The sequence below is a fragment of the Narcine bancroftii genome, chromosome 6, assembly GCF_036971445.1.
Source record: "Narcine bancroftii isolate sNarBan1 chromosome 6, sNarBan1.hap1, whole genome shotgun sequence".
NCBI lineage: Eukaryota > Metazoa > Chordata > Chondrichthyes > Torpediniformes > Narcinidae > Narcine > Narcine bancroftii.
Genome location: NC_091474.1, coordinates 240122630 through 240410987, shown reverse-complemented (window position 1 = coordinate 240410987; position 288358 = coordinate 240122630). Strand labels below are relative to the sequence as shown.

At 43.0% G+C, this 288358-nt stretch overlaps 2 protein-coding genes and 1 long non-coding RNA gene across 11 annotated transcripts; 2 read left to right on the top strand and 1 right to left on the bottom strand.

Moving 5' to 3' along the window:
- The first annotated feature begins 76267 nt into the window (after positions 1-76267).
- Positions 76268-255453, top strand: xdh (xanthine dehydrogenase). Of its 9 annotated transcripts, none has more exons than XM_069887774.1 (39): positions 76270-76373; positions 84351-84433; positions 114276-114379; positions 114921-115000; positions 123616-123673; positions 125917-126013; positions 130205-130313; positions 136015-136141; positions 136500-136561; positions 147124-147189; positions 148770-148847; positions 154330-154471; positions 158022-158114; positions 160808-160959; positions 162254-162347; positions 162439-162548; positions 165567-165751; positions 168352-168523; positions 170576-170665; positions 171345-171514; positions 175355-175469; positions 180052-180171; positions 188654-188750; positions 196310-196434; positions 198618-198751; positions 199295-199382; positions 199478-199564; positions 203643-203834; positions 207661-207806; positions 209945-210026; positions 220143-220238; positions 223699-223827; positions 223925-223999; positions 231546-231598; positions 238846-238960; positions 243139-243204; positions 249137-249325; positions 249859-250026; positions 250890-255453. In XM_069887774.1, the coding sequence occupies exons 3-39, from the start codon at positions 114334-114336 to the stop codon at positions 250938-250940; spliced, it is 4059 nt and encodes a 1352-aa protein (XP_069743875.1). In that variant the 5' UTR covers positions 76270-76373; positions 84351-84433; positions 114276-114333; the 3' UTR covers positions 250941-255453. The 9 variants fall into 9 exon arrangements, with proteins under 9 accessions (XP_069743879.1, XP_069743875.1, XP_069743877.1 ...); XM_069887776.1 differs by lacking the exon at positions 114276-114379 and adding an exon at positions 97846-99981; XM_069887775.1 differs by having other exon boundaries at positions 76276-76373; positions 84329-84433.
- On the top strand, positions 93044-94811 carry LOC138735564 (deformed epidermal autoregulatory factor 1 homolog). Its single transcript, XM_069883581.1, has one exon. It carries the CDS (start codon positions 94160-94162, stop codon positions 94691-94693), a length of 534 nt encoding a protein of 177 aa, XP_069739682.1. The 5' UTR covers positions 93044-94159; the 3' UTR covers positions 94694-94811.
- On the bottom strand, positions 170010-175681 carry LOC138737174 (uncharacterized). Its single transcript, XR_011340817.1, has 2 exons — positions 175594-175681; positions 170010-170164 (listed from the first exon to the last, which is right to left on the bottom strand). It is a non-coding gene; the product is annotated as an uncharacterized lncRNA (long non-coding RNA).
- Positions 255454-288358: the final 32905 nt, after the last annotated feature.

Below are 288358 nucleotides of genomic sequence, written 5' to 3'. Positions count from 1 at the left end.
TTCAGTCCTTCTCGTCTGTGCAGAACCATTCCTTTTTGCCTAGTCCATAGCCCTCCATACCTGCCCAAATTCTTCTAAAATGTTAAAATTGAGCCTGCATTTACCACCTCAGCTGGCAGCTCATTCCACACTCCTACCGTCTCTGCGTGAAGAAGTTCCCCCTCATGATCCCCCCCAAATTTTTCCCCTTTCACTCGTAACCCATGTCATCTAGTTTGTATCTCACTTACCCTCAGTGGAAAAAGCCTATCTACAATTATTATGTCTAACCCTCTCATAAATTTAAATACCTCTGCCAAATCTCCCCTCATTCTTCCATGTTCCAGGGAACAAAGTCCTAACCTGTTTAACCTTTCCCTGAAACTCAGTTCCTGAAGTCCGGGCAACATCCTAGTAAACCTTCCCTGCACTCTTTCTACATTATTGACATGCTTCCTGGAGTTACGCGACCAGAACTTCACACAATACTCCAAAGTTGGCTTCACCAATGTCTTATACAACTTTACCATAACATCCCAACTCCAGTACTCAATATTTTGATTTTTGAAGGACAATATGCCAAAAGCTCTCATTTATAACCCTATCCACCTGTGATGTCACTTTCATGGAATTATGTATCTTTATTTGTTGGTCCCTCTGTTCTACCGCACTACTCTTTGCCCGACCATTTACCATGTATGTCCTTTCTTGGTTTGTCCTTCAAAAATGCAACACCTCACACTTGTCTGCATTAAATTCCATCTGTCATTTTTCAGCCCATTTTCCCACCTTGTCCAGATCCCTCTGCAAGCTTTGAAAACCTTCTTCGTTGTCCACAATGTCTTCAAACTAGTGTTGTTTCATCTTGTATTTGTATTTGGGAGTTCTTAGACAACACATCGATGAAGGAAAAGGTTCTTTACTTTAAAGTTGTTGTCAACAGCCCATGAGGCCTGCAGACCTCCATTATAGATCTCTCATACAACAGTCGATTGCTCTGTGTCAGCCCCTGGTAGCAGCCAAGTCTAATCAAACGGGAGCTATAATCTTTAAAGGCATTACTAGTTGCATTGCAACCACGATCAGTATCATTACATCTCCCTTTCTTAAAACAAAAGTAGCTTACTTTTAACTAACATGTTTTCTTCGTATAACTCTGCAATTTTAACTTTAACACCAACAGCTTACATTTTCATTATTATCAACATTGTTAACATTTTTTAAACTTGTTTTGTGTGTTCTAATTTACATACACTAAAACCTGAAGAGAGAATAAGATAGCACAACTTCATTCTCTAACAGGGGTCTTTAAATGTGCTCATTGAGTCTCTTAGGAGGATTCATGTGTCTTGACGATCTCCTGATGGATTATCCTTGAATCTGAGTTGTTGCCGCAGACGATGTCTCTTCAGATGTGCATTCAGGTTGTTTAACAGTATCGGTCTTTCCATCTACTGTGGCTGATCCCATTTGAAGATCTCGATGATTTCTTCACAAAACAGCACCTTCATCTCTCTGAATGGTGTATGATCTTGGCTGGACTTCATTAAGGACAGATCCCTTCTGAGTCCATAAGTTTGTTTTGCCTTTTAGCCTTACTTGGTCACCAGTGTGGAGTTCCGGTAGGTTTTTTTTAATTCCTCTGCCAAAGTAATACTTTTGCTTTTCTTTCTGTTGTTCTTTGAACTTTCTCACTTTTTCCCCCTCTTTTGTTTTTATGAGGTTCTCCTGAATGGGTAGGTTTGATCTTAGCCTACGCCCCATAAGGAGTTGTGCTGGTGACAGACCACACTCAAGCGGCGTTGTGTGGTATACTAGCATGCTCTGGTAGAAGTCTGTTCCACTGTCTTTTGCCTTGTTCATCAGTCTTTTCACTGTCTGTACTGATTTTTCAACTAGAGCATTGGAGTCTGGAAAGTGAGGACTTGACGAGGTGTGTACAAAGTCCCACTCTTTGGCAAACTGTTGGAACCTTAAATTGAAAAAATTGGGGTCCATAGTCTGTGAAGACCTCACTTGCCACATCATATCTGGAGAATATGGCTTTCATACCTGTTATTACAGCATCTGCAGTGGTGGTGTTCAGTTTACACACCTCTGGATACAGGGAATAATAATCTATGACTACAAGATAGTCCTTCCCTTGACATTCGAATAGGTCAGTGTCTACATTCTGGTGAGGTCTGCGTGGTGCTGGTTGTGACCTTAATGGTTCTGCAGGATTGCTTGCTTGATATTTCAAGTATATTGTACAGTTGACACCATTTGTTATTTCATTGTCGATTCTTGGCCAGTACATCACCTCTCGTGCTCTTTATTTACTCTTTTGGATTCCGAGATGTCCTCCATGGATCCTTTTTAGCATCTCTTTTCTCAGACTCTTTGAGATAAGGATTTTACTTCCTTTTTAGATGACGTCTTCAACTACTGATAGTTCCGCCCTGCAGTTCCAGTACTCTGCAAATTCAGGTGAGCAGGTCTGTTTCATGTTGGGCCATCCATCCAAGATGTTTTTTTTCTCAGTTGTCTCAGTGTTTCATCTTTGTTTGTCTCTGACTTTATGAGCTCCATTTTTGCAACTGAAATATCTCCTACAAATGTTAGTTCTGCCACCCTGAGCTGGCATTTATCTCTATTCAGCTTCAGGTTTGCTTTCCTTGTGGCTTCCAGCACTTTCCTTAGCCTCTCATCTTGCTCCATTCTCGTGGTTCCCCAAACTATGATGTCATCCATTGAGGTATCAACTCCGTCTGGGTGCTCATAGACCATATGGATAGTTTTGTGATACACTTCAGGACCTGAGGCAATTCCTAATGGTCACCTTAGGAATCTGTCTCTGCCAAACGGAGTATTGAACATGCACAGTTGCATGTTGGATGAACTTGCTTCATCCAATTTCAACTCCCAAAATCCTAATGATGTATGGAAATGCAGTTTTTCAGCAAGTTGGATTTCTTCATGTGTCGGAAGCTCAAAGTGTTCTCTCTTTATTGCTCTGTTTAGATCTTTTGGATCCAGGCAAAATCTAAGCCTTCCATTCTTTTTGTCCACAACGACGAGTGAACTCACGCACTTCGTTAGCCCATCTATCTTCTGAATCACATTCAGGTTTTCCATCCTGTCCAACTCTGCTTTTAATTGGTTTTGAAGCATAAATGGAACCTTTCTGCATGGATGTATTATCAATGGCACACATTTATCCACTCTGATTGTGTGTTCTCCTGGAAGGCAGCCTCGACCCAGAAATAGGTCATTGTTCTCTTTCATGAGTTCATCATAGACCGTCTCTCCTTCACTTTCCACAAGGTCTTTTTTTTAACCAGGTTTAGTTTCTCACAGGCTGTTAAACGAAGTATAGCTTGTACATTCTTTGGTACCACGATGAATGCCAGCATGTGCTCTTGGTCCTTGTGTTTCACTTTGACCATGCATTCTCCTGGCACTGGTATATATCAGTACCTGAATGACCTGTCACCTTCACTTTTGTTCCATACATCTTTAATCTTAAAATCAGTCTCTGATATTACATTAATTTGTGCTCCAGTATCCAATTTAACTGAAATGTATATGTCATTCACTTTTAATCTCAACATCCAGTCTCGGTTTTCTTTCTTGTTTTCAGTCACAACATCTACATAGAATTCCTCTATCTCCCCTTCATCTACTGCATGAACGCTGCACTGTTGCACTTAGTTCCTACAGCAATGGGCATAATGGTTGCTTTGTTGCACATATAGCATGTTTTACCATATGTTAGCCATTTTTTAATTAGGTATTGTGTACCGCATCGACGACTTTGCTTTAGATTTCGTTTGCCGGCCACACCTCTCTTTCCACTTTGGTGTGCTTTTTGTTAAATGGTTTATGTCTGTTCTTGCTTACTGCATCCATGTTGCTGCTACTTTCACTGAACAGCTCTTTTGCCTGCGTTTTTACAGTTTCTGTAGCCCTACAGAGTGTATGGCTTTTCCAGCTCTAGTTTTTGCTCTCTTAGTAGTCTTTACCTCAGACTATTATCTGGAATACCACACACAAGTCTGCTTTTATCAGTGAGTTGGTCTGCCAACCAAATTCACACGTTTTGCTTATGTTTCTCAATTCAGTCACATATTGGTCAATACTTTCTTCCACTTACTGTACATGTGAAAAATTTGTGCCTCTCAAACATCGTGTTACATTTAGGTATGTTGTATGCCTCAAACTGTTCCATTATTTTTTTACAGTTTCCTTTTATCTCCTTCAGCAACAAATGTGAAGTTATTATACACCTCCAGGGCTTCATCACCCACGACATGTAAGAAAACTGACACTTGCACTTTATCACTTTTCTCATCAGCTCCGACTGCCACTAAATACAATCCAAAATGCTGTTTAAATCTGTTCCAATTTTCAATCACATTACTTGTCAACTGAAATATCGCTGGTGGATGTAATCCTTCCATTTTTCACTGTGTAAGTCTTTCTTCATTGATCAGTTGCTGACTTTAGATTTTCCTTTTAAAGTATTTCCTTTTAATTTCCTTCATCCCACTTCTGACACCATGTTTCATTTTGTATTCGTATGTTTGAGATCTTAGACAACACATGGACGAAGGAAAAAGTTTTGTATGTCATGAGGCTGCAAATCTCCATTACAGATCTCTCATACTCAGTCTCCTGCTCTGTGTCGGCCCCTGCTGGCAGCCAAATATAATCAAGCAGGAAATATAATACTGAAGATCTTGCTAGTAGCAAATGCAACCAAGATCACTATCATTACAGAATCGAGGTTACATATTTGGTATAGAGCGACAAACTTTCAGGCAATTATAATTCAATGGACCTGTTGACCATTTTTGACCCCTCCAATCTTCTCAACTGGGAGGTTGCGTTAGCCATTCCTGAGTGCTCTGCCCCAGATGCTCTCAGTTCTGATAGATCATCTTCTGTGGATTTTGGATCTATGACTGGATACCCTTCCCCACTATGCCTCCACACAGTCTGCAACCAGCTTTAGAGCTTCCCTCAGCTCATGCTCCTGTGGCCTGGATTGTGCCAGGCAGCACCACTTGCTCATGCACATTTGCCGAAGACCAAAAAGTTTCCGGCTGGGCTGAAGTCCCTCTTCCTTGCCAATGGTCTACTGCAGTAACAGGGAGCTCCCAGTGGCCAACTATTTAAATTCCACACTGTGTGGAACAGTGCATTTCCTTCATTGTACTGTTGACCTGCTCCTGATACTGTAACTCCTCCCCCTCCAGGATTCCTAATAAAAGCGTTATCACCCAATCCTCTACCTCAGAACTGCCTTGGAATCGGACCAACAGCATATAAGATGTGCCTGTAAGTTTATAGCCATCAAAGCCTATTGATCTTGACTTCTGGTCTGTCAGGTCTAATTGATAGTGCCACACACACCACATTCCCACACCGATATTTTTGTCCACAGCCTCAGCCGAGTCCACCTGCAAATTAGAGGAACAACACCTAATATCCCATCTGGACACTCTCCAGCCAGAGGGCATTAACATAGACCCCCATTTTTTCTGTTGGGCTCATTTCTTGCCTCTCTCTTTCCCTCACCCTCTGTCAACTTTTCTCCAGCTCCCCACGCCCTTCCCTCTCCATTCAGGGAACAATACCCCCCACCCCCCCCATCACATCAGCATTTTACTCTTCAGGCCACCCACATGATCTTTTGACTGTCAGATTGTTCTCCTCTTTCAGCCCCTTCCTTCCTGTTCTCCTCTTTCCCCCCATCCCCTTCCCCGCCTTTTTATTCAGGCATCTCACGCCTTAACAAATGCCCGAAACATTGGGCGCCCTTTCCTCCTTGTATATCTTGAGTGACCTGCTCTTGTGGAAATAAGAGACTTCCATCCCACCTCCCTCCGCTCTCCCCACCTGATCCCATCTGTCTGTCAGCCTTCACCATGCCTTGATACCCCCATCACCCACTGACCTCTCCCCCTCTTTTCTGTGATCTTCTTTCTCAGTCCTGAAATGGGGGTTTGAGCTGAAACAGGCCATTTCCCTCCATGAGTGCTCTTTGACCAATAGACTATCTCCAACAGTTGTGGCTTTGCTGTGTTATGAGCCCAGAGGACCCCAAAACCCAGTAGCAATAGATATTCACCAAGACAAATAGTTACTTAAACAAAAGTTACTTTTAATTATTTTTAAACGTGCAAACAGTATCACACTTTAACTTATCACTATTGACTTAACTAACCTAACTTAACCCCCTTCTAATTCTAAGTGCATGTGTGTGTAATATGTGTGAAAGTTCAGAAAAGTTATTTGATTCACAGTCTAATCTCACTTCTTATTCCTCCAAGTTTACTGGTTGCAGATAATTCTTATACTGTGCATAGAATTTAACATTTATGAAGTTCACCAGGCTTTGGTGCTTGAAAGGTAAATGGTTACCACTCAGGAAGGTTCTTGTAGGTTTTCTGAGAGAAAATCGTTCTACGATGACACCCACAACTGATTCCTTTATATCACTCCAGACCATTCCTATCATTTCAACAGTACATTTTCCCCCATTTTTCTGTCTGTTCTTTTACCTCACTTCTCACACTTGGACTCCGTCCATTTACCCATGGGCCTGAAAACCCTATTTACATCCAATCAGTGTAATTTTTCTCGCCCCTACCTCCACCGTCACTGTAGAATTACAACCATCTTTGGTCTCTTTTCCAGGTCTTTTACAGACTCCTCAACCTGAAGCTTTGACCCTGTTTCGCTTTCCACAGATGTTGCCTGACCTGATGGGTATTTCCAGGATGTTGTTGTTGGTTTTTAGATTTCTAGCTCCGTCCAGTGACCTCTTAGCCCCTCCCTGACATTTCTCCCTCCCTGCTTTTGTCTGGAGAAAGGCCCAGGTTGAAACGTTGAGCGTCCATTTGTCTCCGCAGATGCTACCCGACCCGCTGGGCCCTTCCACCTTCTCACTTTGCTCCACGTCATGCACCTTCCCCGCTGGCTGCTGAGCCAGTGGGTTATTTAACTGAGAGTCTGAGTAAGAATTGTGTAGCACCACCTTCTTTATTTACAGTGAGAATACCCTCCTGGCACTTGGCAAAGCAAATGATAAAAATTAGCAAAGGAGGACAGCTGTGAACAGGAGCCATGTTCCATGAGCAAGATTCCAGTCAATGAGTTGGGGCTTCCAACAGCACCCAGTGTATCTCACATTCTGTGTTCCCAAGGACGTTGCAAACCAGGAACACATCATCTCTTTAAAGTTTGACCATTCCCTTGTTTTGTGTTTCATTTGGAATCAGTTCAGACTGAGGCCGACAGCCCCTCCATGATTTCACCCACCACAACCTCAGTGCTCTGAGCTCCCAACACTTCGCATTTCCAATCAGCCTTTTTCACATTGTCTGTTCCTGTTCTGCTCAATGTGACCGGGATAAACATACGCACAATCCATCCCAGTGTGACGATAGAATGGTCTGTGACTGTATCTGTCCTCAGGACCATCACATTCTCAGTCTGTGCAAATTGTTTGAAGCAAGATTAGAGGAAAGTGTGAGAGATGGGAAAATTGATCTAAAATTATGAACATGGAAGAAACTAAAGTTCATCAGTAAATGGCTGTAACCAGTACAAACAGGATAAGCTTGGGGGTTAGGATGCAGGAAAGCAGAGTCAGCACGATTAACATAAGAATCTTCTAGTCTTTGTGACAAGACCATAAGACTAAGATAAGGAATGGTAAGGTACAATAGAATGTAGGAAGTTGAGGTAGTCTGGATCAGATAAGGGTCTCCTAGCCCTGGACAGAAGTACCAAGTCATACATTTCTAATTAGCTAACCATACACAGATTTATACATATGAAATTAGCCAACCCTAGATAGAATGAGTCAACTCTGCATATCAAGAGACTGTAGCCCCGAGAATCAGGAAGGTGTGAATAAGGACAATGACATGAAGGGACACCGACAGGATACCCCCCCTGGTTCTCCAAGTATACTGAAATTGCACGTAGGCAGGCAGGATTGCCTAATGCCAAACCTCTCCAGCAGGAGGCAGAAGAATGTAAGGGGGAGGGTATTCCTACACTGAAATCAACTGTATAAAAGTTGGGTGAGCCCCAGTGTCTGTGTGTATTCCCAGGGTAAGGGGAAGCACCCAACTTTGCATTGTTGTAGTAATAAATGTTCTTTGTTCTCAATTTTTGTCTCGAGCAATTTCTTTAAAGGTACTTTAATTTCTAACAAATGGGGGCTCGTCCGGGATCACACTCCCTCCACTGACAGAGTACCCCGACGACGAGAGTAGGTGCACCCCGGCTGATTCAGCTGGACTCACGGGCGACGGGTGGCTGGTCAGTGGAAGAAGCGAGTGATATCCGAGAAGAGGCATTGAGAACAAACGGCGGAAGGAAGCGCGCTAGAGCAGTACTACTAGAACTCGGTAAGAGTATTTTACTTGTTTCTAAGCATGGGAATAACGGGCAGTAAAGAGGAGAGTCCTGACACAGGACGTGACCACCAGATAGCTACGTACAGCCCGCTTGGGTTGATGTTATCTGAGTGGGGCACAGGAAAGACCCGTGGTAAAGAGAAACTGACGATGGTCAGGTATTTTACTTGTTTCTAAGCATGGGAATAACGGGCAGTAAAGAGGAGAGTCCTGACACAGGACGTGACCACCAGATAGCTACGTACAGCCCGCTTGGGTTGATGTTATCTGAGTGGGGCACAGGAAAGACCCGTGGTAAAGACAAACTGACGATGGTCAGGTATTGTTGTATTGAATGGGTTAAATACCCGGTTAAAGGGAGCTCCGTGTACTGGCCAAAATTCGGATCCGAGGATGAATGGATGTGTAAAGCTTTGAACCTATGGCTCTATCAAAACCAGAAAGACAATGTTGAGAGCAGGGAATATGCAGCCTGCTGGCTCAAGGGATCCATTGAACAGCTGGTTTTGAATGAGAAAGAATTCAGGCATAAGAGAGAGGAGGAACCTCTTGTCCCTGAACCACAGGGTTGGGATGTGTTACATTCCCTCCCTCCACCTTATGTTCCTCCTATGCCGGCTCCTATCTTTCCTTCCCCTCCTATGACCTACCCTTCTGCACCTTCCCCACCTCCCCCACCACTAGAGAAGAGAGAAGAGAGCAGGAGTGGTATGATAACTTGCTCACAAAGCACTCGATTACCACCTCTGTTGGCAGGAGAGAGAGGTAACTTTAATTCAGAACAGCGTTAGACTCTTCAGGAAGAAAGGGCAGAACCCTTTGATTTATTTCCCAGGGAGCAGGAACCCAGACCTAATAAGCCAGAAACCAATTGGATGAGACCACTGCGGGAAGTTCCCATGGGAGAGGGTCTCGGTTTCGTAAATGTGCCCCTGACCAGTACTGAAGTGCGTAACTTTAAGAAAGAACTGACCTCCCTGATAGAAGATCCCCAGGGATGTGCCGAACAGTTAGACCAATTTTTGGGACCAAATATACAATATGGGGGTCTCGACATAGAATCCCCAGCAGGGGAACAATTGGTACTAACAGGTTTTGTTACCAACTCAGCCCCAGACATTAGGAGAAAATTACAAAAGACAGAAAATTGGCATGAGCAGGGAATAACCCAGCTTCTACAGATCACACAAAGAGCATTTGTCCAGACATCTGAGGATAAGCAGAAAGCAAAGGCTAACATTTTGATGCAAGCAGTTAAAGTAATAGTAGATGAGTAACATGAAAAAGGCAGGGACTGTGTGCCAGCTCCTGAATGTTGGGAGAAGCGTCGGGAGTGGGAGAGTAGAGACCAGAGATAATTTCATAAATCACGACTTCCCACTTCAGTCACTGACCAATATTGATTAAAATTCATGCTAAAATTTAAATGTCATAAAGGATCGTTTATCAATACTGTAGAATGAGCGAATTTAACTACCAGTTAATTCCAATTTATGAAATAAATTGTATTCAAATGTGATTTTGCACAGGGAGTACCTGAGAGTTGAGTGATGTTATAACATTTGCAGGGAGAAATGTTTGCGCAAATAGGGTGAGTTCTACATCTTATTTTAAGTGTATGTGAGATAAAGAAAGGATCTGATGTGTAAAGTGGCTGGATCAGCCAGTTGAAGGGGGAGTGTGCATGTCCCTTTAAGTGCACTGTGGCACTTGAAATTGAGGCTTCAGGCTCTTGTCTTGCAGTTAGAGGTATGGAGCCCTATCAACACATTTAATACATTTCTTCTACACATTCAGCAGTCAAGGTCCGTGAGTTTAAAGATCACCCACCTCTGGAGAATAAAGATACCTCTGGGGATTCCTATGGGGATTCCTATAAGTTTAATCATTCATTTCTCTGGTGCATTTTCCTCCGGAGTGAAATTAATGCCTCAGCACAATTTCTCTGTATTGCCGCTGTTATTTAATTCATGATAACTTTCCCCCATTCATCAGGTTTATATTTAAATCCGGTAGTGCAGAAGTTACATTGTAAATAATCACGGAGGTAAACCCTGCGCGACTGGATTCAGCTTAATGGAGAAATAAACCTGCGAACTGGTCTATGGTGGTGTGTGAGTACTGCAATAGGTGGAATATGATTTAAATTGGTGGCATCGTTCAGAACAATTGGGTGCATAAGAATAATAATATCATTAAGAACTCACAGATCTTGTACCAGATGCTATTCAGTACATCTTGACTTAAGGACTGGAGAAATTGGCATGTTAGAATGAGATTGGCATGGCACCAATATTTCTTGATTCAATGACTCCACAAGCTCCAGGATTCATGCAGCAGAACTTTTAAGTGGAATATAATAGAAACTAGCCTGTACTTAAATTATTGTGTGTGCAATCTTCATAAGAACATCTTTTAACTTTTTTTGGTGCCTGTTTTACAGACTGTTTTAAATAAGGCCAGCTCCTGTGAGCTGTGGCACAAGGCATTTTACTTAAGGCAGAACTAAAGGTTGAATATGTTTCAAGTTCTCTTGCAGGGGCTCTTGTGCTGCAATGTCTGTTATGTACTCACTCTAACAAATTGGAGGGTTGTGCCCCATACAGACAAGCAGCTCCAACTGCATTTTAATAAGGTCTAACATATTCAAAACCCATGCAAATATGGTTTGTGTTTCATTTTACAATTTTTACACTAACACAAAGGAAAGTCAGATTGTTATTCATTTTATTAAAATCTAGTGATTGGTTATATGTAAAAGCATGGCAAGAGGATCAACTAAAACCTGCCTGGGATGGTCCCTTCTGTGTACTTTTAATTACAGACACCGCAGTAAGAACAAGAGAGAAAGGCTGAACCCACATTCAAAGAATTAAACCAGCTTCTGAACCACAACATCACGACACACAGATTCAACCCTCAACCTGGCGTGCAGTTCCTCATCCTTCAGACCTGAAACTTACACTGCGCCGTGACAAAGTGCCGTAATGTTACATTTATTGTGGTATTTTTTTAACTGTTTATACATTTATTGTTGTATTTTTAACTGTTTATTTTTTTAACTGTTTATTAATTTATTGGGGTATTGTTTGTTAACTGTTTATGTCACTTCATTACTCGCTATGTTTTAAGTCCTCCTGGGATAGGGGCAGCAGAGGTCACAATTATTTTCCTTTAGAATGTAGATAGGGCATAGATTTAATGTATAGTCATAGTGGGATATGGGTTAACAAGGGATTCCAATACGGACCAGGGGAACTGAACAGCTTTAGTGGAGTACATCTAATTTGTATCTTAGCCTACACAGGTATTAAAGACAGGAGTTTTGAAGCGATAGCACAAAGGACATGGTGGGACAAAGACAGACAGAATGGTAATCAGGATTGTACATGTAACAGAGAGAGAGAGAGTTAATACATATGCTAATGTACACAGACAAGCTGCAACACACAGTTAAATCACAAGAAACAATCCCCCCCCCCAGCTTGGTCACTTTTCATCACCCCGTGAAGGGGAGCACCAGTTTCCAACAACATGAGCTGCTTGACACTTTAATATCAGGCTCCAAACAGCCGTCGGAGATCGGTGGCCCTAGGGTTCGGGGCTGAAGAGGACATCAGATACTAGCCACAATTCAACGGAACCGCCTGACTACTGCTACTCGTTCGCTGCTGAAGGCAGCGTCTCTCACAGACTTCGTCAGGACAATGCTTACAAAAGTCGGGTGACACTGCTTCAATGTTTCAACGTGAATCTGCCCATGCCCATGTTCAGACGTGGCAACTTCGGACTGATGTGGGATGGACTAGACTCTTTACTGAGAACTGGAGCCTGATACTCGCAACCCTAATAAGCAGCTGGACTCGCTACTCTGACCTTCATGGTGCTCCCCTACCTAAAGACTTTACACAGAGATTACAATTCGGTTATTGACCAGCTGGGTAAAACTACACCTTACACTTGAAAGATCGGTATTACTGATCTAAAAGAAAAGTGAGGAAGGTGGGGGGGGGGGGATCAGTCACACTGACACTAGTAACCAAAGATCAGTAACACTGATCATGGTGAAAGATCGGTATTACTGATCTAAAAGAAAAGTGAGGATTGTGAGAGATGGGAAAATTGATCTAAAATTATGAACATGGAAGAAACTAAAGTTCATCAGTAAATGGCTGTAACCAGTACAAACAGGATAAGCTTGGGGGTTAGGATGCAGGAAAGCAGAGTCAGCACGATTAACATAAGAATCTTCTAGTCTTTGTGACAAGACCATAAGACTAAGATAAGGAATGGTAAGGTACAATAGAATGTAGGAAGTTGAGGTAGTCTGGATCAGATAAGGGTCTCCTAGCCCTGGACAGAAGTACCAAGTCATACATTTCTAATTAGCTAACCATACACAGATTTATACATATGAAATTAGCCAACCCTAGATAGAATGAGTCAACTCCGCATACCAAGAGACTGTAGCCCCGAGAATCAGGAAGGTGTGAATAAGGACAATGACATGAAGGGACACCGACAGGATACCCCCCCTGGTTCTCCAAGTATACTGAAATTGCACGTAGGCAGGCAGGATTGCCTAATGCCAAACCTCTCCAGCAGGAGGCAGAAGAATGTAAGGGGGAGGGTATTCCTACACTGAAATCAACTGTATAAAAGTTGGGTGAGCCCCAGTGTCTGTGTGTATTCCCAGGGTAAGGGGAAGCACCCAACTTTGCATTGTTGTAGTAATAAATGTTCTTTGTTCTCAATTTTTGTCTCGAGCAATTTCTTTAAAGGTACTTTAATTTCTAACAAAGGGAAATTCCCACAAGGATTGATCCCTGTTTCCCAGAGCAGGTCCCACCCATGTAAAACCGTGCTGTGTGGAGACTGAGCAAATATCCCTGCCTTTCCCCAAACTCCCTGATTTCTCACGCTCACTAGAAGAGTTTAAATATGGAGCTTTCTATTACTGGCTGAGCAATTCCCTCTCGCCCTTCTCAGCACCAATAGAGCTGTGAGGTCAGTGGACACTGGGAAATAACCTGGGGTTCAGGGGTGTGTTAATTTTGAATATTAAACAGAAGAGCAGGACCAGGACTCCTTTTTCTGGGGCAGTCGGATCTGTCAGCCCAAGCTGAGAGAGGAAAACCTTGTGACTCCCCTGTACTGACAATACCACACCAGCAGTGTGAGTATAAGACACCTTTAATAAACTAATATATACACTAAGAGGTCTTGCCTCTCCGCAAGATGAACCTGGAAGGCTAGAGTGTAGCTCTGGATTGCTTTATATACAAGGCCCCCTGGTGACCTAGAGGTGTAATTACATATCACCACATCCCCAACCTATTTCACTCTGGGGAGTGACAGGGAGAACCAGATCCAGAACTGGGGACCGATAGGCAATAGATGATCAATCGGGATTCTGGGTGGGAATCATTGCTTGGGGACCCAGGACTGGACCGAATCTGTAAACAGTGAAGGTTAAATACAAACTAATGAATGGGAAGGGGGTCCTAATGTTGGAGTTAATGTGGTTGGTTCACTGTGAATGAAGTGTGAGCTCCCAGCACGGCAGCCGTGTGGGTGGGCGGCAGGAACTGGCAACGGCCAGCAGAGGGCAGTGTTCATACACGGGGCACAAGGGATGGTTCCAATCCCCAACAGGACAGGGTTAAATCTGGACTGACAATAACCATACCAGCAGTGCGAGTATAAGACAACCTTAATAGACTAATATGTACACTAAGAGATCTTGTCTCTCTGCAAGATGAAGCTGGAAAGCTAGACTGTAGCTCTGGACTGTTTTATATAGAAGGTCACCAGGATGTCCTCTAGTGACCTAGTGGTGTGAAGTGCCAGTTGATGAAATAGACAAAGACGATGTGGTCCAACAATAATCATGGCTTTTATTACCAGAAACCCATGGTACAATAATGAAAGACAATAGGTGCATATACAGTTATATCCAAGGGGAGTGTCCTTAACAGTACAGATAATGCATAGCCAATGTTAGTACAGCAAGGCTCACCAGAGGGCGGGGGGGGGGGACAGGCAGCTTGGCAGACATTCACCACAGTCTCCCCCTAATATGACAATACAAGCAATTGAAATATAATTAGATATTTTATGAATGTGTCGGCCTATCAGGTTGTTTACGAATTCTGGTGCTTTGTCTGAAAATAGGTGGCTCCTTTGCAACCTTGGGAACTGGTACAGGTCCTAGGTCTGTAGTGTGGGAAGGAATGACTTCTGGACCCGCTCCAGAATCGCCAGCGTGAGGCAGTGGAGCCTCAGCATGGCCATCTGAAAGCTGACTAGGGGTCACAGGCTGGGGTGGGGGGGGGGGGGTGGGGTGTGAGTCCAACCTCTCAGGCTCACTCTGAGTAGTTGTGTGAGGAAGGGGCGAACCAGGCAAGGCCAGATCTCTTAGGGGTACAATGTCAGTACACTTGTCTGGGAATCTAACATGAGCGTAGTTGGGGTCAGTATGCAGTAGCTGAACTGGTTGGAGTAGGGGGTCTGTTTTACGCGCCCGAGCGTGGATCTTCAGCAACACGGTTCCAGGCTCAGATAAACAGGCTGGCCAGTCCTTCACAGTTCCTGATTTCCTAGGAAAGGCAAACATACATTCATGAGGTGTTTGATTTGTTGCAGAACACAATAAAGACTGAATAGAATGTAGTGCCTCAGGCAACGCCTCCTGCCACCGGGTACCAGGGTAACCATCCATGTGTTTTTAAAGCAAGATTAACAGTCTTCCAGACTGTAGCATTAGCCCTTTCAACCTGCCCATTGCCCTGTGGGTTGTAGCTCGTGGTAGGGCTGGTGGCAATCCCCTTCCGTAGCAGGGCTCGCCGCAGTTCAGCGCTCATGAATGCTGAGCCTCTATCGGTGTGAATGTAATTGGGAAAACCAAAAATGATGAAAATTCTGTCAATTGACTTAATGACAGACGCTGATGAGACGTCAGGGCAGGGTATCGCAAAGGGAAACCTAGAATATTCTTCAATTACAGTAAGGAAATGTACATTTTTGTTGTTGGATGGTAATGGCCCTTTAAAAACTAAGCTAATCCTCTCAAAAGTTCGGGTTGCCTTGATGAGAGTGGCCTCCGGAGATTTGAATGCGGTTTGCATTCTGCGCAAACAGGACAGCTTTTGGTCAGTTTCCTACTTCTTCCAGAGAGTAAGGAAGGTTGTTAGCCCTTATGTAGTGGAAGAACCTCGTGACTCCTGGGTGGCACAGTCTGCTATGGATCTCTTTTAGCCCCTCCAGCTGAGCACCAACAGCAGATCGTGACAATGTGAGAGAGGGATCATTTAACCTGCCCGGTCTGTACTGGATCTCATAATTATAAGTTGAGAGTTCTATTCGCCAGCGTGCCATCTTATCATTCTTGATTGGACTTTTGTCACCATATCACCACTATGTAATTACAAAATCCAACGTGTGTAAATCACATAAACTGCTGGAGGGACACAGTGGGTCAAGCGGCATCTGTGGAGGCAAAGGGATGGTCGAGGTATCAGGTCAAGACCCTGCATCAGGACTGAGAGTGGAGAGGGGAGATGGGCAGTATAAAGAGCTGAGAGGGAGGGATGAGGGATCCTGATGCAGGATCTCGACACAAAACTTGTCCCCACAGTTGCTGCTCGACCTGCTGAGTTCATCCAGTTTGTTTTTGCTCCGGATTCCAACATCTGTAGCTCTTAAATGTCGTTTTCAACTTGAGATTATTCTGTTCCACTAAGGTTCCACAGAAATGCATGAATACATTAATGGGTGTGTATTATAGATCACCAATTGGCCTGAGGGAATTAGAGGAGCACATTTGTAAGCGTATATGTGTAATAAATACAAGGCGGTAGTTGTGGGAGACTTCAACTTTCTGAACATTAACTGGGACACCCATACAGTAAGAGGGCTGGATGGGCTAGAGTTTGTTCAGGAAAGTTTTCTGAATCAATACGTAGAAGAACTGACTCGAAAGGGGACAGTATTGGATCTCCTATTAGGGAACGATGTAGATCAGGTGACAGAGGTTTGTGTTGGGGAACACTTTGGGTCCAGCGAACACAATACTATTAGTTTTAGGCTAGTGATGGAAAAGAATGGAGATGGGACAAAGGTTGAGATTCTTGATTGGAAGAAAGCAAATTTCGAGGGGATTTGGAGGGTGTGGATTAGGATAAGATATTTTCAGGGAAGAATGTAGCTGATAAATGGTGGATATTCAAAGGAGAAGTTCTGAGAGGGCAGAGTCGGTACGCCCCCGTGAGGATTAAAAGAAAGGTTAGAAATTGTTGGGAGCCTGGTTTTCAAAAGATATTGGGAACCTGGTTTGGAGGAAGAGGGATGTGTACAACAGCAGGGAAGGGATGAACTGCTTGAGGAATATAAGGAAAATTAAAAAAAAATCTTAAAAAGGAAATTAGACCGGCTAAAAGGAGATAAGAAGCTGCTTTGGCAGGAAAAGTAAAAATAAATCCAAAGGGTTTCTATGGGTACATTAAAGGCAAAAGAATAGTGAGGGATAAAATTGGACCCCTTGGAGATGAGTGGGGTGACTCTGTGAGGTAGTGTTGGCTATATCGAAAAAAGATCAAGGTGGATAAATCTCCAGGTCCTGACAAAATATTTTCTAGGACCCTCAGGGAAGTTAATGAACCAATAGTGGGGACGTTGACAGAAATATCTAAAATGGGGGATATGCCAAAGGACTGGAGGGTGGCTCAGGTTGTTCCACTGTTCAAAAAAGGATCCAAAAGTAGACCTGGTAATTATAGGCCTGTGAGTCTGATGTCGGTGGTGAGTAAATTAATGGAAAGTGTTCTTAGAGATGGTGTATACAACTAATGGGAAAGACAGGGATAGATTCGGAGTAGTTAGCTTGGTTTTGTACGTGGTACATCATGTCTAACAAATCTTGTAGAGATTTTCAAGGAGGTTACTAAAAACGTTGATGAGGGGAAGGTGGTAGACTTTAGTAAAGGCTTTTGACAAGGTTCCCTTTAAAAGGTTAGTAAGGAAGGTGGAAGCATTAGTTAATAATGATGAAGTAGTGAGATGGATTCAGCAATGGTTGGATGGGAGATGCCAGAGAGTAGTGGTGGAAAATTGTTTGTCGAATTGGCGGCTGATGCCAAGTGGAGTGCCTCATGGAACGGTACTGGGTCCACTGCTGTTTGTCATTTATATTAACGATCTTGCTGACAGGGTGGTAAATTGGATTAGTAAATTTTCAGATGATACAAAGGTTGGTGGTGTAGTGGACAATGAGAAAGATTATCGAAGCTTAAAGGGTGATATAGGATAGTTAGAAGAGTGGGCTAAAAGATGGCAGATGGAGTTTAATACTGGTAAATGTGAGGTGCTAAATTTTGGTAGAACTAATCAAAATAGGGCATACGTGTTAAATGGTAGACAATTGAGGAGTCCAGTGGAACAAAGGGATTTAGGAGTCATGGTACATAATTCCCTGAAAGTTTTTGTTTTTTTTTAAATTAATTTTTTTATTTTTCACACCATAAATCACAATAGCCATGATATACACTTTTTCTTTTCCACACATTTACAGTGACTTTTTCTCCCTCCCCCCTCCCTCCTCCCAAGCCACCCCCCCACCCCCCCCCCCTCTCATCCATTTTAGGTATACAATCTAGGTTGCATTAATTCAGTTAGACAATGTTGTCATTCAACAAAAATACACCAGAAATTCTACTGAGTCCATTCTTTTCTTTTCTTCTCCTTCCATCAACTTAGGTAATGTTTGTTCCCGGTAGGTTTTCGCTATTGTATTTAATGTAAGGCTCCCATACTTGTTCGAATATTTCAATATTATTTCTTAAACTATATGTTATTTTTTCTAATGGAATACATTTATTCATTTCTATATACCATTGTTGTATTTTCAAATTATCTTCCATTTTCCAGGTTGACATAATACATTTTTTTGCTACGGCTAGGGCTATCTTGACAAATCTTTTTTGTGCATCTTCCAAGTCAATTCCAAATTCTTTATTTTTTATGTTACTTAGGAGAAAGATCTCTGGATTCTTTGGTATATTGTTTTCTGTTATTTTATTTAATATCTGATTGAGATCATCCCAAAATTTTTCTACTCTCTCACATGTCCAGATTGCATGAATTGTTGTTCCCCTTTCTTTTTTACATCGAAAACATCTATCAGATACTGTTGGGTCCCATTTATTTAACTTTTGCGGTGTAATGTATAGTCTGTGTAACCAATTATATTGTATCATACGCAGCCTCGTATTTATTGTATTTCTCATCGTTCCAGAGCATAACTTCTCCCATGTTTCCTTTTTTATCTTTATATTTAAATCTTGTTCCCATTTTTGTTTAGTTTTACCATTTGTTTCCTCATTCTCCTTTTCTTGCAGTTTAATATACATATTTTTTATAAATCTTTTGATTAACATTGTATCTGTAATCACATATTCAAGGTTACTTCCCTCTGGTAAACTCAAGTTGCTTCCTAATTTATCTTTCAAGTAGGATCTCAGTTGGTAATATGCCAGCGCTGTATCTCCAGTTATATTGTACTTATCTCTCATTTGTTCAAAGGATAAGAATCTACTTCCTGAAAAACAATTTTCTATTCTTTTAATCCCTTTTTTTTCCCATTTTCTAAAGGCAAGGTTGTCTATTGTAAAAGGGAGTAGCTTATTTTGCGTCAATATTAGTTTTGGTATTTGGTAATTTATTTTATTTCTTTCTACATGAATCTTCTTCCATATATTGAGGAGATGGTGTAATACTGGAGAAGTTCTATGTTGTACCAATTTTTCGTCCCATTTATATAATATGTGTTCCGGTATCTTTTCCCCTATTTTATCTAATTCTAGTCTCGTCCAGTCTGGTTTTTCCCTTGTTTGATAAAAATCTGATAGGTACCTTAATTGTGCGGCTCTATAATAATTTTTGAAGTTTGGCAATTGTAAGCCTCCTTGTTTATACCATTCTGTTAATTTATCTAGTGCTATCCTCGGTTTCCCCCCTCTCCATAAAAATCTCCTTATTATTTTCTTTAACTCTTTGAAGAATTTTTCTGTCAGTTGTATTGGCAATGCCTGAAATAAGTATAGTATCCTTGGAAAAATGTTCATTTTAATACAGTTTATCCTTCCTATCAGTGTTAGTGGTAGCTCTTTCCAATGCTCTAAATCGTCCTGTAATTTTTTCATTAGTGGATTGTAATTGAGTTTATATAATTGGCCTAGATTTTTGTTTATTTGCACACCTAGGTATCTTATTGCCTGCGTTTGCCATCTGAATGGGGATACCTCCTTAAATTTTGAGAAATCCGCGTTATTCATAGGCATTGCTTCACTTTTATTTACGTTTATCTTGTATCCCGACACTTCTCCATATTCCTTCAATTTCTTATATAGTTCTTTTATTGATAGTTCTGGTTCTGTTAAGTACACTATCACATCATCCGCAAACAGACTGATTTTATATTCCCTGTCTTTTATTTTTATTCCTTTTATATTATTATCTCTTCTTATCGATTCTGCTAGTGGTTCTATAGCTAGCGCAAACAATAATGGTGATAGTGGGCATCCCTGCCGCGTTGACCTGCTTAAGTTAAATTGCTTTGATACATGTCCATTTACTGTCACTTTCGCTAACGGTCCCTTATATAATGCTTTAATCCAATTAATATACTTCTCCGGTAAACTGAATTTTTGCAATACTTTGAACAAGTAATTCCATTCTACTCTGTCGAAGGCCTTCTCTGCGTCTAAAGAAACTGCTACTGCCGGTGCTTTATTTCCTTCTACTGCATGAATTAAGTTAATAAATTTACAAATATTGTCTGTTGTGCGTCTTTTTTTGATAAATCCAGTTTGGTCTAAATTTACCATTTTCGGTACCTGTTCTGCTAATCTGTTCGCTACTAGTTTAGTTATTATCTTATAATCTGTGTTTAGCAGAGATATTGGTCTATGTGACGCTGGTGAGAGTGGATCTTTCCCTTGTTTTAGTATCACTGTAATTATTGCTGTTTTACATGAATCTGGTAAGTTTTGTGTCTCATCAATCTGGTTGATTACATCCAGGAGGGGCGGTATTATTAGGTCTTTAAATGTTTTGTAGAATTCTATTGGGAGTCCATCCTCTCCTGGTGTCTTATTATTTGGTAAATTTTTTATTATCTCTTGTATTTCTACTGTTCCAAATGGTTCTGTTAATTTATTTTGTTCCTCTATTTGTAGTTTTGGTAGTTCAATTTTAGTCAAAAATTCATCTATTTTCCCTTCTTTCCCTTCGTTTTCGGTTCGGTATAATTGTTCATAGAATTCTCTGAAGTTTTCCTTAATTTCTTTTGGATTATATGTAATTTGTTTGTCTTTTTTCCTTGTTGCCAATACCATTTTCTTAGTTTGCTCTGTCTTAAGCTGCCATGCTAAGATTTTGTGTGTTTTTTCACCTAGTTCATAATATTTCTGTTTTGTCTTCATTATATTCTTCTCCACCTTATATGTTTGTAATGTTTCATATTTTATTTTTTTATCCGCCAATTCTCTTCTTTTGGTTGTATCTTCCTTTATTGCTAATTTTTTTTCTATGTTTATTATTTCCCTTTCCAACTGCTCTGTTTCCTGGTTATAGTCCTTCTTCATCTTGGTTGCATAACTTATTATTTGCCCTCTAATGAATGCTTTCATTGCGTCCCATAGTATAAACTTATCTTCCACTGATTCCGTATTTACTTCAAAGTACATTTTTAATTGTTTTTCAATAAATTCTCTAAAATCCTGTCTTTTAAGTAGCATGGGGTTTAATCTCCATCTATACATTCTTGGAGGGATGTCCTCTAGCTCTATTGCCAATAACAGGGGTGAGTGGTCCGATAATAGTCTAGCTTTATATTCCGTTTTCCTAACTCTCCCTTGAATGTGGGCTGATAACAGGAATAGGTCTATCCTTGAGTATGTTTTATGTCTAGTCGAGTAGTATGAGTATTCCTTTTCTTTTGGGTTTTGTTTCCTCCATATGTCCACAAGTTTCATTTCTTGCATTGATTTAATTATAAATTTGGTTACTTTGTTCTTCCTGTTAATTTTTTTCCCCGTTTTATCCATATTTGGATCCAAATTCAGATTGAAATCCCCTCCTATTAGTATGTTCCCTTGCGTATTAGCTACCTTCAAAAAGATATCTTGCATAAACTTTTGATCTTCTTCGTTAGGTGAATATACATTAAGTAGATTCCAAAACTCCGAATATATCTGACATTTTATCATAACATATCTCCCTGCTGAATCTATTATTTCCTCTTCTATTTTAAATGGCACATTTTTGCTAATTAATATAGCCACTCCTCTTGCTTTTGAATTATACGATGCTGCTGTTACATGTCCTACCCAATCTCTCTTTAATTTCTTGTGCTCCAATTCAGTTAAGTGTGTTTCTTGGACAAATGCTATATCTATTTTTTCCTTTTTCAGTAAATTTAGTAGTTTCTTCCTTTTAATTTGGTTATGTATTCCATTAATATTTAGAGTCATATAGTTCAGCGTAGCCATTTTATATTTTGTTTATCTTCTCTTTCCGTTTTTCCATCATTACCTTTCCTCCTTTTCCATTTCTGTTTTCTTATTTTCAACTCTTTACCAGACAACATTCCTACAACATCCAACATTTTCCTTATTCTCCTATTTCTATCTTCTTTATCCCCAGTCTCCCCTTCCCCTCCTGAGTTGCCCTTTATCCCTTGTCGGACAACCACATCTCCCCTCTCCATTTGGATTTGCGAATCCACTCGCAAGCGTCAACTGATTTTGCAGTGACCGCTCTTTTCCCCCACCCAGCCCCCCCCAGAAAAGATTTCGCTTTTTATATGTCACAAAGGTCACTCTTTTAATTCCCTCCTTATTCTCTCTATTCCATTACCTTCTCTTATTAATTCTTGTCTATACTCTCTATGTTTTCCTCTAATTACAGATACTTTCACATATGCCCATTGTCTCTATTCACTCTTATACCTCTTTACCCGCATACATATCAATCGTGGTCATTTTTACCCTCCTTACCCTTCTTCATCCCTCAGTCTTTTTTTGTCTTTACCCACATACATATCAATCGTGATAATTTTTGCTCTCATTACCCGTCTTCATCCCTCAGTCTATTTTTGTAATTGTTCTGCAAATTTTCGTGCTTCTTCTGGATCCGAGAATAGTCTGTTTTGTTGTCCTGGAATAAATATTTTCAATACCGCAGGATGCTTCAGTGTAAATTTATATCCTTTCTTCCATAAAATCGCTTTTGCTGTATTGAACTCTTTTCTCTTCTTTAGGAGTTCAAAGCTTATATCTGGATAAATGAAGATTTTTTGCCCTTTATACTCCAGTGGTTTGTTGCCCTCTCTTACTTTTTCCATTGTCTTCTCCAGTACCTTTTCTCTTGTAGTATATCTTAGGAATTTTACTACAATAGATCTTGGTTTTTGTTGTGGTTGTGGTTTAGGGGCCAATGCTCTATGTGCCCTTTCTATTTCCATTTCTTGCTGTAGTTCTGGACATCCTAGGGCCTTAGGGATCCATTCTTTTATAAACTCCCTCATATTCTTGCCTTCTTCATCTTCCTTAAGGCCCACTATCTTTATGTTATTTCTTCTGTTATAATTTTCCATTATATCTATTTTTTGGGCTAGTAATTCTTGTGTCTCTTTAGTTTTTTTATTAGATTCCTCCAATTTCTTTTTTAAGTCTTCTACCTCCATTTCTGCTGCTATTGCCCGTTCTTCCATCTTGTCCATTTTTTTCCCCATTTCTGTTAAGGTCATATCCATTTTATTTATTTTCTTTTCTGTGTTGTTTATTCTTCTTCTTAAATCATTGAATTCCTGTGTTTGCCATTCTTTAAATGACTCCATGTATCCTCTAACAAGAGCAAGTACCTCCTTTACCTTGCCTATCTTTTCTTCTTCTATTTCCCTGTACTCTTCCTCTTCCTCTTCTTCTTCCTCTAGGTTGACCATCTGTTGTTTCTTTGCTGCCCTTTCCTCCTCTTCTTTCTTGTTTCCATTGTCTTCTGTGGTCTCTTCTTGCTGCAGGTGTTCTGCAGCTGTCGTTGCCGGCTGTGGAGATCGACTCCCCAGCTGGTCCCCCCTCCCGTCGGTGTGTTTTTTTGCATGCGCATCGCGCATGCGCGACTCCTCGCGCATGCGCGGTTGCGCACTTTTACTCGGCTCTGTGAGCCATTGTTGTAGTTCTTTTTCGACCGACCTGAGGTAGTGGGGCCCTCTCTCCACAGCGGGCCTCTTCGGACAGGTAAGGCCTTCACCTTTTTCCTCCGTTGTCTTCTCTTCCTCTCTTCTTTCCGTTGATTTTGATTTTTCTCCTTTTGTCTCCATCTTCTTTCCACCTTTATGCTCACTTTTCTTTAACTTGTATTTCTGTGCCTTTGTATTTTCTCTTGTTTTTCCCGACTTTTCTGGAGAGGGCTGGAGTTCACCGTCCGGCCACTACTCCATCACGTGACTCCTCTCTAATTCCCTGAAAGTTGAATCACATGTGGATAAGGTGGTGAAGAAGGCCTTTAGTATGCGGCTTTCATAAATCAGAGTATAGAATACGGGAGTTGGGATGTTATGTTGAAATTGTATAAAGCAAATTTAGAATATTGTGTGCAGTTTTGGTCGCCAAATTACAGTATAGAGAGAGGGCAGAGGAGGTTTACGAGAATGTTGCTGGGGTTTCAGGGTTTGAGTTACAGGGAAAGGTTGAGCAGGCTGGGACTTTATTCCCTGGAGTGTAGAAGATTGAGGGGTGACTTGATAGAGGTATTCAAAATTATAAGGGGGATGGTTAGAGTCAAATGTGGACAGGCTTTTTCCACTAAGAGTGGGGGAGATTTAAACAAGAGGGCATGGATTGAGAGTAAAAGGGGAGAAGTTTAAGGGAAACACGAGGGGGAATTTCTTCACGCAGAAGGTGAGGGGGGGTATGGAATGAACTTCCGCCAGTGGTAGTAGAAGCGAGATTGATGTTAATATTCAAGGGAAGGTTGGATGGGTATGTGGTCGGGAGAGGTGTGGAGGGTTATGGGCTGAATGCAGGTCAGTGGGTCTAGGTGGGAGATAATGTTCGGCATGGACGAGTAGGGCCAAACTGGCCTGTTTCTGTGCTGTAAATGGTTATAGGGTTAAATGCATGTTGTTGTAGGTGGGTTAACGTTAAGGATAAATTTCGGCACATCTCACAGTTTCAAATCTTAAAATTTCACAGAACTTCTGAGAGGGCAGTTCATCTTGATTTTATGAATCCAATTTTTAACAGACCACGTGTGTTGTTCCAAGCAAAGAAATAATTGGGTTCAAAAGAACATTGGTCACTTTCCAAATCTTTCATAAACTCATTAACCGGTTTCTCGTAGTCATTGGTTTTCCACTTAAGTATCCTATGAGAAATTGAAATAAATATCAAACTAATTTATTGGTGAATTAGCGAAAGAACATTACAATTGTTCCCACCTATGACTATGCCATCTATTTTCCGATTCAGGAATAAAATGGGTGGTGTTGCCATAGTTGCAGTAACAGACCCGCACGGAGCCACATTACAATGCTCCCTGGCATAGGACCAGCCACCCAGAAAGAAGCTGACAGTAGGTCATCTTAAAATCCTGTGACTGTCGAAGCCTGGACCCAAGATGGTGGTGCGTTCGCTCGGCAGAGGCCCAAGGGTTTGCAAACTCCGGAGAAGCAGATCTCCTGAAATTTAAACAAGAGGACATGGATTAAGGTCTCTTGAAAATGGGGAGACCGCTCTCCCTTTTGAGAAGGATAAGCCGAGGGGATGACCCACAGCGGGATGGTGACCACAGCCGCCGGGGGCTGCATGGGCAACTGAGTTGTGGATTGGCTGGAGAATGGCTGAGGTGGGGGGGGGGGGCGGGGGCACTGCGTATAGGAACAAAGATCTAAGAGGGAGCCAAAGGTGCTGGCGGCTTCCTGATTGTGTCAGAGATGTGCGTGTGGAGCTCTGAGTCATGTCTCAGTCTGAAGACCATGTGGCTGCGGGAGCCCTGGGGGTGAATCCAATGGCATTTAGTGTCTCTTTGGAGAATCCCCTTTGGCTTTTCTTTCTTTGGCTGTAAGGGGCGCTGGGCAATTTCTGCTGATAGCAAATCTTTTTCTGCTTTAGAATAGATTTTATGTAATATCACGTTTACTGTTTTATCACTTGACAATAAAATAATCTTGAAATAAAATCTTGAATTCGCCTGCCCTCGGACAAAGACTGGAACTGTTCTCTATATCTATGATGCTCTTTATTTTATAAAACTCTATAAAGTCCAGCATTCCAGTAGATGCCCAGCCTGTACAACGTCTCCATATGGCAGTCTTGGTAACAGTCTCCTGAATCTTTCCAAGGTGAATAAGACTGGAGCACAGATGGTTAGAGAAAGATGTAGCAGATTCGGAGGGGATCTGAGAGGGACCTTTCTCACTCGGTAACTGGGGACTACTGTTACGAGCCCAGAGGACCCCAAAACCCAGCAGCAATAGATATTCACCAAAACAAATGGTTACTTAAACAAAAGTTGCTTTTAATTATCTTTAAACATGAAAACAGAATCAAACTTTAACTTAACTAACCTAACTTGGGACAATTTGTTTTCTGGGAAGGATGTAATAGAGAAATGGAGGTATTTTAAAGGAGAGATTTTAAGAGTACAAAATATTTATAAACCTGTTAGGTTGAAAGGTAAGGTCAAAAGTTTGAGAGAGCCATGGTTCTCAAGGGATATTGGAAACTTGGTTCGAAAAAAGAGGGAGTACTACAATAAATATAAGAAATAGGGAAAAGAGGAGATGTTTGGGTACTATATTGAAGGTAAAAAGAATCTTAAGAAAGAAATTAGAAAAGCTAAAAGAAGGTATGAGGTGGCTATAGCAAGCAGGGTGAAAATAAATCCAAAGGGTTTCTACAAATATGTAAATAGCAAAAGGAAAGTGAGGGATAAAATTGGTCCAATAGAGAATCAGAAAGAACAAATGTGTGTGGAGCCAAAAGAGATGGGGGAAGATCTTGAACAATTTATTTTCCTCAGTATTCACTGAGGAGAAGGATATTTAACTGTGCAGGGTAAAGGAAGCAAAGGGGGTATATATGGAGACTATAGTGTTTAAGAAAGAGGTAGTACTGGAGCTTTTGAAACATATAAAGGTGGATAAGCCTCCAGGTCCTGACAGGATTTTCCCCAGGACCTTGAGAGAAGTTAGTGAGAAAATAGCGGAGGCTCTGGCAGTGATTTTTCAAATGTCATTAGAAATGGGGATAGTGCAGGAGGATTGGCGTGTTGTGCATGTGGTTCCTTTGTTTAAAAAGGGTTCGAGGAGCAAGCCAAGCTTGTAAGTTTGATGTCTGTGGTAGGTAAATTGATGGAAAGCGTTATTAGAGAATATATATATATAAGTATATGGAGGGACAGGCCAAGGATCTGACCAAATTTGTTGAATTTTGGGAATATTGATGAGGGTAGAGGAGTGGATGTTGTCTATATGGACTTCAGTAAGGCCTTCGATAAGGTTCCGCATGGGAGGTTAGTTAGGAAGGCTAAGTCCTTGGGTATTAATTTGGAGATAGTCAAATGGATTCAACACTGGCTGGGAGGAAGATGTCAGAGAGTAGTAGTAGATAATTGTTTGTCAGGATGGAGACCGGAGACAAAGCAGTGTACCTCAGGGTTCGGTATTGGGACCGTTGCTGTTGGTCATATATATTAATGATCTGGAGGATGGGGTGGTAAATTGGATTAGTAAATATGCAGATGACACTAAAATAGGGGGAAATTGTGGATGATGAAGAGGGTTTTCAAAGATTTCAGAGGGATTTAAACTGCTTAGAGGAGTGGGCAGAAAGATGGCAGATGAAGTTTAATGATGATAAGTGTGAGGTGCTTCATTTTGGAAAGAATAATCAAAGCGAGACCTATGTGGTAAATGCGAGGATATTGAAGAATGAAGTGGAGCAGAAAAATCTAGGAATTACGGTGCATTGATCCCTGAAGGTAGGAGCGCATGTGGATAGGATGGTGAAGAAGGCCTTTAGTATGCTTGCCTATATAAATCAGTGCATAGAAGATAGGAGTTGGGAAGTAATGATGAAACTGTACAAGGCATTGGTGAGGCCAAATTTAGAGTACTGTGTGCAGTTCTGGTCACCGATTTATAGGAAGGATATTAACAAGATGGAGAGAGTGCAGAGATTTACAAAAATATTGTCTGGGTTTCAGCATGTGGAATACAAGGAAAGATTGAGCAAATTAGGCCTTTATTCCTTGGAACGTAGAAGGCTGAGAGGAGATTTGATAGAGGTGTTTAAGATAATGAGAGGGATAGATAGAATTGATGTGGAAAGGCTTTTCCCATTGAGAGTAGGAGAGATGGATCCAAGAGGTCATGGGTTGAGAGTTGATGGGCAAAGGTTTAGGAGTAACATGAGGGGGAACTTTACTCAGAGAGTGGTTACTGTGTGGAATTTTGTCATTTAAGAAACAGTTGGATAAGTATATGGATGTTCCGCGGAGTGACAGCCCTCGAGTGCGTGTCACCCAATTAACCCTGATCATTTTGCAGAGTGGGAGGAAACCAGAGCACCTGAAGGAAGCGCACACTAGTCATGGGGAGAACCAAGAAACTCCTGACAGACTGTGCTGGATTTCAATCCAGATTCCTGGCGTTATAATAGCAGTGCGCAAACAGTAATGCTATCCGTCCCGCCCAATGTCCACCCCAGATTCCTCCCAAGGTTCTGAAATATTTTATCTTTCAACCTTAATCCTTGTCACCTAGTTTTTGCCTCATCTAAACCTCTGTGGAAAAAAAAAACTTGCTTGCGTTTACTCTATCTATTTTGTATAGTTTGCTTTGGAACTCTTTGTCTTCAATACAGTCAATGAGGCGGTCTCACTGCCTCATTGGGCAGAGAATGCCATGGATTCACTGCTCACTGTGAGAAGGAGTTCATCATCATCTGTCTTAAATCTGCCCCCCGACTCACGAGCTTCTCTCGCCGAGTTCAAGTCCGGCTAGTTTTAATTTCCTTATTCCTTCCTGTATCCTGCTGTCTCCATGCCCCTCTCAAAGGGACTCCTCCGGCAAGGATATGCTAGGTCAGTGGACAAAGGTGAAATTTGGAGAGCACAGAGTTTGTGTGTTCCTGTCAGGATTAAAAGAAAAGTTAACCTTGGTTTTTGAGGGAGAGTGAGGATCTGGCTTGGAAGAAGAGAGAGTGTATAGCAGGTATAGGCAACACGGAGCAAATGAGGTACTTAAAGTGTCTAAAAAAATGCAAGAGATAACTCAGGAGCGAAATCTGCACGGCTAAAAGAAGATATGAGATTGCTTTGGCAAACAATGTGAAGGAAAATCCTATGGGTTTTACAGGTAGTTTGGAGCAAAAGAATTGTAAGGGACAAAACTAATCTCCTTGAAGATCAGAGTGGTCAACTATGCATGGAGCCAGAAGAGATGGGGGAGATATTAGATGGGTTTTTGCTTCAGTATTGACTCAGGAGACTGGGACAGAGTCTAAGGAAGTAAGGAAAACTGGCAGTGAGATCATGAACCTTGTGCAGATTAAAGAGGAGAACATGCCTTCCGTCTTAAAGCAAATAAAGGTGGATGCGACTCCAGGGCCTGACAAGATATTCCCTCAGTCCTCAGGACATTTAAAACATTTCTGCCAGAGTCACGGAGTGTCTGAGAATGAGGGAAGATTTGATTGAGTCACACAAAATTCTGAGGGCTATGGATGGGGTAGATGCACACACTTTATCTTTCCACTGAGTTTGGGTGAGACAATCACGGAAGGTCATGGGTTAAGGGTGGAAGGTGAAATGTTTCAGGGGAACATTTGGTGAAACGTCTTCATTCAGAGGGGGTGGGAATGTGGAACGAGCAGAAGTAGAGCATGCGGGTTTGATTTGCAACGTTTAAGGGAAATTTGAACAGGTGCATGGGCAGGATGAATATGGAGGGCTATGGTCCGGGAGCAGGTCGATGGTCCTTGGCGACGGGGAAATATTTTGGTCAGGGCAAGATTGGCCAAAGATCCTGTTTCTGTAATGTTCTTTGGTTCCATGTTCCTAATGGGCTTCTCCCTGCATAAGTACTTGAGCAAGGCTCAGCACACAGAGAGTAAATTGCAACGTCACTCAGGGGCTAAAGCAACAATATTTCCATCATATATCAGCTGCCTGTCTCGTGTGGAATGTTCTTTCCTGAAGTCACTGGATTGAAAAAAAACATCTTCAAGATGAGGTAACCTGAAATAGAGTGACATTAGTGGAAACTGACCTGAACATATTAGCAAGTATTATTCTGCCGTACACCTTATTATTTAACCTTGAAAACCTCCAAAAACAGAATATGTGCTAAATATGTCTCCTGTCTGAATTTCAACCTGCACTATCTGCGCAGGGAGGCAGAGAGCAGCCAGGCTCTACAAACCCATGTCCCATGAAACCATGTGAATTAAAGACCAGCCCAGCAGCTGCCTTCTTTCTCTGCACTCTGACGTGTCTTTTTCTGGAGTGTTTGGTCCAAGGAAATTTTTTAGTGAGTCTAGCTCTTGATTTCCTTGTTCCTGCAACCTCTCGCACTTTATCCCTCCCTCCTGCATCAGAGAACTCGCAGAAACCGCAGATTCAAGTTCACAAGAACCTCTCCATCACCCTCTGGGGGAAAGACAGAATGTGGTCTACGGGTGTTGACATTCATTTGCAAGCTATGCAGGAATGGCTAAGGGCATATGGGCTGCTGAGCTCACTGGAACATTTCAGATTGTCCTCATCTTCTATTATAACAGCTGTTATGAGCCCAGAGAACCCCAAAACCCAGCAGCAATAGATATTCACCAAGACAAATGGTTACTTAAACAAAAGTTGCTTTTAATTTTCTTTAAACATGAAAACAGAATCACACATTAACTTATCACTATTGACTTAACTAACCTAACTTAACCCCCTTCTAATTCTAAGCGCACGTGTATGTAATGTGTGTGTAAGTTCAGAAAAGTTCTTTGATTCACAGTCCAATCTCATTTCTCATTCCTCCTAGTTCACTGGTTGCAGGCAATTCTTTATACTGTGCACAGAATTGAACATTTATAAAGTTCGCCAGGATTTGGTGCTTGAAAGGTAAATGGTTACCGCTCAGGAAGGTTCTTGTCAGTTTTCAGAGAGAGATTTGTTGTTCATGGAACACCCACAACTGATTCCTTTTTAATCTGCCACTTCAGTGTCTTGCCGAAGAAACTTGCCCCCTCAGGGTTCTCCAGATGATAACCTCTTTCTTTCAGGTCACCACAGAGTGCCTTTTTGTTTCTCCTATTTCAAGTGAAACATTAGACAACCAGAACCACAAGGGCTGAACTGAGCACTCACAACCCATCTTCCAAATGGGGTTTTCCACAAGCTTGTCAGCTTGTCCTGTTCCAGTCTCAACTTCTGTTGCTGAATGTAAAACTGTAGAACCGATTACACACACACACACACTCTCTCTCTCTCTCACTCTATTCTCTCTCTCTCTCACTCTATTCTCTCTCTCTCTCTCTCTCTCTGTGTGTGTGTGAGAGAAAAGCAGTTTTACTCTCTCTGCTTCCAAAACCACATGACCCTCCTAGAACAGCAAGTTCCACTCCAGACAGTCTGTGGGTCTGACAGGTTCTTTCAACTCTTGCCTTTTGTAAACAACAATCCATTTCTTAAATCTCTTGGGCACTCTCTCAAGGTTTAGCAAAGGCTCTGGGACTGACATGTCTTGCATGATCAGAGCTCCAATATTTTAAATAAAATCTGTTTTAAAGTGTTTTTATGTGACCTACACTAAAAAAAACCCACCCCAATCTATCTCCCAAAACATATCTATATACAATCCAAATATAACAAAATCTGTCACAGCACAGTGAATACTAAAATTACAGTTCCAAATAATGACCTCCCTGACCACTGCAAGCAAACAATGCTTGGGGGGGGGGTGGGGTAAGTGTGACCCCACCGCCCTCCCCCTTACACAATAAACATGTTTCCTGATGTCTCTTGGCATCACCAGTCTGCAGAAGTCCATCCTACCCCTGAGTGAGCAGTTTCTTCTCACTCAAGACCCATCACCGCACAACAAGAAAGGTTTCAGAGGGCTGGAGATGGAAGCAATGTGAAAAACTGTCCATCAATTTTTAATTAGCATTAACCAGACTCTAGATTAACAAGATACCAAGTAAAAACGGAAAATACTGTAAACTCAGAAGGTAGCAACAATGCAAAGAGATCTGGGCGTCCTTGTGCAGACTAATCTAAAAGTTAATGCCCAGGTGGGATTGGGAGTGAAAAAGATGAATGCTATGCTCACATGTATTTCATGATGAATAGTGTATAAGAGTAGAGAGGTGTTAATGAGACTCTATGGGGCACTGGTGAAACCCCATCTAGAGGACTGTGTACAGTTTTTGGCCCCCTATCTTAGAACGGATGTGATGTTGTTGGAAAGAGTGCAGAGGAGATTTACCAGGATGATTCCTGGAATGCAGGGGCTGGCATATGGGGAGCGTTTGACAGCTCTTGGGTTGTATTCGTTGGAGCATAGGAGAATGAGGGGGAGATTAGTTAGAAATGTTCAGATGCTGGGTATTCATGGGGAGGTAGTCAAACGGATTCAACGTTGGCTACACAAAAGGAGCCAGAGAGTAGTGGTAGATGGATGCTTCTCAGATTGGAGACCTGTGACTCGTGGTGTGCCTCAGGGATCGGTGCTGAGACCATTGTTGTTTGTCATCTATATCAATGATCTGGATGATAACGTGGAAAGACTGGAGGTGTGGTGGTTAGTGAGGAAGGCATTAAAAGATTGCAGAGGGATCTGGGGCAGCTGGAACAATGTGCTGAATAAATCAAACATGTGAGGTGTTGCATTTTGGAAGGGCAAACCAAGAAAAGACATACACAGTGAATGGTAGGACACTGAGGAGTGCAGTAGGACAGAGGGGTCTTGAAATACAGAATCGTAATTCCCTGAAACTTGTGTCACACAGGTAGGTAGGGTTGTAAAGAGGGATTTTGGCATATTGGCCTTCATATGTCAAACTACTGAGTATAGGAGTTGGGATTTTATAGTATAATTGTACAAGACATCAGTGAGACTGAATTTGGAGTATTGTGTGTAGTTTTGGTCACAAAACTACAGGAAAGTTATCAATAAGACAAAAATAGTTCAGAGAAGATTTTCTAGGATGTTGACCGGACTTCAGGAACTGAGTTTACAGAGAAAGGTTAATCAGGTTAGGACTTTATTCCATAGAGTGTAGAAGAATGAGGGGAGATTTGATAGAGGTATTTAAAATTATGAGAGGGATTGACAGAGTGAATGTAGATAGGCTTTTTCCAGTGAGGGTATGTGAGGTACAAACCAGAGGACGTGGGTTAAAGGTGAAAGGGTAAAAGTTTAAATAACCATATAACCACAGAAAAAGTCCAGTTCGGTCCTTCTAGTCCATGCCGAACACCTTCTCCCACTAGTCCCACTGACTCACACCCAGCCCATAACCTTCCATACATCTCTCATCCATATACTTATCCAACTTTTCCTTAAATATTAAAATCGAACCTGCATCTACCACTTTGGCTGGAAGTTCATTCCACACTCCCACCGCCCTCTGAGTGAAGAAATTCCCCCTCATATTTCCCCCAAATTTTCCCCCTTCAATCTCAATCCATGTCCTCGTGTTTGATTCTCCCCCACCCTCTCAATGGAAGAAAGCCTGTCCACATTTACTCTGTCTGTCCCCTTCATAATTTTGAATACCTCCAGCAAATCACCCCTCAATCTTCTGCACTCCAGGGAATAAAGCCCAGCCTATTTAACATTTCCTTGTAGCTCAAACCCTGAAATCCCTGCAACATTCTTGTAAATTTTCTCTGCACTCTCTCTATTTTGTTGATATCCTTCCTATAATTAATTGACCAAAACTGCACACAATATTCCAAATTTGGCCTCACCAATGCCTTATACAACTTCCCAATGCCTATGTTCAATACTCCGATTTATGAAGGCCAACATACCAAAAGTTTTCTTCACCACCCTATCTACTTGTGACTCCACTTTCAGGGAATTATGTACCAGAATTCCTAAATCCCTTTTGTTCCTCTGCACTCCTCAATTGTCTACCATTTAATGTGTATGCGCTATTTTGATTAGTCCGACCAAAATATAGCACCTCACACATATCAGTATTAAACTCCATCTGCCATCTTTCAGCCCTCTCTTCTAACTGGCCAATATCCCACTGCAAGCTTTGATAACCTTCTTCACTGTCCACAACACCACCAATCTTCGTATCATCTGCATTCTTACTAATTCAATTTACCACCCTATCATCCAGATCATTACCCTTGAATTCCGGTTTCTTAACCTTGTGGCCAAGTGTGCAGAGGATAGAGGGAGGAGCAGGTCATGTAACGAATGGGAGAGCCTGGGACAAGAGGGCATGATTTCAGGATTGAAGGGCTACCACTTGAAACAGAAATGTGTGGGAAATCCTTCAGCCAGAAGGTGGTGAATCTGTAGAAATTGCGGGCACAGGCGGTTGGGGAGGCCAAGTCATTGGGTGTATTAAGAACAGAGTAGTCAATGGTGCTAGAGAGAAGGCCGAACACTGGAGCTGAGTGTGAAAATGGATCAGCTCATGATTAAGTGGCAGGAAAGATTCTATGGGCTGAATCACCTATTATTGCTCCTTCGTTCTGGTCTTATGGAATTATTTCATCAATTACAAATCCAATACTTTCATGGCCTTGAATAAAGTGTCTCTGAACACACTCAAACTGCTCAGAAACCATTCACATGAGAGGATGGTTCAACTTGAAAATCTGGTCGCTCCTCAGTTATGATCCAACACTATTCCAAGGATTAGAGCTTTTTCCTGAAAATTCATCTTCTCTGTCATCATGCTCCCATCTCTCTCCCTCTCCCTCTCACCCTGTGTTGACCTTTCTATCAATTGATCACACACAAATTGCCTGCATCTCTCTACCTCTCAGTTTCTGTCTCTATTTCTTTCCCCACTTTAGGTGCCACGTAATCCCCAGCTCCTCTACATCACCAGACACAACACAAATGTCATTTGATTCCCTCAGTCTAATTGTGGATGTGGACGGTGAATATCTGGGCACAAGCAGTGATCCATGCAGAGTCTCACGGGTCACAGCTGACAACCTGAGAGGGATCGATTTATTCACACTCTGTACTTTCTGCCCGACGGACAATTCTCAATCCAGGTCAATGTGGTGCCTTCATGGGTACTAACATTAATGACCAAATTCTTCCCTGGGCCTCAATGAAAGGCCTATGGAAAATCCAAATGCACCACATCAACTGCCCCCACCCCCACCTTATCTATCCAGAGGGGAGAAGTGTCTTCATTCAGAGGGTGGTGAAGCTTTGGAATTCTCTGCACCTTTGGCTTGTGGAGAATCTGTAAAGGGGTGAGAGGGAGGGAGAGGAGTTGCACGGGGTGGAGTGGGTGATGAGAAGACCAAGTCTGCCAGTGCTGGAAGCTGGTGTGCGGAAGGTGACCATGATGATATAAAGAGAGTACAGATGGAACCGAGGGGGAGTGGAGAAGGAAGAGAGCAGAAGAATCCTGTGAGGAGATGGGGTTTGTGGGGGTGGAATCAGAGGGGAGGGATGAGAATGGATAGGGTGGGGCAATTTCTATTCTAACGATGGTCAGGGTGTATGAATAGGTAACTAACATGGCTAAATCCCCACCCTCACCCACCACTCCAACCTCTCTGTTGGTGCTTTATAATAATATCGTCACTAGGTCAATGCAAGCTGGAGAAACAGCAGCTCCCCTTTGCCTTGTCCATCCCTTCAACCAGCTTCTCTGCAACTAAACACAGACCCTTCTTCACTCCTGTAGAACTTCCAAATGAATGCCAGCACTTCCAGTGGAGACACAGCCCCCTCCCCACCCTGCGTCCCCCCAGGGGCTGAAGGAAAAGTTCACATAGTTTCTTGAAATTTAATTCTCTGGTTTCTGCGATGCAGGGGTGAAGGACAAAGTGTGAGAAGTGGCAGGAATAAGGAAACCAAGAGTTAATCTGACTCAAAACTCCTTGGTCAAAACACTCCAGGTAAACGTGCGGAGATAATGGAGATGTCACAGTGAAGAAGAAGAAGGCCGTTGCTGGGCTGGTCTTTAACTCACATGGTTTCATGGGACATGGGTTTGTAGTGTTATGGAGTCCAGAGGACCTCAAAACCCAGCAGCAATAGATATGGACCACAACACAGGGTTACTTAAAAGTAGTTTTCAGTAATAATTGAACAAGAAGACAGAATTAAACTTTAACTTATTACTTAACCTACTTATTCCCCCCTCTAATACTAAGCGCAGGTGTGAGTAATGTATATTTAAATTTGAAAAGTTCTTTAGATCACAGTCCAATCTCACTGGTTGCAGGCAATTCTTGTTCTGTTCCAGCACCTGATTCCCTTCCAATCAGTCTTGCTGATTAAACTTGCCCCCTTCAGGTTTCTCCAGATGATCCTCATTCTTTCAGGTCACCTTTCAGATCGTCAGTCTTCTCCTTTGACCAGGCAGCCTTTGCCAGCGGGTCCCTCTGGAACTGATTTCTGTGTCTCTCCTCTCTGTATCACTCCCTCCTTCTCTGAGAGCAAAACTGTTCTGGCCAGCCTGCAAAGATCACATGTTCTCCCAGGCAAAATTGCTGTCCATACTTTGTGGCTCCTCTGCAAGAAGCATTCTGCAAAAGTCCTGCAAAAAACTCTGTGTTTTGAAATGTGTGTGTGCAAGCTGCTCTAATGATTCCTCCCAAGCCACCTCTAAATTCCCTGTCACAACTTCCCCCTTTAAAGGGAATATTAACTCTTGAGTTAAAATTCAGTTATAACTAAACTGTCTTAAAAATCACTCAAGAGATAACATACACAATATATAATATGTTATAATAAGGTAATTCAATTTTGTAAGTATTTTATTACACGATCAATTTTAACATCTTGACAATCGGCAATAACATTATCTACACCTCTGATATGGTTAATTTGCAGAACATCTTCTTGTAATATTAAACTCCAGTTTAACAATCTTCTGTTTTTATTCTTCATTTTATTCACAAACACCAGAGCATTGTGGTCAGTAAATATAACAATTGGTTCATGAGAGGTACCAAGATAGACGTCAAAATTCTGCAGAGGAATTATGACATCTAACAGTTCTTTTTCAATAGTGGGATGGTTCTTTTGATGAACATTGAATTTTTTTGAAAAGTAGGCAACTGGATGGTCAATTTCATTATGTTTCTGTAATAAAACTGCACCTGCTGCTCCCTCACTGGCATCCACTGCTACAGAAAAGGGTCTGTCAAAATCAGGAGATTTTAACACAGGACAATGGCATAGCATCTCCTTTAAATTTTCTAACACTGCCGGACAATCTTTAGTCCACACAAATTTCTCCCCTTTCTTCAAAATATTGGTTAAAGGAAGAGCAACCTCAGCACAATTTCTGCAAAATTTCCTATAATATCCTGCCTATATCCTAAAATATCCTAAAATCCTTCTCACTGCTTTCTTGCCATTGGGAATAGAAAACTGCAAGTTTTCCAATTCGAATTGCAACTCACCAGATCTATCCTCTGGAAAATCTTCTTAGTCCTTCTGAACAAATTTACCCTCACCTATACAATATTTCTCTACAATCCTCTGAATTTCTACTTTCCTCATCCAATGTTTAACTTCAGTCAGTTTTAATGCCTTAGAAATAGCCATCAGTTCCTCTTTCCTCTTGCTCAAAATGCATCAACGTCCATTGCTGCATTTTCTTTTACAGGCACCGTGTTACAGAGCCCAGAGGGCCTCAAAAACCAGCATTGAGTTAGCTTGAAAAAATTCCAGACACAATAGCTTGCAGAAAAAAATCCAATTAATTAATATATCTACAAATTGCAGTGTTCAAATCCTAAAGGACGATGCTCCATAAAATGTTACTGAGTCCAGAGGACCCCAAAAACCTGCAGCAATAGACATGCACCTCAACACAGGGTTACTTAAACAAAAGTAGTTTTTACTTATAATTGAACAAGAAAACAGAATTAAACTTTAACTTATTACTTAACCTACTAACGTAATCTACCTAACCTACCCTCTAATACTAAGTGTGGGTGTGCGTAATGTATATTTAATATTAGAAAAGTTCTTTGGATCACAGTCCAATCTCACTGGTTGCACGCAATTCTTGTACTTTGCACAGAAGTTAGCATTAACAAAGTTCACCAGTCTTTGGCGCTTAACAGGAAAATGGTTACCACTCAGAAGGTTTCCTGCTGGTTTTCAGAGAGAGATTCCTTTTGTTCCAGGACATCCGCAAAGGATTCCCTTTCAATCAGTCTTGCTGATGAAACTTGCTCCCTTCAGGGTTCTCCAGATGATCCTCTTTCTTTCAGGTCGACTTTCAGACTGGAAGTCTTCTCCTTTGACCAAGCAGCCTTCCAAAAGTTTGCCTGCTTTGTCCTTCTGGATCTGATTTCTGTATCTCTCCTCTCTGTTTCACTTCCTCCCTCTTTAAAGCAAAACTGTTCTAAGCCTGCCTGCAAAGATCACATGGCTCTCCCAGGCGAGCAGCTGAATGTTGCTACTTTGTTGCCTCTTCTGCAAAAACCTCTCTGCAGAGGTCCTACAAAACCTCTGTGTTTTAAAATGTGTGTGTGCAAGATGCTCTAACAATTCCTCCCAAGCCATCTCTAAATACTCAGTCACGGTAGAGCCTGGCTGATCTCTGTCCCCCCTGCTCAGATATTGTGGTTGAAATTCAGATAGGAGACATAAGGCGCTATCAGGTGCACGGACGCAAGATCTTGCGCCGGGAGACACGGCTGGGCGAGTGAAGCTGGGACGTTCAGGCAGCCGCGGAGAGCACGCCTTACTGACACCTGAATGTGCCTGCTGATGAATAGCCGTGTCCGAGTGAACACCGGATCCTCGGGTCTCTGGTCTATTTCCGACCATGCTGCCTTGACGTCATTTGAAGAGCGTCAAGGCTGAGAAGCCTCCTGAAGCCATGTCCCAAACGGGATAATCGTAGCTGTTCTTAAGCCCACGAAAGAAAGCTGAGAACAATTAGATAGGAGGACAGGCGGGACAGATTTGGACGAGTTTGTTGAGAAATAAAAATATGAGCCCCACTCTGCGCCAACCCTTCACCGAGTGGAAATAAATCATGTTTTTTTTAACCCTTGAAAGGCTCAGCGTGGAGCTTGATCACCGAGGGCCAGCGCTCCCCTCAAAGCAAGAGGCCGATTGAACTGTGCATGTCCTACAAACCCTTTGTATTTCGGTGAACAAAATATCACCTTCGCGTTCAGGTGGTTTTTTTTGGTGGGGGGAGGGCGTGAAATACGCCTGCCTTGTCTCCACTAACCACGCAAATGGTTTTTATTTCACTATCACCAGTCACGTCTTGTCTAGTTTTTGTATCTTGAGTCATTTTAAGTCGCTGCACATTTTGCGTCTCCCTTTGAACTGCCTTTTATATTTATGTTCTCGCAGTCATTGCATTTCAAATGCTCACATCCGTTTATTGCAACGTGGCTGTTGACATTGCCTTCAACGGGGAGCCAGGCCCTCAGCTGTGAAACCTACCCGGGACGGCACGGAGGTCAGCTGCCCTGACCCACCGTGGCTCGCCGCGCGTGGCCGCCCTGACCCTCCGCAGCTGGCGGTGCGTCAGTGTGATCGATATCGCTAAGTGCCTGTCACTCATACATTTCCTTTCACAGTCACTAACACCCGGGACAGATGATAACTTTGTTGAAGGCATTTTGATTTCTTGTTGCATGTAACCAATCCAAAAGAACACACCAGAAGAAATGATAACCCTCAAGATGAACTACATAATAAAAGTTGAATATCCTCCAGCAACCAAGGTCTTGATGGGAAATGGAAATTGTCACATGTTCTCTCAGTTTACCCCAGCACGGACTTGGAGGCAGATTTCCCAGTCTAGTTGTTGGGAGCTCTCTACCCGGGTGGGAAGTTTGAGATGAACCATACTCGGTCAACGAAGAGTCCTTTCCTTTCGCCTCCAGTACATGCTGCTTACTTACCATATATCAGGGAAAGTGGGTGAAATTGAGTATTTCATATCAGGATCGTATTTCCCGGCCACATGTGTTTTAACCTCTGTGGGAAAGCTGTGGCTGTTCCAATCTTGTGTCCAGGTGTTCCGTGGGGAGCAGCGACCCACTTGTCCCTCCCCCGCATCCTCCCCCAAGATGTCAAACTTGCCTCCTAAAGGCAAGGAAAGCGGAAGGTCGAGTCTTGTTAAAAATTACAAATTTAATTCTGACAAGTGATCTGGATGGATCTGGCTCCCTTTGGATGCAGAATGCATTATTGTGGCCAGATTTTTTGTTTCAACTACACGTCCGCACTTCTATTAAGCACCTCCATTAAATACTAATGCGTTAACATTAAAGCTTTAAAGTAATATTGCGTCTGCAGACTTTCTTGTATAACTTACAAATATAGGTGTACCGTGCGTAAAAAAACCCCCCACGGAAAACTTGATTATCTTTGATCTTCTAACAATTCCACTGATATCGTTAACCTTCAGCATAATACAGGCCAGAGTCGATAGTTGATGACATCACCGTAACATTGTCAGCCCGTCCCTTGGCCGTCGATGCTGCTTTCAGCTGCTACGGGGAATACGTGGAGCAGACGATTATACCTCCAGGAGGAGGGTTAGGTAGGTGCTCCTCCTGGCCAGATTCTCCACTTTCAGGTGGCCACACGACAGCCACATTGGAGTACAATAAACGGCTTGAAAGTGGCTATATTTAGTACGTCATCTATTCCTGTTTTTCAATGTGGAAAGATGAGATGCAAAGCAAAACAAAACCTGCCAAAATATTCAGAACAATTTACAAACAGGAGATCTCACCCTATCTCAGGTTATGCAAATTTTAACCTAATTTTGAAGATGCTTTTCAATCCAGTGTCCTCAGGCGGGAACATTCAGAACCAAATCACCGGCTGCAGACAGATAATGGTAATGTTGTTGGTTCTGTCCCTGTGAGGCACTTGGTGTAATTAATTCGCTGTATGATGAGTCCAGTGAGGTCTCAACATCTGGGTCAGGGTCTTGAGCAGCAACAGGACCATTATATCCATAGAAGCGGAAAGCATTAGAGTGGAGAAGTGTGCCCTTTAGCCCACTCTCAGCTCCACCAAAAATTTCCCCTCCACAAGGATAGTCAATCTGCCCCCAGACAAAAGTCATCCATATCCTCCCATCTATGAGGCTGTCTAAACTTCTATTTAATATTGAAATTGAACTCACGCCCACCAGCTCGCAACTCATTCTATGCTCCCACCCCTGTCTGAGTGAAGATATTTCCCCGGATGTTTGCCAGAAATATCTTTCACCTCTTGTTCTTGTCTAACTTAACCAGTGGAAAGATCCTGCGTGCCATTTACTCTATCCATGACCTTCACAATTATTTCTACCTCAAGCTAATCTCCCCTCATTCTCTGTCACTGCAGGGAATAAAGTCCGAAACATAGCTATTCCATTGTCAACTCCTCTATATCGGGGAGATTGCGACCAGACGGGGAGATCGGTGTTGAGCATCTCGTTTCTGTCTGCCGCAATAGTGTGCATCTCCCAGTGACCCTTTATTTCAATCCCCATTCCCATTATCTTGCTGACATGTCTGCACATGGTTTCATGCACCTGTCAGCTGGAGACCACCCACAAATTGGGCCTTGACATAGACTTCTCTAGCATCCGAAAATGCCCAACCCCCCCCACCCCACTTCTTCTTTCCCTGTAGTCTTTCCACACCTCTGTCTCTCTCCCTTTTCCCTCTTTCCTTTCGCACAGATACAATCAATTCTCACCTCTCCCATTATAACTCTGTCCACATCAACAATTTGACTGGAGGGACCAAATGTCATTTGTGTGGCGTCTGTTGATGTGGAGGAGCTGGGGAATTGGTGACAGCACAAGAGAGAAAGAAGTAAAGAAGAATACAGATGGAGGTAGGAAATGTGTGTACGTGTGAGAGTATGTGAGTATGTATATGTAAATCTTCTTACAAATTTGATCCCCTAATTCCCTCTGTCTATAACACACTCCCATTAGTGTTTTCATGCCTTTCCCATTCCTCACTTCAACCCAAATAGCCTCGCTATACCAGCCCCTTAATCCATCATACCCTAGTATCACTGTAATGTTTCCTCTATCAAGCTTTTCAACGTGGAAAGATGAGATGCAAAGCAAAACAAAACCTGCCAAAGTGTTCAGAACAATTTCCAAACAGGAGATCTCACCCTATCTCAGGTTATGCAAATTTTAACCTCATTTTGAAGATGCTTTTCAATCCAGTGTCCTCAGGCGGGAACATTCAGAACCAAATCACCGGCTGCAGATAAATAATGGTAATGTTGTTGGCTCTGTCCCTGTGAGACTCCTCTACCTTTTATTCCCCTGTACTATCTCTGGAACATTTAGCTGCCAATCATCCCCCTCCTTCTACCAAGTTTCACTGATGGCTACCATATGATATTTCTATGTGTCAAACCCTACTCTAAGCTCATCCACCTGAATTACAATGTTCCTTGCATTGAAATGATTACGCTGGAGAGAATGTCCCCCACATTCACTCCTTTGATCACTATCTACGCAAGTTTGATGTCGTTACTCCATTCAACGAGCTGATCCATCTCCTTCCTGGACGCTTCCTCATTGCCGTTTGTGATTCTGCCGACAACTGTGGTGTCTTTGGCAAACCTGTAGATGGCGCTGGAATTGTGCCTGGCCGCACAGTCATGGGTGTAGAATGAGTAGAGCAGTGGGCTAAGAACCCACCCTTGGGATCCCAGCCCCAGTTTCCACAATGCCAACCTACTTTAAACCAAACTCATGTGGAAGCAGCAAACCTGCCTGCCAAGGTGTGGACGGTCTTTGGTTCAAGTATAAGCTGTCCGTCCTGTACACGTTACCACTGCCCCAGAAGTGATCTCAATGATCCAAACCTGTTGCTGCAGCTTCTCAGCCACAAATTCATTGGGCCCGTTGACCTATTTCTGATCTCTCCTGCGAGTGGCACTGGGACTAATCCAGAGATCATTACCCTTGAATTCCTGTTTCTTAATCTAGTGGCCAAGTGTGCAGAGGGTAGAGGGAGGAGCAGGTCGTGTAATAAATGGGAGAGCCTGGGACAAAACGGCATGATTTCAGGATTGAAGGGCTACCACTTGAAACAGAAATGTGTGGGAATTCCTTCAGCCAGAGGGCGGTGAATCCATGGAAGTTGCTGCCACAGGCAGTTGGGGAGGCCAGGTCATTGGGTGTATTAAGAACAGAGTTGTCAATGGTGCTGGAGAGAAGGATGAACAGTGGAGCTGAGTGTGAAAATGGATCAGCTCATGATTATGTGGCAGGAAAGATTCTATGGGCTGAATCACCTAGTATTGCTCCTTCGTTCTGGTCTTATGGAATTATTTCATCAATTACAAATCCAATACTTTCATGGCCTTGAATGAAGTGTCTCTGAACACACTCAAACTGCTCAGAAACCATTCACATGAGAGGATAGTTCAACTTGAAAATCCGGTTGCACCTCAGTGATGATCCAACACTATTCCAAGGATTAGAGCTTTTTCCTGAAAATTCATCTTCTCTGTCATCATGCTCCCATCTCTCTCCCTCTCCCTTTCACCCTGTGTTGACCTTTCTATCAATTGATTACACACAAATTGCCTGCCTCTCTCCACCTCTCAGTTTCTGTTTCTATTTCTTTCCCCACGTAGGTGCCACATCACCAGACACAACACAAATATCATTTGGTTCCCTCAGTCTAATTGTGGATATGGACGGTGAATATCTGGGCCAAAGCAGTGATCCCTGCAGAGCCCCTCGGGTCACAGCTGACAACCTGAGAGGGATCGATTTATTCCCACTTTGTGCTTTCTGTCTGATGGACAATTCTTAATCCAGGTCAATGTGGTGACTTCATGGGCACTAACATTAATGACCAAATGCCTCCCTGGGCCTTTATGGAAGGCCTTTGGAAAATCGAAATGCACCACGTCTACTGCCCCCCCCCTTATCTATTTAGAGGGGAGAATGTCTTCACCCAGATGGTGGTGAAGTTTTGGAATTCTCTGCACCTTTGGCCTGTGGCAAGCATGGCTCTTGTCAATCATTCACTGTTGATCCAGCTGGTAGCAATGCCTGGAGAATAGATTATGCCTTAATTCTACGCTGTTGAAAAACTCGTCTTCTGTAGCTTTATAAGGGAATTAATATATTTGTGTTGTGAAAGAATTTGCTCCTCAACTAAAGATAGTTTAAAAAAAATCTGTAATACACTAAAGGCCTATCTAAGGAGGCAAATAATTTTGTTTACCAAAAGTATATAAAAAAATCTGGCAGAGGTGGAGGCCCTGGAGCAGAAAATCACAAAATTGGGAACTAAAGAGAAATACCAAGAGTTGGAGAATAAAAACAAATGTTCAGAGTGGAAAAAGTGCTCTTGTGGTCCAAGCCAAAATACTACAAATTAGGTGAAAAATCACAACGTTTTCGCATTGTAATTGAAGTTGGAGGAAATCTCTTGGATGATCAACATGATTCAGTCAGGTCCAGATTTGATATCATATAACCCAAAAGAAATTAATGATACATGTATCATTAAACTTGTATAAAGCGGAGGCACCAAGGGACTCAGATAAAGTTGATGAGTTCCTGTCTGGCATTGATTTGCCGGAATAGGTCCAAGAGGACTGGATGGAATTATATTCCTCCCCACTTCTCCAGTGAGGAAATAAAATGGGCCTTGGGGTCATTACAAACAAATAAGTCTCTGGGAGAGGATAGCTTTCCCCCTGAATTCTATCAGGATTTAAAGTCTTATTAGTGCCCTTGATAGTGGATATAGTGAACCAGTTGCCTCTTCCAGAATCTTTTTCAACAGCTATTATTATGGTGATACCAAAGAAGAACTGCGACCCGTTGAAAAATCTTCATACAGACCCATCCCACTGCTAAATGCAGATGATAAATGATAGCCAAGGCACTGGCCAACAGGTCGGGTCAATACCTCCCCAAATTGATAAATCCAAATCAAAGGGGTTTCCTTAGGAAGAGGCACTCTGCTAACAACCTGAGTGGATGGTTTAATAGTCTACATTTGGCACTGTCAAAACAAGATCCAAGTATATAGTTTCGCTAGATGCAGAGAAGGCCTTTGATCGGCTAGAGTGGCCATTTCTGTTTAAAGTCTTGGAAAAATTCGGACTGGGACAAATAGTTATGAATTGGGTCAGAACACTTTATGACAAACCTTGGGCTAAAATTATTACAAATGGACAAATGTCATCCACATTTCCCTTTAGTAGGTCCTCCTCTCTCTCCAGGGTAGATAGCCCTGGAGAACCACTGGCAGAGGCCATTAGAAAAGACCCAGAGGTAAAGGGATTCTGAGTGGGCCAACTAGAGCATTAAATAAATCTAATGGAAGGTGACATGTTGCTGTATCTGACAGATCTGGCTCAGTCTCTGTCAAGACTATGGACCAGACTGGAGGATTATGGTATTATATCGAGCTACAAAGTCAATCTAGAAAAAAGTAAGATTATGATACTGAATAAGTTCGAGAGTAAAGAATTTTTACCAAAGAAATAGTAAATTCAGATGGCAGACAGAAGGTGTTAAATACCTAGGAATCAAGATTGACAGTAACCAAAAGAACTTATACAAACCTAATTACCTCCCTATGCTGGAGAAGAGTAATGATGACTTAATACAATGAAGGGACCTGGCCATCACATTAATGGGGAGGGTTAATTGTGTTAAAATGAAGGTGATGATCAATCACTACCCATTCCATTACCATGGTCTTTTTTTTAATAAAAAACTATAAACCAGTGGTTTTCAAATTCCTCCCCCCCTCCGAAACTCACAATCCACCTTAAGCAATCACTTTGCCATCGGTGTTCTGTGATGAGTTAGGAATTGCTGAAGGTGGGAAGTGAGTGGGAAGGGAAGGGTGAGAATCACTGCTCTAGACCCAATTGTTACTGAAATATTTTGCTTGAGAAAAATTGGCATTGGCCCATTTCCTTTGGGAGTTCTGAAACTGTGCACATAACGAGTCAATGGGGTATGATTAAAATAGTGGTTTTCAAACTTTTTCTTCCCACTCACATTCCACCTTAATCAATCCATCACTAATCACAGAGCACCGAGGGCACAGGGATTACTTAAAGTGGTATGCGAGAGGAAAGAAAAAGTTTGAGAACCACTGATCTCGCAACTCAGTCAAGATTCCTTTCATCCTTCTTCGAGGAGGGAGAGCCACCCTCTTGGGTGCAAATGGGAATGCATACAATGGGGGAGAGGACAGCGGAGGATTTTATATACAACTGGGACACCAAGTTAATAGCAAAAAATGTGGACAACCCCATTTTAAAGCATATGATTGAAATTTGGCATGAGATCAATGAGTGTGTTGGAGAGAAAGAGGGAATATCGCCAAAGGCACCATTGACCCATAATGAGATGATACCTGTGAATTTGGGCAACAAATCTTTGGAGATCTGGCATCAGCAGGGGATCCAATATACTGAGGAAAGCTACGAACACAGACAGCTTATGTCCTTTGAGCTGCTAAAAAGTAAATATGATTAGTCTTATGGGACCTTACACACTTTTCTCCAGTTAAGATCGCTCCTGAGGGATGGGTGGGGCCCAACATTGACCCCCATTTACACCTAGCGAGGCAGAGGGACACTGTGACTGGGAAATGCACCTACATATGTTTCAAGAATGTACTCTGTACTCCAAGGTGAGAGCCCCAAGCAGGGCCTACAAAGATCAAGGGACAGATGGAAGACAGACTTAGGCATCACAATTGATGAGCGATGCTGGTCGGACTGGTGTATAAACAGTGTGACGGCAGCGATTAATTCTAGATACAGACTGGGTCCCTACAACTTTTTACACCAGCTCTATCTCACACCACAAAAGATCCATAGGGCGAAAGCAAGGGTGTTGGAGAGATATGGGGTGGAGGTGGGAAGGTTTGTTCATGCAACCTGGTCCTGTGTAAAGGTGGGGCCATTTTAATTGATATACTAACCAGGATAATGGGAGTAGCCTTCCCACCAGACCCAACGTTTGGGGAACCTAATGGATATTATCTACAAACTATTTAAATTCCAAATTCAATTCCTATTAGTTGCTTTGCCCGTAGCAAAAAAAAAGTATAGCGATGACCTTAAAGTCTGACTCCCCTCTCCCTGTCAATCGATGGTGTACAGAGATGCATATCTGTATTCCCATGGGGAAAAAAAATCCCCAATGATCTTAGAAACTGACACAGCAACTTCGTCAAAATATGGCAGCCATACTTGACACACATAGCACCTCAATGGCAACCGCACCCCAACAGAAATGCCATTAGGGGGATTAATACAAGAAATCATACAAGAGGGTGGCTCCATTGCTTCTCTGGATGTCCACTGGGCTTTTTTTCTTTTCTCTTTATGGGGGGAGGGAGAGGGAAGGGTGGGGGAACATCACATATTTTTAATTAGTTTGTGGATATCTGTATGCCATATAACCATTTACAGCACAGAAACAGGCCAGTTTGACCATACTAATCCATACCGTACATCATCTCCCACCTAGTCCCACTGACCCGCATTTAGCCAATAACCCTCCACACCTCTCCCATCCACATACCTATCCTTGAATATTGTGACAGTATATATATATATATATATATATATGTTTTTGCGAGATAAATTGGGAAAGGTTTGTTAGAGTAAGTCACATACAAACATTTTAAAACAGATCTTATTTAAAATACTGGAGTTCTGCCCCATGCTACACATATTGGCTCCACAACTTTTGAAAGAGCGTTGAAGTGTGCTCAAGACTTCACTAATGGATTGTTATTCACAAAAGGCAACAGATAAAAGATCTTGTTGGAGCCACAGATTGTCTGGAAGTGAACTTGTTGTTCTAAGAGGGTCGCGTGGTTTTTCAAGCAGAGAGAGTCAAACAGGCTTTCTATCAGAGAGAGAGAGAGAGAGAGAGAGAGGGGGAGAGAGAGAGAGAGAGAGAGAGAGAGAGAGAGAGAGAGAGAGAGAGAGAGAGATCACTTGTACAGTGTTACAGCCAGCAGAAGCAGCTGGGACTAGAACAGGAAAAGCTGGCAAGCTTGTGGAAAGCCCTTTTGATCAAACCCCTTGTGGTTCATGCAAGAAGAGAGGACTGGCCGTCTAATGTTTCACTTCGAATAAGGGAAACAAAAAGGAACTCTGCAATGACCTGAAAGAAAGAGATTATCATCTGGAGAATCCTGAAGGGGCAAATTTCATCAGAAAGACACTGAAGTGGTTGATTAAAAATGAATCAGTTGTGGATGTCCTGGAATGGCAAATGTCCCTCTGAAAACCAATAAGAACCTTCCTGAGCAGTAAAAAATTATCTTTCAAGCACCAAAGCCTGGTGAACTTTATAAATGTTAAATTCTGTACACAGTATAAGAATTACCTGCAACCAGAGAACTTGGAGAAATGAGAAGTGAGATTGGACTGTGAACCAAAGAACTTTTCTGAACTTACATACACATGTGCTTAGAATTTGAATGGGTTAAGTTGTTAGTTAAATCAGTAGTGATAAGTTAAAGTGTGATTCTGTTTTCATGTTTAAAGATAATTAAAAACAACTTTTGTTTAAATAACCATTTGTCTTGGTGAATATCTATTGCTGCTGGGTTTTGGGGTCCTCTGGGCTCGTTATAATATTAACATTGATCTTGTTTCTACCACCACTGCCGGAAGATCATTCCATACCCACACCACCCTCTGCATGAAGAAATTCCCCCTTATGTTTCCCTTAAACTTTTCCCCTTTCACTCTCAATCATTGCCCTCTTGTTTGAATCTCCCCCAATCTCAATGGAAAAAGCCTGTCCACATTGACTCTATCTGACTCCTTATAATTTTGAATATCTCTATCAAATCACCCCTCAACATTCTATGGTCCAGGGAATAAAGTCCCAGCCTGCTCAACCTTTCCCTGTAACTCAAACCCAGAAACCCTAGCAACATTCTTGTAAACCTTATCTGCCCTCTCTCTATACTGTTTATATTCTTCCTGTATTTCGGCCACCAAAACTGCACACAATATTTCAAATTTGGCCTCACCAATGCATTATACAATTTCAACATAACATCCCAACTCCCGTATTCTATACTCTGATTTATGAAAGCCAACATACTAAATGCCTTCTTCACCACCTTATCCACATGTGATTCAACTTTCAGGGAATTATGTACTAGACTCTTAAATCCCTTTGTTCCCCTGCACTCCTCAATTGTCTACCATTTAATGTGTATGTCCTATTTTGATTAGACCTACCAAAATGTAGCACCTCACATTTATCAGTATTAAACTCCATCTGCCATCTTTCAGCCCACTTCTATCTATCCTATATCACCCTTTAAGCTTCGATAATTTTCCTCACTGCCCACAACACCACCAACCTTTGTATCATCTGCAAATTTACTAATCCAATTTGCCACCCTATCATCTAGATCGTTAATATATATATGACAAACAGCAGTGGACCCAGGACCGATCCCTGAGACACTCCACTTGTTACCGGCCTCCAATTCGACAAACAATTTTCCACCACTACTCTATGGCACCTCCCACCCAACCATTGTTGGATTCGTTTCACTATTTCATCATTATGAAAAATGAAAAATAAAATATTAAAAATAAAGGACACAAGCACATCTTTATTGTTCGGTTGTCCTTCACCTTTATGCAGGAGCCTGTGGGGATGGGCCACAGTTACAACTGGCCCATAGGTGTGCCTGACCAGACAATTATACGCAACAGTGGTTTACCACAATATCTGTGTCTCCTATGGATTCTGAAAACTTTGGCTAAGTTCCTCCAGCCTTTCGGACAGTGTTCTTGAAGCTGGAGGTATGTGTTTCAGGCACAGACATCTCCTGTGCGAGGTGAGTGGGGAGAAGTGAGCGTGATTCAGATTGGACGTCTCCTTGTTTTAGTCAGCCCACGCTGCAAGAAAACAGACAGCAGAAAACACAACAGAACCAAGTGAACATGCAACAGTTTCTTTATTAACCCTTTGTTGCAAAAACGGGATTCAAGCACCGAGTCCCACACACTCAAAAGTATTGGAGAGTTTGTCGTTCATTTATACACAGTTCAAGTAGGGGTCCGCCTGGGACCCTCATGAGTTGCACACAAGCCTCAAACACTTGCATTTTGTGTTTATCATCACGTTACCTTGTAATGACGACATTTTCTGGGAAAGTTAGAGTGACCCGAATTCAACATACTTGTGAACTTGGTTATCTTACAACCGACACAGGTGTTTGCTCCAGCAACAGTAACTGAAAGCCTTGATTAAGGATATTCTTAAAACTTATTTTTCCACGTCCTTTGTAGCTTGTGGAACAATGGTGTAGAATGGGCAGAGGAGCAGTGGATTTGCCTGCATTGTAGGCATGGATGCAATGGTGAAATGGAACAAGCTCACACAGCCTTGTCATCTTAACTTGCATGTCATGAGTTAACTAAACTGCGCTGGAACCTACCTTTTACAGGATGTACTGGAGAAAGCTTTGAAACATCTGAAGGGATTTTGCTTCCCACTGTGACTTGATGCAAGAATGAGAGGTTATGCTGAAAGGTGAGAGGTGAAATGACTGAGGGGAACATTGGGGGAAAAGCCTTCAGTCAGTGGGTGGTAAGATGCTGGAACGAGCTGTCGCGGAAGTGGTGAATGAGGGTTTGATTTTGACATTTAAGATAAATTATGATAGGTTTGTGGATGGGAGAGGTATGGAGAGATAGGTTCTCAGTGCAGATTGACGGGAGACAGTAGAAAATTAGTTCACCATTGATTTGATAGGCCAAAGGACCTACCTTTTTGCTTTGGTCTCTGGATCTATGGGTGTAATGGGCCTGTCTCCTCAAGTACCTGACACAGTTGTTCAGAGGCCATTGGAGTCAACAATGTTCCTGCCTGAGGACATGGATTGAAAAACATTTTCAAAGGGAGGTTAAAATTTGTGTAAGCTGGAATAGAGCAAGATCACCCATCTGGAAAATGGTCTGAACATTTTGGCAGGTAACTGTTCTGCTTTGCATCTCATCTTTCCTTGTGGAAAATACAACACTTCTGACCGGGATGGTGTGATGAGTGGTGTGGATGTACAAGACAAGGCTTTGAGGAGAGTAGCTGAATTGTACCACGTGGAACAATCCAGTTGTGACAACGCACCAGAGTTGTTACTGTCTCACTGGAGCTTGTTCGGCCTTGTAGTGAGAGTTGGAATCAGTTCCAAATGACCTGACCCAACGGTTCAGACCTCACTTGACTCAACACACAGAGAATGAATTTGCCCTTGGTATTTAAAGTCACAGCCACTCTGAGTCTTGTGGTCTCTGCCATGACTGGTAGTTTTTCTTTCACACTCTCTCCCCCTCTCTCTTTCTCTCTCTCTCTCTCTCTCTCTCTCTCTCTCTCTCTCTCTCTCTCTCTCCTGCATCAGAGAGTTTATGCGACCTTCATAGTGAAAGCCACAAAACTTTGTAAACATGTCCTTCATCAGCTAGGGGAATATAACGTGGGGAGGGGGGGATTTACCTGCAGTGGAAGTGAATTGTTACAATAATGAACAATGGTAAAATAATGAATAATGGGAAAATGGGCCGTGGGGTTGACTTGCACATGATGCATATTATAATATTCCAGCATAATACGAGAGGAAAACGTCAATCAGACTTGAACAGATACTTTTTTTCACTGTTCTTATTCGTTGAAGTGAAAATAAAAGTCAGATCTTTAGCTTGTAGAAGATGGGGTTGAATAATCGTAGTCTCCATCAAAGGGAGAAATCGATGTTCTGAATCTGAAGCTAAGTGATGGTAGGCAGTCTCAGACCAGGACAGGCTCCACCTGCATCCTGTGGGAAATCAGACACTGACAATGTCCCGGCCAGCCACATGAATAGGAAGTGCATGCTGCCGGGTAGAAGGCAGCGGGGGATCTCAGAGTAATTTATAAAATCATGAGGGCAGAGGTAAGATCAGTTGTTCCAGTTGTTTTCCCAGGGATGGCCAGATATAATAGGGCACCATCTGCTCACAGAGGGTGGTGGGTTTATGAAACGAGCTGGGCTTATGGAACGAGCTGCTAGAGGAAGTGGTGGAGGCTTGGACATGTGCAATAATTAGGGACATGGATTGGAAAAAAATTGAGGGGGATATGCACTGAATGTAGGCAAATGAGACTAGTTTGGCCAGCATGAACGTCAGGCTGTGCTGCCAAACTGTACTTTACAGGGCACAATATCCCAACCACACCAGTTCTACCTCCCTGCATTTGCCCCATATCTCTCTAATTTTTTTCTGAAGTGTTCTAATACTACCTGCGTTACCCACCTCCTCCAGCTGCCTGTTCCATACACCCACCATCCCCTTTGGAAAAGCAAGTGTTCAGGTTCCCATTCAATCTCTCCGCCCCACCCCTCATTGTAAACTTATGTCTACTGGTTACCGACTTCCCTGCTCTTGGCAAAAGATTCTTTGTGTTCACCTGATATATTCCTCTCAAAGGTTTGTACACCTCGATGAGATCACCTCTTATCATTCTGCACTTCAGGGATTAAAGCCCCATCTGTCTTAACATCTCCTTGTAGCTCAGGCACCTGAGTGCTGGAACTGCCCATGTAAGTCTTCTCTGTACCCCCTCCAGCTTGACAATATCTTCCCTGCAGCACAGTGGCCACACTTTACATAATACTCCAAATTGGGCCTCACCTATGTCTTATACAACTGCAATATGATCTCCCAGTTGAAAACTCAATACTATGACACATGAAGGCCAATACGCTGAGAGCCTTTCGGTCCATCAGGCCACCAAAGGAATCGTAACAAGTCTCGGTCTTCACACCTGATGGAACCCTGCTTCAATGCCTGCAGGGATGATGAGAGGTTCTTCACAGAATCTAGTTAAGACTCCTATCAACATACTGGTCAAATCAAGACCCCGTAGAAGTTAAGAATTTAGTGAATTTTTTTTGCTATCTCTACATTCCAAGTATTATCTGGTACTTTCTCTGCAAACACCCTTAAATATCAAATCAGATAGGCATTTGGCATAGTCTGAATGAAAGGGAAAATCTTTCTTGAATCTTCCCTTTAAATACAGTGTACTTTGCTCGATAACGCTTCTATTATCAGGCATGCCTATTTCCCAATTCTTTAAAATATTCCAAATGCAATTATGATCGTTAACCGGCTTGACAGATATTAACACCGATTTCAAAAACTGCTGGTCTTCCTTTAAAGGTTTTTGGTCGTCCCTCAATCTCTCAGGAAAATCATTCTTGAACTGTTGCTCTCACAGCCTATCAAGCTTAACAATCAATATCTTGTTAACACTTATATCTCCTTTCTTTCTCATCCAACAAGGCATAGTTTTCACCGTGCAAGGTCCACCTCCCCCACTCCTTATCAGATCCAGTGGTTCCTGAGCCAATCAGCAACTTCATCTCAGAATTGATTTCATGTATATAACCATATAACAATTACAGGACAGAAACAGGCCATCTTGGCCCCTCTAGTCCGCACTAATTTAAGTGAACTCCACTAGTCCCACCTCCCCGCTCTCTGTCCATAACCCTTCAATCCCCTCACATCCATGCACTCCTCCAATCTTCTCTTCAATGACAAAATTGACCCTGTTGCAACCACCTCTTCACGGTTCAATGTTGTTTTGATGTGGGCTGTTTCCTTTACGCACAGGCCTAGTCTTCTGAGTGTAGATGCGTGGGAGTCCACAAAAAGCATCACTATCCAATCCAGTGATCTCAAGGCCCGAAACAACATTGGTTTCGATGTCTTTAACTTGACCTACAGTTCTTAATAGGATTTTTGTCCTTGAAGATTAAGCTGATTCATCAGCCACATGGTGCAAAATGATGCAGTGCTTCCTGGGTGAAGAAATGCAGAGGAGCACACTATTGCAATTCCACTCTTGGCCTTGACCTTCACAGGTACTATTAAAAGTTTGCAGATACTTTCACCGGCCCCAGTTAGACCATTAGTCAATATTGAAGCTTCAGGCCTTGTTTTCAACTGCTTCCTTTCATGCTATTCTCTGTATCCGTCCCTCTCCTGGAGGATATTTAGTAGCTTAGGATGTATTTCATTGCATATATTGCAGCTGAATCACTTCTGCGCAGTGTTTGCTGATGTGTCAGACAGCCAAAACAGACTCCATTTTCCATCAAGAGAGCGATTTTCTCACTATGGGTCTTTTCCATCTGTGCACACTTTTCCAAATTGTGCTTATCATTACGGAACAAACATTTCTTCACAACAGGGCAAATTTTCTTAATTTCTTTGTCCTGCACTGCCAGTGAGGTGGTCAATGCACTTTATTAAAATTTTGGTTTGAGGATACGATTTGGACCTTTCAACATCTTTACATACTGTTTTTTTATCTTCTTTCTTTGGCTTGGCTTCGCAGACGAAGATTTATGGAGGGGTAAATGTCCACGTCAGCTGCAGGCTCGTTTGTGGCTGACAAGTCCGATGCGGGACAGGCAGACACGGTTGCAGCGGTTGCAGGGGAAAATTGGTGGGTTGGGGTTGGGTGTTGGGTTTTTCCTCCTTTGTCTTTTGTCAGTGAGGTGGGCTCTGCGGTCTTCTTCAAAGGAGGTTGCTGCCCGCCGAACTGTGAGGCGCCAAGATGCACGGTCGGAGGCGAGATGAGCCCACTGGCGGTGGTCAATGGGGCAGGCACCAAGAGATTTCTTTAGGCAGTCCTTGTACCTCTTCTTTAGTGCACCCCTGACATGATGGCCAGTGGAGAGCTTGCCATATCACACGATCTTGGGAAGGCGATGGTCCTCCATTCTGGAGACGTGACCTACCCAGCGCAGTTGGATCTTCAGCAGCGTGGATTCGATGCTGTCGGCCTCTGCCATCTCGAGTACTTCGATGTTAGGGATGAAGTCGCTCAAATGAATGTTGAGGATGTTTATTTTTCACACTGTGAACCATATCCACCAAAATACATACATACATTTCCCTCTTAAATATACACAGTGGCATTTTCTCCCCCTTTTTTCCCCCTACCATCCCTCCCCCCTCCAAAACCAATAAACATTCAACATATACCATATACCAATAAAACCATTAAACAATTTCATCACACAATGATCAAACAAGGATGATGTGTCATCTACTTTTACACACTGGATCAAGTCATTTTGTCTTCTTATCATTTTAGGGGGTGGAGGTATGAAGCAATCGCTCTCTGTTATGTTCCATGTACAATTGACCTGTGACAATGTCAACTTGGCCTTCAATGAACTGCACGAAATCCTCAAATATTATTCATCTTCTTGACTTCTTCGTAGTCCTTTCATCCGGTGGGGTGATTTATTTACAATGACTAGCATATTATCAAGCTCTCGAAGGTGGCCATTCTCCGTCATGATGTTGCAACCTCCTCTTGGAAAGAGGGCATAAGCTTGTAAACCATTTGCGTCATCCGGACTTGTTGATGACCATGAAAGAGACTTCTGTACATAAGCTGTATAAATGTTATACTTGTTGCCAAAATTCTACCTTAGTAATGACCTAGCCTGTTTGAATCCTTCAATTGGAGACATATGTTGGCAACTCTTTACAAGATCTCGTGATTGTCCACTTGTGAACCGCTGCAAGTCACATTAACAATCCTCTGATCTTTGACACTTAATTTCAATACTGCGTTCAAAGCTTTTCATAAACACTTTGAATTTGAGTGGGTCACCATCAAAACCTTGTATCTTTCTCTTGGACAGCGAAAAGGGAGTCTGTAACTGAATTAATGATGCAGCAAGTTCGTCTTGTCTTGTCGTACCTGGATGTATGTCACTTTGATGGCATTAGGCTCACATCTCCATCCCAATTAAGTTTGAGATCTGGCACCACCCTCTATTTCAGGACAACACACGTCTTGTGACTGTAGCACTGGCTCAGCCTTGGTATTAAACATTTTCTTTTTCTGTTGTCCTTCCTCAAAATATGACACTTTAGATAACTTACTTCGAGCACCAGATACCACTGAGCCTTCTGGTGCCTTGGTCCTGGCCTGATTAACAACAATTCTTCTGTCCAGAGTTACGAGCCCAGAGGACCCCAAAACCCAGCAGCAGTAGATATTCACCAAGCCAAATGGTTACTTAAACAAACGTTGCTTTTAATTATATTTAAACATGAAAACAGAATCACACTTTAACTTATAACTGTTGGCTTAACTTAACACCCTTCTAATTCTAAGCGCACGTGTATATAATGTGTGTGTAAGTTCAGAAAAGTTATTTGGTTCACTTCTCATTCCTCCAAGTTCACTGGATGCAGGCAATTCTTATACTGTGCACAGAATTTAACATTTATAAAGTTCACCAGACTTTGGTGCTTGAAAGGTAAATGGTTACCACTCAGGAAGGTTCTTGTCAGTTTTCAGAGAGATTTGTTGTTCTAGGACATCCACAACTGATGTACTTCCATCAGCCACTCCAGTGTCTTACTGATGAAAAACTTGCCCCTTCAGGGTTCTCCAGATGATAACCTCTTTCTTTCAGGTCACCACAAAGTTCCTTTTAGCTTCACTTATTCCAAGTGAAACATTAGACAACCAGTCCTCTCCTCTTGCATGAACCATAAGGGCTTTGACCAGGCCATCTTGCAAATGGGCTGTGGTGATATGACTGCCAGCCTACTGCAGGGGGTGATCTCTGTACCTGCAGGAAGACCACCTAAGGGGCTGACTCCACCTGGCTGGCTGTCAATCAGCTGACCTGAATAGACCACCTAGGGGACTGACTCCATCTGGCCGGTTGTCAATCAGCCGACCTGAATAGACCACCTAAGGGACTGACTGCACCTGGCCGGCTGTCAATCAGCCCACCTGAATATAGACCTGAGCCAGCCCGTCCTGAGCCAGTCACAAAGGAACCACAAAGGCATGAACTGGTGTTCAGACTTTTACCGAAATAAAACCTCTCGTAGTTTTCTGCATGCTTGCTGCTGCCTCGGTGCACCACAATAGCTCCCTCGGGGGAAGATTCTGCGGTGGCTGCCATCCTATCCATTCAGCTGACCGTCGCATTCAGACATCAAACATTAACTCCAAAACTTAAATGGCCCTCAAAGGGCAAGTGGCATTTTCTCCAGAACATGTTCTAACTTGCAATAAACACATGGAAGGAATCCACCAGTAAGGCTTTCCACTCCTTCAATGGCGATGCTGTGGATGTTCATGCCTTCTTGTTCGAAATGCTCCAAATAGAGCCCAGGGTCCGAATTCCAGCACGCTGTCAGCCCTGCCCCTCTGGCAACAATGTTTCACTAATAGTTGCAATGTCATAATTCCACATGCACTAAGCTCATCTGCCTTTCCTAGAATTCTTCTTGCATTGAAATAGATGCACACCTGGATGATTGCCTCTCAGACTGGAGGACTGTGCTGTGTGATGTGCCTCAGGGATCAGTGCTGGTTTGTCATCTAGATCAATGATCTAGATGAAAATGTGGTGAACAGGATCAGCAAGTGTGTGGATGACTCTAAGATGGTGGTCAGAGAGAAAGGCTATTGAAGGTTACCATGGGATCTGGATCAGTTGGAAAAATGGACTGATAAATGGTGGGGGTGTCACGTGAGGAGGTAGAGCCAGGAAGTGGGAATTTTTTAGTTTAAAAAAGTGTAGAATCGGCAAAGAGACAGAAAACCAGAGGGGGAGAAACTTTGCTGGCATGTCGGCAACGCACCAAGATAAAAACAAGGGGTAAGGCCTACCACACAGACGGATCTGGGTGCTGTAGCACGAGCTCCCAGCTGAATGACAAAGCTGCTACCAGGCGACCTGCAGCGCCATCCCAGCTGCAGTTACAGACGGATGCCGACAAGAATGAGGAGGTGGTACTGCGCTTGCAGAACTGATTTAATCTGATCCTAATATTAAAGGTTTTAAATGAACCAAGAGGAATATAGGATTAAATTATTTTCTGATGATGCATTAATTTACATGTCAGGAAGAGAAGGCTAACTACATAAATTATATTTAAGATTCAAAGAATATTGGATAAATATCCGGTTATAAAGTAAATTGGGATAAAAGTGAAATCATGCCTTGTATGAGATGTGATTATACTCAGTGTCAAAGAGATACCCTATTAAATTCAATTTATTTAAATTGAACTATTCACTTAACAATAAAATTGATGAAGACATGAAAAAATGGATGGAATTGCCAATATTATTACTGGGAATTGTATTAAAATGAAAATATTTCCGAAAGTACAATACCTTTTTCAAACATTGCCTACAACCTTGCCACAGAAATGTTTCAGGAATAAAATAAATATAGAAGAAAATTTCTTTTGTGCCTGTGAAACTGTTCCACCAACCCTTTGGCATGAGAGTGGCTATCTGGGAATGCTGCTTCCTGTTTTAAGAAGGTCCTGTGCCAGTTCCAGCAGCTGCTGAACTGTAGCACTGCAGAACTCAATCCTCTCTCTCACTCCCTCTCACTCAGAGAACAAGCCTGTTTGACTCTCTCTGCTTGCAAAACCACATGACCCTCTTGGAACTGATGAAATCTTTCACAGGCGTATGTGATGGTGAGCAGCTCCTTTTCAATTCGAGCGTGTTGCGTCTCCGCGTCTGTCATTGAGCGTGATGCATACTCAGTGATTTGTCAGTCATCATATTTTTGCAGAAGAACTGCACCGAGCCCACGATGTGATGCATCTGATGATACCTTGATGGGTCTCACTCGGTCGTAACTGGTTCCTCAGTGAGCAGTTTCTTTAGTTCGCTCCGTGACTTCATGCTCGTGATTCCACTCCCATTCAATGTTCTTTTCTGCTAGTCTCAATGGAGCCATCTTTTCTGAGAGGTTGAGTATAAATTTACCCATATAGTTGACCATTCCATTAAAACTCTGTACGTCCTTTTTGCATTGTGACTTTGGCATGTTCCCAATGGTGGACACCTTTCTGGGATCTGGTCTGATGTCCTCACTGTCAGTAATATCTCCTACAAAGGTAAAACACAGCATTCTGTTGACACCGTGATTAAGTGAAAAAACACACAAAAGCTGGAGAAACTCAGCAGGTCAAACAGTGACTTTATGTAGCAAAGGTGAAGATACATCACCAACATTTCGGGCTTGAGTCCTTCATTCAAGTGTGGGGGAACATGAGAGATATCTGAACAAAAGGGGGAAGGGGGGAGGGGGGTGGTGAAGATAGGAGATGATAGGTGGAGAGGGAGGAACACTGCAGGGGGGGGATGAGTCTAGGCTAGGTGGAGAGAGGAAAGAAGTAACTGGAATAACTAGTTAAAAGGGGGGAAGCCGGAAAAGCCAAGCTGATTAGTGGACTAATTAAAGTGAACTCAGTTCATGCCCTGGGGTTGGAGGGTGCCCAGACGAAAAATTAGGTGTTGTTCCTCCCATCTGTGGGTGATCAGGGTGGGGTCATGTGAAAGGCCATGGACAGACGTGACTCAGAATTTAAATGGTTGGCTACGGGAAGGTTGCTTTTGTTGCGGACAGAGAGGAGTGCTGGGCGAAGCGATCTCCTAATCTGCGACCAGTCTCTCTGATGTAGAGAAGGCCACAGCAGGTAGACCGGATGCAATAAATGAGTTCTTCTGAGATACAGGTGAAATGTTGCTTCACCTGAAGGTCTGTTTGTGACCTCGGACTGTGGTGAGGGAGGAGGTGTGAGTGCAGGTATTGCACCTCCTATGACTACAGTGGAACATGCCAGAGGGGGGAGGGGGTGATGTTTGGGAAGGGAAGAGTGTACAAGGGAGTCTCGGAGGGAACGGCCCCTATGGAAGGCTGAGAGGGGAGGAGGAGGAGGAAAAATGTTTCTGGTGGTGGGGTACCAGTACCGGTAATTACGGCGGATAATGTGTTGGATGCGGAGGCTGGTGGTAGGTGAGAAGGAGACAGGGAGATCCAGAAAAGGAGAGTGACATTGGAGATGGACCAGGTGAGTTTGAGGTCCAGGTGGAAGTTGGCCATGAAATTTATGAAATTGATGAGCTCAGCGCGGATGCATGAGGCTGCCCTGATGTAGTCGTCAATGTACAGGAGGAAGAGTTGGTGGGCGGGGGGGTGGGTTTGCCTGTGTAGGTTTGGAGCATGTTTTGCTCCACAAAACTCACAAAAAGGCAGGAATAGCTGGGACTCACATAGGTACACATGGCTACTCCTTTAATCTGGAGGTAGTGGGATAAGGGAAAGGAAAAATTGTTAAGGGTGAGGACAAGTTCTGCCAGGTGGAGGAGGCTGGTGGTGGAAGGTGAATGCTCTGGTCTGAGGTCCAGGGGAAAGAGAAGTGCTTTGAGACCTTCTGTGTGGGGAATGGAGGTGTAAAGTGATTGGACATCCATCGTGAAGATGAGTCGGTCCGGTTCGGGGAATCTGAAGTCTTTGATGAGGTTGAGGGTGTGTGAGGTGTTGTGGATGTAGGTGGGGAGAGATTGAACTAGGGGAGAAAAGATGGAGTTAAGGTCGGATAAAATTAGTTCCATGGGGCAAGAGCAAGCAGAGACGATGGGTCTGCCCAGATGGTTAGGTTTATGTATCTTGGGTAGAAGGTAGAAATGGGCAGTGCGAGGATGGGAGACAATGAGGTTGGTGGCCCTGGAGGGGAGGTGCCCAGAGTCATTGAGGTGAGAGATGGTGTTGGAGACTGTGGCTTGATGGGTGATGGTGTGGTCCTGTGCGAGTGGTTGATAGGAGGAGTTGTCTGAGAGCTGTCAACTGGCCTCAGCCAGGTAGAGGTCAGTGTGCTAGACCACAACAGCACCACCCTTGTCTACGGGTTTGATAGTGAGGTTAGGATTGTTGTGGAGAGAGTGGAGGGTGGAGCATTCTGAGGAGGTGAGGTTGGAGTAGGAGAGGGGGTTAGCGAATTTGAGATGGTTGATGTCCCAGTGGCAGTTGGAGATAAAAAAAAAGTCCAGAGTGGGCAAGACCCCCCCAACTCTTCCTCTGGTATATTGATGACTACATCGGGTGGCCTCATAAACCCATGATGATCTTGTCAATTTCCACCAGGACCTCAAACTCACCTGGTCTATCTCTGATGACACTCTCCCTTTTTTGGATCTCTCTGTCTCCATCTCAGGAGACAGACTCTCCACTGACATTTATTACAAACCCTCTAACTCCCACAACTACCTGGACTACTCGTCCTCACACCCTGTCCCCTGCAAGGACTCCATCCCCTTCTCTCAATTTCTCCGTCTCTGCCACTTCTGCTCCCAAGATGACGTCATCCAGTCCAGAGCCTCTGAAATGTCTGCTTCTTCCACAAGCACCTCCACCACTATTAACTCGGCCTTCACCTGCATCTCCTCCATTCCCTGCTCATCTGCCCTAGCCCCACCCACCCCCAGAAACAATAAACACAGAATTCCCCTTGTCCTCACCTACCACCACCCTCCGCATCTAACACATTATCTGCCAGAATTTCTGGCACTTACTACAGGACCCCACCCCCAGACACATTTTTCCTCCTCCTCTCCTCTCAGCCTTCCGTAGGGACCACTCCCTCCATGACTCCCTTGTGCCTCCCCAGCTCCTTCCACTGTGGTCGTTGGAGGTGTAATACCTGCACCCACACCTCCTCCCTTACCATAGTCCAACGTCCCAAATAAACCTTACAGGTGAAGCAACACTTCACCTGTACCTCAGAGTAACTCATTTTCTGCATCCGGTGCACCCTCTGTGACCTTTTCTACATCGGAGAGACCGGTCACGGATTAGGAGATCACTTCGACCAGCACTTCCTCTCCGTCCGCAATGAAAGCGACCTCCCCGTAACCAACCATTTCAATTCTGAGTCACATTCTCAAACTCACACGTCTGTCCATGGCCTTTCATATGAGCCCACACTGACTACCATTTTATGTCTGGGCTCCCTCCAATCCCAGGGCATGAATAATGAGTTCACTACATTCCAATAATCAGCTTGCCTTTCCCCCCTCCCCCACTTAACTAGTCATTCCAGTTCCTACTTCCTTCCTCCCCACCTCCTGCGGTGCAACCCCCCCTCCACCTATCATCTCCCACCTTTACCAGCCCCCCTCCCCCTTCCCCCTTTTATTTGGACATCTCTCATATTCCCTCAAACCTTTTTGAAGGGCTCAAGCCTGATACGTTGGTGATTTACCTTCAGTTTTGCTGCATAAAGGCACTGTTGACCTGCTGAGTTTCTCCAGCATTTGTGTGTTTTTTCATATCTCCTACAAATGTTAGTTCTGTCACCCTGAGCTGCCATTTCTCTCTATTCAGCTTCAGGTTTGCTTTCCTTGTTGCATCCAGCACTTTCCTTACTCTCTCATCATGCTCCATTCTCGTGGTTCCCCAAACTATGATGTCATCCATTGAGGTATCAACTCCGTCCGGGTGCTCGTAGACCATATGGATAGTTTTGTGATACACTTCAGGAATTGAGGCAATTCCGAATGGTCACCTTAGGAATCTGTCTCTGCCAAATGGACTATTGAACGTGCACAGTCTTGAACTTGCTTCATCCAATTTCAACTCCCAAAAATCCTGATGATGCGTCTAACTTGCAGAAAAACTTGGCATTTGCAAACTGTGACATGATTTCTTCATGCGTCAGAAGGTTAAAATGTTCTCTCTTTATTGCTCTGTTCAATTCTCTTGGATCCAAGAAAATTCTAAGCTTTCCATTCTTTCTGTCCACAGTGACGTTGGCTCATCTATCTTCTGAATCATGTTTGGCCTTTCCATCCTGTCCAACTCTGGTTTTAGTTGCTTTTTTTCTGGAAAACTTTATTTATAATCAATAATAAAAGATACATAGAAAATATAATGCAATACATATTTTATCCCATAAAGCCATCCACCCCCATCCTTTCTCTCCCACCCCACCCAACCCACCACTAAACTATTCCAAAAAAAGAAAGAAAAGGAAAATGGAGTAGAGCAATTAAAGCAATACAGTCAGGTATCTATTGCAGTTTGGGACCACACCATCCATGTATGGGAAAATCTTTTAATAATTAGAATGCATCCAATCCAAATACAGGCTCCAAACTTTAACCATAAAAGGATAATTATTTTGTAAATTACACACTTTTCTAAAGGAATGCATGATCTCATCTCTGCATGCAATAATTGAATATTCAATTTAATCTAATTTTTCCATTAAACTGTGAGACATTTCCGAGCTAGTGCTAAATCCAACCTCATAAAAGCAATTTGAAATTTGTCTAATTTTAACACTAAACATAATGATTTAACATTACCCAATAAAAATATCATAGGTGTTATGAGGCCCAGCAGCAATAGACATTCACCAAGGCAAGTAGTTACTTAAACAAAAATTTTTATTAAATTATCTTTAAACATGAAAACAGAATCAAACTTTAACTTTTCACTATTATCTTAAGTACCCAACTTAACCCCCATCTAATTCTAAGTCCACGTGAATGTAATGTGCGTGTAAATTTAAGAAAAGTTCTTTGGTTCACAGTCCAATCTCACTTCTCACTCTTCCAAGTCCTCTGGTTGCGGGCAATTCTTATACTGTGCACAGTATTTAACATGTATAAAGTTCATCAGGCTTTGGTGCTCGAACGGTAAATGGTTACCATTCAGGAAGGTTCTCCTAGGGTTTGGAGAGAGAGATTTGATGTTCCAGGATTTCCACAATCGAGGTACCACCATTAGTCACCTCAATGTCTCGCTGATGAAACTTGCCCCATCAGGGTTCTCCAGATGATCACCTCTTTCTTGCAGGCTACCACAGAGTTCCTTTTTGTTCCACTTTTTCCAAGAGAAACATCAGTCAGAGATCACTTCCAGCCATCTGCCACTTCTGATTCAGTAGTCTTCTGCTTTTTAGGTAAAAAAAAACCCAGGACTGACCTTTCTGTGCACTTTGTAAAAACCCTTGCAACGAGCTTTCAACAGACAGAGTGTCTCCAGTTCATTCATTTCATGGCATCATTTCAATTAGCTTTTGCAAGAGTGCTCAGTCTCATGATGGACTGTCATTTGAAAAAGGCAACAAATGTAACAACAGGCAGTAGCAGCTTTGTCTGGAAAAGAGCATTTACTACCTGGAAAGTCATGTGATCTTTGCAGGCAGAGAGCAGAAAAAAAGAGGCTTTGCTCTCAGAGTTGGAGAGAGAGAGAGAGAGAGAGAGAGACAGAGACAGAGAGAGAGAGACATCAGTTCCAGAGGGAGAAGCTGGCAAGCTTTGGAGGATGCCCTGATCAAGTTAGAACATGTTCTGGAGAAAATGCCACTTGCCCTTTGAGGGCCGTTTAAGTTTTGGAGTTACTGTGGTGAATGTTTGATGTCTGAATGCGACGGTCAGCTGAATGGATAGGATGGCAGCCACCGCAGAATCTTCCCCCTAGGGAGCTATTGTGGTGCACCGAAGCAGCAGCAAGCATGCAGAAAACTACGAGAGGTTTTATTTCGGTAAAAGTCTGAACACCAGTTCATGCCTTTGTGGTTCCTTTGTGACTGGCTCAGGACGGGATGGCTCAGGTCTATATTCAGGTGGGCTGATTGACAGCCGGCCAGGTGCAGTCAGCCCCTTAGGTGGTCTATTCAGGTCGGCTGATTGACAACCGGCCAGATGGAGTCAGCCCCTTAGGTGGTCTTCCTGCAGGTACAGAGATCACCCCCTGCAGTAGGCTGGCAGTCGTATCACCACAGCCCATTTGCAAGATGGCCTGGTCAAAGCCCTTATGGTTCATGCAAGAGGAGAGGACTGGTTGTCTAATGTTTCACTTGGAATAAGTGAAGCTAAAAGGAACTTTGTGGTGACCTGAAAGAAAGAGGTTATCATCTGGAGAACCCTGAAGGGGCAAGTTTTTCATCAGTAAGACACTGGAGTGGCTGATGGAAGTACATCAGTTGTGGATGTCCTAGAACAACAAATCTCTCTGAAAACTGACAAGAACCTTCCTGAGTGGTAACCATTTACCTTTCAAGCACCAAAGTCTGGTGAACTTTATAAATGTTAAATTCTGTGCACAGTACAAGAATTGTCTGCAACCAGTGAGATTGGACTGTGAACCAAAGAACTTTGCTGACCTTACAAACACATGTGCTTAGAATTAGAAGCAAGTTAAGTAGGTTAGGTGAGTCAATAGAGATAAATTAAAGTTTGATTCCATTTTCATGTTCAAAGATAATTAAAAGCAACTTTAATTTAAGTAACCCTTTGTCGTGTTGCATATCTTTTGCTGCTGGGTTTTGGGGTCCTCTGGACTCATTACTCTTCCAAAAATTCTTTAATTTTATTCCAAAAACTTTTAACCATCTCACATAACCAAACAAAATGTAAGAAGATTCCTACTTCCTTATGACATCTAAAGCATAAATCTGAAGTGACATATTTAAATTTCTTCAATTTCTCCGGAGTTAAGTATAATTGATTAATAAAATTATAATGAATCAATCTATACCTCACGTTCACAATCTTAGTCATACCATCTTCACATACTGACATCCACTCATCTGGGGAGATAGATATTCCAAAGCCTTTCTCCCATTTCTCTCTAGTTTTATCTACATCTGGCTTAGGCATTTTAACCTGCAATAAATTATACATGTTTGATATAAAACCTTTCCTACCACCATCAATAATTAAACTCTCAAATTTAGATCTTCTAGGAAGGCACAGGGTGTTCCTAAAATTATCTCGCAATGAAGCTTTAACCTGATAGTAAGTGAAGAGTACTCAAAGGTACATCATATTTCTCTCTCATTCTTTGGAAAGAAATAAAACATCTGCCTCATAACAATCTTCTACGAATTTCACTCCCATAACTGCAAAAGTTGATTATTGATTGTAAATGGTAAAGGCTTATTTTGAAACAAAAATGTCTTGGCCAAAATTTTACCCTCTATACCTAAAAATTCATTCTTATTTGTCCATAACTCAAGCATAGGTTTCAATACTGGTAAATTATAACGACGTAATAACTGAGAATTTCCTCAGTAAATAAATTGACCTATCCTCTTTTCTCCAATTGAGATAATTCAATATCAAGGGGCTATCCACTTGAAGCATCCTATTTATAAATTTTAACTGAGCTGATTTGTAATAATCACCTGCTCATCTGAAGATTTCCCCTTTTCACTGTTTTCTTCCATTCCTGCAGCTCAAGAAAACATTTTATTGGTGCTTCTCTTCTACTTCTTATCAGTGGGAGTACTTTTCGCCTTACACACTTTAGCGAAGTGGCCGAGTTTCCCACAATAGCTGCAGGTAGCAAATCAAGCCGGACACTTCTGTCTGGGGTGCCAGCTCTTATCACAGAAGTAGCATTTTTCAGGAGTTTGCCCTTTTCTTTCCTTCGGGGTTCCAGTATTCCTGGATATTTCCTTTTCGGTTTCTAGCATTTCACTGGACCACATGGCACTTTTCAGTGTTCTGGCTAGAGTGTCTGCCCGGTCGTAAGTTAAGGGCTCCGTCTCCAGCAGTCTTTGTCAGATGTAACTGGAGTCAATCCCGTTGACAAAAGCATCCAGCTTCAAGGCATTGTGGAGTTGTTGCACATTGACTGCCCTGACATCACAATGGTTTGCCAGCGAGTCGAGGGCCAGTGCATAGGCAGCATCACTTTCCCCGAGTTTCTGGCGTCTAGACGGCAACTGGTGTCGAGCAAGCACCACATTCCATGGCGCTGCATTGTAAGCAGTCAGACGTTCCCGGGCTATAGCCAGACTGGTAGCTCCTTGCATTACGGTGAAAGGGACCTCATCCAGCAGAGAGTTCAGGTGGCCCCACTGTATCGCCTCATCGATCACGTTGCTTCGCCTCATCGATCACGTTGCTTCCAGCCATGTAGTAATCGAAACAAGCAATCCAGTGGTTGAAAATTTCTCTGGCCCTCGGGGCCAACTGGTCGTTTATCAGCCGCTCTGGGTTGAGTGCTGCATCCATTTCTGCTAATAAAATTGAAGTGACGGTTGATGATGTAGACAAAGATGATGTGGTCCAACAATAATCATGGCATTTAGTAGCAGAAACTCATGGTACAATAATGAAAGACAATAGGTGCATATACAGTTATACCCAAGGGGAGTGTCCTTAACAGAAGAGATAATGCATAGCCAATGTTAGTACAGCAAGGCTCGCCAGAGGGGAGATGGGGGTCTTGGCAGACATTTACCACACCGCTACAACCCCATAGTTATTAGTAGTGGACTCCTCAACTTGGCCAGCAGCTCTTATAGGGTAGGGTTTGATTCTTGGTTGAGGAATATATGCTTTTTTTCCATTTAATAACACGGGTTCAGATGTACCTTGTTCATTGTTATTTGATACTTGAAATGATATTACCTTATTATTATTATTAATATATGTAGCAATGTATTTTGCATATGTTAAAACCAAGACAAGGGTTGAAAGAGAAGGAGATTAACAATCAGATCAGCCTCGATCTTACTAACTTGTAGTTCCGGATGGAGGAGCCAGGTGCTTGCCCTTAATTAATGCACATAAGGACATATGAAGTAGGAGCAGGTGTAGGCCATCCAAACTGTTGGACCTGCTCCATCATTCAATAAGATCACAGCTGATCTGGCCATGGGCTCAGTGCCACTTACCCACCTGTTCCCATAACTCTTCGTTCCTCTCATTGTTCAAAAGTCTAACTCTGTCCTAACTGCTTTGATCGAGCAAAGAATTCCTTACATTCACCACTCTTTAGGGGAAAAAAAGTATTTCCCAATTAATCTTGGTTTTAAATCTAGCCCAAATCTTGAAGCTATGTCTCCTAGTTCTAGACTCACCTGCCAGTGGAAACAAGATCCCTTCTACCTTATCTACTCCTTTTCATGATTTTATATTTTGCTACAAGATATCCCTCATCCTTCTAAACTCCAATGAATATGGTCCCAAGTTAATTAATCTCGCCTCATAATCTTACCCTCATATTTCCAAAATCAACTGGTTGAACCTCCTCTGCAACACCTCCAAAGTCAGTATAATACCCTCTCTAAAGTAAGCAGACCAGAATTCTCCAGGTATAGCCTCACCAATCGTATAGATTTTGTTCAAAATTTGAATCAGACCGTAGTACATTACAGCACAGAAAGAGATCACTTTGGCCCCTCTAGTCTGTGCCAAAACATTTTTTGATTGTCTAATCCCACTGACCTGCACCCATTCCATAGCCCTCCATACCTCACCCATCCATGCACCAAAGTTAAACCCCAGATGAAAAAAACCTTCAATAGCACCTTCATCTTCTTCCTCAAACGTGTACGACTTCTCATAAAACCAACAAAACTCATCATTTAGTTCTTGAGGTTTATAAGTAACTTTTGACTGATATCGAAAAGCATTTATTGTCCAAGATGCTTGTTCTGTGTTCAACTGCCATGCTAAGACCTTATGCGCTCTCTCCTTAGCTCATAATACCATTGCTTAGTCCTCTGTAATAGCCTTTCAAATTTGTGACAAATTATATTGTAATTTTAAATTAACATTGTTTTTTTTATCTTCCATTGAACCACATTGCAAATCTTTCTCCAGAATCTCTATCTCCTTCTCCAACTTGTCAGCTTCAGCCATTTGCAGTTTCTTAACTTTAACCGTTAAATGAATAATTTGTCCCCGAAAGTAAGCTTTCAAAGCATCTCACGACAAATTTAGAGTCAACTGAACCTACATTTATCTTCAAAAAATTTTGAATGTGATCTCATATAAATTTACAAAACTCCTGGCTCGAATAAATTTACAAAGCTCTGGATCTTTAAGTAAGAAGGAATTAAAACGCCACCGATACACATTCTCCATCCTGTCCGAAGCGCTACAAGTAATTAATAACAAAGAGTGATCAGACAGAATCCTCGGTTTATATACAGCTTCTGTAATTCAACCTTGCAATTGCGCCAACACTAAGAACAAATCTATTATTTAAAAAAAACTTAATTTATTTGAAAGATCATTAGTAATCATACAGCATACATTCGATAGAGACAATTTTATATATATATAAAAAATCAATAAAAAAACAGAAAAAAATAATAAAATATGAGTCCCCACCCACCCTCCCACCCCATCAGCCAGCTCTCTTAAGGAGAGCCAAAAATATATAAAGAGAAACTAAAAATATATAATAAATCAAAATACATCTAAATGCATATATTCCAAATACAGTAACCACTTATTGATGAAAAAAGAATAATTGTCATGCAGATTATATGTAATTTTTTCCCATAACAATACAAGCTTTCAATTCATTATGCCATCGCATTATATTAGTCACTATGTTATCTTTCCATGTACTTGGTACACATTTTCGAGCTACAGACAATGCTAAGCATATAAATGCAATTTGAAATTTATCCAACCCTAATCCCTTCAAAGGAATTATATAACCCTTTAAAAAAATAGATGGATCTTGTGGTAAGTTAATGTCATATAATTTCTTGCCAAAATAGTTGTACATGAACACAAGACCAAACAGCATGTAAAAAAGAACCAGTACATACACCACATCTAAAACAAGAATCCGAATTACTAAAACCATATTTTTTTCAATTTCTCTGGGGTTAAATACAACTGATGTAAAAAGTTATAATTAACCATTCCATACCGCACATTCGTCAATTTAGTTACACTGTCGTAACACATATCTGCCCAATAATCTTCAGGAAAAACAAAGGCTAAATCATTTTCCCATTTAATCTTAGACTTCTCCCATTCCGGTTTATCCATATTTTCTTGTAATATTTGGTACATAACTGAAATATAACCCTTTGTTGGTATAGAAGAAATCAAAGACTCGATTTCTGTCAATACAGGTAAAATCATCTCTCTAGCATACATATCTTTCACTAAAACCTTTTTGTTGATAATAAACAAACAAATAATTTTCAGCAATATCAAAATGCTCTTTCAATTGATTGAAAGAAAGAAACTGTCTTTCTACAAATCAATCCTGTAACATCTTTATACCCTTAGAATCTCAACTCTTTAAATGATTATTAAAAATTGAAAAAGGAATAAGCTGATTGTTATATAATGGGGTTAAAATTGACAATTTAACTTTTGATCCTAAAATCATTTGTTTTAGTCCATACCTTTAATAGATGTTTTAATATAGGTATATTATATTCCCGCAAGAAATTTACATTCCATCGAAATATACATTGATGCACCTCAACTTCAGAAATACAAGCCATCTCAACATTTGTCCATCTTGGGGATTGGTCCAAATCCATCAATCTACTAATAAATTTCAACTGGGCTGCTTCATAATAATTTTGAAAATGGGGTAATTGAAGCCCACCTAAAGCATGCTTCCAAGTAAGTTTATATAATGCTACCCACGGTAATTTACCTTTCCATAAAAATTCTCTCATATCTTTATTTAAATCCTAAAAAATCCCTTTGAAAGAGAACACAGTATTGATTTTTAAAAAACTTTATTTAAAGATTTTATCACATGAATAAAACAAAAACATTACATTTAAAGAAAAAAAAGTAATTATTACCACACAGCATTAATGACCTAACTTAAATCAGTTTACCCCACCCCCCCCATATATACGGCCACTAAGAAAAAAAAATCTACATATAAAAAAAAAGCCCCACCCTTCCCCCAAAATAAAGAGTGAAGAATTAATAAAGTTAATAATATTATATATAAAAAAACACTCACAAACAAAAAAAATAACAAGTAAAAATACTAATAAAAAAAGTTATTAAATCTAAAATATCGCACATAAAACATATTTAAGTCAAACTTAATTGCATGTACTTAACAAATGGAGTCCACTTCAGCTTATAAAAAGACATCTTATCTTGAATTGAAAAAGACATCTTTTCCATAATTAAACAAGACTTCATCTCTAAATACCACCTATCTAAAGTTAATATATTTCTGTCTTTCCAAGTAAGCGCTATACATTTCTTGGCCACCGCTAAGGCTAAATAGATAAAAGAAATCTGATAATCATTTAAGCCTAAGTCAATTAATGATTGCATATTCCCTAATAGAACACAGTATTGATTGAAATAAATATTGAATTCAAGGAAAGATATTCATCTTAATATAATTAACTCAGCCAATTAAAGTTAAAGGGAGATCTTTCCACTTAATTAAATCTGCTTTAATCTATTTTAATAAAGGAACATAATTTAACTTATATAAAGATTGATAATTAACATTGACAATTATTCCTAAATATTTAATTTTATCAGACCATTTCAATTTAATAATATTTTTATATTCTGAATAATCTCCTCCAACTGGCAAAATTTCACTCTTATCCCAATTAACCTTGTGTCCAGATAATGTTCCATATTGTAATAAACATTCCCCCAAATGCAGTAATGATTGTCCTGGACTTTTTTTTCACAACTTTATTTATTCGTTCAACATGGTTATTACATACAGTAAAAAAAAGTACATATTGTGAACAATAAAAAAAATATATGAAAAAACAAAAGAGAGAAAAAAAAGAACCTCCCTCCCCTCTCAGCCAGCTTTCTTTAGGAGAGCCAAAAAGAAAAAAAATGAAAATATAAACTAAAATATATTTACTAAAATCTAATCAAAGTAAATTTAAATGTAAATATTCTGAATATAAAGACCACTTTTTAAGAAAAAAAGAATAATGATCATGTAAAACATACATTATTTTTTCCATTTCCAAACAAGTTTTCATCTCATTATGCCATTCATTAATATCAATCACATTAGCATTTTTGCATGTACTTGCCATACATTTTTGTTGCTACAGATAAAGCTAATAAACAAAAGTAATCTGAAATTTATCTAATCCCAAATCTTTCAAAGGCTTCAACTCACCCAACAAAAATATTGCCGGTTCTAGAAGTATTTTAATTTTATACAAATGTTCCAAAAACAATTGAATTGCTTTCCCAAAAGATTGTATATGTACACATAACCAAACAGCATGAAAAAAAGTTCTAACCGAATTACCACATCTAAAACAGGAGTCTGATTCACTAAAACCATATTTTTAAAAACTTTTCAGGTGTTAAATACAATTAATGTAAAAAATTGTAATTAACCATTGCATAATGAACATTTATCAATCTAGTAACACTAACATGACAAACATCTAACCATTCATCCTGAGAAAAAATAAAATTAATATCCTTTTCCCATTTAATCTTAGATCTATCCTATCCCTTTTTTTCCATACTCTCCTGTGATATTTGGTACATCAATGAAATATATCCCTTCTTTGATACAATCACAAGAAAAGATTCAAATTAAGTCAATTTAGGTAAAATCATATCTCTACCAAATATTTGTTTTACTAGGGATCGAAGTTGATAATAAATGAATAAAGAATTCTCATTAATACCAAAATCTTCCCTCTTTTGATTAAAGGATAAAAATCGACCTTCTTTAAAACAATTCCCCAATTTTATTTATACCTTTAGATTTCCAATGTAATAAACATTGATTATGCATTGAAAAAGGAATAAGTTGGTTATTACAAAATGGTGTTAAAGTCAATAATTTACCCTTAGAACCTATCATTCTATTTTTTCTCATCCATAACTTCATTAAATAGTTTAGTATAGGCACATTATATTGTTGTAATAAATTTAAATTCCACCAAAACAAAAATTGATGTATTTCAAATTCAAAAATATTCACCATTTCAATTTTAGCCCAACTAGGGGGCCATTCCAAATCCATTAAAGAACTAATAAATTTAAATTGAGCTGCCTCATAATAATTTTGAAAATGAGGTAAACGTAATCCACCTAACGCATATTTCCAAGTTAATTTATTCAAAATTACTCTCGGAAATTTACCCTTCCATAAAAATTCCCTAACCATTTTATTTAAATCTCGGAAAAAATTCTTATTAAGTAAACACGGAATTGACTGAAACAAATATTGTATACGTGGAATGATATTCATTTTAATTGTATTTATTCTTCCAATTAAACTTTAGGAAGATCCTTTCACTTAATCAAATCAGATTTGATCTTTTTCATTAACGGTATATAATTTAATTTATATAAAGATTGATAATCAACATCCACATTTATACCCAAATATTTAATTTGATCAGTCCACTTCAAATTAATAATATTCTTATAAACTGAATAATCTCCTTCACCTATCAGTAAAATTTCACTTTTTTCCCAATTAACTTTATATCCAGATAAAGATCCATATTGTGTTAAACACTCCTTCTAGTGTAAAAGTGACTGAGCAATTGTTCTGGATATGTCAAATATATCAATACATCATCTGCAAATACATTAATCTTATACTCTTCATTCATAACTCTCATCCCTCTTATCTGTTCATTCTGTCTTATTGTTTGAGATAACGATTCAATACCCAATGCAAACAGGGCTGGTGACAATTGACACCCTTGTTGGGTCAAACGTGTCAATTTAAACAGTAATGAAAGCTTTAACCCAACCAATAAAAAAAGGCAAAATTTAAACTTTTCCAACACCTTAAATAAAAAATCCCATTCAACCCTGTCAAAAGCTTTTTCAGCATCAAGTGCAACCACCATTGGATGGTTGGGCTGCTGTCGATATGCATTGACCAAAGTAATTAATCAAAGAATATTATCTGAAGCATTTCTATTCTTAATAAAATGAACAAATCATCCCACTATAAATAGCGAAGTGCCTCCCCACAACATCAATACACACACACACACAAGAAATAAGGATCTCCTTCAAAAAGAATAGAAAGAAAAGAAAAACCCCATTTAAAAAAATACAAAAAAAGGAATACCCTACGGTATTACCTCCCTTAATTACACAGGAGTGACAGATGCCACAAAGTAGTCGACGACTTCGGAAGGATCTGCAGTTGGACTACCCCCCCACCCCCCCAACAGAACAATCAAAAATAATACAGAAATTCATTTCAAGTATGAAACTCTTCTTCCAGATCATGGTTCACTTGGATCATCATCAATCAACTGTAGAAATTCCATCTCTTGCTTACCATCCTTCCCCTTCGGTACAGCAACAAGCTGCTGAGAAAATTTATTTGAGCTTATTGTCAGGTAAAGAATTATCAAACTCCAAAGCTTCTGCATCATCTGAAAAAATTTGAAACTGATACTCCCCATAAAAGATTTTTTAGCATATCAAGGTAATGAAAACCAAATTCTTACCCTTTCCTCCAAAGGACAGCTTTAGCTTAATTAAATTATTTACGACGTTTAATCACCGCTTGACTAAGATCAACATAAAAAAGACCCTTTTATTTTTAACAAGCAAAGGCCCCTGATTATTTCTCACATTCTGCACCTCAAGTCTCGAAATCAGTTCTCTATCTTGATAATGCAAACAATGCATCAAAATAGTCTGTGGTGCTTGACCAGGAAATGGCTTCATTCATATCACTCAATGAACTCTGTCCAGCTCCAGTCCAGTTGGAAAATGTACTGGTTCCAAAACCTCCGGGATCCATTTTTGAAAAAACTGGACTGGATCTGGCCCTTTGAAATCCTCCAGAAGACCGACTATCTTAACATTGTTCCAAAGCATCTCTCTTATTTAACAAATCAGTCATTTTTATTTCCTTACATCATCTTTACAATTAATAAACTCTTCTTCATTATTTTTAAACTTGTCCTGGACTTTATCCACAGCTTTCAGACATTTGGCCATATCCATTTTAATTGTTGCTATTTCCCCTTTCATCTCTGCAAATTGATCCTTGACTTATTTGTAAACCAGGTCAGCATTAGAAGTTAATTCTAACTGGTGAGAGGCAGACTAAAACTTAAAAGCCTTTCTCACCATAGGCCTACCCTGAAATGTAGCAGTTACTTCTTCTGTTAGAAATTGATCCTCTCCTTCTTCCAGTTCGACAACGTCCTCCTCCACTTCCGACAGGGAATCAGCTGATTCAATGCAACTGCGGGTACGAATAAAAAAAGTCCACGACAATCATTGCTGCATTTGGGGGAATGTTTATTACAATATGGAACATTATCCACTGCACCCCCCCCCCCAGCCCAGGATTACTGGGCCTGTGAAGATCGGGTCTCCCTGCAGCCTGGGCCTTTTCGGACATTGTGTGCATGCACAAAAGTTCGGCGCCGGTTTGGAAAAGGCCTTACCAACGGACTGTCGCTGAGGTCGGGGCTGAGATGAAATCAAATCCCCAGGCTTTGCTTTTGAGGTAGGCTAAGTTTCTACAATATTATAGCCTATTTGGTAGCTGGTTTCTTCGCTGCTTGAACCTTAGTTTTTCTCATTTTTGATAGTTTGGTATTTCAACAATATAATCTGTAACTTTTAAAACAATTTAAACACTTTAATACGGGTTTTTAAAAGTTCTGTTAGGAGGGGGTGTTTTCCACGTCTTTTCCCTATACCATCACGCCACACTCCCCCCTTTAGTTGCTTTTGATGCATTATTGATTGCACACGTTAATTATCCACTCTGATCGAGTGTTCTCCTGGACTGTAGCCTGAAATAGGTCATTATACTCTTTCACAAGTTCATGACTATCTCTCCTTCGCTTTCCACAATGAGATCTCATTTTACTAGCTTTAGTCTCTCACAGGCTGTTAAACCTAGCTAACAAAGTGAAAAACGCAAGGATTTACATCCACCAGCAAAATCAAACAGGAACTATGATCCTTAAGACCTTGCTAGTGGTCGTGTAAACGAGATCACCATCCATTACGATTGCCCTTTATCTTTTGGTCTGTGCTCTTCCTCCTGCTCTTTTTTCCCCCTTCTCCTTAGCCTTTTAATTCAGGTGCTTGCCTTATTTTTACTCATTACCATTAAGACGGGGTCAGACCCGATAAGCCTGTTATATATCTTAAACCCCGTATGGATGTGGCAAGTCTTGCTGTGGTCCTCCAGCATCTTTACATCTTTGATTGTAGTGCCCACAGACTTTCATGTTTCACTTTGCACGAATAACATGTCAGGTCAGAATTGATCCAGCATCGTCCTTTTTTTAAGATGAGCGAGTGTTCCAAAATCTGAAATGATTCCAGAATTAAAGCAGTAGGTTTATTCTTAATAGGACAATAGCAAATCCTAGAAAGTCAGGGTGGAGGTAAACGGAGTTTAATGCTTCACATTCATGACGTTTCACTTGACCAAACTTTGACCACAGGTCATTGACTTGAAAGGTGAGTTGACTTGGATGTCGCCTGACCTGAGTATTTTCTATATTATCTGTTTTTACTTTCATATTTCTAAATATCCTTGGAAATGAATTCTTACATTAATATAGCTTTATAATATTTTATGCTGATATTATAATATATTATAATTCTTTATTAATGTAGGAATTAAGCTGTGATTTTATGCCTTAGTTTAATTTTTAACAGGGCAACAATTAAATTCCATGAAATTTCGCACACAATCGAATCGAACCTTTGAAAAAGTTATCCCTTAACCCCTGAGAAATGGTGCTGGTTCTCTCTGACGTGAAAAGAAACATTAAACTGTAATCAATGGAGAAATTACCCTTGGTTGTCACATGACAATAGTGAAAGTGATGAGTTGTACATTGCAATATCCTCGGTGATGATTGGTTCCATGACACTGCCCGATGAAACATAAACCTGTGGTGTTCCAATGTCTGGGTTGATGTTGAATCTCAGTGCAAAGCTTTATCAGTGACACACCTGTTAATGATTGAAAGTTAGAAACTCCAAAGGGCATTTTGGTCAAAATTATCAGTGCGTTCATTCTGAGGTTGTTTAACCGAGGAACAGGTCCTTATTGTATTGCCTCAGAGAATACAAGTAACAAAGGAGATTCTGGACCAAGCAGCAGGTGAGAATAAAGTTGATATGACAGGATACAGAGATAAATGGAAATTCACATGAGTGAAATCAAGAAATCATATATCTCTGTTTGGGTGTGACAAATTGGCTCACACTTCCAGCAGCCTGGGTTGGACTGGCAACTGTAAATTACTCCATGATGTTACTGGGGAGGGAAATGCTGTGGGATAGATTGAGTTACAGGAATGTAAAAGAGGAAATTGGATGGTTGTAGTTGCATGAACTAGATGGGCTGAATAGCCTCTATTTTGTGAGAAATGTGCAATCTGGGAAATCTTGCCCTCCATTCCTGGAAATTACATGGGCGGTGAGAGTGGTGGTTGAGGATGAAGGCAGCTGAAGGTTGTTGGCCATGAGACACTAAGCACAGACTGTCCTGCTGTTGTGTCTTGGGACTGTCCTACCACAGTCACAGTCACATTCACTTGTGTGAAGTATGACCCCATCATTGCAGTATATCGCTCGTGATGCCCATGGTCTTGTGTTTCTTGATGATACGCTGGGTCAAATCCACCTTGAAAAATATGAACCATAGAGAATAGAAGCCAGTAATTTGCTCACCAGTGAGAACATCCTAAATGCCTTTACTCAGTCCCATACTTCACACAAGTGAATGTGGCTGTGACTGTGGTAGGACAGTCCCAAGACACAACAGCAGGACAGTCTGTGCTTGGTGTCTCATGGCCAACAACCTTGCTACATTTCAGGGTAGGCCTATGGTGAGAAAGGCTTTTAAGTTTTAGTCTGCCTCTCACCAGTTAGAATTAACTTCTAATGCTGACCTGGTTTACGAATAAGTCAAGGATCAATTTGCAGAGATGAAAGGGGAAATAGCAACAATTAAAATGGATGTGGCCAAATGTCTGAAAGCTGTGGATAAAGTCCAGGACAAGTTTAAAAAGACTGAAGAAGAGTTTATTAATTGTAAAGATGATGTAAGGAAATAAAAATGACTGATTTGTTAAATAAGAGAGATGCTTTGGAACAATGTTAAGATAGTCGGTCTTCTGGAGGATTTCAAAGGGCCAGATCCAGTCCAGTTTTTTCAAAGTTATAATTTTTCTGAAGCTCAACGAATAAAACCACATTGATGCAAGTTTCTTCTCATCCATGAGTCCTGTTATCCCCAGAATCCGTTTGTTGAGTTTTCAATGAACTTCCTTCAAGGCACTGCGGTGTGGCAAGATGGCATAGAAGGAAGACATGTGTTCCACCTCTCCCCAGCTGGATCATTAAATACACGGTTTTTTAAGAGTCTAAAAGTGATTAAAAATAAGATTTACAGTTATTTAAATAACAGTGTTTATGATGGCATCTAATGTGAAAAAGCCTAAACCTCAGCTTCAGAGAAAACTACTATATAAAAGTGCAGAAGAATCGAGGCCTACCTGAATTGCTGAATCCATGGAGTCGTCGTTGGGAGTCTCCAAGCCTCAGAGGACTCCAGCCCATTCGACTCCGGTGCTGATCTTGGATCCACAAAATGGCGTCGGTACATCAGTGAGTTTGGCCGTGGCCGACCCGCATCCATGTGAAGTCATGCGTGCGGGCGGTACGGCCAATAAGGTGACCTGCGAGCTCGCAATCTTGCTGGGCGGCCCGGTGGCACGCAGGGTAGCGTCAGAAGATGCCTCTGCGTGTCCGACGGCTTCGCCTGGCCTGCGTGTGGCGTCGAGGGTCCGGGAGCTATTGGACAAAATTAGTACTGTGGGGGAGCCTAAGCACCGGCGTCCCGAAAAGGTCGGGGTGCCGGTGGCAGGTGTCCAGACCTGCAGCCATTCAGCTAAGGGAACTGCGCTGACTGAGGAAGAAGAGGAACTTACCTTATTGTAATACGCCCAGGAGGAGGAGCTTGCTCTTAAAGAGGGTGAATCTCAAAAAGTGGAACTTGAATCTGGTCTGGATTAAGTGTTTACTGTTTTTGAAGGGATTGCTGGTCAAATACAGCAAATGCATAACGTGTCAAAACAAATATCAACTCAAATGACTCAAGGATTTATGGAGTTGAAAATAAAAATGAATACGTTGTGTGATGAAATGTCAACTGTGAAACAGGAAATGACTGTAGTTAAAAGTCATATTAATAAATGTATACAATCAGTAGATTCTGTGCAAGATAATTTTAAGAAAATTGAAACAGCTTTCTCTGAGTGTCAAACTCAGGTGGAACGAAATAGAGAAAAAATGGAAAAAGTGGAAGGCTCTTTTGTAGATTGGGAGATTCAGAAAAGAGATTTAATGAAGAAGATTGATTTGTTGGAAAATCAAAGTCGGAGGAATAATGTGAAAATAGTTGGTCTTCCAGAGGAAGACCCTATAAATATTTTTAAGTACTGGATCCCAGAGGTACTGGGTAAACAGTCTTTCCCTGATGGTTTGGAATTGGATAGGGTTCATAGGACTTTGAGAAGAAGACTACAACCAGGACAAACACCGAGAGGAGTCTTAATTCATTGTTTAAAATATCAAGATCGTGAAATGATTTTACGTATGGCGGTGCAGAACGCAAGACAGAATCGATCTCCATTAATGATTCAACATAATAGGGTGTTCTTTTATGCTGATTTGAGTCAAGAAGTTATTAGAAGATGACGAGAATTTAATACGGCTAAAGATGTTTTGTGGCGAAAAGGCTACAAGTTTGCTTTTCGTTATCCTGCAAATTTGAAGGTTTTTTATGGAAATTTCCAATCTCAATTTTTTGAGAATGATCATGATGCTTTGGTTTTTGCTAATTCTTTCCCGGAATTGCAAAGAAATGGATCTCCTCCTCCATTATCTCCTAAGAGGAGAGTGATTAGAAATGGAAATGGACATGGGAATGGAAGGAATGAAAAATATGGAAAGTATGGAAAGAATGGAAGGAAAGAAGAGTTGACACAGAGTCTTCTTGATGTTGAAGATCCAGAGCAGTTGTTGGGCTTGGAATTATTGGGTTGAATATGTGGACTATATTTAATTGTGTTTGATTAAATTATCAATATGTATATGGGTGGGGGGGTGTGGATGACACTGAAAACTTTGATAGTTATTTACCACTAGTGGGTTAACCACAACCAGTTTTTTAGGGTATTACTACCTTGGGTTTTTTTTTAATTGTTTTGTTGTTGTTTTGTTATTTTTTACTTTATTTTAATTTTTTTGAGGGGGATTTTCTTTTTTTTCGCAAGCATTAAAGGGGGAGCATTATTTTATAGTGTATAATTACATGAGCAGTTGAAAAAATAACATAACATAACAATTTACAGCACGGAAACAGGCCATTAGGCCCTTCTAGTCCGCACTGAACCAAACACCCCTCTCTAGTCCCACCTCCCTGCACAATGCCCATAACCCTCCATCTTCTTCTCATCCATATACCTGTCCAACCTTTTCTTAAATAATACAATTGACTCCGCCGCCACTATTTCTCCCGGAAGCTCATTCCACACGGCTACCACTCTCTGAGTAAAGAAGTTCCCCCTCATGTTACCTTTAAACCTCTGCCCCTTAATTCTTAACTCATGTCCTCTTGTTTTAATCTTTCCTCCTCTTAACGGAAATAGTCTATCCACATCCACTCTGTCTATCCCTTTCATAATCTTAAATACTTCTATCAAATCCCCTCTCAACCTTCTACGCTCCAAAGAATAAAGACCTAATCTGTCCAATCTCTCCCTATACTCTAGATGCTTAAACCCAGGTAACATTCTGGTAAACCTTCTCTGCACTCTCTCCACTCTGTTTATATCATTCCTATAATTAGGCGACCAGAACTGCACACAGAACTCCAAATTAGGCTGCACCAACGTCTCAATATAACTTTGAAACTTTTAATGTGCAGGGGTTAAATAATCCAATCAAGAGAAAGAGAATATTGGCCTATATAAAAAAAATGAAAATTGATATTGCTTTTTTACAAAAAATGCATTTGACTGAGAAAGAACATTTGAAATTGAAAAGGGATTGGGTTGGTCATGTTTTCACTTCTTTTAATTCTAAGGCAAGGGAGTAGCAATTTTGATCCATAAAAAAATTACCTTTTGAATTGGAATCTTCAGGTTATCCTGCAATTTTGAAGGTTTTTTATGGAAATTTCCAATCTCAATTTTTTGAAAATGATCATGATGCTTTGGTTTTCACTAATTCTTTGCCGGAATTGCAAAGAAATGGATCTCCTCCTCCATTATCTCCTAAGAGGAGAGGTGTTAAGTGTGAATTGTAAAATTTTTGCTGAATCATGGACTTTGTTGAATCTTTATGCCCCTAATATAGATGATGAGTGGCTTATCTCAGAAGTTTTTTATAGTTAACTCAAGCTAATGAAAATGTTTTAGATGGTGGTGATTTTAATTGTGTTCTCGACCCTTTATTGGATAGAAACCCAAAGAGTATAAGGAAATCAAAGATGGCAACAAAATTAATGTGTTAATGAAGGATTTAAATTTGGCGTACATTTGGAGAAAAGTTAACCCTACAGAGAATGATTTTTCTTTTTATTCTTTGAGACATGATTCATTTTCTAGAATTGATTTATTTTTGGTATCAGCGCATTTACAAGGTAGAGTATTACGAGCTGAATACAAAAGTAGAGTTATATCAGATCATTCATTATTACTTTTTTCTTGTGAAAGTTCAGAGGTAATGCATCCATCATTTCGATGGTTTAATGCAATATTATTGAATAAACCAGAGTTTGTTACTCTTGTTAAAGAGCAGATTTCTCTATTTTTGTCTGGAAATGTTAATTCGGTGGATAGTAATTTTGTAACATGGGATGTTTTAAAAGCTTATTTGAGAGGGCAGATCATTAGTTATTCTACGAAAGTCTTCTTTTTTCTTTGGCTTGGCTTCGCGGACGAAGATTTATGGAGGGGGTAAAAAGTCCACGTCAGCTGCAGGCTCGTTTGTGGCTGACCAGTCCGATGCGGGACAGGCAGACACGATTGCAGCGGTTGCAAGGGAAAATTGGTTGGTTGGGGTTGGGTGTTGGGTTTTTCCTCCTTTGCCTTTTGTCAGTGAGGTGGGCTCTACGAAAGTAAAGAAACAATATATGGCAGAAAGTTTAGAGTTAGAAAATGAAGATTGCTGAGTTAGAGAAGGATTTTCAGGAAGGGGTAACAGATGATTAAAAAAATGCATTGGAGAGGTTGAAGTTGCATTATAATACTTTACAAACTTATCAGTTTGAGTGCTTATTTAATCGATCTAAACAATGTTATTATGAGTTGGTGAAAGACCTCATAAAGTACTTGCTTGGCAATTGAAAGCTGAACGGACATTTCAGACTATTAATGCTGTTAAGAAGAATTCAAAAGTTACTTATAAACCTCAGTAAATTAATGACCAGTTTTATTCATTTTATCTAAAATTATATACTTCTGAGGGGAAACAGGATAATGGTTCTATTGATTCCTACTTAACTAAATTAAAGTTACCGGTATTAGGCAGAATTGATGTTTAGTAATTGGAATCTCCTTTTACGTATTTTGAAATTAAAGAAGCTATTCAGGAAATGCTAAACGGAAAGTCCCCAGGGGACGATGGATTCCCTGTGGAATTTTATACATTTTTTATGATATTTATCTAATGAATTTGGAGAGGTGTTGAATCGAGTTACTGAAGATCAGAAGTTACCAGAATCATGTTCAAGTGCTTTAATAACCGTTATTCCAAAAAAAGATAGAGTTCCTTTGAAAGTGTCTTCGTATAAACCTATTTCTTTATTAAATGTGTATTATAAAATTATAGCGAAAGTATTAGCTAATAGATTCACTAAATATTTGCTTAAATTGGTACATATTAATCAAACAGATCTTATTAAAAATAGAAATGCATCAGACAATATACTTCAATTAATTACTTTAGTCAATGCATACTGAAAGCAACTTAACCATCCATGGTGGTTGCATTAGATGCAGAAAAAGCTTTTGATAGGGTTGAGTGGAATTTGTATTTAAGGTGTTAGAGAAATTTAAATTTGACACTTTTTTATTGGTTGAGTTAAGACTTTATCTACGAACCTGATGGCTAGGGTGGTGACGAATAGACAGATTTCTTTACCATATAAATTGACCCATTCAACTCAACAGGGCTGCCCATTGTCACCAGCCTTATTTGCATTGGTTATTGAACTGTTAGCTCAGGCTATTAGACAAAATGAAGAAATTAGAGGGATGTGGGTTAAGAATGAAGAATATAAAATTAATTTATTTGCGGATGACGCGTTGGTATATTTAACGGAACTGGTACATTCGTTGAAACAATTGCAAAAGTGCTTGTTGAAATTTGGAGAATTATCAGGATATAAAGTTAATTGGGACAAAAGTGAAAATTTACCTGTTGGAGTGGGAAATTATTCTGAATTTAAAACAATTAAAAAATTAAGGTGGACAAGTAAAATTAAATATTTAGGTGTGTTTATGGATACAAATTATCAATCATTATATCAATTAAATTATGTACCTATATTAAGATGGATTAAAGCAGATGTGATTAAGTGGAAAGATCTTCCATTAACTTTGATTGGTCGGGTTAATTGTATTAAAATGAATATTTTTCCATGAATTCAGTATTTTTTTTCAGTCACTACCTTTGTTTACTTGCTAAGGGTTTTTTTCAAGATCTGAATAAAGCAGTGAGAGAGTTTTTATGGAAAAGTAAATTAGCTTGAATGGCACTGCATAGACTTACATGGAATTATACACCGGGTGGATTACAATGACCACATTTTCAAATTATTATGAAGTGGCCCAGTTGAAGTTCATAAGTAGATTGATGGATTTAGATCAGCCTCCTAGCTGGGCTAAAGTGGAGATGGCATGTATTCCTAGGGTTGAAGTGCATGAATTTATATTTCGTTGGAACTTGAATTTGTTACAGCAATATGATATGCCGATATTGAAACATTTATTAAAGATTTAGCTAAAAAAACAGGGTGTTAGGGTTGAAAGATAAATTATCTATTTTAACTCCATGGTATAATAATCAGCTTATTCCTTTTTCAATGTTTAACAATCATTTAAAGACTTGGGATTCTAAAGGTATAAAGACAATACAAGATTGTGTTATAGAGGGGCAATTTCTTTCTTTTAATCAAATGAGAGAAAGATTTGATATATCTATTAATTCTTTGTTTGTGTATTATCTTAGATTTCCTCTATACTGAAAAAGGGTTATGTTTCAGTTATGTATAATTTGTTAGAAGATAGTATGGATAAACCAGATTGGGAGAAATCTAAACTTAAATGGGAGAGTGATTTAGTGTTTATTTTTTCTGAAGAAGATTTTTTGACTAATGTGCGCTATGGAATGGTTAATTATAATTTTTTACATCAATTGTATTTGATCCCAGAAAAGTTAAAAACATATGGATTTAGTAATTCAGATTCATGTTTTAGATGTGGTTCATGTATTGGAACTTTTTTACATGATGTATGGAAATGTGTTAAAGTTCAATCATTTTGGCAAGCTATTAAAGTACTTTTGGAGAAATTATATAATTTTATACTACCGTTAGATCCAACAATTTTCTTGTTGGGAAATTTATATTCATTAAGAGGAATGGGGTTGGATAGAATTCAAATTGCCTTTGTATGTATGGTGTTATCAGTAGCGCGTAAATGTGTTGCAAGTACTTGGAAAGATGATACTGAGATTAATATAGCTTGTTGGCATAATGAATTGAAAGTATGTGCTGTTATGGAAAAAATTATTTAAACTTTACATGATAATTCTTCTTTTGTTAGTAAGTGGTCACCGTATTTGAAATATATACATTTAAATATACTTTGAAATGTTGTTAACATTTAAAAAATATATATCTATATAATTAATATTTTCTTTCTTTTTTTGCTCCCCTTAAGGGAGCTGGCTGTAAGGGTGTGGGGAGGGGAGGGTATTAATGAAAAATGTTCTTTGACTATTTATACTGTATGTTATGTTTCTCTTTTCTTTTAAATAAAGTTTTTTTTTAAATTAAAAAAAGAACTTCCTTCAAGGCAAGACTCTCCTTCTTTGACGCCGATCGCTGTTGACAGGAGCAGAGACAGCAGAAGGTGACTCAATCAGGTGAAGCATCAATTAGACTCTCTGAAGAGAGAGGAGGCAGAGTCGCTGTTCCCTGTGACTCTCCCGCCCCCTCCACTGACCCTCCCAAACAAAGTACACTCTTTCAGCTACTGCTGTGTGAGGCAGGGGTTGGGGGAGGCGTGAGGGGGCCATTAGTCTCTCAGAGAAAAAGAAGGGATGGAAACAGCCAGATCAGTAGCTTCACAAATGGCAGCAGCAAGCTGAGCAACTGAGGAATCTGTGGCTGCCTGTGAGACTTGGAGACTTGTGAGGAGCACACACACGCTTTTAATGAACAGCCAATAGTCTTCAGGTAAATCGGAGTAAAGGCAGGTTTATATCGGGACTGACGGGGCAGAGCCAAGAGGAGGATGCAGACTATATGGATTTCAGAAAGGCCTTCGATAAGGTTCAACATGGTAAGTTGGTGAGGAAGGTTCAGGCCCTAGGTATTAATGTTGAGATAGTCAGATGGGTTCAACGATGGCTAGAAGATAGAGTCATGGTGGATAACTTTCTGTCAGGATGGAGGCCGATGATGAGCATTGTGCCTCAGGGATCGGTGTTGGGTCCTTTGCTGTTCATCCTTTACATTAATGATTTGGATGACGGGGTGGTAAATTTTTGTGAGTAAATATGCGGATAATACAAAAATAGGGGGAGTTGTGGATAGTGAAGATAGTTTTCGGGGACTGCAGAGGGATTTGGACTGCTTAGAAGAGTGGGCTGAAAGGTGGCAGATGGAGTTTAATGTAGATAAGTGTGAAGTTCTTTACTTTGGGAAGAATAATCAAAACAGGATGTAAACAGTCAAGGGGAGGGCATTGAGAAATGCAGAGGAACAGAGAGATCTTGGAATAATGGTTCATCATTCTTTGAAAGTGGAATCTCTTGTGGATAGGGTGGTAAAGAAGGCTTTTGGTATGTTGGCCTTTATAAATCAAAGCATAGAATATAGGAGCTGGGAGGTGATGTTGAGACTGTTCAAGGCATTGATGAGGCCAAGTTTGGAATATTGTGAGCAGTTCCGGCCCCGAAATTATAGGAAGGATATCAATAAGGTAGAGAGGGTGTAGAGAAGATTTACTAAAATGTTGCCTGGATTGCAGTATCTAGAATACAAAGAAAGATTGAGTAGACTGGGTCTTTATTCATTGGAGCGTAGAAGGTCGAGGGGGGTTTGATAGAGGTAATTAAAATTATGAGTAGATGGGGATAGTCAGAGTAGATGTGAATTTCCCCTTGAGGGGAGGTGAGATTGGAATGAGGGGGCATGTTAAGGGTTAGGGGGCAAAAGTTTAGAAGTAACATGAGAGAAAGCTTCTTGACTCAGAGAGTGGTGGCTGAGTGGAATGACCTTCCGGAAGAGGTGGTTGGAGCAGGGTCAATTTTATCATTTAAGAGAAGGTTGGATGAGTGCATGGATGTGAGGGGACTGGATAGGGAGCAGGTAGGTGGGACTAGTGGTGTTCACTTAAATCGGTGCGGATTAGAGGGGCTGAGATGGCTTGTCTCCGTACTGTGATGGTTATATGGTGATATGATGTCATAATTGAAGAAGATGCACCGACAAGAGAGGAGGGCAGCAGAGGAACGAAGAGGCATCAATATAAGAGTATTTACCAAGGGCATTTACCGGGGGCCTAGAGTAAAAGACAGGAGAGGATAAAAGAGGTGGGAAGGTGAGGAGTGTTTTTTAAGGCACTTACCTGGGGCCTGATGTGTGAATCGGGAGGAGAAAGGCTCGGGCAGTGATTGGATAGGGAGTGCAGGTGAGCGAAAATGAGTAAATTGCCTAGGGCTGCAGAGTATTTTTTTTTTGGTATATTTTATTTATTAAAGATATAGTATACAAACATGTAAAAAGATACAAATATACAAGTTTTTCTCCCTTTATTCCCCCTCCTCCCTTAATAACTACCCCAAAAAAGATATATCTATATATTAAAAATAGAAAAATTATAAAAAAGGAGTTAACATATACATATTACCATCTATTTATTGCCGTTTAGGATGCCATCTCCATCCAGGAAGAGAAATAAAAATGTTATTGCATTTCTAAACCCATATATTTCATATACGGACCCCACACCTTGATGAAAAAAGAATAATTATCACCTAAATTATAAGTTATCTTTTCCAGTGGAATACAAGATCACAACTCTGTGTGCCATCTTTGAATATACCACTCAATTTCATTTTTCCAAGTGATAGTTATACACTTTCTAGACACTTCTAGTGCCGATTGAATAAATGCAAGCTGAAACTTCTCTAATGTTTGCCCCAAAATCAGTGTTGTGCTGTATCCCCCCAAAAAAAAACACATTGGATCAAGTTCACATTCAAACTCAAACAAACCTTCCAAAAATTCCATAATCCTACACCAGAAAGGTTTCACTTTTTACAAAGCTATACTGAATGTTAAAAAGAACATTGAAAACACATATTCGAAGAACTAAATCCATATTTCTTTAACTTCTCAGGGGTGAGGTAAAGCTGGTGAAGAAAATTATAATGAACATCTCACATCTATTAATTTAGCCATACTGTCTTCACATTCATTCTTCCAGAGATATTGGAATACACATGTCTTCCTCCCATTTGATTCTCACTTTATACAAATCTGGTTTACTCATTTTATGTTTCAACAAGGCATAAATTTCTGAAATAAATCCTTTTTTACCCGCATCAGTAAGAATAATTTTAAATTTTGTTCGCCTAGGTTACCTTAACTCATGTCCAAAATTATCTAACAACAAAGCACAAACTTGGTAAAATGCAAACAATGTATTTGACATACTTCCAAATTTTTCTTTAAGTCTATTAAATGAAAGAAAAGAACCAGCTTTGTAACACTCTTGTACCAACTTAATACCTTTCTGTTCCCATGATTTCCAGTATTGATTATTCATTGAAAAAGGAAACAATTTATTCTGATATAATGGAGTCCTATCCGAAATTTTACCTTTAGTTCCAACAATCTGATTCCTATTATATCATATTGTGGCAGTGTGAGCAGTGGAAGAAACACAGCCACTACGTTAAGGGTCGTTAATGACTTTAAGGGCAGCATGAACTCTAACATCATAATCACTGCCCAGGGTGGGAGCTGGAGGGAATGCTGGAGTCAGAGAGAAACCTCTGATGACACCATTTCCCCATGGCTGCACTACCACGTGGCGATGCAAGTGAGGCCGGTTCACCATGAGGATGTGCGCCACCACACAACCCACCCCCCACAGAACTGGCTACGCATCCTGTCACTTTGGTGGCTGGCCCCAGAGCTTGGGCCCAGCCGTCTGCACTGGCTGTGATAAGTCCAGATGGGCCGCCTTCAGGAGGTCCACCGTAAAAAGTTCCTCTCTCCCCCCAACATCCAGGGTGAGGGTTCCGCTGGACTGGTGCAAGACATTGTATGGCCCCTCGTACGGTCACTATAGCGGTGCACTTTGTGGTCCCTTCCGCTCGAAAATGAGCTCTTTGGTGAGATGAAACAGCTGGGTGTCGTGGCATGCTGGGGGTGGGGGAGCTCGGGAGGCCTGTCACCTCCGTAGGTCTGCCAGTAGGTTTTTGTCGGTGGCTGTGGTATCAGGGTCTGTGCCGAAAAACTCACCCGACAGGGAAAGCGGTGTGTCATAGACCATCTTCGCTGCTGAAGCCTGCAGGTGCTGTCCTAATCCCGAGGAGGACCCAGGGTAGTTCGTCCGCCCAGTCTGGTCCAGAGAGCCTGGCCATAAACGATGCCTTCAGGTGCCTATGGAACCTCTCCACCAACCCGTTGGATGCGGGTGGTATGCTGTGGTGTGGTGGAGCTTGACCCACCAGGAGCTTCACCATCTGAGTCCACAGGGCAGACATAAACTGCGCCCCTCTGTCCTTAGTGATGTGTGCTGGGACTCTGAAACGGGCAATCTATTGGCTGACCAGAATCCTGGTGCACGTCTTTACGGAAGCCTCATTAATCGGGATGGCCTCCTTGTGGCCTGATCCACCACCGTGAGGAGGTAACGAGCCTCCTTGGACACCGGCACGGGCCTGACGACATCAATGTGGATGTGTTGGAATCTGCGAACTGCCAGGTTGAAGTTCTGGATGGGGGCTCACGTGTGTCACTGGACCTTGAAGGTCTGGCACCCGGTACAGTTCCTGGCCAGTTCCACCATCTCCTTCTTCGTCCCGTGCCACAGAAACTGCTCCGCAACTATCTGCACGATTGTCTTTACTGCTGGGTGAACGAGCTCGTGGATCAGACTGAAGATCTTCGCCCTCCAGTGTGGTAGGATCACCGGGCATGGCATGCCTGTTGAGAGATCGCAGAGCAATGTGTCCAGGCTTCTGGGGACCAAGACATCCTTGAGTTTGAGGCCCAAGATGGCGGTCCACAAGGCCTGCATCTCCGCATCGTTCCTCTGTGCCTGAGCCAGTTGTTCGTAATACAGGTCGGGTGTGAGAGTGTTGATGGCTGGACGGGAGAGTGCATCCGCCACTATGTTGTCCTTGCCGACCGTGTGTCAGATGTCAGTCATGAATTCAGACACGTACGAGAGGTGGCGCTGCTGTCTGCTGGACCACAGATCCTTGGTCATCGCCAGTGTTTGAGTGAGGGGCCTGTGATCCGTGAAGGCTGTGAACAGCCTGCCGTTGAGGAAGTAGCGGAAATGGCAGATGGCTAAATACAGCACGAGGAGCTCCCGGTTGAAGGTGTTACTTTTGAGTTCCGGTGGGTGCAGTTGCTTGCTGTAAAAGGCCAGCGGGCGCCATTGTCCATCAAGCCACTGTTCCAGAACTGCCCCCGCCCTACTGCCATAGCTGAGACATCCACGGAGAGCGCCATGAGCACCTCCGGCCGCAGCTGCACCAGCAGCGTAGCTCTGGCTAGAGCCTCCTTTGTTGCGATGAAAGCCCTGTCCTCCTCCTCTGACCACAATAAACTCTTTTCTTTGGTACCCATGAGCGCAAACAATGGGTGCATGGTGCGCGCAGCTCCAGGGATGAAACAATAGTAAAAGTTCACCATCCCCGCGAATTCTTGGAGGCTTTTCAGGGTAGAGGGTTTGGGGAATCGTTGAACAGCCACTACCTTCTCTGGTGCCTGTGCGGCCCTTGCCACCGAAATGGTGTGCCCCAGGAACTGGAGGGACTCCTTGCTGAACTGGCATTTGGCTGCGTTGACCATGAGGCTGAAGTCCACCAGCCAGACAAAGAGTGTGAGGAGATGGGCTTTGTGTTCGTCGTGGTTGCGACTGGCAATGAGAATATCATCCAGGTAAATGAACAAGTCTTTTCCAACCACGTCCATGAGACACTGGAACATTTGGGCCGTGTTCTTTAGAGCAAAGGGCATATGCAGGAACTCGAAGATGCCGAAAGGGGTAATAATTGCCATCTTACCATGTCGTCTGGATGCACTGGGATCTGATGGTATCCCCACGAGGTCCATTTTGGAGAAGACCCATGTGTCGTGGAGGTTGGCGGAGAAGGCCTGTATGTGGGGTACGGCTACCTGTTGGGGTTGGTTGTGTCATTCAACCGACGGTAGTCCCTGCACGGTCTCCAGCCCCCAGACGATTTTGGGTCCATAGGGAATGGCGATGCCGAGGCGCTGTCCGAATATCAGATGATTCCCAGATCCTGGAGCCTGGAGAACTCCTCCTTTGCCTGCTGGAGCTTCTTGGGGCAGCCGCCTGGGTCTAGCATGCAGTGGGGGCCCTGTGTGGTGATGTGGTGGAAGACCCCCATACTGGGGCAGGGCGGCATTGAACCGTGACTCTAAGATGGTGGGGAATTTGTGGAGAATCACGTCGAACTCGTCCCTGGCAGTGGCTACAGTGGCGATTTTGGGCCTGTGGACTTCGGCAGTGTCCAGTCAGGTGGACTGGAACGTTTGGGTGTTGACCAGCCTTTTGCCCTTCATGTCAAACAGTAGGCCGTGAACTCTGGGGAAGTCGGTGCCTAACAGCACGGTGCCCATGGAGGCTAGGACAAACCTCCAGTGGATCTTCTCCTTCCAGATCTGGATCTGAGCCTTGTGGGTGACATAGATCCTGAAGGTGGAGCTGTTGGCCGCCCGCAGGATTGGACCTCGAGATCAGGTGCGAGTATCTAATGCTGTGGGGGGGAGGATGCTGAGCTCAGCCCCTGTGTCCACCAGGATTCGGCCACCGATGGATCTGTCCATCACATGAAGGAGGCTGTTTGAGTGGCCAGCTGTCGCATCAATCAACAGTGGCTGGCCTGATCATTTCCCTGAAACCTGCAGGGCTGGTGGCACTTATGGGCTTGCATTCCCCAGCGCTGGTGGTAGAAACACCAGGTCGACTAGCCATCCTCTGGCTTGGTCTTGGGAGCGGCTTGCGGTCGGCTGGCTCCTGGTCATGCCACCTGGTTGAGGGCTGCCTCATTCTCCCTCTTCGTACTCCAGAGGGCATCCGTATGGGCTGCTGCTCTCCTCGGGTTCGAAAAGTCTTAATCTGTGAGGAGCAGCTGGATGTCCTCTGGCATCTATTCCAGGAATATCTGGTGGAAGAGAAAACAAGACTTGTGTTCTTCCGCCAGGGCCAGCATTTCGTCCATCAGTGTCGACAGACTATGGGCCCCAAGCCCATCTAGGGGAAGGAGCCTGGAAGCTCATTGCTGGGGAGTTAGCCCGAAAATTCCAAGCAGCAGGTCTTTGAGGATGTTGGGGGGTGGTGAATGATGTCATCCACCCTTGCTGCCGTATCTTGGTCCAGAGCATTCACGACATGATAGAACATCGTGGCGTCTGAGGAGATGTTGCGGAGTTGAAATTGTGCTTCCGCCTGCCAGAACCATGTTCTTGGTCAGTGGGTCCGAAAGGAGGGAAGCTTGATGGAGACAGCATTAACCTCTGCTGAATCCATGGTGCTTTGAGTCCAGAAAAACGTCTGGGCTTGTCGGGGTCACCACTGTGGCGGTGTGAGCCGTGGAAGAAACACAGCCACCATGTTGAGGGTTGTTAACGACTTTAAGGGCAGCAGGAGCTCAGTCACCTGGTGCATAGTGACATCATAATCTCTGCCCAGGGTGGGCGCTGGAAGGGATGCTGGAGTCAGAGAGAAACCTCTGACGACGCCATTTCCCCATGGCTGCCCTGCCATGTGGTGATACAAGCAGGGCCAGTTCGTCATGAGGATGTGCGCCGCCACAATATCTCCATTAAATGTTTTAACACAGGTAAATGACAATTTTGTAAAAGACGAGGAATCCATTTATAAATCAAACGATCTACATTTTGTTCAGAAATCTGAGCCATCTCAACTTCAGCCTATGTCGAAGGTTGATCAATATCAAACATCCTATTAATAAGTGTTAACTGAGCAGCTTCATAATAATTTTGAAAATGTGGTCAATGTAATCCTCTGAAAGCATATCTCCAAATCAGTTTTTGTAATGAGACCTTTCCACAAAAACAATCGTATTAAGGCATTTAAATCCTTGAAGAATGTTTTTCGGAAGCTTACAAGGAATGGATTGAAACAAATATTGTATACCCAGAAAGATATTTATTTTAATGCAATGTACACGTCCTATCACAGTCATTGGGGCAAATCTTTCCATCCATTTAAATCATATTTAATTTTACTCAATTAAGGCAAATCATTTAACCTATATAAGTGTTGATAATCAACATCTACAACTATTCCCAATTATTTAATCTTGTCAGACCACCGAAGTCAAGCTTTCTGTTTACAAGCTGAATAGTCTTCATTTACTTTCTCACTTTTCTCCCTATTAACTTTCTGACATTTTACCCAACTGCTCTAATCGCGTTTGGAGATGTCCCAAGGATTGCTCAGGGTGTGTTAAATATATTAAGATATCAGCTGCAAATAAATTGACTTTATATTCCTCTGAATTGATTTTAATACCCTTAATATTACCATCTTGTCTGATCATTTGAGCCAATGGTTCTATGACCAATAAGGCAGGTGACAAAGGACATCTTTGCCTGTTAGATCTAGTCAATGTAAATGAAGAGGATTATGGTGATAGGTTTCCTCCATTGTCTGTCGTTATGTTGGCTACTGTATATATGGAGCTGGCCCCGCCCACTGATTACTCATACCCTATGACTCCTCCCCCGTGGTCTTGGGCCATAAAGGTCGAGCCACCTCTCCCTTCCTATACCTGGATCCGGGCCAGTTCTGTCTATTAAAGCCTATCGTTCCTTTAGCCTAGTCTTGGTAGTTACTGTTAGTGCCCTACAGTTTAATATAGACAAGTTTATTCCTCCTGTCATGGAGAAACTGCTGTGCCCCAATCGGTTAGAAGTGGACCCCCAATCTCCAGGAGCGTCTGAACAGTACGAGCAGTGGATCAGCTGCTTCGGCATTTTGGTCGACTCTGATGAAAAAAAGCTCAAAGTTCTGCAAGCAAGAGTCGGCGAGAGGGCTTTCCAAGTCATCAGGAGCGGCGCTACTTACGCCGAGGCGATGGCTGAGCTTCGGGCCCTCTACAAACCAGGAGTCAACGGCATGTACTTGCGTTACCTCCTGGAGTCCAGAAAAAAGCAACCTTGGTGAATCGGCAGAAGAATTCATTCATGCCCTGCTTGTGCTGGGGAGAGACTGTAGGGGTAGTTCCACGGTTCCTGTACCGATGGCCCAGTGCATCGAAGACCTGGTCCAGGATGCCTGTGTGGTGGAATTGAGGTCCGTCTACATAAGGCAACACCTGCTCGAGGAAGACCAGTTACCAATGAAGCAGCCATACTGTTGGTAAGGACTCTAGACTCCGCCCAGCACCACGCAGAATCGGTTGCGAGCAAAAGTGGGCCCGTCACATGTGCGGCAAAAATGCCACCATCTTGGGAGATGACCTTTGGGATGGCCGACCCGACCACGGCAGCGCTGGCGATCGAACATCCAAAGTGATACTTTTGTGGGCAGACGAAACAACTGCCATGACTCTGCCCCATCGGGGGTGTTATCTGCTCTGGCTGTGGAAAGAGGGAACATTATCTGTGGGTATATAAGGCTAGAGCCTCCCCACGAAGCAGCGTGAGATGTACAACCAACAAGCGAACCCTGTCTACATTTCCGATGCTGACCGCCTGTGTGGTGAGAGGAGCGCTATCTTACCTGCTTTGCTGACATCACTTCCGCCTTCTTCCTCGACCTTAGCAGCCATGACCGCATGGTCAACATGGAGGCCGCCATCTTGTGCATCGGGCCACCCCGTCGATGATGAAGATGATGATCTGATCCTGGGATCAATTACATTGAACCAGGCCAGCCCTCATCCGATCGCCCACTCCATGATGCAGATCGAAGAGCGGCTCCATCTCGTTGGCAGCAAAAGACCATCAAACGGACATTAGTGAGTACAGTGTGGTGCTTTGATGGTGAGGGAGAAACGTTACGATAACCTTTCCTTACTGGTCATACCCCAGCTCTGAGCGCTGATCCTCCTGGGCTTCGACTTCCAGAGTCAGTTTAGGAGTATGAGAATGGCGTTTGAAGGTCTTCATTTGCCCCTCATGGTAAACAACCCACAACTCACACACCTCGGCCCCCCTGGTGGTGGTGATGGAAATAGATATTGGACCCCACGGCGGTGATAGCGTACCCCGACCTCCCCCCAGTGGTGGCAACAATGGACCTCTGAGGCAGCGGATCTCAGTCCCCCTGGTGGCGGCATCAATGGACGTCAGGCCTCCTGGCAGCAGCAGTGGACCTCGACCCCCCCCCACCGGTGGTAGCAGCAATGGTCATCAGGCCCCCTGGTGGCAGCAGCAGTGGATCTTGGCCCCCCCCCCCGGGCAGGATGAAGAGAGGCCATGGATGGCGGGGCGAGCAGATCGACATGGCCGAACAACTGTTGAGTGCAGATGAGAGCGGCTTCGCAGACGAGACAGCTGTAACTGAAAGAGGTATGACTGGAGTTACTGATAATGTTTGTGTGACATCTGTTGCAAATGCTCGCAAATCAGAGCAGGTACGGTCAGGAAAAACCACACTACGGAATGAAGGAGGTCTCCCCACAGACAAAGCCACACCGATTATGGTTCACACAGGTGACAGCATGTTGGGAACAAGAGGATTGATTATGCCCAGTGTACCTATATCTAAAGGCCCATGGGTACCAGCAACTCCTCCGACACCAGGCCCTGACATGGATGGAACCGAGTACAACTGGGATCCATTGTGTATGGGGATGAGCCTCCAGTCCTTTGCCAAAATGCAAGCGGGATTTTGTTCAAATACAAGTTGGGTTCCGGAATCAAAGGGCGTTGCATAAAACAGGGAGAGAGCTGGTACACTCCCACCGAGTTGAAGGAATGTCAGGTCAAGCAAGTATAAAAGGCTGGAAAAGAAGCATTCGCTAAGCCGGCCTCTCCTTGCAGGGTCTTATACAAGATGGCATTCTAGAATCCGCACGCAGTGTCCTGCACCTGTACGGCCGGCTAGAACCGGTCAGGCTCTTTGTTCCATACAAAAGACGCAATACAGACAATGAACCATGTACTGTTCCAGAGGATAAGGAATCTCTGTAGAATTTTACTCTACGACCTGCTGCAATGACTCCAGGCGGTAGATCACCCCTCTGGGACACTGGCCTTTGAGCGAACGCCAACACCAAATGCCGCAGTTATTGTTTCACTTCCAGGGGCCTTCACCATTACCATAGAGGATGGCACTCACCAGGCTCAGCCCGCCTGGGACTGGTGGCGGTTGAAGAGGTCTTCAAAGACTAAGGGGGGGGCGGGGTTCTGTTTTAAAAGGAGGGGTGAATGTGGTGATGTTTCCTCCATTGTATATAGTTAATGTTGGCTACTGTATATATGGAGCTGGCCCCGCCCACTGATGACTCATACCCTATGACTCCTCCCCCGAGGTCTTGGACCATAAAAGTCGAGCCACCTCTCCCTTCCCTCCATTCCTATACCTGGATCTGGGCCAGTTCTGTCTATTAAAGCCTATCGTTCCTTTAGCCTAGTCTTGGAGGTTAGGGTAGTGATGTTATGCATTATGCTGACTGCTTGCTATTGGTTATGACTGTAGGTTGGCTCCACCCTACTGGCATAACAGATGATGCAACTTATCCCACTGGTCAGTAGAGGTGGCTTCTTCTGTTAATAAGCCTATAGTATGATACAAGTCTGGACTTGCTTATAGCATTTCAGTTACTGATAGTGAACTACAAGGATATTTGTCCATTTGTCACCACCCTGGCTGATGGATTCTTATATAAAGCCTTCACCCAACCAGTAAAGAGTGGTCCCAATTTAAATTTCTCTAGTATTTTAAATAAAAAATCCCCAATCTACTCTGTCAAAGGCCTTTTCTGCGTCTAAAGCCACTAATTATAGGTCGGTCGGGTGGCACCCGAAAAACATTAATCAAAAAAATCAACTTAACAATATTATCCAATGAGTATCAATTCTTAATAAACCCAGCCTGTTCTACATGAATCAACTTTGGTAAAAACTTGGCTAGTCTATTAGCTAAAACCTCAGCTACTATTTAATAAACAAATTGGTCGATATGACCTAACTCTTAACGGATCTATGTCTTTTTTTGGAATGACTGTAATCAGTGCCTTAGAAAAAGTTTCCAGGAAAGAACCAGTTTCAGTAGCCTGTTTCAAACTTCCATTAGTACAGGGAACAATAAGTCATGAACTTCTTTATAGAATTCAGAAGTAAAACTGCCCTCACCTGGAGATTTCCCTCCGGGCATAGATTGCAATGCCTCTTTAATTTCCATCTCAGTAAAAAGAGTATCTAACTCTCTGGCTTCTTTGTCTTTTAACGACGGTAAATCCAAATCAGACAAAAATGCATCAATTCGATCATTATCTTGCATGACCTCAGAAGTGTAAAAATCTTCATAAAATAAACAGAATTCATCATTAATCTCCTGAGGTTTGTAAGTAACAGTCGAATCTCTTCTAACAGCATTAATAGCCTTCGAAACCTGTTCTGTCTTCAATTGCCATGAAAAAACCTTGTGGGCACATTCGCCCAACTCATTATAACGTTGTAACAGCTTCTCAAATTTGTATGTTTGTAAAGTATTATACCGTAACTTTAGCTTAGTTAATTGAGCTTTTTTTATTTTCTGTACTAACCGGTTATACTTCCTTTTACAATTTATCAATTTCCTTCTCCAAATCTTGACTCTCGACCAAATACTGTTTCTTAATTTTTGCCAAGTAACTGATAATTTGGCCCCTCAGATATGTTTTTAAAGCATCCCATAAAATAAATTTGCATTGCACTGACCCTTCAATTATTTGCAAAAAAGTTTGTATATATTCCTGCTTGTAGTCAATAAATTCACGTCGTTTCAACAATAATGTATTAAATCTCAAACGATATGCAGTTTCAGCTCTAACAGAACCAGTACAAGAAATTAATAACAAAGAATGATCAGGCAATATCCTATTTTTATATTCTGCTGGAATAAATCTACCTTGTAATTGTGCTGATACTAAAAGTAGATCAATTCTAGAATAAGATTCATGTCTAGCCGAATAAAAAGAAAAGACTTTCTCTGTCGGGTTTAACCTCCTCCAAATCTCTACCAAATTTAACTCTTACATTATCATTTACAACTGTTGAGCCATTTTAATTTTTCCCAAAGTTTTTGGAGATTTATCCAATAAAGGGTTCAAACAGCAGTTAAAATAACAGGCACCAAAACATTATACGCCTGATTTAAATCCAAGAAAGCTTTCGCCATAAATGTATCATCATCTATGTTAGGTGCATAAAGATTCATCAGTGTCCAGGTCTCTGAGAAAATCTTACAGTTTATTGCCAATACTCTACCCACCACTGCAAAAAACTGAGTCCAGTGTAAAAGATAACTCTTTGTGTATTAAAATAGCAAAACCTCTTGCTTTAGATGATGCTATAACATGCCCAACCCAATCTCTTTTCATCTTCTGATGCTCTTTTTCAGTCAGATGTGTTTCTTGCAAAAATACAATATCAATCTTCATCTTTTTGATATAGGCTAACACCCACTTTCTTTTAATAGGATTATTAAACACATTAACATTAAAAGTTACAAAAATCAAATTAGCCATAATCGCTTAGTTTCCCCCGGAGTGGCAACCCTCATGGCTGAAAATGAAAAAAAACCTCTTTAAAATAAAAAAAAATAAAACCCACACAAAAAAAACCCTCCCCCCAAAAAATAACTACAGCAATATAAGTGTAGTTCCCCCCCTTGATTACATGGGAGTGACCAATGCCACAAGTGGCTGAAGAGCCACAGAACAGTTCAGAAGAGTTGGCAGCTGAGCCATCGCCCCCCCCAAACAGAACAAACAGTAAAAGAAAAATAGAGTTACATCAAGTATGATAAGCTGTCTCCAATGCACAATTAACTTGCTCATCATTATCGATATCAGTTCCTGTGTCTCCATCTCTCTTTTCTCAGACCCTCCTCAAGGAATCACCACTTGTTGTTGAGTCCTCCCCACAGCCTGGGCCTGTTCACTCGATAAGTGCATGCATGAAGATCGGCGCATGCCCGAAGGGTCCACTTCATCAGGAGAAAGCCGCTGCTGGTCACCGGCGCCATCTTGCATCACTGAATGCGAGGTTGGCATCGGAGTCAAGTGCGCCTTACTTAGCGACATGCGCTGAGGCTGGGGAGGAGCTGCACTCGAGCCGGGAGGCTCAATCTGCAGAGTTGGCCGAGTTTCTTCAACATTTCCATTCTGGTTAACTGACAATTTCTTTTCCATCTGAGCTTTAATTTCCTCATAGCTGTAAGGCAGGGATGTTCATCAATACTTTAAGAATATTTAAAAAATGTTCAGTAAGTTGTAATTCGGGTTTTAATTAATTCTGCTGGGGAGGTGTTTTTTCACATCCTCTTCTTACACCATCACACCACACCCCCAGAGTAGTGTTTTTCAAAAACTAGCAGCACATAAAAGTAGAAACAGATGTGGAAACAGCCAGCGAGGAGCAGCCCAGTGAGTGAGTGAGTTTTTCCATTATTTTCATTTATTTTATTTGGACACAAGGGGTTTGATTCAGGCATGACCCTGGTAAAGAATTAGCAAAGACAAGAGCCACATAGTCTTTATCAAAAAATTGAGACTGAAAACTTCCATAAAAAACCTTCAACGCCGTAGAGTAACAGAACGCAAACTTATGCCCTTTCTGCCACAAAACATTTTTAGCTGAATTAAACTCCTTACAATGTTTAATAATATCTTGACTTAAAATCATCATTAAAAAAATATTCTGTTATTTTGAAAAATCAAAGGACTCAGGTTACGTCTAGAATTCTGAACCGCAAGTCTCAAAATTGTCTCTCGGTCTTGATAACGTAAGTACTGGATCAAAATAGACTGAGGAGCTTGATCGGGATATGGTTTTCGTCCAATTGCCCGGTGCACTCTATCTAATTCCAACTCATCCGGGAATTCCGTCGCTCCTAAGATCTTAGGAATCCATTTTCGGAAAAATTGAAGCGGATTCGGACCCTCAATATCTTCTGGTAATCCCACAATCTTAACATTATTCCTCCAGTTTTGATTTTCCACAGCATTAAACTTTTTCAACAAGTCTGTCTTCTGTATCTCCCAACCAGTGAACAAATCTTTTATCTGATTGACTCTTTCTTTACATTGGTCCATTTCATCATTACAGTCAAGAAAGGATTCTTCGAGTTTTTTTCAAATTATCTTGAACCTTATCAACAGCTCGAAGGCATTTATTCAAATCCATTTTAACAGTAGAAATTTCTCCTGTATCTCAGACGTCGCACCTCTCATTTAAGTAAATCCCTAATTAATTTGCATAGCCAAACTTCCAATCTGTTTAACGGTATCATTTAAATTGGGTTAAGTGATGCTGGATTTGATTTAGTCAGAGGCCTACCCTCTGTTAAAGTTGCAGCCTCCTCCAACAACCGTTCCTCTTCAGCCAGTTTAGTGACGTCTTCTTCTTCCTCCTCCATCAGCAAAATGGTTTGGGCCACCCCCATGCATGTACGGAACACCCCCCCAACTCAGCCCAGGATCACTAGGCTGGTGGAGGTTGAGTCCCCCCCACAGCTTGGGCCCGTTTACTCGATAAGTGCATGCATGAAGATACGCGCATGCCCGAAGGGTCCACTTCATCAGGAGAAAGCCGCTGCTGGTCACCGGCGCCATCTTGCATCACTGAATGCGAGGTTGGCATCGGAGTCAAGTGCGCCTTACTTAGCGACATGCGCTGAGGCTGGGGAGGAGCTGCACACGAGCCGGGAGGCTCAATCTGCAGAGTTGGCCGTGTTTCTTCAACATTTCCATTCTGTTTAACTGACAATTTCTTTTCCATCTGAGCTTTAATTTCCTCATAGCTGTAAGGCAGGGATGTTCATCAATACTTTAAGAATATTTAAAAAATGTTCAGTAAGTTGTAATTCGGGTTTTAATTAATTCTGCTGGGGAGGTGTTTTTTCACATCCTCTTCTTACACCATCACACCACACCCCCAGAGTAGTGTTTTTCAAAAACTAGCAGCACATAAAAGTAGAAACAGATGTGGAAACAGCCAGCGAGGAGCAGCCCAGTGAGTGAGTGAGTTTTTCCATTATTTTCATTTATTTTATTTAGACACAAAGGGTTTGATTCAGGTATGACAAGTCAGCTTAGACCTGTGTCATGCTCCTCCTGTGCTATGTGGGATCTCAGGGATACTGTCAATGTCCCTGAGGACTACATATGCACGAAGTGTGTCCAAAGCTGCAGCTCCTGATTGATCGTGTGTGTGCACTGGAGCCGTGTATCGACTCATTTTGGAACATCCAGGATGCTGAGACGCTGGTGGACAGTTCCTTTAGTGAATTGGTCACACTGCAGTTTCAGAGGGTAGAGAAGCTTAGGGACTGGGTGATCAACAGTAAGAGAAGTACCAGGAAGGTAGTGCAGGAGTCTCCTGGGGTTATCTCCCTCCAGAACAGATATGCTGCTTTGGATATTGTTGGGGGCGATGGGCCACCAGGAGAAGGCAGCAGTAGCAAGGATCATGGCACCGTGAGTGGCTCTGCTGTGAGAGAGGGCAGGAAAAAGAGTGGTAGGGCAATAGTCATAGGGAATTCAATTGTCAGGGGAGTAGACAGGAGTTTCTGTGGCCGCAAAAGAGACAGCTGGTTGGTACATTACCTCCCGGGAGTGCAAGGGTCAGGGATGTCTCGGAGTGGCTAAAGGACATTCTGGAAGGGAGGGTGAACAGCCAACTGTCGTGGTCCCTGACAGTACCAACGATATTGGAAAAAAAAGTGATGAGATCCTGCGAGATGTATTTAGGGAGTTAGGAAATAAATTAAGGAGTAGGACCTTAAAAGGTAATAATCTCTGGATTGGTGCCCACGAGCTGGTCAGAGTAGGAATAACAGTATAGTTAGAATGAATTTGTGGTTGGAACGGTGGTGTAGGAGGGAAGGTTTCAGATTCTTGGAACATTGGAACCGGTTCTGGGGCAGATGGGACTGGTACAACAGGATGGTCTACATCTGGGCAGGGCCGGGACCAATGTTCTTGGGGGTTTGTTTGCTAGCGCTGTTGGGGAAGGTTTAAACTAATGTGGTGCGGGTAGGGGGGGGGTGGGTACCAGTCGAGTGAGTCAGAGGGGTATAAAAAGAGGATAAAAGCAAAAGATAGCAAGATGAAAAGCAATAGTGACAGGCAGGTAAGACCGGGACGAAAATCAAAAAGAGATACTTATTTACATGATGGTAAAAGGATAAGAGTGGGGCTAAAGTAAGTCTGAAGACCTTGTGTCTCAATGCAAAGAGCATTTGTAATAAAGTGGATGAATTGAATGTGCAGTTAGCTATAGTTGGGATCAGAGAGATATGGCTTCAAGGGGACCGTGATTAGGAGTTCAACATTCAGGGTTACTCGACATTTCGGAGGGATAGATAGAATGGAAAAGGAGGTGGAGAAGTACTGTTGGTTAGGGAAGAGGTGAATGTGATGGAAAGGAAGGACATTAGCTTGGAGGATGTGGAATCAATGTGGGTAGAGCTGCGAAACACAAAGGGGCAGAAGACCCTAGTGGGTGTGGTTTCTTTCTTCTTTGGCTTGGCTTCGCGGACGAAAATTTATGGAGGGGTATGTCCACGTCTTCTGCAGGCTCGTTGGTGACTGACAAGTCTGATGCGGGACAGGCAGGCTCGGTTGCAGCGGTTGCAAGGGAAAATTGGTTGGGTGTTGGGTTTTTCCTCCTTTGTCTTTTGTCAGTGAGGTGGGCTCTGCGGACTTATTCAAAGGAGGTTGCAGCCCGCCAAACTGTGGTTTACAGGCCACCTAACAGTAGCAGTGAGGTTAGGGATGGCATTAGGAAGGAAATTGGTAGGCGTGCAACAAAGGGATAGCAGTTATAATAGGTGACTTTAATCTACATGTAGATTGGGTGAACCAAATTGGTAAGGAGGAAGAAGATTTCCTTGAATGTATGTGGGATTGTTTTCTAAATCAAAATGTTGACAAAATGACGAGGGAACAAGCCATTCTAGACTGGGTACTGAGTAATGGAGAAGGGTTCATTAACAATCTTGTTGTGAGGAACCCCTTGGGCAAGAGTGACCACAATAGGGTGGAATTCTTCATTAGAATGAAATGTGACAGAGTTGATTCAGATACAAAGGTTCTGAACTTGAAGAGGGGTAACTTTGATGGTATGAGATGTGAATTGGCTAAAATAGATTGGCAAATGGTACTTAAAGGAATAACGGTAGAGATGCAATGGCAATCGTTTAAGGATAACTTGGAGCAAGTACAACAGATCGACATCCCAGTCTGTAAAAAAAAATCAAGGAGGGTAGCGCATCCATGGCTAACAAGAAAAACCAGAGAGTGTCAAATGCAAATAAGTAGGACATAAATTAGCCAAAACAAAAAAATTCCTGATGATTGGGAGAAATTCAGAGATCTGCAGAAGAGGACAAAAGAATTAATTAGGAAAGGTAAAAGAGATTATGAGAGGAAGCTGGAAGGGAACATAAAAAATAACTAAAAGTTTTTATAGCTACGTTAAGAGAAAAAGGTTGGTTAAGACAAATGTGGGTCCGTTGCGGACAGAAACGGGTGAGTTAATCATGGGGAACAAAGGTATGGCAGACTGTCTGAATGATGACTTTAGTTCTGTCTTCACCAAGGAGGACATAACTAATCTTCAGGAAATTGCTGAGGATTGGGGACCTAATGTGAGGGAGGGTACGAAGAAAATAATTGCAAGTCGAGAGGTTGCATTTATTAAATTGCAGGGATTAAAGGCAGATAAATCCCTAGGGCTGGATGGTCTACATCTAAGAATGCTGAAGGAAGTAGCCCAGGAAATAATGGATGCATTTGTGATCATTTTCCAAACCTCCTTAGGTACTGGATTCGTTCCTGAGGGTTGGAGGGTGGCCAACGTAACCCCATTCTTTAAGAAGGGAGGGAGAGAGAAACTGGGAAACTACAGGCCAGACATCGGTTGTAGGGAAGATGTTAGAATCAGTTATGAAAGGTGCAATTGCATTTCATTTGGAGATTAGTAGTATCATCGGGTGGAGTCAGCATGGCTTCGTGAAGGGAAAATCTTATAGAGTTTTTTGAGGATGTAACCAGTAGAGTGGATAGGGGTGAACCAGTGGATGTGGTATATCTGGACTTTAGTAAGGCATTTGATAAAGTTCTGCACAGAAGACTAGCATACAAACTTAAAAAGCATGGTATAGGAGGAATGGTATTCAGGTGGGTAGAGAATTGGTTGATGGACAGGAAGCAAAGAGTAGGCATAAATGGGTTCTTTTCAGAATGGCAGCTAGTGACTAGTGGGGCACCCCAGGGCACCGTGCTGGGGCCACAGTTGTTTACAATATATATCAATGACTTAGATGTGGGAATAGATAGCAATATCTTAAAATTTGCAGTGTTGAGGATGTGAGGAGGGTGCAATGGTTTGGACAAGTGGGTCTGTGGAATTCTTTGCCACAGGAAGTAGTCGAGGCCGGTTCCTTGTTAATATTTAAGAGTAGGTTAGACTTGGCCCTTGCGGCTAAGGGGATCAGGGGGTATGGGGAGAAGGCAGGAAACGGGTACTGATCAGCCATGGTAACATTGAATGTAGGCTTGAAGGGCTAAATGGCCGACTCCTGCACCTATTTTCTATGCTTCGAAGTTTCTATGAAGGGACTGAGCGTCAGGAGGATTTGGTGGGAATTCTACGTGTCATTGAATATGGAACCATACAGCACAGCACAGGCCCTTTGGCCCTCAATGTAGTGCTGACCAATACATTCCATCTGAAAAAAAAGTTCTAAACCCTCCCTACCCCGTAACCCTCTATTTTTCTTTCATCCACGTGTCTGTCTAAGAGTCTCTTCAATGCCCCTAATGTTTCAGCCTCCACCACCATCCCTGACAAGGCATTCCAGGCACCCACATCCCTCCCTTCACTTTCTACCGATGTCCTCTGGTGTTTGCTGATCCAGCCCTGGGAAGCAGGAGCTGGCTGTCCACCTAACGATGCCTCTCATAATTTTGTAGACCCCCATGAAGTCTCCCCTCTTCTGTGGAGAGTGTGCTGACCGGCCGCATCATGTTCTGGTGTGGGGGTTACCAATACCTGTTAGTGGAAATCCCTGCAAAGGGTAGTGCACCCCAGCCCAGTACATTAGAGGAAAAACTCTCCCTGCCAGCAAGAAGATCTGCATGGGACGCTGCCGTCGGAGAGAATCCACCCATGTAGCTGCAATCAGGAAAGAGGCATAGGTCCCACAAAGCTTGGACGAGCAGGTTCAGAAACAGTTAAAACCCTTCCGCTATCAGACCTCTAAGCAACAAATTCAATCAGAGACTCATCCTAGGATGCTTACTTTCTCTAAATTTAAACATAGTATAGTTTGGGTAAACCATTGGAAAACAGTGGGAGGATTAACCTCTTTCCAATTCAATAGTATAGATCTTCTAGCCATTAGTGTAAGAAAAGCAATCATACAATCCGCAGGAAGAGATAAATAAGTCAAATCTATCATAGGTAATTCAAAAATTGCAGTAATGGGATGTGGTTGTAAATCAATATTCAAAACAGTAGATATAATGGAAAAAATTCCCTTCCAATAATTCTGTAAAGAGGGACAGGACCAAAACATTAGAAACTCTGTCTACGAATCCCCTTCTAAGTTTGAGTTAACCTGGCGACCATTTATTCAATATTTTCATTTGTGGTGAGTTGATCTGGCTCTGTTTTCTTTCTATGATTATGTATGATAATTGGGCTGTAAGATGAGATCGGAGTGATCGGCGTGGTTTAGCTATATCTGTAGGTTTTTTTTTAAATTTTTTTAATTCAGATTTGTTTTTTCTTCTTTTTTGGGGTTTTTTTTCACTTTTTTCATATATTGTTATTAATTATATCTTTTTTTTTAGAGATAGTTCACACCCTAAACTGATCTAAAATTTTTTTTATGATATATTTTTATTATGTAATATTATTGTTTAATATCTCTGTATTAATTCATTACTTACTATGTATTTTTTATATCTCTTTGAACTGTATGTGTTTATAAATTATAATAATAATAAAAAGATTGAAAAAGAAAAGAAAAGGATGCTTACTTTCCATGTTATTTATTATTGAATATTTTCCTGCATTGCTCACCAAGTTTGTTTACATTTTTTCTCCATCGCGTAAGTATCCTGCGGACCTCGTCCGTATATTCGCTCTCTTGTGCACGCCTTCTTGTCAGGAAGGCACAACAGCGACTGCACTTCTTAAAAAGACCGAGGTGGGCAAGGCCTGTCAGCTTTTTATAGGAGTTCTATCGCGTACTTCCTCCTGGTCGAATCACAGTGTGGTGCATTTGCAGTAGATCAGTGGTTCTCAACCGTTTTCTTTCCACCCACATACCAGCTGAAGTATTCCCTCTGCCATCGGTACTCTGTGATTAGTAAGGGATTGCTTAAGGTGGGATGTGGGTAGAAAGAAAGAAGTTTGAAAACCACTGTGTTAATCGTGCCTCATTGACTCGTCATGTGCATGGTTTCAGAACTCCCAAAGGAAATGGGCAAATGACAATTTCCCTCCATCAAAATAGTTCAGTAACAATTGGGTCTGGAGCAGTGAGTCTCCACCTTCCCTTCCCACTGACATCCCACCTTAAACAATCCCTTACTAATCACAGAGCACCTATGGCAGAGGGATTATTAAAGTGGGATGTGAGTGGAAAGAAAAAAGGTTGAAATCGCCTGCTGTAAGGCATTGGATTGTAGGTCAATCTGCAGGATTATAAGAGTGTCAGAGAGGATCACAAGAGTCTCCCCCCCCACCAACATTGACATGATCTACCGAGATCATTGTTCGAAGAGGGCTCATAAAATCGTTGAGGACCTCTACCGCCCATCACGCAGCATCTTTCAGGTGCTCCCATCGGGAAAGAGTTACAAGGGTATCAGAGCTAGCACCACCAGGCTGAGGAACAGCTTCTTCCCGCAGCAAGTGAAACTGCTGAACGACTGGGGGTAAAAAAATGGTGGCACTGCTGTAATGGCAAGGTTGTTGCTAGTGTGCACCTGCGGAGAGCGGGAGCGGAGCCACAGAGCTCTTCCACAGAGTTCCACTGCTCAAAACAATTACTGCCTGCTTTGTACTGGCTTTAAGCAGCCTGTTCAAGGAGGCGACAGTGAAACCCCTGCTATTGTGGGCATAAGATGATGTTCGGTAGCTGCCTCGAGGAGTTTCAGACTCTGGGGAAGCAAAGGACTGGCGCAGGGCACAAGGAAAATGGGAGACAACCACTACACTGGCCGCACTCCTATCAGCCTCCTGCATGGGGCAACTACTGTACCTGCAGGTAGGCAACCTGGGAGGCTGGCCCCACCTGGAGCCAGCAAAGATACTAAGGTGTACACGTTTAAGCTAATTAAAGCCTGTTGTACAGTCTGTGGACTTTGCGTCAGAATTATTTGCACAGCAGCGATCACACCACTCTCCCCCAAACCCCCCCCCCACCGTTTGAGAAGAGGCAGAGAAGACCCTACAGGACGGTCGCCAGGGTGGCAGACCAGTGAGGCTGAAGAACACACAGTCGACACGAGGCGAGGAACCCACGCAGGCTGCAGGAGGCTGGCTTAAGAGCGGCTGAAGGAATGCCAGGCATCAAAACGGCCATGCGAGAGGCTTCTTGAACGTATCGGAGGTTCGGATCTGGTGCTCGGGTCGCCAATGACTTGGACTGAAGTCTGCGCAGCTGCGGAGGCTGGGGGAGGGCTGGAGGCGAATCCACGGATACTCAGTAACTCTTGGAAGGGGAGGAGGCTTCCCTTCTCTGACTATAAGGGTGGCCGGGAAATTTCTGCTGATGGCAAATCTTTGCCTACAATAGGGTGAAGTAAATGTTCCTGTCAAATTGCTTTATCTGTTTTATTTCATCTCAATAAAAGAATCTTGAAGGTGTGCATTGTTTTATGGTCACTTTTACTCCAGCAGGCTTTTTTTAAACATGACCTCAAATTTTCATACTACCTTTGCCAAAGTGCCATCAAGGAGGTTATTAAATGACAGACTAAAGTTAATTTGTGTAATATTACACCTGTTTTATCACATTTCAATAAAGGGTTCTTGAACTCTTGATCTCAAACTGCTCATACAAACCTTCCGAGACATCATAATTCATGAAAAGGTATTTATTTATCTTTGTATACAGTACATATCTTCCTCTGGCCCTCCAACCTGTAGGTTCAGTCAGTTTGTGGGACTTGATATGAGGATAGCCCTGCTCCTCAGAAAGGAGCAGTATGTGCATGAATGGAGTTTAGGTGAGTCGGGGTTTTCATCCTCTCGACATCCCCTCCCAGATTCATCGGCATGGTGAGGTCCATGACGGCTGGGGGGGGCTGGGGGGAAGTTCTATCACAGTGAATGGCTGGACCGAGCTTCGAGGCCAGGGACGCCATTCACTGCACATGTTGGCTAGACGGCCACTGTAGGAGGGTCTAGCCACCCTCCGCACCAGGCAAGCCTGGTGGGGGCACCGGTTTAGCTGGTGACCTCCCGACCAATACCACAACAGTATGTAGTGAGTGCTACAGCTATGTCTGGTTGTGTGTTTTTGCATTGAGGACTGGAAAATGCAGTTTTGTCAGGCTGCACTTGTGCAATTGAATGACAATAAACTTGAACTTCAACTTGACCTTTTCTCGAGTATTTTTTTTACACACTACTGCTTGGCCCTGAAGAAAAGGAATCTCAAGTTTGTATGTATTGCCCTGTATGTACTCTGACAATAAACCTGGACCTGCACTTTGAATTTTGAGATTGTTATAAGTCACAAAATTTTTCCGCAATAAATTGATCGTATTCAAAGTTGCTAAATCCCCAGGGCTTGACTGCTTACTTAAGAAGATAGCCCCAGAGAAAATGAATGCATTGGTAATTATTTCCCTAATGTCTGCAGCATTTAGTTTGGATTGGAGGGCAGCTCTGTCACACCACATTTTCAGAGACGAGGCAGAGGATTTATAGACCGGTTCACCTGATTAAAGTAGAGGGGAAAATGCTGGAGTCAGTTATTAAAGAGGTGATTGGTGACCATTTGGAGGGTTAGTCCAAGTCAGCGTGGATTTATGAATGGAAAAGTATACTAACAGAGTTTTTTTGAGGATGTAACCGTCAAACAAATGGTGAACCAACTGATGTATATTTCGCCTTTCAAAAGGCTTACCATACATAAAGTCTTGCTCAAGATATTGTTGTGCAAAGTTAGAAACATGGTTGAGTAGGTGATATGTTGACATGGATAGAAAACTGCTTAAAATCATCGAATTCTGCAGTCCCATTGATCTATCCCCTCCCCCCCAGACCAGAGCCCTCATACCCTTTCCATCTATATACCCTTTCAATCTTAAATGTCAAGATTGAACCCACGTCCCCCACCACCCCATTCCACGGCTCTCTACGTCCTCTGAGTGAGGAAGCTCCCCCTGTTTCACCTTTCAACCTTAACCTATGCCCTCTCATTCTTGTCTCACCCAATCACAGGGGCAAAAACCTGTTTGTACCTCTATCCACCTTTTTTCCCTAGGGTGGGGGGCAACAAAGAGAAACACAATCGGCTGCAGATGCTGTGATTGTATTAAAAATACTGAAATACTGAACGAATTCAGCTGGTCTACTCAGCATCTATAGGAGACAGATATGGTTTTCACACAGCTGCTGTATTCCAGGAAATGATTCCCAGTTTCCTGCAATGCAGTCTGTGTAAAAAGATCGGAACGGCAATAAGTACTCACACCCATTCCGACACTTTACCTCCTCAACCTCTCGTTAATTTCACAGATCATCTGCAGTCTAAACTGAACTGCAGGCAATCCATGAACAGCAGGCTAAATGAATAGGATGTCCAGCCTCCTTAAATACCGTAGGTATCTTGTCTAAACTCACGGTGTGATACGAGCATTTGGTGTTTTGGTCACTCCTGTGTGACCAGCCACTCCTGGAAGATAGGGAGACACTTTGGAACGGAAAAATCACGCAAGTTCTATGCAAAAAAGATGTATTGCCGACATTTTGGGCCTGTGCCCTTCTTCAAGGAAAAATTAGAAAAGGCAGAAACAGGATGTATCAAAAAGTCTCAGAATTCAAACAATGGGGAAGGAATCCAGACCAACAAAAGATGTGATAAGGGACTAGGCCTTGAATGGCCGTCGAACGCGGGGACTGGCAAAGCATCGTGCCATTTCCATAGGCCGCTGGTAGAGGGGTGAAACTGGCCAATCATCAGCGGTAGATCACAGGGGGCCCAATCGAGGCATCTGAGGTAACCAATCGGCAGCCGACCTGCTCAAGCCGTATCCTGGTGGTGATGCGGCAGAGCTGACTATAAAAGGCAGAGCTGCCATTGAATAAACTCAGTTTTGAACACACTCTACTGGTGTGTATGTGTGTCTTTCTCCAGTTGATTCAAGCTAGAGTCTTAGGGCTATAACCTGGCAGTAGTCATAATGACCTCGCTACAAGGTATACATTTTTCATGTTTGTGCAAAAGGAGACAGGGAATGGAGAGATGACAGATGAAGAAGGCGGGAGTGGAGTGGGGAGGGGGAGGGGTTAATGAAAGCCAGAAAAGTCAAATATTGATGCCATTCACTTGGAGGGGGCCCAGTCGGAAGATGAGGTGATGTTCTTCCAATTTGCGGGTGGTCTCCATCTGGCAGTACAGGAGGAAGTGAAGGGAGGGGAGTTTAGAGGAGACATTAGGGTAAGGATTTTTTTTTAAACAGAGAGTTGTGGATACCTGGAATGCCTTGCCAAGGGAGGTGAAGGCTGAAATGCTAGGAGCATTTAAAAGATTATTATACAGGCACGTGGATTGAAGAAAGTGAGGGTTTACGACGTAGGGAGGGTTTATTTTTTTTATCGTGATGTAAATATATAGGTCAGCAAAACCTTGATGACTGTGCTGGTCTATGTTCTCTACCTCTCATAATCTATCAAAACTTCTCTTTCTCTGACAGCTCCAGGGAATAAAGTCCTAACCTATTCAACCTTCCCCTGGGTTGGGGAGGTCAGAGCAGAGATGGTGGGTTGGGAAGGTCAGAAGGGGGAGGTCAGAGAGGAGGAGGAGGGAAGAGAGAGAGACTCGGTGGGCTAGGAGAGTAGGAAAAAAAGCGGAGCTCAAAGGAGGAGATGGGGGATGAGTGAGGAGAGGTGATGGGGCAGGGAAGGGGAAAGAGTTGTTGACAGGGGGACAAGGGAGTGAGATTGAGCATTGGAGGCATAATCTCAGGTCACTACCTCGGCAGACGGGCATTTTCTACAAGCCCACCAACTCCCACAGTTACCTTGACTAGATCTTTTACACCTCTGCTTTCTTGCATTTCTTAAACTCCACAAGTATCTCGTTTGTTTCCTTCGGCCTATACAGTACCTGCCATGCACCTTCTTCTGAACCAGGATAAGAGGAGATGCAATGAGATCTAGGTGTCATGTTCATCAGATGTTGAAGATCGGAATGCAGTAAAGAATCCCTGCTGAACTTGTTGGCCTGTTTTAAATATATAAAAGCAAAGAGGTCTTACTTCATATACATTTTTGGTTTACTAATCTGAGGAAGAACTTCCTTGCTACTGCATGAGTGCAGTGAAGGTTCACTTGGCTGATTCCTGGGATGGCAGGACAGGCACATGAACAAAAGACTCAATATAGTAGGGTAATGCTCAGTGGAATTTAGTAGAATAGGATAGGATCTCATTGAGAAACACCGACTTCTGCCGGGACCAGGCAGGTTAGAAGAATTTTGCTGATGTTGAGGAACTCCAGAACAAGGAGTCACAGTCTGAGGATCAGGGTTGATCCATTAAGCATTGAGATGAGGTGAAGCTCCTTCATTCAGAGTTTGGTGGACTTGTGGAACTCATGATCACAGAGGCCAGTTCAGGAGATTTTCAGAGAAAAGACATTGGATGCGGTTCTTCTGATTAATCACATCAGCCCTGATCATATTGAATGGTGGTGCAAGCTCAAAAGGCTGAATGGTCCACATCTGAACTTATTTCAAGGAGTAGTACGGATAAGGCAGATGAATTTAGGGCTTGGAATTAGTACATGCAACAAGGACTTGGCAGTCATCACAGAATCATGGTTGCAGAAAGGGCAGGTCTGCCAGTTTCAGAATTCAGAAGGGTTTAAAGGAAGTTGCACGGCGGATCAGAGAAAATATCACAGCAGCGTTTAAAGAGGACATCTGGGTGGGCTCGACCATAGAAGCAAAATGCGCAGAGGTCAAGAATAAGAAAGGGGCAATCACCATGAGGGGATAAATTGTAAGCCCCCGTGAGCTACTGGGAGATGGAGGAACAGCCATGTCAGCAGATTCTGGAAAGATATAAATGCCACAGAGTGGTTGTAGTAAGCAACTTTAATCCTCCCATTTGTAACTAAGGCTTCATTCGTGCCAGAGGCTTAGAATTTTTCAGGTGTAAACAGAAGCATTTTTTTGCACAATATACAAATAGCCTGCACTCATCCCATATCTATTGATTTCCTGATATAGAAACATAGAAAATAGGTAGAGGAGTAGGCCATTTGGCCCTTCAAGCCTACACCACCATTCAGTATGATCATGGTTGATCAGTACTTGGTTCCTGCCTTCTCCCCATACCCCCTGATCCCCCTTAGCCACAGGGGCCAAATCTAACCTACTCTTAAATATTGACAAGGAACTGCCCTCAACTACTTCCTGTGGCAAAGAATTCCACAGATCCACCACCCTCTGAGAGAAGAAAATTTTCCTCATCTCTGTCCTAAAAAACTTGCTCCTTATCCTTAAACTGTGACCCCTGGTTCAGGGTTTTCCCAGCATTGGAACCAACCTACCTGCGACTAGTCTGTCCAAACCCTTAAGGATTTTATATGTTTCTATAAGATCCCCTCACAATCTTCTAAATTCTAGAGAATACAAGCCTAGTCTATCCAACCTTTCTTCATATGCAAGTCCTTCCATCCCTGGTATCAGTCTAGTGAATCTTCTCTGCATCCCCTCCATGGCGAGGATGTCCTTCCTCAGATAAGGAGACCAAAACAGCACGCAGTACTCCAGATGTGGTCTCATCAAGGCCCTGTCCAGCTGTAGCAGGATCTCTGCACTCCTGTACTCAAATCCTCTTGCTATGAATGCCAACATAGCATTCGCCTTCCTCATTGCCTGCTGAACCTGCACGCCCACTTTCAATGACTGATGCACAGTAACACCCAAGTCTCTCTGCATCTCTCCTTTTCATGTTGTGTCACGTTCGGTACACTGCAAATTCTCTGTGTTGTTGCCCTTCTTTATAGGATGTGAGGTGGGGTCTGTTCTTGTTATTTGTTCACTAAATGGCAGTCTGCAGAATAAGCCGCTGTGGCTACAACAGGGGAGTCAAGGTTTATGGGAGCAGGACAGGACGCAAAGTCGAGATAATGCAGTGGTTAGGTCAGCGATGAGTAATTAATGACATAGCAAGCTCATTGGCAGATCTGATCTACTCCTGCCCCATATGACATTCACAAGGCTTATTCTATTGAACCAAGCAGTAGCGGAGGGGTGCTGCTTTTCAGTCACAATGAGATGGGGTTAACCTCAGCCATTGTGTGTGCTTGCAGCACTTGGGTAAGAAAAGCCCAATTTTCCGACGTGAAATTTTATTGGGGCAGAGGCACAGAGAATGAGGTGAGCCTTGAGCCATCCATTGAAGCTAACCAGGGAAGTATAGTCTGTAGTTATGGAATAAGTTAATAAGATTTTTAGGTTTTGTTATCAGGTCAAATTTCACAAAGAAATATGCAAGGGTAGACTTTATGTCTACAGTTGGATTTGCAGAGACAATGGGAAATGTTTGAGAGAGTTTCACAAATAGGTGTTAATGGACCAGCATGTTTGAACAGTGCCGGAGTTTAAAATGTCTGGTTGAAGTTTGTTGCCATAAGAGGGGCCACATGGTTTTGCAAACAGAAAGAACACATCCATTGTTTGCCAGAGTATCCTGCAGAAGTTTGTGGTGAAGGTTGCAAGTTGGCAGACCTGCGGCAAGTCCCCATTTCAAGACAGGTTTTGAGTTCTGAGTTCAGTCTTTTCTAAATCTCTGTAGTCCATTGCAGATGATGTGGCCGGTTATTGTATTTCTCCTGGAAGAGGGGAAAAAGAGAAGAACTCCTTGTGGTAACCTGGAAGAGGTTATCTTTTGGGGGATAAAACCCAAGAGGGGCGAAGTTTCTTCAGCAAGACACTTCAATTGCTGATTGAAGGAGATCAGTAGGGTGTCCAACTAACAATGAATATCTCTCTGGAACCAACAAAGACTTTCCTGAATGGTAACAACTTAAGTTAAAGCACCAGAGCCTGGTGAATATAATAACTGTTCAGTCCAGAAATTGCCTGATACCAGTAAACTTGGAGAAATGTGAGGTGCTTCATTTTGGAAAGAATAACCAAAGCAAGACATATGTGGTAAATGGGAGGGCGTTGAAGAATACAGTGGAGGAGAAAGATCTAGGAATTACGGTGCATTGTTCCCTGAAGGTAGGAGCACATGTGGATAGGGTGGTGAAGAAGGCCTTTAGTATGCTTGCCTATATAAATCAGTGCATAGAATATAGGAGTTGGGAAGTAATGATGAAACTGTACAAGGCATTGGTGAGGCCAAATTTAGAGTACTGCGTGCAGCTCTGGTCACCGATTTATAGGAAGGATATTAACAAGATAGAGAGAGTGCAGAGAAGATTTATAAAAATGTTGCCTGGGTTTCAGCATCTGGAATACAAGGAGAGATTGAGCAAATTAGGTGTTTATTCCTTGGAACGTAAAAGGCAGAGAGGGGATTTGCTATAGGTGTTTAAGATAATGAGAGGGATAGAGTTGATGTGGAAAGGCTTTTCCCATTGAGAGTAGGAGAGATGGATCCAAGGGGTCATGGGTTGAGAGTTGACGGGCAAAGGTTTAGGAGTAACATGAGGGGGAACTTCTTTACTCAGAGAGGGGTTACTGTGTGGAATGGGCTTCTGGGAAAGGTGGTGGAGGCAGGGTCAATTTTGTCATTTAAGAAAGAGTTGGATAAATATATGGATGGGAGGGGGATGGAGGGATATGGGCAGAGGGCTGGTAAGTGGGATTAGAGGATCAGTGCAGACTAGAAGAACCAAATTGGCCTGTTTCCGTGCTGTAATTGTTATATGGTTATATAAGTGAAAAGTGAATGATTGGACAGCGATAAAGAACTTTCCTGAACTCAAATTACATAGATGTGAGCTTAGCATTAGAAGGGGGTTCAGTTAAGTTAATGGTAATTAGTTAAGTATTGACCTTAATGTTATGTTCTTTTCTTTGGCTTGGCTTTGCGGATGAAGATTTATGGAGGGGTAATGTCCACATCAGCTGCAGGCTCGTTTGTGGCTGACAGGTCCGATGCGGGACAGGCAGACACGGTTGCAGCGGTTGCAAGGGAAAATTGGTTGGTTGGGGTTGGGTGTTGGGTTTTTCCTCCTTTGTTATGTATTAAGAAAATAAAACCAGTTTTGTTTGAGTAGCCATTGTCTTGGTGAATTTCTGTGGTTGCTGGTTTTGAGAGTCCTCTGGGCTCATTACAGTAGAATTAGGAGGAGGTTCTTCAAGCTGATGCTCATTTGCGACCATTGATCAAGCTCTTCTCAACCCATCCTTCTTGCCATGCACTGTCCCAATGTTCTCACCCCACTTCCCTCTCCCTCTCGTCAGCTTATTCCTTCCTCCTCCACATCAGCCCTTTTGCCACCCAGCTCCACCCCAAGCACCAAAAGCTGAGAGATATCTGTCCATTTTTCTGGCCCTGAGGCAAGGTTTTATTTTGAATACCAGCTCTTCTTTTGCCCCAGAATATCACACGCAATTCCCAATTGGAAGTTAATTCCAGCTTCGCATCAGGTGTTGAGGGAACAAGAAGGAAATGGAAAAGATGCATGCTTTGTTCTTTTGTTTCTAAAGTATCTAATAGTCTGTTGTACACTGTTTAACAGCTCGGAGGATGAGCCATGGTATAGAGAACTCCATGATGTCGCAAAGCAATGAGTTGGTTTTCTTTGTCAATGGACACAAGGTAAGAAGGGGGTCACAGGCCTGTAACAGCAGCAGAGTGAATTAAATGTTCGCATTGGGTTCTGACCCAAAGTATGCCAAATTCAAAATACTTGTCATCGTTGACCAGTTCCCATCTCTGTGATCTCTTCCAGTGTTGTACTGCTCTGAGATTTAAGCTCGGACTTGATTGAAACCTATAAGGTCTTGCTGGCTATGACCAGCGACAAGAAAATACACATCTACACCTTTGCTTCTTCCCACAGGATTCTTCCATCGAAGAAAAGGAACTTGGTAACACATTTTCATGGGGTGTGTGGTGAGTCTCAGGGACTCATTTCCTCAAAGGGTGGTTGAAAAGAGACTACTTTTAGGAAGGGGGTGAACTGTGACTGTAGGCAGGCAAGAATGGAGATGAGACTACATGGAATTCTATTTTGAAATGTGTTCACTCATCTTCTCTTTGTGTTAGACATTCATTAATTTCATTTAAAGTCATCCATCAGGCCCATTTTCCAAGGTTCAGTTAGCTAAATTTTACCCTAATATTTCCTCTAAATGTGATAAATGCATAACGCGTTATAGCATATGTTTCGGCTTCTCAATTTAATTTTTAGCGAGAGGTATTTAGCGCCCTCTCATTAGTTCTTAATATTAATTTGACTCCAAGCCCTTTTGTGCCTATTTTTGGAGTAACTGGAGCCAATGGATTGAATACAGACTGTTTCAAAATCCCAAGTAGTGGTTTTTGCGTCCCGAGAAGGGTCATTTCGCTGAGATGCCGTCTCTCCCACTCATACTCAATAATTATCGGACACTATCACTAGAGAAAAAAAAAAATCAGGTGTTCTACTACTGCAAAGGATCTTAACTTTCTTCCTCTTTGGGGTCCTTTTCTCAATTACTTCCAAAATTTGTAGATTAATTACCTCTGCTTCTTTTTTTTAAATAACCCTGTAGCAATGGTCACTGCGGCTACAGCCCTCGGTTATAGCTCGAATCCGCAGGAGAAGAAAGACACACCAGTAGAGTGTGTAAGACACCAAGCTTATTCAGGGGCAGCTCTGCCTTGATACCCAGCTTGGCCACGTCACCCTCCCCCCACCCCCAACCAGAGTGTGGCTTGAGTGGGCCGGCCACTGATTGTTTGGTTCCAGCATCCGGGCCCCAATGGGGCCAGTTCCACCGGCAGCCTATGGAAATGGGCATCTCAGGTCTTGCCGGTCGCCGCGTTCAATTACCATTTCCGGAGTTGGCTTCTTGAAGTGCCAGTTGATGACGTAGACAAAGACGACGTGGTCAAACAAGAGTGCAGCTTTGGCAATATCAGCTTTAATTCTCTCGAAAGCCTTCAAGGCCATTGGAAAGAGAGGAAAAGATTTAGTGTCAAACAGAGGGCGTGCCTTCGTGGCGTAGTCCCGAAACCATTTGCAGTAGTAGGAAAAGAATCCCATACACCTTTTAAGGGCTTTTGCTGAGTCTGGGGGTGATAACTTCTTAAGGGGGGCCATTCTTTCCGGGTCTGGGCGGATTTCGCCCTTGTGGACAATGTAGCCCAGAATGGGTAGCTCTGTCGCGTTGAACAGACATTTGCCCTTGTTAAATGTAAGGTTGATCTGCTAAAAATTTCTTTTAAGTTGTTGTACTCAGCCTGTGTTTTCCCACAGGTAGTGACATTATCCAGATAGGGAAATGTACCCTGTAACTCATACGTCCTTACAATCTTATCCATTTCCCTCTGAAACACTGACACACCATTAGTGACTCCAAAAGGTACCCTTTTAAACTGGTATAACCCCCCCATCAGTCTCAAAAGCCGTATAGGGCCGTTCCCTTTTCTTAATGGGGATTTGGTGATAAGCTGTTTTGAGGTCGTTAGCGGAGTATAATCATTTCATTGATGCGTGGCAGGGGGTAGGCAACCAGGTTAGTGTAACGGTTGGTTGCTTGTCTGGCTGTAGTCAATAGCCAGTCGTCTCTTACTGTGATTTTTCACGACTACCACCTGGGCCCGCCACGGACTCTTACTAGGTTCAATTATTCCCTCTTTAAGCAGTATCTGGGTCTCCGCTTTGATAAACTCACGATCCTCTTTGCTGTAAGAATGACTCTTAGTGGCAATCGGCTGACACTCAGGATAAATCACTGAAAAGGGAAGGAGCATTGATCTTTAATGCGGACAGACCGCAGTAACTAGCGCAGGGGATGGAAAGTGTGGGTAGTGGCCCACTGAAATTTAAAATTACACTGTTCATCTGAGATTGAATATCTAACCCCAGTACCACAGGGGCGCAGAGCTCCGGCATAATAAAGAGCCACACATCAGCAAGGCAATGTCCCTGCAAATTTAAAGTAACTTTAAATTTGTACCGTACAGTTTTTGTAAGTTCACTACAATCCATCGATATCTTTCGGTTTGCTGGATATCTCCGCAAATTTAAGGCTCTGGCAACTTTCTCGTGGATGTAGTGGTCAGTATTCCCCGAGTCTATTAGACAGTCGAGAGTCTCACCATTCACCTCCCCCTTTATAGTCGACCGTTCCAGTCCGTAACATCCTCCAAGCTTTAGAGTCAATTGAGCTATCACAGTGGATCTCACCTCGCCATCACTTGAAGTCAATTTAGCCTGCTTGTCTGAAGATTCCCCCTTTTCACAGCTGTCTTCATTCCTGCAGCTCCAGGATGCATTATTTTGGTGCTCCTCTTCATCTTATCAGTGGGAGTACTTTTCGCCTTGCACACTTAAGCGAAGTGGCCGAGTTTCCCGCAATAGCTGCAGGAAGCAAATCAAGCCGGACACTTCTGTCTGGGGTGCCAGCTCTCATCACAGAAGTAGCATTTTTCAGGAGTTTACCCTTTTCTTTCCTTCGGGGTTCCAGCACTCCTGGATGTTTCCTTTTCAGTTTCTAGCATTTCACTGGACCGCATGGCACTTCTCAGTGTTTTGGCTAGAGTGACTACCTGGTTGTAGGTTAAGGGCTCCGTCTCCAGTAGCTCGTCGGATGTAACTGGAGTCAATCCCTTTGACTAAAGCATCCAGCTTCAAGGTATTGCGGTGTTGTTGCACATTGACTGCCCTGACATCACATTCATTTGCCAGTGAATCGAGAGCCAGTGCATAGGCAGCATCACTTTCCCTGGGTTTCTGGTGTCTAGTCAGTAACTGGTGTCGAGCAAGCACCATATTCCGTGGCGCTGCATAGTAACCAGTCAGACGTTCCCGGGCTATAGCCAGACTGGTAGCTCCTTGCGTTACGGTGAAAGGGACCTCACCCAGCAGAGAGTTCAGGTGGCCCCACTGTATCGCCTCATCGATCACGTTGCTTCGCCTCATCGATCACGTTGCTTCCAGCCATGTAGTAATCGAAACAAGCAATCCAATGGTTGAAAATTTCTCTGGCCCTCGGGGCAGACTGGTTGATTATCAGCCGCTCTGGGTTGAGGGCTGCATCCATTTCTGCTAATAAAATTGAAGTGCCAGTTGATGAAGTAGACAAAGATGATGTGGTCCAACAATAATCATGGCTTTTATTAGCAGAAACTCATGGTACAATAATGAAAGACAATAGGTGCATATACAGTTATACCCAAGGGGAGTGTCCTTAACAGGTGAGATAATGCACAGCCAATGTTAGTACAGCAAGGCTCGCCAGAGGGGAGACGGACAGCTCAGCAGAGATTCACCACACCGCTACAACCCCATAGTTATTAGTAGTGGACTCCTCAACTTGACCAACAGCTCTTATAGGGTGGGGTTTGATTGTTGGTTGAGGAATATATGCTTTTTTTCCATTTAATAACACGGGTTCAGATGTACCTTGTTCATTGTTATTTGATACTTGAAATGATATTACCTTATTATTATTATTAATATATGTAGCAATGTATTTTGCATATGTTAAAACCAAGACAAGGGTTGAAAGAGAAGGAGATTAACAATCAGATCAGCCTCGATCTTACTAACTTGTAGTTCCGGATGGAGGAGCCGGGTGCTTGCCCTTAATTAATGCACATAAGGACATATGAAGTAGGAGCAGGTGTAGGCCATCCAAACTGTTGGACCTGCTCCATCATTCAATAAGATCACAGCTGATCTGGCCATGGGCCTGTTCCCATAACTCTTAGTTCCTCTCATTGTTCAAAAGTCTAACTCTGTCCTAACTTCTTTGATCGAGCAAGGAATTTCTCAGATTCACCACTCTTTAGGGGAAAAATAGTATTTCCCAATTAATCTCGGTTTTAAATCTAACCCAAATCTTGAAGCTATGTCTCCTAGTTCTAGACTCACCTGCCAGTGGAAACAAGATCCCCTCTACCTTATCTACTCCTTTTCATAATTTTATATTTTGCTACAAGTTACCCCTCATCCTTCTAAACTCCAATGAATATGGTCCCAAGTTACTTAATTTCACCTCATATTCGAACCCTCATATTTCCAGAATCATCTGGCTGAACCTCCTCTGCAACACCTCCAAAGCCAGTATAATACCCTCTCTAAAGTAAGCAGACCAGAACTGTTCACAATTCTTCAGGTACAACCTCACCAGTCGCATAGGTTTTGTCCAAAATTTGAATCAAACCATAGAACATTACAGCACAGAAAGAGATCGCTTCGACCCCTCTAGTCTGTGCCAAAACTTATTTTGATTGTCTAATCCCACTGACCTGCACCCATTCCATAGCCCTCCATACCTCCCCCATCCACGCACCTGTCCAAATACTTCAATGTTAAAATTGAGCCCACATTCACCACCTCAGCGGGTAGCTCGTTCAACACACCCCCGACTCTCTGTGTGAAGATGTTCCCCCTCACGTTCCCCCTATACTTTTCCCCTTTCACCCATGTCCTCTGCTTTGGATCTCACGCACCCTCAGTGGAAAAAGCCCATCTACATTTACTCTGTCTGCCCCCCTCATAATTTTAAATAACTCAATCAAATCTCCTCTCCTTCTTCTATACTCCAGGGAATAAAGTCCTAATCGGTTTAATCTTTCCCTGTAACTAACTCACTGAACCCTCCTTGCAGAACCTCCTCAACCTTCCTACCCACATCAGATGAGGAGCATAACACCTGGGTGCTCATCCTCCCTCCTGAGAATGCCATGAACCCATTCTCTTGGACCTTGGCACCAGTGAGGCAACATGCCATTCAGGAAACTCAATTTCTTCCGCAGAACCTCTTATCTGCTCCCCTAACCATGGAATCCCCTATCAGCACAGCTCACCTCTTCTCTTCCCATCCCTTTTCCATGCCAGACACCTGATTGCCAGGGGTTATCCCTGGTAGGTCCTCTCCAACAGTATCCAAAATGGTATGTTTGTTATTAAGGGTGCCCTACACTGCTTTTCTGTTCCCTTCTACACTCGTCCTGCCTCCTAGGTGTGATGTGTTCTTGTAACTCCTCTGCCTCCCGAATGATCTGGAGTCCATCAAAATCCAGTTCCAATTTCCTCCAGTTTGTCAGGAGCTACAGCTGGATGCCCTTCTCGCAGATGAAGTAATCAGGGGCACTGCTGGCTTCCCTGACAACCCACATTCTTCAAGAGCACCATTCCCTGCCTTGGCTGCCATTCCCACTATTTATGACCAGAGGAACAAAATATATAATTTCTAAAACTTGCCCTTACCTGTGCCCACCTGCTGAATCATTTTTGTTTCTGAAATAGGGTGCCCCTTTCTTATTTCAACTCCTGCTCTCCCTCATCTTTAATCGGTTCTCGCCCAAGCCTGCTAAGCCAAAGTCACATCACTCTGACTCAACCCGTTCTGATGATGGTAGCTCCCTCGATGATTTCTCCATATTCAAAATGTTGATGATCACCAGTCATCAGCCATGTTTCCATTTATCAGTAAATACTTCGAACAAGCCCCATTTTTTTTGTTCCTCCTTTCCATTTGCCACCAAGTCCGGAATCTCTCACTGAAGTGGCCTTGTCTGTGGTGCCGTGGGACAGGCCTATCACTTACAAGGCTAACGTACTTGACCCAAAGTTGTTCTTTAATGATAACACAGTGGTCAAAGTTAGTGGAGCCACTGCCTCATAGCCCCAGTGATCCTGATCTCAGGGGCTGTCCGTATGGAGTTTGGACATTCTCTCTGTGATTGCATAGGTTTCACCTGGGTTTTCTACTTTCTTCCAATGACACAAAGATGTGTGGCTTGGTGGCCATAAATTCCTCGTAGTGTGTCGGCAAGTGGTGGAATCTGGGGGAAGTTGATAAGAATGTGGGGAGAATAAAAAGGGATTTATGTACCATTTTAAAAAAAATAATATTTTATTTAATTTTTAAGAAAATGCAGAATATAGGACTCAATACAAGAACGATAACACATTGAATATAAAATCATAGAAAAATATTCATAAAGTCCGTAAAAATAAACAAAAGGAGAGTCCCTCTTCTCCCAGCACCCCCTCCGCAGATTCAAAAGAGAAGGCGGACAGATGGCAGGGAATAGAGGGAGATAAAAAGAAAGAAAATAGAAAAGGAAAAAAAGCCACAGGAACAAGATTCAACATCGCAGAGTCTCATCATTTTAAAAGGACAATACCATTCTGATTATCAAAAATGGTCGGGACCGGACCGATTTCGAATAAACTGATTTATCGGAGAATTATTCAATTTTATAACCAGCCCCAGTAGCAACAATAAATCACTTGTAACAATGTTTAAAGCATGAAAAAAAATGTTTAATTCTCACCAAAAATAATGCTGGCCACTGCCGATCACGGACACTTCCCCACCGAAGCCCTGTTCGTGCCGGGAGCTCGAGGGCCTCACTCCTGGCCGGAAGCTTGAGGTCCGCTACTGCCACTGCCCGGGAGCCCGAGGTCCCCAGTCAGTTCGGCTCCAAAAATTTTTTCACATAAACAAGGATTTCTGATTGGTTTCGGATATCCTCATTTACCCAGAATCTTTAAATTTTGGATTTCTCAGGAGTTATTTTGCCACACTCCAAAGCTCAAACACCCTCCAGTGTCCCCCTTTTCTTCTAGCTTCTTGTTTATTGTGCATTTCCTTGCCTGGTTTCATCTCCCCAGATTATTTCACGTTTCTCTGGATTAAATTGCCTTTTCCCTTTACCTGCCCAACTGCCCACCTATTCTCCAGCCGCCTGTATTCTAAAGTAAAAACACAAAATGCTGGAGAAACTCAGCAGGTCAAACAGTGTCCTTTATAGAGGCACAACAGAAATACAGGTTTTGAGCTGGAGCCCTTAATGAACACTGAGGATTTCGGAGAATCCGATTTCAGATAATCGGAGTTGCATGCACTGTAGTAAATTTCTAATAAGTATGCTAATTAACAAATATCAAAATAAATTATACAATGTGGGCATTTAAGGCATCTAAATATTGTTGCCAAATTTTGTCGAACATACTATATTTATTCCTAAGACTATAAGGAATCTTCTCAAGGGGGAACTCAACTTTGCACTTCCATGTTCCTATGATCAATGTGAAGTAGGGAATTGGATTTCCATGTTACAGCGATACATTTCCCGGCTATTGACAATGCAATTTTAATAAATTTAGATTTACTTCTGGAGAATTTAACTTTCATAGCTGCCAAATTCCCCAGAAGAAACAATCCCAGGTCTAGAGGGAAGTTCACCCCCACAAACCATGAAACCATAGAAAATTACAGCACAGAGAAAGGCCCTTTGGACCTTCTTATCTGTACCGAGCTATTATACTGCCTGGTCCCACTGGCCTGCACCCACACCATAGCCCTCCATAACCCTCCCATCCATGTTCCTGACCAAATTGTTTTTCAAAGTTAACATTGAGCCCCCATTCACCTCTTCAACTAGAAGCTCGTTCTACACTCCCACTACTGTGTGGGCAGAAGTTCCCTTAATTATTTTTGCTCTTTCAGCCTGCACTTTTTTTGAAGTTCTAATTGATGGATCACTAAATCCAGTTTATTGGCATATCCTTAAAAAAAAAATCACCCCGTGATTTAAGAAAAAGAGATTGTGGCATGGCGTTCTCTGATGTTCTTAATGTGAACTTGATTGGGTTGGAAATTCTCGGATATAGTATGATGAACACCTTATGTCACCATGTCTAAGCTTGTCTTCTCTGTACTTCAGAGTGTGATGGTTGGAAAGATTCCAATAAAATGAGTGAGGAGAGAGTCAAATATCACCCCTGCCGATAAGCATGAGTTCACAAGCTTCCTGTGTAGTTCTTCCGCTGGGGTGAAAATTAAAAAAACACCTGCCCAAATTAACAGCATTTCCGAGCTGCCTAAAAAGGATGATCCATTAGAACGCAACAGCATAGAAATAGACCCAGTCTATGCCAATCTATTTTTCTGCCTTGTCCCACCAACCTCCACCCAGACCATATCTCTCCATACCCCTCCCATCTTAGCTGGCAGCTCGTTCCACATTCTCCCCACTCTGTGTGGGTGATGTTCCTCCTACAATACTTCAAAACATTCACCTTTCAACTTAACCTGTGACCCCTCCCCCCCAGTTCTTGTCTCACCTAAACTCAGTGGAAAAAGACTGCCTGCATTTACTTATCATTTTATATTTTTATCATTAAATCTCTCTTTATTACGCAATGCTGCTGGGAATAAGGTCCTAACCTGCTTTACCTTTCTCTTCTGTTTGATTGACCACAGGTTGTTGAAAGAAATGTGGATCCAGAATTGAACCTGCTGACCTACCTGAGGAGAAATTGTATCCTTGCCTTGAGTTTTTGGTGATACATGAAATTCCAAGGGTCGGTGGGGGGGGGGGGAAGAAGAGAGAGAGAGAGAGAGAGAGAGAGAGAGAGAGAGATGATATTTAGGGATCAGATCGGTGGTTCTCAACCTTTCTCTTTCCTCTCCACACCACTAAGTATTCCCTATGCCATCGGTGCTCTGTGATTAATAAGGGATTGCTTAAGGTGGTAAAGCTGAGAATCACTACTTGAGACCCAATTGTTACTGAGATATTTTGCTGGAGAAAAACCCCATCCACTGTAAGGATTCCACTCTTTTCCCTCAATTCCTCTGATCTGCTCCCAGGATGAAGTCTTCCATGCAAGATCATCAGAAATGTCCTTCTTCTTCAAACAATATGGCTCCTCCTCTACCACAAATTGCTCGGCCTTCACTCACATATCCTCCATCATCTTCTCACCTGCTCCCATGTGCAACAAGGGGAGAATTCCCCTTGCCCTCACTTACCACCCCACCAGCCTCCACATCCAACACATCCTCCCCCACCATTTCTGCCACCTACTACAGGATCCCACCACTGGACACATATGCCTCTCTCCTTGCCCTCTGCAGGGACCACTCCGTCTGAGAATTCCTCATTCACTCCTCCCTTCTCACCAATCGCCCCTTTGGCAAGTACCTCTTGTGTCCGCAGGAGGTGCTCTACTTGTGCTCGTATCTCCTCCCTCACCACTGTTTGGGGCCACAAACAGACATTCCAACTGAAGCAACACTTGTGAATCCGAGGGGGTTACTTAAAGCTTCTGGTACTCCTGTTGTGGTCTACTATACATCGGAGAGGCTGGATGCTGACTGGGAGATCGCTCCACTGAGCACCTCTGCTCTGTCCGCTGGAATAGCGTGGATCTTCCAGTGGCCACCCATTTTAATTATCCATCCCATTCCCTTGCTGACATGTCCATCCATGCACTGCCAGACTGAGACCACCCGTGTTGGGGAACAATGCCTCATATTCCGTCTTGGTACCCTCCAACTGAATGGCATTAATATTAGCTCCCACCCCTTGTGTCTCTTTTCCTCTCTCTCTCTCCCTTTTCCACAACCAAACCTTTTGTCTCTTCATCTGTACTCTTCCCTCCCATTCTTTCCTATCTCCAACTTTTTTTAATACTCTTTTTTTTAATTTATACCTTGAGGAAGGGCTCAGGACTGAAACATCAGTAATATAGCTACCACCTGTGAGACCTGCTAGGTTTCTCCCGCATTTCCATATTTTTACTACAATCTCAGCGTTTGCAGACTCTCACGTTTCCTGCCTTTTCAACCTAAAAGTCACAATCTACAATGAAACTGTACAACTGGCCAAGGAAGTGTTTTCCATTCTGCAGTGGTCCAAAAACTTTAGCTGTAGTTAAAGGGACAATCATCTTGCACCAGGCCATGTAGCAAGCTATGGCCTTGGGGGATTTGGAGTTCACTTCCTCCATTGAAGCTTCCTCAAATTCTCCTGTTATATTATCGGTGACATTTTTTTTCCAAATCTTGGTTTTGAACATCCTGTAAGAGGAGAATTAATGTCCACCCAACCAAATCCTTCTCTACCTTAGATGCCTCTAATAGATCCTTTCTTTTGACACAATTCACAGCAGAATTATTGATTCTCCTTATGTTCCTGAACTTTAATCTTTTAACATAACGAGAATCACTTCATTCTCCATATCATCTACAACCTGATCAATAGCTAAAATGATAATAACCCAAGTCAGTAGTTAGAAAGATCATCTATTTTACAGCTAATTCTTGAACTTCAGAACTGTTGGTGCTGAGTTTAAAGCTTGGGTATGTTTCATGGAGTCATTAAGTTAGTTGTAGGGGGTAGAAGCAGGCCCTTAAGCCCATCAGGTCCGTGTCAGCCACCATACCTAGCTTTACCTATCTCACTTGCCTGCATTCATTTCAACTCCCTCCATGCCCTGCTCATTCAAGGTAGGCCCCATTTCTTCAGTAACAGTCGTTTCTTTAGAAGTCGTTTATTTCGTTGTCTGTGTTTTAGATTTCTTCATGTCTGCAATTATAATATCTTTAGAAAAAAGATTTAAATGGGTTGTTTTATATAGAAATTTCTAAAAAACGGGTTTTAATTAATTCTGTCGGGAAAGGCGACTTCCTCATGCCATCGCACCACACCCCCATCTTTCATTTAGTCCTTGTTGCTAATGTGCCTGTCGACAGCAGCTTTCCTTAACGTGACATCAGTGGGCCTGATTGGAACCAAACTCGGCTGTGGCGAAGGAGGATGTGGCTCCTGCACTGTAATGATCTCCAAGTACAATGCGCTCCACGAGAAGATTGTGTATCCTTTCCCCTACCAGAATATGACACCAGAAAATCTCATCCATTTACAGTTTGATGGTGGTGTTCAATAGAACGTGCTCAACACTGCAGAAACAAAATGATAAAAAGAGTAATTAGCTTCCAGGGAGCTTGCTATCGGTTGAATATCCTCACTCCCATAACCACGACTCTGGCACCAGACCTAGACATCAATAACATCAGGTTGGCCCATGTACGAGCAGCCTCTGTCTCTCTGCCCCATCCACTGGGATTGGAGCTCCTTCAACAATATGCTCTGTTTTTCAGATCTATTCACTTTCACCTTTACACTGGCACCTCTCTGAACAAATAATATAGCAAAATTCAAAGGGGGTGCTTCTGAAGCCTTTTCAACACTGAGTTCAAATTAAAAATAAAGAGAGGAAAAGTAGGTAGTTTGTTAAATGGAGAGCAATTGCGCCCAGAGGAACCTGGGTGATCTTGTGCACAAATCCTTGCGAGAGCGCATGGAGGTTCAGAAGGTCATTGGGAAGGCAAATGGTATGTTGGCCATTGCTAGAGGAACATAGGAGAAGGGACATTTTCCTCCAATTATAAGGAGCACTGGTGAAACTGCCCTCCACTGCACAGGCCTCATCATTCAGAAGGAAGGATTTATTTTCCATTGAGGGAGATCACCGGCTTGATTAGTGGGATGGAGACTTTGTCACGCGAGGAGGAACTTGAGCCATGGGCCTACATTTTATACTGTTGAGAAGAAAGATTTGATCTCATAAAAAGATAGAAAGGTCTTAACGAGATGAACAAAAAGTGCGCTCAGAGATGGTTTCTCTAACTGGGGTGTCCAGAACAAGGGGTTACAGCCTCATTCTACACAGGAATGGATTTCCCAACCCAAATAGGCCATGGAGGTGCAGTCATTTAGTATATTCAATGGAATAATTGATTTTAGCTACAGTAAAACCCGTTATCCAGAATTCAAGCAACACTCAACCTCAAGCAACTGACAAAACAAATACGTTAAAATACATAAGTTTAAAATCGGTGTGCCTCGCTGTCATTTCGCCAATCACACAATAGCAATCTCAATCTACAAGAAAATTCACTTATCCAGCATATAACCAATCCCCATAAGTGTCAGATCAAAAGAGAAAGCAGTCTATTCGGCCTCTCTAGTTTGTGCTGACCAACATCTCCCTAGCCTCACTGATTTGCTCCCATACCATAACCCTCCAGTCCTCTCCACATCCATGCACCTATCCAATATACATGATCAAGCCTGGATTCACCACATCAGATGGCAGCTCATTCCACATTCTCACCATTCTCTGAGTGAAAAACTTCCCCCCCAAATCTCTCCCACTTCATCTTAAAACTAAGACCTCTCATTTTTATCTCCCCCAATCAAAGTGGAAAAAGCCTATCTACATCTATTTCTCTCATAATCTTGTAAACCTCGATCAAATCTCCCCTCCTTCTTCGCTCCAAGGAATAACATCCTAGCCTGTCCAATCTTTCCCTATAACTCAACCCCTGAAGACCCGGCAATATTCTAGTAAATCTCAGTCTTATCGATCTCCTTCCTGTAGTTAGGCACCCAGAACAATACTCCAAATTTGGCCTTCTAATGTCTTAAACAACTTCAGCATAACATCCCAACTCCTATACTTAATACTTGGATTTATAAAGGCTAAGGTTCCAAGAGATTTCTTTACAACCCTGTCCAGGTGCGACACCACATTCAGGGAATGATGCATCTTCACTCCTAGATCCCTCGGCTCCTCCACACTCCTCAGTGTCTTATCATTTACTATAGATCTCCTACCTCGGTTTTCCCCTTCCAAAATGCATCACCCCACCCTTGTCTGCATTAAAATCCATCTGCCACTTTCTTGCCCATTCTCCAAGCTGCTCCAGATCCCTCTGCAAGCTTTGATAACCTTCCTCTCTGTCCACAACGCCTCCTATCTTTCTATCATCAACAAACTCGTTGATCCAATTCACAACATTATCATCCAGATCCATTGTAATATTAGAGGTCACCCTTTGGTTCAAAGAAGACACGATCTGCAGTTCATCTGTTATAACTGGGATGAATCGCACAACCAAAACCTGTGCGTGATGGAGTTATAAGTGGAACAGCCATTGCACAGGGGTGATCCCACTCTCTCGGCAGAAGAGACCTTGAACCAGTGGCACAGGTGGAGACCTCTCTTGCTGCGTTGGATGACCAGGACGATTAAATGTCTTGTCAAGCTCTTAGCACTCCGTCATGTCTGCTGGGCCTGCCTTCTTGGCTGTTGGACCATTAATTGGCCTCTTCTGCCCAATCCGCCAGGGCTAGACTTCACCAAGGGTTGAAGACCCATCAGCCACCCTTACCTGGCTTAGCCTCTCTGCCAACACTGCTTACAGCGGTGTGGCCACTGCTTGGAGCCATAGGTGAGAGCTGAGTGTCAGGTGGGGACCAAAGGTGGACAAGCTGTCCAAAGAGAGCTCTCCCCTTCACCACCAGAGGTCCTAACCCTCCCTAGACACCCCATACACCCAAACAACAATGGCCCCAACACAGATCCTGGTCACAGGCCTCCAATCCGAGAAGCAGCCATCCACTACAACCCTCTGCCTTCTCCCACACAGCCAATTTCGAATTCAGTTCACCACCTCTCCTCGAATACCCAGTGTCATAACCTTCTGAACTAACCTCTCACATTGGACCTTGTCAAAGGCTTTACTGAATTCCATGTAGACAACATCCACCTTCCTCGCAACCTCCTCAAAAAAACTCCAGTAGATTTGATAACACGACCTACCATGCACAAAGCCATGCTGACTGTACTTAATCAGCCCATGACTGTCCAAATACTTATATGTCCTGTCTCTCAGAACCCCTTCCAATAATTTACCTACTGCTGATGTCAGGCCCACTGGCCTATAATTACCTGGTTTATTTTTGGAGCCTTTTTTAAATAACAGAACGATATCCTCCAATCCCCTGGCATCTCACCCGTGGCCAAGGACATTTTGAATACATCACCCAGGGCCCCTGAAATTTCTACACTAGTCTCCTTCAAGAACCAAGAGAATACCATATCTGGCCCAGGTAATTTATCTACCTTTATTCACTATAAGGCCACAGGCACCTCCTTCTCCTTAATCTCCATCTATTCCATGACTTTTCTGTTCATTTCTATACCAACTTCTTGAGTAACTTCTGATGCAAAAACACTATTTAAGATCTCCCCCATTTCTTGTGGCTTCCTAGATAGTTGACCACTCTCTGATCCTCTAGGGGACACTTGCTATCCTTTTATTCTTAATGTACTTATAGAAACCCTTCAGGTTTATCTACCAGAGCAACCTTGTGTCTTCTTTTGCCTTCCCAATTTATTTCTTGAGTATTTTCTTGCTTTTTTGTACCTCTCAAGTACATCATTAGCTCCTTGTGGCCGATACCTGCTATACACCTCCTTCTTCTTAACCAATATCCCTCGAAAAGTAGGATTCCCTACTCCAAGTAACTCTGCCTTTAATTCTACCAGGAACATGCAAATTCTACACTCTCAACATTTCACCCTTTGAAGGCCATCCATTTTCCTAACACACCCTTGCTATAAAACAACACATCCCAATCCATTCTTCCCAGATCCTTTCACATTTCCACAAAATTGGCCATCCTCCAATTTAAAATTTCAAAATTCTATTTCTCTCACATGCTGAGGAACCCCCCCACCCCCACAAGTTTCTGCCTACACACCAATACTGATCAATCTACCTACCAACTGAATATCTTGGGATGCAAGAAGAAACAAAGCAGTGAGAGGGAGCAAGTGCCAACTCCACACACCGTGCAGAGTTACTCAAGATCCTGGGATTGCTCAACAGGAGATGGGATAGAGGTGTTCAAAGCTCTGAACAAGGTAACTGTTGGGATCAGAACCTGCTAAGTGTGGACGCTACATTTGGCTCACCAGGTAAGGTTTGCCATAACCCTTTCCCACTCACCAGGACTCAGTTCTGCGGTCCTTTTACACTTGAACAGTTACATGGACAGGAGATGTTGAGAGGGATATGGGCCAAGCACAGACAAATGGAACAAGCTCAGTTGGGTAACTGGGTCAGAGTTGATGAGTTGGGCAGAGAGGCCTGTTTCCATTTTGCATAGCTCTATGACTCATTGGTCTGTCCCTCCTTAACTCGGCCCCCCCAGACACATGGCGGTGAATGCCTGTCTAGCGCCACTTTGCTCCCTCCACCTCACTGCCGTGACCACAGTGGAGGGAATCGGGAGCACCGCCACTCAGCTCCATCCAGTCCAGGTGAGCGATTCCAGTGAACAATTTTTTCAACGTTAAAAGACTAAGGAATGCTGGGGGGAAGGGAGAGATCATGGCACTGATGAAAGATCTCCTGATAACGAAGAGCCCAATTAGCTTTTGCTTATTCCTGACAAAGGGGGTCAGGCCTGAAAAGTTTGTTACCCTTTACTCCCTAAGGATGTTGCATGGCCTGCTGAGTTTCCTGAGCACCAGAAGTTCAGAGAACATTTGGCATTGTACTCTGTACAAGTACAGTCCATTGAAACAGGGAGGAAAGGTGAAAGAACCCTGATGTACGGGACATATGGAAAAAAATTAGTTAAGAGAATGTTAAAAATTCGATTTGAAACATAGTCAATCTCAACCCTAAGGTAATCGACTTAATATCCCCTAATAAAGTAACAATAGATCAAATAGTAAATTCACTTTTAATTCCTATGTATCAAATTGAATCTTTATGTTTGGCTTTGGCTGTTTCTAAAAAATGCTTAGCTATTACATGAAAATTTGATTTGGTTTTAAATATGAAAAGATGGCCTAATGAAATGAAAGCTTGTATTCCTTTTGAAAAGATTACATCTAACTTGAGAGATAAATACTTTTTCTTTGTTAAACTGTGGAGCCCATATTTAAAAACTATTGGTGTTAAGATTTGATCTCTCGGTCCGCTTCGGTGGATGTCTCTGCTACCGCAGCTAAAAAGATTGAATATGATTGCTTTTAGTGAAGATCTCCTTTTCTTTGTAGGTGGGTAGGGGAGGAGGGAGGGTGTTAGTGGGGTGGTTGAGGGAAGTTGGGGGGGGGGCGGTTTATTTAATCCTGTGATGTTTTATCAATATATTATAATCAATGTTACGTGATTTCAAATTTTAAAAATATTTTAAAAAGAAAATGTTGAGAGGGGTAAGAAGGCAGGGACTGATGGAGCTTGAGAGAATTACAAAATTGATGGCAAAGGAACCAAGAGCTAGAAGGAGCCAAGAGGCCTTGAAGAAGGGAACCAAGAGCTAGAAGGAGCCAAGAGGCCTTGAAGAAGGGAACCAAGAGCTAGAAGGGGCCAAGAGGCCTTGGCGATCTGAACCAGAATAAGAATCAGGTCTGTTGTCAGGAACATGTAACAAAATGTAATGTTTCGCGACAGAATTATTATGCATTTCTGGTGCAAAATTTACTAGACATTACATTTCCATAAATACACTGTTTTTAAAAATATATCAAGATAATGGAAAACCCCAAGATGTTCTATAAGAATGTGAGGATGGAGTCGTGTGAGAATAGGGCCCATCAAGGATTAAAGTGAAAGCGTGTATATTGAGTCGGTGAAGATAGCCGAGTTCCTTGATGAATACTTTGCTTCAGTATTCACCAGAGAAAAGGACCTTGGAAATTGTGAGGATACCTCAAAGTGGACTGAACCGCTTAAGCAGGTTGTCATTAAGGAATGTTAGAGCTCTTAAGGGAACAAAGTCAGATCATTCGCCAGGACCGGATGAGACTGAGGCTCCTGTGGGAAGTGAGGGAGGAGATTGCGGAGTCAGCGGCAATGATCTTCGCATTGTCACTAGGGGCAGAGAGAGAGAAGTACCTGAGGATTGGAGGGCCACAAATGATATTCACCTGTTCAAGAAAAGCAGCAGAGGTAACACAGGAAATTATAGACCATTGAGTCTTACTTCAATGGTGGAGAAGCTGTTGGAGGAGATCCTGAGAGAGACAAGTTCAAACATTTTGAGGTGCATAATCTGATTAGTGATTAGTCAGCGCGGCTTCACCAGGGGAAGGTCATTCCTCACAAAGCTGAATGAATATTTTGACAATCCAACAAAGCAGAGGAGTGGACATGATGTATCTGGATTTCAGTAAGGCATTTGATAAGGTTCCTCATGCAAGGCTCTTTCAGAACATGAGGGATGGAATCCAAGGAGGCCTTGCTTTGTGGATACAGAATGAGTTTGCCCGAAGAAGGTAGAGGGTAGTTGTAGAATGTTTGTATGCTGCTTGGAGGTCGGTGACCAGTGGTGTGCTGCAGGGATCTGTTCTGGGACGTCCTCCTTGTAATTTATTTTTATAAACGAACTGGATGAGAAAGTGAAAGGGTGTGTCAGTAAGTTTGTGGATGGCACAAAGGTTGGCGGTGTTCCAGAGGGACATTGATAGGGTGCAGAGAGCTGGGCTGAGAAGTGGCAGATGGCGTCTAATCCAGTAAAGTGTGAAGCGGTTCATTTAGGTCGATCAAATGTGAAGGAAGGACACACGGTTCATGGGAGAACCCTGAGCAGTGTGGGATAACGGAGAGATCTTGCAGCCCATGACCATGCAAACCTGCTGCAGATGTTGACAGTGTTGTTAAGAAGGCATATGGCAGGTTGTCCTTCATTAAAGATAGGATCGGATTCAAGAACTGTGAGGAAATGTTGCAGCTATGCAAGAACTTGGTCAGAAATATTGTTTTCAGTTCTGGTCACCTCACGACAGGAAGGATGTGGATGCTATAGAGAGGATGCAGAAGAGACGTGCAAGGATGCTGCCTGGATTGCCCAAAGAGGATAGATTGAGTTAATCAATCTTCAGAGTGACTGGGGATAAGGGGTGATCTGAGAGAGGTGTACAAGATGATGCAAGGCATTGATCATATTCAAGATTTAATTTATTGTCATGTCATAAAACAGTGTCATATTACATGAAATTCCTTTTGCTGCAGATTCACTATCGGTAGAAATTGCCTGAAGTGCCTCTTACAGTCAGAGAAAGAGAAGCAAAAGAGAGGACCCCCCCCCCCCCCCCATCAAGTCACCGAGTGCCCATAGATTAGCCTTCAGCACTTCTACAACCTCCGTAGCCACATGGAGTCCAGTCCAAACTATTGACAACCCAAGTTCCAGATCCAAACCTCTGGTAAGGTGAGGAACTCTTTGGTACCACCTCGCATCCTGGTTCCAATACCTAGAACCTCTTCAGCCAGTTTATAGCAGTCCATAGCACGTCTCCCGACACCATTCTCTGGCAGCTCCCAGCCTCTGTGGGTTCCTCACCTCGAGTCACCAGCAGACCGCCGCATGTGTGGATCTTTCAGCTGCAAACCCCCCTGTGATAGTACAGATCTATCACCAATGTATATAGTGTATATAGTTACAGTATCTAGACTGTGCTTACAGCGATTGGCTGAGAGCTAAGCCACGCCTACTGTCTAGGCCTTAAAGGGTTGTGTCCCTAGCCAGGTCGGATCATTCCGGACTGGTCGGCCACCTGTGAAGAGCTCCTGTCTTTTGCTAATAAAAGCCTTGGTTTGGATCAACAAGTCTTTGATTCTTTCGACGAGCCCTACACCCCCTCTCTGGTCCCGCCGCTGTGGTCACCATCCCGTGGGCCATCTCCTCTGCTTCTCCTTCTTAGACTGGGGTCTTCCTGTTTCCTGGTGCCCTGCACCAGCCCTCTGCTCCCCTGGAGTCTGCAACCCCACGTGGCTACTGCCGGCCAGGGGCGCCACCATCGTGGGTGCAGGCCGCAGGATTTTAAATGAAACTACGTCGGCTCCTTTAACAGGCCGTTCAAAGCCCGTGCAGAGCTAATGGCAGTTGACTGAGCGGTTGGTCCTCAAGGGAGCGCTGAATCCCAACAGGTCCACACCAGCAGGAGCGCAGCCATTACAGTGGCTTTGGCAGTGCCACCATTCTTGGATTTATGGATGGCCAGAGGCTTGTTCCAAGGACTGAAATGGCTAACACCAGTGGTGGGAGTTTTAAAGTGCTTGGGAGCAAGTTCAGTGGTGGGGGGGGGGGATGTAACAGGTAGGTTTTCCACAGAGGGTGGTTGGTGCTGGCAGGATCAGATCTTTGAAGAGACTGTTCGATAGGTATAAGGAGCTGAGAGAAATGGAAGGTTATGCAGTAGGGTAATTCCAGGCAGTTGCTAATGCAGATAATTAGATCGGCACAAGAGTGTGGGCTGAAGGGCCTGTACTGTGATGTAGATTTCTATTTTCTATTTCATACTCATGAAATCATTCATGAAAGCAGTTTTCATCCTGCAGGTCCCTTCACCTGCTGTTGACTTTCTTTCTCTACCCACAGATGCTGAGTGTTCCCAACAATTTCTACATTTATTTCAGACTTGCGGTATCTGCCGATTCTTTGGATTATCAAAGCATCTTTAAAATATATTTCAACCCAAGCTCATCAAATTTTGTTCAGATCCATTGAGTGTAGGCTCTGCATTCAGTGATATTCTGTGCACTAGGCGAAGAATTAACCTAGTTTCTATGTTGCTTTCCAACAAATCTCCCTGTGTCAAATCATTTTCCTCTCATCATTAATATATTCCAGTGATTTTCAACCTTTTTCTTTCCATTGAAATACCACTTTAAGTATTCCCTATGCCATCGGGGTGCTCTGTGATTATTAAGGGATTGCTTAAGGTGGGAAGTGGGTGGGAAGGGAAGGTTGAAAATCACTGCTCTAGACCCAATTGTTACTGGAAATATTTTGCTGGAGAAAATTTGTCATTGGCCCATTTCCTTTGGAGTTCTGAAACCGTGCACATAACGAGTCAATGAGGGACGATTAAAACAGTGGTTCTCAAACTTTTTCTTTCCACCCACATACCAGCTTAAGCAATCCCTTACTGATCACAGAGCACCCCGATGGCAATAGGGAATAAAAGGGAACTGAACAACACCTTCCTAGCATAGAGTCTGGTAGGTAGATAGAATGAGCTGCCTGAGGAAGTGGTAGAAATGGAGAAAATTGCAACATTAAAAAGATGCTTGGACAGGTACATGATAGGAAAGGTTTAGAGAATAATTCTCAACCTTTTTATTTCCACTCACATACCACTATGCCATTTGGTGCTCTGTGATTAGTAAGGGATTGCTTAAGGTAGTATGTGGGTAGCAAGATAAAGATTGAGAACCACTGTTTTAATTGTTCCTAATTGACTCGATATGTGCAGTTTGAGAATTCCAAAGGAAATGGGGCAATGACAATTTTTCTCCAGCAAAATATTCCAGTAACAATTGGGTCTAGAGCAGTGGTTCTCAACTTTGCCACTCACATCCCACCTTAAGCAATCTCTTACTAATCAGAGCACCTATGGCATAGGGATTACTTAAAGTGGGATGTGAGTGGAAAGAAAAAGGTTGAGACCCACTGGTTTAGAGGGACTTGGGCCAAATGAAGTTATGTGGGGGTAGATTGATTGGCATGGACAAGTTGGGTCGAAAGACCTGTTTCTGACCTGTCGAATTCTTATCCTAGAGAATTACAGTGTACAATTTACTGAGCAACTTGCAAATCTTTGGGATATGGGTAGAAAATTGAGCACCTGGTGAAATACCACACTGTCACTGGGAAAACGTCCAAACTCCACACAGAGAATACCTGAGAGCAAGATTGAACCTGGATCGCTGGAGGTGTGAGGCAGCAAGTCTAACTGCTGGGTCATTGTGCTGGAGTGGAGCTCATTCTTTGCATGGAACCAAAGCATGCAGAAAGAGGCACTTTGGCCCATCTAGTCTCTGCCAAATCCAATTGACCTAAATTCCAGAGGCTTCATAATTCCCTTTAGCCATTGTAGAACTTTAGCCACTGTCTCTTGCTTTAAGAACTCAAACCCTTCAGCCCAACTTGTCCATCATGACATGTGGCGTCCAGCCTTATTCCTTTTTCCCCCGACACTAAACCAGTTTCTTTTTTTTTAACCCCAGGAGCGTATTGCAAAGGCCCATGGGTCCCAGTGTGGATTCTGCACCCCTGGAATTGTCATGTCGGTGTACACTTTATTACGGAACAATCTCAACCCCACAATGGAGGAAATTGAAGACACACTCCAAGGTAAAGTCTGCTAGTTATAGTTCAATTCCAGTCCTTTGAGCTGTGTGGCCCCATTAAAAGTGTGAAGGAGTGAGAGAAGGTTAAGGGCAAGCAGGATGGTGCAGCAGTTGGACCATAACTCCAAGGATACAAGTTCGATCCTGAACTCCGGTGCAAAAGCTTGCAATAACAGAGGCAAAACTGCTCCTGGGATGTTGTATCAATGCCAGTTGGACATATTCTAATTTCCAGCTAACTCCAGTTAATGAAGGGCCTGAAACGTTTGTTATGGATCTTTATCTTTGCTATATAAAGTACACGGTTTGACCTGCTGAGTTTGCCGAGCTTTGGGTTTTGACCGTGTTAATTTGCCTAACAGGAAACCTGTGCCGCTGTACAGGATACAGAGCGATCCTCGAGGGTTACAGCACCTTTACTCAAGTAAGGAAATTGCAACTGCTGCCAAATAGTTGGCTTCCTCCACACCCTTCTGTATTTACTCAGTGCACACAGAATCTGATGTCTTCCTTATAATTCAAGGGATAAGAGATTAGCTGCCAACACCAACATTTAAAGCTTGTGGCTGATCACCCATGAGCAGGAGGTGGTGAACACTACCATCCAATCAGTGAAACTATCCCAGGGGGCTGTGGATGAGGGAGAACCGATGACGATTTTTCAGGTTGAGACCCCAAGGGTAGAGAGAGCTGGCAATAAAGAGGTGAAGAGAAGGGGTGAGGCAAGGGATAGGTGAATCCTATTGAGGGGAGGTTGAGGTGCAGAGGGAGCTGTGGACGAGGGAAAGGTGGAGGTAGTGACAGAGGCCAGTAGATGCTGTGGAGGCAATGGAGTTCTGGAGGTGATGGAATATGAGAAGAAAATAAGGTGATGATGAGTGGAAGCAGGTGAGTGAGGGTCAGTGGGCAGAATGGAACAGTAGGGGAGGGAATGGGGGACCCAGAGGGGGGGTGAGTAGGCAGATGGTTGGTAGCTGGAATCGCAGGTATATCAAAATAAATGGCGAGGGGGACTGGTGGATGGGGGAGGAGGGGTTGTAAAGAAGAATGTGTGTGAGACATAGTGAGATCAGGTAAGAGAAAGGAATGGATAGGGTTTCCTAAAATAAGAGAACCCAATGATCATGTCATTGGGGTGCAGACTACCCATGCAGAATTTGAGTTCATGTTCCTCTAGTTTGCATTTGGCCTCACATTGGCAATTGAGGAAGCCAAGGACAGAAAGGTAGGTGTGGGAATGGGAAGGGGATTTAAATCGGCTTCCAAACTGGAGCTCCAGAAGGCCATTGTAGACAGGGTGCACATGCTCAGCAAAGCAATCACCTGGTTATGGCGTCCTCTAGTTCTAGAAACAGGCCCTTCAGCCCAACCTTCATGCTGACAATATCATACACCTTCTCTAGACCCATTTGCCTGCACTTGGCCTATATTCCTCCTTTCCCCATCCATGTGCCAGTCCAAATGTCACTGAAATATTACAATCGTACTCCACACAACCACTTCTTCTGCAAAGGTGCACAAAAGTGCTGGAGCAACTCATCATCCATAGGAAATAAAAGACAATGTTTCGGGCCTGCACTGTTATGTATTGCATGAGACCCCAGCATCTGTAGTGATAGGTGACTCCAATATTCGGGTGGGGTGGGGGGGTGGGGGGAAAGGTTGGCTCTGTGGCTGCAAGAGATGGTATGTTGCCTCCGGGATGCCAGGATGAAGAATGTCTCTGAGCAGTTGCCGAAGGGGATTGTAAGTAACTAGAGATTTTTGGGCACTGGCATAAATCACAAAGGTAAAGGGATGGCATCCTGTGGAGTGAATTTAGGGAGTTGGGATAGAGTCAAAGAAGTAGGCCCTTCAGAGTAGTTATCTCTGGATTGCTCCTGGAGCCAGACGAAGGCATGGCTGAGGAGCTGGTGTAGGAGGCAGGGATTCGGGTTCGTGGATCATTTGCAATTGCTGCTGGGGCAAAGGTAACTTGAACAAGAAGGATGGGTTTCAACTAAACTGAAAGGTGACCAAAATTCTGCAGGGAGATTTGCAGGAGTAAATGAGGAAGGCTTAAACTAGATTGTACGGGAAAGGGACCAAAGGCAGCTGAGAAGTTGGGGGCTAATACCATACTGGTAAAGGATTAACTTCAGTGAACAGAACAGGCAGGGAAACAGCAAAGAGAGAGGAAAGAACAGTAATTTCAACTGTAGTTATCCCATTGCAAGCAGCTTAACAGGGAAAGCAAACAAACCCAGGGTGTGGATTGGTGCAGGAGACTGGGATACGGTTCAGAGGTTTTCCAAGCTTGGAGCGGGATCTGGACCAGTTAGAAAAATGGGCTGAAAAATGGCAGATAGAATTCAATGCAGACAAGTGTGAGGTGTTTCATTTTGGAAGGTCAGACCAAGAAAACATACACGGTGAATGGTAGGGCATTGAGGCATGCAGACATCTGGAATTATAGATACATAATTCACTGAAAGTGACATCGCAGGTGGATTGGATTGAAAAGAGAGCTTTTGGCATATTGGCCTTCATAAATCAAAGTATTGAGTACAGCAGTTGGGAGGTTATGTTATAATTGTCTAAGACATTGGTGAGGCCAAGTTTAAGGTATGTGCAGTTTCAGTCACCTAACTGCAGGAAAGATATAAGATAGAAAGAGTGCAGAGAAGATTTATTAGGATGTTAATGGGTCTTCATGAGTTGAGTTACAGGGCAAGATTAAACAGGTTAGGACTTTATTCCCTGGAGCATAGAAGAATGAGAGGAGATTTGACAGAGGTTTTTAAAATTATGAGGGGATGGACAGTAAATGTAGAGAGACTTTTTCCAGAGGGTGGGTGAGGTACAAACCAGAGGACATGGGTTAAGAGTGAAAGGGGCAAAGTTTAGGGTTAATGTGAAGGGGAACTCCTTCACAGAAAGTGAAGTGGTGAATGTGGGCTCAATTTTAACTATTCAGAAGAAATTAGACAGGTGCATGGATGAGAGGTATGGAGGGCTATGGATTGGGTGCAGGACAGTGGGACTAGGCAAAAAATATGGTTCAGCAGGGCTGAGGGGCCTAATTCTATGCTATAATGTTCTATGGTTCTATATTGTCCAGAACAGAAACATGACCGAGAGAAGGGCATTGGCAGCTTAATGTTCAAGGCTACAGATACTACAAGTTCAATAGAGGAGCAGCTGGGGAGTGCGATAGTACAGATTCTATCACCAATGTGTATATGGAACAGATGGCCATGTAGGATGACTGTGATTAGCTGAGAGTGTAGCCACACCTACTGGCAAGTCTTAAAGGATTGCTCCTGGCCAGACCAGGTCATTCTGGACAGGTCGACCTATTTGCGATACACTCCAGTCTTTTAGTTAATAAAAGCCTTGGTTTGGATCAACAAGTCTTTGGTTCTTTCGACGGGCTCTACAGGGAGAGAGAGGTGTCTTTTGATGAACGAAGATATTAGTGGTTAGGGAGGATGTTCTTAGAAGATCGTCTTGCTGAAACTCTATGGGATGAACTTGGAAACAAAAAGTGAATGATCACTTTGACAGGGCTATATTATAGGTGACACTAATGGACAATGGCTATTCCAAAAGCAGATTTGTGGACAAATTGGTAATAGCTAAAAGAATAATAGTGCAGCAAACCACTTACCAGCAACTAACTCCCAAAATGGCAGACATGTTGTGGAAAATTTGGGAAACTGACCTGTATCCTACACAGGTTTTTATCTGAGTTGATGACATCATTGATCATAATCACTTCCTGTCCATGTGACAGGAGCAATGATATATAAGCCCAGCATGCAAGCCTGGAGGTAGCAGTCTTGTACAAGGTTCTGCAGTGATTTCACAATTTGTAAGCTGATGTCTATAAGGTAGCTCAGTATTAGAATAATTTGCTATAAAAGCATAGTTTTACAGGCAGATTTTAACTTCCCTAATATTGCCTGGACATCTATTGTATGAAAAGTGGAATTTGTTGTTGAGTCCGAGAGAGCTTCCGCCATTGATATATTGAGGGTCCTATGAAAGAGGCTGTAATGGTGGTGATCATGGTTGCAAGTAGTCAGTGATCCCTTACTGTTTGATTATACTTGACTGCCACCAGGGGCTGACACAGTATGTCTGAGCTGCAATGGAGACTTGCAGCCTCAGAGAGACTTTAAATAACTTTTTCCTTCATCCTTGTGTTGTCTAAGAACTCACACATATAAATACAAGATGAAGGAAATACTTTAAAAGGTAAAATCTAAAGTCAGACACTGATCAGTGAAGAGAGGCTAACACAGTGAAACATGGAAGGATTCCATCCACGAGTGAAACTTCACCTGACAGGTAATGTGGCTAACAATTGGAACAGATTTAAACAGCATTTTGGGTTGTATTTAGTGGCAGTGGGAGCTGATGAGAAAAGTGTGCAAGTGTCAGTTTTTTTTACTTGTGTGGGTGATGAAGCCCTTGACGTGTATAATAACTTCACATTTGCTGCTGAAGGCGATAAAATGAAACTGGAAAAAGTAATGGAACAGTTTGAGGCATGCTGCATATCTAATGTAACGTGACATTTGAGAAACACTGATTTTTCACGTGTACAGAAAACAGGAGAAGGTATTGATCAGTATGTGACTGAATTGAGAAACAGAAGCAAAATGTGTGAATTTGGTGGACTGGCTGACTTGCTGATAAAAGACAGACTTGTGTGTGGTATTCCAGATAATAGGCTAAGGGAAAGACTGCTAAGAGAGCAAAATCTAGACCTGGAAAACGCCATAGCAGTCAGTAGGGCTACAGAAACTAAAATTGCAGTGAAACTAGCTGCAACGTGGATGCAGTGAGCAAGAACCGACAAACTGTTTAACAAAATGCCCAAAGTGGAAAGAGGCATGGCCAGCGAACAAAAGTGAAAGGAAAAATTGAAAGCCACGTCATCGATGTGGTGCGCAACAACTTCCAAAAAAAAGTCTAGCATATAGTAAAACATGCTATGTGTGCAACAAAAACAACCATTATGCCCGTTGCTGCAGGAACCAAATGCAACAAAGCAAGGTTCATGCAGTAGATGAAGGGGAGATAGAGGAATTCTATGTAGATGTTGTGATGGAAAACAAGAAAGAAATGTTGAGATTAATGACACTATAGTTAAATTGGATACTGGAGCACAAATTAATGTAATATTAGAGACTGATTTTAAGATTAGATCAAGACCAAAGATGTATGGAACAAATGTGAAGGTGACAGGACATTCAGGTTACCGATATACCAGTGCCAAGAGAATGCAGGGTCAAAGTGAAACACAAGGACTAAGAGCACATGCCAGCATTCATCGGGCTATCAAAGGATGAACAGGCTACACTAGGTTTAACAGCCTGTGAGAAACTGGTTAAAAAGAGTCCTCATTGTGGAAAGCAAAGGAGAGATAGTCTATGATTAACTCATGAAAGAGTTCAATGACCTATTTCAGCATCTCGGCTGCTGTCCAGGAGAACACCCGATCAGAGTGGATAATTAATGTGTGCAATCGATAATGCATCAAAAGCAACTAAAGGCAGAGTTGGGCAGGATGGAAAGCCTGAACATGATTCAGAAGATAGATGAGCCAACGGAGTGGGTGAGTTCACTTCTTGTTGTGGACAAAAAGAATGGAAAGCTTAGAATTTGCTTGGATCCAAGAGATCAAAACAGAGCAATAAAGAGAGAACACTTTGAGCTTCTGCCTCGTGAAGAAATCATGTCACAGTTTGCAAATGCAAAGTTTTTCAGCGAGTTAGATGCATCATCAAGATTTTGGCAGTTGAAATTGGCTGAAGCAAGTTCAAGACTGTGCACGTTCAATAGTCCGTTTGGCAGAGACAGATTCCTAAGGTGACCATTTGGAATTGCCTCAGGTCCTGAAGTGTATCACAAAACTATCCATATGGTCTATGAGCACCTGGACAGAGTAAATACCTCAATGGATAACATCATAGTATGGGGAACCATGAGAATAGAGCATGACGAGAGAGTAAGGAAAGTGCTGGAAGCAACAAGGAAAGCAAACCTGATGCTGAATAGAGAAATGGCAGCTCGGGGTGACAGAACTAACATTTGTAGGAGATATTACTGGCAGTGAGGGCATCAGACCACATCCCAGAAAGGTGTCCGCCATTGAGAACATGCCAAGGCCTCAATGCAAAAAGGATGTACAGAGGTTTAAAGGAATGGTCAACTATATGGGTAAATTCATATCCAAGCTCTCAGAAAAGATGGCTCCATTGAGAAGACTAACAGATTTGAACATTGAGTGAGAGTGGAATCAAGAGCAGGAAAAGTCATGGAGCGAACTAAAGAATCTGCTCACAGAGGAACCAGTTCTGAGGGTTTACGACCCAGCGAATCCATCAAGGTATCATCAGATGCATCACATCGTGGGCTCGGTGCAGTTCTTCTGCAAAAATATGATGACTGGCCACCCACTGCGTATGCATCACGCTCAATGACAGACGTGGAGATGCAACACACTCAAATTGAAAAGGAGCTGCTCGGCATCACATACACCTGTGAACGATTTCATCAGTTTGTGTCAGGACAAGCAATCAATGTAGAGACTGACCAGAGCCCTTGATTGCATTGTTCCAAAACCCATTAAATGAATGTCCATTTAAAATGCAAAGAATGATGATTAGGCTGAAACGTTTTACACTGAACATGGCGTATACTCCAGGTAAGGTAATGTACACAGCAGACATGTTGTCTAGAGCTGTTGACACGAGAGAACCTGCAAACACCAAAATGGATGAAGACGTGAATGCCTTCGTGGACATGATCACAAGTGCACTGCCCATTTCAGATGCAAAAATGGAGCACATAAAGTCAGAGACAAAGATGAAACACTAAGACAACTGAGACAAAACATCTTGGATGGATGGTCCAACATGAAGCAGGGCTGCTCACCTGAATTTGCAGAGCACTGGAACTGCAGGGCGGAACTATCAGTGGTTGAAGACATCCTCTACAAAGGAAGTAAAATCCTTATCTCAGAGTTTGAGAAAAGAGATGCTAAAAAGGATCCATGGAGGACATCTCTGAATCCAAAAGTGTAAGTAAAGAGCATGAGAGGTGATGTTCTGGCCAAGAATCAACAATGATATAACAAATGAAGTGTCAAACTGTACAATATGCCAGAAATATCAAGCAAGCAATCCTGCTGAACCACTAAAGCCGCACCCAGCACCACACAGACCTCACCAGAAGGTAGGTGCTGACCTATTCGAATGTCAAGGGAAGGACTATCATGTAGTCACAGACTATTACTCCCTGTATCCAGAGGTGTGTAAACTAAACACCCCCCCAGCAGATGCTGTAATAACAGGTATGAAAGCCATATTCTCCAGACAAGCGAGATCTTCACAGACTATGGATGCCAGTTTTGCAAGTTAAAGATCCAACAGTTTGCCAAAGAGTGGTACTTTGTACACACCATGTCAAATCCTCACTTTCCAGAGTCCAATGGTCTAGTAGAAAAATCGGTACGGACAGTGAAAAGACTGATGAACAAGGCAAAAGACAGTGGAACGGACTTCTACCAGAGCATGTTTGGGTGTGGTATGTCACCAACACAACTCCTTATGGGACGTAGGCTAAGATCAAACCTACCCATTCAGGAGAACCTCCTAAAAACAAAGGGGAGAAAGTGAGGAAGTTCAAAGAACAACAGAAAGAAAAGCAAAAGTATTACTTCGACAGAGGAACAAAAAACCTACTGGAACTCCACACTGGTGACCAAGTAAGGCTAAAGGACAAATCAAACTTGTGGACACAGAAGGAAATGGTCATTAGTGAAGTCTAACCAAGAACATACACCATTCAGACTGATGAAAGTTCTGTTCTGCGAAGAAATCGTCGAGATCTTCAAATGGGATCAGCCGCAGTAGATGCAAAGTCAGATACTGTTAAACAACCTGAATGCACATCTGAGGAGACATCATCTGCGGCAACAACTCAGATTCAAGGACAATCTACCAGGAGATCGTCAAAATATGTGAATCCTCCTAAGTGACTCAATGAGCACATTTAAAGACCCCTGTTAGAGAATGAAGTTGTGCTATCTTATTCTCTCTTCAGGTTTTAGTGGATGTAAATGAGAACACACAAAACAAGTTTTAAAAAATGTTAACAATGTTGATAATAATGAAAATGCAAGTTCTTGGTGTAAAAGTTAAAATTGCAGAGTTATACGAAGAAAACGATGTAGTGGCCATGTAGCGGGCCGAGCAGGTGCACAGTGTGGTATCGCAAACTGCCTCAAGCGCGGTTCTGCGGGCGTGCAGTACCGTTATACGGACAGCTAAATACTCACCCAATGGACCACATGCAAGAGATACTGAGTGCCGAGGAATGGCACATTGATCTGCCGAGTCTCCTCCTGGAAGGCACGGGTCACTCACAAGGCTTAATTTAAACCTGCCGGTCCCATGGATTGGCAGCTAACTTGCAGTGATGTCCCACCTTGTCCCGTGGAGCCCAAGACATGCGATATATAAAAGAAGATTGTAAAGTCTGAATAAATCAGTCTTGAGTTGACTAATCTAGCATGTGTGTTTGCATTAAAGACAAAGGAGGAAAAATCCAACACCCAAACCCAACCAACCAATTTTCCCTTGCAACCGCTGCAACCGTGTCTGCCTGTCCCGCATCGGACTTGTCAGCCACAAACGAGCCTGCAGCTGATGTGGACATTACCCTTCCATTAATCTTCGTCCGCGAAGCCAAGCCAAAGAAAAAAAAAGTATCTCTACCGTAGTAGCTGCTACTACATGTTAGTTAAATATAAGCTTCGTTTGTTTTAAGAAAAGGAGATGTAATGATGGTGATTGTAGTTGCAATGCAACTAGTAATGTCTTACTGTTTGATTAGACTTGACTGCCACCAGGGGTGTCACTGAGCAGGAGACACACAATAGGCAGATCTGTAATGGAGGCTGCAGCCTCATGGTGCTGGCTTACAATAACTTTAAAGTAAAGAACCTTTTCCTTCATCCATGCCTTCCCTTAAGAACTCACAAGATGAAACAGAGGCCCAATGCTAGACCTGAATGAGATAGGGCAAGTGATGGAAATGACAGTAGGAGAGCATTTTGGGACTAGTCCATTAGTTTTAAACTAGTCATTGAGAAAGAAGGGACTGGTCCACAAGTCTTAAAATGGGGCAAGGCTGACATTGGAGCAAGTAGACAGGAACTCGTTGAAGTTTGTTTGGAGAGAAAATTTACAAGTAGGCAGGAAGCTGGAAAGTGGGAGGCTTTTAAAGGTGAGGAACCCAGCTTGATAAGGGATGTTAAGGCACTGGGCAGAAAAAAAAAACAGGTGGCAATCATCTGATTTAAGTGAACCCTTTTAAAAGAAAAAAAGAATAATTTTAGAGCAGTGGTTCTCAACATTTTTCTTCCCACTCACATGCCATTTTAAGTATTCCCTATACCATCTGTGATTTGTAAGGGATTGCTTAAGGTGGTATGTGGGTGGAAGGAAAAAGTTTGAAAACCACTGTTTTAATTGTCCCTAATTGACTCGTTATGTGCACGGTTTCAGAACTCCAAAGGAAATGGGCCAATGGCGATTTTTCTCAAGCAAAATATTTTAGTAATGATTCGGTCTAGAGCAGTGGTTCTCAACCTTCCCTTCCCACTTACATACTTCCTAAAGCAATCCCTTACTAATCACAGAGCACCAATGGCATAGGGATTACTTAAAGTGGTGTGCGAGTGGAAGGAAAAAAGTTGAGAGCTATTGGCTTCGAAGCAAGCCTACCTGCACCAATGAAGCAATTTCACATACCTGATTACTCAAAACACCTTAAGCAATTGCTTACCAATCACGGAGCACTGATGGCACAGGGATTACTTAAGATGGAATGTGAGTTTGGAAGAGGAGTTTGAAAACCGAGGATGGTAAATGGAGGATTTTTTTTTGGATTGGAGGCCTATGACCAGTGAGATGCTGAGGGAGTCAGCGTTAAGTCCACTGCAGTTTGTCATTAATCTTAATGATTTGGATGGAAATGTATAAACATAATCAATAACTTTGCCGATAATATCAAAATTGATTGCAAGTGAGGAAGGATATTGAAGTTTACATCAGGATCTAGACCAGAAGGAATGGCAGGTCAAGGTGTGGCAAATAGAATTTAACTCTGAGAAGTTTAACCAAGACTAGACTTACACGATTCAAGCTGGGGTCCTGAAGAGTGTTGTGGAGCAGGGAGACCAAGGAGTGCAGGTGCATAGTTCCCTAAAAGTGGCAACATAGATGGTCATGGTGGTGTTGAGCCCATTTGCCTTCATTGGGCAGGGTACTAAGTACAAACGGATGTTGCCAGGAGATATTGGCTTTTGTTATAGGGAGAGATGGGGCCATGAATAAAGTGAATGTTCAAAGCCTTATTTCCCAGGGTAGGTAAGGTCAAACATGAGTGGGGAGAAATTGAAGAGGATTCGAGGGGAAACCTTTTTAACTCAGAGGGTGGTCCACGTTTTGAACAAACTGCCAGAAGAAATTGTAAAGACGGCCACAATTTTGATATTCAAAAAACATTTGGACAGATGTATGGATCAGAAGGGCTTTAGAGGAAATGGAACAAATACAGGCAAATGGGACTAGCCCCAATTGCCAAGTTGATCAGCATGGATGAGTTGGGCTGAAGGACCTTTTCCATAGGATGCCATGATGCTGTTCTTTGCCCTCCACATCTTCTCCCCAGCACCCCTGCTGAATCCCTCTTCCCATCCTTCCACATTGAGGGGGGGGGCAAAAGTGCAGACTGGAGAGGGGGCAATAATGGGGCCAGCGGGAAGAGACTGGAGTGTGGACCCAAGCTCTGTAATGCATCCACATACCCAAGGACAATGTCATCGGACTCCAAGCACCACGTAATTCCATGAGGCTGTTTCAGAGAAGTATTTGTTGAGACCAACTTTGGTAAAGTCATGTTTGATTCTATTTTTTTCCCACGTAGTCATCGAGCTGCTGCGGCGGAGGCGGAGGCAGAGGCAAGAATTGCTGCAAGGAGCAGCCCAGAGAGGTTGAGTTACACCTTCTGAGTTCTGCGTGAGAGAGAGTGTGTGTGTGAATGTGAAAGAGATGCAGTATCCATTTTGAATCAGATTTGTGGTTCTGCGGTAGCGTCACTGGGCAAACATTAGTATAAACCACCTTACCACAATAAATAAAAATAGTTCACGAAAAGCCAAAGTCAGGCAGTATCTATGGTTCATTGATCATTCAGGAATCTGATGGGGAAGAAGCTGTTCTTTGTGCCGCTGAGGGCTCGACTTCAGGCTCCTGTACCTTTTCCCCTGATGGTAGCAGAGTGAAGGGGGGGGGGAGACGGCCTGGGTGGTGGAGGGTCCTTGAGGGTAGAGGCTGATTTTTTTAAGGCACCGCCTCTTGTAGATATCCTGGATGGGGTGGAGTCAGACCGAGTTAACAACCCTCTGGGATTATTCTCTTGTCCTGAGAGTTGGCGCCTCCAAACCAGACAGTGATGCAACCAGCCAGAACGCTCTCCACGGTAGAAGTTTTCGAGAGTCTTCGATGACATACCGAATCTCCTCAATGCCAGGTGAACTGGACAAGTAAGTTCAGTGCCCAAGATATGAAAATAAGAGCTACAGGGTCACTCAGTAGAAGAGGTTTCAGTTAAAAGCCCTCCAATCACAGGTAGCAATAAAACCATGTACCATTTCTTGGTGTTTATACTTTAATTCAGACCGTCTCTCTTAATGAAGTGTAGATTTGTAACCAGCCAGGGAATACCACTGGTTAACAGGTATCTTGCAAACAGCAGAAAACTTTCATACTCTCAAAAGTAAAACGCTGCCGAGGTGCAAAACCAGAAATAAAAGCTTAAAGTGTTGGAAGCACAAAGAAAAGAGGGCGACAAGTTTTAATCTCCAGTCATTGGCCTTTCAATGGAATTATGAAAATGTAGGTTTAAGTTGCAGCGAAAAGGGAGGTGTGGCATGAACAAACCAGATTTTAACATAAGGTAAACCATGCTTTACGAAGACTCAAATTATGAATATCCTCTGATACGGAGAAACCCATGTTCGCTTCTCCAAAGAGATTATAATGGGTTTTCAATCTGACAAAAATTGCCTCCAGTGGAGTTTAATGGGTTTTCAATCTGACAAAAATTGCCTCCAGTGGAGTTTAATGGGTTTTCAATCTGACAAAAATTGCCTCCAGTGGAGTTTAATGGGTTTTCAATCTGACAAAAATTGCCTCCAGTGGAGTTTAATGGGTTTTCAATCTGACAAAAATTGCCTCCAGTGGAGTTTAATGGGTTTTCAATCTGACAAAAATTGCCTCCAGTGGAGTTTAATGGGTTTTCAATCTGACAAAAATTGCCTCCAGTGGAGTCGATGGGTTTGCGCTTTATGAATTTTTGGATTCTGAACTGTTCCTCAGGAACACTCTACCTTCGTAAACGGGGGATATCTGTAATTGTGTTTGAGAGATGCCGAAAATGCTCAGCATGTCGGGCAGTATCGGGGTGGGTGGTGGAGAAGGGCAGAGAAACTATTAATGGACTCTTCACACGGCCTGTTGAGTGTTGAACATTTTCTATTTTACTCGGCAAATGTGTTCTCCTTCTTCCAGAAATCGCCCAAGCTCTTCGAATCATCAGATTTTAAGCCGCTGGATCCTACCCAGGAGCCCATCTTCCCTCCTGAACTAGTAAGTAAAGCTTTGTTTCCTCAAAGATGATTCCTGTCTTAGCAAACAGGAATTTCCACTGTGGATCGTTTACACCCTCTGTTTTAAATTTCTCAGACTTGCTTTGAAATTTGTCTGTGGACTCACCTGTCCCTTCCTTTCCAAGCTCCTCCAGATCTGTTCAGTTTCTCCAATTGTGCCTTAAGTCAATGACATTCATATCTTCAGCCACCCAGGCTCTAAATTCTGGAATTCCCTCTTTGTTTCTCTCTCGTAATAAAACATCCCTTAATTCCCATCTTTTGCTATGATTTTGTAGCCAGCTGTATAATTTGATTTGCGTGCTTGTTGCTGAGTGCCCAGAATGCCCCCAATCTCTTTTCCATTCACTCTTTACAGCAGCAAAAAGCATTTTGAAACACTGCAGTGTAATGGTATAGGGCAGCTTGCCGAACCTCTGTTTCCTCTCAGCCGACTCTGGGAGTCAAGGTGGCCCCCTGCAGCAACACTGCCGTCAACTGGAGGCATGGCCCATCATTTGAGATCAGTTGAGCAGCAGTCGATTCAACACAAGCACCTGACATGCCAGTGTTGTGCGGGGCCAAATTGGGAGGAGCTGGAAACCACTTGGCTGAAGGTGGCGGCAGGGAAGGACGTGTGTGCAAACAGGAGGTTCCCTGAAGAAGGGCTCAGGCCTGAAATTTTTTACTTCCTCTGGACGCTGCGTGACCTGCTGATTGTCTCCAGCACATTTAGGCCTCGCAGGGCCAATCTTCCAATTTTCGCGGGAAAGATCATTCCACTAGATCTCCCTAAATTACAGGCCCAGCTTTGGATGTCGTTCTGGGTGACACTTTTTGGGAAGGATTGGGCAGAGGGAACATGGACTGGGAATCAATCTCCTATATTGTGCCTTATTTATCTCATCTATTTGGTTGTATTCCGCTGCCAATTCACACCAGGTCCCGTCCACCCACCACCCTTGTTCTCACTGAGCTGTTCTGGCTTCCAAAAGTGTTGTGCCTCCATCTTAAAATTCTCTTGCTTGTTTTCAAATCCCTTGGGTGCGCTCTTCTCTGCTTTTTGCTTCTAACCTTGCACTGACCCACAAATATGGAAATGGCACAGGGGCACACAGCGAATAATGTAATACTGCTCCAGTGACCCAGGTTAAATGCTGACCTCCAGGGTGGAGTTTTCACTTTGTCCCTGAGAATAGATGGGGGCTTCAAACGGGGTTTTCTACTGAGGTTGGGTGAGACAAGAATGAGTGTATATGGCTTAAGGGTGAAAGGTGAAATGTGTAAGGGCAACATTCTTCACTCAGAGGGGAGTGAGATTAGAATCAGAATCAGAATTTATTGAAATGAACAAGTCATAAAATTTAGTGTTTGCAGCATCTTTTCATAGTGTAAAGGTTCAAATTACAAAACCACTTGACAACATCACTATAAAAAATAAAAATAATAGGGCACGAAACGTAAGGCCGTGTCTTTGGTTCATTGGTTATTCAGGAATCTGATGGCAGCGGGGAAGAAGCTGTCCTTGTGCTGCTGAGTGCTCGTCTTTAGGCTCCTGTACCTTTTTTCCGATGGTAGCAGAGTGAAGAGGACCTGGATTGGGTGGAGGGGGTCTTTGAGAATAGAGACTGCTTTTGTTGAGACACCACCTCATGTAGATGTCCTCGATGGAGTGAAATCCAGTGGCTGTGATGTCGCAGGCTGAGTTAACAGCCCTCTGGAGTTTATTCATGTTCTGAGAGTTGGCGCCTCAATACCAGGCAGTGATACAACCATATAACCATATAACAATTACAGTACGGAAACAGGCCCCTCTAGTCTGTACAGATCTAAGTGATCTCCTCTAGTCCCACCTACCTGCACCTTGCCCATAATCCTCCAATCCCCTGCCACCCAAATACCTATCCAACTTTTCCTTAAATGACAAAATTGACTTTGCTGGGACCATCTCTGAGTGAAGAAGCCTCCTCTTATGTTACTTCTAAACCTATGTCCCTTGTGACATAGGTTGTGACCTCTTGTTTGAATCTCACCTACCCTCAAGGGGAAGAGCCTATTCACATCTACTCTATTTATCCTCTTTATAATTTTAAAAACCTCTATCAAATCCCCCCTCAACCTTCTACGCTCCAATGAATAAAGACCCAGTCTACTCTATCTTTCTCCGTATTCTAGATACTGGAATCCAGGCAACATTTTAGTAAATCTCCTCTGTACCCTCTCTACCTTATTGACATCCTTCCTATAACTTGGTGACTAGAACTACACACAGTTCTCTAAATTTGGCCTTACCAACGCCTTAAATAGTCTCAACATCACTTCCCAACTCCTATATTCTATGCTTTGATTTATAATGGCCAGCAGACCAAAGGCCACCTTTACCACTCTATTCACATGAGATTCCACCTTCAAAGAATGATGAACCATTATTCCTAGATCTTTCTGTTCTTCAGCATTCCTCAATGCCCTCCCATTTACTACGTATGTCCTGTTTTGATTATTCTTCCCAAAATGAAGCACCTCACACTTCTCAGCATTAGACTCCATCTGCCACCTTTCAGCCTACTCTTCTAAGCCATCCAAATACTTCTGCAATCTTTGAAAACCATCTTCACTATCCACAACTCCACCAATTTTTGTATCATCCGCATATTTACTAACCCACTTTACCACACCGTCATCCAAATCATTAATGTAAAAGACAAACAACAAGGGACCCAACACCAATCCCTGAGCCGCTCCGCTTGTCACCAGCCTCCATCCTGACAGACAGTTATCCACCATGACTCTTTGGCATCTACCTTCTAGCTACCGTTGAACCCATCTGACTATCTCAACATAATACCTACTGCCTGAACCTTCCTTACCAACCTTCCATGTGGAACCTTGTCGAAGGCCTTACTGAAATCCATATAGACTACATCTACTGCTCTACCTTCATCAGCATTCCTAGTCACCTCCTCAAAACATTCATCAAGATTTGTTAAACATGACTTTCCACACATAAAACCATGTTGAGTGTTCCTAATCAGACCCTGTCTCTCTAGAGACATATATATTATCTCTAGGAATATTTTCCATTAGCTTACTGACCACCGACATCAAACTACAGGCCTATAATTGCCATGTTTACTCCTTGAACCCTTTTTAAACGAAGGAACCACGTGTGATACGCCAATCCTCCGGCACTACACCAGAATGCTCTCCACAGTACATTTGTAGAAGTTTACGAGAGTCTTCGGTGACATACCAAAACACCTCACTGGTGAGCCTTCTTCATGATTGCATCAATGTGATGTCTCCAGGACAGATCCTCGGAGGTCTCAAGAGCCAGGAATTTGAAGTTCTTGATTATGGAACATACTGCCAGCAGAGGTGGTGGATATGGGTTAGATTTCAAAAGTTATGTCAGATTTGGATAGGGACATGCATGGGAAGGGTATGGAAGGCTATGGTCCGAATGCAGGTTGATGGGATGAGCCGGTCAAATAGTTTGGCATGGATCAGTTGGGCTGAAAGGCCTGTTTCTAGATGTAGTGTTCTATGGCTCTTCATTTGTTCTGATACCCCCTCTAAAAACATTTTGATGACATTCTTTTTCAAGTTCGTGACTTTTTATCTTTAAAGATGTTTAACATGTTATTGTGGTTTCCCGTAAAGATGGTTACCCACTGGCAGATCTTTCATCCTGTTTGGTTACAGTCAACACATACTTAACTCTCTTTCTCAGATGTTTCACAATTGCATAGTAAATTTTCCAGTGAACCCATTAAATTTAAACGGAGTGCTGGAAACAGGGCCCTAATGAGTTGAAAGGGTTATGCAGGTAGCGGAGAGTTTCAAGGGGGCATGGGAAACAGTGTGTGAAATCAGGAAATGGGGCGTTGGTGCATTTAAAGGGAATTAGGAAACAGAGCTCACTTGATTTAATGGGAATGTGGAAAATGGGAGTTTAAAGGGAATGTGGGAAGCAGTATCCCGAGAGTTTACAGAGTGTGGGAAATAATGATCACAGTGTGGCTGTGCACATCCTTGACTGCAGGTGAACCGGACCCGCATGTTATGGTCGCGGCAGGGGGGGCTGCCACGTGAAGATCGCACCGTCAGGAGCGTCTCTTCTGCCGATCAGGTCGGCTGTGTATGTGCATGGAGCTGCGGCCTGCTGTCACATCCGTTGTGAGGGCAGGACTTACGGACAGCCTTATAAGGCGGGAAGTTAGAATAAACAACTGGAGTGCAGAGGAGCCCATTGTGTACTGGTCTCGTTCTTCTGACTCCGTATAGCTACTGCTGCACCTGTTGGAACCAGTACGTGGTGAATCAGATGCTGATCCATCCATGCTTCTGAACCATTGTGAAATAGATTATTAAATGCTACTGTTCATACAGGGAGAATTGATAAGTTTAATGCACAAAGTATCTGGAGAAATCAGATTATGCAGTATCCATGGTATGCTATGTTATCAAAGTTTCAGACCTGAGCAAAAAATAGGTGAGCACCTCACTAAAATAGGTTGGTGGGAGGAGGGAAGCAGGGGCAGGGGAGTAGTCCCAGAGGCCAACAAGCAAGAGGTCAATAGATATGGTGGGAGGAAGGGAGAAAGGAATCTTGATGAAGGTATCAAGCCTGTAATATATCTTTGTTTCCAAAGGATCTGCTGAGATTCTCCAGGTCTTTTGTACAATCAGAGTGTCTGTATACTTTATTATTAACAACAGAGAGAGAGATAGAAATGTAGAAAATAGATGCAGGAGTCAGCTATTTGGCCCCTCAAGCCTACTCCTCCATTCATTTTGATCATGGCTGATCATCAACCCAGTACCTTCTCACCAATACCCCCTGATGTTCTAAGCCATAAGGGCCAAATCTAACTCCTCCTTAAATATAGATAAGGAAATCGCTTCAACCACTTCCTATGGCAAAGAATTCCACAGATTCACCACACTGAGTGATTTTTTTTTTTCTCATCTAAGTCCTAAAAGATTTCCCCCTTATCCTTAAACTGTGTCTCCAGGTTCTGGTTTCCCCCAACATCGGGAACAACCTTCCTGCATCTAGCCTGTCCAATCCGTTAAGATTTTTATAAGATCCCCTCCCCTCAATCTTTGAAATTCCAGCGAGTATAAGACTAATCGATCCAGCATTTCTTCATATGCAAGTCCTGCCATCCCTGGTATCAATCTAGTGAACCTTCTTTGCACTCACTCTATGGTAAGGGAAGTGCTGTATTCAGACTAGGGCTAGAAAATTAGGCTGAATGGTACAAATGATTGGACTTGAGACATTTGGAATTCTTCTGGCTGCTTTCACCCAGAAATCTTGGATCAAGCCCTTCCCACCCCAGTCTTACCATAATTCTAGTTCCAGGCTACAAGCAGACAGCCAGATTGTGGAAGTGGGGTCCACTCAAGCGACAGAAGTTCAGGGAGCAAAAGAAGACCCATTGTCTCCACATCTCTCCATTGTAGTTTTTTTTCCTCAGGCACTGAGTGAATATCCTCAGAGCACGTTGGTCTTCAAGGGAGAGCGAGTCACCTGGATTCAACCCCAAACACTGAATGAGCTGTTGGCCCTGAAAGCCCAGCACCCTGATGCCAAGCTGGTGGTTGGCAACACAGAAGTTGGTAAGATGTGGATGATGTGAGCTGGACTGTGGTGTCCCCCGGTTATCACCCCCACACCCACTAATAAAGGGAGGGGTTTGGGTTGTAATGCTGAGATGATCAGTCATAGATCAGAGAAAATCACTTTATCGAAATGGGTCCATCAGCTCAAGACACCTTTGCCAATCCCATTTGCTTGTGTTTGGCCCACATCACTCCAAACCTTTCCTATCAATGTGTCAAGTTGGGAAGAGTATCAGGTTCGGTGGGTTCACAGAGAGTCGATTCTGGACATAAGTGTTGCAATCACATGTCACTTTAATTAACACACAGGACACAAACGGGGAAGAACGTTAAATGGCACTTGAATACTTGGAAGCAAAGATGTAGACATTCACCTTGGACCTAGATTGGACTCTGACAATAGTGAACCTATACTCGACACGCACACATACTTGAGTACCACTGCCACACTACAAACAGGGACACCTACACACTTCTGATTCCCTGTACCATCGGGGTTGTGGCTCACTGCAAGTATTGATCTATCGCAATACTAGCAGCTCACCTTACCTGCGACACTTCCAGCGACGTCCACAGTAGCAACCTGGCGTGGAGCAGTGTCCAGGACTTGGACCGCGAGGCAGAGAGCAAGATTGTGCTATGCATTGGTGTTATACGCAGTGACAATCTGTGCTTCTAGCCAGTAATGACCTGAGGTGATTTAAATTAGCCAGTGGCAAGATGTGTGCTAATTGGTGGGCGGAGTCCAACCTTGATTACAGGTGATATGACTTCCAAATTAGTTTCCGACAGGGAGGACACACGATCACCCACAATATACACATTCCAGACCAGCAGAGAGGCCATGTTTCCTCCACACACAACACCATGTACCTGTCTAAATATCTTTTATATTGTAATTGTACCCACCTGTACCACTTTCTCTGACAACTCATTCCATCTAACCTCTGTGTAAAAACGATGCTCCTCAGATCACACTTAAATCTTTCCCCTCTCTCACCTATGCCATCTAGATTTGGCTTTCTTAACCTGAATAAAAGTCAGTGACCATTTACTTTACCCATAACCCTCATCCTCTAATTGGTCTCCCCTCATCCTCCTGTGCTCAAAGGAAAAAAATGCTCCAGCCTATCCAGTCCTGTCTTACAGTTCCAGGCCTCCAGTCCCAGTGACCTCCTTGTGACTGTTTTGTGTACCTATTCCAGTTCAATGGGTGTCTCGAAATGCACAAGATGGATCAGCCTCTAAAGGATGCAGTGCGATGAATGGACCAGCTGGCTCCCTGCTGTTGGAGTCAGAGCACAAAACATGAGCCTGCTTCTTTTAAAAATGAATCTCCACGGTACCAGCCTCCCTTGTGAGACCCTCACCTTCATCCATGTCTCTGCTTTCTGAAGCTGCTACTTTCTGTGCTGTGTCCTGGTTGAAGACAGGTGGTTTCAGTCATGCCTTGCCCTAAAGGACATGCATGAACTAACTGGCCTTCTCTATTAATGATCCTTCAGTTTCACGATCACTGATCAGATTTAAAATTTACAAACTACCCAGTGAGATCTGAACATGTGTTTTATTTTAATGATACAGCATGTTAGAAGTTCCTTCCAGCCCTTGAAACCCATGTTGCCCAATTACACCTAATTAATCGACCAACTCCGTACATTTTTAGAGGGTGGGAGAAAACTGGAGCACCTGAAAAAAGCAAGTCATGGGGGGAACGTACAATCACCTTGCAGATGATGCCAGATTCCAGCCCACTATGATAACACTGTGCTAACCATCCCAAAAGGGGGGCAGGGGATGGATGGATGTTGCGGACAGAGCACGGAAGCAGGCCCTTCAGCCAGCCATCAAGTACTCATTTACACGAATATTATGTCCACTTGATTTTATGCTCCTCCGATTCCACCTCTCACCTAGACACCAGGTGCCATTTACTGTTGGGAGGGAGAAGAGGTGAGAGTTGGTGGTGAACAGGAGGTTGGTATAACCCCAGAGGACCCCAAAACCCAGCAGTGTTAGAAATTCACCAAGACAAAATTGTTACTTAAATAAAAGTTGCTTTTAATTATCTTTAAATATAAAAACAGGATCAAATTTTAACTTATCACTATTAACTTAACCCCCATCTAATTCTAAGCAAATGTGTATGTAATGAATGTATAAGTTCAGAAAAGTTCTTTAATTCACAGTCCAATCTCACTTCTCATTGGTTGCAGGCAATTCTTATACCATACACAGAATTTAACATTTATGAAGTTCACCAGGTTTTGGTGCTTGAAAAGTAAATGGTAGGAAGGTTCTTGTTGGTTTTCTGAGAGGGATTTGCTGATCGTTGGACACCCACAACAGATCCCTTCAGATCAGCCACTTCAGTGTCTTGCCGAAGAAACTTGACCATCAGGGTTTTCCAGATGATAACCTCTTTCTTTCTGGTCACCACAGATTTCCTTTTTGTTTCCCTTATTCCAAGTGAAACATTACACATCCAGCCATCTCCTCTTGCATGGACTACAAGGTCTTTGACAAGGGTGAACTAAAAACTCACAACCCGTCTTCAAAATGGGGTTTTCCACAAGTTTGTCAGCTTGTCCTGTTTCAGGCCCAACTACTGCTGCTGAACTGTCGAACTGAATACTCTCTCTCTCTCTCTCTCTCTCTCTCTCCCTCTCTCCCTCTCTCCCTCTCTCCCTCTCTCCCTCTCTCCCTCTCTCCCTCTCTCCCTCTCTCCCTCTCTCCCTCTCTCCCTCTCTCCCTCTCTCCCTCTCTCCCTCTCTCCCTCTCTCCCTCTCTCCCTCTTTCCCTCTTTCCCTCTTTCCCTCTTTCCCTCTTTCCCTCTTTCCCTCTTTCCCTCTTTCCCTCTTTCCCTCTTTCCCTCTTTCCCTCTCTCTCTCTCTCTCTCTCTCTCTCTCTCTCTCTCTCTCTCTCTCTCTCTCTCTCTCAAACTCAAAGAAAACTACATGACCCTCTTAGAACAGCTAACTGCACTTAGACTGCTGTACCAGATCCAATCTTCTGAGTCTGTTCATTTGCTGCTTTCCAAAACAATAATCCATTACTCCACATCATGCCCAATTAACACCTACTTGTGAAGTCTCCATAGGCACTCTTCAAAGTTTTTGCAAAGGCTCCCGGTGCCTGGACTGTCTGACTCAAGCAGAGCTCTGGCATTTTAAATGAGATCTGTGCTGAAGTATTTGTATGGAACCTACACTAAAAAACCTGCCCCAGTTTATCTCCTCTAAAACATATCTATATAACAATATAAAAATATAATCTGTCACAGGGAAATGCCAACATCCTCACCAAGGGTTTGGCCTCAGAATGCCAGGGCAAATGCACTGGTGAAGCAGACTTCTCCGAGGAAGTCCCTTCTCTGCTTCCACAATTTGTGCCCTCCAATCAGACCCTATTACCAATGGATGCAAACTGGAACACTGAGAGTAGAACAGGTGGTATGGATACAGCCCATTGAGGGCAAGAGCTCATCATATCTATCTCTCTCTCTCCACCCCCCCCCCCCACCCCGCCCCTTCTCCCTCCCCTACAGGCATAGAAATGAAGTTCAAGAATATGTTGTACCCAGTGATTCTGGCTCCAGCACATATTCCGGAATTGACTGTCACCCAGAGCACAGATAGAGGTGGTTTACACACAGCTGTTCATTCCTTCATCACCTATTGAATTGGATGTGTTTGGAATCTGTACTGTTTGTGGGGAGGGTTGATCTGTCAGAGACTGTTGTAAAATTGATCCAAGCATTTGCCGCACTCCTACCATCCTACTGCAGGGGGCAACCTTTGAACCTGCAGGTAGGGAAACTGGGAGGCTGGCCCAACCATGTTGGCTGTCAATCACTGGCCCAGTGTGGTGATACGACCACCAGCCTACTGCAGGGGGAGATTTCTGTACCTTCAGGAAAACACCGAAGGGGCTGACTCCACCTGGCCAGCTGTCAATCAGTCAACCTAAAAAGACCACCTAAGGGGCTGACTCCACCCAGCCGGCTGTCAATCAACTGACCTGAATATAGACCTGAGCGGGCCCCTCCTGAGCCAGTCGCACGGGGAGCCACCAAGGCATGAACGGGTGTTCAGACTTTTACTGGAATAAAGCCTGTTGTACAGCCTTTCGAGTTTTGTGCTTGCTTGGTGCTAACTCAGTGCACCACACCCATATAAAGACCCGAGCCAGCCCCTTCCTGATCAGTTGGGCACATGGAACCAGAAGCTACACAGACCATAGTGTTTACCTGGTATTCTACGTTAAGTCTGTAGTAGTCTTCTCGAGTTTTGTGTTTGTTTGCTGCACCACAAGGAGTGGCCTTGTGGAACTGCTTCCATCCTTCTGCTGCACTGTTGAGAAGTGTTCCAGGAGTTTGACCCAGTGATAATGAAGGGCTGGAAATATATTCTCAAGTCAGGGTGGTGTGTGAACTAGAAAGAAGCATGCAGAAAGTGTTTTCCTTGTCCTTCCAGGATAACAAAGGTGCAGGTTTCAAAGGTGCTGCTAGGGTTACCTTGGAGTGCCAGTGCTGTTTGGATAGTGTGCAGAGGCTGGGTCTGTCGTACAATACACAAAAGTGCTGGAGGTCACACAGCATCTTTAGGAAGTAAAGGGTAACCAACCTTTTCAGGCCTGAGCCTTACCCTTTACTTCCTTTCAGTGCTATTTGACCTGTTGAGTTCCTCCAGCTCTTTTGAATCATAACCGCTTGGGGTGGTGGAGGGGCTCCTGTTTTGACCGACCGGTCAAAGTTTTGCCCTGACCAAGCAGCCATTGGGTTATATCAGATGGCAGAAAAAGCTCGAGGCCTGCTTGGAATTAGAGGCAGGCCAAACTTCGTGAGGTTCTCAGTTTGTTTCTGGTCACGGGTCACTCTGTGTTTAGCTTGTCCAGTAAAGAGAGAGACTCTTCTATGGACTTTGAATGTGGTGTACCAGACTGGTGAAGTCTGAAAGGTCTGTTCGCCAGGAGGGGGAAAGGTGCAATGTTGTATCTCCTTTGTTTGCAAGGAAGAAGGGAGGGGGAGGAGTGGCAGAGGGGTAGGTTGGTGGGGTCAGTAGAGTGGACCTGATCGTCACTGACCGAGTAATTCCTTTGAAAGGTTGAAGGAGGAGAGGAGCACCAGCCACAGAAGTAAGGGGGTGGTCGACATTTCGGGCTGAGACCCTGCACCTGCTCTGACAGGTGCGGAGAAAGATAGCCGGTAAATAGTAAGAGGGGTGGGACACAGATTTGGGGGGGGGGGGAAGCAGAAAATGATGGAGCTAGTAGAGGGAGAGGGAGGGGGAAAGGCAAAGCCAGAGACTGAGGTGTGATAGATGGAACAGTTAAGGTGTGATCATGGACAGATACAGCTGGAAGGGGTAGGAAATCTGAATTAAGGGATCATTAATGCAGGTAAATAGGTTTGTAGGTGGTGAGCGGAGGCAACCAGGTAGGGGAGGATGATGGGTCATTCTGCTGATAACGAGGCTGTCGTCCTTGTTCCACAAACATCTCTCTGTCCCCTACAGCACCTGCCCATTATCAAGGCGGGTTTAACCGTACTCGGTGTAGTGTGCGGTGATGGCCAGATATATTGCTGGATCTGTGAGTCCACGTACATCTGAATACAGGCTTGAGGTGCGCCCAGCTCACTCAAGTGTCAGAACAGCCCAGCTTCTTGAGTCAATCAGCTAGGACGGGTAGCAACAATTCCATTAACGGTAACGTTGAATCGTCACAGAGCCTTCAAGACTCCACCAAGGGAGACACTCTTCTGCCATGGTGGGCTCCAGTTTTTGCAACAACCCTGAGGGAACGCCTGTACCAGGAGGACTGCAGCAGGACAGGGAGGTGGCTCACCATCACCTTCTAATGGCAATGAATGATGCAAGGATCCCAAAATTACATTCTAAAAATAATACGTGAATCATGTCTTTTCACTTTTATAAAACGTGCTCCTTCATCTGCACCCAAATGATGCTGGACCCAGCTGAGAATATCTGTCCATCAAACTATTCCACTCTGATGTCTCAATTATTCTTAAATTGTTAGTGAGTACCTGATAATCTGCAGTGATCAAGACCTACACTGCATCTGGTCAAGATGAATCTGGCAATACATTCCTTGTTCATTCAGCTTCCTAGGCTCAATACTTCACAATCCCCTTTCTCAGTCCTTCCCTCCACCCCCAAATTTGTTACCGCCTTACCATGTCGATCACATTTTGACCACTTTGCTGTGTCACAGAGATGTTGTAATGCTGGGATTTTTTTTTTCTCTCTGCTTAAAGACACAACAGAATTATAACGGTTTATTTTTGTATTTACACCTTTGCAACTTTCAAAGGGATATTGTTTGGGGCGGCATGCACGCTGACCCACATCGGAAACGTGCTGAAGAAAGCTGTGGATGAGCTCCCCGGCTACAGGACGGAAGTTTTCAGGGCCGTGTTGGAGCAACTGCGTTGGTTTGCAGGGTGGCAGATCCGGAATGTCGCGGTGAGAACTGTGGGAGGGGGCAGATGACATTGGAGGGAATTAATGGTGGAGGTGCCAGGATCCATTCACCAGATCCATGGTGTACTATAAGGGGAATGCGTGGTGACAATGGAGTAGGGTTTTTTTAAAACTTTATTTATTCATTCAAAATACAGATAATAAGTAACATATATAACAATAAACAAAGCATGAACGTTATATTTTATATATATTAAAAAAAAGAAAGAAAAAAAGGAAAGAAACCCCCCCCCTTTTTCAGCCAACTCTCTTAAGGAATGGAGTAGGGTTGAATGAACATAAGGGTGAAAGAACCTGAGTTGGAGGTTGGGTTCCCTGAGATAAAGGTGGGATTGCAATAGTGTGTGAATGAGTTGGGAGGGTGGGAGTTGAGATGTGGCTAGGTGAACATTGGAAGTGGTGGGACCCTGGATGGGGAATTGAGTCAGAGAGGAGGGTTTGATGGACTTTGATTTTGATGGGTTGGAGTGAAGGATCAAACTGAGGGCAGAGTGACTGAGTTGAGGATGGATTTTTACCTTGAGTGGGGTTGGTTGGGTTGGGGGACTTTGTGCTGGGTAGGAAACACTTCTGTTGGATGGGGTCCTTGAGATGGAGGTGAGGACCATGAGTTGAGGATAAAGAAATGTAGGTTGAGGGTGATTTAGCTGAGAGGTATAATCCTTGTTGGAATGAGAGACTTTGAGATGGGATAGGGCCCTTGATTTCAATCTGGCACTGGAGAAATTTGAGTGGGTGGGGTCCTCAAGTTGGGCCTTGAGTCCATGAATTGAGGATGGCTTCCAATTGGTGGGGGAATTCTTTGGATGTGGAGTTGGGAATGAATTTGGGAAAGGTTGGTATGCAAGAAGTGGATCCAGGTTTGAGATACAGTTGGGTTGCCGTGCTTTGGATATGAGATGGTGAGAGTGGCTGATTTTGGGATTAGTCTCTGAGTTATGATGGAGAGTCGAGTTGACAATGGGTTATTTTGAACTGGGAGCATAAGGTAAGATGGAGATGGTCTAGAATTGAGGTTAGGGAGTGATTTTGAGGTGGTATAGCAGAGGGAGCTCAGCAATAGATTGGGGAAGATGGAAACTGGAACAGCAGATTGGATCCACTCACCTGCACCTCCTCAGGTGAGAGGAGACATAACCAGCCTATTGTTACCTACACTTCCTTTGATGGTTAGGGCATGTATTGTGGGCTCCAGGATAGGGTGCGTGGAGGAGGTATTTTGAAACACAAAATGTGACAATAATACTAAATTATTTCCTCTTCTTAACCTTATCAGGCTGTTGGAGGGAACATCATGACTGCCAGTCCCATCTCCGACCTCAACCCCCTCTTTGTGGCCTCTGGCTGTCAACTCACCGTAGCCTCCCAAGGTAGGTTATATCCAAGGTGGCCAATGAGGCTTTACTGCACCAATTCTCACCCCTCAAGTGGTTGACGCTCTCATTGTCCGTCTGTTTGCAGAGAGTACTAGGGTCATGCAAATGGACCAAGATTTTTTTACTGGCTACAGGAAGACAGTTTTAAGCCCTCAGGAAGTCCTGCTCTCCGTGGAGATTCCCTACACGAGGAAGGTGAGGTCCTGCTGCAAAGGAATGAGGCACCTCAGGTAGTAGATGATTATACATGGAATTGCATTGAATTTGTGGTCGTGAAACACATCATTCAAATTCTTTATCATCCGACTGTACGTACAAAACCAGACAAAACACACACAGCTTCTCCGACCTCTCAAGTGTAACTAAAGAACCCATCCAGTTCCCTTCTCATAATTTTTATCAACATTCCTCTGCAAGCCTGAGCTAAGGCCTCAACGGTGATTTATTGAGCCTGTCGAATTCTTTTGTACATTTTTTTTACGAATCATTTAAAAAAAACATAAGAAACTGGAGCAGGAGTTGACCTTCTGATCCATGGAGCCTACTTCGCCATTCACGTGGACTCTCCACTTACCAGTGGTACGGTTACCACACAGCAAAGTGCCAGCGACCCGGGTTCAAATCCAGCACTGCCTGTATGCTCTCCCCATGTCTGTGTGGATTTTCCCCGGGGGCTCCACTTTCCTCTCACCCACCAAACATATTTATGTAATTAGGGTGTAATTGAGCAGCATGGGCCTGAATGGCTTCTACTGTGTTGTAAATAACTTTTTTTAAATAAAAATTGACCTGCCTTTTCCCCAACTCTGCAAAAATCTATCTTGCTGCCATAAATATATTTAATGTTGCTTCTTTTGGCAGAGAATTCCACAGATTCACTACCGGGGAAAAGCAGTTGCTTCTCATCGTGACTAAATTTATTCCCCTTCTCCCCCCGCCCCAAATCTCCAAGTTTGTGTCTCTCCAACCAGAGGAAATAATGTTCTTGCCTCTGTCTGATCTATCCCTACGTATAGTCCAGGTGACTCAATACCTCTTCTCTATGCCGACTCCCTCCACTCCGGAATCAACATAGGAAAACTGCATGACCTCGAAAGCCAGTACATAATTTCTCAAGTAAGGAGACCAGAACAGCGGCAGTACTCCAGTGAGACCTCACCAGAACCCTGCGCAATTGCCACAGAGCCTCGCTGCTCTTGATTTCAAGCTCTCCACTTGCCTTCTTAACAATTGGCTGCACCTGCGAACCAACCTTGGTCGATTCATGCACAAACACACCCAATCTTTCTGCATGAGAGCATTCTGCAATCTTTCTCCATGGACCACACTATGTTTCCCTCCAAAGTGGATGACCTGAATTTTAAACTCATTTTATTTTGAATATGGCCTCATAAGATTTATTTTTCTGGGGAAGTAGTGGAGGCAGGAGCAATTGCACCATTTAAAAGGCAGTGAGGCAGGTACAAGGACAGGGAAGGTTTAGAGGGCATTGGATCTAGCTGAGGCTGACAACTCATGGGCCAGTTGTCAAAGTGATCTATTCCTGTGCTAAGTTTCTGTGACTATATACCTCCAATTTCCCTTTGAGAAGTGGGTAGGACCATTTTGGATCTGCACTGACCTTCTGGGGACACGGTCCCACAATGTAATTTGGGAGGGAGCACCAGGATTTAGATCCAACAGCAATGAGAGACTGTTGATATTTTCTAGGTCAGGATAGTGTGCTACAAGGAGGTGATGGCTTTCCAACCCTGGCATTACCTGGTGGTAGAGGTTACGACTTTGGAAATTGGTGTCAGAGCAGCTTGGCCAAGTAACGGCAGTGCATTATTTTGGTGGCCCACACTGCGGTTCCTGTGGTCCTGTGGCATGGGTAATGTCAGTGTGGTCAACATTTGCTGCTTCTTTCATTGTCCATGGTTTGCATGTCCATTCAATGGGAAGACATATTATGTCACACATTAGTCAGGTAACGGTGGTAGATCCACTTCCCTTGTGAGTCAGATGGTATTTTATGGAACTGATTTGTTCAAGGTTAGTTAATTTTTTTAAAATTGAAGCTGTGGTTTTCAAACATTTTCTTTCCACTCACATACCTCTTTTAGCAATCCCTATGCCATAAGTGCCCTGTGATTAGTAAGGGATTACTTAAGGTGGGATGTGAGTGGGAAGGGAAGGTTGAGAATCACTGTGTTAGACCCAATTGTCACTGAAATATTTTGTTTGAGAAAAATTGTCATTGGCCCATTTCCTTTGGAGATGTGAAACCGTGCACATATCAAGTCAATAAGGTATGATTAATACAGTGATTTTCTTTCCACCCACATATCACCTTAAGCAATCCCTTACTTATCACAGAGCACTGATGGCATAGGGATTACTTAAAGTGGGATGTGAGTGGAAAGAAAAAGGTTGAAAACCACTAATGAATTTAAGATCCCTGGTTATTAGAGAATGATTTGACTCAGGCTTCTGGGTGCTTCGTAGGGAAGGATTACATTGTTGTGGAGTAGGTTTACTGAGCAAAATAGAGGGCTAACAGTCTTGCACTGTGCAATAATGTTCGATGTCATCAGATCACAATCCAGGCCTCTGAACAGTGGCCCAGTACCAAACACAATGTGGCCATTCCCATAGACCTCAAAGATCCCCTATAGTCTTTCTCATTATATCGTCAATATCTATTGTGTTACCGTGGTTACCTTTCTGTCAGCATCTATATTTCCTTTCACTGAACTTGCTGTGGTGATGTATATATACTGTGCTGTGTACGAGTAGCTCGCCCGCCCACTGATGACTTTAAATTGATATGCTCTATCAAAAACACCAAAGATTGAGTGAGGTGAACGATAGGCTTTAATGCACATTAGATTGTAGCTGGTCTGACTCCATGTGCTCGAATGGAGGACAGGCGAAGTGAGGTCAACCTTTATGGCCAGGTCATAAGGGGAGGAGTCACTAGGGAGCGAGTCTTCAGTAGGCAGGCCAGCTATTCGTACACAGCACAGTACATTCATATCACCACATTTGCCTTCCAATAAGACTCTCAATATGACTGCTCCAGTATATCGCCACCCTAGGTGTGACCCTGTCTTGAGCCTCTGTTTGGTACTTTGGACACAGCTCATGATCCCTGGGGCCACTGACACCGTTTTGGGCTTGGGGCCCATCGCTAGTACATCGATCACTGACCCTGCTCCGTTTCGTTTGAAGGGAGAATACTTCTCGGCATTCAAACAAGCCCAGCGACGCGAGGATGATGTTGCCATCGTGAACTGTGGGATGCGAGTTGCCTTCAAGGAGGGGACCGACATAGTAGAAGAGTTGGAGCTGAGCTATGGGGGCATGGGGCCGACCACTGTTTCTGCAAAGAAGACGTGTCAGGACCTTCTTGGGAAGTAAGTCTCATCAATAGAAGATTATCTCTGTAACCAGACTGGCACAGATATAGAAGTTGCTGAGTCTCCCACTTACTGTTGTATATTTTGAGGCACAGAGAGCACAATGCAATGATTATCTTCTGCGCTGTGGTAACATAATAGGTGGGTATTTCATAGACAAGGATGGAGCCAATTTGGTCCATTGAATCCATGCGGGCACCTTTATTACCCTTTAACATTTTCTCACACATGCCCATTAACAGCAGCCCTGATTCTCTCACCTGCCACCCAGTTACATTAGGGTAATTTGCAGCAGTAATTAACTTCTTGACCTGAACATCTCTGGGATGTGGGAAGAATGCAGAGCACCTAGGATAAACCGACATGGTCCTGAAGGTACTCAGGATAGAACTCTGTCCTTAATGACCAACCCTCCACTTTGGGTCATGCGCAATCTGCTGGTGGAACTCGACAGGTCCAGTGGCACCAGTGGAAGATAAAGAATGTTTTGATGCTTTGAGGACTTTGTACAGAATGAATGTAAACATGACAGGGTGGGAAGGGTCCCACAAGCGATCGGTCAATTGGGCAGAGGTGAAATATGATGGATAGAAATTGGCAACTGCCAGATAAAAGGGGATGAAGGCAAAAAACACAAAGGGGTTAGGTCACATCCCACTCACATCCCAATTTAAGTAATCCCTATGCCATCGGTGCTCTGTGATTAGTAAGGGATTGTTTAAGGTGGGATGGGGGTGGGAAGGGAAGGTTGAGAATCACTGCTCCAGACCCAATGGTTACTGAAATATTTTGCTGGAGAAAAATTGCCATTGGCCCATTTCCTTGGGAGTTCTAAAACCGTGCACATTACGAGTCAATGAGGGATGATTAAAACAGTGGTTTTCAACTTTTTTCTTTCCACCCCCATCCCACCTTAAGCAATCCCTCACTAATCACGGAGCCCCTATTTGCATAGGGAATACTTAGTGGTATGTGAGTGGAAAGAAAAAGGTTGAGAACTGTTGGATTAAATTCACCTTGATGGCGTGGTCTGGTATCATGGAGTCATACAGCATGGAACAGGCCCTTCTGATTGACTCGTTCATGCCAACCAAGTTATCATTCTGGGTTAGTCCCATTTGCCTGCATTTGGTCCGTGTTCTTCTAAACCCTTCCTGTCCATTTATCTGTCCAAAAGTCATTTAAACTTTGTTGCTTTCCCCTTTTCGACAGTTTCCCTTGGTAGCTCATTCCAAATGCAGACCACTTTCTGAGTGAAAAGATTATCTCTTACGACTTGCTTAAAACTTTCCCCTTAAACACATCCTCCCTGGTTCTAGAATCATCTACCTTGGGAAAAAGACTGAGATTAATTTTGTCCATGCCTCTCATGAGTTAATAATCTTGATAAGATCACCCTTCTTTTCTCTTGCAAATTAAGATCCAACCTCTTCCTATAACTCAAGCCCTCCAGTCCCAGTAACCACGGGTCGTACAGCATTTAGAACAACTCTGATATAGCGCCGGAAATCTGGGTTCAAATCTGGCCCTGACTGGACATAGTTTGTACATTTTCTCCGTGACCTGTCTGGGAGTCCTCCTGGTGCCTCAATGCCTCCCACTCTTCAAATGTATGGGGTTGGTCGGTTAATTGGGAGTAACTGGGCTGCACAAGTTTCTTGAGCTGCAAGGACCCTTCTCCCATTCTGTATCATTTGACATTTAAAACTAAATATCCTGGCAAATGTTCTCTGCACAACTCTCAATGTGTAACCATATAACCACTTACAGCACAGAACAGGCCAGTTCGGTCCTACTAGTCCATGCCGTAACAAATCCCCACCCTCCTAGTCCCACTGACCAGCACCCGGTCCATACCCCTCTAGTCCCCTCCTATCCATGTAACGATCCAGTCTTTCCTTAAATGTAACCAACAATCCCGCCTCGACCACGTCTGCCGGAAGCTCATTCCACATCCCCACCACCCTCTGCGTAAAGAAATTTCCCCTCATGTTCCCCTTGTAATTTTCCCCCAATGTTGATGTCCTTGTAACTGGGCAATCAGAACTGCACACAATATTCTTGAGTGTGGTTTCATCAATGCCTTGTACACCTGAGTCATAAGCTCTCTACTTTTGTACTCCATACCTTGCCCAATGAAGGCCAGCATGCCAGACACCTTCTTCACCTCCCTGGCTGCCCGAGTTGCCACTTCCAAGGACTAATGCCCCTGCTCTCTTAGGTCTGTCTGTGCTACTGATTTAATTATGATTTCAAAGAAGGAATGAATCAATCCTTTGAAACAGTACCGGCCCAAAGCATAGACAATTTCTTTTCTCCCACTGATGCTGCGGAAACCACTGTGCTCCTCCAGCAGATTGTGCTTTGCTCAGATTCCTGCGAAGCTGAGGTGGAGGGAGCAAAGTCATAGGATAGCACAGTCATCACGGGTAAGGAGGACTGGATGCCCATATTTTTTGGGCTGTATTACCATGGCAACACGAGGCGGAGAAACATTTCTATCCTCACCCATAGCGTCAGAATTTGTTATGTGAAGGCTGCTCTAAAACCTATCAACAATTAGCTCTCTAATTCTTCCTCAATCATCTCCCATTTAGACAGTGGACCAAAGAACTTCTCCAGCGTGCCTGCTCTCTGCTTGCATCTGAGCTCACGCTTTTACCTTCTGTGCCTGGTGGGATGGTGCAGTTCCGACGCACCCTGAGCCTCAGCTTCTTCTTCAAGTTCTACCTCCGTGTCCTTCAGAAACTGGGACAGGACTTCAAGGGTGTAAGTAACCATAGCTCCAACCATTGCCAAAAAAAGCAGTCACAAAAGTCTTAGCCTCGTGTCTGTGCCACAGACAGCACTGAGCCATGCGCAGCACTTATAGTGTCCTCCATAAAGTTTGGGACAGACAACTTGTTTTTCTTTATTTGCCCCTATGCTCCACAGTTGTAACTCCGTAAATCAAACAATTTGCTTGTAATAAAAGTGCAAATACCAGATTTTATTCAAGGTTATTTGTATACATTTTGGTTTGACCATGTAGATCGGTGGTTCTCAGCCTTTTTCTTTCCACTCGCACCCCACTTTAAGTAATCCCTCTGCCATCGGTGCTCTGTGATTAGTAAGGGTTTGCTTAAGATGGGATGTGAGTGGGAAGGGAAGGTTGAGAATCACTGCTCTAGAACCAATTGTTACTGAAATATTTTGCTTGAGAAAAATTGTCATTGTCCCATTTTCTTAGGAGGTATGAAGTCAAGCACATAACGAGTCAATGAGGTACGATTAAAACAGTGGTAAGGGCCAGTTGGTGATAGGTAGAATACGAAGGATGATGGGCCGATAGGGCAAGGTGGGGGAGGGGGCGGCGATGGGGAGGTGTGGTGCTGAGAGCCAGGCATGTGCGTGATTGACGGAAGCTGACAGAAAAGGAACCAGATGGAGCCAGGTAGCGAGAGGGGAGGCTGAAGGGTGATTGGTGGAAACACAAAGCCCGTCATTGTTGGAATCTATTAAATAAGGAAATTGAGAATGGAAATCTATAGGGGAAGAGATAAAAGGGCAGATGGAACCAGATGGGGGAAGGGATCTGATGAACAGTAAGTGGCGAGAACCAGGAGGGGAGAGGGACAAAATGAATGATGGAGGGGAGTATGAAAAAGGGGACAAAAAATGGAAGGACAAGGGAGGATTGGGAGAGAGAGAGAATTAAAGGGGAGAGAGGAATCAAAATAGAGGAAGAAACACAGGAGATAAGGGTCACCTGAAACTGGGAAATTCCATGTTAATGTCATTGGGCTGTAATATACCCTCGTGGAATATAAGGCATATTCGAGTTTGCACTGCATCTCAGCCTGGCAGTGGAGGAGGCTGAGAACAGACAAGTCAATGTAGTACAGCAGCTGTCTCACAGGCCCTGAGGCCCAGGTTTGCAAGTTCTCCCAATGGACTGCCTCACTTTCCCCTTCTATTCCAAAGATGTGCAGCTTGGTAGGTTAATTGGCCGCTGTAAATAGGAGGTAGAATTGGAGGAGGGGGAAATGATGGCAGTATGGAGAGAATAAAATGGGACTAAACAGATCTAAGAACTGTGGCCCATGTTCCCCTCACTTCACCTTCAATAGACTTGAATGGAAATAAATGCCAGTATAATTGGCAGGAACACCCTCACACCTGTTTAATACTGGCGAATAGAGGTACATTTCTCCACCCTGACAGGAAACCTACGATACACCCAAACTTTGCAAGAGGAATTTCACCTTGAGAAATATTCAATTGGTCATGGAGTGCTTTCATTCATCATGAGGTTGGGAAAAGCGTTAAGAACCTGCCTTCTTTCTTCTATTTCCTCTTTCTATTGCTCTAAGATCAGGCTTCTGAGATCTTGGAGACTGTTTTCGATTGTTGTCACTTCCATCTCAGTATCTGAATAGAAGGAGGTAATTCAGCCTATCAGGTCTCTGGTGACAACATTCCCATTCTCTCCTCCATTTCCTTGCAGCTCGGTCTCTCTCACACGCTCATTAACACCCCTGGTCTCCCACTGGCTACCAACACAAGGAGTACCTCTTGGCAGCCCTATTCCTCTACCTAACTCTGGAATTTGGAAGGAAACAGGAGCCAACCGGAATAAATCCATAGGGAAAATGGAAAAACATTATGTCTACAAACACCACCTGCAGAATCAGTGTGATGTCCGTATTGTCCTGTATCGAATCTGAAATGTGTTTCACTTGGGGGATTGCCTTCCGCTCTGTTGTTGTGTGGCAAAGTTTTGCAATATAATGATTGTTGGTTTTCTATTCCCCACACGATACTCTCACCCCACCCCCCCAGGAATTTCCAGTTGAATCCATCCCACCGGAATACATCAGTGCCACTGAGTTATTCCACAAGGACCCTGCCTCGTTTGTTCAGCTCTTCCAGGTAAGCAGACCTTTTGGACCAAAGGGGCATATTTAATCCTTGAAGTTGCCACTACCCCCTTGAACAAGCTGAGGCTCCACATACCCCGTAAAACAGATGGACGGGTGTAACTTCCAAAGGGCCTGATTATCTTGGTTTTGGCAAAAATTCACGGTGACCACAAAATAGGTTTCCTATATTTTCCATTGGAACCACCAACAGAAGGCAATTCATTGACACTTCCAAAACTAGGATATCATACCATGGAGGAGAGAAGATGAAGGTCAATTTTAATAAAGATGTTGAGTGAATGAGTTGGGGGGGGGGGGGGGTTCATTGGTCTAGAGATGTGAAATGCCCCAATTTTTAATAATTAGGTACGAAAATTAGGTGATGTAACTTCAGATGGAGAGACATTGGCGCATGAAGTTTGAGTTGAAAGGGTACAGGAAATTGAAGCTGATGTGGAGCAACGTGGCTGGAAAGGCAAGGGTCTGACCGGTTGAAATCAAGTAATTGGAAAATAGTTTAGGTTGACCCAAGGGCTGGCATTAGTGATGGAGCAAATGGCCTGCTTCTGATCTGCCATACCCTGAGGTTTGTGACATCATTTGTGGAGGTTACTCATGGGGTGAGGGACACACGTTCTCTGGATCCTGCCTTTTCCATCACCAGCTCTTCACTCATTGTAATTTCACAGGGAGTGCTTCCTGACCAGATGCCCTGGGACACAGTTGGTCATTCACTGCCGCACCTGTCCAGCTTCAAGCACGCCACAGGGGAAGCCATTTACTGCAATGACCTGCCTCGGTTTGAAAAGGAGCTGTACCTGGCTCTGGTGACCAGCACGGAAGCTCACGCCCAGATAAGGTAACTCCTTGTTTTGATCCTAAACAACATGCAAGAGAGCATGCATCTTACATGCACATTACATACACATTGGATTTTTTAATTAGCTTTGTAGTACTGTGATTATGTGGCTTGGTTAGTAATGCAGAGAAAGAAAAGTCATCACGCTGCCTTCAACATAAAGATTAGAATTTATTATTCGGGAAGGTTAGAGTTAAGCCTGAATCGCCACGTTAAGTTCAGATTCCGGGCGGCTAGGCAGGGACTGTGAATGGAAGATAGCGGCAGACATAGGCCAGGGGCTCTGCTTCTCGAATGAAATCACGGAAACTAACCACAGACCAGACCTTGTGCTGTGGTCGGCCTCACTCCATCTCGTTTACATCATTCGAACTTACAGTGCCCCTGGGAGGATGCAGTGGAGGAGGTCAATGAGCGCAAGAAACTGAGTTACGAACAGCTTGAAGCTGATGTGGAGCAACATGGCTGGAAGGCAAGGGTCCGACCAGTTGAAATCAGCTGCAGAGGATTTGTAGCCACCTCGACATCAAGCCTGCTCCAGGAATTGGGAGTGCAAGGAAAGATACTCCGACCAGCAGTCGAAGATCTCCCCAGAGCTGCTGGAAAGGATAGTCAGTGGCTCTGGATGGGGGTGGAAAGGATTCCACCTGGGCACCCAATTGAGTGAATGGCATCTCGGGCGTGAGCCCGGGAATGTTGGGATTCACTGCTAAATCCTCCGGAGGTGTCATGGGTCTATCAGTGAAACACTGAGGAAGGAGGAAGTCCACGATAATCCAGAAGATGCCACCACTCACTTAGCTGCCCCGCAGGGTCGAGAGAGCAAGTCTCAGGAGTGCAAAAAGGGATATCAACATGTCGACTTTCATAACATTCATGAAGTTGCTATAAATTATTTTTACACTAATTTATTTATTTTTAAAATGTAAGAGAGAGTGAGGTCGTGTCTGTGGTTCATTGTCCATTCAGAAATCTGATGTCAGAGGGGAAGAAGCTGTCCTTGCACCTGGACAAAAGAACCAGGAAAATTAGTAGGCCATTCAGCCCCTCTGGCTGAATTTATCATCTGACCGCAGGTAATCTTTTACCTCTGTGCCAGTTTGCAGCTCTAATCCTGACATTGAATCTTTCAAGAACTAGATTGAGTTTAAAAAAAAAAAAAGAGTAACTCTAGGGCATAGAAAATGATGCTGGAGAAATTATAATGGGAGACAAGGAGATGGCTGAGGAACTGAGTGAATATTTTCCATCAGTCTTTACTGTGGAAGATAGCATCAGTACACTGGATTTTCAAGGGTGTCAGTAAAGAGAGGTGAGTGCAGTCATGATTACCAGGGTGAAGGTGCATGGGAGGCTGAAATGGTCTAAGAGAAGATAAGTTTCCCGGACCAGATGGAATGTACTCTCGGGTTCTGAAAGAAGTAGCTGGAGAGATTGTGGAAGCCCTGGTAATGATCTTCCAAGATTCAATGGATTCTGGCATGGTTCTGGAAGGACTGGAAAATTGAAAAGATCACTCTGCTATTTAAAAAGTTGGGGGGGTGGGGGGGAAGCAGCAGAAAAGAAATTATAGACCTGTTAGTCTAACGTAGGTGGTTGCAAAGGATCGATTGTCAAGGATGAGGTGACAGCGTACCTCGAGGTGCCTGACAAGACTGGCCAAAATCAGCATGGGATTATCCTCAAGGGATAATCTTGCCTGACGAAATGACTGCCCATTTTTGAGGAAGTCCCAAGCAGGCTAGACAAAGGACATGCAGTGGATGTTGGACATTTGGACTTTCAAAAGACCTTCAGCATGGTGCCCCACAGAAGGCTGCTTCACCACATGAGAGCCCATGGAAGTGCAGAAAATATACCAGCATGGGTAGAGCAGGAAGAGGAGAGTGAGAATAAAGGGGTTCCATTCTGGTTGGCCATTGGTTGCCAGTGGAGTTCCACAGGCATTGATGTTGGGGACACTTATTTTTATATTGGATGTTGATGGTTTGGATTGTGGAATAAATGGATTTGTGGCTAAATTTGCAGATGATACCAAGATAGGTGGAGGGGCAGGTAGTCAGGAGGAAAAAAGACAGGCTGGGCAAAGAAGTGGCAAATGAAACACGATGTTGGTATGTGCACAGTCATACACTTTGGGAGAAGGAAAAAAAGGGCAGACTATTATCTGGATGGTCAAATAATTCAAAATTCAGAGGTGGAAAGGGGACTTGGGAGTCCTCGTGCAGGATACCCTGAAGGTTAACCTCTAGTGCAGTGGTTCTCAACCGTTTTCTTTCCACTCACCTACCACTTTAAGCATTCCCTATGCCTTTGGTACCCTGTGATCAGTAAGGGATTGCTGAAGTTGGGATGTGGGTGGGAAGGGAAGGTTGAGAATCACTGCTCTAGACCCAATTATGACTGAAATATTTTGCTTGAGAAAAATGGTCATTGGCCCATTTCCTTTGGAGTTATGAAGCCATGGACATAACGACTCAATGAGGTACGATTAAAATAGTGGTTTTCAAACTTTTTATTTTCACCCACATCCCACCTTAAGTAATCCCTTACGAATCACAGAGCACTGAAGGCATAGGGATTATTCAAAGTGGGATGTGGGTTGAGAACCACTGCTCTTGTGATTTGGTGGTGAAGTAGGCAAATGCAATATTGGCATTCGTATTTAGAGGAATAAGGCAGGGTTGTGATGTTAAGGCTTTATACGGCTCGCTTTTTAAATTAAATTTAGATGTCCAGCACGGTAACAGACCATTTGGCACATGAGTCTGTGCCGCCCAATTTACATCCAATACACCTACAACCCCGTACGTTTTGAACAGTGGGAGGAAACTGGAACTTCTGGGGAAGGCCCACGTAGACACAGGAAAATCCTACAAACTCCTGACAGACAGCACGGGATGCCATCCCCGGTCCAGATCGCTGGCACTGAAATGGTGTTGCACAAACCGCTTCGCCAACTGTGCTACCCAGTTGGAGTAGGGGATGCAGTAGGAGTGTGGGAGACAGTTCAGCCACTTGGAGTACAGGATACAGTTTTGAGCTCCCTTTTTAAGAAAAGATGTTCTGGCATTGGGGTGAGTTCAGAAAAGATTTACACGAATGATTCCACGAATGAAGGGATTAGCATATGAGAAACATATGCTCTTGGACTCCCTGGAGTTCAGAAGAATGGGGGGGGGGGGTTTGGGGAGACACCTCATAGAAGCATTTTGAATGGTGAAATGCCTGGACAGAGTAGATGTGGCAAAGGTGTTCCCCATGATCAGTAAAGAGACCACCAATGCAGTTCACCCATTTAAAACAGAGAAGGGGAGGAATTTCTTTAGCCAGAAAGTAAGGAACCTCTGAAATTTGCTGCCACGGGCAGCTGTGGAGGCCAAATCGTTGGGTGTATTTAAGACAGAGATTGTTAGCTATCTAAATAGTCAGGGTATAAAAGGTTATGGGCAGAAGCCTCGGGAGTGGGAGAATGAATGGCGGAGTGGCTGAATGGCCTACTTCTTCTCCCATATCTTATGCTCTAAATGATGTTAGCTGCCAGCTTGATTCCTGCATTCAGTGGAGAGGTCAGAGCCTGTGTTGGACCTGGATATGGTTGTTACCTTCTGGAGCCTTCAACATACTTGGTGAGTTGAATTCCCAAACCAGGCTGTGATGCAACCTTCCACAGTGTACAATTTTATGAAAGCATCCCACAATATTACTCTTGCACACTGTTGGTATTACAGAGCAACTGCCCTGCAAATGCTATACGTTTGCTTCCTGTTCGTTTTCTACTCTTCCTTCTTGAAATGCCACAGACAAGGACTGATTCACTTTTCCACCTTTCTATTGCAGTTCAATTGATGCTGGTCCAGCTCTGAAGCTTGCTGGAGTCACCTGTTTCATCTCAGCTGAGGATGTCCCAGGAAGCAACATGACCCAGGATGAGACTGTGTTCGCAGATGGAGTGGTTAGTTCTCAGTAACAATGGTCATTCATATATCATGGGCTAACCCTTAAACTTCACACTGTGAATTGTAACTGAGGCATAGAGGGTCATCCACCCTGGGCCATCATTCCCCACCTCAACCTACCTTACTCCAACCTTTCTCCCAATGGAATTGTGGAATGGGTATGCCCAACCTCTGTCTTTGGTGGAGGAGGGGGAAAGGTGACATAGCATTAGGCCAATGTAAGACAATAATGACATGGGGGTGTATGTCACTTCCTGTGCCTGTAACTATGGAGATCCCAGCATAATCCAGTTGTTCTCAGTTGGCACAGCACTTACCCATTCTGGAGCCATCTGATTTTGGATTTGAGCTTGACAAGCTCAACCGAGGGATGATCAGAAACCTGAAATGTTGGCCCCCTTTCTTTTGCCACCAATGTTCCTTGAACTGCTGAGCACTTTTCAACTTTGTTTGGTTTTGTTTCGTAATTTCCATGATTGTGCTTTGATGAGCTTCTCTTATGAAGAGGCAAATTAAATTCATCTGGACAAGGGAGGTGAAGGAATGGACTCACTTAAAGAACAGTTAATGTGGGAGCTGTTTCATTTAAAAAAAAGAATTAAATATGGCAGTACGATTGTTTTTATGGAAAAGTAAATTGTCGAAAGTTTCTCTGCAGAAGTTGACATGGAGATACGAGTTGGGTGGACGTCAACCACCAAATTTTCAGAATTACTATGAAGTAGCACAATTAAAATTTATTAATAGGATGTTTGATATTGACTAACCTCTAATACGGGCTAAGGTGGAATTGGCTCAGATTTTCGAATATAATGTACATCAATTTATATATAAATGGAATATATATATATATATATATATATATATAGGAACTAAAGGTAAAATTTCAGCTAAGATACCATTATTTCAGAATAAAATAATTCCTTTTTCATTTAATAACCCTGTGCGAGTACAGATTCTATCACCAATGTGTATTTGTAGAGATGGAAGTGTAGGATGACTGTGATTGGCTGAGAACGTAGCCACACCTACTAGGATTTCTCCTAGCCAGACCAGGTCATTCTGGACTGCTCGACCTACTTGTGATATGCTCCAGTCTTTTAGTTAATAAAAGCTTTGGTTTGGATCAACAAGTCTTTGGTTCTTTCGACACGCATTACAAACCCCTTTTTGAAAGCTTGGGAATCAATAGATATTAAGTTGGTGGAGGATTGTTTTGAAGCTGGTGTTTCTTTCCTTTGCTCGGCTTAGAGAAAAAATTGGGATAGCATCAAGCTCTTTATTTGCTTATTATCAAGTTTGTGCGCTACTGATAGAAAACTTTGGAAGGGATTTGGTTTTACCTGGACAAACTAAATTTGCGATATTAATTGTGGATAATGGGAAGAAAGGGTTCATTTCTGAAATGTATGCATTCTTATGGGAAAAGATGGTGAAGGTTGATTTATACAAAATGAAGGATAAATGGGAGAAGGCCTTATCAATTACATTATCTCAGGAGGAATGGATGAATATGAGGGTAGACAGTGTCACAAAATTAATGAATGTCAGATATAGTTTAGTTCATTATAATTTTTTACATCAGCTGTATTTGACTCCTGAGAAGTTTAGTTCTTCGGATTTGTGTTTTCTTTGTGGAAGACAGGCAGGGACTTTCTTACATTCAGTATGGACATGTGAAAAAGTTAAACCTTTTTGGGAAAAAAATTATTAAGTTTTTGGAAGATGTGTTGAAGATCGAGTTGCAACTTGATCCGTTATTGATTTTACTGGGCTATGCTAATACATTAACGACGGGTTTTCAATTGGATAAATTCCAAATAGCATTTATACGTCTGAGGCTAGCGGTGGCTAGAAAATGTATTGCGGTTACATGAAAGAATAATGTTGAATTGAATATACAAAGATGGCACAATGAACTAAAATCGTGTCTTTATTTAGAAAAGATAACTTATAATTTACAAAATAATTATCTTTTTTTGTTAAAATGTGGACTTTGTATTTGAAATGTATGGGTTTAGATAGAAGGTAAATATTTTTTTAAAAGATGGAAAGGGTTGGCACACTACACAACAACCGTCTGAAATAGGTATTTTGCTCTGACTTGGGGGGAGGGGTGGGAGGAGGGTGGGGGGGGGCAAGGGGGGTAGTAAGGGTATAGTTTTTTTTTTAAGTAAGTTGTTTTGTATGTGCTTTATAAAATTCATCAATAAAATTGTCAAACAAAAACGTGGGAGCTGGTGCTGGGATGGTCTTGTCTGATGTATTTGGCATCAGCTTCCTCTATAAGTATTGTACAATAATGGGAAATACCTCCCATGGTTTGGTCTCGGGGTGTTAACTGGAGACCGTTCCCCGATATTCAATCATGTGTACCCCTGTACCTAGAATAGTTTTATCCCAATACAAGCTACATTATTACACAGCGCCAGCAAACCAGACTCAAATCTGTTACAGCGCCAGGGATCAGAACTGGGTTGCGAGTCCCACACTCTCTGTAAGACTTTGTATGTCCTCGCTGGGTCTGCATTGGTTTTCCATGGGTGCTCCCACCCTTCAAAAAAACGTACAGGGGTTGTGGGTCAATTGGGGGGTAAGGGACTCATTGGCCGTAAGGACTTGTTATTATGCTGTATGTCTAAATTAAAATTAAAAATTAAAATTAAAGTCAACGTAGGCTTGCGATCAGGATCATGGTGTTCAGTCAGTGAAGGATGGTTTCATCCAATTATTTAAAACACTTTGGCAGTTGCCCACACCAGTTGGTTGTTTTCCTTCGCAGAACAGGAATTGGGTACATCTGGGAACAATGACAGTTGACAGGGCTAGCAGAAAGGAAGCTGATTGGTACAGGCCTGGAACCATAGTATTGCCAGGTCAGATATTCAACTGCTGAGGCAGGGCCTAAATGGACCTGGTGCAAAACCAAATCCAATGTCATTGGAGACAGAAGAACTTCACTCCCAGATGAGCTCTCAGCCTGATTTGACCACTAGAACAGGGAAGAACCGCTTCACGCCCCCACTTCTAGTGTTGAAGCATATCAGTTCCTGCTTGAGTGGTGACATGGGCCTGTTCCAATTTGCCAACCTCAGCAATAGTTCAGTGACTGATGCCAACTCTCTGGCTCGGCACAAAAACTTGAAACTCCTGGACAGCATCAGGTACTCTTTGCTGACCATAGTTCTCCCTTCAACACCACCTCAGAACTAATCTGCAAACTCTGGGACTTGATCCTCGATACCAATTGGATGGCAGATTTCCTTCCCTCCAGACACCAACCAGTTGAGAGTGGCAAGAGCATCTCCTCCACAATCTCCACCAGCACCACCAGGGCTGTGTGTTTAGCCCACTGTTCACTTTATTCCTACGTCTTTGTGGCTTGGTACAACCACTTTATTTACACATTTTCTGATGATGCCACAGTCGTGGGAGGTGCGATGACTCAAGTTACAGAAGGGAGGATGAAAATTCTGCTGAATAATTTACTGACAACAATGTCTCATTCAAGACCAAGGACCTGAATGCAGACTTTAGGAAGGGAGAACCAGAGATATAGAATCCAGTGATCATTAGGGGATCAGAGGTGGAGAGATAAAAATTCCTGGGAGTCACTATCTCAGAGGACCTATTCTGGACCCAACATAATCAGGTCATTGTGAAGAAATCACATCAGTGCCTGTACTGGGGGTTGCAGAAGGTTAGGCCTCATGATCAGAAACCTTGGCAAACTTCTATGGATGCGTGGTGGAAAGTTTGCTGACCAGCTCCATCAGAGCCTGGTATGGTGTACCAATACCTCTTAGTGTAAAGCCCTGCAAAAGGTAATAGCCCAGGACATCATAGGCAAAACCCTTCCCACCATCGAGAACATCTACCTGGAACACTCATGCCAGAGAGCAGCAGCAGTCATCAAAGACCCTCACCCCGCCCACCCCACCCCCCCACCCAGCACACGCTCTGTTTACAATTCCCAATAAGTCAAAACCCTGCCTGGCCACAGGAAAAGGAAACTCCACCGCGTATAATTTTGCCTGCATACTGACAATGAATTTGAACTTTAAACTTTAAACATTCACAGCCAGCCCATCAATGTGGGAGCAAGTTTCCCTGGATTAGTTAGACCCAGACATCCAATTCCACCTGGGATGCTGAGCCCACCAGCATTTCCTGCTGTTAGCTCAGGTTTCACTCTCCAGTGTCCATTAATGGAGGGTGTCAGCCGCCACCTTTCGCCACAACCACGTCGATGTTTTGACCATTCAGTAAGCTCGAGCTGAGCATAGATTTAAAAAAAAAACAACAATACAGCACAGTAGAAGGCCCTTTGGCCCATAAAACCCAATTAACCTACCAACCCACTGTTTTGCAGTGTGGGAGGAAACCTGAGCACATGAAGAAAACCCACGGAGTCATGGGGAGGACCGAGGGATGCCACCGGATTGGAACCTGGGTTACTGGCGCTGTCCCATGTACCGCTGCACTAGCTCTATGGTCGTGTGAATTGATGCAGAGCTCCCTGTCTGTATTTGTGTGTGCATGTTTATAACCACTATATTGTTTCTGTTCACTGCATAGGTCACTTGCGTCGGACACATTATTGGGGCAATTGTTGCTGACACAGAGGCTCACGCGCAGATAGCTGCAAAGGCAGTGAAAGTCACATACCAGAAGTTAAAGCCGATCATCACCATTCAGGTACCCACATCAGCTTGTTTCATATATATTTCTATATGATGACCTGTTCCCTCAACAATAACTCCATTTGCCTCTTGTTAGATATATTGATGTTAAACCACAACCTTCCAAGTTGTACCAATATTTTCAGTGGTTGACCCGAGTTCACCTGATATGCGTTTCATGTTCTGTGCATTGATTCTCACCCTTCTACAGCAACACACACAGCTCATTATTACCATTAACCTTGCAGCAGTAGATCCTTCCTCAAACTTTAAACATAAATACCTTTCCAGAATTTGGATTTACAGTCACAGATTTCCTCTTCTTTCTTTCAGTTCAGGGTCCGTGAGACAGTAAAGCTTGAAGCCTGTGTTGAGCAAACAAATGCTCACAGTTCAGATGCTGGTGTTTAGAAGTCATTTAATGCAATGAATCGAGGGGTGGAATTAAAACAACAGTGGCAAAACTGTCTTCAGCAGACCAACCGCTGATATTGCCTCTCTCCATTCAGTCAGCGATTGCAGGTTCAAGCCCCATTCCAGAAACCTGAACCACACCTCCATAGACACAGCACCCCATCCCACCTCCATGGACACAGCACCCCATCCCACCTCCATGGACACAGCACCCCATCCCACCTCCATGGACACAGCACCCCATCCCACCTCCATGGACACAGCACCCCATCCCACCTCCATGGACACAGCACCCCATCCCACCTCCATAGACCCAGCACTCCATCCCACCTCAATAGACACAGCACTCCATCCCACCTCAATAGACACAGCACTCCATCCCACCTCCATAGATACAGCACTCCATCCCAGCTTCATAGACACAGCACTCCATCCCAGCTTCATAGACACAGCACTCCATCCCAGCTTCATAGACACAGCACTCCATCCCACCTGTATAGACACAGTGGCCCATCCCACTTGCATAGACACAGCGGCCCATCCCAACTGTATAGACACAGTGACCCATCCCACCTCCATAGACACAGCGGCCCATCCCACCTGAATAGACACAGCGGCCCATCGCATCTTCTAGAGCATGTCTTTTCTCCAACCACTCATGTGTATAGACAGTAGCCAAGTCAGCTTGTGCCTTAGCAGGCATAGCTGATTATGCTTGAAGCACGCGAAGCTGTACTTGTTCTAGATGCCTTTGAAGTCTTTGAAGATCTTCCTGAGCTCATAACCTTGGAAATACCATCAACAGGATTTACATCTGAACTTTCAGATACCACTGATTGAATCTCTATCTTAAGTATTTCATTCAATACAGCACCAGTGGTGTTTTACAATGTAGATTCATCTGTTTCAGTTCCACAAACCTTTAAATCAGATAATGAGGCCTTCAGTGCCTTACCGGAGTCTTCTTCCCTCTTGGTAGTTGAAACCACTTCTTCAGTGGTGGCTGGCTCCAATCTCCTGCAAATTGTTTTCAGTCCACCATGCTGGCCCAACTCATGATCAAACACTTCTTTGAGAGGAGCTGTTTTCTTGATGTCTTTAGCCCGATGAGACCTTTTCTTATACATATTGGATTTTTCACACTGCAGCCTGTCTTCTCCTGGCTTCCCGGTTCCTCGGAACTGTGAACAAATTTATATCTTGCATGGTCCTGTTAAGTTGATTTCTCTGTCTGAGTTCCCTGTGTTCTGTGGTATTTCACACAAGCTGGCTTATCTCTGGTTGTTTTCCCAGAACATTTTTCTGGGCTTCCTACCAGTACTGGCTGGTAGCTCTCTATCTTATCTCTTTCAAGGTTTTAGAGCTCAATTTAAACAGGGCAATTAGACATGTTCTCATAGGGACGTCTGAAATCTTTGGGCCTACCTTGAAGAAGGCTTTTGAAGTATGTTCTGGAGCTGTTAGAGTCAGCCCTGGTGAGCGACTGTCAGCACCATCAGGAAAAACTACAACCGCATCGCGCATACGTGCGGTAGAATAAAAAAGGTTAGACAAAAATCTCCACCGTACTTAAAGGGCCACTCCAGTATCCCAGTTTCTGAACAAGAGGGAGAGGTTTTTTAACATGGAGGAGGACTCCAACAACTCTGCCAGTGAAGAAGAAGAGACAAGTACAGAAGAAGAAGGATTTAAAGGCAAGGAAAAGACTTTTAACAGGAAAACGGACAAAAGTGAGACCAAAATTGACAAACTTTCAGATGCACTGGAAAATAATTTTAAATTTTTAACTGTAGCAGGTTAGAATTGATAGGACTAAACTGATAAAAAAATGTTTCACAAAGGATTGATATATTGGAAGAAAAAAATTCAAGATGACTGTGAAGAAGTGTAACATATCACAGAAAGGTCAAACGTTAATGAAGATTCGGTTACTACTTTAGTTCCCATGAATGAAAAATTGCTTGAGAAAGTTGATATTTTGAAAAATTAAAATTGCCAGGATGTCTGAAGGTAAAGAATGTCAAGATGTCATTCATTTTTTTTCAAGAATGGATACCATATCTATTTTAAAGGTAAGATCTTGATTTAGAGAGCCCATAGAGTTGTTAGACCAAAACTGGGTCCGAATCAGAGACCTCATTCCTTCATTAGATTTCTGCATTATCAAGATACTTGGTTTAACGATGAAGAATGTGGGCCTTTGATAAGATTTTTTAAAATCCTGATTTGAGTCAAGCTCTTTTGAAGGAAAGGAAAGAGTTCAACCCAGTTAAGAAGGTTATAGATTTGTTCTCCCATATTCAGCCACATTGAAAGTATTCCTGCCAGATTAATGGAATATCTTTTTCACCAATTATGCTCAGGCTATAGGTTATCCTAAAGACTTACCCAAGGTTCAAACATTTGTGTAAGAGGACTTGCTGAAATGAATTTTTGAGGTATAATGGGGTGTATTCTCCCCTTTTTTATTTCGTTGATTTGAAGAATAGACTTTACGTGAGGAAGTGTTCTTTTAATGGAAAGTTTTTATTTACCTCGGTGGGGGGTTGGGGGTTGTGTTTGTTGATTTCTGATGACTATATGTGTTTTTGTGGCTTGACCACAACCCGTAAAATGGAGGGTGGTAATGCTAGTATTTCTGGAATTTTGGGGGGGTGGTGGAGGGGATGTTTATTAGTAATTCTCTCTTTTTTTCTTTTTGCATGTTAATCTTTCATAATGTTTTTACTTTGAATATATTTAATATTTTTGGATTTCAGATGAAGAAACCTGGGATCAGTTTAATTTGTGGAATAGGAGATTGAAAGGGACTTTTATAAAAAGTGTATAGATAAAAATAGTGAATAAAGCAGTTAAGATTTTGAGTTTTAATAGTAATGGAATTAACAGACCATAAAAAGAAAGATTAATCTTATATTAAGAAATTAGGAGTTGATATTGCTTTTCTACAAGAAACTCATTTAACTGAGAATCAACATTTGAAATTGAAAAGAGATTGGGAATGTCAGATAGTTATCTTTACATTCATTTCTAAAGCTAGAGGTTTATTCAAAAGAAGCTAGACTTTATTCAATCTTTATGCACCTCATACAGATGTTAAAAAATTCATACAAGATACTTTTTGAGATTTAGTAAAGGTACATGAAAATGTTTTAATAGGTGGTGATTTTAAAATTTGTTTGGAATAGATAGATCATCGAGAACTATAGTTAAATCAAAAGCAGCTAAAATATTGTTATCTTCCATGAAAGATATTAATCTAATTGATAGATGGATAAGGATGCATTCCAAGGATAGGGATAATTCTTTTTATTCTAGTAGATTTGATACATATTGTAGAATTGATTTTTTTTCTGCTCGAATTCAATCAATAGTTATGAAAGTTGATTATCAAACAAGAATATTATCTGATCATTCTCCTCCGTTGATTGAATGGGAATTTTCTGAAGAAAAAGACTCAGTCTCGATGTGGAGATTAAAGTCTTTATTATTGAAAAGATCAGATTTATGTTTTCCATCTTCAAAATACAATTATTTTGTGATACTAATTTGCATTCAACTGTTATGAGCCCAGAGGACCCATAAACTAGCAGCAATAGATCTTCACCAAGACAAATGGTTACCTAAATGAAAATTGCTTTTAATTATCTTCAACAATGAAAACAGAATCACACTTTAACTTAACTTAACTAACCTAACTTAACCCCCTTCTAATTCTAAGCGCACGTGTGTGTCATGAATGTGTAAGTTCAGAAAAGTACTTTGGTTCACAGTCCAATCTCACTTCTCATGCCCCAAGTTCATGGGTTGCAGGCAATTCTTATACTGTGCACATAATTTAACATTTATAAAATTCACCAAGCTTTGGAGCTTGTAAGGTAAATGGTTACCACTCAGGAAGGTTCTTGTCAGTTTTTAGAGAGAGATTTGTTATTCCATTACATCCACAACTGATGTACTTCCTTCAGCCACTGCATTGTCTTGCTGATGAAACTTGCCCCTTCAGAGTTCTCCAGATGATAACTTCTTTCTTTCAGGTCACCACAGAGATCCTTTTTTGTTTCCTTTATTCCAAGTGAAACATTAGACAGCCAGTCCTCTCGCATGAACTGCAAGGGCTTTAACCAGGCTGTTTTCCAAAGTGGATCCTTCCACAAGCTTTCCAGCTTGTCCTGTTCCAGTCCCAGCTACTGTTACTGGCTGTAACACTGTAGAAGTGATCTCTGTGTGTGTCTCTCTCTCTCTGAGAGAAAGTCTGTTCGACTCTCTCTGCTTGCAAAACCACATGACCTTCTTAGAACAGCAAGTTGTCTTCCAGACAATCTGAGGCTCCAACAAGATTTTTCATCTGTTGCCTTTTGTAAACAACAATCGATTAGTGAAGTCACTTGAGCACTATCCAAAGCTCTTGCAAAAGCTGTGGAGCCAATATGTCTAGCATGGGGCAGAGCTCCAGTATTTTAAATAAGATCTGTTTTAAAGTAACTTACTCTAACAAACCTTTCCCAATATATCTCCCTAAAACATACCTATATACTTCGTCACACAACAAAATATATGTTTATAATTTGGGGTGCATTGAAATCTTGTTTAAGAGGACAAATTCTAAGCTATTCTTCAAAATTTAAAAAGGAATCTATGAAGGATATAGATAGATTAGTAAAAGAAATAACATTATTGGAAAAGGAAATTCAAAAATAATCTTCTGAGGATAAATATAACCATATAACCATATAACCATATAACCACTTACAGCACAGAACAGGCCAGTTCGGCCCTACTAGTCCATGCCATAACAAATTCCCACTCTCCTAGTCCCACTGACCAGCACCCGGTCCATACCCCTCCAGTCCTCTCCTCTCCATGTAACTATCCAGTCTTTCCTTAAATGTAACCAATGATCCCGCCTCAACCACGTCTGCCGGAAGCTCATTCCACATCCCTACCATCCTTTGCGTAAAGAAATTTCCCCTCATGTTCCCTTTATAATTTTCCCCCTCCAATCTTAAACCATGCCCTCTAGTTTGAATCTCCCCCACTCTTAATTGAATAAGCCTATCCACATTTACTCTGTCTGTCCCTTTTAAAATCTTAAACACCTCAATCAAGTCCCCCCTCAATCTTCTATGCTCCAGAGAAAAAAGCCCCAGTCTGCACAACCTTTCCCTGTAACTCAAACCTTGAAATCCTGTCAACATTCTCGTGAACCTTCTTTGCACTCTCTCTATTTTGTTTATATCTTTCCTATAATTTGGTGACCAAAGCTGTACACAGTACTCCAAATTTGGCCTCACCAATGCCTTGTACAATTTCATCATAACCTCCCTACTCTTGAATTCAATACTCCGATTTATGAAGGCCAACATTCCAAATGCCTTCTTCACCACACCATCTACCTGAGTATCAGCCTTGAGGGTACTATTTACCACAACTCCTAAATCCCTTTCTTGCTCTGCACATCTCAATTGTCTACCATTTAATGCATATGACCTATTTAGATTTGCCTTTCCAAAATGTAACACCTCACACTTATCTGTATTAAATTCCATCAGCCATTTCTCAGCCACACCTCCAGCCTTCCTAAATCACCTTTTAATCTATGGTAATCTTCCTCACTGTCCACAACACCACCAATCTTTGTGTCATCCGCAAACTTGCTTATCCAATTCTCCACCCCTACATCCAGATCGTTAATATATATAACAAACAATAGTGGACCCAGGACAGATCCCTGAGGAACTCCACTAATCACCTATCTGTTTAAATGTTGAAATAGAATTTAATTTTTATAATTTTTTCAAATTATTATTAATACTAAATATTTAATCTAATCTGTCCATTTCAATTGAACTTTTTGTCAATATTGTGAATAGTCTCCTTTTACAAATTCTATTACTTCACTTTTATCTCAATTTATGTTATACCCTGAGATTTTCTCATATTCTAACAATTGACTATAAAAGTCTTGGTAATGATAATTGTGGTTGAGGTAACAAGTAAATTAATTTTATGTTCAGTCTGATTTATTTCCAACCCTTTCAACTGGCAATCATCTCAAACTTTTTGTGCAAGTGGCTCTATAGCTAAAGCAAACAAAGCTGGTGATAAAGGACAATCTTGCCTACTAGATCTAGTTAAATTAAAAGATTGAGATATCTGTCCATTTGTTAGTTATTTTATATATATTTTCAGCATGTCTGTTAATACTGTATTATGGTTATTTGTCATTGTGAGTTATTATGATCCTATATATGTTGATTAAATAAAATATTCAAAGAAAGACAAAGGTTAAAGATTTTCATTTATGTAACATTCTAAATGTAGTATTACATGACAATAATGGAGCCTTCACCTTTACACAGTAAATGGTAGAGAACTACAGTGTACAGTAGAGCAGAGGGATCGCATATTACCGATACAAAATTTATGGGAGTGATGTCTCGGGTAGATAGATTCATAAAGAGAGCTTTTGGCACTATGGTCTTCATAGATCAAACTTTTGAGTATAGGATTGGAATGTTATGTTGAAACTGTAAAATATATTGATGAGGCTAAATTTGGAATACTGTGTGCAGCTTAAGTCACCAAACTAGAGGAAAGATATCAATAAGTTGGAGGGAGAGAGTGCAGACGTTAGGAGCTGAGTTACAGGGAAGGTCAAACAGGATTGTTCCGAGAGTCAGGAATGAGAGGAGATTTGAGAAAGGTGTACAAAATAATGAGGAAAACAGATAGAGCAGGGTTTTTTTTTCCACTGAGATGATGTGAGGCAAGAACTGGAGGACATGGGTTAAGAATGAAAGGAGAAATGTTCAAAGGGAACATTTGGGGGTATGTCTTCATGCAGAAAGTGTGGAATGAGCTGTAGTGGTGAATGTGATTTTTGGTCAAATTTGGAAATTTCTTTAGAACAGGCTAGAGGAATTAAATTTCCACAAAAGTCAATGTTAGGTAATATTCAAGGGATAAGACCCAAATTGATATCTATATATATATATATATATATATATATATATATATATAAAATTCTAAAGATTGCCTTAACAGTAGTAAGAAAATGTATAGTAGTAACATGGAAATCAGACGCTCACCTGGGTATGGAGTGATGGAATGCAGAGGTGCATAGCTGTATTTCTTTGGAGAAGATCACTTATAAGCTGAGAAATAAGTATGATGTATTTTTGAAAATTTGGCGCCCATATTTACAATTTGAGTGAATTAATTTATAGACCTTTTCCTTAAGCTTTGAACCTCATTAACCACCTTGGACGTATTAAAAGATATAAATGACTAACACCGGGTGGTGAAGGGGGTCGCTCTGGTAACCAGGTCTCTATTCTTTCTTTCCTACTTTTCTTTATTCATTTTCTATGCTTTTTTTCTTCATTCATTTCTTTTCCTTTTTCTTTCTCTCTTGGGGTTTGTATAGGGGAGGGGCTTTGGGACTGATATCATCATATAATGGATTTGACCTGAATATTTGATTATTATATTTTATATCTGGCTATGATTACATGTATGGAAAACTTTTAAATAAAATTGTCAAAAAAATGGTGAATGTGAGCTAACTTTCAATGTTCAAGAGAAAATTGGGTAGGTACATGAATGGGAGGGCTATGATCCAGGTGCAGGTCAATAGGACTCAGAAAGTTAATAGTTCGGAAATGACCAAATGGCCCAATTTTGTGCTGCAATGTTCAAAGGTTCCATGGTTTTAACTGTTGCAAAATAATATTTGGTATGTTGGCAGATTGTGATAAAGTGCATTGGGAAGAGTTGAGCATAGGGCAGATGGGTCAAAAGGCTCAGATCTGCTTGAAGAAACAACGTAATGCCATATTATTCATGTGTCACTCTGAACCATAACTGAGGTGGCCTTATGTTGAGGGTGGAAGACCTGGGTCATTTTTAGTCACCTATACTCTATGTATGCATCAGTGTATAACCCAAGACACCCACCCCACCCCCCTTCTCCATTACATCAACTTCTTTGCACCACCCAGAGTTTGCTGATTCACTTGGTGTCTTATTATCTACCTCATCTGTTGCCCTCAATCAGTGACCAGAGATTTCTCCCAATACAGGAAGCCATTATGCACGAATCCTACCACACAGCACCGGTCAAAATGGAGAATGGAAACATCGAGCAAGGATTTGAACAAGCTGATGACATCATTGAGGGTTTGTTGGCTCTACTTTTTAATGAGGACTAAATGCATGGGGAAAAATGATCTAAAGTGGTCATCTCTGTGTTGAGCCAAAAGAGATGGCAAAACCTTGAAGGAGTGCCTCTCTGTTTTCACTCTGGAGAAATTCACGAGGATAGAGAACTTGGGTCTGTGAATGAGAACGGTCAGTATTACGGTGAGGGGGTGCTGAAGGCTTTGATGCTTATACAGGTAGACAAATGTCTTGGGCTTGATCAAATATATCTGAATACATTGCGAGAGACCAAAGAGAAAATTGCAGGTGCCCTGGCTGAAGTTTTTTTGTCATTAAATATAGGTGAGGAGCGGGCCGAGGAAGTCGAGAAGAGGGCAATCTCTTCGAAATGCTGAAAGAGAGGAGAGGGGTCATGTCTGGTGGGAGAAATTGTAAAGGATAATTCGTTGAATGTATCCTGTTAAGCTTGAATTTAGTGGTGTGGATGCTCGAACAACTATTGTGCTGTCAGCCTTGGCAAGACCAAGGAGCTGATTGTGGACACCAGCGACAGGAAACCGTGGGACTGCACACTTGTCTTCATCGGCAGAATGTGCCGCAGAGGAGATTTTCCAGGATGTTGCTTGACCATGAAACATCGGAGCCCATCAGGACTGCTCCACCATACAATCATGGTATTTTCCGTTGAAGATGTACTCGATGACTTGGCCTCCATAGCTAATAGTTACAACAAATTCACCACCCCAGTCTCTCTGTTCTAATGGGATTTCATTTTACTCAGAGGCTCTGCCCATTTTGTGAAAGGCTGGATGAAGAGGTGGAAGGATGGGTCAGTAAGTTTGCGGATGACACGAAGGTTGGAGGAATTGTGGATGGAGCTGCATGTTGCCGAAGGTTACAAGATGATATAGACAAGATGCAGAGATAGGCAGAAAAGTGGCAGATTTAGTTAAATCTGGATATGTGTGAGGTGATGAATTGTGGAAGGACAAACCAGAAGGCTGAATACAGGGAAAATGGTAAGTTATTTAAGGGAATGGATGAACAGACTTGGAGTATGAATCCATACATTCCTCAAGGTTGCTGCACAGGTTGATAGGATAGATAAGAAGGCCTATGGGATGCTGGGCTCCATAAATGGTGAATTTAATTTAGGAGCAGAGAGGACATGCTATGTCTATAATTCTTTGGTAAGACCACACTTGGAATATTGTGTCCAGTTCTGGTCACCTCATTTTTGGAAGGATGTGGAAGCTACGGAGAGAGTGCAGAGGAGATTTACCAGGATGTTGCCTGGATTGAGCAACAATTCCTATGTGGCAAGGTTAGCAGAGATGGGACTTTCCTCTTTGGAGCTTAGAATGATAAGAGAAGACTTTATAGCGGTCTACCAGATTATGAGAGGCCTAGATAGGGTGGACAGCCAGCACCTATTTCCTAGGGCAGGATTAGCAAACACCAGAGGACATATATATAAAGTTAAGGGAGGAAAGTTTAGGGAAGACATCAGGGGTAAGTTTTATTACACAGAGTTATGGATTCCTGGAATCCCTTGCTGGGGATGGTGTGGAAGCTGAAACATTGGAGGCATTGAAGAGATTCTTAGGCAGACACATGGATGAAAGAAAAATAGAAGGTTATGGGGTAGGGAGGATTTAGTACTTATTTTTAGGATGGAATATATGGGTTGGCACAACATCGAGGGCTGAAAGGCCTATACTGTGCTATATTGTTCTATGGTCTTGGAGTTATTGCTGCATTGACTTAGCACAGCTTACAAACAAATAAAGAATACACTCACTCCTTCCTTTCAGCACAGCATGAAAACAACTTTCTTTTATTATTCACTGGACACATCATTGCACTCTTCAATGCCCAAACACCATCCAGCTAATCTCCTCTGACCTTTTCATTGGCTCACTGCCACACAGGTGAACCTGACACTTAATGTCCTTCTGATGAAGGCAAGTACCATAACTACCCTCTCCCCCAACCCAACACCCAGCTTCCAAGGAGACGACTGATTGGATCTGTCCCAATACATAATGGTCCAGAGGGCTGACGAGCAGTTCAACCTGATCTCATATGATCGTGCAAGACAGGTGATCCACGGTCCAAATGGCAAGGGTGCGACCAGTCCCCTCACGTTGGCTCCGAAGCAGAACGTGGACCATCGATATTTGCTGGCTTCAACCTGTCGATAGAAACCGTGTCAGCTTTCCCGTTCCTGTTGGTTGCAAAATTCTTTGGGTGGCATAGTAAGACCTGAAAAGGCCCATCGTAAATGGGCTGAAGTGGTTTGTGAACAGGATTATTCTGGAGGATCCCACAGGTACCATTCGGCACGTGCACTGCAGGTGACGCCTGCGTGAGATTGGAGTAATCTCACGTTATGATCAACATAACCTGCCGGATCAGAGAATGTTGGGCTTGGACTCGGATTCACAAGCTTGGACTCGGATTCACAAGCTCACCTGGAAAAGTTAACGTGGTGCCATATCGCCTTAATAGCAGTATATACTCCAAGGAGAATCATGGGAAGGCATTTGCTCCATGTAGATGCATCACCATCTGCTTCTGAAGCTGCCTTCAGTTGTTGAAGAAACTGCTCGTTGAGGCCGTTGGCCTGCAGATGGTAAGCCATAGTGTGAATATAGGTAGTGCCCAGAAGATCAGTGAGAGCTTGGAACAATGGACCCTTGATCCATTGCAATAGTAACCGATATACGGAAAGATGGAATCCACAAAAGCCCTAGTGATTGTCTTTGCAGAGATGTCTGTGATAGAAGTAGCCTTCTGCAACCTGGTAGTCCGGACTTCACTTGTATCTCCGAGATGGCAGAAGAGGGCCTTCCAAGTACAGGTGCATGTGCTGGAAACAGGAATCCAGAACAACAAAATCTCCCAGCTTGGATTTTGTGTGTCTGGAGACATTATAGCTTTGACACAGCAAGCAGGACCTTGCCCATAATGCAACATCCCACTTAACATGAGGCCAGGTAAAATGCTCTGTAACTAGTTTGATTGATGCTCTACCAGGATGCAACAGATTGTAAAGAGACTCAAAATTCTCCCATCTCATAGCCACTTGCACAAAAGGTTGAGGCCTTCCTGTGGGAAAAATCGCAGATCAGCACTTCACCCGATTCATCCAGGGTCACATTTTGAAGATGGATCTGGCGATACCGGATCAGATGCGTTGTGCACGAGCCATGGAAGGAGTTACATGTTAGACGTCAATGTCACGCCTGGACAAAGCATCAGCCACAGCATTTGCTTTTTCTTGGATGTGCTGCGCGTCCAATGAAACTTGCAGGATGAAGTTCAAGTGCCAAATCTCTGTGGGAGAGTAGAGATGTGCACTTGTGCTCACGGTACTTCAAGAGGCTGGTGGTCTGCATAAATGGTGAAAGGAAAACCTTCCAATAAAAAGCAGAAATGTTTCACTGTGAGGTAGATCACAAGATAAAGGAACAGAAGTAGGCCATTCAGTGCAAGGAGTCTGCACCGCAAATCCACCCTGAGTTAAACATTTCTCACATCTAGTTCCAAGTTCCTGCCTTTTCCCCATATCCCTTGATACCCTGACTAATTAGATACCTGTCAATCTCCCCATGATTGGGCCTCCACAGCTGTATGTGACAATGAATTCCACAAATCCACGACTAAAGAAATTTCTCCTCGTCTCAGTTTTAAATGGGTACCTTCTAGTTCTAAGACTGTGCCCTCGTGTCCTGGATTCACCTGCCAAGGGAAACATTTTATTCACTTTTATTCTGTTCAATTTCTTCAGCATTCAAAATGTTTCTATATGATATCTAATTCTTCTATATTCCAATGAATACAGTCAAAGACCCTCTAAATGTTCCTTATATTTTAGCCCTTCCATTCCTGGAATCATCCTGTTAAACCTTTCTCTCCCCAACATCATTACATCCCTTCTAAGATAAGGGGCCCAAAACTGCGCTCAATTCCTCCAATGAGGTCCCACTGATGCCCCATGGAGCCTCATCAACACCTCTTTACTCTAATACATGATACTTCTTGAAATGAATGCCAACATAGCATTCACTTAATTTACTACTGATCCAACATGGTGGTTAACTTTTAGGGTTCCCTGCATGAGGACCCCCCCCCCCCCCCCAGTCCCCTTGGCACTTCTGAATTTTGAATTTTCTCCCCATCTAAATAATAATTTGTCTGTTTATTTCCTCTTCCACAATGTAAAACTGTACATTTCTCAACATTGTATCTCATCTGCCATTTTTTTTGCCCTCTCTCCTAAACTGTCCAGGTCTCTCTGCAACCTTTCGGTTTCTTCAACACTTTCTGCTCTTCCACCCATCTTCGTGTCATCTGCAAACGTGGCCACAAAACAATTCAATCCATAATCTAAATCATCAATACACATTGTAAAAAGAAGCGGCACCAACACCGAGCCCTGCAGAAAACCACTAATAACCGGCAACCAACCAGAACAGGATTCCTTTATTCCCACCCTTTTCTTCCAGCCAATGCTCCACCCAATCTCATATACACAACCTCCTCGGCCTCTCCCTTGTCCATCCTACATAAGATTTCCTCAAAATTTCCAATAGATTAGTTCGGCAGGATCTTCCTTTCATGGACCCATGTTGGCTTACCTATCATGTCATGCACCTCCAGGAATTTTATAACCTCATCTTTGGGTATTGACTCTTTCTTTGGCTTGGCTTTGCGGATGAAGATTTATGGAGGGGTATGTCCACGTCTGCTGCAGGCTCGTTGGTGACTGACAAGTCCGATGCGGGACAGGCAGACACGGTTGCAGCGGTTGCAAGGGAAAATTGGTTGGTTGGGGTTGGGTGTTGGGTTTTTCCTCCTTTGTCTTTTGTCAGTGAGGTGGGCTCTGCGGTCTTCTTCAAAGGAGGTTGCTGCCTGCCGAACTGTGAGGTGCCAAGATGCACGGTTGGAGGCGATATCAGCCCACTGGCAGTGGTCAATGTGGCAGGCACCAAGAGATTTCTTTAAGCAGTCCTTGTACCTCTTCTTTGGTGCACCTCTGTCTCAGTGGCCAGTGGAGAGCTCACCATAGAACATGATCTTGGGAAAGTGATGGTCCTCCATTCTGGAGACGTGACCCACCCAGCGCAGTTGGATCTTCAGCAGCATGGATTCGATGCTTGCGGACTCTGCCAGCTCGAGTACTTTGATGTAGGTGATGAAGTCATTCCAATGAATGTTGAGGATGGAGTGGAGACAACGCTGGTGGAAGCGTTCTAGGAGCCGTAGGTGATGCCGGTAGAGGACCCATAATTTGGAGCTGAACAGGAGCGTGGGTATGACAACGGCTCTGTACACGCTGATCTTTGTGTGTTTCTTCAGGTGGTTGTCTTTCCAGACTCTTTTGTGTAGTCTTCCAAAGGCGCTATTTGCCTTGGTGAGTCTGTTGTCTATCTCTTTGTCGACCCTTGCATCAGATAACTTTACAACAACCAACATCAGACTATAATTTTCTTTTTCCTCCTTCCCTCCCTCCTTTCTTAAACAGTGGAACTACATTTGCAACCTTCCAGTCCTCTGGAACAATGCCAGAGTCTATTATTTCCTGGAAAATCAACCCCAATGCTTCCACAATCTCTAAAGTCACTGCCTTCAGAACCTGTGGATGCACCTCATCTGGTCCAGGAGACTTATCTATCTTTAGTCCATTCAGTTTACTAACTACTATCTCTCTAGTAATGCTGACTGTATTTACTTCTATTCCCTGTTGTTATAATCCTATAGGAGTTCTTGACCAAATCTACTATACTTCAGCTGAGCGGGTAACAGTTTGTCTGAAAAAATCCCAGAGGCTCCAATTGCCCACGGACTTGTTGTTCTAACACTGCTCCCATGGCATTGACAGATGCATTTGTGGTAAGAGAGAGCAAAGCATTGGGCTTTTGCATACAGGCATCACGGCATTTGCAACTGCAGCCTTCACGTTGTTGAAGAAATGCAAAGCATCATCTTCCAAAGTTAATGGGCCTTTGGACATTCGAAAGACACTCACCAAATGCTCTTGAACATGATGAGGTAAGCATTGAAGGAACCTGTTTCTAAAAATTACCTTCAACAGGATTGGTTCCAGCCAGCCTGCGCCACCTCCTCAACATCTGTGACGGTTGCCTATCGCCCATGCTGTCATCAGCTAGTAATTGGGCAATACGAGTCTCCCTAGATGGCGGAGCACGCCGCAGAATTGCCACCTTAAGCATGTCATATAGGAGGTTGCCATCCGGATCCACTAAGACATCCCTCACTTCAGAGGGCAATCTGCTCTGGAAGACACTCCACAAGTAAACCATACTTCATCTTTTGACTTGTTCCACTGAGGGCAGAGAAGCACGCCTCGAGGATCATAAACCATGCTGGTGGATTATGAATGAAAAATATGGGGGGCGGGCGATCTTCCTCCCGACAAAGGTAAGTACGCAACCAGGACAGACCCTCTCATGATCTCCCACGACTATTCTATTCAGCCCTTTCAATATTCGGGAGATTTCAATGAGATCCTTCTAACCTCGAGCAAGTACAGGCCTAGAACCATCAAATGCTTCTCACAAGTTAACCCTCTCATCTTTGTAATCCTCCTCTGACCATCTCCAATACCAACACAACCTTCCTTCGAAATGGAGCCCAAAACAGAGGTTGAGGCAGGTACCAGTGCAATGTTTTAGAATCGTTCAGACAGATACATGGATGGTATTTATTTAGGGCAATATAGGCCAAATGCAATCAGGTGGGGCAAGTGTGGATCGGCACAGGTAAGTTGGGCAGAGAATAGAGTGTATAGAGAATGAACATTATACCACAGCACAGGTGCTTCAGCCTATGATGTTGTGCCGACCGAGAGAAACCTTAACAAATTAAGCCTTCTGTTCTTAACACCCATAACCCTCTACTTTTCCTGTATCCATTTGCCTATCTAAGAAGCATTTAAATAACCTAATTATGCCAGCCTCCACCACCACCCCTGGCAACGCATACCAAGTGCCCACAACTCTCGATGTTAAAAAAAACTTACCACTAAACTCTTGTCCCCTCACTTTTTACAGATGTCCTCTGGTGTTTGCTACCCTTATCCTGGGGGGAAAAAAAAGGTAGATGCTGATCTATGCCTCTCAGAATCTTGGAGACCTCTTTTAAGTTACCTGTAATGCACCTGGAATGGACTGATGGAGGGAGTAGTGGAAGCAGATAACCATAGAGACGTCTGAGCAGCATTCACACAGACAAGAGTATTCAGGGAATGGAGATATATGTGCAGGTTGATAGGATTAGTTGAAATTTGCATCTTAGTCTGCACAGGCATTGTGGGCCGAAGGGCCTGTTCTAGAAAGAGTAATGGGTATTTGGGAGCACTTACAAATTGGAATGTAAGCAATGAGTTCAGGTGATTTTTAACCTCGATGTGATGCGGTTCTCCCACGCCCTTCATGCGATCAGTTTTACAATCTACCATTGTGCTGTAGGTTTTCCTGATCCTCTTTCTTGTCCATTATACAGCTGTATTTGCAAAAACTGACTCCTTCTATGTCAATGACGTTCCACAGGGGAAATGCACATCGGAGGCCAGGAGCACTTCTACCTGGAGACTCACTCCACCGTGGCTGTGCCCAAAGGTGAAGAGGGTGAAATGGAACTCTTTATATCAACCCAAAGTCCTTCACAGTCACAGGTAGGTGCTTCTGACCATGTGGTGGGCTTATGGAACAAGGGGTAGTGATGGAGGCCACTTAAAAGATATTCGGACAAGGTTTTACAGAGATATGGGATACATCCAGATAAATGGAACTTGGTCTCCCTTTACTCTATTCGCAGCATTCAGAATCAGACATTATTGGCATGAACGAGCCATGAAATTGGTTATTTTGTGGCAACATCACAGGGCAAACATGCATATCAAGCACCTTGCAACAATAAATAAAAATAGTCCACGAAAAATCAAAGTAAAGCAGTGTCATTGGGTCCATTGATCATCAGGACTCTGATGGCAGCAGGGAAGAAGCTGTCCTTGTGCTCATCTCTAGGCTCCTGTACCTTTATCTTGTTGGTAGCAGAGTGAAGAGGGCCTGGCTTGGGCGGTGGAGGTCCATGAAGATAGATGCCGCTTTCTTAAGACACTGCCATTTGTAGATGTCCTAAATAGAGTGAAGTCTGGTGCCTGTGATGCCACAGCCTGAGTCAACACTTTATTCCTGTTCTGGCCAGAGAGTGATTCAACCAGCCAGAATGATCTTAACTGTGTTCATTTCTGGTTGCCCAACTCCAGGAAGGATATGGAGGCTTTGTAAAGGGTACGGAAGATATTTACCAGAATGCTGCCTGGATTTGAGGATAGATGTTGAAAATCGAGGGTTGTTTGCAAAGTTTTGAGAGGCATAGCAAGGGTAAACCTCTTTGCCAGGGTGAAAATGTTGCACCCTTGAGGGTTTGCATTTATAGTGGGGGGTGGGGGGTGGGGAGCTGACAACAGATGTATGGGATAATTTTTGTTTAACACTGCATGGGTAAATGGCCAGAAAGAGCAAAGGCTAGAGGTGTAAGTAAACAATACTGTGGAGTTTGAGTTCTAGAAATACACAGGGAATAGATTGATATGTATCATTTGCAGGCAGCAGAGATTTACTTTAAATTGTCGAAGGCCCTGCTCCTGTGCTGTTTAGTTTTATGGACCGAATTGATTCCAGGTTTATCGGTTAGGGCAACGCCTTTACAGTGCCATTGATTGGGACCAGGGTTTGAAACCCACGCTGTTTGTAAGAAGTTTATACGTTCTCCCCATGTCTGCGTGGGTTCTCCCCGGGGGCTCCAGTTTCCTCCCAACATTCAAAACGTTCCAGGGGTGGAGGTTAATTGCGTGTAAATTGGGCGGCACAGACTCATGAGCTGAAATTGGTGCTGTAGGTTTAAATTTAAATTTGCAACACACTGTGATTACGCGATCGTTGGGGGTCCATAAAATCTAATCACGAAAATAAACCGGGGTTGTGCTAAATCAGGGTTTCTCTGTATTCACCTGTTTAATGCGCATACCGACATAATTTCCATTTCTCCTTTATTTGGAACATCCCAGTTATTCTGTCTGCATTTTAAATCAATACGGGAACCCGACAGCCCCGCTCTTGGTGGGATAATGACGCCCTGCCCATGCTGGGAGCCCGAGGTCTCCACGTCTGACCAGAGCTCGAGGTCCCCACTCCTGCCAGGAGCCCAGCATCCCTGCTCCTGCCAGGAGCCCGACGCCTCCACTCCTGCCGGGACACCAACGCCACTATAGATTCATCGCGTTATATACAAATTTGTATTAAATCAGGGCATGTAAAATCAGAGTTGTGGGTGGGGGGGGTTCCCTGTAGAGGGAAGCCATTTAGGTACCTCTCTTGTATAAGAGACCAATCCTATTCCTCCTCAGCTATCGCTGCTACGTATTGGCATCTCAAAAAAAACCCAGATCCTTCAGCCCGCCATGATCATCGTAGCAATCTATATTAATCCTTTGTTTTTACACTACATTTTATCCTTTGCCTAGTGATTTGACCTTCTTAAACCTTCTTCCCAGATTCTCTGCACCAACACTAGGGGTAACTTACAGCTGTTAATTAATCTACTAGTCTTTATGCCTTTAGTATGTGGGCAGAAACTGATGCATATAGAGGAAGCAAGGAGAATTTAAAGCTCCACACAGACAACTCCAGAGATCAGGATTGAACCTGGACCTCATGAGCTGTTAGGCAATGGCTCAACCATCAACTGTATGAGGGCTGGGAGGACTTCTGATTGGGTTCGATTAATCAGAATGGAGGTTAACATTTGCTGCATATTGTTAAATCCTGTTTACCTCTTGCTGTGTTCCTCCAGTCCCTCATTGCTAAGGTACTTGGCGTCCCCACCAACAGGATCGTGTGTCGGGTGAAGCGGCTTGGAGGGGGCTTTGGTGGGAAGGAGTCGCGCTCCACAATACTGTCGACTGTGGTGGCAGTTGCTGCTTACAAGTACGTCTCAGTGCGGAGGTTGATTGTCGGACACTATAGATCAGAAACAGGCCCTTCAGCCCATGCTGGCAATTACACTCATTCTACCAATTACACTCATTCTACATTCCTATCAACTTCCACCACTCACTTGCATACCAGGGGCAATATGCTGTGGCCAATTAACTTACCGACTCACATGTCTCTGGGACATGGAAGGAAATCAGACCACCTGGAAGAAACTCCTATGGTTACAGGCCCAGTGCGCACACTCCCGACTGACAGAAACCGAGAACAGGATCGAATCGGGGTCACGGAAGTGATGAGGCCGACTGAAGGTGTTTTCAGAATGCCAATGTAACCAAAGACTACCGCATGTGGGGGCTGCCTGAGAAAGTCATGGGCTGGGTAAAGGAACAAAGGGTTAGATGGGAAGAGGCACCTGTAGGGGAGAAGTGCTAGTCGAGACCCTGAAACTGGTTTTGAGCCAGTGTGAGCAGGCACAATGAGAATGGCAAAAGCTTCACTACTTCACCCTCCTCTCCCATATCTCCTCTCCGACAGGACAAAGTGTCCCATTCGATGTGCGCTCACTCGTGACGTGGACATGTTGGTGAGCGGGGGAAGGAACCCTTTTCAGGGTCGGTACAAGGTAAGGTTTTGAGAATGATGCAGCATTTTGAGCAAATTCTGGTTGGAACGGTTCACCTGTCAGTCATGGAATATTTCTCTGCATTTTTCTTTCAGGTTGGGTACCAGAAGAGTGGTAAGATCGTGGCTGTGGATCTCACACTTTACTGCAATGCAGGAAATAGCCTGGACTTGTCAGCTTCTGTATGTGAGAGTAACATTCACAACCTTGCAAAGAAGTGTGTGTTTTTATTGTAATTAAGACCTATTTTGTAGAGGGCAAAAGCAAGAGGGAACAATGAAACAAGTCAAACAGGATCTCAGTGGAGAAATAGTTCTTGGAAAGATAATGTGGAGATTAACATATTTTGATGGCATATAATGAATTAAGAGCTTGTATTCCGTTGGAAAAAATTGCATGTAACTTGCACGATAATTATTCCTTCTTTGTTAATATATGGTCTTCTTATTTGAACTATATGAATTTAAAAATACTTTGAAATATTCTATATATTCTATATTCTGTTTTGTTTTTGTATTTGGCTCGCCTTAAGGGAGTTAGCTGAAGGGATGGGAGGGTGGGGAGGGTTTTTTATAATGTATCTAAAAATTTCTTGCTGTTATTTGATTGTATTTTGTTTTTAAAAAAATCTTTTATATAAAATTTAAAAAAAAGGACCAGTGGAGAAAGAAACAGGATCATGAATTCAGCCCGATGACCTTTCACCCGAACTAGGATGTTAGACAGGATCTCGAATTCAGCCCGATGACCTTTCACCCGAACGAGGATGTTAGACAGGATCATGAATTCAGCCCGATGACCTTTCACCCGAACGAGGATGTTAGACAGGATCATGAATTCAGCCCGATGACCTTTCACCCGAACGAGGATGTTAGACAGGATCATGAATTCAGCCCGATGACCTTTCACCCGAACGAGGATGTTAGACAGGATCATGAATTCAGCCCGATGACCTTTCACCCGAACGAGGATGTTAGACAGGATCATGAATTCAGCCCGATGACCTTTCACCCGAACGAGGATGTTAGACAGGATCATGAATTCAGCCCGATGACCTTTCACCCAAACGAGGATGTTAGACAGGATCATGAATTCAGCCCGATGACCTTTCACCCAAACGAGGATGTTAGACAGGATCATGAATTCAGCCCGATGACCTTTCACCCGAACGAGGATGTTAGACAGGATCATGAATTCAGCCCGATGACCTTTCACCCGAACTAGGACATAAGACAGGATCTCGAATTCAGCCTGATGACCTTTCACCCGAACGAGGATGTTAGACAGGATCATGAATTCAGCCCGATGACCTTTCACTCGAACTAGGACATAAGACAGGATTTCGAATTCAGCCCGATGACCTTTCACCCGAACTAGGATGTTAGACAGGATCGCTAATTCAGAAAAGGTGGAAGCAGGATATATCAGGAAGTCTCAGAATTCAAACAATGGGGGAGGAATCCAGACCAACCAAAGCTGTTAATTTGATATAATAAGGGAGACTCTGAGAATTTATCATGTCTATGTGGGGTTAGGGAGGCAGATCAACTCATCCTCCACCCCTCTCCAACACCCTTCACCCATTGAAACCACCCCCCCACCCCGAACACCTGCCTGGTCTTCACTATCTCCTCCACTCTCAGAGACTGAATGCTGTGTCCTCAGTAGAGACCTAACCTTCGTCCCCCTTCTCCCACACCTTAACGAGTTCCACACACCCCATGATGCCGAACTCTTCTTCTGTCAGCTCCATCTCTATGCCTACTTTCACAACCACAATTCTACACCCCTCCCGCCCCCCCCCCCCCCTCCCCCCACTACAGATCCCTTCTCCTGCTTTAAAATGTCTTCCTCCTCCTGGACAACTTGTTCCGGTCTTCTACCTGGACTGGACCTATAAATTTTCAATTTCTGCTGTGACATCAACTGTACCATCTGGCACCCTGACCTCTATCTGTCTGAACCCAGGTGACAACTCTCAGGCACCTCCTTTTACTTACCCCTCCAACAGGGCCCTACCAAAACTCATCGAACCACTGTATCATGCACCATCTCTGAACTAATCACTTCCTGTCAACTCCCTCATGACCTCCAAACTTATTGTTTCCCATCCCCAAACCACCTGTTTCTACCTTCTTTCCAATTGTCTCGGCAGACCGATCGTTTCCAGATTCTTCTGCTCCACCAAATTGGTTTCCATTTACTTTGATGCTGTTTTTTCCCCCTTGGTCCAGTCCCTCCCCACCAATATCTGGGACTCTTCACATGCCCTCCATCACTTCACCAACTTCCAGTTCCCTGAACTTGATCTCCTCATATTTACCATGGATATCCAATCCCTATGCACCTCCATCCCCTTACTGAAGGCCTAAATCCAATTGTTTCTTCCCAGACAATAGAACTAGCCAGTCCTCCTCCACCACCAGCCTCCTCAAACTGGCAAAACTTGTCCTCACCCTCAATAATTTCTCCTTCGACTCATTGCCCATTCTCCAGGTTAAAGGGGTAGCCATGGGTACTCATATGGGCCTCAGCTATGCTTGCCTTTGTTGTTGGCTATGTGGAGCAGTCCATGCTACAAGCCAACGCAGGCAAGGCCCCGCCACTCTTCCTCCGCTATATCGATGACCACTTTGGTGCTGCCTCATGTACCCATGATGAGCTCGTTGACTTCATCTACTTTGCTGCCAACTTCCAGCCCAACCTCAAATCCATCTCTAGCAACTCTCTCCCTTTCTTCAATCTCTTCTCTATTTGTCCATGGTCCCATGTACTGCCAGATTGAGACCAACTGCAAATTGGAGGAGCAACGCCTCATCTTCCGACTGGGAACCCTCCAAGTGGGTGGCTTTAATATTGACTTCTCGGTCTTTTTCGTTAATTTCTCCATCACCTTCCCCCAGCTCTGTCCCTCCTTTCCCTGTTACTTTGCACATAAACATGATAAATTCTTACCTGGACACTTATCATGTCCAATTAACACCTTTTGTTGGTCTGGATTCCTCCCCCTCCCCCATTGTCTGAATGCTGAGCCTTTCTGAGATTTCCTGCTTCTGGCTCATTCTTGACGAAGGGCTCAGGCCTGAAATGTCAGTAATATATTTTTGCTTTTTATGGATGCTGAAAAGACCGGCTGAGTTCCTCCAGAATTTTGATGTGTTTACATGTGGAAGAGTCTGATTTGGTAATGTGCACTTCCATGACTTTAGGGTAATAAAGGGACCTCAATGAAAGGTGTGAAATCTTTGATGCTAGAACAGAGTACAATGACTTCATGAAGGGATTTGGCCATGATTGACTGACATAGAAATCACTGCAGTAAAATACTGAAGACACCGTGATTGAAGTAAAAAGATAAAAAGAGAAACCCAGCAGGTCAAACGCTGTACTTTATGTAGCAAAGATAAAGATACAAACCCAATGTTTATGGGCGAGCCCTTCATCAAGGAATGAAAAGAATGTTGGCAGGTGTTTAAACAAAATGGTGGGGGGAGATGGGCAGGGGAAGGCAGGACTCTCAGTTCCACTGGGTGGGAACAGCTCAATTTTGCATCACCAAGTTTGGTATAATCTTGGGACCTCCAGAAGTGTAAAGGTTAAAACTTGTGTTTTTGATTCTTAGTTAATTTTGTGCCTGTCTCTTTAAGAGAACTATTGTTTGTAGTGTTGCCATAGTGACTATAATGTAATATGTCATAACATCCACCCAGGCTAACGGCTTGCTCTTTCATTCTCCAAGATGTGAAGGAAGCGTGAGCACGAGAAATTTTTCTTTAAATGTTTGTATCTCTTTAAATACCTTTTTGTACCTCTTTAAGCTTTTGTATCTCCACATATTTTTATATCTCTATATATTGTTGTATCATTATACAGTGAATACTTTATTATTCATTGTTACAAAAGTCTTAATGCGAAGCTATGCAAAAATGTTTATAATTTCTATCAATGAATTAAAACTACATAAAGTAACAGCCACTTTGGATAAAAGAGATTGAAATTCAGATATCGCAGCTCACGATTTGGAAGAAGTTCCTCTGAAGTTAGGATACATTTTAATAAGGAAAGTGTGGTCTATAAGAAGGTCGGCCATGATATGATTTAATGGGGAGCAGATTCCAGCAGCTGCCTTGTGTTCCAACATTGCTGACTTATTCGCAACAGGATTGCTGAAGGGACTCCAAAATAACTCTTAATCCAAACCCTAAATTAACTCTTTGTACAATTCTCTCTCTCTCTCTCTCTCTCTCTCTCTGAATCCAGGTCATGCAGCGGGCTCTGTTCCACATGACCAATACCTACTACGTCCCCAACATTCGAGGGACTGGCTACGTCTGCAAAACCAACTTGCCTTCCAACACGGCGTTTCGTGGATTCGGGGGACCGCAGGGAATGTTCTTGGCTGAGAGCTGGATGGACGCTATTATCCAGAAGAGCGGACTACCTGCACATCAAGTATGGGCAAAGCGGGCGGGGAGGGTGCGGGAACACTGAAGTCCCAGGTGGACAATTTTGTATGGTCCAGTCTATTTCTCTGCTGTGCTGTTCCGTGGTAACCAAAACCCTCAGGGCAAGGAGTTGATCCTCTTTATTTCACCCAGTCAAGATTTTAATGCCTGCCCTGTCACTCTGACAATTATTCAGCAAGAAGAACACCTACCAAAAAAGTGTCCATGCTATGTGTGCAACAAAAACAACCATTATGCCCATTGCTGTAGGAACCAAATGCAACAAAGCAAGGTTCATGCAATAGATGAAAGGGAGATAGAGGAATTCTATGTAGATTTGTGACTGAAAACAAAAAAGAAAACCGAGACTGGATGTTGAGATTAAAAGTGAATGGCATATACATTTCAGTTAAATTGGATACTGAAGCACAAATTAATGTAATATCAGAGACTGATTTTAAGAACGTTAGACCCAGACCAAAGATGTATGGAACAAAAGTGAAGGTGATAGGAATATACTGTAGTGGCGGCCACTCTGCTTACTGAATGATCTCACAACCAGACAAGTTGAGTTCAGTGAGCAAAACTCGTTTATTGAGGTCTGCCTGGCTGGTCTTATGCTCCTAGCCCGGACCTGGCTGAGAGCTGAGCCGGGGGCCCTGACGTTGCCGGGGCACATTGTACATCCTTTGGTGCCATGATAAATGCTAACATGTGCTCTTTGTCCTTGAGTTTCACTTTGACCATGTATTTTCGGTATCAGTGGTCGAAGATGTCATCTACAAAGGAAGCAAAATCCTTAACCCAACGAGTCTGAGAAAAGAGATGCTAAAAAGGATCCATGGAGGACATCTCGGAATCAAAAAGTGTAAGAAAAGAGCACGAGAAGTGATGTATTGGCCAAGAATAGAGAATGAAATAACAAATGAAGTGTCAAACCCAACAATGTGCTGACCTGGTGCCGAGGTCAGGGAGAAACCCCCGATCGCGCCATTTTGGCTGGCTGCCCCGCCGTGTGCATGACATGCGGGGCCGGTTCGCCTGCCTAATGGCATGCCACCACAATACCACTGATATATCAGTGCAAGGAAAATACATGGTCAAAGTGAAACTCAAGGACAAAGAGCACATGTTAGCATTTATCATGGCACCAAAGGATGTACAGGCCATACGAGTTTTAACACCCTGTGAGAAATTGAACCTTGTATAAAGAGTTCTCGTTGTGGAAAGCGAAGGAGAGACAGTCTATAATGAACTCATTAAAGAGTACAATGAACTATTTCAGGGTCGAGGCTGCCTTCCAGGAGAACACACGATCAGAGTGGATAAACATTTGCCACTGATAATACTTCCATGCAGAAAGGTTCCATTTATGCTTCAAAAGCAAAAGCAGGGTTGGACAGGATGGAAAACCTGAACATGATTCAGATGAGCCAACGGAGTGGGTGAGTTCACTCGTCGTGTGGTTAAAAAGAATGGAAAGCTTAGAATTTGCTTGGATCCAAGAGATCTAAACAGATCAATAAAGAGAGAACACTTTGAGCTTCTGCCTCGTGAAGAAATCATGTCACAGTTTGCAAATGCAAAGTTTTTCAGCGAGTTAGATGCATCATCAGGATTTGAGCATTTAAAATTGGAAGAAGTACGTTCAATAGTCCATTTGGCAGAGACAGATTCCTAAGGTGACCATTCGGAATTGCCTCAGGTCCTGAAGTATATCACAAAACTATCCACATGGTCTATGAGCACCCAGACGGAGTTGATACCTCAATGGATGACATCATAGTTTGGGGAACCACGAGAATGGAACTTGATGAGAGAGTAAGGAAAGTGCTGGAAGCAACAAGGAAAGCAAACCTGAAGCTGAATAGGGGTGACAGAACTAACATTTGTAGGAGATATTACTGGCAATGAGGGCATCAGACCACATCCCAAAAAGGTGTCCGCCATTGGGAACATGCCAAGGCCTCAATTCAAAAAGGACGTACAGAGGTTTAATGGAATGATCAACCATAAGGGTAAATTCATACTCAACCTCTCAGAAAAGATGGTTCCATTGAGAAGACTAACAGATTTGAACACTGAATGGGAGTGGAATCATGAGCATGAAAAGTCATGGAGCAAACTAAAGAATCTGCTCACAGAGGAACCCATTCTGAGCTGTTACGACCCAGTGAGACCCATCAAGGTATCATCAGATGCATCACATAGTGGACTCGATGCAGTTCTTCTGCAAAAGTATGATGACTGACAACTCACTGAGTATGTGATCACGCTCAATGACAGACGCGGAGACGCAACACGCTCGAATTGAAAAGGAGCTGCTCGGCATCACATACGCCTGTGAATGATTTCATCAGTTTGTGTCAGGACAGGTGTAGAGAATGACCAGAACCCCTTGATTGCATTGTTCCAAAACCCATTAAATGAATGTTCACTTAGAATATAAAGAATGATGCTCATCTGATGTTTCAGAGCACTGGAACTGCAGGGCGGAACTATCAATGGTCGAAGACGTCATCTACAAAGGAAGCAAAATCCTTAACCCAATGAGTCTGAGAAAAGAGATGCTAAAAAGGATCCATGGAGGACATCTCGGAATCAAAAAGTGTAAGAAAAGAGCACGAGAAGTGGAGAAACGTGAGGTGGAGAAACGTGAAGGAAGGCCGAGAAGCAGTAATGCAGAATAAAATAATGTTGTTCTTGAAGGGGAACAGGAGCAGAGGGACTGTGTGAAAGTGGGAGGGGCAGCTGAAAGTGTACTTGGGCATGCATTTGCATGAAGTATAAAAACTGGGAACTAGGCTGAACTTTTAAAAAAACAAGTTTGGTGGTGTTCAATGCTCTCACCTCATCAGATTCCATCTGTGAAGAAAAGCTGTACACAAGTGATTCCCAGGTGACAGATCGAAATGAGCAGGATAGAGTAGAATGGCTGGGACTTGTTTTCCTTGCAGAAAGGGAAGCTAAGGGAGAAATTTGGTGGAAGTATCTGAAAAAATGGAGGAGCGGTTCCCATTTGGGGAGGGATGGAAGATCAACAGGAGGAGACAAAGGAAAGAGCTTTTTACATGATGTGGGGTTGGAAAAACCCTACAGATGAGGAGGGGACAGGTGCCATTGAGGCTCTCAGAGGGCATTGGTGATGGGGAAAAGTTAAAAACCCAACAGAGAACTGGCAGGTGATGGGACTGTTGAGTTTTTTTTCTGGTCGAGAGCCAGCCTGAACTCAGTGGCCTACTTCTGTGATGTAAACATGTACGATGGAACCCCCCCCACCCCCCCAGCCCTCCCACTCACAATGTCTAATGCTGACTCCCACAAATCTCTAAGGGGAATGACATCATGGATGGTATGTGGAGTGGAGAGGATGTGGAGGCTAAGTTTGCTTCACTTAACCTAACAAGGAAGATTTAGTGAGGTAAAAGTAGATTTGGGTGGCGTGAATGGAGTATGTATGTGCTGGGGGTGAGAACATGGATGGGAGTTGGTGGTGATTGGATGAGAGCATTCCTCTATAAGGGCTGGGTTATGTAAGACTCCAAAGTTACAGCCTTGTGAATGAATTAATGCCCAATTGACATTCTTGATCATAATTCTTGGCCCTTCAGAGAGCAACAAGAAGCATGGGGGGAGTTAACAACATGGGTCAGCAGGAATTGGGGGCTTGCCCAAAATAGCTGAACTCTATTCCTACTTCTTTCCCAGTGCGGGAACAGATGCCCTGGGTGCTGAAACACCAGTGGAGTTCAGACGATCCTACAGCCGTGAAGTTGTTTGGCCGTGCTTTGCCCCTCAACCTCAACAAATCATCTTCCCTTTCCATTCCTCAGGTGCGGAAGGTGAACATGTACCAAGAGGGCAACATCACCCATTACGGTCAAACGATGGAAGATGTGAATATTAGAAAATGTTGGGATGAATGCATGGACAGCTCATCCTATTACAGCCGAAGGAAAGCAGTGGATGAATTTAACAGGTCAAGTGAATGGTTTGGTGCTCCCCATTTTAGCAATAATCCTTTCTTCAACAGTTGTGCTGCAAGCAGCTTGAATGTTTATTGTTGTCAGTACAATGTACAGATGCAGTGGAAGTCTCACTTTCTGCAGCTTCCCAACCACTTAAAACACAAATCACATAACAACATCTACAAAATAATGAGAGAAAAAAACATTAAATAAAGATTAATAGTTGAAAATAATTTGTAGTGCCAACAGACCTTTGTAGTCTTCTAACAGTGTAATAGTTTGGGTGATACAGGAAGGTTCAAGAGCCTGATAGCTGTTTGGGGAAAAAAACTTCTTGAATCTAAAGGTTCTTTCTGCCTGAAGACGAAGGCATAGCCAAGGTGATGATCTTGCCAGTCATCTTGAGGCACCACCTCACAAAGGGATGGGATGTTGTCAGGATGGTCAGTGATCTAGACCAGTGGTCCTCAACCTTTTTCTTTCCCCTCACATGCCACTTTAAGTAATCCCTATGCCATCTGTACTCTGTGATTAGTAAGGGTTTGCTTAAGGATGTAGGTGAGTGGGAGGGGAAGGTTGTGAATCACCGTTCTCGACTCAATTGTTACTGAAATATTTTGCTTGAGAAAAATTGCCATTTCCTTTGGAGTTCTGAAATTGTGGACATCACGAGTCAATTAGGTCTGATTAAACCAGTGCTTTTCAAACCATTTTCTTTCCACTCGCGTCCCACCTTAACTAATCACAGAGCACCATTGGCATCGGGAATACTTAAAGTGAGATGTGAGTGGAAAGAAAAAGGTTGAGAACCACTGATCTAGATTGAGTGGACAGCCACCACTTTTCCCCAGGGCGACAATAGCAAATGTCAGAGGCCATCTGTTTAAGGTGAGAGGAGGGAAGTTGAGAGAGTGTTGGGTGCCTGGAATGAATTGCTGGGGATGGAGGAGGAGGCAGGTACACTTGGGACATTAGGCATGCACAAGAATGTCAGTAAACAATGTAGGTTATAGTGTGACGCAGGGAAGTATCAGATTATTGTGGAATCAGAGTAGGTTGGCACAACCTCCACAAGTGGAGCCAAGGCCAACACTGTTCTGTAGTATCCCGCACTGCTTAAATGGAGTTGATCACAATTTAATGACGGAACAAGTGAGATGTTGACTGGCCTCTCTGCTTCCAGAATCACTAGCCCCTTTTCCACTGGCACCTTCTCCAGGAATTAACTGGGTCGGGGACCAGTGGGAAAAAGAAAACAGTCGGCACGCTGACATCAAACGGAATCATTTAAAGCTGGGGTTTAACCGCCTCGACCCTCACTCATGTCCCCGGTGTCAGCTGATGCCAGCCTGCTGATTAAACCAGTGGACAAAGGGGACAGCAGAAAGTCACCGTTTTCAGTTGAAGATAGAACCCTCTGATCCCTGGGGCTGAGTTGTGTCCCTGTTAAGGGAGGCCCAGTGGAAACTACACAAAGGGCTTCTTGTCCCAGCTCACTGCGCAATGAGATGCTGGTGAAAGAGGGGCTTTTGAATATTCTTCAGGCACTTGATAAGCATGGTGTAAATAATCGATTATGTTTTTTACTCAGCTCCCATGTTCCGGGAAATTATTCCCAATCTTCTGGAACACAGTCTGTGTAAAAGGATCGTAACAGGAATTCCTGGTCCGAGATTTTACCTCCGGGACCCCTAGACGGTTTCAAAGATCGCCTGCAGTCTAAACTGAACTGCAGGCGATCTGCGAACAACAGGCTAATGAACACAACGTAAATACTGCACTTCAGGTATTCTTCTAAACTCGGAGTGTGATACGGATCTTTGGAGTTTTGGCCACTCCTGCATGAATGGCCACTCCTGGGAGGTAGGAAGACACTTCAGAACAGAGAGAAAAAAAATAATGTTCTATGTAAAAAACATAAGTATGGGATAGGTCGGATCCAGAGTTAATTTTAGAACAGATGAGCTACAATTTTGTAGAATGGCAGGGCAGGTTGAAGGGCTGGGTGGTCTCAGCCATATAGGACACGAGTTGGGCTCAGCTGGTGGGGCCTTGATGATCCACGGCCTCCTCTGTTCTTCTGTTTAAAGTGACTCTAGTTTCCACAGCATTGAACAAGAATAAACAGTTTCTTTTATCTTTATGCCAGGCAGCATCGCTGGAAGAAGAGAGGTCTGGCGATTATTCCCACCATGTTTGGAATCAGCTTCACTGCCACATTCTTGAATCAGGTACAAAAGGAATGAGGTTGGAGAAATGGATGATGGGAGAAGCGGGGGTTGGAGTGCTTCGATCAGGATGGGTGAAAGGATCTGGGAAATGGGCAAGAGGTGTTGGTCAGAAAGTGTGAGAGAGACAGAGGGGAGACCATGAAGAAATCATAAAACACAGGAATAGAAGTAGCCCATTCGGCCCATCGAGTCTGCTCTGCAAATCCACCATGAGCTAAACCATTCTCACATCTAGTCCCAATTTCCAGCCTTTTCCCCATATCCCCTGACACCCTGACTAATTAGATACCTATCAATCTCCTACTTAAACTCCCTGGTGATTGGGCCTCCACAGCTGTATGTGGCAACAAATGCCTCAAATTCATGACCCTCTGGGTAAAGAAATTTCTCCTCATCTCTGTTTTATATGTGTACCCTCTAAATCTAAGGCTGTGCCCTCTTGTCCTGGATTCACCCAGCAAGGGAAACATCTTATTCACATCTACTCTGTCCAATCCTTTCAGCATTCATAATGTTTCTATGAGATCCCCTCCCATTCTTCGCCATTGAATACAGTCCAAGAGCCAATAAATGCTCCTCCTCCTTCCATTCCAGGAATCATCCTGTTAAATCTTCTCTGTGCTCTCTCCAACATCATTACATCCCTTCTAAGATAAGGGCCCCAAAACTGCACACAGTTTTCCCAGTGAGGTCCCACTGATGCCCCATGGAGCCTCATCATCACCTCTTTACTCTAATACACGATACCTCTTGAAATGAATGCCAACATAGCATTCGCTTTCTTTACTGCCGATCCAAACCGGTGGTTAGCATTTAGCATACCCTACATGAGGACTCCCAAGTCCCTTTGCACTTCTGAATTTTGAATTTTCTTCCCATTCAAATAATAATCTGCCTGGTTATTTCCTCTTCCAAAATGTACAACATTGTATCTCATCTGCCATTTCTTTGCCCACCCTCCTAAACTGTCCAAAACTCTCTGCAACCTTTCGGTTTCTTCAACACTTCCTGCTCCTCCACCCATCTTGGTGACATCTGCAAACTTGGCCACAAAAACATTCACTCCATAATCTAAATCATCAATCTACATTGTAAACAGAAGTGGCCCCAACATTGACCCTTGCACAACACCACAAGTAACTGGCAGCCAACCTGAGCAGGATCCCTTTATTCCTACCTTTTGCCTTCTGCCTATCAGCCAATGCTCCACCCAATCTAATTTTTTTTTTTCTTTGGCTTGGCTTCGCGGACGAAGATTTATGGAGGGGGTAAAAAGTCCACGTCAGCTGCAGGCTCGTTTGTGGCTGACAAGTCCGATGCGGGACAGGCAGACACGATTGCAGTGGTTGCAGGGGAAAATTGGTTGGTTGGGGTTGGGTGTTGGGTTTTTCCTCCTTTGCCTTTTGTCAGTGAGGTGGGCTCTGCGGCCTTCTTCAAAGGAGGTTGCTGCCCGCCAAACTGTGAGGCGCCAAGATGCACGGTTTGAGGCGTTATCAGCCCACTGGCGGTGGTCAATGTGGCAGGCACCAAGAGATTTCTTTAGGCAGTCCTTGTACCTTTTCTTTGGTGCACCTCTGTCACGGTGGCCAGTGGAGAGCTCGCCATATAACACGATCTTGGGAAGGCGATGGTCCTCCATTCTGGAGACGTGACCCATCCAGCGCAGCTGGATCTTCAGCAGCGTGGACTCGATGCTGTCGACCTCTGCCATCTCGAGTACTTCGACGTTAGGGATGTAAGCGCTCCAATGGATGTTGAGGATGGAGCGGAGACAACGCTGGTGGAAGCGTTCTAGGAGCCGTAGGTGGTGCCGGTAGAGGACCCATGATTCGGAGCCGAACAGGAGTGTGGGTATGACAACGGCTCTGTATACGCTTATCTTTGTGAGGTTTTTCAGTTGGTTGTTTTTCCAGACTCTTTTGTGTAGTCTTCCAAAGGCGCTATTTGCCTTGGCGAGTCTGTTGTCTATCTCATTGTCGATCCTTGCATCTGATGAAATGGTGCAGCCATTTCCTCTAATTCCATGGGTTCTCATCTTGTTAAAGCAGCCTCTTAAATACATAATATCCTCAGCCCCTCCCTTTCCCACCCTACTTGAGATTTCCTCAAAAATCCAATAGGTTGGTCAGGCAAGATCTTTCCTTCATGGCTTGGACCCATCATGCCATGCACCTCGACAAATGAAGGACTAGAGTGGCAGGACACTTAGCCTTGCTCCTGCAACCAGAACACCATGCATCAGCCAATCTTCCTTTGGCTTCTCCAATGCAGAGGAAGCCATCTTTTGGACATAAAATGAGGTGGACCAGATTGGAAGAAATGCAAGTAAATTACTGCTTCACCCGGAAAGGCTGCTTGGGCACCTGGATGGTGGGTAGGGAAGAAGGGAAAGGACAAATGTTGCGCCACCTGCTGTTGAGACACGTGTCCTTTCACCTCTTCCCTTCCCAGCCGCAGTGCTTTGAGTGACAAGTTGTTCTTAGAAGAGATTATTAATGTAGCCACTGCCCCACAAGTTATGGACCTTGAGCCAGGATAACACCTTTCCACCACCCTCTGTCTTTTCTTCCACTGGGGTTAGCTGAGACAGAAGCTGGTGGTCGTGGGTTAAGGATGAAAGGTGAAATGTTTCAAGGGAATATTAGGGGGAACTTCTTCATGCTGAAAGTGTGGAACGAATTGTCAGCTGAGGTGGTAAATGTGGGCTTGAGGCCACTGGAATTGCAATGGGCATGGCAAAATAACCACACAAAGCATTTTTAGAGGTAATCAAATGGATTTGCTCTTCACCACCTGCGCAACCTTTCGAAAGCCCAAATCACGCGCTTGACACGCGCTGGCGCCATCACGCACTGACGTCACGTGGCCCATTTGATGCCTTCTGGGAGTTGTAGTGCTGCCAAAGTGCCGCAACACGTTAATTTTTGACATTTAAGAGCAATCTGAATAGGTACATGGTTGGGACGGCTGTGGTCCCGGGTGCAGATCATTGGGACTCAACAGAATAATAATTTGGCACAGACTACTTTGTTCAAAGGGCTTAGTTTTGTTCTGCGTGTTCTATGGTTCAATGGGCATGACACTTCACAGTTCAAAACATCAATTCACAGTGGATCTTTGAATACCTTGTCAAATGACTTACTAAAATTCACACTGACAACATCCACTACACATATTCTCCTCTCCTCTCCTCTCCTCCCCTCCCCACTTCTGCAGGGACTGCTCATCTCCATGTCTACTTCCTCCCTCTTCCCTCCCCATCGTCCCCTTGTGCCCTCAGCACCATTTGGGCCTCCAAACAGTCCTTCTAAGTGAACCCATGTTTCACTTCTGAGTCAGGACGAGTTATCGACTATATCCGGTATTCCTGCTGTGGTCTCACCTACATCGGAGAGACTGAGCGCAGACTGGGAGATCGTTTCGCCGAGCACCTCGGCTCTGTCCGCCACAATAGCAGGGACCTCCCAGTGGCCATCCTTTTAAATTCCACACCCTATTCCCTTGCTGTCATGGTCTCATGCACCGCCAGACTGTGACCACCCCCAAATTGGAAGAAGACCTCACCTTCCATCTGGGCACCCTCTAAAACAGATGGCATTAGCATCAACTTCTCTCTCTCTCTCTCTCTCGGAAGTCACATGATCGAGTAGTGACCGGTAAGAAAATACCAGCCCTCTCCAGAAAAGTATAAAAAAAAAGCAAAGCCACAAACACAGAAACCACAACAAATTAAAAATAAAAGTGTGGAGAAAATGGCAGCAAAGAAAGAAAGACCAAAAACAACGGGAAGTAGAAGGAAAGACGTAAGAAGAGAAAGGTGAAAGCCTTACATGTATGAGGAGGCCCGCCGTGGAGAGAGAAGCCCACTCCCTGAGGTCAGTGGAAACCCCGAACTCAGGACTACAAAGATGGCTCACGGAGCCAAACAAAAGTGTGATGCTCAAGACAAAAACAACACCGACGGGAGAGGGGACCAGCTGAGGAGTAAATCTCCACAGCTGAAACAGACAAGTACAACACAACAGCAAGACTCTCAACAGGAAAACATAGAAAATAATGAGAACAAGAAGGAAGAGAATAAAAATAGGAAATAGAAGAAACAACGGATGACCAACCCAGAGGAAGAAGATCAACACCAAGACACTTTTAATAAAAATAAGAAGACCAAAAATACCCAACAAAATAAAACAAACAACCCCACAAGAAAATCAGAAGAGACAGTGGTAGAGGACACAGATCCTGGAGTGGACGCAGAAGAAGAGGAGGGAGAACATCAAACTCTACACAGAGAAATGGAAGATGAAGGGAAGGGACAGTACATGGATAAAAATTTTTTTGAAGAATATATGGAAGCAATAAAAGAATGACTGACATGAGAATTTAATGAAATAAAAAGAAGAATAAAAGGTACAGAAGAAAAAGTGAGTAGATTAGAGATGATCATGACAGAAATAAGGAAAAGAGTAGACAAGGTGGTAGAACGAGAAACAGCCATAGAAATGGAAGTAGATAACTTAAAAAGGAAATTGGAAGAATCTGATAAAAAAGTTAAAGAAACACAGGAGCTGTTAGCTCAGAAGATGGATATCATGGAAAACTATAATAGAAGAAACAATATAAAGATAGTGGGTCTTAAGGAAGATGAAGAAGGCAAAGATATGAAGGAATTTATAAAAGATTGGATCCCCAGGGTCCTAGAAATGCCAGAATTACACGAAGGAATGGAAATAGAAAGGGCACACAGAACATTAGCCCCTAAACCACAACAAAAACCAAGATCCATTCTAGTAAAATTCCTGAGATATATGACAAGAGAAAATATATTGGAGAAAGCAATGAAAAAAATGAGAAGACAAAAAACCACTGGAATACAAAGGTCAAAAATATTTTTCTATCTAGACATAAGTTTTGAGCCCCTGAAGAAGAGGAAGGAGTTTAACACAGCAAAATCGACCCTATGGAAAAAAGGTTATAAATTTATGTTAAAGATATCCAGCGGTGCTTAAAATAGTTATCCCGGGGCAGCAAAGCAGACTGTTCTCGGATCCAGAGAAAGCACGAGAATTTGCAGAACACCTACAAAACAGACAGAGAGATGAAGAGATGCAACAAGAACAAGAATGGCGACAAACTTCATATAAAGAAGAAAAATAATGTATAAGTAAGAACTAAGAAGGGGAAGAAAGGAAGTAAGGAGGAAATTAAGAGAGTGAGCTTTGTTATATATGAAGATTAAAATCTTTTCTGGGGGACTGGGTGGGGAAGAATAACAGTCATTGCAAAATCAGTTGATGCTTGCGAGCGGGTCCGCAATCAAAATGAAGAGGGGAGATGTGGTTGCCCGACAAGGGACAAAGGGCAACTCAGAGAGTTTTAGATATGGGAATAGTGGAAATATTTTATGTTTTAGAAATGTTGTCTTACAGTGTGTTCAAAAAAAGAAAGCAGAAATGGATAAGAAGGGAAGGTGGTGATGAGGAAACGGAAAGGAAAGATAAACAAAGTATTATATGATTATGTTGAACTATATGACTTTAAATATTAATGGAATACATAACCAAATCAAAAGGAAGAAGCTGTTAAATTTACTGAAGAAAGAAAAAATTGATATAGCATTCATGCAAGAAACACATCTAACTGAAGTGCAACACAAGAAATTAAAAAGAGATTAGATGGGGCATGTAATGACAGCATCATATAATTCAAAAGCCAGAGGAGTAGCTATATTAATCAATAAAAATGTACCAATCAAAATAGAGGAGGAAATAATAGATCCAGCAGGGAGGTATGTAATGATAAAGTGTCAGATATATTCAGAATTTTGGAATTTGCTCAATGTATATGCACCTAATGAAGAGGATACAAAATTTATGCAAGATATCTTTTTGAAGATCGCAGATATGCAAGGGAATATACTAATAGGAGGGGATTTCAACCTTAATTTGGACTCAAACATGGATAAAACTGGAAAAAAGACTAACAGAACGAACAAAGTAACCAAACTTATAATTAAATTGATGCAGGAAATGCAACTTTTGGATATATGGAGGAAACAACACCCAAAGGAAAAGGAATATTCATATTATTCGGGTAGACACAAAACATACTCAAAGATAGACCTGTTCCAGTTGTCAGCCCACATCCAAGGGAGAGTTAGGAAAATGGAATATAAAGCAAGATTGTTATCGGATCACTCACCCCTGTTATTGGCAATAGAGCTGGAGGACATCCCACCAAGAACATATAGATGGAGATTAAACTCCAAGCTACTTAAAAGACAGGATTTTAGAGAAATCATTGAGCGAAAAATTAAAATGTACTTTGAAATAAATACGGAATCAGTGAAAAATAAGTTTATACTATGGGATAATAAGTTATGTAACTAAGATGAAGAAGGACTACAATCGGGAAATAGAACAGTTGGAAAGGGAAATAATAAATATAGAAAAAAGAATTAGCAATGAAGGAAGATACAACTAAAAGAAGAGAATTGGCAGATAAAAAAATAAAATATGAAACACTACAAACATATAAGGTGGAGAAGAACATAATGAAGACAAAACAGAAATATTATGAGCTAGGAGAAAAAACGCACAAAATACTAACGTGAACAAACTAAAAGAATGATATTGGCATCAAAGAAAAAGGACAAACAAATTACATATAACCCAATGGAGATCAACAAAAACTTCAGGGAATTCTACGAGCAACTATATCAAACTGAAAATGAAGGGAAAGAAGACAAAATAGATGAATTTCTAACTAAAATTGAACTACCGAAATTACAAACAGAGGAACAAAATAAATTAATAAAACCATTTGAAATAGAAGAAATACAGGAGATATTAAAAAAATTACCGAACAATAAAATACTTGGAGAGGATGGACTCCCAATAGAATTCTATAAAACATTTAAAGACTTATTAATTCCTCCTCTCCTGGAAGTAATGAACCAGATTGAAAAAACACAAAACATACCAGATTCATGCAAAACAGCAATAATTACAGTAATACCAAAGACGGGGAAAGATCCACTAACACCAGCATCTTATAGACCAATATCTCTACTTAACACCGATTATAAGATAATAGCTAAACTATTAGCAAACAAATTGGCCGACTGTGTATCAAAAATAGTAAAACTAGACCAAACTGGATTTATTAAAAAAAGACGAACAATGGACAATATCTGTAAATTCATTAACTTAATCCATGCAGTACAAGAAAGCAAAACTCCAACAGTAGCAGTTGCTTTAGATGCAGAGAAAGCCTTTGACAGAGTAGAATGGAATTATTTATTCAAAGTACTACAAAAATTCAACCTACCAGAGAAATATATTAATTGGATTAAAGCATTTTATAAGGGACCATTGGCGAAAGTGACAGTAAATGGATATATATCAAACCAATTTAAATTAAGCAGATCAACAAGGCAGGAATGTCCACTATCTCCCTCACTGTTCGTGTTAGCCATAGAACCACTAGAAGAACTGATAAGAACAGCAAATAAAATAAGAGGGATAAAAATAAAAGAGAAGGAATATAAAATCAGTCTATTTGCAGATGACATTATAATAATCTTAACAGAACCAGAAATATCAATAAAAGAATTAAATAAGAAATTGAAGGAATATTGAGAAGTATCGAGGTACAAGATCAACGCAAATAAAAGTGAAGCAATACCAATGAATAATGCGGATTTCACAAAGTTTAGGAAAGAATCACCATTTAGATGACAAACACAAGCAATTTGATACCTAGGTATAGAACTAAATAATAATCTCGGCCTCTATATAAACTAAATTATCAGCCATTAATGAAAAAAATTACAAGATGACTTAGAGCACTGGAAAGACTTACCACTAACACTGATAGGAAGGATAAACTGTATTAAAATGAACATCTTCCCAAGGATACAATACCTATTTCAATCATTACCAATTCACCTAACAGAGAAATTCTTCAAGGAGCTAAAGAAAGTAATAAGGAAATTCTTATGGAAAGGAGGGAAACCGAGGATAGCACTAGATAAATTAACAGAATGGTACGAACAAGGAGGCTTACAGCTACCAAACTTTAAGAATTATTATAGAGCAGCACAATTAAGATAGATACCTATCAGATTTTTATCAAACAAGGGAAAAACCAGATTGGACCAGATTAGAGCTAGATAAAATAGGGGAGAAGGCACCTGAACATATACTATATAAGTGGGATGAAAAATTGGTGCAACGTAGGAATTCACCAGTATTGCACCATCTGCTCAACATTTGGAAGAAGATTCACGTAGAAAGGAATAAAATAAATTATCAACTACCAAAATTAATATTGACACAAAATCAACTAATCCCTTTCACAATAAATATCCTTTCCTTTAGAGAATGGGAGAGAAAAGGGATCAAAAGAATAGAAAATTGTTTTTTCGGGAAATGAATTATTAACTTTTGAACAAATGAAGGACAAATACAAGGTTTGCATACCACCAACTGAAAACCTACTTGAAGGACAAATTAGGAAACAGTCTGAGGTTACCAGAAGGAAGCAAATTTGAATATGTGATTACAGACACAATGATAATTAAAAAATTTATAACAAATATGTACATCAAACTGCAAGAAAAAGAGAACGAGGAAACAAACTATAAACCTAACAAAAATAGGAACAAGATCTAAACATAAAGATAAAGAATGAAACATGGGAAAAGCTATGCTCCGGAACTATGAGAAATACAATAAACACGAGGTTACGCATGATACAATATAATTGGTTACACAGGCTATACATCACGCCCCAAAAGTTAAATAAATGGGACCCAACAGTATCATACAGATGTTTTCGCTGTAAAAAGGAAACAGGAACAACAATTCATGCAATTTGGACATGTGAGGAAAGTGGAAAAGTTTTGGGAAGATCTAAACCAGATATTAAATAAAATCACAAAAAGCAACATACCAAAAAACCCAGAGATCTTTCTTCTAAGTAATATAAGAAATAAAGAACTTGGACTCGATTTGGATGGAGCACAAAAATGATTTGTTAGGATAGCCCTAGCTGTAGCAAAAAAATGTATTATGTCAACCTAGAAATCAGAAGAGAGCCTGAGAATACAGCAATGGTACATGGAAATGAATAAATGTATTCCATTGGAAAAAATAACATATAATTTAAGAAATAACATCACAATATTTGAACAAATATGGGAACCGTACATGGAACACAATAGAGAAGTCCTACCGCGGACCTCCACCCCCTAAAATGACAGAAGGAGAAGACAACGAAATGAACTGACTCAGTATATAAAAGTAAAAGACACAAATTTCTTGTTTATTTTTATTGAGTGACGACATTGTTTAACGGGTTTAATGTATCTTATAGATTGAACTTTAAATAAATGGGAAGGGGGTGAGGGAGGGAGGGAGGGAGGGAAGGGAGGGGGAAAAAGGGGAGAAAATGACACTGTATATATTCAAGAGAAAAATGTCTATGTATTTTGGTCAGTATGGTTTATAGTGTGAAAAATAAAAAAATTAAAAAAACTTTCTCTCTCTCTCTCTCTCTCTCTCTCTCTCTCTCTCTCTCTCTCCTCACCCCTCTCTTTCCTTTTCCTTCTGTCTCCTTTCCTTCTATCTTATCCAATTAATACCTTTTGTGTCTGGGTCTGGACATTTCCCCTGCCCATTCAACCCCTTTTCATTCCCAGTCTTTATTCAGAAACCTGTCTGCTTTCTGCCTTGAAGAAGGACTCAGGCCCGAAACCTCTTATAGGTGCTCTTACCACGTCCACTGCCTGCCACACGTCAACTACCTTTGTCACGTCATATTTGGAAGATAAATTCTCAATGATTTGGCTGATGGAGGCAAATGGACCATGTAAAGTGGGTTTGGGAGGTGTAAGTGACGAGGAAAAATAAAAATGCTCAATTGCTGTTAATGTGTTGGAGTATCCAGGAATTGTTAAGTTCTGAAGGTAATCATGTTCCGAACTGGTTGATACACTCCTTGCCCTTGAGCTTTCGTTGACTTTGTAGGGAGGGTGCAGGAGCCAAGGATAGAGAAGTAGGAGTGGGATGGACAGTTCAAATAAACCCCCCCCCTCCCCTTTGTGTTCTGTTACAGGCAGGCGCGTTGGTTCACATCTACACTGATGGCTCCGTGCTGTTGACTCACGGTGGGACTGAAATGGGCCAAGGACTCCACACCAGGATGGTGCAGGTATGGATATGTTCAGGGCTCCCTCCAAAAAAATACAGTCAGAATTAATTTTGCGGGAGAATTTGGCAGTTCGTTAGTTTAAGATTCTGCTTCAGAACCGTTCAGACATCAACAGATCACTAATACAAAGACGTAAAGCATTTCCTTTCAGCCAAGGGTTTTTGTCTAAAAAAAAGTAAATATAACTTGCAGATGTGAGAAATCTGAAATAAAACTAAAAATACAATCAGGCAGCATCCTGGGAGAGAGAAACAGAGTTCAAGTCTCAGGTTGGTGACCATTCATCAGAACTAGTTTTGTACCTGAGTTCTCAGCTCGCACAGAATCATAGGACCTGAAACAGGTCCTTTTTGTCTCATCTCAACCATGATGCCCATCTGCAAATCCTATTTTCCTGCATTAGGCCCTATCCAAGTACCTTCCCAAATGTCTTTCAAACATTGTCATTGTATCTCCCTCTACCACCTCCTCTGTCAGCTTGATCCAGATATTCACCGCTCTCGGTATGAAAATCCTACCTCAGATCTCCTTTAAATTTTTAATTAAATTTAGACATTGTTATGAGCCAGAGGACCCCAAAATCCTGCAGCAATAGATATTCACTAAGACAAATGGTTACTTAAACAAAAGTGTCTTTTAATTATCTTTAAACTGAAAACAGAATCACATTTTAACTTATTACTATTATCTTAACTAACCTAACAGCCCCCTTCTAACTCTAAGCACTCGTGTATGTAATGTGTACGCAAGTTAAGAAAAGTTCTTTGGTTCACAGTCCAATCTTATTTTTCTTTCCTCCAAGTTCACTGGTTGCAGGCAATTCTTATACTGTGCACAGAATTTAACATGTATAAAGTTCACCAGGTTTTGGTGCTTGAAAGGCAGCGTGGTTAGCGTGGAGGTGGCACAGTTAATGTAGCTGTTAGCGCAACACTCAATTCAAAACAATCAATGAAGTCTCAGTGGGCTGACTGCAATTATCTCCAGGATCTCCAGTTGGTTACATCCCATCAACCACATGGTCCAGAACCAGCGAGGGATGTGATCAGAGAATCTTCCTCTTCCATCTTTGCTCCAAGTTTCCTTTGCAGGTCACACACCATCATGATTTGAGATGATAAGGTAATTTCTTAGAACAATGTAGATCTAAAATCCTAACATTGTGACATTAACAGAGCCATTGCAACTAACGCAGGCAGAGGAGCAAGGACATTGGGTCAGCCCACCTCATCAAAATGCTCCATGTCCACGAACCCAAGGCATGTCAAAGTGAACATTACCAGGTAGATAAAAGATAAACAAAACCTTTGATCATTCCTGGTGCTTGGGATAAGTTATTTTAGAACAAACTTGTGCAGGGTAAGTGGAAGAGCTTCCAAGGTGAAATTTTGAGAGTACAGAGTTTGTATGTTCCTGTCAGGATTAAAGGTAAAGCTGGTAGTGTGACAGAGTATATAGATATGTTTTTGGGAGATAAATTGGGAAAGGTTTGTTAGAGTAGGTTACATACAAACACTTTAAAACATTTATTTAAAATAGTGGAGCTCTGCCCAATGGTAGACATATCGGGGGCTCAGAGCTTTTGCAAGAGCTTTGAAGAGTGCTTAAGAAACTTCACTAATGGATTCTTGTTTACAAAAGGCAACAGATAAAAGATCATGCTGGAGCCGCAGATTATCTGGAAGAGAATCTGTTGTTCTAAGAGGGTCATGTGGTTTTTCAAGCAGAGAGAGTCAAACAGGCTTTTGTGTGTGTGTGTGTGTGTGTGTGTGTGTGTGTGTGTGAGAGAGTGAGAGAGAGACACACACACAGAGATCACTTGTGCAGTGTTATAGCCAGCAGAAGCAACTGGAACAGGACAAGCTGGCAAGCTTGTGGAAGGCCCCATTTTGGAAGACGGCCTGGTTAAAGCCCTAGTGGTTCACACAAGAGGAGAGGACTGATTGTCTAATTTTTCACTTGGAATAAGTCAAACAAAAAGGAACTCTGTGATGACCTGAAAGAAAGAGATTATCATCTGGAGAACCTTCTTGAATGATAACCATTTACCTTTCAAGCACAAAAGCCTGGTGAACTTTATAAATGTTAAATTTTGAGCATAGTATAAGAGTTGCCTGCAACCAGTGAACTTGAAGGAATGAGAAGTGAGATTGGACTGTGAACCAAAGTATTTTTCTGAACTTGCACACAGATTACATACACGTGCGCTTAGAATTAGAAGGGGGTTAAATTAGGTTAAGTAAGTCAATAGTGATAAGTTTGATTCTATTTTCATGTTTAAAGATAATTAAAAGCAACTTTTATATTAGTCACAATTCATCTTGGTGAATATCTATTGCTGCTGGGTTTTTGGGGTTCTTTGGGCTTGTAACAATAGGCATAGGGGTACCTTGGTTTTCAAGGGATATTGGGGATCTGGCTCGGAAGAAGAGAGAGGTATATAGCAAGTATAGGCCACATGGAAAAAATGTAAGAAAAATTCCAAGAAAACAATCAAGAAGGCTAAAAGAAGACACAAGGTTGCTTTGGCAAACAATGTGAAGGAAAATCCTAAGGTTTTCTACAGGTATATCAAAAGAAAGGGCATAGAAAAGAACAAAATGGATCAACTTGGAGATCAGAGTAGATGGCTATGTATAGAGCCAGAAGAGGTGGGGGAGATCATAAATGTTTTATTTTCATCAGTAAACTGGCACAGAGTTGTGGGAAGTAAGTAAAACTAGCAGTGAGGTCATAGAACTTATGCAGATTACAGAAGAGAAGGTGTTGCTGTCTTAAAGCAAATACAGTGGATAAATTACCAGGGCCTGACAAGATATTCCCTTGGACGTTGAGGGAAACAAGTGTAGAAATTGCAGTGGCTCTGACAGAAATATTTAAAATGTCTTTAGCCATGGGTGTGGTTCCGGAGGATTGCGGAGTAGCTCATATTATTTCCATTGTTTAAAAAAGGCTCCAAAGGTAACCGTGGAAATCATAGGCCAGTGAGCCTGATGCCAGTAGGTAAATTATTCAAAGGTGTCCTGAGAGATTGGACATGCAAGTATTTGATTAGGGCTAGTCAACATGGCTTTGTGCGTGGTAGATCATGTTTAAGCCATCTTATAGAGTTTTTTGAGGTTATCAGGAAAGCTGTTGAAGGAAAAGCTGTGGATGCAGTCTACATAGACTTTGACAAGGTTCCATATGGGACGTTGTTGGAAACAAGTCCACCTTCCCCAAAAGGCAGCCTGCCCACTCAAGGTAAACTTTTTTTTTAAACTAGAAGGTCATGTCCTTAATTTTCTGGGGTGGGAATTGAATCTGCAGCGGCTCAAAATCTGAGAGTTCAATAGATGAAGGAAGCAGGTCCTTCAGCCCATCAAGTCCATGATAACCAACAACCACCTAATTCCATTGATCTTGCATTAATCCCCGTGGAGTAAATAGAATGGCCATGTGAATGCTCTTGTTTATCCAGGTTGCCAGTAAAGTGCTGGGAATTCCAGTTTCCCAGATTTACATCTGTGAAACAAGCACCAGCACTGTTCCGAACACGAGTCCAACCGCAGCCTCCTCCAGTTCCGATATGAATGGGATGGCAATTAAGGTAAGAACTCAAGGTCAGTTAAAATAGACTGGCTTGATTTAAACAAAACCCTCTGTCTCAAGGTTCCGTACTCACTCCAAGCAACCTTTCATTGCAGAAAGCATGCCAGACTCTTCTGGAAAGACTGGAACCATTTAAGGCAGTCAATCCAACAGGAACCTGGGAACAATGGGTAAGTGCAACAAAATTTAGTTCTTTCCCCATGCCTATTGATTCTGTCCCCAAAGATATTAGAAGCTTCAATGCGAATAAACATCAGAAACATTACAAATGCCAGAAATCTCGAACAGAAACAGAAAATGCTGGGAATACAGCCGGTGTGCCTGACCAGCTGGACACTTCCACTGTTTTCTGCTTTTACTGCAGGAGTTCAATGTTTTGAGAAAGGTTGAGCATTTGATGCTGATTTGGAGAATGGGGAAGTAACTTTACAGACAATGATTGGCCACTTTGTTCTTCTGACCAGAGTCTGAGAGAGCTTTTACTGGTTTTCTGCATTCGCACACATCTGGTTTAGGAGCAGGTGGAAGCCATTCAGCCCCTCAAGCCTGCTGCACCATTTAATGAGCTTTTTATGGTGACTTCAGCTCAACCTTATAGTCAGCATGGCTTTGTGAGGAATGGGTTGTGCCTCATAACCCTTATTTGAGTGTTTGGAGGAAGTAACAAAGTAAATGGATGAAGGTAGGGTGGTGGCTGTGGTGTGTATGGATTTTAGGAAGGCACTTGACAAGGTCCCCCATGGTAGACTCATTCAGAAGATCACGAGGCATGGGATCCATGGAACCTTGGCTGCGTGGCTTCAGACTTGGCTTGCCTGGAGAAAGCAGAGAGTAGTCGTAGATGGAATGTGTTCTGCCTGGAGGTCAGAAACTAGTGGAGTTCCACAGGGAGATGTTCTGGGACCCCTGATCTTTTGTAATTTTTATAACTGACCTGGACAAAGAAGTAGAGGGTTAGGTCAGTAAGTTTGCTGTGTTAGATAGTGTTTGAAGGTTGCCGTATGTTACAACAGGTTAGAAACAGGATGCAGAGTTGGAGGAAAAGAGCCAGATGGGGTTCAATCTGATTAAGTGTGAAGTGATGCATTCTGAGAGTCAATTCAGAAGGCAGAGTAAGGCAGAATTCTTAACAGTTTGAAGAACAGATAGACCTTGGGGCCCAAATCCATCAATCTCTTAAGGCTGCCGTGCAGGTTGATAGAGTAGTTAAGAAGGCTTATAGTTTGCTGGCCTTCATTAGTCAGGGGGCTCTTAAGCAGGCACATGGATGCATGAGAAATAGAGGGTATGGATGTGAGGAAGGGAAGGTCATTTGTTGAGTATGTCTATAGAAGTCAGCACAACATCGTGGGCCAAAGAGCCTGTACTGTTCTGTTCCAGGTTCTATCTCAGCAACTTGTTCATGCATAGTAATTTTTCACCCTCGCCTATTGAGGATAGACCAATAGAGTTTTGTTGCATGGAAACAAGCCCTGTCAACAAATTGTCCATGCCTCGTGGTCTAGTCATGCTGGTTCCATTTGCTCCTGTTCAGTCCTTTTCTCTCTAAACCTTTTCTCTCCATTTACCTCTCTCATTATCTTTTAAATGTTCCAATTGTAACTGCATCCATAACTTCCTCTGGTAGCTAAGACCATGTACCCACCACCCTCTGTATGAAACGAAAAGTCCCTCAGGTCCCTTTTAAAATATTTTCAATCTCACCTGAAATTGGGAAGGGAATTGTTCATTCCATGGGGTCTGTCTCTCCTCCATACTTTCCCACTCCCCTCTTTAGGTCCACCTGATCCCATTTGTCCTTCTCTAACAACTCTTTCCCCAACATATCTACTCAATCATGATTATATTCTCCTCTTTTCTGCAATGGCAGCCGTTTTCTCTTCCTATCAGCCTGCTCCAACCCTCGTGGCCCCCTTTTTCCTCTTGCCTGTCTCTGCCACCTGACAATCAACCGTCCCTGACTGTCATGTGTCACCCCCGCCTTGATTCACCCTTCCTCCTGGCCACACCCCCCCCCACCCTGTACACCTTATATATCAGATATCCCTCCTCTACAACTCTCTATCCTCTTGAAGGATTCCAGCCTGAAATATCAAAAATTATTTTGATCTCACTGATAAGGGAAAAAATTTGTATAGATACTTCAGGATGGGATTCATGCACATTTGGAAAGCCGTGGTCAGATTAGAGGCAGTCAACGTGGCTTTGTGAGGGTCAGGTCATATCTTACCATTTTAATGGGATTTGTAGACAGTTGATGACGAACTTTAGTTAGTATCATCAATAATACTTAAAAGGCTGTGTAGTGAAACAATCAGGCTTTTAATAGCTAAAGACTGGAACACTATCAAACAACCGTTCACCTCCTTGACTGATCAGAGCAAAATAAATGGGGTAGTCTGCAAGGGGCTATGGGTAGGATGGGTCTTGGGAGGCATGTCCAGTCAATATATGTCAATCATGGTGTAACAGTGGTTCACCACGGTTAGGCATTTGGCAAGGCCATTCCTGGTCATCTGGTTCAAATGATGAATTGATAGTTTGAATATGAAATTGTTTGTTCCGTAAAAGACAGAGGATAGTGGTGGAAAGCTCTATTTGGGCTGGAGGTGTTGTTCTGCAGGGATCGGTGTTAGGACTCCTGGTGTTCGTGATACACACCACACACATACAGTAGTACCCCGTTATAGCGCGATGGTTCCAAAAAATCGAATCGTGAATAAAGTGGGGTCACTCGAAATCTGGATTTCACCACTGTGTATGATATATACACTCATCGATCACGGCAAGAATCACCCCTCTCTGTTTGCTGCAGCACTCACCCCTCCCCCACTCCCTGTTCATGGCAGCACCCACAACCCCCCCGCCACTCCCTGTTCATGGCAGCACCCACAAACCCCCCCCCCCACTCCCATTCACAGCAGCTCTCCTCCCCCACCCTCCATTCACGGCATCACTCACTCCACTCCTGTTTGCGACAGCACTTGCCAACCCCCACCCTGTTGGTGGCAGTACTCACCACCCCCCCCCCCCACATCAATGCAATGAATTCACCACCAAAGATAAACGTTTCTGTACTTGCCTTAATCATTTAGACGTGCCATTTCTAGACATCTGCTGCACTGCAGGGTGGCCATCCCTGGTACTGCATGTTTTAAAATGGGCTCGCCTAACATCCTATCTCAAACAGCGGAAAGTGGACATTAAGTCCACTCATGACCCATCGCGTTATATCCGAATATGCATTAAATCAGGATTCCATTATGTACAGAAAAGCAGCAGGGTGGTTTAGTACATTTACAGGTGGAGTGTGGACAGTGTTGAGTGGTATCAAAGAATAAAACAAGCCATAGTTTTAGATCTGGGCAGAGAAGTGGCAGATGGAGCTTCATCTGGACTTGTGAGGTGCTGCACTTTAGGAGGTCAAATGTAAGGGGGAATGTCACAGTTAGTGGTAGGGTTCTTAAAAGTAATGAGGTGCAGAGGAGTTGAGGGGTCCCAGTCCGTACCTTTTTGAAAGTGTGGATGCAAGTTGAAAGGGTGGTAAATATGGCATATGGTATACATGGCTTTATGGGGGTGGGGGGTTGTGTGTAAAAGTAAGGAGTCATGTTGCAGGTATATAAAGCTTTGATTATAACCATAGTACAATAGAATGCCACAGGCCAGAAAACAGGTCATTTGACCCTTCTAGTCTGTGCCGACCACTACTCCATTAGTCCCATTGATTTGCTGCCATTCCATAACCCCCCAGTCCTCTCCCATCCATGTATCTATCCAATTTATTTTTAAAACTTGAAATCGAGCCTGCATTCACCACACCAGGTTACAGCCCATTCCATATTCCCACCACCCTCTGAGTGAAGACGGTCCCCCTAAACCTCTCCCCTTTCAGCTTAAAACTCTAACGCCTCTTATTTATCTCCCCCAATCTAAGTGGAAAATGCCTACTCACGTCCACTCTGTCTATACCTCTCAAAATCTTGAAAACCTCTATCAAATCGCCCCCCCCCATTTTTCTCTGCTCCAAGGAATAAAGTCCTAACCTGTTTAACCTGTACCTCAACTCTTGAAGTCCCGGCAACATCCTTGTAAATCTTCTCTGCACTCTTTCAATCTTATTGATAACCTTCCTGTAGTTAGGTGACCATAAATGCACACAATATTCCAAATTTGGCCTCACCAATGTCAACATAATATCCCAACTCCCTTCGTCAATAATTGGATTTATAAAGGCTAAGATGCCAAAAGCTTTCTTTGCAACCCTGTCCACCTGTGATGCCAACTTCAGGGAACAATGTATCTGTATTCCCAGACCTCTTTGCTCCTCAGTGCCCTAACATTTGCCATGTGCGTCCTACCTTGGTTTTCCCTTCCAAAATGCATCCCCTCACTCTTGTCCACATTAAACTCCATCTGCCATTTTTTGGCCCATTCTCCCAGATGGTGTAGATCCTTCTGCAAGCTTTGATAACCTTCCTCGCTGTCCACAACACCTCCTGTCTTTGTGTTATCAGCAAACTTGCTGATCCAATTTACCACATTATCATCCAGATCATTGATGTAGACAACAAACAACAATGGTTCCAACACGGATCCCTGAGGCACACCACTGGTCAAAGGGCTCCAGTCTGAGAAGCAACCATCCACTACCACTCTCTGTTTCTTCCACAAAACCAATTTCGAATCCAGTTTTCAACCTCTCCATGGATACCTAATGTCTTAACGATCTGAACTAACCTCCCTTGTGGGACCTTGTCAAAGTCCACGTAGACAACATCCAAAGCCTTTCCTTCATCTACCTTCTTGATAACCTCCTCAAAACTCTTTACAAGATTCATTAAACACCACATAAAGCCATGCTGACTGTCCTTTATCGGCCCATGGCTGTCCAAATACTGATATATCCTATCTCTCAGAACTCCTTCCAATAATTTACCTACTACTAACGTCATGCTCACCAGTATACAATTAGCTGGTTTGTTTCTGTAGCCTTTTTTAAACAACGGGACAACGTGAGCTACTCTCCAATCCTCTGTCATCTTACCCGAGGCTGAGGATATTTTGAATGTATCTGCCAGGACCCATGCAATTTCTACAATAGTCTCCTTCAAGGTCCAAGGGAATATCATTTCCAGCCTTGGGGATTTATCTACTTTTATTTGCTGTAAAGCGGCAAGCATTTTCTCCTCCTTAATCTCCTTATGTTCCATGACAATTCTGTTTGTTTCTCTTCCTTCATTATACACTATCTCAGTTTTCTGAGTAAATATTGATACAAAATAATTGTTGAAGATCTCCCCCATTACTTGAGACTCCATACATAGTTGACCACTCTGATCCTTTAGGGGATCAATTTTGTCCCTTACTATCCTTTTACTCGAAAATATACTTGTAGAAAACCTTCACATTATTTGCCAAAGCCACCTTGTGTCTTCTTTTTGCCTTCCTAGTTTCCTTCTTGCATTTTTTTTGTACCCTTCAAGTGCCTCATTAGCTCCTGATTTCCTGTATTTGCTTTACATCTCCCTCCTCTTCTTAACCAGATCACTAATATCCCTTGAAAACCAGGGTTCCCTCTGCCTGTTAACTTTGCCTTTAATCCTAACATGAACGTGCAAACCCTGTACTCTCAACATTTCGCCTTTGAAGGCCTTCCACTTACTTAACTCACCCTTGAGAAATTTTCTATCACGTATAAACTTTGTTTTCTGCCCATATATGTAGTCCTCGCATGACCTTTATCCTCCTCCTTCTCTAGTATTCTGGTTCCCCTCCCGTTGCAAATCTAGTTTAAATCCATCGGGACAAGACTAACGAACTTACCCGCAAGGATATGAATCCCCTTCCAGTTCAGATCCAATCCGTCCCATCGGTACAGATCCCAACCTTCCCTGGAAGAAAGCCCAGAGGTCTGGAAACCTGAAGCCCATGGTTAGGTCGCACTTGGAATATTGGAATATTGTGGGCAATTCTGCTTGCCCCCATTGCAGAAGGCTTTGTGAAGGGTACAGAAGAGGTTTTCCAGAATGTTTACTTGTTTAGAGGGCACGATAGATGGGAAGAGATTAGACAAATTTGGGTTGTTTTCTCTGGAGCTTCGGAGCCTGATTGAAGTTTATAACATTTTTTTGTGTGAGCCATTGATAGGGTGGATGGTTAGAATCTTGTCCCCAGTATAAAAATATCGCACACTAAGCAACATGTATTTAAGGGAGATATGCTAGGCAAATTTCTAATACAAAGAGTGGTAGGTGCCAGGGATAATGGTGGAAGCAGATACAATATTCGTATAAAGAGTCTACTACAGTGATTCTCAACCTTTTTCTTTCCACTCACATCCCACTTTAAGAAATCCCTTTGCCATCAGTGCTCAGTGATTAGTCAGGGATGGCTTAAGGTGTCTGTGAGTGGGAAGAAAAGGTTTGAAAACCACTGTTTTAATCGTACCTAATTGACTCGTTATGTGCCCGGTTTCAGAACTCCAAAGGAAATGGGCCAATGGCAATTTTTCTCAAGCAAAATATTTCAGAAACAATTGTGTCCAGAGCAGTGATTCTCAACCTTCCCACCGGAGCACCACCGGACTGCATACTTAGTCCCCTACTCAACTTGCTTTTCACCTTCCACTCTGTGGCTCGAATTGGCAACAAAACCTTTTGCAAATTCTCTGACGATACCATGGCAGTATTGAAAGGGGTAATGAGTTAGCAAAAAGAAGGAATTTGAAAACTTGGCTGAATGGTGCATTCAAATGTCACCAAAAACAACAAGCCGATTGTAGACTTTAGTAAGGGAAAAACCAGAGGAGTGTGATTCAGTGATCATTAGGGGATCAGAGGTAGAGAGGGTGAGCAAATTTAAATCCCTGTAAGTCACAATCTCAGCAGATCTTTCCTGGACCCAACATCCAAATGGTCATTGTGAAGAGAGCATGTCAGCTTCTCTACTTCTTCAGGAGTTTGTGGAGATTCGGGATGTCCTCAGTAACCCTGGCAAACTTCTGCAGATGTACAGATCATGGAAAGTGTCCGTCTGGCTTCATCGGGAAAAACGGTAACCCCTGCAAAAGGTAGTGGGCACAGCCCATTACATTCACAGGCAAAACTCTGCCCACCATCTACATGGAACGTTGCTGTCGGAGAAGAGCAGTAATCGTCAAGGATCCACACCAGCCAGGACATGGTCTACTCTCGCTGAACTTGCTACCCCTCAGCCGTGTGCCTCCTGAACAGCTCCCTCATTCAGAGACTCATTTAATGACCCTTATTTTGTTCCTTATTTATTACGGAATATTTATGTTCTGTGTTTGTAGTCAGTTTGTTTAAATTTCTTTCTTTAGTATACATTTAATTCTTCTTGAGTACAGCTGGCAATTAGAAATTCTGCTTGGCCCGTTGGAAAAAGAATCTCAGGACTGTATATGTACTCTGACAATAAAAGTGAACTTTGAACATTTGGTCAGGATGCATATGATATCACCAACCAACATAGGTACACAATGTTAGGACCTTCATCCCTGCTCATCTAGAGCAAGAGTCACATGGTTGATCCATCACATGATGCACAAGTGGTGTGGATTTTAAACATTCTCCTAAACCCCCTCTGTGCTCTCTCTGTACTCTTTACATCCTTCCTATAATTCGGTGACCAAAACTGCATGCAATATTCCGAATATGGCCTCACCACTAACCTCCCCTGTTTGTCTTTCCTCAGGTCTCCATGGCTTACATGGAAAGAGTGAGTCTGTCTGCAACGGGATTTTACAAGTAAGGCCCCACGTCCAGTCACAGTCTGCGCATTCACGACCAGAGATAGTTTCTTTCTTGGCAGATGAAATCTAGTGCCAAGAGAGAAACAGTATTTTAATATTTTAAATGGAGAAGGACAGAAACATGTAAGAGTGCAGACGTCTCCTAAAGGGTTAGCTTGCGTTGAGAACAAAGCTAAGGATATTACTCTCACTTTTTCTAAATCGCTCAGTTGTGTCTAGCACTTTGTAAAGGCTTGGGGAGTGTTTTACTGAAAGGTTCCAGGGATAATAGATTTATTTCTGCAGAAAGACCGAAAAAGATAGGGTTATTCACCTTGGACCAGAGAACGTTACCTACAGATGTGGTGCAAGCTTTGAAAAGAAATGAGAAAGGCCTTGGATTTTGTGAACAAATAGTGGGGGTGTTGACAGAAATATTTAAAATGTCACTGGCCACTGGGGAAGTGCCGGAGGACTGGAGGGTAGCTCATGTTGTTCCGCTGTTCAAAAAAGGATCCAGAAGTAAACCTGGTAATTATAGGCCTGTAAGTCTGATGCTGGTGGTGGGTTAATTAATGGAAAGTGTACTTGATTCGGAGTAGTCAGCATGGTTTTGTACATGGGAGATCACGTCTAACAAATCTTACAGAGTTTTTCGAGGAGGTTACCAAGAAGGTTGATGAGGGGAAGGCTGTTTGACAAGGTTCCCCATAAGAGGTTAGTAATGTAAGGTGGAAGCATTAGGTATTAATGTTGAAGTAGTGAAATGGATTCAACAATGGTTGGATGGGAGATGCTAGAGAGTAGTGGCCGATGTCGAGTGGGGTGCCTCAGGGATCGGTATTGGGTCCACTGCTGTTTGTCATATATATTAATGATCCAGATGATAGGTGTCATGATAATGAATATGTATGAGATATACCGGAAGTCACGTGGTATGAGAGAGAGATAAGAACACAAGCAGGAGAACAAAGGGAAACGGGAGAATAAAGACCCAGAGAAGTTTACCTGATAAGACTTGTGTTTAATGTTTTATTAACTTCACATTTCGGGCCACAAATGTGACATTGGCGACGAGGATGAAAGAAGCTTGAAGAACATTAAAGACTAAACAAGATAACAGAGGATTACAGACAACTTCAAGGTGATAAGAATTTTCTCTTTCACTCAGTACTTTGGGGCTGGAATATTTCCTCATGGCTGGTGCAAACGGTGACTTTCTAACACATAGTGGAATTGCTCATTTTGACCCGACTGGTGATGCAAGTACTGTAAGTGTGAAGTGGAAGGCATGGCTGGAAGAATTTGAATCCTACGCCGACAGTCGTGGCCTATTTCTAGATACTGGTACAGTTGAAAAAAAAGCGCAGAGAAGGGTGTTACTTCTTTTCACTGCAGGACCCTCAGTTCGGGAAACATTTAAGACACTTTTGAATACTGGAAGAAAGGATGAGTACCGGAAAGCGGTAGATGCATTAAATGCAAATTATGTAGTGACACCGAATGCTACATTTCAACGCCATTTGTTTCGGAGAACGAGACAAGAAGATGGCCAGACAATTACTCAGTACGTGACGAGACTACGCCAGCTAGCTGTTGGATGCAATTACATGCCAGCTGATTTGGACAACCAATTATTGGATCAAGTCGTGCAGCACTGCAGATCAGATAAACTCAGAAGACGTCTACTGGAAAGAGGGAGTGAGTTGGAACTCACCGATGCTTTAACCATTGCTGCTGCATTAGAGGCTGTTGAAGGGCAATTTCATACCATGACCCTGAAAGACAACTCAAGCCAGCAAATTAAGAGGCTCTCACATCGCCATAACCAGCCAAGATATACGTCGACACAGGACGTGGAGTGTTATCGATGTGGAAACCGAGGTCACTTTGGAAAAGACCCATATTGCCCGGCCAAAGGCAAAGTTTGCAGAAAGTGTGGAGGTAAGGACCACTTTGCAAAGAAGTGCAAAAGCAAGTCCAATGCAGACCAGAAGAGGAAGAGTACAACTTCCAAAGGCAAAGCCTGGGGGAAAGGAAAGTATCCTGGAAAGAAAGATACCATTCGCCAGATAGACGGTGACGATGATGATACCCAGGAGGAACAGAGTTGTTACCAATTTACGTTGAATGAAGTACATCATGAGAAGGTCCCAGTGATCATTGGTGGAGTGACAGTGCAGGTCATTGTAGACTCAGGCAGTGACAGTAATGTGATTGATCAACATTTATGGGAGAAGTAGAAAAGGAAAAAGATCATCTGTACCTCAAAGAAGTGTTCCAAGAAACTGTATCCATACACAGCAACCAAGCCATTGCAGACCATTGGATGTTTTACTGCAACTGTTGAAGCTGGAGATAAGTACACCGAAGCAGAGTTTATGGTCATAGAAGAGAGGGGAGAACCATTGCTGAGTAGAAGCACAGCGCAAGACCTGGCAATACTTCATATTGGAGCTTGTGTCAATTCAATTCAGTCATAAGAGGATATGAAGCAAGAATTCCCCGCAGTCTTCCAAGGAGTAGGAAAGCTGAAAGGTCGACAATTGAAGCTAGCGGTAGATGAAACGGTCAAACCCAAGGCACAACCAATGCGCCGAACTCCGTTTGGACTTCGTGGGAAAGTCGAAGCCAAAATTAAAGAATTGATTGAACAAGACATTATAGAACCGGTGGAACATTCGACACAATGGGTCAGTCCAGTAGTGATTGTGCCCAAACCAAAGGGTGACATAAGACTATGTGTTGACATGAGAATGGCCAATGAAGCTGTAATTAGAGAATGACACCCTATACCAACAGTGGAGGAAATACTTCAAGAACTAACTACCAGCAAGGTATTCTCAAAAATTGATCTGAAATGGAGCTATCATCAATTAGAGCTGGATCCAGGTTCCCGAGATGTAACAACATTTGTGACTCACTGTGGATTGTATCGTTACAAGAGACTATCATTTGGAATTAATGCAGCTTCGGAGATCTACCAGTATGAAATCCATCGAGTGATTCAAGGCATTCCTGGAGTTGCCAACATTTCTGACGACATCATAGTCCATGCACCAACGAAGGAAGAGCATGACAAACGGTTGAGGCGTGTACTATTTAGACTACAGGAGGCAAGCCTTACCGTGAATGGAAATAAGTGCCAGTTCGGTGTGTCAGAAATGGACTTCATGGGACACAGACTAACACGGAAAGGACTAAACCCTGCAGAGGCCAAGGTGAAAGCTATTGAAGAGGCACGTGCACCTCAGAACGCCACAGAGGTGAGGAGTTTCCTGGGATTGGTCAATTTTTGTGCAAAGTTCATTCCTAATTTCGCTACAGTGGCAGACCCACTAAGGAAACTAACCAGGAAAGGTGTACCATTTCATTTTGGATCTGAGCAGAAGAAAGCGTTCACAGCGCTGAAGCAAAGCCTGACAGATGCAAAAACTCTTGGATATTACGATCCGGCGGCATCAACCAAAGTCATAGCGGATGCCAGCCCAATTGGTTTAGGAGCCGTGTTGGTCCAGATGCATGATGGAGGACCAAGAATCATTGCCTATGCCAGCAGATCGTTATCAGATGTGGAAAGAAGATACTCTCAGACAGAGAAAGAAGCACTCGGACTTGTATGGGCCTGTGAGAGGTTCCATGCATATTTATACGGCATTGAATTTGAACTCATCACAGATCATAAGCCATTAGAGGTGATCTATGCACCTATATCCAAACCATGTGCCAGAATAGAGAGATGGGTACTCAGACTACAACCCTACAAATATAAAGTAATCCACATTGCAGGGAAAACAAACATTGCTGATCCGCTGTCCAGATTGGTGAAGGATGGTGGTCCACAATCCAAGTCAGAATTGGGAACAGAAACAGAGAGCTTTGTACGCTTCGTAGCTATTCAGGCGACACCGAAAGCTGTGACTACGAAGGAAGTCGAGAGAGAATCCGAACGTGATCCAGAACTCAAGGAAGTAAGAGAATGCATACAGAGTGGACAATGGGACAAGTGTACTCACAAGGCTTACATTCCCATTAGAGACGAACTTTGTTGCATCGGACAGTGTGTATTAAGAGGTTGCAGATTGGTGATACCGCAAAGATTGAGACCGAAGATCGTATCCTTAGCGCATGAAGGACACCTAGGTATTGTTGGTACCAAGCAAAACCTCAGGACCAAGGTTTGGTGGCCAGGTTGTGATAAAGACGCCGAGAAATTTGTTAAAACTTGTCACGGATGTCAAATCACAAGTAGGAGTAATCCGCCAGAACCGATCCGGAGTACGCAACTTCCGACAGGACCATGGATCGACGTAGCTGTTGATTTTCTTGGACCTTTACCGACGGGTGAATCAATTATGGTAGTGATAGATTACTACAGCAGATACTATGAGTACGTGGTGTTGAAGTCCACAACCACTGAAAAAACAATACAAGCATTAGCAGAGATATTCGCAAGATATGGATTACCTGTTACATTGTACTCTGACAATGGTCCACAATTCATTTCAGAGACATTTGCAGAATACATGAGGACCACAGGTATCCACCATCATAAAGTAACTCCGAAATGGCCGCAAGCCAACGGAGAAGTAGAGAGACAAAATCAATCCATTGAAAAATGATTGAGGATTGCACACGCAGAAGGACAAAATTGGCGAGAAGCATTGCTATCTTATGTGGCTGTCTATCGAGCAACGCCTCATGCAACCACTGGAAAAAGTCCTGCAGAAGCATTTTTTGGGAGAAAAATCCGCACAAAAATGCCAGAAATAAAGGAAATCCGAGACGACCAGGAGATGAGGGACCACGATGCTGAAAAGAAAGGTGCAGCAAAGCTGTACACAGATTCGAAACGTAGAGCCAAGTATTCAGACATCATGCCAAGAGATAATGTTCTAGTGAGGCATGAAACTGGTGGTAAGCTAGACACACCTTATTACCATCAACCCTATACTGTCGTATCCAGAAGTGGCAGTATGGTGTCAGTCAAGTCTCCGACTGGAGTCCTGTAAAAGTGAAATGTATCAAGTGTAAAAAGGTACCAGTCCAGAGATATATCGAGCGAAGAGGTTGAAAGGCCAATACGAGATGCTGAAACTGAGAGACCTGATGATGTTCCAGAGGCAGTTACCAGCACTCCTGATGAAGTGACTAGAGCGCCACAAACACCCGAAGCCGTGGCGAGCAGTATTTACGACGCCGAGAGTGAACAACCGAGAAGCGACGACAATATCGCAGGCAGGCCGAAACGAAACCAGAAAGTGCCCAAACGATACGAAGACTTTGTGCCATAGTTTTAATAAGAATTTTGGGACAGTATTTTAATCTTATATCATAAAGTGCATGTATGAGTGCTGTAGGAAGTAAATTTTATGTAGTTGAGTTATAGTATTACCATTAGTTACGATGTTTGTATGTTTCCGAGGGATGTTGATAAGTGAAGGTAAAGTTTATTTCTGATTAAAGGAGGGATGTCATGATAATGAATATGTATGAGATGTACCGGAAGTCACGTGGTATGAGAGAGAGATAAGAGCACAAGCAGGAGAACAAAGGGAAACGGGAGAATAAAGACCCAGAGAAGTTTACCTGATAAGACTTGTGTTTAATGTTTTATTAACTTCACATTTCAGGCCACAAATGTGACAATAGGGTGGTAAATTGGATTAGTAAATTTTCAGATGATACAAAGATTAGCAGTGTTGTGGACAGTGAGGAAGATTATTGAAGCTTAAAGGATGATATAGGACAGTTAGAAGAGTGGGCTGAAAGATGGCAGATTGTGTTTAATACTGGTAAATGTGAGGTGCTACATTTTGGTAGAACTAATCAAAATAGGGCATACGTGTTAAATGGTAGACAATTGAGGAGTGCAGTGGAACAAAGTGTTTTAGAAGTCATGGTACATAATTCTTTGAAAGTTGAATCACATGTGGATGGGGTGGTGAAGAAGGCATTTAGTATGTCGGCTTTCATAAATCAGAGTATAGAACGCAGGAGTTGGGATGTTATGTTGAAATTGTATAAGGAATTGGTGAGGTCAAATTTGGAATATTGTGTGCAATTTTGGTCGCCAAATTACAGGAAGGATATAAACAGTATAGAGAGAGGGCAGAGGAGATTTACGAGAATGTTACTGGGGTTTCAGGGTTTGAGTTACAGGGAACGGTTAAGCAGGCTGGGACTTTATTCCCTGGAGCATAGAAAATTGAAGGGTGATTTGATAAAGGTATTCATAATTATAAGGGGGATGAATAGAGTCGATGTGGACAGGATTTTTCCACTGAGAGTGGGGGAGATTCAAACAAGAGGACATGGATTGAGAGCAAAAGGGGAAAATAAGGGAAATTTTCTTCACGCAGAGGGTGAACTTCTGGCAGTGGTGGTAGAAGCGAGATCAATGTTAATATTCAAGGAAAGGTTGGATAGATGTACGAACGGGAGAGGCGTGGAGGTTTGTGGGCTAAATGCAGGTCAGTAGGACTAGGTGGGAGATACTGTTCGGCACGGACTAGTAGGGCCAAACTGGCCTGTTTCTGTTCTGTAAGTGGTTATAGGGTTATCTCTGTCACTGAGTCCTGAATGTCCAACATCATCAAATTCATTACCCTTCGTTATTTTGGACAAATGCTGCTCTTTTTCAGTTCATTTGGAGCCTGGGTGTTCATTGCCCATTTCCTCTTTACTCTTGAGAAACTGTTGATAGGGCTTCAACCAAATTCGTCTGTTTGTTAACGTGCTCCTTTGGTAGATCATAGGAAGGAAGTTCCAGGATTTAGACCCATTGACAATGAAGGACTGGTGATAAGTTTCCAAGCTGGGGTGGTGCATAATATTGAGGCGAACCTGAAGGCAGTGGTGTTCCCATAAGTCAGATGTCCTTGTCCTTGGTGGTAGAGGTTGGAGGATTGGGATATGTGGTCTGAACATCCTGGGCAGTGCATCTTTAAAATGGCCCGCAATGAAGCCACTGTGCACCAGGCAAGCTGGCAAGGTATTAGGGGGTCAATAAAGTGAGCTGTTCTGGCCTGGATAATTTCATGATTCTTGGAGCTGCTGTCATTCAGAGTAATCCACCACTTTGTTCTGTGCCTTGTGGAAGATCTCTGGGGATGTAGAAAGTGGGATACCCATGGATCATATGATGAGAAAGACATATTGAACAACATGCCTTCAGTTGACAGTCAAATTTGCTCAGAGCTGTGCAGTAAGTAAAATGTTTTCACTGGACAAGGAAAATTCTGATTGGTGTTCCCTGGACAGGACTCCTGGTTTGAACTGCAACTCAAAGGACCACAAAGGAACGTTTTTCAATTACTTCAGTTACGGTGCAGCTTGTTCTGAAGTTGAAATTGACTGTCTCACTGGTGATCACAAGGTAAGAACATATGAATTAGGAGCAGGAGTGGACCACTCAACCCCTCACAGCTGATAGAGTCGTACAGATTTGGATGCCAACCCAAGTGTCCCACCCAGGCTTGTCTCACCTGCCCACCATTCAATAAAATCTTGTCTGATCTAATTGTAGCCTGAATTCCCCATTTCCATTGATTGCAGTTATCTCTGTCTTAAAGAGCTAAACACTTATTTTTATAGTGACCCTGGATTCTCTCTCAAGGAGAAAAGTCCTCCTTGTCAAGATAACTCAGGATCTTGCACCTTTCATTTAAGTCTTTTCTCCTAAACTCCAGCAAATATAGGTTAAGTCTACCCAAACTTTCCTCAAAAGGCAATGCACAAGTCCCTCTATTATGCTTGTGAACCTTCCAAAATTTTAAGATCCTTTGTGGCCATTAGTGAAACTTGGTTTCAGGAGGGGCATCTTAATGATCTGGGCTTCCATTGTTTTAGCCGTGATAGAACGGGGGAGGGATGAAGGGGGAGGATTGGCATTGCTCGTCAGGGAAAATATCATGGCTGTGCTCAGGCAGGACAGACCAGAGGGTTCGTATATTGAGGCGATATGCGTGGAAATGAAAAATGGGAAAGATTTGACTCCATTCATGGAGTGGATTACCAACCACACATAAGTCAGTGAGAACTGAAGGACCAAATCTGTGGAGAGATAACAGACAAATGCAGCAAACATAAGGTTATGATAGTAGGAGATTTTAATTTTCCACATATTAACTGGGCTGGATGGCTTGGAGTTTGTCAAATGTGTTCAGTTAAGTTTTCTAAATCAATATATGGAGGTTTCAATTAGAAAGAGTGCAATGCTAGATCTCTTATTAGGGAACATGACAGGACATGTGACAGAAGCATGTGTAGGGGAATATATTGGGTCCAGTGATCATAATGCCATTAGTTTCATTAATTATGGAAAAGGATAGGTCTGGGCCTCAGGTTGAGATTCTAAATTGGATAAAGGCCAATTTTAAGGAAATGAGACCTAGAATGCATGGATTGGGATAAGTTGTTTTTGGGCAAAAATGAGCGAGTTAAGTGGAGGATCTTCAGAGGTGAAATTTTGTGAGTACAGAGTTTGTATGTTCCAGTCAGGATCAAAGGCAAGGTTAGAAGGTATAGGGAACCTTGGTTTTCAAGGGATTTTGGGGATATGGCTCAGAAGAAGAAAGAGATGTATTACAGGTATAGGAAACGTGCAGCAAATTAGGTACTTGAGGAGTATAAAAAATGCAACAAAAACCTCAAGAAAGAGATCAGGAGGCTGAAAGAAGACATGAGGTTGTTTTGGCTGACAATGTGAAGGAAAATCCTCTGAGGCTCCTCAGGTATATTAAGATCAAAAGGATGGTAAGGGGCAAAATTGGTCCCTTTGAAGATCAGAGTGGCCGGCTTTGTATGGAGCCAAAACAGATGGGAGAGGTCTTAAATAATTATTTTTCATCAGTATTCTTTCAGGAAAAGGGGATAGAGTCATGTGATGTAAGGAAAACAAGCAGAGAGGTCATGGAATCTATGAAGAATAAAGAGGCAGAGATGTTTGCTGTCTTAAAGCAAATAAGGGTGGATAAATCACCAGGGCCTGACAAGATATTTTCTTGGACCTTGAGGGAGGCTAGTGAAGAAATTGCAGGGGCTCTGGCAGAAATATTTAACATGTCCTTAGCCATGGGTGGGGTGCTGGAGAATTGGGGGTAGCTCACATTGTTCCGTGGCTTAAAAAAGGCTCCAGAAATAGCCCTGGAAATTATAGGCCAGTGAGCATGATGTCAGTAGTAGGTAAATTATTGGAAGATGTTCTAAGAGATCAGATATACAATTATTTGGATGGCAAGAAACTGATTATGGATATTTAACATGGCTTTGTGGTTAGTAGATCATGTTTAATGAAGTTTATAGAGTTTTTAGAGGAGGTTACCAGGAAAGGTGATGAAGGAAAGGTTGTGGATTTTGTCTACATGGACTTTAGTGAAACCTTTGACAAGGTGCCGCATGGGAGATTAGTCAAGAAGGTTCAGATGCTCGGTATTCATGGTGAAGTTGTGAACTGGATTCAAAGATGGCTGGACAGGAGTAGCCAGAGAGTAGTGGTGAACAATTGCTTCTCAGATTGGACCCTTGTGACGAGTGGTGAGCCTCAGGGATCGGTGCTGGGACCATTGTTGTTTGTCTTTTCTATCAATGATCTGGATGATAATGTGGTAAATTGGATCAGCAAGTTTGCAGATGACACAAAGAATGAAGGCATTGTGGACAGCGAAGGTGCTTTTCAAAGGGATCTGCACCATCTGGGAGAATTGGCCAAAAAAATGGCAGTTGGAATTTAATGTAGAAAAGTGTGAGGTGTTGGATTTTGGAAGGACAAACCAAGAAAGAATGTACAGGGTAAATGGTGGGGACTGAGGAGTGCAGTAGAACAGAGGGATCTGGGAATAGAGATAAATAATTCCCTGAAAATTGTGAGACTTGTGGATAGGGTTGTCAAGAGAGCTTTTGGCATATTGGCCTTCATAGATCAAAGTATTGAGTGCAAGAGTTGGGATGTTATGGTAAAGTTGTATAAAACATTGGTGAGGTCAAATTTGAAGTAGTGTGTACAGTTTTGGTCACCTAACGACAGGAAAGATATCAGAGAAGATATACTTGAATGTTGCCCGGACTTCAGGAACTAAGTTACATGGAAAGGTTAAACAGGTTAGGAGTGTAGAAGAATGAGGGGAGATTTGATAGAGGTATTTAAAATTATGAGGGGGACAGACAGGCTAAACGTAGATAGACTTTTTTCCACTGAGGGTAGCTTAGATACAAACCAGAGGATATGGGTTAAGGTTGAAAGGGGAAAAGTTTAGGGGGAACAGGAGGAGGAACTTCTTCATACAGAGAGTGGTGGGGGTGTGGAACGAGCTGCCAGCTGAAGTGATGAATGCGGGCTCAATTTTAACATGTAATAAGATTTTGGACAGGTACATGGATAGGCGAGGTATGGAGGGTAATGGACTGGGTGCAGGTCAGTAGGATGAAGCAAAACAAATGGTTCAGCACAGACTAGAAGGGCCAAAGAGGTCTGTTTCTGTGCTGTCATATTCTATGGTTCTAATAATCCAGATGTGGTCTCTCCAGTTTCAAGTTCATTTACCTGTAGAATATAAGTGTAGCAACATTAGGATCCCCTCCCTAGCAACATCCCAAGTAATCATGGAATCATTGCATAGTTACATTATCGGCTTTTAAATTTTAATGGGTCAGCTTGACCCTTCCGGCCCATGATAACCTGTGTAGCCCAATTGCACCTAATCAACCTACAACCCCATACATTTTGGAGGGTGGGAGGAAACAGAAACACTCAGGAGAAAGCCATGCAGTTACTGAGAGACCGTACAACTCCCTACAGGCAGTAAGGGATTTGAATCCTGGTCGGTGGTGCTGTAATAATTTTTCACTTAACACTACGCTAACTGTGCTGCCCTGTGTAGGGGCACAGCATCGCAAATATTACCAGTAGCTTCTAATGTCCCTGTGACAAATGTTAAATTAACTAATCTATAGTTTCCTCCTTTTGACTTTTCCCTTTAGTTCAGTTTAGTTTATTTATACAGCATATTTAAAACAAATCATGTTGACCAAAGTACTGTATGGATCAAAAATTACATCGTCACTTAAGCAGCTATTTAAAGTGCAGTATAAAATGGGTCCTCGAGGTTCAGAATTGTATGTAGAACATGGTAATTTGAATAAAAGAGTTCTATTTTCTAATCTAATGAAATCTTTCCAAGCTTGAGACAACTTTGTAAAATTAAATCCAATTTCTTTGTATTCATGAAATATATATTACATGAAGTTGCCTTCTGCCTACCGTAAAGGATACAAAGGGTCACATCTATGTCAACAACCCAGGAGGTAGTCCATCAGATCTCAGAAACCAATGAGAGCCCCCCCACCCCCCCCCCCCCCCACACACACACACACACACACAACACACATGCACAAACACACACAGTCCCACTTGCTTGGTCCCACTACCCCAGTGACTGTAATTTTCCTGGGTCTCTCCCATTCCCTGGTTCGCAGAGATTTCTGGGATGTCACTTGCATCCGTTATAGACAATACCTGGGAAGCACACCTTCACTCTTAAATGGCTTTGATTGCAGAACCTCCGCACTGACATCGTCATGGATGTAGGACAAAGCCTGAACCCGGCGTTGGACATCGGACAGGTGAGCTTCCTTCACTCCACAAGAGCCAATGCCCTGAAAGTAGTGGGGAGAGATGGCCAGCATCCCTCAAGCTCACATCCCAGTTTTGGGTTGCAGCCGCTGATGTGGTCCTGTTATGGTAATGTCGGGAGATCCAATCTGTGCGGAGAATGAGCCCACATGCAGGCATGTGTTCATGACCAGGAATGTATGCCGCAATGGAACTCAGACCAAATTGGAGTGGCTCATTCATTTGGCTTCTGATGTTTTCAGCAGATCATTTTTCACATCTGACCCTTGGGGAATCCAACTCGTGCCTAACTCGGGACCATCCTGCATTCTCCACGCAGGTTCAGATTGAGTCAAGTCAGGCCTGATTGGTACTTCCTCAGGAAATGTCTCACTGCAGCTCTCCTCTGTTCAAATGCTACTCCACATATGTGGCTTTCAATGCGCAGTTGAGCAGCATCTTCACTGGCTGACATCATGGAGCCAGAGTTCGATCGTGAGCTCCACCACTGTCTGTTTGGAGTTCACGCGTCCTCCCTGTGACTCCGGGCGTTTCTCCTGCTCCTGAGGTTTCCTCTTGTGTTCCAGAATCCAACAATGCGCTGAAGCGCTGGAGAAATTCAGCGGGTCATGCAGCATTCCCCAGAAGTGAAAAGGCCATCAAATGTTTGGGCTTGAGCCCTTCAATACCTAAGTAAAATGGGGGTGGGAGAAGGAGAGAGGGGAGGAGGGAGGAAGGCGTAGGGGGATGGGCTCGAGCAAACAGGTCAGGGGTAATAGGTGATACAGAGAGGAGGGTAGAAGAGAAAGCAGCTGAGGTGATGGTGAGTGACCAGAGGTCTAAGAAGGGTAGCTTTCCGATAGGGAAGGGGTGGGTAGCTGGAGGAAAGGAGACAGAGATAGGGAGAGAGAGAAAGACCAGGAGAGGGGGTTAACAGTGTAGTGAACTGGGTATTCATGACTGGGTGATGTTCTAAGGACTGGCTCCTCCCCTGACTCTGCCTCCACATATCCTGATATCAACCCCTGATCCCCGCCAAAACCCCAGTTCAGTCCAAAGACCATTCTTACTGAATAAAAGCGTATCGTACTCTCTCTGGCCTTGAGCGCTCTCAGTCGCGCCTCAGTGTTATTCGATAAAGAAGAGGATTGAAGCCAGCGATGCTCCTAATTGACCCTCTGGCCCCAGAGGCCCCGGAGGAATTCATAACCTGGCTGGAGTGCTTCCAAATGTACCTGGTGGCCACACAAATGGTCTACTCCAAGGATGGACTCAAGATGTCGGAGCTCCTCTCACGCGTTGGACCAAAAGGATTCCCGATTGTCTGGGATTGCACTACTTAAGAGTCAGACGTCTAAAGACTGAAGGCTCACTATGAGCCCCCAATATGTCATCCTAGTGAAGCGTCAGCTCTCACAACGGAAGCAGCGGCCTAGTGAGTCCATCGAAGATTTTGTCCTCATCCTACGAGCACTTGCGAGGAACTGCAGGTACAAAGATAGCACGTCCTGGGGACAGGAAGACTAGCAGATCTGGGATGCTCTTTTCAGTGACGTGAGGACCAAATACATCAGGCCAAGGTTGCTGGAGCAAGGCAGCACGGCCTTGTCTGATAACGTTCAGCTGGCCAAGTTGCTGGAGATGGCCCAACTGGGAGGTGATAACCTGGAAGTCACCCTCCAGGATGATCTGGTTCCAAGAGTGGCTTCACACGCGGTATTGGCCCTGATGGCGGCGGCCTCCAGCACCAAAAGATGCTTCTTCTGTGGTCGCCTGCAGCACCCAAGAACTCGATGTCCCGCTAATGATTCCATCTGTTCCGGTTGTGGCTTCAAAACTGGTGCTATCCTTATCAGATAGCAGCCATATTGCCACACCGCTTGGTCTCCGCCATCTTGCCGGTTTTTAAAATTGGCACCAACAGAAGGAGGAGGAGGGCAGCCATCTTGCTGCGCCTTGTGGCCTCCGTTATCTTGCCTGCCTGACAATCTGCAAGGGGGGAGCAACCCCAGCGAGGGGAATGACTGCATCTCCGGAGTCTTGGCAGCGATGGTGCTGGACCAGGAGATACCTCATCAACTGAACAATTCCACGATCAAGGTGGGGGTTAATGGTCATAAACTGAAATGTTTAATTGACTGTAGCTTGACTGAGAGCTTCATAGACACAGAGACAGTCCAAAAACTTAATCTTAAAATGTATCCTGCTAATTATCGTTTTTTTAGCATCCCAAACACAGTCTGTAAATATTCAAGAGCATTGTATGGTTCATTTATCTTTGCAGGAGTGGGAATTCTGTAAGTTCTGAATACATGTACAAGAATGTATCTGGCCCCAGTTCTGTTGGGTCTTGATTTTTTGTGTCACTTTAAAGACGTGACCCTGGAGGATTTTGGTCCTCTTCCCATTACGGTTCGAAACAGAGGCCCCAAAACTCTGATGCCTTCTTGTCTCTCCACACGGAATATGGATCCACCTCCTCTCTTCCCGAATCAGAGTGCTGACTGCAAACCAATTGGTATGAAAAGCAGGCGCTACAGCACAGGGGACTGGGCATTCATCAAGGCTGAGACACAGCAACTGCTCGATGAGAACATTATCGAGCACAGGACCAGCCCATGGAGAGCTCAGGTGGTTGTGTTAAAGGGGGAAGAAAAGTCCAGGCTAGTAATTGACTGTAGCCAAACCATTAATCGTCTTACACTCCTGGGCGCAAACCCACCTCCCTCGTACTTCGGACATGGTGAATAAAATTGCACAGTATAAGGTTTATTCAACCTTCGACTTTAAAGCTGCTTACCGCTAGTTGCCAATCTGTTCCGAGGACCATCCCTACACCGCTTTTGATGCTAATGGGAGACTCTGTCAGTTCCAGAGGGTTCCATTTGGTATCACAAATGAGGTCTCAAACTTCCAGAGACAAATGGTGGATGAATTTAATTTGAAGGCCACCTTCCCCTACCTCAACAACTATAACATTTGTGGCCACTCTCTGGAGGACCATGATGTCAATCTCCAGAATTTTCTCCATGCAGCTGAGGCCTGGAACCTCACTTACAACACCAGGAAGTGTGTGTTCAGAGCTAAATGCCTAACCATCCTGGGCTACATGGTAGAGAATGGCTTCATTGGCCCAGACACTGACGGGATACACCTCCTGTTGGAACTCCCAATCCCGAGGACCATGAAAACTCTGAGGAGGTGCCTGGGCTTCTTCTCGTATTACGCCCAGTGGGTCCCTCAATGTCCGTCCCCTCTTAAAAACCACCTCCTGCCCACTGACAGCTGAAGCTCAAATGGCTTTCAATTATGTCAGAAGCCACATTGTGAAGGCCACCATGCATGCAGTGGACGGAAATGTACCTTTCCAGGAGGAAAGTGATGCTTCAGACCTAGTCCTGGCTGCGATCCTTAATCAGGTAGGTAGGCCTGTTGCATTTTGTTCCAGGACCCTACAATGTCATGAGCTTCAGAATCCATCAGTGGAGAAAGAGGCTCAAGCTGTTGTGGAGGCCATCAGGCACTGGAGGCATTACCTGGTGGGCAGGAAATTCATCCTCCTTACAGACCAGCGATTGGTGGCATTTATGTTCAACAATATAAAACGGGGAAATATTAAAAATGGTAAAATCACTCAGTGGAGGATCGAACTCTCTATCTCCAACTATGCCATGGTCTACTGACCTGGGTCTCTCAATGAGCCTCCAGATTCCCTGTCCAGAGGAAGCTGTGCCTCTGCACACCACCGGCCAGTCGTGGTCACTGCACAATGAGCTCTGCCACCCGAATGGTTCACTTTGTCAAGGCACACAATTTCCCCGAGTCAATTGAGGATGTCAGGGAAATTGCCAGGTCTGCGCTGAGTGCAACCCGCCCTTCTACCGCCATAGCCAAGTGCACCTGATAAAGGCATACCAGCCCTTTGAATGAATTTCAAGGGACCCCTCCCCTCCACGAACAGGAAACGTGTACTTCCTCACAATCATCGACGAGTACTCTTGTTTCCCATTCACCATTCCCTGCCCGGACACGTTCATGCCATCATTAGGATCCTAGACTCCATTTTTGCCCTGTTTGGGTATCCCGGCTATATCCATAGCGACTAGGGCTCATCATTTATGAGCGAGGTGCTACGCCAGTTCCTGCTGGTAAGGGACATCACATCCAGCAGGATGACCAGCTACAACTGCCAGGGGATCGGACAGGAAGAGAAGGAGAACACTATGGCTTGAAAGGCTGTAAAATTGGCCCTCCTGTCCAAAGGACTTCCAGACTCATGCTGGCAGGACGTCCTACCCATTAGGTATCTTCTCTGCACCGTGACCAATGCAACTCCTTGTGATGCAGGACCTACACTGCCCAGGTGAGATGACTCAGGAAGTAGTTCAAACAGATCCGGATCACCCAGGACCCAAGGTCCTGGAACCATAGGAGAATCAGGAGGTCCAGAGCTCGCCTGCACTATGGCGATCTGCCCACACCTCTAGACATCCTGACAGGTTAAACTTGTAAATATTCTAAAAAATGTTAAATATCTATGGCTATTTTACGTTCTCTGTTTTCACCCGCAGGCCTCATTCTAATAGAAAGGGTGAATGTAGTGAATTGGGAATTCATGACTGGTGTGATGTTCTAAGGACTGGCTCCTCTCCTGACTCCGCCCCCGCATATCCCGCTATAAACCCTGAATCCCCGCCAAAACCCCAGTTCAATCCAAGGACTATTGAGCATTATTCTTACAGAACAAAAGTGTGTTGTACTCCCTCAATCCTTGGGTGGTCTCAGTCGCGCTACGAACAGGTAACTGGGGAAGCCTACATTGATGCCGTCAGGGTGGAGAAGTGGTGAAACAGAATGTGAGGTATCCTTCCTCTAATTTGCGGGTGGCCTCAATCTGGCAGCGAGCACGAGTCCATGGGCAGCATTGTGGGGTGGCAGAGATGTGGGGAATTCAAATGGCTGCTAACCTGCTGGGTTTCTCCAGCACTTTTGTATGTTGCACTAAACCCCAGGATCTACAGATTTTCTTTTTTTATCTGGGGTCAGGTTAAGAATCAAAAAGGAATTAATCGTGAAGGAATATGTTATAGAACTACAGGGAAATAATGAGAAGAGCATTGGGACTGATTAGATTGCTCCATTGCCTGTGATTTTGATGCTCTGACCTCTGTGCTATTCCGTGACCAAAGAATCAAAAGGCAGTTGAGAGAATGCATTGGAGCAGGGTTGATGGGATTCCATATTGAGATCTAGTATGAACTAGAAGGGTCGAATGGCCTATTTCAGGAAGCCCATGAAAAGCATGCAGGTTAAATGGCATCTGTTTAGTGTTGGGCTGGCGAGGGAAGGCATTGGTCCCTTGGCTTGGGTTGGGTTTGACCGGCCTGATTTGTACCAGGCTGGCCTTGGTCCCCCACCATTCCCCGCAATCCCCCCACCCCTCACTCCGCCACTCATCCTGAAACTGTTGATGTACAATACAATTCTGGAAACCAGAAATCAGAAGCAGCTCATCTGTTTGACTTTGAAGTATTAACTAAGTAGAGAGGGCAGGCAGTTTAATATCTCCTTTGAAGGGCAAAAGGGGGAGAGTGAGGTGTTTATTTAATTTAGACTTACATCATGATAAGAGGCTATTTCAGCCCACAGGGCAGTGCTGCCCAATTACACCATACTCTTGGTTCGCTTTGAACGGTGGGAGGAAACCACAGAAACTCCCAGAAAAAAACTAAGCAGACTTGGGGAGAACGCACGAACTCCTTACAGACAGCACGGGATTCGAACCCCGGTCCCGATCACCAGTGCTGTGAAGGCGTTGTGCCGACTGCTACACCAATTGTGTTAAAGACTCTCCCCTCTCTCTCTCTCTGTGCCTCTTTCTCGCTGCCTCTCGCACTTCCTCTTTCTCTCTCCCCATCCCTCCCTCCCTCCCCTCTCCCGCAGGTGGAAGGAGCCTTCACACAGGGGCTCGGTCTCTTCACTTTGGAGGAGCTGCGTTATTCACCGGATGGAGTCCTGTACACCCGGGGTCCAGGAACCTACAAGATTCCAACGGCTGGCGACATTCCGGCTGTGTTTAACGTGTCTCTCCTTCGGGATAGTCCAAACAAGAAAGCCATTTATTCTTCCAAGGTGACAATCCATTTATGCGTCTGACTGATTAAGTGAGCCATGTGCGGTCTGCATAAACAGCATGAGTTGTGACATGACTCTCCTCAAGGAACCTGATGGTGTGGAGGTTTTAGTTTTTGGGCTAATTATCCAGTGTATTGGTTCAATCTCACTGTTATGGAGAGCTAAAAATCACACGCAGGCAGATGGGACGAGTTGGCATTATCAGAAATTGCGGGCTGAAGGGGCTGAGCAGAGAGCAAAGTTCTTTGTCCGATGTACCCTGGACATGAGAGGCAATATTTTTTACACAGAGAGGAGTGAGTGCATGGAAGGAGCTGTCGGAGGAGGTGGTTGAGGCAGGTACTGTGGCAACATTGAAGAAACGATTGGACGGATATGTGTATAGGATGAGTTTTGAGGAGTTATGGACCATATGCAGGTGGGTAGGACGAGTGGGTTTGGACATTTTGGGCAGTGCGGACAAGTTGAGTAGAAGAGCCTGTTTCCACGCTGACTGACCCTGTGCCACTCTGACTGTGTGTTCATTGCAGGCTGTGGGAGAACCCCCACTATTCCTTGCAGCTTCGATCTTCTTCGCCATCAGGGATGCCATTGTCGCTGCCAGGGCAGCATTTGGGGTGATGGAACCTTTCTGCTTACACAGCCCAGCTACTCCGGACAGGATTCGAAATGCATGTGTGGATCCAATGACCGAGATGGTATGAAAGCTCTCACATTAGTTAGGGTTGAAGGAAGAACCACAACCAGAGGTGGTGAACTGAATCTCTCTCATAGTCCGCCTCCCCACTTTGGTCACATTGAGGCTTCTCGTTGAGGCTAGCTCACAGATCCAAAGATCTGTAACCCAATCTTCGCTCTCTGCAAAGACCCTGATCCCTTCAGCTCCTGAGGCTCTGAATTCACTCGAAATCTCCTTCTCCCTCTGAACCCTTTGGTCTGAACATCTCCATCACCAATGCTGACCTGTAAATCTGACATACTCCCAGAAGCTGATAAACCACCCAGGACCCTAGCTAGTATAAATGCTGACATACATCCTGGGCCCCCCCCCCCCATTAGATACTGACTACTGACATGTCCGGAATCCCTGATTATCCTGACGTACTCCCTGGGACCCCTGTAAATCCAAACATTCTCAAATATCCACGTACTTCCTGGCACGCCTGTTGGCGTAACACAGGAGCGCGCGTAAATCCTAAAATGCACATTCCCTGGGAATGAGAACCATATTAATCCGGGCATTGCCTTGAAATGTTTGCAGAATCCGCAGGACTCTGTGGAAATACCGGTGATTCCCAGGGAGCTCATGTAAACACATGCACATAAACCCAGGATGCCTCTAGAAACAATGGCTCACTCCAGAAATGATGGTGCTCTCTTGGAGACAGCTAGTAAATTCTGGGGATCTCAAGTTCATCTCCGAATGTTTGAAAGGAAGCCCCCCCCCCCCCCCACTGGGCCTGGGAATAGTCACAACTGGAAATGGTCCGTTCACCTCACCTTCGTGGAAACAGGATTTTCTTTGCGTATTTCAATGAACCTGGGTTTCATTTCTTTCCAGTGCCCTCCTGCAGAACCAGGAACCTTCACGCCTTGGAACGTAGAAGTATAGCCAGAGACCAGAACTCGAACAATTGTAAGGAGCTCATGAGCGAATGTTCGATCACATTCTGGCCATCTCTCGGAGCAAATAGAAATACGACATGGAGTGGGTGTTCAAAACCACTGGCAATTTATTAAAACTAGTGGTGTCAGGAGACCAATCAAAGCTGATCTCCTCGCCCTATTTTGGTACAGGTTTGGTACTCTCAATGGACATGATTACAGAAACTTAATTCACTTCATTTGATTGCAGAATTGGATTTACAAAGATTACAGAATAGGTTGTGTAATTATCTATATGTTTAACGTAGTTAACAATGGGTCTAAGTTTCTGCTTACAATAATGGGAAAATGTTATGATTGTAACTTAACAATTAATCCAATCTCCTATTACAACAAAGAGTGTCCGATGTAAAATAATGAATTGTGTTCCTTAAGCTTGCATGTCATCATTACTGTATTCTACGGCTCAGCTCTACTCCTGGGCCTGTCTTTGGTTCCCTGTTCCCACATTAGCACCATCCGCATCTCTCTTTACTAGTCACAGTCCTCAATATTCTTTCCCCTGGAGCACTGTCCATCCTTCACTGACACTCATTTATTTTGTAACATTCTCCGTGAAAGTCTTCATTCTCAGCACCATATACCACGTTCTGCCCGTGAGCAGCAAACACTCGAGAGGTTAGTGGGACTCCGCGAAGAGAGAGGCTGGATTCATTCGATTGATACAAGCTGGCAAATTAGGTCGCTCATGCTCCTGCCAGGATGCTCCACGGTTCAATAAGATCATGGGGGGATCTGACTGTAACCTGAGCTCTACATTCCTGTTTAACCTCAATAATTAAAATAGTGAGCCGACTATTTTAATTGCGCACCATAGCCTCAGTGACACGTCTGTCCATGGCCTTGTGCCACCAAACTGAGGCCACTTGCAAATTGGAGGAACAGCACCTGGCATTCTCCAACCAAGTGGCATTCACATTGACCTCCAATTTCCTCTAACTCCTTCCCCCCAAACCTTCACCTCTTTTCCTATCTCTCCATCTCCTTTATTCCAGCCTACTCCCTTCCCTTCCTTCTCCATTCACAGAGCTGCCCTTCATTTTTTAAAAAAGATATTTTTTATTTATTAGCAAACAAAGTAATAACTGCAATCATAAAATAAAACTATTAACAAATTATCAAAAAAGATTCATGGTCACATAGAAAAAAAATCTAATAAGAACGACAAAGAAAAAAACACCTAATCACCCCACCCCACTCTTTACCCCTCCCCTAAACCAAATCCTACCCCCTACCCCCCCTTAGAAAAAGAAAATAAGAGAGAAAGGAAGAGATAAGGAGAATAACTTCAATAATTCATTCACTATACAGTGCGGAGGCCCAGCTGCACCCACGACCGGTCTCAGATTTTCAAATTGACTTTATTCAAATATGGGGCACCAAATCTTTTTAAATACATGATATTTATCCCATAAAGTGTAAGTTACCTTCTCCATTACTATACAAGACCTCATTTCTGAATGCCATCTTTGTAAATTAAGCGCCAACTGATCTTTTCATGAAGCAGCTATACATTTCCTTGCTACTGCTAGAGCTAATCGCAAGAACGCCATTTGAAATTTATCTAATTTATTAAGCAAAGCCTTTTAACTTCCCCGATTAAAAAGATCTTTAGGTCTAAAGAAAATTGTATTTTCAGGATATCCTGCAAACAATCTCTTAATTGGAGTTGTCCTCCTTAGCCCCTTTGCCCTCTGCCTCTCCCCCCATCACTCCTCAGCTTTTATTTCCCTTCTACACCCCCATCTATTAACTCTGGTCTAGTTAGCCTGTGATCCTCCACCTTCCCCTGCTCCCTCCTCTCCTCCTTCCCCATTCCCCTACCCTTATATTCAGGCATCTGCCTGGCTTTTTCTTATTCCCAATGAAGGGCTCCGGCCTGAAATGTTGGTTACATTTACTTCCTCTGGAGGACGCATGACCTGCTGAGTTTCTTCAGCCTGTTGGTGCATTGCAATGCTTCAACCCTTTTGTCATTATATGTTATTTGAGGAAGGGAATTCCCAAGGATTCAGGGCCATCTGAGAGACAGGCAACATTTACATCATCTCTGGCTTAAACAAATGTGATCGGGAATGGGACAAATTGGAACTGAAACAATGAAAGCAAGGTTGAGAGATCAAGGGTTTTTCTTTTCGGAGAGATGAAGGGTATGTCAGCACAAGATTGTGGTCCAAAGGGTCTGTACTCTGAAGTTCTATGTTCTAACTTGCTTATTGTTCATTGTTATCACAGCTTCATGTTTTTAGCAGATAGAGAGATATACAGTACAGAAATAGGCCCACTGCTTGAAAGAGGAAAAGTAATTGTAGCCCACGGAGTAAAAAGAGAGGTGTGAGATAATTTGGATGATCTGATATAAAGCAACGAATCTAAATTCAGGCAGGATTCCCTGTGATTTTTCAACACTTGGATGAGTCGCTAATAATCTGCATAATCTGTTATGGTTGATAACTAAGTAAATGGACTCTTCCTTTTCCATGAAATTAAATAATTTTGGCAAATGTGCGAAGAAATAAGTCTCATATCTGGACTAAACACCTGAAAGTCAGACCAGCTGGAAAGTGCACATTTAACAAAAAAATCCACTAAATCCAGCTGGAGGAAATTATAATAATAAACAATTTCATTTAAAAATCCAGTTTGTTTTGATCTGTATATATTTTAGATCAGTTATTTGCAGTTATTTTTCAAAAAAAAGAGATTAATTCCATTAATTCATCAACGAGTTGCTGAATGTTGCTTTGTCAATAGGGACATTTTTTAAAAATAGAGCCTTTTTAATGTTATTTTCACACATGAATGCGGTAATGGCTGATGGCTCCATCCAAGCTTTAAATGACCCTTTAAAGGAGCTGAAGGTTTTCTTATTTAAATCCTCCAACTGCACGATTTTGGCAGAAGATGGCGGCACCTGTGTTCAGCAGCGGCCTCGGTGGGTTAGAAACTGCAGGGAGGGGGGATGCAAGGCACCGGAAATGGGGGAACACTGCCCCCCCCCCCCCCCACTGACTACTGAGCGGCTCTGCAGCTGAAGGACCGACTCAGGCAGCAAGCCCTTGGTGACTTGTGGGTCGAGGAACCCAAGCAGGCTGCAGGCTGCTGGAGACTGGATCATGGGAGCCAGGGATCTGAACCGGGATTGAGAGAATGCTGAGGGCAAGAAGGGCTCCCGAAGGGTCTCGGTCCCTGAAGCCTTCCTGATTATGTCAAAGGTTTGGATCTGGAACTCGCTTTGCCAATTGTTTTTTTTACTGGTGTCTTCTGCGGCTGCAGAGGCCACAGTTACGAGCCCAGAGGACCCCTAAAACCAGAAGCAATAGATATTCACCAAGACAAATGGTTAATACTTTTAATTATCTTTAAACATGAAAACAGAAACAAACTTTAACTTATCACTATTGACTTAACTAACCTAATTTATCCCCCTTCTAATTCTAAGCGCACGTGTATATAATGTGCGTGTAACTTCAGAAAAGTTCTTGATCCACTGTTCAATCTCACTTCATGTTCATCCAAGTCCACTGGTTGCAGGCATTTCTTATACTGTGCACAGAATTTAAAATTTATAAAGTTCACCAGGCTTTGGTGCTTGAAAGTTAAATGGTTACCGCTCAGGAAGGTTCTTGTTGGTTTTCAGAGAGAGATTTGGCTGGACTCAAACTGATCCCTTCTAATCAGCCATGTCAGGTCTTTCCAAAGAAACCTTCCCCCTCAGGGTTCTCCAGATGATAGCCTCTTTCTTTCAGGTCACCACAGAGTGCCTTTTTGTTTCTCCTATTCCAAGTGAAACATTAGACAGCCAGTCCTCTCCTCTTGCGTGAACCACAAGGACTTTGACCAGGCTGAACTAAGCGCTCACAACCCATCTTCCAAATGGGGTTTTTCCACAAGCTTGCCAGCTTGTCCTGTTCCAGTCCCAGCTGCTGCTGCTGACTGTAGCACTCCAGAACTGAATCCTCTCTCTCTCTCTCTTTTCCAGACAAAAGCCTGTGTTTCTCTCTCTGCTTGCAAAACCACATGACCCTCTTAGAACAGCAAGCTGCATTCCCAGACAGCCTGCGGCTCCAAACCGACTCCTGCGATCTGTTTCGTCTATTGCTTTGCAAAGCAACAATCCATTAGTGAAGTCCCTTGGGCACTCTCCAAAGTTTTTGCAAAGGGTCTCAGTGCCAGCCTGTCTGGCTTGAGCAGAGCTCCAGTATTTTAAATGAGATCGTTTTGAAGTGTTCCAATGTGACCTACACTAAAAAACCTTCCACAATTTACCTCCCAAACACATATCTTTGCACAATAGAAATCCAACATAATCTGTCACATTGCTGGACGCAAATCCATGGACACCTAGTGACTCTGACGGGACTTTCTTTTGCTTCTCTTATGGCAGGTTAAAGCCAATTCTGTGTAACATTACAGTTTCTATTTTATGACATGAAAATAAAAGAATCTTGAATCTAAAAGTGAAAGACAAATCTGTGAAGGTTATCAAACAAATTGAGATGCTTTAACAAAAAAAAATGTTGGAAATATCAGTTCAAGCTACATGTACGGAAAGTAAAACAGAGTCAATGTTAACGTTAATTATCATAGAGGTAAGCAGATTAGCGTATACAGAGCCGTGGTCATACCCACACTCCTGTTCGGCTCCGAATCATGGGTCCTCTACCAGCATCACCTACGGCTCCTAGAACGCTTCCACCAGCGTTGTCTCCACTCCATCCTCAACATTCATTGGAGCGCTTTCATCCCTAACATCGAAGTACTCGAGATGGCAGAGGTCGACAGCATGGAGTCCACGCTGCTGAAGATCCAGCTGCGCTGGGTGGGTCACGTCTCCAGAATGGAGGACCATCGCCTTCCCAAGATCGTGTTATATGGCAAGCTTTCCACTAGCCACCGTGACAGAGGTGCACCAAAGAAAAGGTACAAGGACTGCCTAAAGAAATCTCTTGGTGCCTGCCACATTGACCACCACCAGTGGGCTGATACCGCCTCCAACCGTGTATCTTGGTGCCTCACAGTTCGGCGGGCAGCAACCTCCTTTGAAGAAGACCGCAGAGCCCACCTCACTGACAAAAGACAAAGGAGGAAAAACCCAACAGCCAACCCCAACCAACCAATTTTCCCTTGCAACCGCTGCAACCGTGTCTGCCTGTCCCACATCGGACTTGTCAGTCACCAACGAGCCTGCAGCTGACGTGGACATTACCCCTCCATAAATCTTCATCCGCCAAGCCAAGCCAAAGAAGCAGTATGGAAACAGGCCCTTCAGCCAAACTTTCCCATGCAAACCAAAGTGTCTCTCCTGCCCTCGTTTGACCCACATCCCTCTTAACCCACGTGATTCGTGTATTCGTCCAATTAATTCTTAAACGTTGCAATAGCACCTGCATCAACTCCCTCCACTTGCAGCCCATTCCATACACTCACCACCTTCAGTGCATTAATGTTACCGCTAAAGATCCTATTAAATCTCTCCCCCTTCAAACTAGACCTGCAGGCACTCGAGAGCAGAGAAACCTCACTCCTCCGCAGTATTCTATCACTCATTCCAATGACTGATGCCCTACACAGGCTTTAAACGGCCTGTTAAAGGGATGTGGTTGTATGGATATACTGCTAAGTACGAGTGGCTGGCCCACCCACTGATGACTTGCCTCTCAGTAGCTCTTCCCCTTGTGACCTGTCCGTAAAAGTTGACCTCCCTCTCTCCTATCCATTCATTTGAGCACATGGAGTCGGGACCAGCTACAATCTAAAGTGTATTAAAGCCTGTCATCTCCCTCTCATCCCTTGGCATCATTGATCAATCATATCAGTTAAATACACTTTAATTTTCCACACGGGATGGACAAGCTACTGAGACCCGACAGGCTAAATGTCGATCCATAGATGGCCTGGAGCTGCCAAGCGGTAGAAGTAGTGGATCACCTGCTTCCTCGAAGTCGCAGCAGGCTTGCTGGACTCGGATGAAAAGAGACTCAAGGTCCTCCAAGCGAGAGTGGGCCACCGAGCATACCAGGTGATCAGGAACTGCACGACCTACCCAGAGGCCATGGCTGAACTCCGCAACCTCTACCAACCCCTGGTGAACAAGGTGGACTCATGATACATGCTGGCCTCGAAGTAACAGCAGCCCGGTGAGTCAATGGACGAGTTCCTTCGGGCCTGGTATGACCTGGGGAGAGACAGCTGGAGCACTGTGTCGGCCCCCGTACCTGCAGCCCAACGCGTGGAGGAGCTGGTCCAGGATGCCTGTGTGTCTGGGATGAGGTCTGACTACATCCGACAGCTACTGCTTAAAGAGGACAAGTTGCCTTTGAAGAGAACCTTCCACCTTGCTAGTACTTTCGATTCTGCCCAGCGCAATGCTGAGGTGATTGCTGCCTGTAAGAATAGGCCCTCCACGTGCGGGCTGCAGGCACCGCCATTTTGAGATCCAATGTTGCAGACTGTCTCTGTGCGAGCAGGCCGCAGCCCCACCGCTGCTACAGCCGCGATTGGACAACCGAAGAGCCACTTCTGCAGCCAGCTAAAGCATGCCCAATGACTCTGCCCAGTGAAGGAAGCCACCTGCTCGGGATGCAGGAAGAAAGGACATTACCAGCGCGTCAGTAAGTCAAAACCCGCCCAAGCGAGCAGTGCTGTGTGCATCCCCAAGGGGTGGGCCATCAACCCTGACGCTGCTTCCGGTCCCCAACATCTTATCCGCATGCGTGACCTGGGAGTCGTCCTCTTACCCAACGTATCTTCTGCCTTCATAGTTGACATATCCTCCACCTTCTGACATCTGGACGGGTCACTTCTGCCTTCTTCCTCCTCCTCACCCGGTACGACTGCATGGTCATCATGAGGGCCGCAATCTTATCGACTGGGCCACCTCCTTCAACAATGACCTAATCCTCCATGATACGGAACCAACGCAGTCCTCACCTACTCGCCCACTCGATGATGGAGATTGAGCTAAATGGGAAAAGAACGAACTGCCTATTTGAGAGAGAGCTTCATCCGTCTGGTCACTTCCAACAGTCTCTCTCTCTTTCTCTCTGAGCAGCACCATCTTTATGGCCACAAAGGACTAATCCACTGAGATTGTGTTGCGCTGTTAATGGTGGAGGGACAAACATGATAATTTTCATTTGCTTGTGATGCCGCAGCTCTGCACACTGATCCTCTTGTGCCTTGACTTCCAGAGCCAGTTCAGGAATGTCACGATGGCTTTCGGAGAACCACAACTGCCCATAACAGCATACAACCCCCAACTCACAGCCTTCAGCCAGCAGCCAGCCCACGCCTGCAGCCTCTCCACCCTCCGCATACCCCCTCCTCCATTATTTGAGGACCTGGCCCCAGACTGCAAGCCCATTGCAACAAAGAGCAGGCGCTATAGTGCAGTGACTCCTGGCAGAGGGGATCGTAGCCCACAGTTTGAACCCATGGAGAGCCCAAGCCAGAGGTGGGAGTAAACCCCGTATGATGATTGACTACAGCCAGAGGATCAACCGATTCATGCAGCTAGGTGCTTACCCCATCCCCCGAATCACCAACATGGTCAATAAGATCACCCAGTAAAAGGTGTTCTCCACAAATGACATGAAGTTGCCCAGGGGACAGACAATATACTGTGTTCGAAGTGAATAGCAGGCTCTACCACTTCCTCCGGGAGATCTTCGGAGACATGAACAACGTCTCTGTGTTCCAGACGGAACTGGATCGGATGGTAGACAGGCATAAAAAATTGGCTACTTTCCCCTACCTTGACAATGCCACCATCTGCAGCCACGACCAGCAGGACCACGACGTGAACCTTGTGAAATTCCTTCACACCGCTAAGTCCCCTCAATATGACTTGCAACAAGAAGTGTGTGTTTAGCACAATTTGCCTGGCCTTCCTTGGGTCCGTCAAGGCGCATGGTGTCATCACCCCCTCTTGGAGCTCCCGATCCCTCACCACCTCAAGGCACTGAAACGGTGCCTGGGGTTATTTTCCTGCTACGCCCAATAGGTACCAAATTATGCCGATAAAGCCTACGCCCTGGTAAGATCCATGAACTTTCCCTTATTGGCAGAAGCCTGGGTGGCATTCAACCAAGTCAAGGGAGACATCGCTAAAGCCATGATGCATGCCATGGATGAATCCACCCTATTCCGAGTGGAGGGCGATGCCTCCGACGTTGCGGTGGCCACCACTCTCAACCATTTTTTTCCCCACACCCTGAGTGGCCCTGAGACATGCCACTCCTCTGTTGAGAAGGAGGCACAGGCAATCATTGAGCAGTGCACCACTGACATCACTACCTGGCCGGGAAAAGATTTACCCCTGCTGATGGACCAACGAGCCGTGGCCTTTATATTGAACACCAAATTGCGGGGTAAAATCAAGAATGATAAAATCCTTAGGTGGAGATTTGAGCTCTCCACCTACAACTATGATATCCTGTACCAGCCAGGCAAGCTCAACGACCCCCCCCCTCCCCCACCCCCCAGATGCCCTATCCCGGGGCTTGTGCACCAGCACGCATCTCGACCGCTTCCAATCCCTTCATGATGACCTCTGCCAGCCCGAAATCACAAGACTGTTCCACTTTATATTAACCTCCCGTACACCATCGAGGACATCAGGTCTTTGACCTGACAGTGTCGGGTCTGCGCGGAATGTAAACCACAGTTCTTCCAGCCCGACAAGGCACACCAAATCAAAGCCATGCTCCCCTTTGAACGACTCAGTGTCGATTTCAAGGGGCCCCTGCCCTCGTCCAATAGGAGTGTCTATTTCCTAAACATCATAGATGAGTTCTCCAGATTCCCATTTGCCATCCCCTGTCTCGACATAATCTCAGCCACTGTTATCAGGGCACTCCACAGCATATTCACCCTCTTTGGGTACCCAAATTACATCCACAGTGATCGGAAGTCCTCTTTCATGACCATCGAGCTGTGGCAGTATCTGTTGGCCTGAGCTACAACCCCAGGGCGTACGGCTAAACAGAGAAAGAAAACGCCCCCATTTGGAAGGGCCCTTAAGTCAAAAGGCCTGGCAGTGTCCCACTGGCAGGAAGTCCTGCTGGAAGCATTCCATGCCATCCGATCCCTCCTATGTACTGCTACCAACATGACTCCACATGAACACATGTTTTCCTTGCCCAGGAAGTCAGTGACCAGAACCAAACTGCCATTCTGGTTCTCATCTCCGGGACTCGTCTGCTGCGGAAACGCGTGAGGGACCATAAGACTGACCCATTGGTCGAAGACGTGCAGCTCCTGCATGCCAACCCTCAATACGCCTATGTGCTGTACCCCAACAGCCATGAGGACATAGTCCCTGTCTGGAATCTGGCACCTGCTGGAGACATACACCCACCAGCCCCACACCTGCACCCACATTGCCCCCTTCAGGGACTCAGTGCAGTTTAGCAACACCATACCACACGCTCCGGACCCCACCTCCTCCAGAGACAGCCCTACCCGCCACCCCCCTCCTGCCTCAAGACACACGATTGGCAACGGAGCTGACCAGTATACCACCGTCAGGTCATAGAGGTAGAGGAAACCACCCGACTGGCTGAACCTCTCGGACTTTAACCCAGCAGGGCTTTGTTTTTAAAGAGAATGTGATGAAACGTATATACTGCTGTGTACGAGTGGCTGCCCCGCCCACAGATGACTCACTCAGCAGTAGCTCCTCCACTTGTGACCTAGCTATAAGGGTCGACCTCCCTCCCCCCCCCCCATCCATTCATTCATGGAGTCGGGCCAACTACAATCTAAAGTGTATTAAAGCCTATTGTCTCCCTCTCAGTCTCTGGAGTTATTGATAGAGCGTATCAAGAGGCTGATGGTGGTTTACTTGAGAATCCTGCAACCGTGGGATCTGGGACAAAGATGGTGGCACCTGTGTTCGGCAGAGTCCTTGAGAGGTGGCAGACTCTGGGGAAGCAGAGGACTGGCATAAGCCAAGAGAAAACAAGGAGAGCACCCCCTGTTTGAGAAGGGGCAGCAGACCAGTGAGGAGCTCTGTGGTGAAGAGCACAAAGATGGAGGTGACCGATGTTCCCTCTAATTTTTAATTGTCAGTGTGCACTAAAATCTAATGATGTGCATCTTTAAAAAATGTGTGCACTGAATACTTATGCAAAAGTGAACTTGAAATTGTTTCAAGGTCATTTTGACACAGCCAAATAAACCTATATTGGCATTTTTAAATATAATACAAGTATGAGCACATTCGACGGAGTACCCATATAACATTTACAGCACATACACAGGCCATTTTGGCCCTTCTAGTCCAGACCAAACTAAGGACTCTCCTCTAGTCCCACCTAGCTGCACTTTGCCCATAACCCTCCATTCTCCTCCCATCCTTATACCTTTCCAATTTTTCCTTAAATGACAAAATGGACCCTGCCGCCACTACCTCTCCCAGAAGTTTATTCCACATGGCCACCACTCTCTGAGGGAAGAAGTTCCCCCTTCATGTTACTTCTAAACGTTTGCCCCTTAACACTTAACTCATGACCTCTTGTTTCAATCTCTCCTACCCTCAAGGGAAAAAGCCTATTCTCATCAACTCTATAATTCTATCTATTCCCCTCATAATCTTAAATACCTCTATCAAATCCCCTCTCAACCTTCTATGCTCCAAAGAATAAACACCTTATCTGTTCAATCTTTCTTTGTAATCTAGATGCTGAAACCCAGGTAACATTTTCGTAAATCTTCTCTGCGCTCTCTCTACCTTGTTGATATCCTTCCTATAATTCGGTGACCAGAACTGCACACAGTCATCCAAAGTTGGCCTCACCAATGCCTTGAACAGTCTCAACATCACTTCCCAACTCCTGAATTCTATGCTTTCATTTATAAAGGCCATCATACTAAAAGCCTTATTCACCACCCTATCCACATGAGATTCTGCCTTCAGGGAATGATGAACCGTTATTCCTGGATCTTTCTGCTCCACTGCATTCCTCAATGCTCTCCCATTTACTATATACATCCTGTTTTGATTATTCCTTCCAAAATGAAGAACTTCACAATTCTCAGCATTAAACTCCATCTGCCATCTTTCAGCCCACTCTTCTAAGCAGTCCAAATCCCTCTGCAATCTTTGAAAACCTTCTTCATTATCCACAATCCCACCTATTTTATTATCATCTGTATATTTACTAATCCAATTTACCACCCCATCATCCAGATCATTAATGTAAATGACAAACAGCAATGGATCCAATACAGAACCCTGAGCCACAATGCTTGTCACTGGCATCGAGCCTGACAAACTGTTATCCACTACAATTCTCTAGCAGCTCCCTTCCAGACACTGTTGAATCCATTTGACTATCTCAAAATTAATACCTAGCGCTTGAACCTTCCAAACTAACCTTCCATGCGGAACCTTATCGAAGGCCTTACTGAAGTCCATATAGACAACATCCACTGCTCTACCATCATCAACATTCCTAGTAACCTCTTCCAAAAATTCAACAAGATTGGTCAAACATGACCTTCCACGCACAAACCCATGTTAAGTGTTCCTGATTAGATCCTGTCTCTCCAGATATATATGTATATATATAAACTATCTCTAAGGACACTTTCCATTAACTTTGGAAGATGTCAAACTTACAGGCCTCTAATTGCTAGCCTTGTTCCTCAAACCCTTTTTAAACAAAGGAACCACATGCGCAACACGCCAATCCTCCGGCACTATACCCGTCTCTAATGACATTTGTAAAATCACTGCCAGAGCCTCCGCTATTTCCTCACTAACTTCTCTGAAGGTCCTGGGGAAAATCCCGTCAAGACCTGGAGACTATCCACCTTAATATGCTTCAAAATCTCCAGTACTTCCTCTTTCTTATCTCTACAGACTCCATAATCACCCACTTTGCTTCCTTCACCCCACACAATTCAATATCCTTCTCCTTAGTTAATACCGAAGAAAATAAATTGTTCCAGATCTCCCCCATCTCTTTTGGCTCCACACACAGTTGTCTGCTCTGATTCTCTAAGGGACTAATTTTATCCCTCACTCTCCTTTCACTATTAACATATTTGTAGAAACCCTTTGAATTTATTTGCACACTGTTGCTAGAGCCACCTCGTACCTTCTTTTCACTTTTCAAATTTATTTCTTCAGATTCTTCTTACATTCAATGTATTCCCCACACATCTCCTTTATTCCTTGTTCTTATATTTATTGTAGGTCTCCCTCTTTTTTCGAACCAAGCTTCCAATAGCCCTTGAAAATCATGGATCTCTCAAAGTTTTGACCCTGCCTTTTATCCTAGGAGGAGCATAAAGATTTTGTACCCTCAAAATCTCACATTTAAAAGATCTCCCATAAAACAATTTGTCCCCATCCACTCCTCATAAATCATTTCTCATCTCCTCAAATCTAGTTTCCCCACTTGAAAACATCAACCCTAGACCCTGACCCATCCCTTTCCATAATTACATTGAAGCTAATGGTACTATGATCTCTGGACACAAAGTGCTCCCCAACACATATCCTCCGTCACCTCACCGATCTCATACCCCAACAGTAGATCCAACACGGCCCCTTCTCTAGTCGTTACCTCTATGTATTGCTCTAAAAAACTATCCTGCACACATTTTACAAACTCCAATCCATCAAGCCCTTTTACAGAATGGGTTTCCCTTTCAATATTTGGAAAATTAAAACCTCCCACTATCACAACTCTGTCCTTATTACAAATATCTGCTATCTCCCTACAAATGTGTTCCTCTAGTTCTCGCTCCTCATTAAGTGGTTTTTAATATGCACCTATAAGTGTGACTACCCCTTTCCCATTCCTCAGTTCCAACCATACAGCATCCCTGGATGAGCCGTCTAATCTATCCTTGCCTAAAGCATGGCTGTAACATTTTCAGTGACAAGCAATGCTACCCTTTGGTAGGAAAAATACAAGAGCAGATTATTATTTAAATGCTGTTGGGCAGAAGGACTAGGGAGAACTTGTGCATAAATAACAAAAAATTGGGTTGCAGATACAACAGGTTATTAAGAAGGCAAATATAATGTTGTCCTTTATCGCAAGATGCTACAACTGTACAAGGTCCTGGTGAGGCTGCACCTGGAGTACTGTGTGCAGTTCTGGTCTCCATAATTGAGGAAGGATATATTGGTCTTGGAGGCAGTCCAGAGGAGGTTCACCAGGTTGATCCTGGAGGTGAGGGGGTTGACCTATGAGGAGAGACTAAATTATCTGGGATTATACTCACTTGAATTCAGAAGAATGAGAGGAGATCTTATAGAAACATATAAAATTATGAAAGGGATTGATAAGATAGAGGCAGTAAAATTGTTTTCACTGATAGGTGAGACCAGAACTAGGTAACCCAGCTTCAAGATTCAGATGAGTAGATTTAAGACGGAGATGAGGAAAAACTGTTTTTCCCAGAGATGAGTGAATCTTTGGAATTCTCTGCCCAGGGAAGCGGTTGACGTGAGTTCATGAAACGTATTTAAGGTTCAGTTATATCTTTACATATGAAAGGAATTAAGGGATGGGGGAAAAGGCAGGTGGGTGGAGTTGAGTCAATGATCAGATCAGCCATGATCCATTGAATGGCAGAGCAGGCTCGATGGACCGGATGGCTGACTCCTGCTCCTATTTCTTATGACACTCTTTGACTTCCTGAGCTACTCCAGAAATTTGAGCTTTTACTTCAACAACGGTGTCCACAGATTATCGGGATTGAGTTCTGGTAGTAACAAGAACAGAGCGCGTGCTGGGTGGTGTGGATCACCGATGATGGCTGCTGCTGCCCGACGGCAGCGTTCCCTATAGATGTTCTCGATGGTGGGAAATGTTTTACCTGGGCTGTATCCACTACCTTTGCAGGGCTTAATGCTCAGGGATATTGGTGCCCCCATACCAGACTGTGATGCAGCCGGTCACCACACTTTCCACCACATATCCATAGAAATTTGTCATATCAAACATCTGCAACTCTTGTTGACGAAGTAGAGAAACAGACGTGCTTTCTTCGGGATGCCAATTTTTGGGTTTGGGTCCAGGAAAGATCCTGTGAAATAGTGTCTCCCATGAACTTAAATCTGCTCACCCTCTCCACCTCTAATCCCCCCAATGATCACTGGATCGTACACCTTTGGTTTACCATTCCTGAAGTCAACTATCAGCAATGGTGTCTCGAGGTGCTTTCAAGCTGCCTTGTAAAATGGGTTAACCAGGCAATTTGCCCAGTTAGTGCCCCACTCACAAGGCAGCTCGAAAGGGTATGACCTGCTCAGTATCTTCCAAAGTCAAATGGGTCCCTGCCCTACCTCAGAGGTAGTGTTGGAACCCAGTTAAAAGTACCCAGGACACATCCATCGTTGGCTTGAAAACAAAAATGGCTGACCTGGTTACTCCTGTGATGTACGCGCTGAAGTGTCTGCGGAGATCGGGGGAGAGACAGGTTGCTGCCACGGGAGCTGGGGTGGAGAGGGGGGTGGGGGAACAGGTTGCTGCTGTGAACTGGAGAGATATAGGGCACAATCAGGGGAAGTGAAGTCGCTGCCATGGGGGTAGAAATCAATATCGTGCGGAGTTGAGGGGGGGGGGTTCCACGATCAACAGGTGAGCGGTCACTGCCGTGGGGTGGGAGCTGAGAGGGCTCACTGCCATGGGGTGGAGAGAATGGTCATCTGCTGCGGGTGGGGAGAGAGGAGAGGGGTCGGCTGCCACGGGGGAGAGAGGAGAGGGGTCGCAGCCATGGGGGAAAGAAGAAAGGGGTTGGCTGCCATGGGGGTAGAGGGGTTGGCTGCCGGGGGTTGGCAGTGGGTGGGAGCTGACAGCTGGAGGGGGGACAGGAGAGTCATCACAATGCATCACTTACCGCATCAACTCGGGGGTGGGATCCTCCTTAAATCACCAGTTTGGCGATTTGCTGGGCCTATCCTCCCTCAGCTTAAAAGATGCTGGAGGCACCTTTGCCCCACTAATCACACCCGGGATCCAGGAGGACTACCCGAGAGCTGCAGTTTAAAGGCACATATTGAGTGTGAAGTTGTTGTTGGTGCACCATTCAGCCAGGTTTTCAATCTCCTTCCTGTCTGCTAACTCATTGCCCTTTTTAATACCATCCTCTACCATGTTACCATCAGTGAATTTGTAGCTGTTGTTGTATTGAGCCACACAGTCATAGGTGTTTAGTGAGTAGAGGAGGGGGCTAAGAACACAGCCCCGTGGTGCTCCAACACTGATAAAGATTATGGAGGAGATGAACTTACCGATCCTCATTGATTGTGGTCTGGAGGTGAGGAAATCCAGGATCCAATTACACAGTGAGGTTTTGAGTCCCAGGTCTTGGAGTTTTCTGGTCAGTTTTGAGGGGATGATGGTGTTAAATGTCAATCTGTAATTGATAAAGAGCAAGATTTTAATATAATTAAGATGGCTTAAGGTGTGCTGGATCTCATAAATGGGGGCATAGAGATAATGTTGCAGCTCCATAAAACTCTCAAAAGACCATACTTAGAATATTGCGTTCAATTCTGGTCCCCTCATTGCAGGAAGGATGTAGAAGCTTTGGAAGGGGTGCAGCGTAGATTTACCAAAATTTACCAAAATGTTGTTTGGATTGGAGAATGTCTTATGAGGCAAGGTTAGCAGGATGAGGGCTTTTCTCCCTGTGGCAAAGACTGAATAGAGTCGACAAGATTATGAGAGGTATCGTGTGGACAACCAGCACATTTTACCCAGGGTGACAGAAACTAATACCAAATGAAATCTCCTTCAGGTTGGGGAAAGAAAGTTTAGGGAAGATGTTGTGGGTAAATTTTTTACACAGAGAGCTGTGTAAGGAAGGCATTGCTGGGGCCGTGGTGAAGATAGAACAATAAGAACATTTAAAAGACTCTTAGACGGGCAAATGCATTCAAGTAAAATAGAGATTTTCAGATTCATCATCAAGGAGTATATACATAACATCACAAACATAAGATTCTTTTTCAGCGGGTGAGGCAGAATGAAAAAAATCTTTAAAGGATTAATTAATGGTGTTTTTAATGAAAGAATATATTCATCAGTTTCTAATTTAACTTTATTCCAATATTCAACAAATGTTTTAATATCAGAGATTCCTTGTCTATGACATTAGATTTAGAATCCCATTTATAAATAAACTCATCTGGTTTAACTTCTCTGATCTTATTTAATTCAATATTCACCTATGATGGTCTAGCATGTTAAACAAACATAAAAACTAAAAACCTTAATTATGCTACTCTGTAATAATTCTTAAGTTGGGAAGTTGTAATCCTCCTTGTTTATATGTCCATGTTAATTTTTCTAATGACTCTCTTTCCATTATCCTTTTCCAAAGAAAATTCCTAAATTGGTTAGTTAAATCTTGAAAAATAATTTGAGGTAAAGATATAGGTAAAGTTTGAAATCAATAAAGTTTAAAGTCATGGAAAAATGTTCATCTTAATACAATTGACTCTCCCAATTAACGTAATCAGTAAACATACCCATTTATTATAATCTTCCTCTATCTTTTTAAGTACTGAAATATAATTTATATAAAATTTTCAAATTAATATCAATACATATACCTAAATATTTAATTTTCTCTGTTCATTTAAAACAAACCATTTGTCTATATTGTGAATAATCTCCTTTTACAAGTTCTATTTTTATCCCAATTTATCTTATATCCCAAAATTTTCCCATAGTCTAACACATGACTATAAAGTCTTGGTAATGATATTTGTGGTTGAGTTAATTAAACTAATACATTATCAGCAAATAAACTGATTTGATGTTGAACCTGATTTATCTCAAATCTCTTTCATTGTTCATCATCTCTAATTATTTGTGTAAGTGTTTCTATAGCTAAAGCAAACAAAACTGGTGATAAAGGACAGCCCTTCCTACTAGATCTATTTAATTTGAAAGATTTAGATATCTATCCATTAGTAATCACTTTAACTTTGGGACATCTGTGTAAGGCCTTAATTCAATTTATAAAATTAATACCTAAACCAAATTTACTTAGCACCTAAATTAAAAAATCCCAATCTTACTTATCAAAAGCTTTTTCCACATCTAAAGCCACAATAAGATTTACATATTATTTCTGAGTTAAGTCAATTATACTTAATAACCTTACTATATTCACCAAAGTTTGTCTATTTATTTTTAAAAAAGCTGTCTGATCCATGTTAATTAAATCAGAACGATATTAATTAATCCTATTCACTAATACTTTTGCTAAAATTTTATAATCTACATTTAACAAAGAATCAGGTCTATAAGAAATAGGTTTCAATGAATCTCTATCTTTTTAGGATTAACCGTAATTATCACCGTTGAAACCTTTCTGGAAGACAATGTTGTTTAGAAGCTTGTTCTATTACTTAGATAAATATTGGAATCAATCAATCTTTAAATTCTTAATAAAATTCAACTGGAAACCCATCTTCAACCGATTTATTATCATGTAAACTAGTAAGTGCATCATAAATCTCTGCTCAGTAAATCTCCCTAATTGATCAAAACATTCTTGAGTCAAAGATGGAAATTTTAAATAATTTTCTGTAGCCTCTTCATCTTGTGGTAATTCAGATGTACATAACTTCTCGTAAAATTCCTTAAATAGGTCATTAATCCTTTGTGTCTTTGATGTCACGTCTTCATTATCCTGTTATAAGGCATTAATTATCCTAGAAGATTAATTTTGAATTTCTTGTACTAATAAAGTTATCTCCTTTTCCAATTTGTCTATATCTTTCATATATTCTTTTTTAAGTTTTGAGGAATAGGGGGCTAGAATTTTTTTGTATATTTTATTAGTGTTTAGATTTTAGTATTTTAGTTTTTATATATAGAGTTTCAGTGTATGTTTGTTAACATTTTATAATGTGCTCATGGTATAATATTCTTAATTCTTGAAATTATATATGTTGAATAAATAAAATATTCAAAATAAATTACTTCTTTCAGATGACTGGGCCTCTCCAGCCCTCATTTCTTCTTGAGACTGAGGCAGAGGATCGATGGGAAAGAACAGCTGGGCAGATCACTGCGGGATGTTCCATTTGGAGAGTTTCACGATACATCTGGAATCAGTGATGTCACAACACCGAGAGTGGCAGTGTGTGTGTGTGTGTGTGTGTGTGTGTGTGTGTGTGTGTGTGTGTGTGTGTGTGTGTGTGCCCGCGCCCAGGCTACAGGAACAGAAGAGGAAGAGGAGCAGTTTGTGGAGGAGGAAGTAGGCTTTTTTGGGGTTAGGCCTGTAGGCCTGTGTTGAGGCAGACTTTTAAGCTTAAGTCTATCCCTTCTCATTCTGATATTTTTTTGTCTGATTTATCTAAGCAAGTGGAGATTTTAGCCATCTAGGGTTCTCAGTAGTGAAGGAGCAATTGACTGAAATGAAGGATTTTCTATTAAAATGGTTGCTACCAAGTGCCTGAGAGCAGTGGATAAGGTTCAAGATAGATTTAAGAAGATTGAAGATGCATTTCTTGACTGTAAAGATGATGTGGAGCAATGTAAAGAGAAGATGGAATAGATGGAGGATTTGTTTACTGGATGGGAGATTCGGAAGAGTGATTTGTTCAAGAAGACTGATGTTTTGGAAAATGAGAGTCGGAGGAATAATGTTAAAAAGATTTTGAAGGGTCAGATCCAGTTCAATCTTTTCAAAAGTAGATTCCTGAGGTTTTGGGGACAGCTTATTTTCTGAGTGGCTTGGAACTGGACAGAGTTCATCGAGCTATCAGTAGGAAACCACTTCTGGGCCAAGCCCCATGATCCGTTCTGATTCGAAGTTTGCATTATCAGGATAGAGGATTGATTTTAAGACTCGCAGTACAGAATGCTAGAAGTAATCAGGGTCCTTTGCTCGTTAAGAATAATAGAGTCTTTTTTTTTAATGCTGATTTGAGCCAGGCTGTAATTAAATGTTTTAAAGAATTTAATTTGGCTAAAGCAATTTTGTGGAAGAAGGGTTATAAATTTGCTTTTCATTACCCTGCTGTGTTAATAGTTTTTATGGGGATTATCAAGCTCAGTTTTTTGATAATGATGCGGAGGCTCTTACCTTTCCTAATTCTTTGCCTGTTAATAAGCAGGAGCAAGATCAGTTTTCTCAACAGTTTGTATTGGTTCTGAAAGGGAAGAATGGGAAGAGACTCAGCAGTTAATCGACATGGTATTGATGATGACTGAGTCAGTCATGATTTGGAAGCAGCTTATCATACCTGAATTGATTAAGTGTTTTTCTTTGTTTGTTCTGTTCTGGGGCAGGGTGGGGGGTGGGATGGTGGTTCAACTGTCAATCCTTCCGAAATCGTTGGCCACTTTGTGGCATTTATCACTCCCGCATAATTGATGGTGACCAGTCTCCTGGTGGGGGTATTTGGTAGGGGGACTGCCAGGGGAGCTTTAAACTAGTGTGGTTGGGGTCAAGGGTTCAGGTAAGGGAGGACAGCAGAGTGAGGGTTTGCAGGCACAGGAAAAAGGCATATTCACATAGTTTGGGGTGGAACAGCAGGAAGTAATGAATAGATGCTATTATGACAATGTGTGAAAGGTAGAGAGGGTGATAGACAGAATGTAGGACACGGAAGATCCCTGAGATGTATTTATTTCAATGCGAGGAGTATAGTAAGGAAGTTGGATGAGCTAAAGCTGTGGATTGACATGTGGCGTTATGATGTTGTGGCCATTAGTGAGACGTGGTTGAAGGAAAGTTGTGACTGGCAGTTAAATATTCCAGGATTTTGCTGCTTTAGGTGTGACAGAATTGGAGGACTAAGAGGGGGAGGTGTGGCATTACTTGTCAGGGAGGATATTACAGCAGTGCTGAGGTAAGATAGACTGGAGGGCTCATCGAGGGAGGCAGTGTGGGTAGAACTGGAAAATAAGAAGGGTGAAGTTACTATTATAGGGGTATATTATAGGCCGCCAAATGGGGAGAGGGAGCTAGAACAGCAAATGTGCAAGGAAATAGCTGAGATGTGCAGTAGGAATAGGGTGGTGTTGGTTGGGGATTTCAATTTTCCTAAAATTGATTGGGAAATGCAGTCAGTATGTGGGCAGGATGGTTTAGTTTATACAATTTGTTCAGCACTGGTTTTTGCAGCAGTATGTGGAGGTGCCCACTAGAAGGGCAGATGATGGAGGTGAGTGTTGGGGAGAACTTTGGATCCAGTGATCATGGGTCCATTAGCTTTAGCTTAATTATGGAAAGGGATAGGTTGGGTCTGAAGTTGAAAGTCTCTGAGTGCGGGAAGGCCAGATTTGAAGAAATGAGAAGGGATTTGCAGAGAGTTGTCTGGGCTGATCTTTTTGCCGGAAAGATTGTGGAGGAAAATTTGAGGGTATTTAAATGTGAGATTTTGAGAGTACAGGATCTTAATGTACCAGTCCAGTCGAAAGGCAAGACCAAAAGTTTGAGGGACCTGTGGTTTTCTAGAAAAATTAAGAAGTTGGTTCAGGATAAGAGGGAGGCCTATACTAAATACAAGAGACATAAGATTGAGGAGATGTATGATCGTTACTTCGATTGCAGAAAGAACCTTAAGAGGGAAATTAGAAAGGCAAAAAGAAGGAATGAGGTGTCCATAGCTAATAAGGCAAAGGGTTTTTACAGATACATGAATAGTAAAAGGAGGGTTAAGGATAGAGTGGGTCCACTGGAAAATGGGAGCAGTGGACTATGTGAGGATCTATATGAGATGGGGGAGATATTGAATTATTTTTCTCTCATCTATATTCATGAGGGAAAGGGACATTGGACTATGAGATTTGTGAGGCAAATTGCTTAATTATGGAAAAGATAGCGATTAGTAAAGAGAGGGTTTTGGAGCTTCTAAGGTCTATAAAGGTGGATAAGTCCCCTGGTCCTGATGAGAATTTTCCCAGAATGTTAAGGAAGGTCAGGGAGCAAGTAGTAGGGGCTCTGACAGTAATTTCTCAACTATCACTGGAGGAGGGTGTGGTGCCTTGGGATTGAAGGGTTGCACATGCAGTTCTGTTATTTAGAAAAGGCACAAAGTGCAGTCTAAGTAATTATCGGCCAGTAAACTTGACTTCAGTGGTAGGGCAAGTTATGGAGGGTATTCTTAGAGATAGTTTGTACAAATATCTGGATAGGCAGGGATTGATCAGGGGCACTGAGCATGGATTTATGAGGGGAAAGTCATGTTTGATGAATTTGGTTGAGTCTTTTTGAAGAGGTGACAAGAAAAGTGGATGAAGGTCGGACGGTTGACGTGATGTATTTGGATTTCAGTAAGGCTTTTGATAAGGTTCCGCATAGAAAGTTAGTAAGGAAGGTTCAGTCACTAGAGATTAATAGAGAGATAGTGAGATGGGTTCAGAGGTGGCTGGAAGATAGAGAGCAGAGAGTGATGGTGGACATTTGTCTGTCAGGATGGAAGCCTGTGAGGAGCCTGTGATGAGCGGTGTTCCTCAGGGTCCCCTGTTGTTTATCATTTATATTAATGATTTGGAAGAGGGGGTGGTTAACTGGGTAAGCAAATATGCAGACCATATGAAAATGGGGGACTGGTGGATTTCAGGGATTACAGAGGGATTTGGTTTGTCTGGAAAATTGCGCTGAAAGATGGCAAATGGAATTTAATGCAGACAAGTGCGAGGTGCTGCATGTTGGAAAAAAATAACCAGAATAGGACATATGCAGTTAAGGGGAGGGCAATGGAACAGAGGGATCTTGGGGTTATGGTACAGAGTTCATTGAAGATGGATTCCCGTGTAGACAGTGTGGCTAAGAAGGCATATGGTATGCTGGCCTTCATAAATCATAGTATAGAGTATAGGAGCTGGGAAGTGATGCTGCAGCTGTTTATGGCATTGGTGAGGCCAGGTTTGGAGTACTGTCCTCAGTTCTGGTCTCCAAATTATAGGAAGGACATAGATAAGATGGAGAGGGTACAGAGAAGATTTACAAGGATGTTGCCTGGCTTACAGGATCTGGATTACAGAGAAAGATTAAGGAGACTGGGACTTTATTCTTTGGAATGTAGACAGTTGAAAGGGGATTTGATAGAGTTATTAAAATTATGAAGGGAATAGATAGACTAGACATGAGTAGACTCTTTCCCCTGAGGGCAGGGGAGGTTGGAACAAGAGGCTATAAGTTAAGGATAAGAGAGCAAAACTTTAGAAAAAATATGGGAGTGGTGGCAGAGTAGATAGTTGCGGCCGGGTTCTTTCTGTCATTTAAGAGAAGGTTGGATGTGTACATGTATATGAGGGGGTTGGAGGGTTATGAGTGGAGAGTGAGAGGGGGGAGCTCATGAAGTTGTTCAAGTGAACCAGCACAGACTCGTAGGGCTGATATGGCCTGTTCTGTGCTGTAAACAGTTATATGGTTATACTGTTGTAGTTTTTTTGAGGGGGGGTTTATGGGGGTTTTCTTTCTCTGAGGAGATCTTTGTAATGGAGCCATGGGGTGCTTTGCCACTATGGTGGGTAAATATAGCTTATTATGGCTAATTTAAATTTTGCTACTTTTTATGTTAACAGACAATAATCTGATTAAGAGAAGGAGGGTATTATCTTATATTAAGAATTTGAAAGTTGACATTACATTTTTGCAAGAGACTCATTTGACTGAAAAGGAACATCAAAAGTTAAAAAGAGATTGGGTTAGACAAGTTATAGGATTTTTAAATTCTAAGCCAAGGGGTGTTGCTATTTTAATTCATAAGAAGTTATCTTTTACATTGGATTCTGGTTTTGAAGCCATTGGTCGGCTTTTGACTGTTAATTGCTAATTTATTTTTCAGAATCTTGGACTTTAATGAATATTTACACTCCTAATATAGGTGATGAACCATTTATGGTCGATTCTTTTTTTAATTTAAATCAAACATGTGATAAAAACATTTGTTGGAGGTGATTTTAATTGTTGTTTTGATCCATTCTTAGATAAATCCCCAAAAACAGTAGTTAGAACAATTTGGTGGAGATTTAGAGGAAATTAAATCCCAATGAGAAAGACTTTTCTTTTTATTCATCTCGACACGACTTATTCTAAAATAGATTTACTTTTAGTATCAGCGCAATTACAAGGAAGAATTTTAAAGCTGAATATAAGAGTAGGATTTTGTCTTTTTCAAAAAAATGTTATTTAAGATTTTCAAAATACATAAATAATAATATGTAAAATTAATAACAAAATAATCTAAAACAACATAAACCTAACCCCCTCCCCCCACCCTCAGCAGGCCCTCAAGGAGAGCAAAAAAAGATATATCAATTAATTACATACATAAACTGTGTAATATCTCAAACTTACAATAAAAAGATTTAGGATATTTCTAAATCCATACATTCCAAATAGGGTGACCACATCTGAACAAAAAAGGAATAATTATCATGCAAATTATATGTTATTATCTCCATATATGCCAACGGGCAAAACTCACTTCTACATTATCTTTCTAAGTAATCACAATACATTTTCATGCTACCACCGGTGCTAAACGAACAAGACATCTTAACTTGACAACCCTAAACCAGTCAAAGATACAGTATAACCCAGCAGAAAAGATTCTGGGTCTAATGGCAATTTAATTTTAAATAATTTTTCCAAAAATATTCTAATTTTTTCCCAAAAGGGTTGATCTTTGTTATAACCAGACTGGATGTAAAAATGTTCCAATATGTAGTCCACATCTAAAACATAAATCTGAATGACTAAATCCATATCTTTGCAATTTCTCAGGAGTCAAATACAACTGATGTAAAAAATTATAATTAACTAAACTATATCTCACATTAAGTAATTTAGTCACCCCTTATTCACATAATTTCCCAATCCTCCTGAGGTATATCATAAGATAAATCTTTTTCCCATTTATTTCTAGATTTATTTAAATTTGGTTTATTCATACTATCTTGGAACAAAGCATACATATCAGAAATAAAACCCTTTTTTTAAATATATGCAAAATCAAAAACTCAAACTTTGTTAATTCAGGTAGCTTCATTTCTTTTCCAAAATTATCCCTTACCAAAGTTCAAACTTAATAATACACAAATAAAGAATTAAATAGTATTCCAAATTTGTTCCCAAGTCTAGTAAAAGAAAGAAACTGTCCTTCAATCACCTTTATACCCTCAGAATCCCAAACTTTTAAATGCATATTATTCATTGAGAAAGGAATAATGCAGTTTGAGAAGATATCTTACCCCTCAAACCTATAATAAAATTCCTTTTAGTCCAAATTTGAGTAGGATTTTGTCTGATCATTCTTTGTTGTTAATGACTTGAACTGGTTCTGAAATAGTGCAGAATGTCTATAGATGGAGATTTAACTCTATGTTGTTGAAAAATTCAGACTTTATTAAGTTTGAGGGATCATATACAGTTGTTTTTGAAAATAAATTTAATTTAAACAAACAACATTTGGCTGAGACTAATAAATTAGAGAAGGAGATAGAGGTTTTGGAAAATTAATTGCAGCAGGATGCTATGAAACTAAAAAGTTTGTTTAATTAATTTGAAATTGCAGTATAATTCATTACAAACATAAATTTGAGAAGTTATTGCCGAGGACTAAACAGCATTATTATGAGTTGGGTGAAAGAGTCCATAAAGTGTTAGCATGCCAATTTAAGACTGAACAGGCTTCTAGGGCAATAAATGCTATTAGAAGTGACTTGCTAATTACTTATAAACCTCAGGAAATTAATGATGCATTTTGTTTATTTTAGGAGAAATGGTATATTTCCGAAGTATTGGAAGATAATGCTCAAATTGACACCTTTTTGTCTGAATTGACTTTACTGTCTTTAAGGGATACAGAGATTAAAGAGTTAGATGCCTTTTTTACTGTTATCAAGGTGAAGGATGCTTTGCGGCCACTGCCTGGTGGGAAATCCCCAGGAGAGGATGGTTTTATTTCAGAATTTCATGAAGAATTTCAGGATTTATTTATACCTACATTGATGGATGCAATGAAGCAGGTGACAGAGACTGGTTCTTTTCCAGATTCCTTTTCTAGAGCAGTTAGTATTACGGTTATTCCTAAGAAGAATAGGGACCTATTGAAAATGGGATCATATAGATCTATTTCTTTATTGAATGTGGATTATAACGATGCCAAGGTTCTGGCTAATAGATTAGCTAAATATTTACCAGATTTGATTCATGTAGATCAGGCGGGTTTTATTAAAAATCAGTATTCAGCAGACAATATTGTGAAGTTGATTTCTTTATTTAATATTTCTCGGGGGCCATCCGGCCAACCTATGGCAGTTGCTTTGGATGGCGAAAAAGCTTTTGATAGAGTGGAATGGAGTTTTTTGTTTAAATTGTTGGAAACGTTTAAATTCAGTCCTCTTTTCATTGGCTGGGTTAAGGCTTTGTATAAAATTCCTTTGACTAGAATTGTGACAAATGGACAGGTATCTTCATCGTTTGTATTATCCTGATCGACTAGACAGGGCTGACCTTTGTCACCAGCTCTATTTGCATTGGTTATTGAGCTCAGTTGATTAGACAAGATGGTAATATTAAGGGTATTAAGGTAGAAGCAGATGAGTATAAAATAAATTTATTTGCAGATGATGTTTTGATATATTTAATGCAACCTATGCAGTCTTTGTAAACATATTGTGGAATTTAAGTGGTCTGATTGATTTAAGTATTTAGGAATTGTAATAGTTGACAATTATAATTATTTCTATGAAACTATTTATTTAATATTATTGTCTAAAATCAAATATGATTTAAATCGGTGGAAAGATTTACCAAGAATGTTGATAGAATGAGAAAATTGTGTGAAAATGGAAATCTTTCCCTATATACAATACCTTTTTCAATCTATTCCATGGAGAATTCCCCAAAAATTCCTTTAAGATTTGAATGCTTTGGTGAGGAAATATTTATGGAAATGTAAAATGACGAGGGTGTTGTTGCAGAAATTGACTTGGAAATAAACTTTAGGAGGACTGGAACATTTTCATTTTCAGAATGATTAGGAATCAGCGTGATTGAAATTTATTAACAAAAAGTTTGAAGAGGATAAAACTTTGGTTTGGGCCAAGATTGAATGATCTCAGATTAATGAGAAGAGGATGGATGAGTTTATTTATAAGTGGAATTGTCAGCTTTTACTGAGTTACAATTTACTGATGCTGAAACATTTAATGGACTAAGAAGAATGGAATTGAAGGTACAGAAGGTCAAATTTCAGTGAAAACTCCTTTGTTTCAAAATGAGCCTTTTTTTTCTTTTTCATTAAATAATCAACTTTTGAAAATGTGGGAACGGAAAGATATTAAGTTGGTAGAGGATTGTTATGAAGCTGAGTATTTTATTTTATTTCAAAGAATGAAGGAGAACTATGAAATTTCTTCAAATGCCCTGTTTACTTATTTTGATTAATAAATAACATTTTAAAAACTATGTCATCCTGTCCCTTTTGAACCCTCTGGACTGTGAATGAGTGGAGAGACGTCTGGGTTGTGGTGGATGAGGTGAGATGGGATTCTTCCAACATCCAGCACCATTTGCCATGTCCCCACCTGTAATCACAGCAGAGAATGGTGGAAATACTCAGCAGGTCAGGCGACATCCCAGGAGAGAAACAAAGTTAATGTCTCAGCTGAAAAAACTCTGATCTGAACCGTGTCACTCGAAACAATCTGGTGAATGTGGTATTGGCGATGGGTTGACATGTCTTGATAGCACGAGAAACACAGTTCTTCACCGAATCTCAGTATAGGGGACAATGAATGATTCAATGAACTGTTGATACATTGCTGTGACTGTAAATTGTTCTTTATCCCACAGGTACAATCATTCCCCTCTCTGCACCTGAGATAGCTCAAGCCACAATTGAAAATGGTGTTCTAAAACCAAAAACTTTTATTTGGCATTACAACACCTCCTCAAGTCTAGGCTCCACCTCATCCAACAGATCCATCTGTTCATTTGATATATGCTCATCCAGTCAGAGCTAATGCCAGGTGAGATTTGTTGGGGCTTATCCTATTGAAGCATTTTCATATTGTGCCCCAACAGCTCCACACTCAGGCATTGCCAGACTGTGGTGACTGGGCTGGTCCACACTGGTTGGAACCTTGTCCAGCATTTAAAGGGTAAAGGAGTTGGATCAGGTCACATGACCCTCACAGTGACTCATCCCTTCTTCTCTGAATCTCTGTCTCTATCTAGTGGAATGGGCTGGCCACCAATATCCGCTGCAGCCCAGAGGCTCCCATAACCCCCTTGATGATACCTCCTCCCTCCCTGCCTCCTGTGAGGACTTCATTCTCATTCTCCCTGGTCTTCAGTCTCTGACATGTGTGAGACTTTCCACACCAGTGTCTCTGAAATTTCTTCTTCACCTTAACCATGACTTCTCTTCTCCCAGACCTTCACCACATCTCATCTATTTCCTCCCCCATCCCCCCAACCTCAAGGACAATGAAAAGAGGACCCTGGGCCACTGCACAATTCTGTCATCGAGTCACACAGCATGAACACAGGCCATTCAGCCCATCATGTTCACAGCAACCAGTGAACTCCCACACCTGTCAATCACAACTTCCAGTACTTGTCCCATGGACTTCTCTGCCGTGCTGGTTTCAGTGCTCATCTGGACACTTCAGTAATGTTCCAGTTCCAGTTCCAGTTATCCTCTTTGAATCTCCCAAACCTTTTTCTAAATGTGTGTCCTCTACTTTAATTCACCTTGGAATATAAAATTCAGGAGACATTGCCAGGACTGGCATGCTTGAAATGATAGGGAGATGTTGTATAGGCTGTGCATCTTCTGGAATGCTGGACGATGAGGGGGAACTTAATAAACCCAGGAGCGGCATATATTAAGTGTACAGTCCCATCTTTGACCAAGGGGAGGGATATCTGTAACTAGAGGGTGTAATCAGAAGTGTGAACTATTACGTCCAAAACATATTTAGACAGGTACATGGAGAGGAAAGGGTTTCAAGACATATGGACTGAATGCTGGCAAGCAGGAGTGGTTTGGTCAGCATGGATACATTGGGTCTCAATCATGTCATAGAATGTAGAACACTAGAGCTCAGTGCAGGCCCTTCAGTCCCCAATGTTGTGCTGACCTATGTAATCCTATTACAAAACAATCTAATCTTTCCCTTCTTCACATCAGCATGGTTAATGTGTAGCAGGTCATGTTTAACAAAACTTAGAGGGTTTTTTAAGGATGTTACCAAGAAGGTTGATGGGAGAAAGGCTCTGAATGTTGTATATGGACTTCGCTAAGGCCTTTTACAAAGATCCACATGAGAGTTTGGTCCAGAAGGATAGGACACAGGTTTATACATAAAGAGGTTGCAAACTGAATTCAAAATTAGCTTGGTGGAAGGAAACAGAGACTGGTGGTGGATGGTTGCTTCTCAGACAGGAGGTCTGTCAAGTGGTGTGCCTCAAGGATCTGTGTTGGGACCATTATTGTTTGTTATCTATATAAATGACCTAGTTGACAACGTGGTGAATTGGATCAGCAAGATTACTGATGACGTCAAGATAGGAAAGTCGTAGACAGTGAGGAAGATTGAAGAGTGCTCCAGACCAGCTGGGAAGGTGGGCCAGTAAATGGCTGATGGAATTTAATGCAGGTAAGTGTGAGGTGTTGCACAGGGAAATGATTTGTTGTGGGTCATTTAATCTCTTATACCAGTTATAATTAAAAACATCCTTCTGGTGTACAAAAATATCAACAGTACACATCAGTATCTGTTCTCTGGCTGCCTGATTTCTGGTTTCCAATTTACACATGCAAATGCCCAGTTTCATATTAATTTTTGATTTTTGAAGTTGACAGTGGTGACCGACCAAAATTTTGTGCTGAAACAATGCCATTGAAGGACTGAGTGGTGCTTAGATCTCATTAAACAGGCAGTAGTCAGTCAGTTTGCCCTATTGGGTTAATGAGATCAGGCAAGCATTAGGATATGGCTCAGTAGAAGTGAGAATCGATTCCCACCTGGAATGTCCTTGGTTACTCGCTCTCTCTGCCCCAGCTTATTGGCAAAGCCTGTTTCTTCATCACAATTCCCATCACTAGATATTCTATAGTGAATATTCCACACACCCAGGACATGATCTCTTCTCACTTCTGCCATCAAGTGCCACAAGACTCGTAACACAAGGTTCATAAAGAGTCAATACCCCTCAACTATTTGACTCTTTAACAACAAACTCAATCAAAGACTCATTCAAGAACTCATTCTTGCCACATTGTTTATTAGTGATTTTTTTCTTCTCTACTCCACATTTTGTTTATATTTTTACCTTACAGTTTTCTCTTCTTGAGTACAGTTTTTTTGCACTACTGATAAGGAGAAATGTAATTTAATTTAGACATACAGCACTCTAACAGGCCCTTTCGACCAGCAAGCCCGTGCAGCCCAACTACACCCAATTGGCCTACAACCCTGGTACGTGTTGAAGGGTGGGAGAAAACTGGACAACGTGGAGGAAACCCATGCAGGTCACAGGGACAACATGCAAACTCCTTACAGACAATGCTGGATTGGAACCCCGGGTGCTGGCACTGTAACAATGTTGTGTTAACCATTCCACCCTCACCACGCTAACTTGCCTGGCCCACAGAAAAAAGGAATCTCAAGGTATTATATGTGTTGTCATGTATGTGCCCTGATGAATTCTGAACTTTGAGAGCTATGATTGCAGCTTAGGCCTTAATCACACACTCAAAACCCCTCCCCTCCATCAATCTCGGGAATGCAGCCAAGAACCCATTCCACTCTCTGCTGCTCCCCTTCAACTGGACAGAAAATACACGAGCTTGAAAACATGAATTCCAGGTTCAAGGATTGTTTCTTTCCTGCTGTTCTCAGATCCTTAACTGGACCTTTGTGTAAGATGATGTCCTGACACTGTTGAACTCCACCTCCCTCTAATATGTCTTTGCAACAGGATACCCTGCCGCTGTTGAGTTTATCGCAACACTTTGGATCCAGTGATCACAACACTATTAGTTTTAGGCTAGTGATGGAAAAGAATAGAGGTCGGCCAAAAGTTGAGATTCTTGTTTGAAACAAAGAAAATTTGGGTTGATTAATTTGTTATTATTGCACTGCCTGTTGTGTGAGTTGACTTGCTTGGATAGCACACTAAACGAACCTATTTACTGTACCTCAGATCATGTGATGATAAACAATTCAATTCAATACAATTCACTTGTAGGTATCAAACAGGAGAAAAGACCAGAAGAATGGGTAGCTGAAGGGATGATGGAGGAACATGGTTTTAGAATAAAGGAAGGAGGATTTCAAAGATATGGGATTTAGATGCCTACAAGGAAAGGTTAAGTGGTGTTGGGGCTCTACTGATTGGAATTTAGAACAATGGGACAATCTTTTTAGATTAATTGGGTATAGCGGTTAGCGCAACGCATTTAGTGAGCCAGCGATTGAGACCAGTGTTTGAAACCCACGCTGTCTGTAAGGAGTTTGAACCTTCTCCCTGTATTTGCATGAGTTTTCCCCAGGGAGTGGCTTTGGTTTCCTCCCACCCTTTGAAATGTGCTGGGGGTTGAAGGTTAATGGGGTGGTAATTGGGTGGCACAGGCTCGTGGGCCAAAATGGCTTGTGACCATGCTGAATGTCTAAAAATACAGTTTATTCATCACAAAATGCCTAGAGGAGTGAGAAAGGATCTTCTGCAATAGACTAGCAGGTAATCTCAAGCATTCATATAGCCTCATAAAGAGGACAATATGGGATCGCAAGTAACAGGAGGATATATAAGCACTGATCAAGCGCGGTGTGAGGTTCATACAGGAGCCTGATGTGTGTGGGGAGGATGCTGTCTTTAAGCCTGTTGGTGCATGCTTTCACAGCCTTAGGCCTTCTCCTTGATGGGAGGAAGGAGAAAGGTGGGTGTATGGGTTTGGTGGTTCTTTCAGTATGTTGGCTCTCTTTCCTGAGCAGTGGAAGCTTTGAATGGAGCCCAGTGAGGGGAGGGAAGTCTATGTTATATTCTTTTTCTATCTTTTACAATGATGGTCCATTCAGTGGTTAAAAGACATCACATTGTACTACAATGCTGCAGTACTTCAGTTATACACCAATTACATCAATGGAATGAAAATATAAATGAAGGAGGGAGGAAGGTAATGATAGTTGGTAATAAAAGGAGTATATGTGGAGGACAATCTCTCGAGTGCATAAATTTTAATGCAAAGAGCACAGTAAATAAGGAGGATGAGCTTAAGGCATGGACGACCACATGGAAATACGATATTGTGGCCATCAGGGAAACTTGGTTGGAGGAAGGGAATGTTTGGCTGTTGAATATTCCAGGATTCCATTGTTTTAGACATGATAGAAGAGGGGGAATAAAAGGTGGATGAGATGCATTGCTTATTAGAGAGAACATTACAGTAGTGCTGTGGCAGAATGGTTTGGTGGGATCATCCAGTGAAGCTATTTGGGTAGAATTGAGGAAAGGCAGAGGCATGAATACATTAAAGGGTGTGTATTATGGACCACTAAATGGGCTGAGGGAAGTAGAGGAGCAAATTTGCAAGGAGATGGCATGTATGTGTAATAAACTCAAGGTGGTAGTTGTGGGAGATTTCAATTCTCTGAACATTAAGTGGGATACCCATACAGTAAGAGGGCTGGATGGGGTAGAGACTGTTAAGTGGATTCAGGAAAGTTTTCTTAATCAATAGAAGAACCAAGTCCAGAGGGGGCAGTATTGGATCTCCTATTAGGGAATGAGGTAGGTCAGGTGACAGAGTTTGTGTTGGGGAACACTTTGGATCCAGTAATCACAATACTATTAGTTTTAGGCTAGTGATGGAAAAGAATAGAGGTCGGCCAAAGGTTGAGATTCTTATTTGAAACAAAGAAAATTTTGAGAGGATGAGAATACATTTGGAGGATGTGGATTGGGATAAGATATTTTCAGGGAAGAATGTAGCTGATAAATGGTGGATATTCAAAGGAGAAGTTATGAAAACAGAGTTGGTCTGTCCCCGTGAGGATTAAAAGAAAGGTTAGAAATTGTTGGGAGCCTGGTTTTCAAAAGATATTGGGAACTTGGTTTGGAGGAAGAGGGATGTGTACAACAGCAGGGAAGGGATGAAATGCTTGAGAAATACAAGGAGAGTTTTTAAAAAATCTTAAGAAGGAAATTAGACCGGCTAAAAGGAGAAATGAAGCTGCTTTGGCAGGAAAAGTAAAAATAAATCCAAAGGATTTCTAGAGGAACATTAAAGGTAAAAGAATAGTGAGGGATTAAATTGGACCCCTTGGAGATGAGGAGGGTGACTCTGTGAGAAGTCAGAGGAGATGGGTGAAATTTTAAACCATTTTTTTTCAGTATTCACTAAGGAAAGAATATTGAGCCAGATGAAGTGAAAAAATATGGTCGCGAGCTCATGGATAATATAAGGACTAATGAGGAGGTAGTGTTGGCTATATTGAAAAAGATCAGGGTGGATAAATCTCCAGATACTGACAAATATTCCCTAGGACCTTGAGGGAGGTTAGTGAACAAATAGTGGGGGTATTGACAGAAATATTTAAAATGTCACTGGCCACGGGGGAAGTACCAGAGGACTAGAGGGTAGCTCATGTTGTTCTACTGTTCAAAAAAGGATCCAAATGTAGACCTGGCAATTATAGGCCTGTAAGTCTGATGTAGATGGTGGGTAAATTAATGGAAAGTGTTCTTAGAGATGATATATACAACTATTTGGAAAGGCAGGAATTAATTCGGAGTAGTCAGCTTGGGGTTTTGTATGTGGTCGATCATGTCTAACAAATCTTATAGAGTTTTTCGAGGAGGTTACTAAAAAGGTTGATGTGGGGAAGGTGGTGGATGTTGTCTATTTGGACTTTAGGAAAGCTTTTGACACGGTTCCCTATAAGAGGTTAGTAATGGAAGGTGGAAGCATTAGATATTAATGATGAAGTAGTGAAATGGATTCAACGATGGTTGGATGGGAGATGCCAGAGAGTAGTGGGCGATGTCGAGTGGAGTGCCTCAGAGATCGGTACTTTGTCCACTGCTGTTTGTCATGTATATTAATGATCCAGATGATAGGGTGGAAAATTGGATTAGTAAATTAGTAGATAATAGAAAGGTTGGTGATGTTCTGGAAAGAGAGGAAAATTATCGAAGCATAAAGGGTGATATAGGACAGTTAGGAGAGTGGGCTGAAAGATGGCAGATGGAGTTTAATACTGGTAAATCTGAGGTGCTGCATTTTGGTAGAACTAATCAAAATAGAGCATACATGTTAAATGTAGAAAATTGAGGAGTGCAGTGGAACAAAGGGTTTTAGGAGTCATGGTACATAATTCCTTGAAAGTTGAATCACATGTGGATGGGGTGGTGAAGAAGGCATTTAGTATGTCGGCTTTCATAAATCAGTGTATAGAACACAGGAGTTGGGATGTTATGTTGAAATTGTATAAGGCATTGGTGAGGTCAAATTTGGAATATTGTGTGCAGTTCTGGTCACCAAATTACAGGAAGGATATAAACAGTATAGAGAGAGGGCAGAGAAGGTTTACAAGAATGTTGCCGGAGTTTCATGGTTTGAGTTACAGGGAACAGTTGAGCAGGCTGGAACTTTATTTCCTGGACCGTAGAAGGTTGAGGGATGATTTGATAGAGGTATTCAAAATTATAAGGGGGATGGATAGAGTCGATGTTGATAGGCTTTTTGCACTGAGAGTGGGAGAGATTCAAACAAGAGGGCATGGATTGAGAGTAAAAGTGGAAATGTTTAAGCAAAACATGAGGGGGAATTACTTCATGAAGGGGTTATGGAATCAACGTCTACCAGTGGTGGTAGAAGCGCAATCCATGTTAATATTCAAGGATAGGTTGGATAGGTGTATGAATGGGAGAGGTGTGGAGGGTTATGGGCCAAATGCGGGTCAGTGGGACTAGGTGGGAGAAGATGTTTGTCATGGACTAGTAGGGCCTAACTGGCCTGTTACTGTGCTGTAGATGGTTATATGGTTAAATTAGGAAATGGTCATCACCATTCAGAATGCACTCATGCCCACTGGCCCCGGAAATTGTCCATCGGTACGATGGACATTGCATGCTCCTTCTCCAAGAACACATGGATACAGACGTAACCTTGGAAGGTGGGAAGGCAGTCAGCCCGGGCTGAATCCTCGAAGGCCCACTGCTTGGACCCATGAATGGTCAACCTGGCCACGTCCCATAGCAATCGGACCAGAAGATTGTCCAAGCGATCAAAACATGATACTCCATTTCATCCTGAATGCAGTAATGATAGGTGGTCAGGGAGTTAATAAACTGACTGAAAAATCTGTTACACGGTACAGTTTGGTAAAGCACCTTTCACCTCAGATCACCAATGTAACTGTGGAACACTCTCTTGTAAAGAGACCTCCACTAGGGGCTTCCCTCTATTCCAGAGCATGTCTGGACAAATGATGAGGGCATTGAAGAACATGTAGTGCAGGGGCTGTCTATACACTAAACGCCTTGGTCCAGGAGGGCAGTGGGTGTCTCAGCAAGGCAGCTCTCGATTTGTGGGACCAGCTTCCGAGAAGAATGTCAGGCTCTGGAACAACTGGGTATTTTTGGCTATGCAGGGACCATTCCACACTCCTGGGCTCCTTCGATACCCCCTGCTACAGGATGGGAGGCGACTGTACCCAGTCATGGAATAAATCATGACAGAAATCAGGCAGCTCCTGCAGAGTGGCACTCGGCCAAGTAAGAAGTTGCCCAGAGTAGACCTGACCAATGTCCGAGCCCTGTGTCCACCTGAATACATGTGAATGCAAATGTCCCCAGTGAAGAAAAAGATGTCACCACTGCACGATACTGTGAAGGGTGCTCAGTGTACAGTAGGGTGGCTATTTCCAAATTTCCAAAATGGAGGACATGCCGGGTCAGTGTGAGAAAGCTCTCTCAGTGGTGTCTTGGGAAGGGGGGAGAGAGAGAGAGAAAGGGAACATGTACCATGTTAATAGCGGTGACAAGGGATCCATAGCCCATGCACAGCCACATTTCTTCTTGCACGTGTGCATTGGTGCTGGATGGCACGTGCGCAATAGATTGGAGTACCGAGGCCACTAGTGTCACTTGCGTCAATTCCCCCTCCCTCCAACGTGATAAGTGTCCCCTTTCCTCCCCATTACCCCCCAAATGGTGCGAAAATTATCATTCCACTCAAGGTGACACAGGACAGAGGATAGATATTCAAAAGCTGGACCGTCTAGTCTAAAACAGTCATTGGGCACCTTAGTGTACAGGTACCTCTGCAGCATCCTGAGGTGGAGAGCTGCCAGCTGGGTACAGGCATACTAGTGACTGACTCCCCCCCTCCATTGGGAGACTCAGCACTGTAGGAGAGTCCCAATGTTTCCTTGTTGCCCCAGAAGAAGTCCACCATATTCCTCTGGGTCATGGTAACAAAGACAGCAGGTAGTACCAATGTTAACCACCATTGTGATAGCATAGATGCCACCAGCTGGTTTATGACTTGCACACAGCCAGGTAGGAAGTTGCCCAGAGTAGCCCTGACTAACATTTTTCTCCACTTCCTTCCATTTTGTCAGCCAGGTTTCCTTAGTGGAGCTCAGGTGGATAGCTAGGATTAGGAGATGCATGGTGCTCCAAGCAGAAGGTTGGCATCTGCCACTGACCCACTAAAAGATCAGAACACTTCTCCCAGTGAATCCAGGCAGAGGATGCAGCAGAAGAAACCCTCCTGGTGCTCACGCATCCATTGCAGGTCAAGACGAGGAGGACGCCATCAGTGTAAGTCAATAAGACAACCACCATTCCAGCCCCGTCAAACCCTCTGTGTTATATTTTGAGCTGCGTTCTCCACCTTATGTAGCTTCTTCCAATCTCAAACCGAGCAGGTCCCCCCACCCCCTGACACCACTGAGATGTGTCAAGCAAGTCTGCTCTCAATGGTGCACTTCCAGAAGGTTCTGAGGAAGGTGCCTGACATGCCAGGCATCCTGAGTCTTTGGAGAATGTAGAGGCATTGGTGCATATTGAAGCAGGGCAGGTTCTGAGGAAATTATTCATGACACATGCTGAAAGGTGCAAGAGGCTATAGATCTGGAACCTGCTTCTGTAATCAGGAGGTCAAACAGTATCAGTAGAAGGAAATTGAATTGCTTCCTTTCATTGGGATGGCTAGAACCAGAGGACATTGTCTCAAAATTATGGAGCACCCATTTAACACAGAAGGAAGACATTCTTCTCCAAGAGAGTTGGGTGTCATTGGAACTACTTTCCACAGAGAGTTGTGGAACAATCTTTGGGTGTATTATATTCTGAGATAGAATTGAATTGAGACATTTAATCTTTCTCCTGGGCTAACAAAAGCGATGGGAGGAAAGGTTAGGAGAGATGTTAGAGGAGAGTTAAAAAAATCTCCCTTAAACTTTTCTCCTCCAGATGCCCTGTGATTTTTACAACTCTCACCCTGGGAAGACTCTGCTGCTGTTCACCCTATTTATGTCCCTCATAATCCCATATTCCTCCATGATGTCACTAACCTCCAATGACCAATGGAATGGAGAAAGCATTTTTCAGTCATCTGGGGGTCAAGGCTGGACAAACATAAGGAAAAGACAGAGGATATAGAGACAAGCATAAACTTCGTCAATAAGTCTAAACTCGGGCTGTGGTACTTTCAAAAAAATTGTTCTTCCAAAATTAAATTCAGCTATGGTGATGTCAACGGAGTCAATTTTCAGAAAGAGCATGAATAGGTATGCAAAGTTAATGTGGGCAAGGTAAGATTGTACCGAGTTCCATTCTATAACTCATTAGAGCAGAATCAGGCTGTTTGGCCCATCGAGTCTGTCTGTCATTCTATCATGGTGGATTTACCTGTACTATCCTTTTCAACTTCATTCCCCTATCTACTCCCTGTCACACTAGATTCCCTTCCCAATTAAGCACCTCTCCACTACTCAATGACTCGGCGTCCACAGTGGTCTGGAGCAATGAATTCCACAGATTCACAATCCTCTGGGTAAAGAAATTCCTCATAATTTCTGCTCTAAAGGGATGTTTTGGTATACCGAGGTTGTGCCCTCTGACCTCAGATGCCCAGACCATAGGAAACATAATCTCTATGTCCACTCTGTCCAGTCCTTTTAGTATTCCATAGGTTACAATGAGATTCTCCCCATCAGTCTTCCAAACTCACTTGAGTATGGTCCCAGAGAATAAATATGCTCCTCATATTAGATTCAGGGGATCATCCTCATGAACCTCCTGTTGACCCCACCACCCATTCCTCCAATGCTAACACATTGGAGGCACAGTTCACACAATGTTGTTACAGCTCCAGCGATAGGGACAAAGGTT

Coding starts and splice junctions, on each gene's coding strand:
- LOC138735564 (XM_069883581.1), top strand. CDS start 94,160: ATGGTCATCAGGCCCCCTGGTGGCAGCAGCAGTGGATCTTGGCCCCCC.
- xdh (XM_069887774.1), top strand. CDS start 114,334: ATGCGGGACAGGCAGACACGGTTGCAGCGGTTGCAAGGGAAAATTG. Junction 160,960..162,253: donor GGCAGATCCGGAATGTCGCG/GTGAGAACTGTG, acceptor TAACCTTATCAG/GCTGTTGGAGGGAACATCAT. Junction 231,599..238,845: donor TCTGCAACGGGATTTTACAA/GTAAGGCCCCAC, acceptor TTCCCTGGACAG/GACTCCTGGTTTGAACTGCA.